The sequence below is a fragment of the Bos javanicus genome, chromosome 1 (assembly GCF_032452875.1).
Source record: "Bos javanicus breed banteng chromosome 1, ARS-OSU_banteng_1.0, whole genome shotgun sequence".
NCBI classification, from domain to species: Eukaryota; Metazoa; Chordata; class Mammalia; order Artiodactyla; family Bovidae; genus Bos; species Bos javanicus.
This window is the reverse complement of record NC_083868.1, coordinates 53990332-54278689: the sequence shown is the minus strand read 5'-3', so window position 1 is coordinate 54278689 and position 288358 is coordinate 53990332. Positions and strand designations below refer to the sequence as shown.

General features: G+C 39.3%; 3 protein-coding genes and 1 non-coding gene across 5 annotated transcripts; 2 read left to right on the top strand and 2 right to left on the bottom strand.

Annotated features, from left to right (window-relative positions):
* Positions 1-10218: 10218 nt before the first annotated feature.
* Positions 10219-10325, bottom strand: LOC133255562 (U6 spliceosomal RNA). The gene has a single exon (XR_009738977.1). It is a non-coding gene; the product is annotated as a U6 spliceosomal RNA (small nuclear RNA).
* A 34415-nt stretch (positions 10326-44740) lies between these two features.
* Positions 44741-62669, bottom strand: C1H3orf85 (chromosome 1 C3orf85 homolog). Of its 2 annotated transcripts, XM_061428674.1 has the most exons (4): positions 62485-62669; positions 62332-62384; positions 46566-46699; positions 44741-45044 (listed from the first exon to the last, which is right to left on the bottom strand). In XM_061428674.1, exons 2-4 carry the CDS (start codon positions 62378-62380, stop codon positions 44955-44957), a joined length of 273 nt encoding a protein of 90 aa, XP_061284658.1. In that variant the 5' UTR covers positions 62381-62384; positions 62485-62669; the 3' UTR covers positions 44741-44954. The 2 variants fall into 2 exon arrangements, with proteins under 2 accessions (XP_061284658.1, XP_061284650.1); XM_061428666.1 differs by lacking the exon at positions 62485-62669 and having other exon boundaries at positions 62332-62471.
* Positions 62670-81276: 18607 nt separating this feature from the next.
* On the top strand, positions 81277-240973 carry MORC1 (MORC family CW-type zinc finger 1). Its single transcript, XM_061428205.1, has 27 exons — positions 81277-81320; positions 81961-82014; positions 85587-85621; positions 92788-92856; positions 96082-96172; positions 96818-96926; positions 103351-103510; positions 105275-105380; positions 124473-124598; positions 137032-137111; positions 139712-139785; positions 141932-141996; positions 145286-145429; positions 147633-147787; positions 167844-167972; positions 171177-171282; positions 176607-176745; positions 191375-191440; positions 192652-192897; positions 193090-193138; positions 214098-214160; positions 216239-216305; positions 218605-218766; positions 226988-227075; positions 228567-228620; positions 237437-237631; positions 240255-240973. Exons 1-27 carry the CDS (start codon positions 81277-81279, stop codon positions 240411-240413), a joined length of 2835 nt encoding a protein of 944 aa, XP_061284189.1. The 3' UTR covers positions 240414-240973.
* A 6121-nt stretch (positions 240974-247094) lies between these two features.
* GUCA1C (guanylate cyclase activator 1C) lies at positions 247095-286729 on the top strand. The gene is given in 11 exon segments (XM_061427090.1): positions 247095-247198; positions 247201-247258; positions 247260-247376; positions 267731-267800; positions 272143-272256; positions 273773-273804; positions 275475-275672; positions 276908-276964; positions 276966-276990; positions 286250-286408; positions 286411-286729. Coding segments are annotated over 11 exon segments (1020 nt in total). The 5' UTR covers positions 247095-247143; the 3' UTR covers positions 286546-286729.
* Positions 286730-288358: the final 1629 nt, after the last annotated feature.

Sequence of the window (288358 nt, the reverse complement as noted above, 5' to 3'; positions counted from 1 at the left end):
TGAAGCAGATACCTGCATTCTTCCTTGGACATTGTACACTGTAAAATGTGAGGATCAGAGATATTTATTACCAGTGCCTTCCTCTCCAGGCGGCGGATCAATTTCCTGTTTTCCAGATGGCTCACTGGCCAGAAAAAGAAGGGACTGCTGGCCATCTGCTTCCTGTTGCCTTTTCAAGCTGGCTAGCCACTCAGCAAAGCTGGCAAAGCCCAAGGCACCAGCTGTCAGTCTAGGCTGCCCTGCTGGCCCTGCACCTTGCCACACTAGGCGTGATAGAGCAGGGGCCATGCTGAAATCAGTGTTTGACACTCATGAGGCGGGAAAGCTTCCTTCCAAACCCAGGCCGGCCAGCTTCCCTGATGATAAACATAACAAGATTGCCTGCCCTGGGACTTCCTCTGACAGTGGTATTCTGCTGACTTAATATGGGATAAAAAGGGATGACTGTGGGTAGAAGAAAGGCAGTGTTTATGGTCAACTCATAGGACAAAATTTAATATAATTCTGAATCCCGTATAAGTAAAATAATTCAGTCATAATTTCCAATTTATCCTTTTGTTTCTATTTTTTCTAATGTTTATTGTTTACAATGACAAAATAAACATCTGCTCATTGCAGAAAATCTGTAAAGTGCTGTTGGAGATTTAGAAAGTCACTCATAATTCTGTGAACTACAGAGATAACTAAATTTATTTTGCTGTTTAATCACTGTCTTTTTTTTTTTCCTTTTTAGTATCTTTGAAGTCACATTCTATATAGTTTTTTATGTTTTTGTTTTGTGGCTTAATGCTACATATAAACATTTTTAACAAATAAAATATTTTTGGTGACTAGTATTATAATGCATGGTAATGTTTTAATTCACTTAACTGCTCCCTAATTGCTGAACATTGTGATTTTTCCAACATTTTACTATTTTTAATAATTGTATAATAGAACATCATTGTGCCTAAAACTTATATTTGTATTTTAGATCATTTCTTGAGGATCATTTCTTGAAATAGAATGACTGTGCTAATTTTAAGGAAAATTTACTATACTGTCAAATTGCTTACATATATATATATATATACACACACACACATATATATACACACACACATTTCTTTTATATATATATATATATATATATATATAAATATATACGAAACCATGAAACCAGCCCTCTTTATATAGTTTCTTCAACAATAGGTGTTTTCTTCCTTTGTGAAATTTCAGATGATTTGGTGCTTTTTCCCACCTCAAAACCGTGTCTTAATAGGTAGGTGTGGATAGAGGCCTTAAACCTGTTACACTGCACCAGACTTTCTTTATGCCAGGTTCTATGCGACGAATATGAGACTATAACCTGAACGCTGATTCTGAAGTGGGGGTGTATTATGAATCACTGTGTTTGAAAGGGAGTCACTGTGCTCCGAGCCCCAGTGTGATGCTCCTCTTTGAATATTGCTTCCTCATTGTCTCATCTCCCTTAGCTGACTCTATGGCAGTCATCGATAGACCTGGGTCTTTAATGGCCCCTTCCCAAGGCCAGGTGGCCATACCTACAGGAAACAGCAAGAATGCTCTGCGGAGTGGTGAGGCTCTTAGCGCCAAGTTGGGCATGATGGTTGGCTTCCAGCACAGAGATTCAGCAGGAAAGTGGGAGTCCTGCTAGGAGGCCAGGCTGCTTCAAAGGCACTAGGGTGAGAGGCCAGCCTTCTCAAAGGCACCTGGCCTTCTCTGGACTTAAGTCCATGGTCTGAAGTGCCCAGTGAATGGTGATGTATAACTGTTATACCATCTGTCACAGTCCCAGTTGTTTCTTTAGCTCTATCTTTGCTAAGCCTTTTAAGTCTCTTACTAATTAGTATAACTTTTACACCACTGGTTGGGTTGAAATTTCTACCTTCTCTCTGATAAACTAAATCTTGTGTCTCTTCCCAGGGTACCAATAATTTTATCCCTCAAGCAATATATTCTACTAATTCTGGACTGCATTTATCTCTCTCTTTTCTGTATCTCCAAAGTTTTAAAAAATATTATTGGATATCAAACATTTTGATAGTTTTTAGAAGAGAGATTCAAATCTTTGTTTTATATCTCTAGTGTACACATTTCCATTGAATTCCAGACTCATATGGCAAGCTGTCTACCTGATAGCACTCCATGGACATCACACAACCTATCATACTCAAAGTTGGACTTACTCCAGTAGTCTCTAGACTGACATCTTTATTATCTCCCTACCTCTCAGTTAATCACCAAGCCAAAATTTATACAGATAGAAAATAAAATTTGTATATCTCAATTCTATCCACCACCATTGCAAATCTAGCTGATGTCCTCACATACATCTTGGAACTCATTCCATCCTTCTTCTGTGCTAAAGCCAAAGTGATCCTTGCAAAACCTAAATTTGATCAAGTCATGCCTCACACTCCTACAGTCTACTTTAAACCTGTTAATGGCTTCTCTTCATTTTTTTTGAAATATGTTAATATAGTAAAAATATACATAACATAAAATTTGCCATTTTAACCATGTTAAGTGTACAGTTATATGAAATTAAGTACATTCCTACTGTGCAGCTATCATCACTATCTGCTTCTAAAACTTCATCATCCCCAATAGAAACTCTGTAATCATTAAGCAATAACTTCTCATTTCCCCTTGTGACTCAGCTGGTAAGAAAATCTGCCTGAAATGCAGGAGACCTGGGTTCGATCCCTGACTTGGGAAGATCCCCTGGAGAAGGGAAAGGCTACCCACTCTGGTATTCTGGCCTGGAGAATTCCATGGACAGCCCATGCGGTTGCAAAGAGTTGGACATGACCGAGCAACTTTCACTTCACTTCACTTCAATTCTCATTTCCCCTCCCCACAGGGCCCAATAACATTTCATCTACCTTCTTTCTTTATGAATTTATCTACTCTAGATGTTTCATACAAATGGAATCATACAATATTTGTCCTTTTCTGGTCTGGCTTTTTTTCATATTTCCAAGGTTTATCTGTTGTTGATGTCTATATATCAGAATTTCATTTCTTTTTGTGACTGAATAATATTGCCTTGTAAGAATATGTCACATGCCCTGTGATAACCTAGAATGGTGGGATGGGGAGGGGAAAGGGGGAGGCACAAGAGGGAGGGGATATATATATACACATATAGCTGGGTCACGTCATTAGAAACTGGAAACTAACAGCATTAGAAACAGTAGAAACTAACAGCATTTAAAGCAATTATACTCCAATTTTTAAAAATATAAATAAATAAATAACATGGATGGGTGGAAAAAATAATATATCACAAATTGTTTATTCATTCGTCTCTTAAAGGACATTTGATTCATTTCCACATTCTGACTATTGTGAATAATGCTAATGTGAACATTCACATATAACTGAGTCCCTGTTTTCAAATGTTTTGCTTCCTCTTATTTAATATTGAAAAATAAATATCTTAACCAAGCCTGTAAGTCTCTGTGTGATCTTGTTCCTCTGGTCTCATCTCCAGCACCTTCTGCTCTCCTAGCTCTCTCTTTTCTTTAGAGTCCTTACACCTGTGTGGCTTCTTACTGTATCAGTTGAAGGACAACCGAGTTATTTCTGTTCTTGTCTATCATGAGTAACACTGCTGTGAACATTTATGTACAAGTTTTTGTGGGGATATGTATTGATATTTTCATTTTGTGGGGGTATATGCCTAGGAATGGAATTGCTGTTAATCAGATGTTGAACTTCTTCAGGAATCCATGTGCTTTTGGTTTTTTGTACTATACTTAATGTACAATTATTATGTAAGTTACAGGTATATAATGAACTTAGTGATTCACAATTTTTAAAAATTATACTCCATTTGTGGGGCTTCCTTGGGGGGTTCAGTGGTAAAGAATCTGTGTCTCACTGCAGGAGATGTGTGCTTGATCCTTGGGTTGGGAAGATCCCCTGGAAAAAGAAGTGGCAACCCACTCCAGTATTCTTGCCTGGGAAATCCCATGGACAGATGAGCTTGGTGGGCTACAGTCTATGGGGTCACAAAAGAGTTAGACATGACTTAGTGACCAAACAGTGATAACCAATCTAATCACATGGACCACAGTCTTGTCTAACTCAATGAAACGATGAGCCATGCCATGTAGAGCCACCCAAGACGGAGGGGTCATGGCTGAGAGTTCTGACAAAACGTGGTCCACTGGAGAAGGGAATGGCAAACTACTTCAGTATTCTTGCCTTGAGAACCCCATGAACAGTATGAAAAGGCAAAAAGATAGAACACTGAAAGATGAATTTCCCAGGTCAGTAGGTGCCCAATATACTATTGGAGATCAGTGGAGAAATAACTCCAGAAAGAATGAAGGGATGGAGCCAAAGCAAAAACAACACCCAGTTGAGGATATGACTGGTGATAGAAGCAAGGTCTGATGCTGTAAAGAGCAATATTGCATAGGAACCTGGAACGTCAGGTCCATGAATCAAGGCAAATTGGAAGTGGTCAAATAGGAGATGGTAAGAGTCACTGTCAACATTTTAGGAATCAGGTAACTAAAATGGACCAGAATGGGTGAATTTAACTCAGATGACCATTATAACTACTATTGTGGGCAAGAATCCCTTAGAAGAAATGCAGTAGCCATCATAGTCAACAAAAGAGTCCAAAATGCAGTACTTGGATACAATCTCAAAAACAACAGAATGATCTCTGTTCGTTTCCAAAGCAAACAATTCAATATCAGGGTGATCCAAGTCTATGCCCCAACCAGTAATGCTGAAGAACCTGAAGTTGAACGGTTCTATGAATACCTACAAGACCTTTTAGAAATAACACCCAAAAAAAGATGTCCTTTTCATTATAGGGGACTGAAATGCAAAAGTAGGAAGTCAAGAAATACCCAGAGTAACAGACAAATTTGGCCTCGGAGTACAGAATGAAGCAGGGCAAAGGCTAATAGAGTTTTTCCAAGAAAATGCACTGGTCACAGCAAACACCTTTTTCCACAACACAAGAAAAGACTCTACACATGGACATCACCAGATGGTCAACACTGAAATCAGATTGATTATATTCTTTGCAGCCAAAGATGGAGAGGCTCTATACAGTCAGCAAAAACAAGACCAGAAGCTGACTGTGGCTCAGATCATGAACTCCTTATTGCCAAATTCAGACTTAAATTGAAGGAAGTAGGGAAAATCACTAGACCATTCAGGTATGACCTAAATCAAATCCCTTATGATTATACAGTGGAAGTGAGAAATAGATTTAAGGGACTAGATCTGATAGAATTCCTGATGAACTATGGACGAAGGTTCATGACATTGTACAGGAGACAAGGATCAAGACTATCCCCAAGAAAAAGAAAAACAAAAAAGCAAAATGGCTGTCTGGGGAGGCCTTACAAATAGCTGTGAAAAGAAGAGAAGCGAAAAGCAAAGGAGAAAAGGAAAGATACACCCATTCGGATGCAGAGTTCCTAAGAATAGCAAGGAGAGATAAGAAAGCCTTCCTCAAGGATCAGTGCAAAGGAATAAAGGAAAACAATAGAATGGGAAAGACTAGAGATCTCTTCAGGAAAATTAGGAATACCAAGGTAACATTTCATGCAAAGATGGGCTCAATCAAGGACAGAAATGGTATGGACCTAAGAGAACCAGAAGATATTAAGAAGAGGTGGCAAGAATACACAAAAGAACTGTACAAAAAAGATCTTTATGACCCAGATAATCACAATAGTGTGATCACTCACCAGAGTCAGATATCCTGGAATGTGAAGTCAAGTGGGCCTTAGAAAGCATCACTATGAACAAAGCTGGGGAGGTGATGGAATTCCAGTTGAGCTATTTCAATTCCTGAAAGATGATGCTGTGAGAGTGCTAAACTCCATATGCCAGCAAATTTGGAAAACTCAGCAGTGGCCACAAGACTGGAAAAGGTCAGTTCATTCCAATCCCAAATAAAGGCAATGCCAAAGAATGCTCAAAATATCACACAATTGCACTCATCTCACATGCTAGTAAAGTAATGCTCAAAATTCTCCAAGCCAGGCTTCAGCAATACCTGAACCATGAGCTTCCAAATGTTCAAGCTGGTTTTAGAAAAGGCAGAGGAGCCAGAGATTCTATTGCCAACATCTTTTGGATCATTGAAAAAGCAAGAGAGTTCCAGAAAAACATCTATTTCTGCTTTATTGACTATGCCAAAGCCTTTGACTGTGTGCATCACAGTAAACTGTGGAAAATTCTGAAAGAGATGGGAATACCAGACCACCTGATCTGCCTCTTGAGAAATCTGTATGCAGGTCAGGAAGCAACAGTTAGAACTGGACATAGAACAACAGACTGGTTCCAAATAGGAAAAGGAGTATGTCAAGGCTGTATATTGTCACCCTGCTTATTTAACTTCTATGCAGAGTACATCATGAGAAACGCTGGGCTGGAGGAAGCACAAGCTGGAATCAAGATTGCCGGGAGAAATATCAATAACCTCAGATATGTAGGTGACACCACCCTTATGGCAGAAAGCCAAGAAGAACTAAAGAGCCTCTTGATGAAAGTGAAAGAGGAGAGTGAAAAAGTTGGCTTAAAGCTCAACATTCAGAAAGCTAAGATCATTGCATCCGGTCCCATCACTTCATGGGAAATAGATGGGGAAACAGTGGAAACGGTGGCTGACTTTTTTTGGGTAGGAGGCTCCAAAATTACTGCAGATGGTGATTGCAGCCATGAAATTAAAAGACGCTTATACCTTGAAAGGAAAATTATGACCAGCCTAGACAGCATATTGAAAAGCAGAGACATTACTTTGCCAACAAAGGGCCGTCTCTCAAGGCTATGATTTTTCCAGTAGTCATGTATGGATGTGAGAGTTGGACTGTGAAGAAGGCTGAGCGCCGAAGAATTGATGCTTTTGAACTGTGGTGTTGGAGAAGACTCTTGAGAGTCCCTTGGACTGGAAGGTGATCCAACCAGTCCATCCTAAAGGAGAATAGTCCTCAATATTCATTGGAAGGACTTATGTTGAAGATGAAACACCAGTACTTTGGCCACCTGATGTAAAGAGATGACTCATTTGAAAAGACCCTGATTTTGGGAAAGATTGAAGGCAGGAGAAGAAGTGGACAACAGAGGATAGATGGTTGGATGGCATCACAGCGGCTCAATGGACATTGGTTTGAGTAAACTCGGGGTGTCGGTGATGGACAGGGAGGCATGGTGTGCTCCAGTCCATGGGGTTGCAAAGAGTCGGACATGACTTAGAGACTGAACTGAACTGAACTGTGGCAATTATATTTTTAGCTTTTTGAGAAACCTCTATTTTGCTTTCAACAGTGGTTGCACCAATTTACATTTTCATCAACAGTATACAAAGGTTCCATTTCCTCCACATCTTGCCAATATATGTTGTGTTCTTTTAGATGATAGCCATTCTGACAGATGTGAGGTTATATCTTGTGTAGTTTTGATATGCATTTCTCTGATGATTAGAAATTAGCATCTTTTCATATGTCTGTTAGCCATCTGCATTTCCTCTTTGGAAAGTGTCTAGTTAGTTCTTCTGCCCATTTTTAATTGAGTTGTTTATTTTTTGATGTTTTGTATGAACTGCTTGTATATGTTGTATCAGTTCAGTTCAGTTCAGTTCAGTAGCTCAGTTGTGTCCGACTCTTTGCAACCCCATGAATCGCAGCATGCCAGGCCTCCCTGTCCATCACCAACTCCCGGAGTTCACTCAGACTCACGTCCATTGAGTCAGTGATGCCATCCAGCCATCTCATCCTCTGGCGTCCCCTTCTCCTCCTGCCCCCAATACCTCCCAGCATCAGAGTCTTTTCCAATGAGTCAACTCTTCTCATGAGGTGGCCAAAGTACTGGAGTTTCAGCTTTAGCATCATTCCTTCCAAAGAAATCCCAGGGCTGATCTCTTTCAGAATGGACTGGTTGGATCTCCTTGCAGTCCAAGGGACTCTCAAGAGTCTTCTCCAACACCACATATTAACCACTTATTGGTCTTATCATTTGAAAATATTTTCTCCAATCCAGTAAGTTGTCTTTTTGTTTTGCTGATGATTTCCTTTGCTGTGCAAAAGGCTTTAAGTTTAATTAGGTTCTATTTATTTATTTTCTACTTTAATTTCCTTTGCTTTAGGAGACAGGGCCAAAAAAATTTTTGCTTTAAATTATTTCAAAAAGTCTCTGCCTGTGTTATCCTCTAAGGGTTTTAAAGTTTCTGGTCTTATATTTAGATCTTTAATCCATTTTGAAATTATTTTTGTGTATGATGTTATGTAATGTTCTAATTTCATTGTTTTATATGTAGCTATCAAGTTTTCCCAGTGCTATTTTTTCTTTATTTCAGTTTAAAAAAGTAACTTTGTGTGGCATGTAATTATAGAAATATCAAACCATTATGTTGTATACTTGAAACTAATATATTATTTTAAGTAATCTTACTTCAATAAAAAAAAACTAAAATGAATTGTTTTAGTAATGGACTCTTATGAAACAGTTTGAATCTTCCAAGCCCCAGTGCTAATTTTTGAAGAGACTGTCTTTTCTCTGTTGTGTATTCTTGCCCCCTTTGTTATAGATTAATTTATCATAACTATGTGGGTTTATTTCTAGGATCTCTATTCTGTTCCATTGATCTGTATGTCAATATTCATTCTTCCAGTTCAAGAATATAAAATATCTTTCCATTTCTTTAAATCACCTTCAGTTTCCTTTATCAGTATTTAATAATTCTCATCATATACATTTGTCACTTCTCTGGTCAGGTTTATGCATAAGTTTTTATTTTTTGTTTGATGTGATTTTAAAAGGGATTAGTTTTTTACTTTCCCTGTCTAATATTTCATTGTTAGTATGAATAAATGCAACAAGTTTCTGTTTGTTAATCTTGTATCCTGGTACCTTGCTGAATTTATCCGTTCTAATAGTTTTATGTGGAGTCTTATTAGGGTTTTCACACACACACACACACACACACACACACACACAATGTCATGTCCTTGACGTATAATGACATTTTATCTGTTCCCTTCCAATTTGGATACCTTGTATTTCTTTTTCTTGTCTGATTTCTGTATCTAGGAGTTCCAGTGTTATGTTGAATAACAGTGGTGAGAAGGGATATTTTTGTTTCAGATTTTAGTGGGAAGGCTTTCAGCTTTTCACCATTGAGTGTTATGTTGGCTTGGGTTTGTTACAAATAGCTTCTATTATGCTGAGGTATATTCCCTCTATACTTACTTTGGTGAGAGGTTTTTTTTTTTTTAATCATGAATGGATATTGAATTGTATCAAAACCTTTTTCTGTATCTATTGAGATAGTGGCTTATATTGCCTTTATTAGTGAACTTTTTCATTTCATAATTTTCTTGTTTCTAGTTGTAGCATTTTCTTTTTTGCCTAGAAGAATGAAAATAAAGTGGGAGAAATAAGTCAGGTTTATAGGCTGATGGCAAATAACCACATGTTTTTATAGGTTGTTGTTGTTGTTGTTGTTGTTTTTCTTTCTTCCTCTTTTGGCCACACTGTGTGGCATGGAGGATCTTAATTCTCTAACCAGAGATAGAACTTGTGTCCTCTGCAGTGAAAGCATGGACTTTTAATCAGTGGAGTGCCAAGAAAGTCCCTGCAGGTTTTTTTTTTTTTTTTCTCTCTCTTTTTTCTTGAAGTTGATTTCTAGTCTCAGCATTGTGATAGGAAAAGGTGAGAGGTAATTACATGTAAGCTAATTATCAATATATATGTTCTTGTTGCCATTTTATTGTTTTGGATTTGTTTTTATAGGTCTTTTTACTCTTTTTCTTTTACTCTTCTATTGTGATCTGATGACTATCTTTAGTGTTATGTTTGGATTCCTTTTTCTTTTTTGTGTAGATGTGTTATAGATTTTTGGTTTGCAGTTTCCATGAGGTTTTAGTATATATATATATATATATATGTATATGTGTCTGTATATGTATATATATATGTATATATTAGTATATATATTATTTCAAGTTGCTGATCTCTTAATTTCAAATGCATTTCTGATACCCTGTCTTTGTATTCTCCTTCCTCATGATAACTGTTTTCTATATCATATTTTATATCTAATTATTTTGTGTACCCATTAATAGCTTATATTGACTATAAATGATTTCACTACTTTTGTTTTCTAACTTCCCTATCTTTATGTGTGGATGATTTCCTACTTTTACTGTATGTTTGCCTTTATTAGTGAATTTTTTTTTTTTTAATATGGAACGCTTCACGAATTTGCATGTCATCCTTGCTCAGGGGCCATGCTAATCTTCTCTGTATTGTTCCAATTTTAGTATATGTGCTGCCGAAGCGAGCACTATTAGTGAAATTTTTCATTTCATAATTTTCTTGTTTCTAGTTGTAGCATTTTCTTTTTTGCCTAGAAGAATGAAAATAAAGTGGGAGAAATAAGTCAGGTTTATAGGCTGATGGCAAATAACCACAGAAGGAGCAAAAATTGATAATTCAGGGAAAAGAAAAGAGAATGGTTGTAGTGATATCCTTGAATGGACATGAGGAGGATGGAGTCTAGTGACAAGTGGAGGATTATCCTTAAGTAGGAGTCCAGACAATGTATACCTTGTTTAACAGGAGGAGTGTGGATGTACAGGGCACAGGTGCAAGTAGGCTGGTAGATGTGGTTAGGAGTATGTAGTTTTCTCCTCACCAATTCTGTTGTCTTAGAGAAATAGAAACCAAGCCAGACCAAGAGTGAGGATAGAGTAGGAGCTATGTGAGGTTTGTGAAAGGGGAGAGTACTAAATGCCTCTCTAGAAGAGTGATGGAAGGAAAGGATTAGAGAAATATAGTTGACCTTGGCAAAGCCCAAGTCCCACGTGAGAGATTACTGGTTACAAAATTTAAAGTGAGATATGTCACCACAGTTCTGTGCATTTTTTTTTTTACCTACAAAATAAGAACAGGTATTGAGTAAGCAAAGTTGGATTAATCAGGTTTGGATTTGTTTTTTTTTCCTAGATGAATAGACCAGGGAAATATGTAAACAGTGATGGGTATACAAAAATGTTACAATAATGAGCCATGACCTTTAAGCCCAGTAAAGAAGGGAAGGACCTGAGCAGAAGGCACACTAACTCTGCTTCATCCCCAGACATCTGAAACCAGCAGCACAAGTGGCCTACTAAGAGCTCAAGGCTCACTGAAATATTCTTCATGTGAATTCAGGTGACGATATACAAAGTTGTGAATAAAAATCCCTTTATTCATTTTCTTAGAGGGAACAACAATTGAATGCGTATTATCATTGCACAGAGGCAAGAAAAAAGCAATAGTCTGTTCATGACTGAATGTGTTGGTGTTTAAAAATATTCCAAGAGTCAATATTTAATTAATAAATTGTTGTGCTCATTTTACAGATGGTACAATATGAGAGTATTAGTTATACAATAAAGAATTAATGAATTCCTGTCAGGTAAATATGGACGTTAAATATATATATATATATATCTCACATTATAATTAAAACCATAGAGGAAATTTAAAAGACTGAAAAGTAGTCACTGGGAATATCCTTGTGTCAGAATACCTAAAGAAGGCAGCTTACGTGGAATGCAGACTTTCCTTCTGTTGTCTAAATTGAGTACAATAAAATGGTTTCTACACAGTATGCATAAAACAAATATTTGTTAAATGTATTGACTAAATAAACAAATAACGAGGAGTCATTTCTCGAACACCACATTTGTATGTGATAAAATCTTTCCTATTTCACCAGCCCCATGTAGGTTCAGTTTCTGGTTGGTAATTAGTGATGGTAGACTGGCTCTTCAGGTTGAAGAAGCTTCTGTTTGTTTATGCACCACCATTCCCCAACCAGGTGATGCTTGTAGCTCATTACAATCTTCTATTACACCTAATGTTTTTGCAGATACGATTCTCTCAGTCTGAAAATTGCTTGTTGCCAAGCCCCTCGACCTCTGACTCACCTCTAACTTGTATACAGGAAATTCCTTCTTTCTTTCCTGCGGCAATTCAAACATCACCTACCTCCTCTCCTTTCTCAGGCTTTCTCGGGTGAGGACTGGCTGTGGCATGGCTCCATCGTACCCACCACAGTGGCACTGCAGAGACCCTGGTTCCTGAGGCTGACCCACTGTGCCCCGTTTATTTCATCTACCCCAACCACTTCAGGGCCAAATGAAACACCTTGCAGTGGGGTCTGAGTTCTGACCAGCCCTGAGGTGAGGTCATATAATCCAGAAATGCAAGGAAGGTCATTCCTTTTATAGTATGAACTTCAAACAATGAGAGACAGGCTTATTCCTGTCTCTTCCTCCCTGTGCCCTAACCCCATTCAGTTCCAAAGCACAGAGGTATCCATACAGCCTTGGAGAATTCTAGTGTGATCAAGATTTTAGCTGTTTCTTCAAACCTTTGTTTTCCTTTCTTTTCTCCTTCTTGCTCCTCAATAAAATGCTAGCTCAGGAACTTTGGCCTAGGTTCTGATGTCTATGGAAGGATCTGTCCTCCAAAATCCTGTGGCAATCTCTATCCTAACTTTAAATAAGCTGTGTCATAATTATTAGTTTACTTTTAGAGAGATTCTTAAGAGACTGTCTTTCGGCAGCTTCATTACTTAGCATCATGTTTAGAACATGGTGGGTGATTTGATAAACAATGGCTAATTATTTAATGGCTTGTGCTGTGCTAAGTTGCATCAGTCATGTCCGACTCTCTGCGACTCTATGGACTGTCACCCACCAGGCTCTTCTGTCCACGGGATTCTCCAAGCAAGAATACTGGAGTGGGTTGCCATTTCCGTCTCAAGGGCATCTTCCCAACCTAGGAATCTAAGCCACGTCTCTTGTGTCTCCTGAATTGGCAGGCAGGTTCTTTACCATTAGCGCCACCTGGGAAGCCCTTAATTAATACTAACAACTTAATATTAAGCTATTACATAACACACTGAAAACGAGAAGATTCCTTAGACATTTTTGTTTTAACCTCTTACTATATGGAGGAACAAACACAGGGCCAAGAGAAGTAAAGGGCTTTCCCCAAAGTTATGTAGCTATTGAGTAGCACGACTGGATTAGCACATTGGTTTATCGCTCACACAACACTGCTGCTGCTGCTGCTGCTGCTATGCTAAGTCGCTTCAGTCGTGTCTGACTCTGTGCGACCCCATAGACAGCAACCCACCAGGGTTTTTCCTTGCAAGTCCCTGGGATTTTCCAGGCAAGAGTACTGGAGTGGGGTGCCATTGGCTTCTCCGCACACAACACTATTCCTATTTAAAAATGACTACTTCCATTTCTGTGAGAGGAAACAATACCAGGACCATTCTGACAAACTCATGTTTCTCCAGGCCAAGTAAAATATAAAATTGGTTAACACTAACCATAGGAAAGAGTGTTTCTTTAGGTCTGACTCCACCCTCCTATAAAGTTCCTGCTGCCATTTTTCCTGGATGTTGCCAGGTGGTGTCTTGTATGTGATTGCAGACACAGTTTTGCCAGCTCCCACGTGACACCCATCTTTGCATTGCTTTCTTATTTTTAATTACTAGCATGAGATCTATAGCCAGGGCTTGCCAGGTGCATGTCTACAGGCTTGGCACACCTGCCGAGCCCCAGCCATCTCTTCCTTTCTTCTGCAGGATTCTGGTTGTCAGTCAGCTCACTGTTAAGAGTCCCTGTGTGGTGTCCATGTGTCCATATTCCCCTGAAATGGAGAGAATCTCCTGCACCTCCTCAAATTTAGCACCACGTTCTGGACCTTGGAGAGCAGGGCATCGCCTCCTAAGTCTCCAGTAAAGCAGAATTATCTGTTTAGTCCTTATCCACAGCTCAGTGTTTCAGATATGGCTCTGCGGGATTGGTGAAATGCACCTGAATGATTTGACCAGGAGTCCTAATTGTGGAAGAGGGAGGGGGTAAGGTGGAACACAGGCACACCAAATGCCCAGGCTATCACAACATGCTCCACAAGTGACCACTTTCCTAGAGCAAGGGCCAGTCCATGGCCTGTTCTTATTGGATCAGTGAGCTAAGAATGATTTCAATTCTTTTAAAAGATTGTAAACACAAAAAACCAAGCAGCATATGCTACAGACACATGTGACACAGAAAGCCTGAAATATTTACTGCCTGTCCCTTTACAGAAAAAGTTTTGTGTACTCTTGTCCTGGAGGGAAAACAAAATGTACCAATTAGAAATGGGAAATAAAGCAATATGCAGTATGAACTATGTAATTGTAAACTATAAATCAATTCCATTTGTTCTGCAACCTTATTAAAATCTTGCATTTTTCATCATGATGGGAACCAAAAGCATAGAGAAATGTGTTTCATCGGGTGGTGATTCATCACTGCCACAGCTGATGGTGGCTCTGCTTCTAGCCATTGAGACCCTGTGCTGCCTCTGGTCTTAGTGCCTGACTTGCCGTTGGAGGGAGACACCATCCTCTCACATCCTGTCCCATTATTCTTGACTCAAAAGGAAGAACTTTATATGGGCCCTTCCTTAGGATAAGAAGCCCCTTCCTCCCAGGACAGAGGTCTTCAGGCTTGTCTGTGGGGAGACTCTTGGGATTCTTGAACCACAGTCTTCAGTTCTGCCAAGAGAAGTGAATCTGAAGACAGATACAATTTAGATTCATGCTGAGGCTCCTGCTACACATGAAAATAGATTTGATTTCTGTTTAATTTTATCTCAATTTGGTTTTGAATAGACCACAAGTATAAATATTTGCTTCCTCCTTGCTGCAGATTTCCTTCAAGACCTGACCTAAGTGTAAAATTTAATAAAAACATCTTAGAAATGGCAGGATGATTATTTTTCATTTCTATTTCCTCTGCCTTTGAAATTTAAATTCCTGTGTCCTTTCTGGCTGGTTGTTTGCTACCTTGTCATTGGTTAATAAAGGCTCCATGTGCCAAGAAATATCCTAGGGTGCTCAAACATAAGAAAAATAAAAACCTTGCCATTCGCCATGTGCTACTGGTTTATTTACTCATTTTCACTTCATCACTCTATTTCTGTTTCCCAAGTGTCAATTAAAAACAGCACCAAAGTGATGTCTTTTAGTTTAGGAGAAAAAGAAGTTTCAATATTAATTCAATAAAAACTACTTAGATCAGTCATGTTAGATTAAAACAATAAGGATTATAATGCCAGTGTCACAAACATGGTTGACTTTATCCGTGTGTCTGTTTTCCTTTGCTTTTTGTTACTTGGAATGAGCAGAGGAGTTTCCACAAAAAGTGGCCCTGGGCTATTGTCAGTCAACTGCTGTCACCTTTGGGGTGGGATCTCTGAATCCATTACCTGAGCCTCAGTTTCCTCTAAAGTAAAACAGAGCATCAGTTTGTCATTTATCTATCCCTTGTGGAAGACATTGGAAGAGAGAATAAGATAATGTCCATAGAATCTTTTATATTTCTTAGAGGAGAGATTCTCTGTAGCATTTTAAGGACAAGTTTTCTGGAAGAACATCAATATTCACCTGAGATAACTGATGCTGAAGCTGAATCTCCAGTATTTTGTCATCTGAAGCAAGAAGCTGACTCATTGGAAAAAAGTCCCTGAGGCTGGGAAAGCTTGAGGGCAGAAGGAGAAGAGGGCATCAGAGGGTGAGATGGCTGGATGGCATCACTGATGCAGTAGACGTGAACTTGGGGAAACTCCAGGTGATGGTGAGGGACAAGGAGGCCTAGAGTGCTGCAGTCTCTGGGGTATTGAATTGGACATAACTGGGAACTGAACAACAACAACTGAGGTAATATTGGGACTGACACTGAGAACAGGCTGGGGAAATGAATGTGCCTGGGTGGCTGATGATCAGAAATAACCCAAAGCCTTGTATTGCTTTTCAGCTCAGACATCTCTTCGGTTGGTCTTCAACCATGCTCTCATTTTATTTATTTATTTTTTGTTTTGTTTTGGGCTGCATATATGGCATATAGGATCTTAAAGTTTCCCAACCAGGGATCAAACCTGTACCCCCTGTAATGGAACTGTGCAGAGACTTCACCAATGGACTGCCAAGGAAGTCACCCATGATCCCATTTTAAATCCTGGGTAAAAGATGAGATTTGATTTGTTGGAACTTTGATACTGCTTATTTGGAATAAATAATCTCACAACAATACCCATAGCTGCCTTTCAGCTTTTGAGACATCTGCGTTTAAGTTGTTTGCATTTTGTCCTGTTATGAAGCTACTCTTACTTAAGCACAATAGAACCTAAATAAATAAAACAATAAGGAATTAAATATATGGTGTTTTCAAAAACAAGCAGACCAACAGGACCTATAGTATTAGAAGTTTTCTTAGACCACTCTCTGTTAATGAGTGTTTATGTTCACTGTAAAATATCCCACCTGATGCCAGCAGCCTGTTGAATGAATACTCCATGTTCTCTACTATGCTGACATACAGATCCCTTCAGCTGAGTAGTATATTTATCAAGATTCTGTGTGTTTATACTCAAACTGGTTTAGGCTAGTTGTGTTCAATACTTCAATGATCTAATTTGATTACATTTTGCCAATACTTAATAAAATATGAATTTGAAAGAAAATTATTTTCTCAATAAGAACTAAGACTATTCAGGAAAGTAATTTTTAAAAGGAATCTCAAAAATAATTAGTCTTGGATTAGATGTGAGCAAGTGAGAAAATCAGATAATCTCTCACTTGAATTGTTTGAAAAATATTTTCAAGTTCTTGTTCCATTAAGAAAAAGACTAAAATTGGAAATTGTAGAGTGAAATATAGATGTTTTAAGAAATAAGAATAATATGGACTCTAATTGGTAGAACTATGATTAAAGGAATTACCAAAAAATAAATAAGAAGAGGTATAAATCATTAGATATAAACACAGTAATGGTTGGATCTTAAAAGCATTATGCAGGAAAAAAGGCAAGAAATTGAATAAGAACTATAGGACAATACCATATGTATGAGTTTAAATTCAAATCAGTTCAGTTCAGTTGCTCAGTCGTGTCCAACTCTTTGTGGCCCCATGAACTGCAGCATGCCAGGCCTCTATGTTCATCACCAACTCCTGGAGTTCACCCAAACTCATGTCCATTGAATTGGTGATGCCATCCAACCATCTCATCCTCTGTTGTACCCTTCTCCTCCTGCCCTCAATCTTTCCCAGCATCAGGGTCTTTTCAAATGAGTCAGTTCTTCACATCAGGTGGCCAAAATATTGGAGTTTCAGCTTCAACATCAGTCCTTCCAATGAACACCCAGGACTGATCTCCTTTAGGATGGACTGGTTGGATCTCCTTGCAGTCCAAGGGACTCTCAAGAGTCTTCTCCAACACCACAGTTCAGAAGCATCAATTCTTCGGAGCTCTGCTTTCTTTATAGTCCAACTCTCACAGCCATACATGACTACTGGAAAAACCATAGCCTTGACTAGACAGATCTTTGTTGGCAAAGTAACGTCTCTGCTTTTCAATATGCTGTCTAGACTCGTCATATCTTTTCTTCCAAGGAGTAAGCATCTTTTAATTTCATGACTGTAATCACCATCTGCAGTAATTTTGGAGCCCCCCAAAATAAAGTCAGCCACCATTTCCACTGTTTCCCCATCTATTTGCCATGAAGTGATGGGACCAGATGTCATGATCTTCGTTTTGTGAAAGTTAAGCTTGAAGCCAATTTATTCACCCTCCTCTTTCATCAAGAGGCTCTTTAGTTCTTCTTCACTTTCTGCCATAAGGGTGGTGTCATCTGCATATCTGAGGTTATTGATATTTCTCCCAGCAATCTTGATTCCAGCTTGTGCTTCTTCCAGCCCGGAGTTTCTCATGATGTACTCAATATTTAAGTTAAATAAGGAAGGTGACAATATACAGCCTTGATGTACTCCTTTTCCTATTTGGAACCAGTCTGTTGTTCCATGTCCAGTTCTAACTTCTGCTTCCTGACCTGCATACAGGTTTTTCAAGAGGCAGGTCAGGTGGTCTGGTATTCCCATCTCTTTCAGAATTTTCCACAGTTTATTGTGATCCACACAGTCAAAGGCTTTGGCATAGTCAATAAAGCAGAAATAGATGTTTTTCTAGAACTCTCTTGCTTTTTCAATGATTTGGCAGATGTTGTCAATTTGATCTCTGAGTTCTCTGCCTTTTCTAAAACCAGCTTGAACATCTAGAAGTTCATGTTTCATGTATTGCTGAAGCCTGGCTTGGAGAATTTTGAGCATTACTTTACTAGTGTGTGAGATGAGTGAAATTGTGCGGTAGTTTGAGCAGTCTTTGGCATTGCCTTTCTTTGGGATTGGAATGAAAACTGACCTTTTCCAGTCCTGTGGCCACTGCTGGGTTTTCCAAATTTGCTGACATATTGAGTGCAGCACTTTCACAGCATCATCTTTGAGGATTTGAAATAGCTCAACTGGAATTCCATCACCTCCACTAGCTTTGTTCATAGTGATGCTTCCTAAGGTCCACTTGACTTCACATTCCAGGATATCTGGCTCTAGGTCAGTGATCACACCATCGTGATTATCTGGGTTGTGAAGCTCTTTTTTGTACAGTTCTTCTGTGTATTCTTGCCACCTCTTAATATCTTCTGCTTCTGTTAGGTCCATACCATTTCTGTGCTTTATTGAGCCCATCTTTGCATGAAATGTTCCCTTGGTGTCTCTAATTTTCTTGAAGAGATCTCTTTCCCATTCTATTTTTTCCCTCTATTTCTTTGCATTGATTGCTAAGGAAGGCTTTCTTATCTCTCCTTACTATTCTTTGGAACTCTGCATTCAAATGCTTATATCTTTCCTTTTCTCCTTTGCTTTTCACTTCTCTTCTTTTCACAGCTATTTGTAATGCCTCCTCAGACAGCCATTTTGCTTTTTTGTATTTCTTTTTCTTGGGGATGGTCTTGATCCCTGTCTCCTGTACAATGTCACGAACCTCAGTCCATAGTTGATCACGCACTCTATCTATCAGATCTAGTCCCTTAAATCTATTTCTCACTTCCACTGTATAATCATAAGGGATTTGATTTAGGTCATACCTGAATGGTCTAGTGGTTTTCCCTACTTTCTTCAATTTAAGTCTGAATTTGGCAATAAAGAGCTCATGATCTGAGCCACAGTCATCTCCTGGTCTTAAATCCATATACATGAAACAAAAATATACATTTCTAAGAAGTCAGATAAAAACATATGCATGGGGATTCCCCTGGTGGTCCAGTGGTTAAGAATCCTCCTTCCAGTGCAGGGGGTGAGGGTTTGATCCCTGATCAGGGAACTAAGATCCCAGATGCCCCTCAAGTATAAAAAAAAAAAAAAAAAAAAAAACCAAAACATCAAACAGAAGCAATATTTTAACAAATTCAGTAAAGACTTTAAAACATATGCATTTAACCTACAAGATATGACTGCCTTTGAAGAAGGAAAGAGATGGGAGTGGGAGGATAGATGAGAATAAATATACATTTAAAAATACAGAAAGTGAAGTCACTCAGTTGTGTCTGACTCTTTGCGACCCCGTGGACTGTAGCCTACCAAGCTCCTCCATCCATGGGATTCTCCAGGCAAGAATACTGGAGTGGGTTGCCATTTCCTTCTCCAGGGGATCTTCCCGACCCAGGGATCGAACTGGGGTCTCCCCCATTGCAGAAGACCCTTGTATTGGAAAATAACGATGTGTAATGAACTGAGAAGTGTGATTAACTTTTCTTTCTTTAATAGATATTGCTCTCCCTCCTTCTCCAAAACATCATGAACCTAGAAAACAAGAGAGGTTATGACAATATTCAAGGGAGGACAAGAAAATTTTACAGCTGGGACAGTAATGTATCAATGTGTCTTAACAGATATCAGTGCTTGCAGTGGGAGGGGCTAACAAGAAGCAAGCTGATTCTTGCTACAGAGGTTCAAAAGACTTAGCAGCAGGAGATAACCAGGTATATATGGAGGTAGGGGTGCAAATGCAATCAGAAATGGGATTGATTGAAATTCTGCTCAAGGAACAGTTACTGATAATACCCTGGGTCCCTTCCTCCAATCTAAGCAGCCAGGTCACTTCCCCTCCTCACTGTCAAGGAAGCTGAGAAGTTTGCTTTCTAGAGTGGAGAATGATTGATTGATTACATGGTTGGAGTAGAAGGAAACCCATCTGAAAACTGGAGAATAAATAAAGCTAATCTATACTGAATTGTGTCTCTTCAGCTCATCTTTCGGAGAAGGCAATGGCACCCCACTCCAGCACTCTTGCCTGGAAAATCCCATGGATGGAGGAGCCTGGTGGGCTGCAGTCCATGGGGTCGCTAAGAGTCGGACAAGACTCAGCGACTTCACTGTCACTTTCCACTTTCCTGCATTGGAGAAGGCAATGGCAACCCACTCCAGTGTTCTTGCCTGGAGAATCCCAGGGACGGGGGAGCCTTGTGGGCTGCTGTCTATGGGGTCACACAGAGTCGGACACGACTGAAGCAACTTAGCAGCAGCAGCAGCTCATCTTTCCCTCTTTCACCCCAGAACCCCAGGAGCTCGGTTTATACTATGTCTACCTCTCCAGTTAGGACACTGGACAATCTGACACACCAAGAGAAAAGACTTCCTCTGTAACTGGGGATCTCTCAGTTAAATGGTGCAAATCCTTCCCTCCACCTCTAGTAAGCAAGCCAGCTTTATTGAGAAACACAGAACTTTCAGTTAACTTCTTGGCAGCTCATTTTTTTGACTGCACGGGCAGTCGAAGATAACCTGAAACCAAAAATCAGTTTTGAATAGTAATTTTGCATTATAAAATAGATTCTGAATTATTTCCTGTTTTAAATTATCCACACCCTTGTTTTTTCCCTTGATTACGGTTTTGCCTATGATCCTTAAATGAACAAGGACCTATGTAAATCTTTGCTGCATTTCCTGACCTCCTGTAATAATCTGAGGCTTCTAGTCAGACTGAAAGAGGAGAAAATTGCTTTTGGTTCAGATACATATTGACTGGGATCTAAATCAGAGTATTCTGTTATCTGCTGTTTTTTTTTTTTTTTTCTTAATTGGAGGCTAATTACTTTACAATATTGTAGTGGTTTTTCACATACATTGACATGAATCAGCCATGGGTGTACAAATGTGTTAAGTGTACATGCTTGTGTGCATGTGTATGCACGTGTGTACCTACGTTCTTTTATGCATGCACTCATTACTCAGGCTCCACTGCAAACCAGTGTTTGTCAAGCTTCCTGAGAGGAGATGCACCAGACTACTGGTACGCTTTGACTTTTCTTCTTGAGAAATCAAGAATTTAGCAAAGCAGTCAGAACCCCAGAGGAGATACCCTTCTTGCTGAACTCAGAGCCATCCATGTGACCGTTCAGCAGAAATCAACCAGTTTTGTCACCAGTGAGCGTCTTGGTTGATGAATTAAAACCTGTATACAATCTCTAGAGAGTGCCTCTAGCTTCCCTATAGGAAGTGGGCAGGGAGAGAGAGGTGGGGGGAAAGAGAGACAAATGCTTGGGGAAGGACTTTCTTATCAGCATCTTTGGCTTTCTCATTAATCTTCCTTTGTGCCCACGATGCCTTTATGCACTGTTATCTTTAAGAGTGTAAACTGAAGGTACTATTGCAGGATGATGGAATTGTTCAAATTTCCTTCTCTTAATCTCCTACGGAAAGTACAAAGACAAATGTTTCTGCTGAAGACTAAGACAAAACCACTTCTGAGTTTCTTTAATTTTCTGTATTTTGATGCTTTGACATTTGAGGTCTTGCTGATCCTTTCAGGACTAGCCAATTCTAAGACATGGTAAACAACTCACCCATTAGGATACCTTTCAAATAGAAACCAATCAATCCAGGGCTCATATTCCTGGTCACCTCCTTTATCAGGTTCTACAACTGGGGACAGCCCCTCTGCCCCAGAACCCACTGAAATTATTTAATCTAGCCAGTCCTAAACCTGCTCACTCTGTCTCTCTCATTTCTCCCCACAGAAACCAGAATACAGATTGGTGCATTTTAGCCCTGTGTCTTTTGACTGACCCTCGTGCTTTTCCCTGTAATAACCTGTGAGTAACAAACTATCATTTCAGTGTCAGTAGTCTCCTGGTCTGTTGGCCTTCCCATACATCAATAATAATAAAACAACTAAAACATGGAAAGCATGGTATACTGAGTGGCAAATCTCAAGAGGCCATCCCTGAGGTATAGTTCTTCCATGAGACTTTCCCTGACCTTACCAACTTAAAATGAACTTACTGTCCTATGAACATCCAGCATTATCACCTATGACTCTCATTAGACAGTTAAACATGTTCCTTCCTGATAGTGTATGTCTTTTAAATTTAATGTGTATATCTTGTTCTTCCAACTGAAATATAAATTTCCTCAGAGTATATATAATTCTTAGCATCTTCAACAATAACTGATGATTTAATAAATGAGTGCACAGATGTAACTTGTTAAACTTGATCCTAAACTCACAAAGATCTTACTTTTTTTTTGTCCTTTCTGAGCTTTCTTGTTGCAGGTAACTTTATATGATGAGCCCCAGTTACAAAATTGCTAAGTGTTTTCTTCTGACAAATAAATTTCTAAGCCTAATAAATACCTAACTATTTCCCTGAACTTATCATCCCATTTGATTGTCTTAAGCATCCATAACTTGCTTGTCATCTGTAGGAAGAGGAAAATGACACTGGGTGCTATTTAGGAGCTCTGTTTTGCATTCAGACAGACCTACTTTAAATACTATTTATACTACTTAAGTTAGTTGTATCTTTGGGCAAGTTCCTTGACTTTTTTGATCCTCAGTTTCTTCACCTGTAAAATAGGGAGAATAATACCTGTCTTTGAGGGATTTTATAAGGATCACATATGTAAAGTTGTTAGCATAGTACTGGCATAATGGGAGATGCCAAATAAGTAGTATGATTCTACATCTTGCTTTGCCTGGGATACTCTGCTTACTCCTATTGTTCTAACACAATTATTAACAGCACCCCCCAACTTTTACCCAGTGTTCCAAGTTTGGACAGTAAATAGTCCTATCAATGAATGTATTTTTAAACTTTTACTACTGACTACTACTACTCAATATATGTGAATGAATACATATTTATGAATGAATATACAATTATATTGGGGCTGTGCTATAATCCTTTCTAGTAAGATCCACCTCATCCCTTTGTCTTCATCGTCAAGAAGCAGAGTATGGTACAGTGGCCGAGAGCACAGCCATAGGAACCAAACAGCCTGGTCTTGAATCCCAGCTGAGCACATTCTAATGTGTAACCTTTGGCAAGCCATTTACTTAGTGTGTGTTGGCTTTCTCATCAGGAAAATGGGAACAATATAAGCAATATTTTTATCATACAGTGTCATGAGTCCAAAAGTCTACACGTATACATGAAAATGCTTACACCAGTGTCTAGTACATAGCAAGCTCCCTGTGAGCAAGTGTTATGTTGCTGCCTCTATGTCAGTGGCAACTAAGCTGAAATCAGCTGGGTTCTGTTTCCTGTGAATTGCTGCTGGAGCAGAAAGCAGTTCTGATACTGCATTCAGTTCAGCTGGCAAGTCTGGGTGAATGTCTTTGATTATAAAGTCCTTAGATGATAAAGACAGAGGAAATTTGTACAATATCATGTGTGGTTCTTCAGGATAAAAATGTGTTTTGATAATGTTATGAACTGAATTATGCACCCCACAACCACCAAATTTATATGTTGACACTCTAACCCCTGCCAATGTGACTGTAGTAGGAAATAGCACCTTTAAGGAGGTAACTAAAGTAAATGAGGTCATAAAGGTGGGATCCTAATTTGATAGAACTGATGTCCTTATGGAGAGAGACACCAGAGATGTCTATGAGCATGCACAGAGAAGAGCCCCTGAGGTCACAATGAGGACATGACTGCCTGTAAGCTGAGAAGAGGGGTCTTACCAGATACCAACCCTGACAGCACCTCATCTTGGACTTCTAGTTTTCAGAAATGTGAGAAAATAAATGTATGTTATTTAAGCCAGCCAGTCTGTAGTATTTTGTTATTGTTGCCTATGCAGACTAACACAGATGAAAGAGCATGGTCAAGAGATTAAATGCAGAAAGAAAAATTGTGTATAATTTGAGAATTGGCTCGGAGTATTGGAGGAGCCCTCTGTTTAGGGAAGAATTACCAGGTCAGAGTATGCTAAATAAAAAGTTGGTATTTTAAATGTACGAATCTGTTCAAGGATGATACAGAAAGTGAGAACTGTGGTCAAACCAGACAGTGCATGTCCTGTTTAAAGGCACTGAAATTCTAATTTTCTAAAGCCCCCATACGGGTTAAGGGATACATACAATGATAAGGCACTGGGCCTTCGGCCCTGCTCCAGTGAATGTCTTTGGAAGTACAGGTGAGTCGGATTTTCCTCTGGAGAGCCCTGAGGTGGGCTTTCGTGGGTGAATAGAATCTACGCAAGCAAATCAATGAGGAAAGATGGTTCCAGAGAGTTCCAGAGAAGAAGAGTGATACAGAACATCGTACCTACAGAACTGACTGCTAGATTTATTATGTGACACACGTAGATCAATTTTTCAGGGTACTTTTAAGATAGTCCATCTTGCTGGAGTAGAAGCACCGTATAAACTAAACTGGAAAATAAGAATGGAAAGGTCTAGATTGTGTTTGGCTACAAATTCTGGAGTAATACCTGTGGACATCAAGTGATTCATTTGAGCAAGTGAAAGCTACCACTAAAACAGTAGTTCCAAATTATAAGATAGAAAGTCCACAAATAAACTCACGAAACTATTGGTACCTCATTTTTGACAAAGGTGGCAAGAATACACAATGGAGCAAAGACAGCCTCTTCAATAAATGATGTGGGGGAAACTGGACAGCTACATGTAAAAGAATGAAGTTAGAGAACACTTCCTAACACCATACACAAAGATAAACTCAAAATGGATTAAAGACCTAAATGTAAGACCAGAAACTATAAAACTCTTAGAGGAAAACATAGGCAGAACACGTGATGACATACATCAAAGCAAGATCCTCTATGACCCACCTCCTAGACTAATGGAAATAAAAACAAAAGTAAACAAGGGGGACCTGATTAAACTTAAAAGCTTTTGAAAACTCTAGCAAGGTGAAAAGACAACCCTTAGAATGGGAGAAAATAATAGCAAATGAAACAACTGACAAAGGATTAATTTCCAAAATATACAAGCAGCTCATACAACTCCATACCAGAAAAACAAACAACCCAATCAAAATGTGGGGAAAAGACCTAAACAGACATTTCTCCAAAGAAGACGTACAGATGACAAACAAACACAAGAAAAGATGCTCAACATCTCTCATTATTAGAGAAATGCAAATCAAAACTACAATGAGATATCACCTCACACTGGTCAGAATGGCCATCATCAAAAAGTCTACAAACAATAAATGCTGGAGAGGGTGTGGAGAAGAGGGAACACTCTTGCACTGTTGGTGGGAATGTAAATTGATACAGCCACTATGGAAGATGGTATGGAGATTCTTTAAAAAACTAGGAATAAAACCACCATGGGTTTTATTGGGGACCAATAAATTTTATTTGGGACCCAGCAATCCCACTTCTAGGCATATACCCTGAGGAAACAAAAATTGGAAAAGATACGTATCCCATTATTCATTGCAGCACTATTTACAATAGCTAGAACATGGAAGCAACCTAGATGTTCATCAACAGATGAATGGATAAAGAAGCCGTGGTACATATGTGCAATGGAATATTACTCAACCATAAAAAGGAACACATTTGAGTCAGTTCTAATGAGATGGATGAACCTGGAGCCTATTATACAGAGTGAAATAAGTCAGAAAGAGAAAGATAAATATTGTATACTAATGCATATATATGAAATCTAGAACAATGGTACTAAATTTATTTGCAGGGAAGCAAAGGAGAAACAGACACAAAGAATAGACTTATGGACATGGGGAGAGGAGAGGAGAGTATGAGGTGTATGGAGACAGTAGCATGGAAACTTACATTACCATATGTAAACTAGATAGCCAATGGGAATTTTCTGTATGTCTCAGGAAACCCAAAGAGGGTCTCTGTATCAACCTAGAAGGGTCTGATGGGGAGGAAGACGGGAGGGAGTTTCAAAAGGGAGGAGATATATGTATACCTAAGGCTGATTCATGCTGAGGTTTGACAGAAAACAAAATTTTGTAAAGCAATTATCCTTTAATTGAAAATAAATTAAAAAAAAACAATAGTTCCAAATTAACCTTAAGTACTGGCTAAAATGCTTTGGAGGAAAAGAAATTGGAATGAGTTCCTGTGACTGCACACATTCAAGGAGAGGCTGATTTGCCACTTCAGAATTGGTATATTGCAGGTAAGCAAATTACCTGGGGTCTTGTTAAAATAGAGTCTGATTCAGCAGGTCTGAAATGAGATCTGAGGTTCTACATTTTGAACAAAGTGATGCTGCTGATGCTGCTGGTTCCTAACAATATTGTAAGTTGCAAGGAAATGAATGACCTCTAAATTCATTTACAACCTATAGTTCCTTGATTTTACTACCTAGCATGCTGAGAAACAGGCTGGAAATTTGCATTTGATATTAGCTTGAGTCATTCTGCTTGTCTCTCTTCATGAAATTGTGCATTCTGGAATGCCAAGTCAAACCATGCAAAAAAGGATTAAACACAGCTCCTTGCCTTCCAATTACCTCACCACACACTGTGAGTTAACAAGAGCAAGGAGAAAATAAGCACACGATTCTGAAAAGATTGGAGCTAGACTTGAGTTTAGTGATGAAAGATAGGAAAGAAAGAACTGTGGGATTTAATCCTAGATTAGTTTTGTTTTGTTTAAGAATACAGTTTAAAAAAAAAAAAAGAATATAGTTTAGCTATGTGGAATCTAAAACAAAAACCAAACATAAAAACAGAGAGCAGAAAAAATGGTTACCAGGGGCTGGAGGATGGGGAAACAGGGAAAGGGTGATAAGCAGGTACGAACTTTTATTATATAGCTATAGGATAAATAAGTTCTAAGCATCTAATGTATAAAGTGATGGCTATAGTTGGTAAAACTGTTTTGCACAATTGGTACTTGCTAAGAGGGTAGAACTTAAATGTTCACACACACAAAACCAAACTGTGTGAAGTGATGGATATGTTTATTAACTGAATGGGGGATTCTTTCACAATGTATACCTATATCAAATCACCACAATGTACACTTATTTGTTTTATTTTTATTTGGTTGTTCTGGGTCTCCGCAGTGGTGTGCGGGCTCTTGGTTGCGATGCATGAATGTTCTCAAGTTGTGGCTGGCAGGCTTCTCTTGTTGGGGAGCACGGGCTCTAGGGCATGTGCACTCAGAAGTCGTGGCATGTGGGCTCTCTGGTTGTGGCATGCATGTACACTTTAAAAATCATGCAGTTTGTATGTCAGTTATACCTCAATAAAGCTGAAATTTAAAAATGAATCATTTAGTATTACCAGTCAATATGAAAATTAATCCCACTGTTCAGTTCAGTTCAGTTCAGTCACTCAGTCACGTCCTACTCTTTGCGACCCCATGGACTGCAGCACACCAGGACTCCCTGTTCATCACCAGCTCCCGGAGTCTACTCAAACTTATGTCCACTGAGTCAGTGATGCCATCCGACCATTTCATGCTCTGCCATTCCCTTCCCCTCCCACCTTCAATCTTTCCTAGCATCAGGGTCTTTTCAAATGAGACAGTTCTTCACATCAGGTGGCTAAAGTATTAGAGTTTCTTTTTTTTTTTTATTCAATTTTAATTAAAAAAAATTATACATGTGTTCCCCATCCTGAACCCTCCTCCCTCCTCCCTCCCCATACCAAAAAAAATAAATAAATAAAGTATTAGAGTTTCAGCTTCAGCACCAGTTCTTCCAATGAATATTTAGGACTGATCTCCCTTAGGATGGACTGATTGGATCTCCTTGCAGTCCAAGGGACTCTCAAGAGTCTTCTCCAACACCACAGTTCAAAAGCATCAATTTTTCAGCACTCAGCTTTCTTTATAGTCCAACTCTCACATCCATACATGACTACTGGAAAAACCATAGCCTTGACTAGATGGACCTTTTTTGGCAAAGTAGTATCTCTGCTTTTTGATACGCTGTATAGGTTGGTCATAACTTTTCTTTCAAGGAGCAAGCATCTTTTAATTTCATGGCTGCAATCTCCATCTGCAGTGATTTTGGAGCCCAAAAATATAAAGTCAGCCACTGTTTGCACTGTTTCTCTATCTATTTGCCATGAAGTGATGGGACCAGATGCCATGATTTTAGTTTTCTGTATTTTGAGACTGCATCATCATATAATTCCCATGAAGCTACATGTGAAAAAAATATTTTCCCAAATCATTTTTTCCTAATGGTTCCTTCTAGACCTTGAGATCATATACAAAATATTTAATTTGCAGTATGTTAAAAATATTTAAGAGTCACAAACTTTTAAAAAAATAATTTTATATATTTTTGGCTGTGCTTGTTCTTCATCACTTCTTGGACTTTTCTTTAGTTGTGATGAGTGGGGACTGCTCTCCAGTTGCAATGCACTGGCTTCTCATTGCTGTGACTTCTCTTGTGGAGTTCGAGGGTATGAAGGCTTCAGCAGTTGTGACACGTGGGCTCGGTAGTTGTGGCTCCCGGGCTCTAGAGCACGACTCAATGACTCCTAGCATTGGCAGACAGATTCTTTACCACTGAGCCACCTGGGAGGCCCCATATTTATACCATGGAAATCAGCAAACACTACCCAGAAATGTTTTTCTTCCTGGTGAACCAGTGTAGCAGTGTATCTAGACAAAATATAAGTGTGTGTTCTAGTAGCTGGACTAGACAATTTATCCTAGGAAGGGGAAATTGAGAGGAGGATTGGGGGCATGGAACCCTCCATCACCCTGTTTGTTGAGAAATTTTAGAGGCATTGTTCTCCCTCTAGTTTTCACAGTATGTATTAAGTACATGCCCATGACTCCTTAATTTGTGAAACACAAAGATCCTGACCTTCATATCATTCAGTCTGGTGCCAAACATAGTATTTTGATTTTTTCAGACCTTGGCTCAATTCCAAAATGCTTCTGGTAGAATGAGAATGAGCAACCCCATTAGGAAGAGAATGAGCAAAAAAAGGAGTCTAAACACTGAAAATAATTTTGTATTACTTTAAACTTTAACATCTGCTATGCCTAAGGCAACATAAGATTTCCATTAAAAATTACTGTTATATTTACTCCAGTCATATAGAAGGCTCCCAACAAACTTCACATCATGATTTTCATCACCACCATCAACACATCAGCAGCAGCAATAGCAATCTCATTTATTGAGCAGTTACACTAATCCAGGCCCTAGTGATTTGATCATTGTTTTATTAAGTGGTTACCATGTGCCATGCTTATGCTAAATTAGTGGCTGTTGGTTTTCTTGGTCTCCCGACCCCCTCACACTCTTAGAAATTGTTTTAGGCCTCAAAGAAACTTTGGTTATGTGAGGTATAGCCATTGATATTTACTGTATTAGAAAGTTAAACTGGAATATTTAAAAATTTGTATTTATTTATTCTCTTACCAATAATAATATAAATCCATTATATATTAACATAAAACATGTTTTTATGTGAACAACTATTTTTACAAGGGAAAAAATGTTAGTGAGAAGAGTTTATTGTTTTGTAATTTTGCAAATCTCTTCAGTAAAAGGCAGCTGGATTTTCTCATATCTGCTTCTGCATTCTATCTATTACAATATCTCTCACCATGTAGATTCTGGAAAATTCAATTCTGCACTCATTTGAGAATGAGAGTTAAAAAGGCAAATAATGTCTTAGTATTTTTGTTTTCATCTAACCCTCTCTTCCCCTCTCCCCATGTCCATAAGTCTATGTCTTCGTGTTTTTAATAAAATAGTTTTGACCTCAGGACTGCCCCCTTCCCGAGTCCTTAGATCATACTTTAAAAACTTCTGGAACTGTAAGAATGGAGTCAAACCTCTCCTACCATCACAGAACTTATATTGCAAGGCTACGTCTCTTATACGCCTGTTTAAGCTCATAACAAGCTCATCCCTATGAAACGTCTGCTTTATTGCTTCCATGTTTCACCCGAGAAAACTGAGGACCAGAGAAGAGGTACTACTGGCAGGATTCCAAACGGCAGACCTCATACCCCATCTAGAGCTGATACTCGTATCTACTACACAACCTGCTTCCTAAAGCATGACACAGAGTGAAGTTCTTACCCACTTTTCAAAAGTTTCACCTAGGCAGGAAAGTTTAATCATCTTTTGAAGAGATCCTTTATGAAACAGCTTCCACTCCAGTGTATTCTATCACAACTGAAAATGATATCCCAAGGCAGGCCTTTCTTTTTTGGAAAGATAGCAAGTGCCCAAGATGGCTGATATACTCTGAGAAGAATATGGAAGTGACAGAGAAGAATCTGTCTGGAAGACCTACCAAGAAACTGCAGTCTTTGAACTGAGCCCAGATGTACTGAGAGTAAAAAAAAGAAAGGTTGGTTTGTTCTTTCCAGCCAGTCAGAAGAGTGAGCTGCCGTAATCCACAGGATTCTCTGCTTCCCCCAAAATTCATTCCTGCTGCAGACATTTGGTGGCACAGGCCCATAGCTTTTCTCTACTCAGATCAGACAGTATATCTGGGTGCAACCTAGCATTGTACTTATGAGTCATTGTCAGATACCCAGGGATAAACAGAAATAACATGTAACGTCATCATCATTTATTGAAAAAACTCCTAAAGAGTTTTATAAATGAAACTCTAAAAATCTCTACTTTATACTAGCTCAGTAGTATGCATATGAGCTTCTTAGGTATAACTACTATACTGCTAACTGCTAAGTCACTTCAGTCGTGTCCGACTCTGTGCAACCCCACAGACGGCAGCCCAATAGGCTCCCCCGTCCCTGGGATTCTCCAGGCAAGAATACTGAACACATGTATATCTGTGGCGGATTCATTTTGATATTTGGCAAAACTAATACAATCATGTAAAGTTTAAAAGTAAAATAAAATTAATTAAAAAAAATAAATACATAAGGAATTACAAGGTCTGGAAAGAAGTCCAAAGATGACCTGGCTTTTCTTCAACATTCAGATAGTGCAATAGAAAGAGTAAAATCTTTGGAGTCCTAGAGATGAAGGTTTAACTGCAGGATTTTCCAGTGACTATGTGTATGGTTAAGTAAGTGAGTTTCTAAGCTCCAATTTTTCCATCTGCAAATTGCAGAGGACAAAGTCATCCTCATAGGAACATTGTGAGTCTTGAATGAGACACTAAGGAAAAGGCATGGTCCAGTTCTTTGCATTCAAAGACAGATGTTACTTCCCTTTTTCCTAAGTACAGTGATCATGTAATTTATCATCCCAAATGAAGCACTTTTGGGAACAAAGACAGGCTCAGTTAATAATTATAACTGAATAACTGACATAAACTGGGACTATCCCAGGCAAATGAGGTGCATGATCACTCTTCCTCCAAGTAAAATCTTCTGGAAGGTAGGTGTGCTTGTTGGCACTTAAATAGTTTATAAGATGTCAGTATAGTGCTTTTTTCTTTTTCATTAATAAGCTTTATTTTAGTATAGTTTTAGATTTACAGAAAATTGAGGAGAAGTGTATAGAGTTTCCATGTACTGCACCCCTACGCATACTGGCATTAGTATGGTGCAATTGTGCAGTAGTTTGAGCATTCTTTGGCATTGCCTTTCTTTGGGATTGGAATGAAAACTGAACTTTTTCATTGATTGCACTCATCTCACACTCTAGTAAAGTAATGCTCAAAATTCTCCAAGCCAGGCTTCAGCAATATATGAACCGTGAACTTCCAGATGTTCAAGCTGGTTTTAGAAAAGGCAGAGGAACCAGAGCTCAAATTGCCAGCATCCGCTGGATCATGGAAAAAGCAAGAGAGTTCCAGAAAAACTATTTCTGCTTTATTGACTATGCCAAAGCCTTTGACTGTGTGGATCACAATAAACTGTGGAAAATTCTTCAAGAGATGGGAATACCAGACCACCTGACCTGCCTCTTGAGAACTCTGTATGCAGGTCAGGAAGCAACAGTTAGAACTGAACATGGAACAACAGACTGGTTCCAAATAGGAAAAGGAGTACATCAAGGCTGTATATTGTCACCGTGTTTATTTAACTTCTATGCAGAGTACATCATGAGAAACGCTGGACTGGAAGAAACACAAGCTGGCATCAAGATTGCTGGGAGAAATATCAACAACCTCAGATATGCAGATGACACCACCCTTATGGCAGAAAGTGAAGAGGAATTAAAAAGCCTCTTGATGAAAGTGAAAGAGGAGAGGGAAAAAGTTGGCTTAAAGCTCAACATTCAGAAAATGAAGATCATGGCATCCGGTCCCACCACTTCATGGGAAATAGATGGGGAAACAGTGGAAACAGTGTCAGACTTTATTTTTTCTGGGCTCCAAAATCACTACAGATGGTGATTGCAGCCATGAAATTAAAAGACGCTTACTCCTTGGAAGGAAAGTTATGACCAACCTAGATAGCATATTGAAAAGCAGAGACATTACTTTGCCAACAAAGGTTCGTCTAGTCAAGGCTATGGTTTTTCCTGTGGTCATGTATGGATGTGAGAGTTGGACTGTGAAGAAGGCTGAGCACAAAGAATTGATGCTTTTGAACTGTGGTGTTGGAGAAGACTCTTGAGAGTCCCTTGGACTGCAAGGAGATCCAACCAGTCCATTCTGAAGGAGATCAGCCCTGGGATTTCTTTGGAAGGAATGATACTAAAGCTGAAACTCCAGTACTTTGGCCACCTCATGCGAAGAGTTGACTCATTGGAAAAGTGTCTGATGCTGGGGAGGATTAGGGGCAGGAGGAGAAGGGGACGACAGAGGATGAGATGGCTGGATAGCATCACTGACTCAATGGACGTGAGTCTCAGTGAACTCCGAGAGTTGGTGATGGACAGGGAGGCCTGGGTTGCTGCGATTCATGGGGTCGCAAAGAATCGGACACGACTGAGCAACCGATCTGATCTGATCTGATTAATTAAAGTACATGGTTTACACTAAAGTTTAATCTATAGTGAGTATTCTGTGAGTTTTGACAGTGTCGTGAATCTACCATCACTCTCACGTACCGGATTGTTTCACCTTCTAAAAATCCCCTGTACTTTACCCATTTATCCCTCCCTGTTTATCACGCTAATCCTTTGGCAACCATCAATCTATTTATTCTCACTAGTTTTGCATTTTCTGAAAGATGGTATAGTTGAGTCATACAATATGTACTGTTTTCACACTGGCTTCTTTAACTTAGTTGTATCCCTGTAAGGTTTATCCATGTCTTTTCATGGCTAGACAGCTTACATCTTTTTATTGCTAAATAATATTGCACTGTACGGATGTACCACAGTTTATTTATTCACCTGTTGAAGGTTATCTTGGTTGCTTCCTATTTGGGGCCATTATGAATAATGATGCTATAAATGTTTATATGCAGGCTTTTGTGTGAATTTAAGTTCTCAACCTAATTGGTAAATGCCTAGGAATGTGATTACTGGATCCTATGCTAAGACTGCGTGTAAGCTTTGTAAGAAACTGTCCAACTTTCTTCAAAGTGGTTGTACCATTTTGTATTACCAGCAATGAATGACTTTCCATTGCTCTGCATTATTGCCACATTAGATATGGGCAGTTTTAAAATTCTTTTTGTTTCTCTCGACTCATCAGTAATTCATATAGGCCTCCATATATAAACAGAATTTCCTTAATTATGTAAGTTATTTTGTGCATATGTTAAAGTAATTGAATCATTTTTTCCAATTTTGGTCCCCTAAAATGCATCAAATATGATTAATCTAAAGAGACAGTCTTAACCATCAACAATAAGGAAGAAGGTCATGATTATTTTGGGTCAGATAAAGAATTTACATAAAAGCATTTTCTATTAAACTATTATTTAAAAATTTTTTTAAAGTGGAAAGTAATATAATCTATGACTATTAATATTTAAATTGCCTTGTATTCAAAAGCAATCAGTGAAGAAATGAGAGACAAAATGAGAGGTGAGGGAAGCATTTTGCAATTTAGCAAATACCATGGGTTTTTTGACTATTTACTTATTTGATGTCTGTTTTGCTTTTTTTCCAGAGTAGCACTATCTTTTTCACATAAAAATCTTAATTAAGAAATGAGTCCATAACTTCCCAAATATAACAGCTGTGTTTGTCCATAATATTAGCTGAATATAAAGGAAAATGAAATGAGGATGGACCATGAAATTAAATGTTTTTAAAATCACACATGGCATCTCCTGACCTCATGAACCTATGAGATTTTCCTCCTGTCATCAACCTTTTCTGAAGGCTTCATTACCCATGTCACCCACATTTGAAACTTGGGAGTCATCCTTGGCTCCTTCCTGTTTCTCACCACTTAGTTGTAAGCCAGCATCACTTAGCAGTGTTTTGTTTTGTCTCTACCATTGTACACTTGGAGCAAGTGAGAAAAAGACAGCTGGACTACCACACCACGTGTGACTTTACATGATGCTGATAGACTGGAACATACAAAACTGCATCTTCAAAGGTTTTTAAAAAATTATTATAGCAGTTAGCGTTTACATAACCTATCTTCTTTAAGATTTCAAGAAAATATTAAGAAGGCAGTCCAGTATGCTTTCGAAATCTTTCACAGTTGCTAAGGGAAAGAAGAAAATTATCTCCAATGGTCAATTATTATAATATGCCTTACTTGGTGGAATAAAGAGATTTCCTACTAACACTTTTGCATTCTTTCATTTATCAGATTAATCAGCTAAAACCTTGGAAGAAAGGACAAAACTCACTTCTCAGCCTCCCATTTGGCCCTCCTGCAAATAATCTCCTTTGACAATGACACCAGTGGCAGTGTCTTCCTGAATGCAGAGCTAATCAAGTTAGCCTCCATATAAAACCCTTCAATGGCTCTCATTACACGCAAGATGAAATCTGAAAAGTTTCTGGTGATTTGTTGATGACTCATTTTTTTCCAGCCTCTCTCATCCTTGGCCAGTTCTCCAAGAGCACTGTTGTCTTTCTGCAGTGACTCTGCAGTAACTCTGCTGTCTCTTGCACAGGTCAGAAAGTCCAACCCCTGATTTTCACCTCCTAATCTCCTTACAATATCTTCAAGACTTAATCTAGGAAGCATTTTTCTCTAAAACTTACCTCAATTACCAAAGCTGAATTTATTCATTTAAAAATAATTCATTCAGTGCCTCTGTTATGCTGCTTTGGGGTTGGGGTTGGTGCTGTCATCAGGTAGATCAAATTATTTTCTCAGTATTACAGAATAGTGTCAGGGAAATGGGTGGAAGGATTTTCATATGATAAAGAAACATATAAAAATGAATAAATTTAAGTAAATAAATAATTAAGAGGATTTCATATGGTGCTACAAAAAATATTTTAAAAAGGCAAGGGATTAAGAGAAAGTAAAGTGTAGTACTGTGGTAGGCAGAACTATGAGACACTAAGATGTTCCCATGGTAATCCTTGAGATCTGTGAGTATATTATCTTCCATGGCAAAAGGGATGTTGCAGGTGTGTTAAGATTAAGAACCTTGATATGGGGAGATTATACTGGCTGGCTTAAAACTCATCATTCAAAAAACTAAGATTATGGCATTTGGTCCCATCACTTCATGGCAAATAGATGGGAAAACAATGGAAACCGTGACAGACTTTATTTTCTTGGGCTCCAAAATTACTGCAGATAGTGACTGCAGCCATGAAATTAAAAGATGCTTCCTCCTTGGAAGAAAAGGTATGACCAACCTAGACAGCATATTAAAAAGCAGAAACATTACTTTGCCAACAAAGGTTCATCTAGTCAAAGCTGTGGTTTTTCCAGTGGTCATGTATGCATGTGAGATTTGGAACATAAAGAAAGCTGAATGCTGAAGAATTGATGCTTCTGAACTGTGGTGTTGGAGAAGACTCTTGAGAGTCCCTTGGACTGCAAGATCAAACCAGTCAATCCTAAAGGAAATCAGTCCTGAGTATTCATTGGAAGGACTGATGCTGAAGCTCCAATACTTTGGCCACCTGATGCAAAGAACTGACTCCTTAGAAAAGACTCTGATGCTAGGAAAGATTGAAGGCAGGAGGAGAAGGGGACGATAGGGAATGAGTTGGTTGGATGGCATCACTGACTCAATGGATTTGAGTTTGAGCAAGCTCCAGGAGATGGTGAAGGACAGGGAAGTCTGGCATGCTGCAGTCCATGGGGTCACAAAGAGTCAGACATGACTGAGTAACTGAACAGCATCAACGACAATGCTGGGTTAGTCAGGTGGGTTGAATCTAATCACAAGTCCTTACAAAAGGAGAACCTTTCCTAGCTCTGGTCAGACAGAGGGAGAGAGAAGTGATGGCGGGGGCGGGGGGGTAGGAAAGAGAGAGAAGTGATGGGGGACAGGAAGAGAGAGAGAAAGAGAAAGAGGGAAAGAGAATGAATGGTGATAGCTAAAGGGGCAAAAGATGCAACATTGCTGGTTTTGACGATGGAGGAAAGAGACTATGAACCAAAGATTTCCTGAATCTGGGAAAGACAAGGCAACAGATTCTCTGTGATTGTGAAAGAAACACAACCCGGCTGACATTTGATTCCTGTGAGATGGGTGTTGGACTTCTGACCTGCTGAGCTGTAAGGTTATACATTCATATTGTTGAATCCTCTCTGTTTATGGTAATTTGTGACAATGGCAGGAGTAAAATAATGCAGTAAGCTACTTAACACCCATTGGCCTGGGATGCTTTCACTGAGGAGGAACACTTGAACTGAGATCTAAGTGGGAAGAAGAAATCAACATTGTGAACCTCCTGGGAAGAAGAGTTCAGGTAGGGGGAAATGTAAGTCCCTGAGGATGGGGCAGACTTGGCATGTTTTAAGTCATGGTGAAAGCCAATGTGACTGGAACATGTCATGGGAGGAAGCCCAGGATGAGGTCTGAGCTAAAGGCAGGTGCAGGCCAACAGATGCCTTTTGCCGCTGTAACTTCCAATGTGGTACTTTCATTAGCATAATGGACACACAAGGAAACCCCCTCACTACACTTGAGGCCCTCAAGATCCTTTAGAGCAGGGACTGCTCCCATTCATCTTTGACCCTCAGCACAAAGTATCGTGGTGGCTCAAACATGAAGTGAAGTCGCTCAGTCATGTCCAACTCTTTGCAACCCCATGGACTGTAGCCCACCAGGCTTATCTGTCCTTGGAATTTTCCAGGCAGGAGTCCTGGAGTGGGCTCAAACATAACAAGTCACAAATTTATGACTGTGGGGTCAGTGTTTGAGATTCTTCAGAAAAACAGAGCATTAGTAAGATTCATCTCTGTTGTTTTGGAAATATCCACACTTGGGAGCTCCCTAAGTTTAATTTCTTCCTGCTAGTCATCATTTGGGTAACCATTTTATGGTACATTAAGGGAAAATGATTTGTGCTGGTATGTGAACTAAAAAGCAGAAATTCAGGTGATAAAACAAAATTGTTGACTGGGGCCCCTAGGGGACGTTTCTTCAACACTGTTATCATAATCAGGTATATTTCTATCTTAAAAAAGGTACCCTTGTGTGCTTATAAGATGAAGAATTTTCCTTATAGTTAAACCTGTTTTGGAAACCAAAGTGGAGATATGTGCATTCAAATATTGCAAGCATGTATTTGTAGAGCCTATTATGTGCCAGAAGCTTATCTCCTGCAAGCCCCACTCCACCCCACTGAAGTCCGGGCACGTATCATTGCTGTTTCACAATGGCAAACTTAGCCACAGTGGGGCCAAGTAATGCAACCAAGGAGAAAATGCTAGGAAGGGAACTACGGCCTAGGCCTCTGGCTCCAGAAACTTCAGTGTGTGTGTGTGTGTGTGTGTGTGTGTGTGTGTGTGTGTGTGTGTGTGTGTTAGTCGCTCACTTGTGTCTGACCCTTTGCAACCTCATGGACTGTAGCCCACCAGGCTCCTCTGTCCATGGAATTCTCTACGCAAGAATATTGGAGTGGGAAGTCATCCCCTTCTCCAAGGGATCTTCCCGACCCAGGGATTGAACCCAGGTCTCCTGCATTGCAGGAAGTTTCTTTACTATCTGAGCCACCAGGGAAGCCCACATTCTTCAATACCAGACTGCATCCTCCTCATCCTCCAACAAAGGGGCAGAACCGGGATTTAAACTTTAGGCCTCTCAAGAAAAATGTCAGAGAGTCTGTGTATGGTAAACTTAAAGATTTTTAAAATTTCAGTGATACCACAAGTCATTTTTTTTCTCTGTAGTTATTGCCTGGATTAAAGATCATCAAGGAATTTCTTTTAAAAATGTACTTTTGATGGAGTAAAAGAGGGTAGAGCTAAGAAGACACACCTTTCCTGAAATTGTCTGTTAAAAAAACATTATGATCAGAAGGAGAAAATGCAGCTGCTTTTGTCACTGTGATGGATGATATAAAATACTTTGAATTTATACAATTTATTTTATTTTTACATATGAACTGCCATCTAAGACAGTTCCAATTTGTGATGTAATCTCCAGACATTTATTTTTTGTCTCTAATTTGAAGGAGTCTGGCAGTATCTTTGCTTCAGATGGGTAGTGTATATGTTTAACCAGTCAATGTTAAATTACTTTAAATAAAATTCATTCAGGCTGTCTCTATCATTGAAGATAATACTGTGATATATATATTTTTTTTTTTTTTTCTGCTGGTTCTGTTGCTTAAGATGTTTTAGATCGATTTGAAGAAAATAAATGGAATAAGTAAAATCAACACATGAAAATAAATAACTTCATTTTTAATTTGTTCTATATGTACAGTACTCCCATCCATTAGTTAGTCTATTTAAATTGTAATGAATTGGCACAGGAGGATGGATGTCTTTTGAGATTGGATCTGCTGTGTAGATGAAACTAAAGGCCAGAAATGAAAAAAAAATATTATTGAGTTCTTAGTTCTTTTATTGATTCACTGGACAGCATGTGGATAAATTATACTGCATCTTATTAGTTTGTCTGACCACTGATATAAGAATGTGCCTTAATCCGTTTGTGCTGCTATAACAGAATATCATAAAGAACAGAGATTTATTTCCCGTAATTCTGGAGGCTGGGAAGTTCAAAATCAAGATGCCAGTAGCTTTGGTGTCTGGTGAGGGCCTGCCTCCTGGTTCCTAGATGTGTCCTCTAGGAATATCTTCTTGCTATGTCCTCACATGGCAGAAAGGGCAAAGGAGCTCTCTAGGGTCTTTTTTATAAAGGCACTAATCCCATTCATGAAAGTTCCACTCTCTGACCTAATCACCCCAAAGTTCCTCCTTCCAAACCCATTATACTGGAGATTAGAGTACAATATATGTATTTGGGGGGAGTTACAAACATTTTGTCTATAGTAAAGGGTAGCAGGAAAATCTTGTGTATACCACTTACCTCCTTGATAAGCATCTTCCTAGATAGTACCAATTTACTCATCAAATTCTCACTGCATGGACATCACCATCCTGGATATTGGTGGAATTACAAATATAAATCTCTTGTAAATCTTGATCTTAAAAAGCTTATACTACAATAGTGTAATAGTATAAATTTATACTATAATAGTATAAGTATACACTGTAAGTATAAAATACAGTGTCATAGAAAAGCTGTTCTTATAGAGATGGCATAAACATACTATTTTTATGCATCCTTTAAAACCTGAATCTAATGCTATCTCCTCATTGAACATTTGCTTGATTCCCCTAGGCTGAGTAAGCTCTCTGTCCTTTGTGTACATTTGGTTTTTCATTTGAGCTTACATTGAGGCTTCTGTAGGACAAGGCAATGGCACCCCACTCCAGTACTCTTGCCTGGAAAATCCCATGGACGGAGGAGCCTGGAAGGCTTCAGTCCATGGGGTCACTAAGAGTCAGACATGACTGAGTGACTTCACTTTCACTTTTCACTTTCATGCATTGGAGAAGGAAATAGCAACCCACTCCAGTGTTCTTGTCTGGAGAATCCCAGGGATGGGGAAGCCTGGTGGGCTGCCGGCTATGGGGTTGCACAGAGTCGGACACGACTGAAGTGACTTAGCCTCATGGGGCTTCTGTATGAGGCTTCCCAGGTGGCTCCGTGGTAAAGAATCTGCCTGCCAATGCAGGAGACACAGGAGACGCGGGTTTGATCTCTGGGTCAGGAAGATCCTCTAGAGGAGGAAATGGCAACCGACTCTAGTATTCTTGCCTGGAGAATTCCACGGACAGACAGCCTGGCAGACTGCAGTCCATGGGGTCGCAGAGTCAGCCATGACTGAGTGACTGAGCACAGCACAATTCATTTGAATAAATACAGTGGATATTTATCACTTTTCCTGAACGTAACGCTCTATGGAGAAGGGACTACGTCTCAGTCCTCTTTGTATTTCTGCCTTGACTAGGCCAGAGAGAGACGGTCATAGTGTTTGTTAGATAAGTAAATAAATGAATCAATAAATGATGCAAAGTAGCAAGAGTATTTCAGGAGAGTAGAAATAAATAGGAGAGAGGCCAGACAGACCATGGGGAACTTTGAGTTCTGGGCAACAGAATTCTAGAGCAAAATTGTGGTAAGTGAAAAGAGCATGAACTTTTATGTAACCTTTGGCAAGGTAAGAATAGCTCACTTTTTTTCTTAAGGGTAATAGCTAGTTTTTATTGAGTGTTTGTATACATGCCAGGCAGAGTTCTAAGAGCTTTATGCATACCATTTTAAGTATTCCTCACATTAAGTATGTTCAGTTATTCCCACATTACAGAAGAGAAAACTGAGGCCCAGAGAAGTAAGTTACTTGCACAAGATGGCATAGCTAGCAATGGTGAAGCCAGTATTTAAGTGTAGACATTCTACCATTTTAGAGCTACCTCTAAGTTAGCTGTATCAGCAGAATATATCTAAGCCTTAAATTTTTTCTTTAAGGTAAGATCTGCAGGACCTTCCTTATCAGAATGCTATCTTAATTTAATACAATAAAGTATATAAACTGTCCAGTATAGTACACAAGAAAGACTATGTCAGTAAAAAAATTATTTTCTCCCCTCTTAATCAGCCAAAAGTTTTAAAACAATGGCAGGTTTTTTTGATATATAACAATATTAGAGCCATGCTTCTTAATTGCATTGAGGAAGACTTAGAATTGTTTCCTTGGACTAGTTTAGCACTGGAACATCTAATGGGAAACCATATGAAACAGTATTTTAGGAATTCTAGAGGGCAGAGTATCCAAGAGACCACCAAAAGGATCAATCTGATTTTGAGCATATTGGTTAACTGGTTCTATTTAAAAAATGCTGAAAACCTAGCAGATAATGTTTATGTAATGAGAGTGAAGTTGGTGAGCCTCAAATTTGCACCAAACTCTCAGTGGAGTCTGAATTTAGTGGTAATATAATTACCAATCACTTCCACTTAAATACTGGCCTTTTTAATCAATTAGACAAAGAGAGTAAATCAACATGGTTCCCTTTAAGCCCTAAAATGAAAATTTTCTAGTTAGAAGAATTCAGAGTCACCACAGCATGTATGTTCTTTTTTTTTCTTTCTTTTTTTTAACTTTGTGGAACATCTTTTATTAAGGGAAGTGAGTTCTTTATGCTGCAATAGAACATGTGAACACCCCAGCCACAGAGGTCTCAGGAAGAGTGTAGAGTCTCAGGAAGTAAGGGAGCAGAAGGGTAGTCTCTGATCCTCTCTATTTTTCCTAATATTGTCCAGATTGCTTTAGGTTGTTCTGGACTCTTAAAAATGTTTATAGAATCTTCAGTCTTTAAATAGGCAGACTTTTACTTAAGGTTTATAAATTAGATACAGACTTAAAAAATATCCCCTTTCCCCCACCAAAAAAAAAAAAAAATCACTATGTCAATTCACATACCATTGGGAAAATAATCAGTTAAATGGAGTCAACCAGATAATTGGTATCTCAATATAAGCAATTTCTTTAAACACTGAATTCATAGTTGTATTCTAAGCCAATTTTGTATGTGGATGCTAAATATGTGGTATCTGGGTTTTCTTAAAACCTGTCTATACAACTGACTACTCACTTCCTGTTCAGTTATGTGGAAGTTAACCACTAGATTTCTAGATGAATAATTTTAGGTAGACCTAGGTTTTCTTTGTTGTTCATTTTCTGATATATTAATTTGCAATGATTTTCATAAAGTTATCTTTAAATAAGAAACCTTCTTTCCATGCTTGTTTGATCAGATAGCAATCTAATTGTAGAATTGTTTCTTAATGTTGCTGCTGCTGCTAAGTCGCTTCAATCGTGTCCAACTCTGTGCGACCCTAGAGACGGCAGCCCACCAGGGTCCCCCGTCCCTGGGATTCTCCAGGCAAGAACACTGGAGTGGGTTGCCATTTCCTTTTCCAATGCATGAAAGTGGAAAGTGAAAGTGAAGTCGCTCAGTCGTGTCGGACTCCTAGCGTCCCCGTGGACTGCAGCCTACCAGGCTCCTCCATCAATGGGATTCGCCAGGCAAGAGTACTGGAGTGGGTTGCCATGGCCTTATTAATGTTAACCTACTTCAAAATCAACATGGTAGCTAACTTATAACTTCCCATTATTAGTGCCTCACAATCCACCAAGATTCTTTCTGATATTATACTGAATAAAATGAATCAAAGTCTTTTTCTTTTTTCCCTACCATATATTGCTCCAGTCACAACTGAGTGTGTGTGTGTGTGTGTGTGTGTGTGTAGACAATTTAATCACTTAAAATAGGTTGTAATGGTTAATTTTATGTGTCAACTTGACTGGGTCGCTCTGCTCAGATATGTCTTCAAACTATTCTGCGTGTTTCAGTGAGGGTGCTTTTGGATGAGATTAACACTTAAATTAGCTGACTTTAACTCATCCAATCAGTTAAAGGCCTGACAACAGGCTGACCTCTCCTGAGCAAGAGGGAATTCTGCCAGCACATGGCCTTAGGACTAGGACTTTAAGATTAGCTCTTCCCTGGTTTTCTAGCCCAGTGTTCTTTAGATTTGAATTGTAACATTGATTCTTGTCTGGTCCCCAGTCTGCCAACCTATCCTGTAGTTTTAGACTCTGCAGCATTTGTAAACATGAGTGGATTCCTTAATCTCTTTCTATTTATATACACATTCTATTGATTCTGACTCAGAGGATCCCTGAGCAATACATAGACATTCCCTACTTTTTATATTAAACAATGAAAGTGTAGAACTTTGTGGTATCAAAATGTATGTTATTGTTGTCAAATTTATTTCTTAGTATAAAACTAAATGATTTCTTTTCTTTCATTTGGTTGTGCTTTGATTAAAAAATCTGTTTATCTGTATTAGAAAAGGGTAACAGTTAACATAATAAATTATGCATTAGCTTCAAATTTCTCACTGAAAATATCTGTAAGGGATGGGATAAGAAATATGGAATACTGAGTAGCCACCAGTGCCCTTTTGGAGAATAAAGTGCTGGGCAGCGTCTTTACAGTGCAGCTCTTGGCATCTGATTTTTGCTGCTGAAAAAGTGTTCAAGACTGTTTTAAGACCATTAGATCAACTATGGTCTTGCAGGGGATGCTTTTGTTTACCAAAAGAAATCCCTGCAGAGAACAATTGATGCAGGTGTACAAAGAAATGGACTTTCGAAGGCAAATCCACTTATCTGTGATTTGGGGGAGTGTCTTGATGATTGGTTATATCATCTCTCAGTACTTCTTAAACTAGACTACTGAAGTATTCCATGGATATATGGAAAACTATAGGATAAATGTAGCCCACTTTTCTGTAGAGTCAATTTTTAAGCTTTATTGGAAAGATGAATAAAAGCACATGACTGGTAAGTTTAAAATATTATTTCTTCCTTTTTTAAAAAAAATAGCTTCAGAAAATTTATTAGTGGTTATTAGGGGCTGGGGTGTGGTGGGGATGGGGAGTGACTGATAATGGATGTGAGGCTTCTTTAAAATTGTTGTTTCATATTGAAACAATCATAAATATATTATAAACCAGAATACAAAAATTGCACAAATTTTACAAAATTTCTAAGGAAAGCTTACAGATTTATGGGTTCCACTGGACTCCTAGTCATCATCTATTTCCCAAAATGAGTTAAGATTTTGTTCTCTATTGCCCACAGCAGTACAGCTGTGATTTAACAGAAGTATGGTCTTGGAATAGACTGGCTTTGTTGTTGTTCAGGAAGTGACAAATATTGAAGAAAAGAGGTGAGGACCAGCTCCACTTGAGAGATTCCATTTCCTTCCTTGAATGGAAAGTGAACTAACTCTTTCAAAGAAAAGGCAGTAGAAAGCAGGAGTTACCAACAGGAGGTTTGTTTTGTTTTGTTTCCTTTTTGGACAGTTTTTTTTTAAATTTTAATTATTTTTTAAAAATTTGGCTGCATCTAGACTTAGTTGCAGCACGCAGGATCTTTACTGTGGAATGTGGCATCTTTCATTAAGGTGCACAGGCTTTTCTCCAGTTGCAGCTCTTGGGCTCTATAGCACTCAGGCTCTGTAGTTGTGGTGCCCAGACTTCCCTGCGGCATGTGAGATATTAGTTCTCCGACCAGGGACTGACCTCTCCTCCCCTGCATTGGAAGGCAGATTCTTAACCACTGCACCACCAAGGAAGTCCCTGGACAGAGAGTTTTAATGACACTACGCTTTGCTTTATATTTTCTGTTCCCATAAAAGCTCCTTTTTGGTAAATGTTATTACTGCAGTCTTTATTTCAGTGATAACTGAAATGATAATTTTAAGAGCTACCATTTATTGAGAACTTCTAATTCGAGGTATCAGTGTGGATTTCCATATTTACTCCTTTCAATGGCTCCATGAGGCAGACATAAATAATATAGTAAGTGGTGTGGATTTGCCCTCAGGTCCCCAAAGCTGGTGGTTGGGGTACATCGCCACTTTTTGGGTCCCACTATTCTTGTTATCCTGGTTTAACCAGCAAGGTACATTTACTGGGCAGTATACGTGTCAAGGGTGAAAGTATTCAGATTCAGATAATACTGTGCTGTCGTTTTCAAAGCAGTCCATGTTTCATGAGCCTGCAACAAAATAAACTTAAGTCATGATCTCTAAGTATTTAGAACATGTCTCATCAATTATTCTGATTATCATGCAGATATTCCTGAAAGACTGAGAGAAATACTATGGAAGAGTAAGGTTTGGTATTCACACTCTCAGTGATCTGTTTACTTAAATGCTCAAATATTTTGCAGTACATATGGGGCCATAGGGTGAACCAATGCAGTAGAGTCTTGTTACATTATGGTAACTGTCAGTTCATTATAGCAATAGTCTACAATTATAGGCAAGAATGTGCTTGAAAATTTCAATATTCCATAATGAAGACCCAGTCTACCAGCTTATGTAATTATTTCATTTGCCATATAAACAAATGTCTTGTTTTAATACTTCTAAATGATGCCTGTTGGATAAAAACAGGCATAAAATGAAATGCATTATTCAAGCTGGTGTTTTTCAGGAACAAATGCTAAGCAAAAACAAGCTGATCCTAGTTGACAAGTTAAAATCCAGCCAAGCAGAGTACGGATGAGACCCAGGCCCCAGCAAAACAAGGACATTCATTTCTTTCTGACTTTATGTTATATAAATATATTATTTATATACCCTTATGACTGGTGCTAATCAGAGCCTGATACAGTGAAAAGAAAGAATAAATAATTGAAGGAATTAATTAATTAATCAATTAATTGTACATTTTTTCCTAAATTGCAAAATTATAGTGGAAAGTCATGAATAATTGAGATCCTCAAATAATCCAGCAATTTCATTTGGCCTGGAGTTTCAATGTTGTCTTCCATCAAAAAAGTAAGAATGAAATAAAACTGGGTAATGAAAATTTCTTCATTTCTCTTGGGGTAAGAATACAAATAAATAGGATAATGAACAAAAAGCAAGCAAATGAAGGAATGACAGTAAAGGCTTGGATAATTATCACAGAGAAAAACTAGCTAGTCAACTGCTAAGAGGGAACTAAAATATGACCATGATACCTCCATCCATCTGCCCAACCATATAATAATTAATTCACTGAAACTTGAGAATAATGACCTTGATGGATAAGACAAGCACCTTACATTTTTAGTCTAGGTAGGGAGATCAGGTGCATGCAACAAATAATTCCAGGGTGACATTTGAGAACTATTCACATGTGAACAGCTTGCAAAGATGAGAGAAGAAGGAAGGACAGATGCCTTCCTGTAAAGAAAGAAAAGGCTTCAGAAAGAAGGGAACATTTGATCTTAGTGTTGAAGGAGGAGGTGGATTTACTAGATGAAAGCCTCTTCATGGGGAGGAAAGAGCAGGTATAGCTCAGGACAGCTAGAGAGAGGAAAATAGGAACTGGGCTGGTGGTGTGTAATGCCGGTTGCTACCATGCTTATTTAAAAATAGAGATTGTGCATATGTATAACTGAATCAGTTTGTTGTACACCTGAAACGAACACAACATTGTTAATCAACTGTATGCCAATATAAAATAAAAATTTCATTTTTATTAAAAAGGGAGATAGTGAAGGGCCTTTTGTTTGTAATGCAAATACCTGATCAACCAGTGTGTTTCCCCACGTATTCGGGCTGTGATCTGGGTTCCAGTAATCCTGCAAATATATGTGTCTTTTGAGACGTAGGAACTGGTTTGCTGGGTCCTCCAATAAAAATGGTGCTCCCAGTACTCCTGTAATTGAGTCCAACAGCACAGCATCTTTTAAGGCAATAGTTTACATCTGAGTGTTTCCTCTTAAAGAAATTGTGTCCTCTTAAAGCAGCCATGGTGTTTGAGAGGAAGGGCACCTAAGAAGGAAACTCTGGAAAATCTATGCCCTGGGGCCAATGGCTGCTCCTCAGTCCTTTAGCATCTTTGTCCTCTCATCACCCTATGTGACCTGCGTATCACACAGCATGCAGCCAACGCTGTGTGGTGGATGGAGAAGAGTTTCAGAGTTTCTGTTCATGTATGGGAGACTGCAGACTGAAATTCAAATTTCAGCTCTATCCCTTTTTTAGGCAAGTTGCTTAGTTTCTCTGAGCTCTAGTTTTCCTGTCTGTAAAGAGATATAACAATAATAAAAACAATAATAACACAGACAATAACAGGCTTACTATAAAGATTGGATAAATTAACAGATGTAAATCACTTGGTTCAAACCTGTAAGTCTACAATCTTATTTTTGCTTTCTCAGCCTGTTAAAATAGAACATATCTTTCATTTTGAAGTAGACTGATCCCAAATCTAAAACTGTAGTTAACATTGTTAACATTGAGAGAGCCTTCTTTAAATGCAAGCAGGCTTGCATTTTCTATCTTCTTCTCACTCTAGAATTAAGAAAAAAGTAATTTAAAAAACCCATACTTCTTTAGGATCTTGAAATTTTAACAGTCTATATTATGCTTTCATTCTTGAATAAAACACCACCATGTTATAAAGGAAGAACATACTCCTGACTTATTCATGGTAACAATATAAATCTGTTCATTGCTTGTGATAAAGAAGCACTTATTATGAATCAAACTGTAAGTAATGTTACATTAGACACTTTATATCTTCATCATTAACAAGCCTTCATTGTCCAATAATCTGTATAGGTTAGGGTTATAGTGATCTATAAATATGAAACCTCCCTTCTATAGGAGAGGGGATAAAGGGTCAAGATACAAAACAAAATAAGGATACACAGGATTTGACTGTGCTAAGGGAGCTTCCCTGGTGACTCAGATGGTAAAGAATCTGCCTGTAATGCAGGAGACCCAGGTTTGATCCCTGGGTTGGGAAGATTCCCTGGGTTGGGAAGATCCCCTGGCAACCCACTCCAGTATTCTTTCCTGGAGAATCCCATGAACAGAGGAACCTGGCAGGCTATGGTCTATTAGGTTGCAAAGAGTCGGACACGACTGAGCAACTAAAACTTTCACTACTTTCACTTACTTTCAAGGTAGCTTGGGAAAGATTGGAGTATCAGAGCACAAGCAGATATTTTCATGGTCAGGGAAACTGCTTAACCTATTCTGTGAAGGGAAGATTTGTCTAGCATAAGGAAAGATTATGTCTAGCATAACGAAAGAAGGGAAAAGTCTTTTAATTTGAAACTTAAAAAGTGATGTGAACAAAGGTATGACATTAGGAAATCTACAAGACCAATGTCTGAAAACAGTGGTTAGAGGTGGCTGGATTAGAGTTTTATATAAATTTAGTTAACAATTATTGAGCATTGTGCTAAATATTATACCTGAATTACCTTATTTACTGAGCCTTTCCCTTCTCCAGCAGATCTTCCTGACCCAGGAATTGAACTGGGGTCTAAGCAGATTCTTTACCAACTGAGCTATCAGGGAATCCCTTATTTAATACTCACAACAAACCTAAGAAATGGTACTGTTAATCACTTTATTTTGTATACAAGGGAACTAAAGCACAAAAAAAGTTAAATAATAGGTCTAAGGCCACAGAGCTAGTGGGAGAGGGAAATAGAATTCTCCCTTCAGAGCCATTGCACTATATTATTACTAAGAGGGAGGGTTGCTTGGGGTCAGATTATAAAAATATTTTATGTTTATGGAAAAAAAGGAAATAACCATTATTTACATATTCCTTATGATCTCATGCTTTCCCAAGATTGGCCTTGAGTTCTAAGCAGGATTCTAGTTATCAGCTCTATTATTTCTAGTTTAGTTTGTCAATCTAGTAAGCTCTAGTTCCAAACAGATATTGAAAATGATAGTCTGTTGAATGGATAAGGAGGATGTGGTACATATACACAATAGAATACTACTCAGTCATTAAAAAGAGTGAAATAATGCCATGTGCAGCAACATGGATGGAACTAGAGATTGTCATAGGGAGTGAAGTAAGTCAAAAAGAAAGAGAAGTATCATATGATATCCCTCAAGTATCATATAATATCCCTTAAGCATTATATGATATCCCTTATGTGAGGAAACTAAAAAGAAATGATACAAATGAACTTATTTAGAAAACAAAAAGACTGAGAGACTTAGAGAACAAACTATGGTTACCAGTGGGGAAGAGTGGGAGGATGGTATAGTTAGGGAGTTTGGGATCAACATGCACACACTGCTTTGTTTGAAATGGATAACCAGCAAGGGCCTACTGTATAGCACAGGAAACTCTGCTTGATGTTATGTACAGCCTGAATGGGAGGGATGTTTAGGGGAGAATGGATACATGTATATATATGGTTGAGTCCATTTGCTGTCCACCTGAAACTATCACAACATTGCTAGTCAGCAATACTTCAATATAATAGTTTTAAAAAAAGAAAACAACAGCCTCTCTGGATATTAAACATCAGTCAAGATGCCTCTGGGTGCAAAACTCAGTACTACTAACAGAGGATCGAAAAATGACTCAGACATATTCTCTATTTATAAAAAATTAGCAGTTTTATTTATTCAATGATTTAAAAGTAAAAAGCAAATGTTGACTTCAGAAGATAATAGTTACTAACCTGCTGCTAGGTAATCTAATCAGTACAATCAAAGTAACATGTCTATGGAAGCCATCCTCTAAGATGATCCCCAAAGATTCCCTACCTGCTAGTATTCATGTGGTCCCCTCTTTCTCTTAGTAGGGCTGACCTGTGTAATCACAGACTCCTGAGGCAATGACAGTGTGTGATTCCTGTGGCTATGACATAAAAGACATTACAGGTCCTGCTGTGCCCTGCTCTCGGATGGCTTACACTAAGGCCAGTCACCTGCCGTGTTGGAAGGACACTCAAGCAGCCCTAAAGGAGAGGCCAGCACATCAAGAAACTGAAGTGTTCCACCAACAGTCATGTAAGTGAACCACCTGTGAACCTGATGCCTTTGCTCCAGTCAAACCTTAAGAGGACCACAGCTCCCATTAGTATCTTTACTGCAACCTCACGAGAGATCCTCAGTCAGAACCCGAGACACCCCCAAATTGCTGACACTTAGAAATCATGAAATAATAAGTATTTAATGTTTTAAGCTGCTAAAGTTTGGGGAAATTAGTTATGCTGTAGTAGATAACTAAAACAATGCATGATAAGCACTATTATCAATATAAACTGCTTAATACCAGAGTTGAGATTAGATGAGGCAAGTGAAGTCAGTAGGGCATAAAATATAAGAAGGAATTAACTGACATAGAAAACAAACTTACCATTACCAAAGAGGATAGTGCGAGAGTGAGGGGCAGAAAGATAAAACAAGGACCGACTGTATAGCCCAGGGAACTATATTCAATATTTTATAAAAACATATAATGGGAAAGAATCTGAAAAAATGTGTATATATATACATATGTATGTATGCTGCTGCTGCTAAGTCGCTTCCGTCGTGTCCGACTCTGTGCGACCACATAGACGGCAGTCAACCAGGCTGCTCTGTCCCAGGGATTTTCAAGGCAAGAACACTGGAGTGGGTTGCCATTTCCTTCTCCAGTGCATGAAAATGAAAGTGAAAAGTGAAAGTGAAGTCGCTCAGTCGTGTCCGACTCTTAGCGACCCCATGGACTGCAGCCTACCAGGCTCCTCCGCCCATGGGATTTTCCAGGCAAGAGTACTGGAGTGGGGTGCCATTGCCTTCTCTGATATATATGTGTAAATGAATCACTTTGTTGTATGCTTGAAACTAACACAACCTTGTAAATGAACTATATCTCAATTTAAAATATTCAAAAAAGTAAAGAATTCATTTTTTTAATTTTATTTTATTTTTAAACTTTACGTAATTGTATTACTTTTGCCAAATATCAAAATGAATCCATTTTTGTGTTATTTGATAAGTTGCAACCCAATGGATGGGAACCCACCAGGCTCCTCTGTCCATGGAATTCTCCAGGCAAGAATACTGAAGGGGGTTGCCATTCTCTTCTCCAGGGGATCTTCTAGACCCAGGGATTGGACCTGGGTCTCCCATATTGCAGGCAGATTCTTTATCATCTGAGCCACCAAGGAAGCCCCATTTGAAACTAATACAGCATTGTAAATGAACTATACCTCAATTTAAAAAGTACAAAAAAAGAAGGAATTCTCTCTTAGGGTTATACAAATTTTGTGCCATAAGACCTCTACTTGCCTCACCCTAATTCCTACTGCATAGAAGATAATCAGTAAATAAGTCTTGCCACTAGGAAACACATATTATATTCAGAATTGAAAAATAATTATAAGAAGATATATTTTGACTGGAGAAGGCAATGGCACCCCACTCTGGACTCTTGCCTGGAAAATCCCATGGACAGAGGAGCCTGGTAGGCTGCAGTCCATGGGGTCTCTAGGAGTCGGACATAACTTCACTTTCCCTTTTCACTTTCATGCATTGGAGAAGGAAATGGCAACCCACTCCAGTGTTCTTGCCTGGAGAATCCCAGGGATGGGGGAGCCTGGTGGGCTGCCGTCTCTGGGGTCACACAGAGTTGGACACGACTGAAGCGACTTAGCAGCAACAGCAGCATATTTTGACTAGATTATCTGAAGGGGCAGTGATTAATTCTCATACTGGAAGGAAGGTCTCACAGAGAAGTTGATTCTGAATTAAGCTTCAAAGGATGAGGTTTCCACAGTTAGGAGGAAGGGAGGGGAAGCAAAGAACACACATTCCAGGCTGAAGAAACTTGGAGAGCCCAGGATCAGAGGAGCAGAGTAAGGCACAGGGAACTGCTCTGCTTGATGTTATGTGACTCAGTGACCCTCACTTTGCCAACGTGATTGAAAGGTAGGGTTGTTTGTGGTATAGATGTGTCAGAGTTAATGTTGGAAAGATAAGCTGGAGCTACAATCAGGAAGATCCTACCATCATACCAAGGAATTTGGACTTTACTCTGTAAATAATTATCTTTTCTGAACAGGGAAAATGATAAGACTAGATGTACTTTTGAAATCTTTTTATTGTGATATCATTTGAATCATCTTTTATTGTATGATACAGTGGCATCAAATATATTTGCAATGTCATGCAACCACCCCATCTCCAGACTTTTTCATCATTCCCAATAGATTCTTTACTCTTTGAGCAATAACTCCCATTACCCTCTCCCCCAACCCCTGGTAACCACCATTTACCTTCTGTCTTTATGAATTTGCTTATTCTGGGTACCTTAAGAGGAGCCATGCAAAATTTGTCCTTTTGTATCTGACGGACTTCACTTAGTGTTCAGGCTTTATCCATGTTGTAGCATATGTCAGCATTTCATTCCTTTTTAAGGCTGAATAATATTGTATATGTATATGCCAACATTTTGTTTATTCACAGATTAACCTTGGAAAATTCCTTTGTCGGGGGTGTGGAGAACAGGTGGTAAAAGGAAGAGAGCAGAGTGAGAGGCACAAAGTAGACAGCTCATCAAATAGTCCAGATGAGAGATTAGTAGGACTTGATTCAGGTAAGTGACAGCAGGAATGAAAAGACAGGATTGATTTGTAGAGAACAGGACAATCAGTCATTCGGAATGATTTCTGTGGATGAACCAGCATTAAAACTTTGGTTTTAGCTGGGATGTGTTAACAAGTGACTTTTCAGATTTCTCTTCATTCTCTTTGAAAAGGTGTTAATTATAGTGTTACATGTTTAATGTAGATTTTTTCTTAAAAAAAAAAAGAGAAACAGAGGTAGTGGCTAGGCAAATAGATCTAATGACATCCATATCTAATAAATATTTTGAAATAAATTATGTTTAGAATAAAATTACAGCTACATAAGAAAGTATAGTAATTGTTTAAAATAATGTTATATGGAACATAACATCCAAAAGTAAAACCAATATTCTGTACCATAATTATCCTGGTGTATTGTACAATAAGAAAAAATGCTGTTACAAAAACCTTGGCAGAGAGGCATGCTTTAAAATATAAGCCATAACTATTTTAAGCTCTAATAATTCTGTCTTTTGTAAATCTCTATGCTTATGGAAAATGTTTCATCTCCTCTTCTTCCCACCTTCCAGAACAAAACTCCTACCTCAGTAGTATGCACCCAACAGGCACCCAATAAATATTAATTGGTGGTGATAATAACATCACCCATGAGAAAGACAGAAAGCAGTATTTATTATCCTACTTTACAAATGAGAAAATTGACATCTGGAGATGAAATGACTCACTCAAGGTCACATAGTAAGTCAGTGGCAGGGCTGGAAATAAAATGCAAGTAATGTAGAAGGGCATGCTATTATCTTCTCTGCTTGAGAAGTTTCCCCTCCCTTTTTCATTCTGTCCGATCAACCTTGAAAGTTAGTGAGAGCAAGATCAGACTTTTGTGTTTGCAAACCTATAGAATACTGCTGGGGATTGAAAACTGAACCCTGAGTTCTATTACTCTTTTGGTTTTAAAATGTGTGTGTGTGTGTGTGTGTGTGTGTGTGTTTTAATGTAGGCAGTATCAACCAGGTTGGTTTTAAACTTTATAATCATAAGCTATGAAAAAAAACTTCCTCTCTTTCTTTCCAACTCCCGACATACCCTCCTTGCTTTCATCCTGTATTATAGTCAGTTTTAATAGGACCTGTCAAGCTCAACCTATCATCTAAACATTTGTGGAATATCTTATGCAGAAAAGCCTGTATGGTAGAAATAAGGCAGACACTACAGAATGCGGAGATATTTGAGATCACAGCTTTCCCCACGCAGGCCAAGAAGGGTCAGAGACCTGGAATCTTACTCTGGCCCTGCAATAACTTAGATCGCTAAGCCACTTCTTTCTCCTGTGTCTCCATTTTCTGCTCTGCAAAACAAGCCTGAATCATATGGTCTCTAAGGTCTTTTTCAGTTCTAACATTCTGAACTGGAATACGTTCATAACAAATAGGTCATTAACTGAAAATTACTTCCTCTCTATGGTATTATATTGAAAGTGTATAGAATATACTAAGTGGGCACAGCCCCTACTATTGTCAAGGAATTTACTGAGACTTAGTTCTGTTCAAACTGAGACAGATGGAAATAAGTGAAAGGGAAATCAAAATAGACCTGGCCAGTTAAAGCAATACAAATAAAAATATATTCACATTATGCACACAACAGATGAGTGCCCATCATGGCTTGATAGGCAGTGTGGAAGTAAGGGAAAATTACCAACATCTGCTGGATCATTGAAAAAGCAAGAGAGTTCCAGAAAAACATCTATTTCTGCTTTATTGACTATGCCAAAGCCTTTGACTGTGTGGATCACAATAAACTGTGGAAAATTCTGAAAGAGATGGGAATACCAGACCACCTGACCTGCCTCTTGAGAAACCTATATGCAGGTCAGGAAGCAACAGTTACAACTGGACGTGGAACAACAGACTGGTTCCAAATAGGAAAAGGAGTACATCAAGGCTGTATATTGTCACCCTGCTAATTTATCTTCTATGCAGAATACATCATGAGAAACGCTGGGCTGGAAGAAGCACAAGCTGGAATCAAGATTGCTGGGAGAAATATCAACAACCTCAGTTATGCAGATGACACCACCCTTATGGCAGAAAGTGAAGAGGAACTAAAAAGCCTCTTGATGAAAGTGAAAGAGGAGAGTGAAAAAGTTGGCTTAAAGCTCAACATTCAGAAAACGAAGATCATGGCATCTGGTCCCATCACTTCATGTGAAATAGATGGGGAAACAGTGGAAACAGTGTCAAACGTTATTTTTTTGGGCTCCAAAATCACTGCAGATGGTGACTGCAGCCATGAAATTGAAAGACACTTATTCCTTGGAAGGACAGTTATGTCCAACCTAGATAGCATATTCGAAAGCAGAGAAATTACTTCACCAATAAAGGTCCGTCTAGTCAAGGCTATGGTTTTTCAGTAGTCTTGTATGGATGTGAGAGTTGGACTATGAAGAAAGCTGAGCGCCAAAGAATTGATGCTTTTGAACTGTGGTGTTGGAGAAGACTCTTGAGAGTCCCTTGGACTGCAAGGAGATCCAACTAGTCCATTCTAAAGCATACCAGTCCTGGGTGTTCTTTGAAAGGAATGATGCTAAAGCTGAAACTCCAGTACTTTGGCCACCTGATGCGAAGAGTTGACTCATTGGAAAAGACTCTGATGCTGGGAGGGATTGAGGGCAGGAGGAGAAGGGGATGGCAGAGGATGAGATAGCTGGATGTCATCACCAACTCGAAGGAGGTGAGTTTGAGTGAACTCCGGGAGTTGGTGATGGACAGGGAGGCCTGGCATGCTGCAATTCATGGGGTTGCAAAGAGTTGGACACAACTGAGCGATTGAACTGAACTGAACTGAACTAATATAGTACCTCCCTGGTGGTCCAGTGACTAGGATTCCCTGCTCCTAATGCTTGGGGCCCAGGTTCCATCCCTGATCAGGGAAATAGATTCTATGTACTGCAGCCAACAGTTCGCATGTCTCAACTAAAGATCCCATGAGTTGCAACTAAGATGTGGTGCATCCAAATAAATAAATAATAAATAAAATAAATATTAAACAGGGAAGCTGTATAGTCAGAAGTGGAAAGACTGCCCATATTGCCATTACCCAGGAGAGGTTGAAAAAGAGTCTTTAAATTTGATAATGGGGAAATTACTAAATAGTCTATATAATATGCTTATGATTATGAAAAATGGTACTTGTAATAAGAAGGGTTTCCTTGGTGGCTCAGATGGTAAAGAATCTGCCTGCAATGCGGGAGACCTGGGTTCAGTCTCTGGGTTGGGAAGATCTGCTGAAGGAGGGCATGGCAACCCACTCCAGTATTCTTGCCTGGAGAATCCCCATGGACAGAGGAGGCTGGCAGGCTACAGTCCATGGGGTCACAAAGAGTCGGACATGACTGAACAACTAAGCACAGCACATACACTAAAAAGATCAGAAAGCCTGATGTGAAATGTAAGATGCAGAATGGAAGGGCAGAGTCTGATGGCAGACTCCCTTTCTTTTTGTGCAGAGGGGGCTCACTGAGAGCTCCCTCTTGGTACATCCAAGAGGCATAACTTGGCATGTCCAGCTCATTCATCCTTTTTCCTCTTGAGAGTGAGCCACCCTCAGAGGGCACACTTTTTGTTCTGGTTCTACAAGCTGAAACTGTATATTAAATTTTCCAAACTCTGTGATCCAACTATATTCCATTTGCCTCATTAGCCTTTCTCAGTAATAAATGGGCTGCCTTCCATAATCAACTCTGATTTATTTCTCAACTTGATCAAAACCAGGACCAAGAAGTGGAATGCTATGTGTTAGAAGGTGTCAGAGAACCCAACAGGTGAGTTGTCTCAGAGCCTCACTAAGAAACAGGAAACAAAAAAAGGAGCACAGACAAGGGCACTCCAACCAGTGGTAGCTTATCATTCCTGATTCACTGTCTATTAAGTAAACGTGAAGGGATTCAGTGGGGACAGAAAGACTGCCAGTTTCATAGGAGAAGCCCTCAGCGAGCTATTTCCCTCAGGTGTAGGGGATACTGATGTTCATGCTGAACATGGAGATAAGCACTACAGTCCTTCCACAAGCTCAAAAATACTTAGGAACGGGATTCTGGAAGTAGAGCACTTAGAACTCAGTATGAGGAATTAAGGGTTTCCCTGGTGGCTTAGATGGTAAAGAATCTGCCTGCAGTGTGGGAGACCTAGGTTTGATCCCTGGGTTGCAAAGATTCCCTGGAAAAGGGAATGGCAACTGACCCTAGTATTAAGAATATTTATTATTTACTATTTTCTTAGACTGAGTCTCAGCTCTTGTCCTTTAAATGTTTATGTCTTCAAAAAAAAAAAAAAAAGATGAAATAGGTGCCCAGGCCATTATGTGCACTTGTAAATAAAGTACTAAAATAAAGTATAAATGATCATTAAGAATTAAGTACCAAAGAAGATGAGGAGAAAAGAATACACAGATGTCTTGGCAATATGATAAAATTTTCAAAGAGCTCTCTAACTGTAGGACAAACTTTATAATTTTGTGAGAGATTAAAATACCCAAGTTTACATTCATATTTTTGGATTTGAAAATTCTGTAAGTAAAGGATTTTCTTTACAAATAGTGAAATTGTTATTTTTTCTTTCCCACTCTAAACTTTGGTCACTAACCCAAAACTTCATGATAGAAGATTGAAGAGTTGTATTTTAGTATAACGTATTCTCTCACTTTGCTGCAGTTCACATAAAATTGAGAAAGAGAAGGGAAGGGGAAGAGAGAAAGAGATGAGAAATTTAGATTGTGAGGGGAAAATGGTGAAGGAGAGAAAAGAAGGAAGAAGGAGAAGAGAGAAATCAAGAAAGGAAATCAAAGGAAGGAGAGACAGAAGAAGGGGAGTTACAAAGGTTACAAAAGGTGAAAAGTCATGGGGCAAGGGGCAAGGCAAATAGGGGAAGTAAAGGCAGGAAAGCAAAGAGGGCCAATGGGAGTGAACTGGAGAAAAGAAAGAGGTGCTAAACTCTAGGACCAGCTTACAGGTCCTCATGATTAACCTGTCTGTTAATAAAACGCTTTCGAAACTGAACTTTTAACTCGGGAACTTTGGCTTTATTGACATTACCGTTGCTGATGTATCAAATACTTTGAAAAGCAAACAGAAACTGGTATTACTTGAGTTTAACTTCAATCTGTTTTAACCCGCTCTCAACACAGTAACATATACCCATATACATGTTCCCACGCATGACTATGTAATTTCCTGGGGAGTATTTCTGAAGCTGGCAGATCTTTTATTAGTTTTTAATCTTGTGGACAGAGACATCTGTGACTCACAAAAGGCACCTTTTTATGTGATTCAATCAGTAACGACTCCACGGTCACTGCCTACATACGTGGATGGGATTCCCAATCCTAGAGCCATAACTGATGTTGGCGTGTGGGCAGGTTAACAAATTTCTACAACACAGAGTGCTGATTGAATCTAGTCATAGGCGGTGAGTTTATTCTCACTGCTCACTTTCTTGAGAGCACCAGTCAATCTTAAGCCAAAGTGAGTAGGTAAAATTAAGAACAAAATCTTATATAATAAACTAAAACTATATCAGGGAATATAGGCTTTCCGAGGAAGTGGAGCACTTGCAGTGATGACGGAGAAGGTCCATTCCTTCTACGCCGAGAAGGCAAAGGTGAGGATTGGAGATACTGACAGGGTTAGGAGGAAGAACTGTGAGCTTAAAGGCTCCTGTCAAAACAAAAGCAAACAAAAAACCTTTCAAGACAAATTGCCCTTGGTTACTAACTCTGGATTGAAAAACAAGAGCTGGAACTATGCTAGAGAAACAGATCATAGGCCATTTATTTTTTACACTGTCTAAAACCAGAAGGCATGCTTGCACTTTATGGATAGATCTGACCATAGCCAACAATATGGGCACGAACCCCCAAATTCTTTAATGGATGGGTCGGCCCCAAGGATTGGTTTACTTAGTGAAGCACTTTCCAAATATGTGCTCTTTCCATATTTCCTCTTAATGTGAGTGGGGCTGTTTCAGTTTTTTTTTTTTTTTTCTGTTTCAGTTTTTAAAGTGCCCTGTTACAATACTGCAAAGCTATAATAATCAAAACAGCATATTATTAGCACAAAAACAGACATATGGATCAATGGAACAGAATAAAGAACCCAGAAACAAACCCACCCACTTACAGTCAATTAATCTTTGACAAAAGAGGTAAGCGCATACAGTGGGAAAACAGTACAGTCTCTTTAGCAAGTGGTGTCGGGAGAGCTGGACTGCCACGTGTAAATCGGTGAAGTGAGAACACTCCCTCACACCATATACAAAAATAAAACCCAAAATGTTTTAAAGATTTAAATATAAGACATGACACCATAAACTCCTAGAAGGGAACCTAGGCAAAACATTCTGACATAAATTGTAGCAGCGATTTCTTGGTCAGTCTCCCAAGGCAAAGGAAATAAAAGCAGAAACAAACAAAAGAGACCTAATGAAACTTGAAAACTTTTGCACAGCAAAGGAAGCCATAAACCAGAAGAAAAGTCAAGCTATGGATTGGGAGAAAAACATTTGCAAACAGTGTGACTAACAAGGGCTTAATTTCCCAAATATACAAATTCATACAACTCAATAAAAAAAAAAAAAAAACACAGTCAAAAAATGGGCAGAAGACCTACTTAGATATTTCTCTGAAGAAGATATACAGATGGCCAATAGGCAGATGGAAAGGTGCTCAGCATTGCTAATTATTAGAGAAATGCAAATCCAAATCACCTCACACCAGTTAGAAGAGCCGTGATCAGGAAGTCTACAAATAACCAACACTAGAGAAGGTGTCGGAGAAGGCAATGGCACCCCACTCCAGTACTCTTGCCTGGAAAATCCCATGGGCGGAGGAGCCTGGTAGGCTGCAGTCCATGGGGTCGCTAAGAGTCAGATACAACTGAACGACTTCACTTTCACTTTTCACTTTCATGCATTGGAGAAGGAAATGGCAACCCACTCCAGTGTTCTTGCCTGGAGAATCCCAGGGACAGGGGAGCCTTTTGGGCTGCCGTCTATGGGGTCGCACAGAGTCGGACACGACTGAAGTGACTTAGCAGCAGCAGCAGCAGCAGAGAAGGTGTGGAGAAAGGGAGCCCTCCTAGACCATTGGCAGGAGTGTAACTTGGTGTAGCCACTACGGAGAACAGTCTCTTAAAAAACAATAGAATTACCATATGATTCAGCAATTCCACTCCTGGACTTCCACAGAAAACTCTAATTCGAAAAGATACATACACCCCAGTGTTATAGCAGCACTATTTACGATAGCTGAGACATGGAAGCAGCCTGTTTCCATCAATAAACGAATGAACAAAGAAGAGGTGGTACATACATATACACGTATGCAATGGAGTATTACTCAGCCACAACAAAGAGTGAAATAATGCCATTTGGAACAACATGGTTGGACTTACAGATTATCATACTAAGTAAATAAGATAGAGAAAGATAAATATCATATGACATCACTTTCTTTGTGGAATCTTAAGAGGGAGGAATATATGTATACTTATGGCTGATTCACATTGTAGTGTGACCTGTTGAGGAGGAACATGTTGACTTTGGGATTTTTCTTTAAATCGGTACAACTAGGAACAGTTCTTAGTTGTGTCCTTGTTTGGCTCTATTTTCTCAGATAAAATCCCCCAGCTCCCTAACTTCTGACCTTTTCTTGTGGAACCAGTGGCTATGATTTTGGCTCTATCACGTTTTTGGGAGGAGTTGTGCTGTGCTGCCTATATGATGCCCCTATGAATCTGGCATTGACCATTGACTGACTGTGTATCTTGGTCATTTAACTTCTCTAAGCCTCAGTTTCCTCTTTGTACGACAAGACTCATAACATCTATTTTCAGAGTGATTATGAGAGTTGAACTAAGGTAACATATGGGGTCCCACAGAGTCCGACACAACTGAAGCGACTTAGCAGCAGCAGCAACATATGGAAAGCCCCTGACACACAATAAATATTTTAAATAGTAGTGTTAATACTTGCTGTCTTATTATAGAAGAAAGCAATTCTTGACCTAAATGCTAAAGAGACGATTTTGTTTTGTTTTTTAATGAAATTGTGACAGTTGGACTTCTAATTCTCTGACCAGGGAATCAGCCCCAAGGTGTATAAGTTACTATTTTGAGAAAATCAGTAAAACAATTTGGGGACTCTGCTCATAAATTTAATTACTTAGTAGGCTCTTCAGCATTCCCACTAGGGAAAAAGATAATGAGATCTCTTCCCTACTTACTTCAAATTAAGTTCTAGACAAAAGTAATTTATTAGACAACTAATCTGTAACAGAGAAAACTTTTTTAAATAATAAAAACAAACTTTAAAAAATCGTTGTTTTCTTACGGCAAGAAAAAGGGCTCCAGGGAAGTGCAGATAAATAGGCTATATTCTTAAATGAAAAAGGGGGCATGGGTGGGTGGGGAAAAAATAAAGAAAGTTGAATCAAGCTATTATTTCCTACTTTAGAGCTATATGATTTAAAAAATGTCAGTTGAACTAGTTTTTAGTGGAACAAATGAATCTGGTTCTAATGACTGCAGTCTCCTCCACTTGCAAGCAGTAAAGGCTTCTTTCCTGAGATCTGAAGGGTTAATCCAGCAGTGTCAGCGTCCCTTCATCCTTGGATTCTGATCCTCAATTTGTTCTTTCATGAACTTTGACTACTTAATTTTACTTATTTATCTATCAAGTATAGTTAGTCAAACCAATTGTCTTTATAGGTAAACATACTTTCTTTTCAGCTGGACTTAAAGTTAATTCCAACTTGTTTTTAAAGAAAGTCTATAAAAGTCCATTTACAGACCATTTCCCTTCTTGGCTGGTATTTTTGACCCTGCTGTGTTCACAGAGGGAATGTGGACCAATAGTAGTTCTTTCAGCCTTGCAGTCATCCACTATACCCACTCTGAAGTCAACTGTGTGCGTGAGCAGTCCAGGCAAAGCATTGTACCACTGGACTATAATCAACCTCTTAAATGGAACCAACCTCACTTTCTTCATCTGGAGGTGGGGGCTGTAACTGGGTATGGCTGTATATGCCTTGCGGACAATGGTTTAATAAGAACTTCACTAAAATTTGCTTAATCATTTGTTTAAACATGTCCTAAATGCAAAGTTCAATATAGATTATTAAAACTCTTCGTCAAAATTATTTATATACTTAGGAATAAAGGGTTAATTATGCACACATATATATGTAAACACACATATCTAGATTCATACTCTAGATATAGATATGTATCTATAACTATTCATCTCTGTGTATCTCAAGAGAAATACACATTTCTTTTGGTTAGGTCTCAAGTTTATAAACATAGAAATTCTGATTTAAACATCTTCATCAGAAGTGTTTATAAATTATAAAGATTTAAGCATGAAAATAATTTACACCTTTCTAAGTATTTGCAGTTTTGTATACGAAATGACCTCTCAGTTCAATTCAGATATAAGCCACTGAGTTACTGGGTCAATCTGGCAGCAAATCGTCTGGCCTTTGGTGCCTTCAGCACCTCTCTGAGCTACAGTTTTCCTAAAAGGTTAATGAATTCACACTCTCAAAGTACCTTGAGGTTTCCACATAACTGTATCATGTACATATTACATTTTCTAAAAGACATTTAAAATTTTTCTTTGTTCAAGGACACCAGAGCACTTCTTTAGAGGCAGCAGTTAAATAGACTGGCAATAGTAACATGTTAATACATAATTAGGAATAAAATGATCACACATCCAATTAACACTGACATGTTCAAAACCACAGCATAACACAATAGCTTAGCTTCCCTAATGCTTTAAGTCGGCCTATGAATAAAACATGCTTGTCCATTTCTTTAAAAAGTCAAAAGAGGTTATCTATCAATCTAACAGTTGTAAAAGACATGATAAAGAAAAAAAAGAAATAGGTTCTTACCTATAAGCAATGTTGAACACAGGGCAGCTTGAAGCATTTTACAGGCCATGATCCTGTTTTGGAAACAAAAGATTTATTTATTTTAATTTAGACTGAGCAGAGCTTTAGGGCATACTGGTTACTTTCCAAGAATATGAAGCATTTCCTGCATACCTGGAAGCCCTATGACCTCAGTCTGAGAGCCTGTTGCTTGATTTGAGATGACTTTTTTAATACGACTCCTGCCTTTTTACCCTTTGGACTCTTTGGACTGACTTTTTACAGGTTGTTCTTATACGGGCCATGTATTTATCTACTAATTTTACCATCCACACAGCCTAATGTAATCTAAAAACCATACCAAAACAAAACAAAGAAGGTGGAAAAACTGGATCACCCAAACTTTGCTGGGGGATATAAAATGGTACAGTCACGTTGGAAAACAGTTTGGCAGTTTCTTATAAATCTGAGTAGTATACAGTTAATTCCCATACAACCCAGCAATTGCACTACTGGACATTCATCTCAGGGAAATGAAAACTTATGTTCACACAAAAACCTGTATAAGGATGTTCCTAGCAGCTTTATTAATAATCGGCAAAAACTGGAAAACAAGTGGAAACAACCCAGATGTCTTCAACAGCTCAAAGTTAAATGCATTGAGGTACATCTACACCATGCATTTCTACTCAATAATAATTTAATAAAAATTATTGATAGACACAGCAACTTGGATGAATCTCAGAGGAGTTATGATGAGTAAAAATAGCCAATCTCAACTGGTTACTTACCTGTATGATTCCATTTATATAAGCTTCTTGAGATGACAAGATTATAGATTAAGAACATTTTATTAGTTGCTAGGGCTTAGGGAGGAGAAGGCAATGGCACCCCACTCCAGTACTCTTGCCTGGAAAATCCCATGGACAGAGGAGCCTGGTGGGCTGCAGTCCATGAGGTCGCTAAAGAGTCGGACACGACTGAGTGACTTCACTTTGGCTTTTCACTTTCATGCATTGGAGAAGGAAATGGCAACCCACTCCAGTATTCTTGCCTGGAGAATCCCAGGGACGGGGGAGTATGGTGGGCTGCCGTGTATGGGGTTGCAGAGTCGGACACGACTGAAGCGACTTAGCAGCAGCAGCAGCAGGGCTTAGGGATAGAATAGGGTAGGTGTGTGTGGTTATAAAAGGGCAATTCAAGAGACACCTGTGGTGATGGAACTACTCTGTGTCTTGGCTGTGGTGGTGGATATATGAACATAAACGTGATAAAATACCACAGAACTAAATCTCTCTCTCTCTCTTGTATACACACACACACACACACACACACACGCACATGCATATACACACAAATGAGTACATATGAGACTGGAGAAATCTGAGTAGCATTAGTAGATGTATCAGTGTCAGTATCCTGGTTGTGATATTGCACTGCATTGTAGTTTTGCAAAATGTTACCTTTGGGGAAAGATCAGTGAAGGGCACCCAGGATCTCTCTGTATTGCACTCTTACAAGTACAAATAATTCTACAGATCTAAAAGTAAAAATTTTAATTAAAGAAAAAGGAGTGTTTAACTGCATGGTAAATTTGTTTGTTTCCAACAAAGCAAACAAACTATATATCATTTAATACAATGATAAAATCCAAACACTTTTTTCATTTTTATTTTTCAAACAGTTCCCTTCTTCAGTGGTATGATTAACAGTTAAATGAATAAATTCATTATTATGCAATTTATTCTTAACAGCAAACTATGTACTTTCTTGTTTATTTAAAGTTTACAGAACCAAAGGAGAGATTCATCTTCCTCTCTTCTCCTCTTCCTTTCATCACTCAACTTCTAGGACCTAAAATGAGGAGGGTGGGAGCAGTACCTAGGTCATGCTTCCCTGTATTATGTTCTGTGTGTACATTTCAGTGTTCCAGAGTACATTACATGCTGCCTGAAGCAGCCAGTGCTGCATCTTGCTCCTATTTGTATGTCTTCAGCACCCACCAGGCACAGGACCTTTCATGCAACAGCCTCATATAATAGCCCTCAATAAACATTATTGAACTTAATTGAATCAACCAATTCAAATTAAACTTAACTGCATTAAACTGAGTCAGCATTTTCCTGCACTAGTCTATCAATATACAGACTTATCCTACTGGCAGTAAAACAAAACAAAAGCAAAAAAAAAAACACAACTAATATATAGCAGTTCTGTTTTTATGTTAAGCTTAAACAGTGTTCCCTATAACTTTTCTCTTCTTATGATCTATGAAAAAAAAGTCAGATCCATAAAAATTGGTAATTCTAATTATAAAGACATGAAACTTTCTTTGAAATGAAATATCTTTCTTTGAATATCTGTATTTGAAAAATAGAAATATCAAGTGACATGAATTAATGAAACTCATCAATGGAGTCTGTTTACAACTTTGATGCTTTATTTTTAGAAATTATTACTTTAATGCGGTCTGATAGACCTGGTAATCTCCCTTGGTCTCTTTCATATCAGTGTAATATAGATGTTAGAAGGGGAAAGTGTGAAATCAGATCTAATACTATAAAAGTATTTTTTTAATAAAAAAAAAAGAAAAGAAATAAAACTTTATTCTACCAAGGAGCAAGCTGACTTTAATTTCTGCTTGAGTCATGCTGCCAATGCAATCAGATACAACAAACTGCAAAGCTTTGGAAAACACAGTGCTCATAGGGAGGGCATAGTGCAGCCTATATGATTCAATGACATCATCAGCATCAAGAAAAGGTGGAGGGTTAGCCCACGTGTTGAAGGAGGAGAGAATACTATATTTCTTATAACCACTGTACTAAGCCTTTGGTGGCATTCAACCTATTGAAAATAAGCTGGTAATAGCATTTGGTTTTGTGAAGTTATTTGAGATTCTCAAAGAGTTACTACCTGAGAACAAAATCTTACCGTAGTAACTGGTAAAGGAGTCAGTTTTACACTGATTGGACTGCTAATGGGTTTGGTATGGCTTATATTATAAGATAGAATATATGTCATAATAATAACATGTCATTATTATCAGGTCAAACCTCTTAGAGGTACTGTTTCCCTTCTAGGACTGAGGGAATAGTCCATCACAGTTTACAGTTTTATTTTACATTTAGGCAGAGAATGGCCGAGCATCTGTATGCCAAGAATGAATGAGAGCTTCTGTAGTCTGTCCTGCAGGCATTAAGTGGTTTAGGGAGGCACAAGCCGTCAGATTCAGATTCAGTTGGTAGAATGCAGAAACCATTTTTTAATTAGTTAGGTAGAATATTGTTTTGCCTTGGAAGCTGGACCCTTTGTTTTTATTTTATTTTTCTCAGTATGTGAATAAAATGAAGCCCTATTGAAGGCAAATAAAAAGTATAGTTTTCCTTTAATCTTACCCCTTCACTTAAGTACAGCATATTCCTCTTATCATCTTAACTGTTGACTTTTCAATGCTGTTGTCAAGACATGAAGGCATACATGCCCCTCCCACCATATATTAATTGTAGGAGTTGGGTTCACTTGGAGAAATTAGCCAAAATGTTGGAGAAAAGTATTCTGTTTTTGTATTCATTTTCAATGTGACTGCTACAGATTTTAAAACTTGCTACAGCTTGAGATGCCTTAGGTTTAATGTGGTTTAGTAAAATTAAGTAGTTGCCTAATAGACTTCTCTTTTACCAAATGTGGGTGTTTCAGGGTCTTTGAAAGACTGAACTGATCCTGGTTTGGAGAGGAGGGGAGAGAGCCCCATAATCGGGGCTCACTGTCCTCTTGAGAGCTAGGCTGCCCCTATTGTGCAAGGGTTTCTTCTCCTTCTTTCCCTAAATCTGGAAACTGGCCACAGAGTGGTGTGAAGACAGTGGGGAATTTACAGATTTATCCTTCAGGTATTCCTTCACTCAGCTATTTACTGAGCCTTTCCTATGACCCAGGCACTTTTCAGAATCAGTCTGTTTTGAACACATTCCATATACATTGTTCCAAGTGCTAGAGTTACAAAGATGTATCAAACATTGTTTCTTGTGTGGGAGAAGATCATTTCAGGGAAAATTTCCCAGTGAGGCCAGTTGGATTTTTTCATGAGGACGAATCCAGATGATGGAGGAAGAAAATTCCAGGAAAGGAAAGAAAATGGGTACAGATCAAGGTGCTGGAATGGAGACAACACATTTGAGGCTATCACAAAACATTTAGGAATATTGTACTGACCTACTACAGAAATTCTCTGTTATTGATGTTCAGTAATTTCAGTGATTTCTGTCAACTGTCACTATAAACAAATACTTGGAATAATTTAAAGATGTGTCACTAATACAAATGTAGATAGTCTAGCAGTTTAAGTAAAAATGCCAATCTGTTTTATGATATGGTGTTGGAATCACACACTTTTTGATTAAGCTTTGAGGTAATGCATGCCAAGGCATCTTCCTCATTATACACTGAATAATTGATAGTTGATAATATGTGACATTTATTGAGCATCAGCAATGTGCTAGCTAGCTTACAGAGCACAAAATTATCAAGGGATCTTGGCCAGTTGGCTCACTATCAAAACACAGTCTGTCATTTGCTAAGTCTTCCATGCTCCACTAAACCGAAAGCAAAGAAAGCATTTTTCAAGAATCACTGCAGTAGTGAACCGGGCCAGATTTTTCTCTGCAGGGGGCTCTGTGGGCGTTAGTATTAGTTCCATAGGGAAGCAATCTGTTCCCGTGGTTCTGGTAATCTCAGAAGATAAACTCAATAATCTAGTGCAGATTTGACGTAAAGGCTGTTCTGTCGCTTTATGATGCTGTTTTTCTGCTGCTGCCTATAATGGAGCCCTGACCGTGTGACTTACTCAGAGTGTAAGTGCATGTGCTTCTGTTTACTGTATAAAAACAACGAGATGGATTCTTTAGGAAAGGAGTAGCTTTAAAGGATTTAACTTATTGCTTGTAATACCTTGTTCCTTGAGGAAAAGATGGGGGAGTTAAGATATTGGAGAAGGTTATGGGTGAGGGCATTTGAAAACACCATAGGTGGGGAGCATTAAACAGAGAATCTTGAGTCCTGGGCTGGAGGGACAAGAGTTTAAAAGAAGAACATTGGTTGGTGCAGTGGCTGGATAAGAGTGGCAGAAGCAGCTTCCCGTTAATTGTTGTTGGAGAAGGGAATGACAACCCACTCCAGTATTCTTGCCTGGAGAACCCCATGGATGGAGGAGCCTGGCAAGCTACAGTCCACGGAGTTGCAAAGAGTCAGACACGACTGAGCGACTAATACTTTTACTTTCCCTGGTCTCTCAACGGTAAAGAATCCGCCTGCCAACGCAAGAGATGTGGGTTCGATCCCTGGGTTGAGGAGACCCCATGGAAATGGAAACTGCAACTCACTCCAGTCTTCCTGCCTGGGAAATCCCATGGACAGAGAGGTCTGGCAGGCTGCAGTCCATAGAATTGTGAAAGAATTGGTCACAACTGAGCGACTAAACAAGAACAAGGGGGTATTAATTTGCTAGAGTTGCCATAGCAAATACCTCAGAATGGGTGGCACAAGCAATAGAAATTTATTTCTCAATGTACTGGAGGTTGTAAATCCAAGATCAAGGTGTTGACAGATTCGGTTCCTCTGAGGCCCCTCCTTTCAGCTCTTCTCCGGCCTCCCTCTTGCTGCCTCTTCACATAATTTTGCCTCTGTGCACGCACACATCCCTGGTGTCTCTGTCTTAATCTTCTCTTCTTACAAGGACACCAGTCAGATAGAATTAAGCACTCCCTGGTATTCTCATTTTAATTTAATCACCCCTTCAAAGGCCTTATTTCCAAATACAGTCACATTCTTAGGTATGTATTCTTATGAATACATATGAATGGGAGGGCGGTTTGCAGTTCACTCCATAATGTTAGCAAAGAAAAAAAACCTTCAAACTTGGGTAGTTTTGCTTCTCCCAACTCTTGCTTGTCCATAAGGAATAGGAAAGAGTATTTGGAAAGTCGACAGAAAATAGTAGATGGAAGAAGAGTCCCATAAGGCTCTATCAGCTGATGATATCCGGCATGGTGAAATTGTTTTTCACGCTTCAGTAGAAGAGAAGAGTGAAATAAAACCTCTCTCACAGGTTTCCCCCACTGTCCTACCTGACTCAGTTTCCATCCCAGGAATTTTTAAATTGTTGAGTGACTTATATCTCTGAATCAACATGTTGAGGCTATTGTGAAATTTTAGTTCCCATTCCCACAAAGGTTGACCACCAGCCAGGTTGATGGGTACATTTCTTTTCCATGGAAACAAAGTGTATCAGGTCAGGTATAAATGGGAAAGAGTTAGGGAGCTTGGGAAGAGGCCTTCACACCATGGAAGTATTGGTCTCATTTTTAGGAAGTTATGCAGATAGAATTCACAAATTTATTATAAGCACTAAAACCAGATTATTTGGTTTATTCCTGGTCATATAATAGGCATTAAGTACATTATTATACTCATTTTTTTGTTGTTGTTATTCACTGTAATATCATTCTCAAGAAATCTTGAGAATATTATCTTTTGGAACTAAAAAAATAAAATTTTACTTTAGGTTTCAAGGCTCTTGAAATTGTGATTATCCCCTTACAGAGGGTTGCTATAAGGAACAGAGGTTTAACTTTTAACAGAAGGATAATGGCTATAGAATCTCAGCCTCTTTCAATGCCCCAGCACCCTTTAGGTTAGAGAGTTGTCTTATTCTCCACTGGCATCATCAGACTCTGCTCAGGATTAATAATCCCCTGGTTACTCTAGATGAGGATTATGATGCCAGAAAGAAGAGAACTTTAAGTGAGGATAAGAACAGTGAGGTGGTTTTGCAAAGAAGGATGAGAAAAAGGGAGAAACTCCGAACCTAGAAAGAATAAGCATTAGGACTCAGACTAACATTATTACAGATATTTTATGGTCTGCCTGATACACTATAAAGACAAGACTATGACAGAGATTGGGATATGTTTGTGCTCTGGGAGAAACGGAAAGACAGAGAAGGGGTAGGTAAATGTCCAACTATATACTATTATATCACGCACCTAGCTCTTGAAGGAAATTTTGAGTCTCTAAGTTATTAAATAGAGTGAGGCAATATTTAATAAATCCAGCCAAGTTTAATGCACCCACTCCCTTGAACTCCTCAGCATTTGAAGGCATGCCTCTTTGTGGGAGAAGATCCTACCAGTAGAAAGATGATAATAATAATTACTCATCACCTCTTGTATTATGGGTATTTTTATCTATAAGAGTTAGATATAGATAGCATCACTGACTCAACGGACATGAATTTTTAGCAAACTCTGGGTGATAGTGAAGGACAGGGAAGCCTGGAGTGCTGCAGTCCAAGGGGTCACACAGAGTCAGACATTACTTAGTAACTGAACAACAGCAACAAGAAAAAAGGAAATACCACTTTTGGAGTGGTGATATCTATGCAAATATGACTTTTCATTGATGAGAGACTACCTTGTGATAGGAGTCCCTTAAAAGATGGGGTGATTAGCTTTGGCAGGAAGTGATGTTTTGAATAGAGACAACAATCCAGTTGGCCAATTTGGTGGTTAGTGATCAGAGGGTAAGGGTGCTTCTTCTGGAAATGGGGAGGAACAAGTGAGAAAATCAATAAGAAAGAGATAACCCCTAAAGAAAGAGAGACTGAGAGAAGCATGTTACAGAAACTGACACAAAGCTAGAAAGCCACTGTGAAAAGGATGCAGGCTCTGAACAAATAACTCACTTCCCACCCCCAACCTTTGTGCCACACCCAGACTGAATGATTTGGGGTGAAATTGTATGGAATTTGGAAACTTGAGAGATGTTGTCCATTCTCAATCCCCATGTGCACACTTCATATCAAAGCCTGTTGGCGTTTTTTGTTGATAGATACTTTTCCAATAGCATTATGTGTTATCAGTCACCACACCCAGGAAGGTGATCCATCATTAAACCATGTTACTGGGATGAAGAGAGCAAGTTGCCCCTTTTGGACAATGCTCCAGTCCCCATCCAAGGGAGGGGTATCTGGCGAGTACCTCTGAGCCAGAAGAGCAGGATGCCATCAGTGTTTGAACAGGGAACCCTGAGACTAGCTACTCTGTATTCAGCCCACATTCAGTAATTCCTCTCCACCACACCCTATTATTTTCCCCAGCAGTATCTGTGAAATGAAAGGTTTCACACCTTGTTGAGGAAATTTCAGGCCACAAATAACAAGATGGTGGAGTGTTAGGCTGGTGATAGAAGATCCCTGATAACACATCACAGGCTCATTTCTTTTACATGTTGGATTTTTTTTTTCATTACTTTGTTTTTGCATTTATGGTGGAACAAAGATAACTGAAGTTCAACAGTAAAAGAAATAAAACCAAAAACTATTTTAAAACTGTTGTGCAGCTTTGCTTATAGACAAATTTGTCCCTGCTCTAAAAACTTTTTTATTATTATTAGGATATTCTTTGAGCTTACCTCAAATACCAGAAGCCTGGCAGTTTGATATGGGAGAGATATAACAATAGTAAAAACAGCACATTTTACATTAGAAACAAAAGTTTAAGTACCTGAAATATGCCAGGCATTTTCTGGATGTTACTGCGGTATGATATGAGGAGAAGATGATACAATTACGGGTAAGGAAGGTCCCTAGACTGAAAATTGTCTGCCGGGAACCATAGAGGATAATTTGTTTCACTTCAAAGGTCTGCAGTTTGAGTTAGATAAGAAATTTTAAGAGTTGGTTCTTTTTTGCCACAGCAGGAAACATGTGCCTACTTCTGAATTGTCAGTGATTCATTGCACATCTGTAACTGTGGTGCACCCAAAGGTCAGGGTACAAACCTTACTTACATATGTGAAGTTTTTTCCTACCTTTGAACTTTTAAAGACTTTTATTACAGTGTCTCAAAGATCAATGTGTGTTGTTTCATCACTTTGCATTCGAACAATGCACTAAATTTGGCTATTTGCAGTGATTTTTTTTCTCTCTTTAATTTTTATTGGGGTATAGTTGATTTACAATGCTGTGTTTGTTTTGTACAGCAAAGTGAATCAGTTGTACACATACATGTATCCACTTTTTTTAGATCCTTTTTCATAGGCCATTACAGAGTATTGAGTAGAGTTCTCTGTGCTATGTAGCAGGTTCTTATTAACTATCTATTTCTTATACATTAGTGTGTATATGTCAGTCCCAGTCTGCTAATTTACCTCTCCCCCTTACTTTTCCCCTGGTAACTGTTGGTGTGTTTTCTGTATCTGTAACTTTATTTTTGTTTTGTAGCTAAAACCAGTTTTGTTGAAAGAAGGCAGAACAAGTTTGAGAGGGATCTGGATACATTATTTCCCCTTCATTTTCTATGAACAAATCCTAGGAAATAGTATTCTAGAAAACACTGTCTTGTTTTTTCAGGGTGAGGCTAGTGTGTAATTCTTGGCAACCTATTGAGTTGATACACAGTATCAATTCAGAAATTAGACATCCACGTTTAAATGGAGGTTCAATACAGAAAATTTATTTGCAGATTTTTTTGGATCAGAGTTGACACTATTAACTCACATTCAAAAAAAGTCACATTTCTCTGTACATTTCCCTAAGTGTGTTTCTTTTTTTTCTGGTGTCTTTAACCAGTTTCTTCCAGTCCCAGGAGCTCTTCGGCCTCTGACTTCAGAGGCACACAAAGCTTAATAATTTCTCTAATATCCTTCATAAAACAAAATTATATTTTATTGAAAAATGATAACCTGTTGTTAGCTAAATCCATTTAAGACAGAAAAACCACATATTTGTCTAAAATGCTCAGACAATCCTCTACTTGGATATGCTGTGTAATGCGAAATCCTAACATCACAAACATGAACTTATTCTCTTCTACCTTTCAAACGGGTAATTTTGGGTGACTTACCTAATACTGGCAGGAGCAAGACCATCTCCCCAGGTCTTCAATCTTAAAACCATGGAGTAACTTGCTCCCCCCTTTTTTTCCCCTGGTTCACTCAGACCCCTGAAGAACTAAGTTAAGCCAACCAAATTTGTATTTTCTCCCTGCATTTGCTAGTATCTCATGATCTTACTTAGAAATTCAATTTCCACATTTTCCTAATCAAGACCTTTCATATTCATCTCTTTCTCACTAGTCCTCATCTCCATGGTTTCTTCTCCACTTTATTGCAAATCTTCTAGAGATGACCTTTATAGCTATCTAAGCTACCAGGGCATCCAGTCCATTTCTTTCCCCCATAACATCAAATTCTCCCCAGCTCAACATGTTATTCCTCACTGGCTATTGCAATACTCTGCTAACTGGCCTTCCTTCTTCTAGGCTTGAACTCCTCCAACCTGGTATTCACATGCATCCAGAGTGATCCTTATGAACCACAAATTGACTCATACCACTCCATTGCTGAAGGCCTGACTCTGGTTTCCCACCCCGACAGGAGCCATTCCAAATTCTTCAGTGCAGATTCAGAGTCCACCATGATCTGACTCCCACTTCCTCCCCAGTCTTCTTACAGCTGCACCCCATACTCCAGACATGATGAGCTGTTTATTGAATGTCTGCATAGCCTCATGCTTTTCCTTTTTTCAACTGAGCACTCTACCTAGCACGGCAATCCTGATTCTGTTCATCTAGCAGATGTAAGATCATCTTTCAAAGTACTGTTCAAGTCCCATCACTTCTTTGAAATCTTTCCTAACCTACCTCCCTACCTGCAGTCCCAACTTCTATCAAAGGACCTGTAACACCTTAATGCACTAAAGGTTCATCAATGTGGTGGAAACTGTGCATTGTCTCCCCTAGTCACCATGTATCTTCTCTCTAATATCTCCAGTTAGAGAGATTAAAAAACTAGAAAATATTCTTAGGTTCTGGATGTGAAAAATATTGTTTTGTCTTGCTGCTATCCTGCAGCACATGAGATGCGAGTGCACAGAGGCAGTGGCCAGCCTTAGTGTTCCTGTATGTGGAAACCATCCTTGTGGGTAGCTGGACACACTTGTAGCAGAGGCATCAGGAGACTTCTGCCCTCCGTTCTGCTTCATGGTGTGAGGTTGCACTTGCCTATCCTGTGGTGGACCCCTAATTCGAGCCCTTCTAGCCGCTCCATAGGTTCTGTCAGTATCTATTCCCCTGTCAATATCTATATTCCTTGGTGTCTGGTATACCTGGAATGGTTTCTTTTTCCTACACTGAAATCAGATACACTCTACCTGTATTAAACTGTAACACCTCAAAGGAAGAAACAAGGTATTTTTACTTTTATATTCTTGGAGCCTACCATGGATTTGGCTCTCACCAAATAAGTGATTCATTACATGAGCCAATAGCAGCTCCAAATTATACATCACACTAAACATAAATCTCATGCTGACACTCCAACTTCTCTTTAATGCTCTCCTTACTTGTCTGGCCAACCTGTCTCTTCCTGTGATTCAATCTAACAGTTCTAGTTACAATATTCTGTATACATACCTACACACACACACACACACACACACACATATCTCCCCCCTTTCAATCTCTTTGTTCTAATGGCTCCTGCAAGTGTCTTCTCATCTCACATTTACCACTTCTGGCACCAAAAGACATAAATAACAGATCATAATAAATAATCTGCCCAATTATGGAAAGAAGTTATGCTTCTGGTGCTTCCTAGCATTAATTTTTGTCTCTCTTTCTGTTGGTTAGAAATAGTTTTGGCTACAACTAAAAGAAAATCCAATTATAATTACTTAATAAAGATTAAGTTTTATTTCATAATGAAAAAACTGGAGGTGAGTGACTTCTGGCTTTGGTTTAGTAATTCAAGAATGCTTGGGCTGCTTCATACAGTTCTGAACTTCCCCTCATGGATGCAAATGACAACACAAATTCTGGTGTTGTGCCTGTACTTAAGGCAGAAACAGGAAAGAAAAGTAGAACCAGCCCCGCCTATGCCTTTTATCTATTGGTTTTTTAGAAACCACTCAGCACATGGTCTGCTTTTATCTTATTTATGAGTACCCTTGCTACAGGGGAGTTTAGAAAAGCATACTTTCAGCTTTGAGAATAGAAAGAGGAAAATTGGGAAAATGGCTAGTGGGTTAGCCAACCCAGAGTGAATACCGTATTTTCTAACTCATTTAATACCATCATTATTCTTTGGGCACGCTTTGGGCCTCATATTTGCCACCATCTCCAGGGGTACTTATCACAGTGCTGAATATCTGGAATATAAAGGTGGTCAATTATATGGGTAACAGAATTTCTGAAATGAAAACCCCACCACTGTCTAACATGGAGTAGACAGGAAGAGATGAAAATGCACTGACTAGGTTCACCCAAAAGCAAGAAAATGAGCAAGAAGGGTGTGAATTGCTTCCAGAAACATTTCACTATTATCATTTGAGGGTCATTAACCTCTTTAAATAGTATGACCTAAATACCATTTGCTTTCCGTGTTTATCGTCATATGCTGAACTTATTTCTTATAGTTCTTTGGAGATGGCATAACAGTGTGCATGGTTGATAGGTACAAGCATTTTTTTTAATGTTTATAAACTTTGTCTTAAGTTTAAACATGTTTGTGTAATTAAATGCTGGTTCATACACAACTACTTAAGTTATAGGGAGAAAGTGGAATCTGAAAGACTTGATCCATCATTTGTGACTAGTACATGAATGTTGCCAAGTTGAAATGTTTAGTTATCCCAGATTGACTGTCCTTAACATCAGGATCAACCATAAGATGAGCAGATGATGTTCTCATTTAAGATCTTCCCTCTCTGCTGTTCCCCTGGTATTTATTTTATCATGAAATAATGTTAAAATGAACCTTGAGGCAGGGCTGAGGGACGTGACTAAGAGAGGCAATTCCAAAAGTATACCTTAAAGAGGAACAGCAATTTCCTCTATGGTAGCAGTGTGGTGAAGCGGAGTTGAAATGGGGAAAAGACTTTCGGTGGATTGTGTACAGTCAGGAAGATCTCCTGGAGGAGGAAATGGCAACCCACTCCAGTATTCTTGCCAGGACAGATGTCCAAATCTCCTTGACAGAGGAGCCTGGAGGGCTACAGTCCATGGGGTCGCAGAGAGTCAGACATGACTGAGTGACTGAGCAAGCACGTACTGTGATCTCAGGACTCTTTTAGCACCATCTAACAGATCCCCCTGTGTTCCTGTCATCCGGGCCAACCGTACTGTCCAGTGCTTTAGGACTGCCCACTCCCTGTAGGAGGGCTCTGCTCAGATTATTAGGAGTGCTTCTGTGATAATCACACCCTTCCCTGATAGAAATTAGGTATCACAGCCCTTTACTAATTACAGGCTTGTGGTTCTGGTGCCCTCCCAATAGTAAATTGCTTTGAGGTAGCAGCTGGAAATTGGGGTAGTAAAATAAACCCAGAAGAGGCTCGTCAAGCTTTTCTTACCCATAAAATGAAAATAAAATGTCATATTTCACTGAAGTTCTATGAAAGGAAAAATTGGAAAGATAGCTCACATTGCTTAGTAAAGAGAATTTTGCTATCAAAACACCATCATAGCCACTGTTAAAACAAAAATGCAATCAGGAAGATTACTTGAAATGTTTATATTTACTTCCAGTTTTCAAATTAAAGTGGAGCATCATGCGTCCTTGGGTTGCCATTCAAATTCTTTCTTCCTCTATTGAGTCTTATAAATGCAGTAACTGATAAACTTCTTTCTCTAGAAGTAGAATGAGCACCCCAAAGCTGATATTGTTTTTTTCTTTTTTGTGAGCCTCATTGCTTGTGTAATGCCTGTAAATCACCAACACTAGTACTATTGAACCGGAGAAGGCAATGGCACCCCACTCCAGTACTCTTGCCTGGAAAATCCCATGGACGGAGGAGCCTGGTAGGCTGCAGTCCATGGGGTCGCTAGGAGTCGGACACGACTGAGCAACTTCCCTTTCACTTTTCACTTTCACGCATTGGAGAAGGAAATGGCAACCCACTCCAGTGTTCTTGCCTGGAGAATCCCAGGGACGGGGAGCCTGGTGGGCTTCCGTCTATGGGGTCGCACAGAGTCCGACACGACTGAAGCGACTTAGCAGCAGCAGCAGCAGTACTATTGAACTACCTTATTTGCAAGTCATTTGCCTTAGAATAAATGAATTTGAGCAATTAGATGCCAACCAATTCTATTAATTTCTCATTGCAGCAGGACCTTTCCATAACACATCACTGAGAAATCCTGTTTCAGCTTGGGTATTGGTAACTCTGCTTTGTGTCCCCTTTTGGACAGCTGGCATACACAGCCCTTCCTTATATTTATCCCCAACCTCTCTCTTTCCACCTTCCACTTTCCCAGTTCTATCTTTTGGAGCAATACAGAATGTCTGTTCTTCAAGCCTGGCCAGCATGTCAAATAGTTGCGTTGAATGTCAGCTGACAGGTGAAAACGGTTTACTCGGGACACACGCCTCAGCATTCTGTTCCGATGGCTTTTAGTTCTTTCCATTCTCTCTCTGGCGGATCTCTTCTCTTCTTTCTTTCCTTCAAGTGAAGAAAACACAGCCTAAGTGACATAGGTTAAGTGCTGAGTGAGAACACAAGCGCCTTTACCTCTGCGGTGTGACAGCCACACAAGGAAAACGACCCTTGTTCTCACCCTGCCTTTCCTGCTCCTTTACCGACCTCGCCACACATTCTTCCCGTCCTGTGTGGGTTTGTGTGTCTCTGTGTGTGATCATTCCTGATCGAATTATAGCCCCAGCCTTGGGCTCTATTTTCCAGTTGAAGAATAACAGAGAACAAGTGTTTAGTAAGGTTACCTAAACCTCAGTTCGGGAAGAGGAGTCTAGCTCAGTCTCCTTAGCCTCACCAGGTGGATCCAAGATCGGCAACAGGCTTGGCTTATCAGATGCTGCCTAAAGTCTGGGACACACCCAGTGCAGGGTGAGCTTCGCGGTCCGGCCGCCAGGGGGAGCACGTGCTCGCAGCACAGGGAGTCCGCGCGTGGGCGTGGGCCTGGACGTGGGCGTGGAGCTGAGCGGGAACGCTGCTGGGCCCCTAGGCTTGTGCTTCGAGGGCCGCGCGGGTCGCGTTCCGGAACATGGGTGACAAGTATGCTACTCTGCTCCGGGCCCAGCTGCATCTGGATTTCATCCACGCCAACTCGTGAGTGCCCCCTTGTAGCTGGAACGGTGGGGAAGTTTTCCACACAATGGAGAAGCCCATCTCCTCGCCAAGTGCCCTTTAAAAAAAAGGAACTTGGTATCATTGATTCATGGATTTATTTATTTAAAATGTATATGCTTTTTTTTTTTTAAAAAAGGCAACGAAAAAGTGATGAAGATGTATGTTCTAAACCAGGCTGAAAGCCTCTGGTGCCCTTCAATGAATACCAAGTGGTAGGAAGGCCCACGTTAATCACTAAACAAAACTATTTAACTGTAGGTCAGCAGAAGCCTCATTCTAACTTGGCCTATCTGTAGTCATTTCTCTACCGAACATGCTGACATTTTAAAGATTAAAGTTGCCCTCCAGAGAGCAATGGCAACCCACTTAAGTATTCTTGCCTGGAGAATTCCATGGGCAGAGGAGCCTGGCGGACCACAGTCCATGGGGTCGCAAAGAGTCCCACAGGACTGAGCGACTAAAGCCAGAGAACAATTTGTGTTTATTGATTCCAGCTTCTGTTGCCTCCTGAGTCTTTGTGAAAGTGTAACCTCTTGGAGAAGGCAATGGCACCCCACTCCAGTACTCTTGCCTGGAAAATCCCATGGACGGAGGAGCCTGGAAGGCTGCAGTCCATGGGGTCGCTGAGGGTCGGACAAACTGAGTGACTTCCCTTTCACTTTTCACTTTCATGCATTGAAGAAGGAAATGGCAACCCACTCCAGTGCTCTTGCCTGGAGAATCCCAGGGACGGGGGAGCCTGGTGGGCTGCCATCTATGGGGTCACACAGAGCTGGACACAACTGATGCGACTTAGCAGCAGCAGCAGCAACCTCCTTGAAGACAGGAATCTCACATTCTAGTTCTTAGTAGGACATTTTCTTCTGTCAGGCCAGTATCCTTTTTGAATACTCTTTAGGTGTTATTTCGAATATTCACATGGCAGAGGCAAATGCCAGCGTTTTTCTCATCTGTTATTTTCAGTACTGCAAAGCCTAGCAGTGAGTGCTAGATTGATTTGGGGGAACCTTTTTAGTAATTTGGGTTTACCGAGTTCTGATTGATAGAAAGAATATGGCAAAACTGAAGCAACGGAAATGGAAGTGTGAAGCCAGGCCTTGCTGCTTGGGACAAACAGTGTCCTTCTTACAGACCACAAAAGAAAACACCCAGGCAATATTCAGCAGGTACTTAGTTCTAACTTGTTATCAGGGAGAATGGTTTAAGCTGGAAAGGATGGTATAAAATGTTAAACGTTAGCTGAGGCAGAAGACAAATGAAGAGCTAGTAATTTTGAGTAAGTGGAAGAAAAATTACGAGTGCTAGAAAGGCTGAATTTTATCTTAGGAAGTTCTTTAGCCTCATTTTTGTATAGTTTCTGTGGCTATTTTGCTCCCTAGCCTCCTCCTCCTCCCCAAACTACCTCCCTCAAACCACCCCATTATCAGTTGGTGGTCTGTTGAAGTGACAGCAGCATGAAGCCGCAGCAACAAAATCAGCCACAACTTGGCCAACTCTCAGGTCCCTGGGATGAGATTTTTTTTTACGTTTTATTTTGTATTGGGGTATAGCGGAGTAATAATGTTGTGATAGTTTCAGGTGAACAGTGAAGGGGTTTAGCTATACATATACATGTGTCTGTTCTCCGTCAAACTCCCCTCCAGTCCAGGCTGCCACATTAACACTGAGCAGAGTTCTGTGTGCTATACAGTATGTTCTTGTTGGTTATCCGTTTTAAATGTAGCAATGTGTATATGTCCATCCCAAACTCCCTAACTATCCTTTACTCCCAGGCAACCATAAGTTTGTTTTCTAAGTCTGTAAGTCTCTGTTTCTGTTTTGTAAATAAGTTCATTTGTATCGTTTCTTTTTAGATTCTACATATAAGGGTCATCATACAGTAATTCAAGTTAAGATTTTTGATTGAGACTTGCCTTTACTGAGACTTGCGTCAGTAAAACAGCAATGACTTTTTTATTCCTCCTTTATATCACCCCCGCATCCAATCCATCCTCAAGTCCTCTTCATGCTAACTCTTGTGTCTCAAATTCATCTGTTTCTCTTCATATTTAGTGCCATCTCCTTTCTGGATATCACATAGGCTCTAAACTGGATTCTTTGCTTCCTGTTCTTGCTCCCCTATGATCAGTTTTTCTGAAAGCTGCCAGAGTGAGCTTTTAAAAACCACCAGATATGTCACTTTATTAAAGCACAATGATGGTTTCCAGTTGCGTATGGACTAAGTATGAGCTCCTAACTGTGGAGAAGGAGGGACTACATGACCTGACCATCCCACTTCTCAATGTGATCGCCTAGATTTACTGCAGCGAGAGCAGACTGGCCTCCTTTGCTCTTTTCTGCTTCAAGGATTGTGCACTTCCTGTTCTTGCTAGAGGGTTTCCACTCTAGCTCTGCAAGGGACTGAATTCTCATCTTTCAGGGTTCAGTCCATGTCTTCCGTGAAGAGAGGCTCTGCCTTCCTCGGAAGGCTCTTCCGCATCACTGTTCCTCTATGGCACCGAATCACAAGCTGTGTTATCATCTTTATATGTTTTACTTGTGAATTTTTCATATCCCCCACTAGCTTGAGCCCCTAAAGTTGTAGAGACCATGTCTGCCCACATTGGTATGTGGCAGGAAGTCAGTAAAAGTCTTGAGTGAAATAGTACAGAAGCTTATATGGCTTTCTTTTTTTTTTTTTGGTCAGAATGATTGAAGTTACTTTTCTGAAGAATTGTTTAGAAAGGCATATGGTTTGAAGTACTGCTTTGTAAAGCATATCACTGGCACTTTTCTTTTGCTGTATTTTATATTTTTAAGTACTAAATTTCTTTTGATTGAAGGACACCTTTTTGCAACAATTGTATTAGTGGGTTTATTTTAATGAAAAATTTGAAAGCTGACTAGAGTCAAGAGATCCCGCTGTCATCAGCATGGGTTTATAGTTTAAAATTCCCAAAATAGATATATGTATGCATTTTTTAAAAATAAATTTTTGGCAACAGTGTTGTCCTGTGGTCTGGGGGTATTTGGAGTTGTTGAGACATTGCAAATGATCCTTTTTCCTGTACAAATGAGCAGGTTTTTTTTTTTTTTTTTTTAATTGTTGACCATCCTATGCTATTTCTTTATTGAGAAATGAAGGAAATTTCAGATGGTTAGTACTAATACTAACCATATTTTAACATATCAAAATGTTAAAATACTAACATTTTGAAAGCAAAGGTAGATATTTGTAAGTCAAACAATGAAATCAGTCAGCATGCATAACAACTCTGCAGGGAAAAAAAAAATCACGGAACACTCTATGATAGCTGTATATAAGACAGTCTATTAATTTTTGTGTCATTAAAGCAAAAATTGCAATCCATGCAGTTTGTTTTTTTAAAGCTTGTACCCAAGCTTTTCACTCTTATAAGAAGATAATATTTTCAAACTAGAGGGGGTCAACAAAGTCTTTGAATACTAGCGAATTTAAGGTTTTTTAAAGGATTAAATTAAAATAAAAATTAATTCCATTTTAAATTCCAATTTAGTTACTCAAACAAAACTGCAGAGTTTTATAAAATTGAAGCAGGAACCTGAGGATTCCTTTGTCCGTCCTCCTAACTATCCCAAATCTGGCAAATAGGGCCAGACTTAATTTCTCTCTAATAATGCAGGAGTGGCATAAAAAGGTCAGTGAGTGGCCCTTCTGAACTACTCACAGATGAGAGTAAAACAGAGAAGGAGAAGGATATAATATTAGACAAATGAGCAGATGTTTGTTGATAAGTGTGTTTCTTTTGCTTCTGCTACCTGTTTACTATATATAAAAAGAAAATTGCTGACTGACTCTTCCCTCCATAATGTTGCCGATTGAAATATCCACATCAGGAAATGGAAAGCAAAGGTAGAACCTGAAGGCGGTTTGATTCCACCCACAGAGAAACATTCAGCTTTCCAAGTAGAAACAGTGATGGCTATCTAGTGCTTTCTGTGCCCAGGACTTGTCAGGAGGGGTACAGGGGAGAGTGAATGCTGGTCATCTGTGAAATTATTTATAGGTATGGTCTTTTCCGAGGTGAAAAGATTCCACAGAAAAATGTAGGTTAGTGGTGCAGACTGGGGTAACCTGCCAATACCTGTGTCCGCAGATAAAACCTTAAGGTCTTTCAGTGAGTCTGGATTTTGGTCAAGGTTTTTCAGAAATTATTTGGCCTTAAATAATATAGTTTTAATGAAACATTCTCTGAAAAACTTAAATGCTTATAAAGCAATATTAAAATGTCAAAATTTGCTCTAAGTACAGTCAGGTCCTTGAAGTCTTTGTTTTATTAGGAGTAAATAAGATATTTTGGCGATAGGGTTCTTAGCCCTGGCTTTGTCATGGAGTACATGTACTTCAGAATCTTGACTGTGCTGAGAAATTTCTAGAATAACTTCTTAATTGATTATCTGCCTCAAACTAGAGAACATTGCATGTGTCTTGAACCTTTTACATTGATTACAGAGTTGGTTTAACTTTTATTTTCCCTCTGTTTCTTCATTAGCACCACTCACAGTTTCCTTTTTGGAGCACTAGCTGAATTGCTGGACAATGCGAGGTAAGGCTTATTGTAAACAAAGGTTATTCAAAGGAATTTTGTGACGTTAATAAAGTTAGCCATATTAGATGAAAATATGATTTCATTGTCTCCGCTTGGAATGCTTCATGAGTTAATTTTCTGTAAAATCAAGGTATGATAGGAAAAAGAACAGTTCAAGGGAGAAATTATTCATTTTTATTCAGTTTGTATTTATGATTAGACTTGAAGTGCTGGTAAATTGGACATCTGTTTTTGTGTTAATAACCATGTAATGGGGCTTCCCTGGTAGCTCAGCTGGGAATCCATCTGCAATTCAGGAGACCCTGGTTCGATTCCTGGGTCAGGAAGATCTGAAAAAGAGATAGGCTACCCACTCCAGTATTCTTGGGCTTCCCTGGTGGCTCAGACAGTAAAGAATCCTCCTGCAATGTGGGAGACCTTGGTTTGATCCCTGGATTGGGAAGATCCCTTGGAGGAGGGTAAGGCAACCCACTCCAGTATTCTTTCCTGGAGATAGAGGATATCTCTATCCTCTATCCTCTATCCACGGATAGAGGATCCTGGTGGGCTACAGTCCATGGGGTCACAAAGAGTCGCACAGTACTGAGCGATTAAGAACAGCACAGCACAGGGCTTCCCTGGTGGCTCAGTGGTAAAGAATCCACTGCCGGTGCAAGAGAGGTGGGTTTGATCCCTGGGTTAGGGAGATCCCTTGGAAGAGGAAATGGCAACCCACTCCAGTATTCTTGCCTGGAGAATCCCATGGACAGAGGAGCCTGGTGGGCTATAGCCCATGAGGTTGTAAAGAGTTGGAGATGACTTAGCAACTAAAAACAACAGCACAGAATATATTATATATTATTTATATTAATAAGTATATTCCCTGCCACTGATTGATGACTATATTTCAGTGTTTTACATTTCCCCCTCATTTTTAGCTTTAGAAGGGAGGTGACTGTGTAGCCATTTAACCAGCCATCAAGACCTCCTTCCTGTTCAGCAAAGCTCAACACTAAGTAAAAAGTCACTAGCACCTCTTTTTGTGAAACTCTGCAGAACAAATGGAATCATAGTCATCAAAAAAAGGAGGGAAAAGAAGAAAAAAATAAAGTTGGTTGGTCAGAAGAGCTGTGAACTCAACTTAGAGCTAACAGGGATCCAGCCACTGCTCATGAGTGTGTGTGGTTAGTCTCTCTACAGCAGGACAGGGTTTCTACTGTTTGCGTCTGCTCAAGCTCTGAAGCAATAGTCCTGTATCCACTAACCCTCTGTCCTGCTAAAGTTCTGTTTTCAGCAACTTGATACCTGTAACTGTGAAAGAATGTACTGGTCCATTTTGCCACTGTCTTTTCTCCTATAAAGTTGTTTCACTTATTCATTTTAACAAAGGAGGGCAAGTAATACCAGAGTATAGAAGAAATCGAACAATGGGACTAGTTTATAGAGAGTGACTGGCAAAGAAAGATTGACTGCAGACTCAGGGGAGTGGTAGAAATATGATCAATTGAGCAATTCTTTGAGCAGCGCTTGTAATCTGGCAGCACCTTGACCAAGTCTAGCTTGCCTCATGTTTGACTCATAGTGAAACTTTGTACAGTATTCGTAAAGAATAGGAGGAACGAAGTGTTTATAAAGTTTGAGAAGATGAAGTGCCATGTAAAAAAAAAAAACAAAAAACTGGATCCCGTGCTTTTTTTCCCCCCAAGATTATATGCAGCAACTTTGAGACCAGCTCAATAGGATCAGCCATGTAGCAGGCGCTCTCTTGGGACCAGCCTGTGTCTTCAGCTTTGCCATTCCCAGGGTTCTCCGTGGCCAGCCTGCACTCCTCAACTTGTCTGTCTTCAGGGGATACTGGAGTTTGTCACCACTGCTTAGATGCCAGTAATTGACAACAAATAAAGCTATTTAACAGACCTACTCAAGATACTCTGTCGCTCTTATGAAGGTCTTCTTAAAGTCCCAGTGTTACTCTGAGATGTAATTTCATACCCTTGTATTCAAGATTTTGATGGTTTCCTATACTTGTCTAAATTAGAACTGGATGGTATTAAAAGAATGTTGTGGAAAGAGTAGGAAAAACTATGATGGGACAGGAAGAAAATCCTTAGGGGACTCCTCCTAGTACAACAGGTGTTCAGAGAGAAAGGACCTGCGTTCAAGTATAAAGCTTATTATGAATGTCTTAACATGCTATAAAGGTGAATGACTTTTCTTTGTCTTACCCCATGAAATTTCTCTGTGAAGAAATTGTTTCTATGAAAATAATTTTAGTACAGTGGCATTGATTGAGCGATTATTGTATACCTGATATCTTGTATAATGCATGCTTATATAATGGAGATTATGATACCTGTGTGTCATGCATTGTGGTAAGGATTAGATGGAAAGGTTTAAGAATACCTCATTCAGAATTTGTCACATAGAAAATGCTCAAGAAATGGCCATGGTAACTCCAGAATTTCTGTGGAGGAAGCATTAGACGAAGCAGTTGGGTAGAGAAAGGAGCTAAGGGGCCAACTTTGTATAACAAGGACAGTGTACCTACCTGATTGACCTAGGCTAGTTTTGGGTTGAGACTTACAGAAATTTTGGGAGACACAGGTTTTCCCCTCTGAGTCCCACTGGTTGTTACTATTCTGAGCCTCCTTCTAGATTCCCCTCAACATCCTTACTTCCCCATCAGTTAAGACCTCATTGTCTTCCTCCTTTCTCTCACAGCTTTCATGTGGAAACCTGGATCTTCTGGCTCTTTTTCCTTGCCTTTTAAAGTTTTCACTTTAAAAGTTAATTTAAGAAAATACACAAATAGTATCTGTGAATTGCAGACAACTAAGAAAAAAACTAAGGCACTAGTGACCTCATCATGGGGGGCGGTGTACAACTTACTTCTCTGTAAAAAGCCAGGTATTAAGTATTTGCACCTTTGAAGGCCACATGTCCTCTGTTGAAGCCACTCAAATATACCATTACAGTGTGAAGGCAGACTGTAGGCAACATGGAAACAAATAAGTAAATGACAATATGTAAATAAGTGGTCATGATTGTGTTCCATTAACTTTATTCACAAAAAGTAGTTATGGTCAAGATTTAGCCCATAGACCATAGATTGTCAGCCTCTGACCTAGAGAAAACCCCTGTTAACATTTGATCTTTTTCCTTGTAGATAAACACATGTATATCATATATGTTCCTTTGAAATGTGATTATATGATACACATAAGCAATTTTTTTGTTCTAAAGTATACAAAAATCTTTATATGACTTCTGGATTATTTTCCAACCAACTTTTTTAATGTTTATATTCATTTTCTTGAGCTTCTTGTGTAACTACCACTAAATTCTATCTCTTTTAAATTTCTGAATTTTAGGCTTTGTAGCATTCTCAAATTATGAGTGATCATAAATCTTAGTCTACAAATGCAGGGAAGAATATTTTAGTAATTGTTTTTAAAGAAACTTAAGTGGGTTTCTCCATTGTTTGTTACCTGACAATAGATCATCTATTGTCACATGAGAAATTCAGATTAATGTAATTATCAAAAACACAATATCAAACTGAAGCAATAATATTTTTATATTGTTTTCAGAGATGCAGGGGCTGCGAGACTTGATGTGTTTTCAGGTGAGCACATTTGCTTTTTTATTTTTTATTCCAATGGAAAACCCTGTAGTTATTTTGATTTCCTTTTATTTCATGAAAATCAAACCACATTCTATAGATTATTAATGCAATCTAAGTGCTTCATGAGTTCAGGGACCCTGTGGGGAGCCAGGTTGAGAACAGTACACTCTGAGTGAAATTGTTCACTTGTTAGGGGACTCATTTACAAAATTAGATCTTCCAGGGTTTTGTGAAAGCAGCAGAGTGATTTGGAGCAGTTTGTCTGCCACGGAAAAACTGTTTTATTTTAAAATGAATATTAACTTGATGGGTATTCATTATTAACTGTATGTCATTCCCAACATCACAGTTTTAAAGTGCATAAGTGAATGTGCAGTGTGAATGTTGGACGGCCATAACATTCAAACCAAGCTTGTTGTCTTTATTGACTTAATTTTAGTCACCAAATATTTATTTCACTTACTGGTTTTTTTTCATTAGAACACAGAGGAAGTTAGGTTTGTGATCCAGTCCTGTAGTTAACACAACCTGGAGAAACAGCTGTTGTGTTAAAGCTGATCCCCAATCCAGATCCTGTCAGCTTTCCTGTAAATATTGGCTGGTGGTCACAGGCCAGGGGATGTGGTTCATGATGTAAATCCTTATCAGTATTTAAAAAGCGACTCAGTTCAATTCAGTTTTCTAAGTGTTTAAGATTTGTGCTAGGTGGGTGCCTCTGGCCCATGAGGAAGAGGTTTTGGTTCTGGTTCATGGACATCTTGAAAGATTTGAGGAAACAAAGTAAATATCACTCTTCTTCCCTTTCTATTCCCCGGGTTCTTAGGAGTTTGAGAAATAAAATAAGAGCATTGGTCTTCATTGCTGACAAAGTCTAGGTGGAGTGTGGAGCTCGGTGTGGGAGAGCGTCAGGCACTCGCCCTCATAGCGGCACTGTGCTCTCTGCAGGCAGCTCGCTCTCAGAGGGAACAGGAGAGATTTGAGCTGCACCTTCTCATAGGTTATTCTTCCCCAGATTACTAGTCAGATGAATGTGCTCATTGCTCCAGGAGAAGGTGATCAAGAGACAGAAAAGGGTGGGCCCCTTACCACTGCTGATTGAACTCTATTCCCCATAGGAGGAAATGTCAGCAGTGGAGAAAAAGTGACCTTCCATCCATATCCAATTATATAAGTGAAAATGGGATAAAATGTCTCTTGCCTAGGAGATGCTCAAAGCATGGTAGGAACACAAAGAAAGAAGACCTCTTATTAAAGAGCCAGGGGTTGAAATATGGATATGATTTGTGTTAAGTAGTGTAGGAAGAGAAGAATTTTCCCATCTGAGGAATAATTGTGAGAAAAAGAATGGAGGTAGACTAGTTCGGAGACTCATTCATTTATTCAATAACAACTTATTGAGTATCTATTATGAATGAGCCAAGCAGTTTTTCTGGGTGTTAGGGACAGAGCAAGGAGCACCATGTTTGATGAAGCCTGTCCACTCATGGAACATGCATCCTAATGAGGATAGCTAGGCAAATAAAGAAGTGGACAAGTAAATAATATACCAGGCCATAATAAGTGCTAAAAGGGAAAAAGAAGACAGGGCAATAAGAGAACAGAGAGTGATGGGAAAGATATTCTGTTTTTAATGGGGTGATTAGGGAAAGTTACTGTAAATAGGTAATAAGCCAGCCAAGACCTAAATGACAATGAGGGAGTGAGCCATATATATATTTGGAGAAAAAGCATCCGAGAGACAATGACTAGGCTAGGTTGACTAGAGCTAAGACTTAGAGCCAAATGGATGAGCACCTTGAATATCATACTAAGGTTATTTTCTTTCTGTAGCCAGTGAACCATTCAATACTCTAGAGCAATGTCATTTGACAAATTAGAAATGTACTCTTTTCTTTTTAAAGAAAGTTACTCCAGCAAGTGATTACAGAATGGTTTGTAGATGGTTTGCAGAAGTATGAAAGGATACCAAACAAGGGGGTCTGTGGAATGATCTACACAAGATTTCATGAGGATTCAAACAAAGGCAGTGGTCCTCACAGTGGAGAAGGGAGGAAACATTCAAGCTGAATTTCATTCAGAGCACACATATGATTGATAAGGGGTTGAAGGGTTGAGAAGAATTATCTGGAATCACAGAGTTCAACACATGTGATCAAATGATCAGAATTCACACAGTATGTTCTTTTGGGGGAGTACAGGACACCAGTGGGGCATGGCAGTATTCACTTCACCCCACTTTCTCTAGCACTTGGCATTATTACAAAAAATAAACAAGCATCTTTGTAGTTTGCATTGAAAGGGGCACTTTTTCTGTATTTAGGTTTTATGTGTTTTGTGAAAAACTGAACCTATGGTTTTTTTAATTTTAAATTACCTATTCATGTTATAAAATTTTTTATTGCTGCAAACCATAATATGGCTATCAACCCAGCAAATTGATTTTTCTTGAAAAAATGAAAAAGATAAACTAGGGCAAAGGCTTATGTACCAATAGATAGAATTGGTATCGGGGTACAAAGTTAAGCACTGGACTAGTTTTTAAATTATTTACTGAGACATGTGAGTTACTTTCCAATCTTAAGTTTCCTTTAGGGCTATAAAATCCAAAGTGAATATATTCAGACATGGCTGTTTTATCTGTCTGTGTGTACTAGTTCTAGTAAACATGGATACTCATTCCATACATTTTTTAGTGCTTGCCAAGTGGCAGGCTCTGGGCTAAGCGATGAATATACACAGTGCCTCCTTTTAAGAAATCACCATCCTAGTAAAGGATCTGTGGAAAATATAGTATGCAGTTTCACTTTTATGAGTAGAAGGCCCTTAGCTTTCATCATATCTCTGAGTTATCTGAGTTTCAAAAAGTAGAAGAACCACTTGTCTGGAAGAGAAATGGATGCATCAGCAGGTGTTTGAATATACTTTGAAAAGTAGGAAACACAAGTTACAAGGAAAACGTTCATTATGGCCACGTGATGATGTGGAAGAATTAGGAAGTCTTCCTAGGAGAAACAGTCTATGAACTAGAGACTGAAAGGAAAATAGGTCTGAGTCTGGAGAATCAAGCATGGAAAGTGGGAAGGAGCAAAATATATAGTTGCTTGAATCTGGAGAGAACATAGGACACTGATAGTGTTGAAGAATGTTTGAGATGTTTGAGATTAAGCCCAGGGTGATTATTTGTATGGAAGTGGAAGAGTGCAGGGAGAAGGCAATGGCACCCCACTCCATTACTGTTGCCCGGAAAATCCCATGGATGGAGGAGCCTGGTGGGCTGCAGTCCATGGGGTCGCTAAGAGTCAGACACGACTGAGCGACTTCACTTTCACTTTCCACTTTCATGCATTGGAGGAGGAAATGGCAACCCACTCCAGTGTTCTTGCCTGGAGAATCCCATGGACGGAGAAGCCTGGTAGGCTGCATTCCATGGGGTCGCACAGAGTCAGACACGACTGAAGTGACTTAGCAGCAGCAGCAGCAGCAGCAGAAAGAGTGCAATATGGGCAGGGGAGAGGATAGCAAGGGATGAGCATGGAGGGTGCATTAGGGTTCTTCAGAGAAACAGAACCATTGGTAGGTAGACTGAGATCTCTGCCAACCTCGTTCTCTCTCTGCCCTCTATATCTATCTATCTGTCTGTCTGTCTGTCTCAGTCTCTCTCATTCTATCTGATAGACATATAATAGACAGAGAGGAAGAGGAGGAGGGGCATTATTTTAAGGAGTTGATTGACTTAATTATGGGGGCTGGCAGCTGTGAAATTTGCAGGGCAACTGGCAGGTTGGAAATCCAGGTGAGAGTTGATGTTGTAGTCTTGAGTTATAAATCTTTAGGCAGGTCAGCAGCCTGTACGCTCAAGCAGGGTTTCTGTGCTACAGTCTTGAGGCAGAAAATTGATGCTTCTTTGGGAAACCTCAGTCTTTGCTTTTACAACCTGTAACCAATTGGATGAGGCCAACCCACATTATAGAGGGTATCTGCTTTACTTACAGTTAGCTGATTATAAATGTTAATTATATTCAGATGCTTTCATAGCAACATCTAGTTGACCAAACAACTGACACCATAGCTTAACCAGGTTGACACATAAAATTAACCATCTTAGAGAGGTAGGAGGGTCAGTTTATGAAAGACAGCTAGATTTGTTAACTGGTTTGGCTTTCATCCTGTGGGCAGTGGGAAGGTGTGCAAGGGTTATAAGCAGTTCAGTTCAGCTCAGTAGCTCAGTTGTATCTGACTCTTTGCGACCCCATGAACTGCAGCATGCCAGGCCTCCCTGTCCATAACCAACTCCCAGAATTCACCCAAACTCTTGTCCATTGAGTTGGTGATGCCATCCAACCATCTCATCCTCTGTCATCCTCTTCTCCTCCTGCCCTCAATCTTTCCCAGCATCAGGGTCTTTTCAAATGAATCAGCTCTTTGCATCAGGTGGCCAAAGTATTGGAGTTTCAGCTTCCACATTAGTCCTACCACTGAGCACCCAGGACTGGTCTCCTTTAGGATGGACTGGTTGGATCTCCTTGCAGTCCAAGGGACTTATAAGCAGGAGAGCAGTGAAACACATGATTGGCTGTAGACTGGCTGCACTCTCTCATTTGTGGGAGCAAGGAGTACAGGGGGTAGGGACTGCTGCTGGAATCCAGAAGAGAGATGGTAGTTTCCTGAACCAAGGCAGTATTGTGGGGATGGAGAAAGTGGTAAAATTTGAGAAACATGAGGAGGTGGAATTGAGAAGGCATGTTTCTACATCAGGTAAGGAAGTGGAGAACTTGATCCTGAGACTTTGACTTAGGCAGCCAAAGCCTAATGGCAGAGTGATGCCATTTATTGAGCAGGAAGCACCAGAAGGAGGAGGTAGTCTGACGAGGGAGAAGGTGCTGTGGTTTGCTTTGGACATGCATACTTATCTGATGGCTCAGATGGTGAAGAATCTGCCTGTAATGCAGGAGACCTAGGTTCAATCCCTGGGTCAGGAAGAAAATCCCCTGGAGGAGGGTATGACAACCCACTTAGAATTCTTGCCTAGGGAATCCCATGGGCAGAGGAGCCTGGCAGGCTGCAGTCCATGGGGTTGCAAAGAGTCGGACATGACTGAGTGACTAGACGTGTGCGCGTACACACACACACACACACACACACACACTTAACAAATAGAAATCAATCTGAGATCCATAGTTTTAAGGGACTGAAGTAAACAAGGCCAAGCCTCAGTACTAGGGGAGGGAATATTACACTTTGAGGTGCTGATTGTCTATAAGCCCTCATTGGAATTTATAGAACAATTAAGCATTGTATGGGCTTCCAAGGTGGCTCAGTGGTAAAGACACCACCTGCCAGAGCAGGTGATGCAGGTTGGATCCCTGGATCAGGAATATCCCCCAGAGAAGGAAATGGAAACCCACTCCAGTATTCATGCCTGGGAAATCCCATGGATAGAGAAACCTGGCAGGCTCCTCTGGGGTTGCAAAGAGTCAGAAATCACTGAGCGACTGAGCATGCATATGTAACTCTTAGGAATTTTGAGTCTTTTCTCCCATTCACCAAAAAAAAATGCCCTGCTTTCTTAGATGAGAACTATGTACCAAGAGCTGCAAAATCAGTTGTTGCAACTGCATAGCCTGAGACTTGTGTCAGGTGGTTCCAAGTTCTGATAAACCTTAGGGTAATCAGGAGGAGCTGCTATTCCTAAACTCCATCCGAGACCAGTTAAATTATCTCCCGATGATTCACATATGCAACCAAGGTTGAGAACTACTGCATTGTGCAGAGAACTCAACTGGAGTTGAGTAGAGAAGTATCAGCCTTGGTCAGGGGAGGGCTGAACCCTCGTAAAGAGGGTAGGAATATTCTGACACAGAAGTTGAGGTAAGCAGACCAGAAATCAGGTAGAGAGAAGAGCTGGAGAAATGAGATGGTTGGGGAGATCCAAAGGGTTTGTAAACAGGAAGTGAATTGGAGGAGGGGGGATTACAAGTGAACACATGACCAGAACATTATGAACACAGAAAGCTCAGGTAAGATTTTTAAGGTACTTATTTATAGATTATCTTGAACATTTAAAAATTGTGGATTAGAGGTAACCATTGAACACAGAGTTGACTTCACTGGTATGCTAGAAATGAATCTGTAAGGATGGAATTAGTAAATCGATGGCTGCCCGGTGATGGGCTGGGGGTGATAGATAGAGCATGGAAGGGTCGGAAGGGAGAGACCTCAGAGGGCAGGAGGAGGCACCTGGGATAACGGTTATGTTCACTACCTTGATGTGATGGTTCCACAGACATTTACCTGTGTCAGATTGTACATGTTAAATATGTGGAGCTTTTTTATGTGTGATCTATTTCTCAATAAAGTTGTTACCGAAAGAGAGATATATCAGAGAGATATATATTCTTAGAATTGATATATCTAAATGTTGAAATTACTTTGAGAGCCAGATTACGAACTGTGCATTGAAATTAGTCTTCATTACTTTTAGTTAAAACGTCACAATTTTTAAATAAGAGATTATATTATGTAATTGAATGATATCTCTTCATCATCAAAATTGATTCCAAATAACTTAGGTATTTTCAAAAATATTTACATTTTCAAGAGGTAAATATTTGCTGCCACTAAGCAGCAGCCACAAATGGCTCTTACGGAAATTAGCTACTTGGAAGAGAGCCTGATGAGTTTAATGAGAATGACCTGGATTGACTTTGAAATTAGTGCTTTGGTGGAAGGGTATCAGCATTGATCAATTTGATAGAGAGATCCTGGAGTCACATCTCTGGCTCCTTTTATTGCCTCCTCCAGGGAGAAAACACCTGAAGTTTAAAGGACCAGTCCGATTCCAAAACAGGGTATGTCATACGGTCAGTCCAGGTCAGTTGCACAGTTATATCCAACTGTTTGCAACCCCATGGACTGCAGCATTCATGCTGTATATGTAGTTTATTAACATGTTTTAAGTCAGTTTAAAGCCCTTTTGTTGCCTGTTTTCCCGCTGCGGTTTCTCATGAAACTATAGCCAAGATGACTTTCTGAGCTTCTTCCTTGTGCCATAATTCTGTCACTCAGTGGCTGCATTTGGGGAGGACAAATAATTATGTGAGCAGCATGCCTTTCTGATGAACAAATTAAGCCCACTATTTATTAGTAATAACTGCTTTCCCTTACAGTGGATAATGAAGAACTGCAGGGTGGATTCATGTTATGCTTCCTGGATGATGGATGTGGTATGAGCCCTGGTAAGTTAATTATTTAGATTCCTACCTGCCTGTTAGAACAAACAGTCTGAAAACCCATAAAATAAATAAGAACAAATTGAGCTATCTATATAAAATCTGGTATGGAGCTATTAGGGAAAATAACCCCCAGACTTATTGTTGAGCTTTTTAGGCTTAAGTGTTCCCTCTGACAGAGTAAATTCATTGTAACCATCTGAAGCAAGACCAAAAGTGAACATAAATCAGTGTTGCTGGAAAAATGACAGATGTAAGGTACAGATTTCTTATAAGGAAAAGCATCTGGGAATGAATGAACCAAACGGTAATTGGATGGACTCTGAGATGATCTATAGCACATCCTGCAGGTACTACTTGCAAGAGACCCGAGGCAGTTTCAAGTGGCTTTACACTGTTTAAAATTTTCTGCTTAACCTTCAGGTGTAGGGGTCACCTTTTCTTGTTTTTAGTGGTTTGTGTTTCTTCCCTGCGTATTCAAAGGTTTAGCTGCTTCAATTGAATGTTCTCATTATTGTGAAAGCATCTGCCATGCATTGCATGATTTATCTTTGTATCTTCAAGGCTAGTAAAAGGCAGTACATAGTAGGTACAGATTACTGTTTGCTGTGGAATTGAGATACTATTCCTTTAGGGAAAGGATTTTCATGAATTGAGATACCTTATCCTTGAGTTCCTCATTTTGTTTTATTTATTTTATTTTTGGCTGTGCTGGGTCTCTGTTGCTGCGTGCAGGCTTCTTCTAGTTGTGGTAAGAGGGGATTGTAGTGTGCGGGCTCACTCATTGCCGTGGTTTTCCTGCTGCAAGGCCAGGCTCTAGGGTGTGCAGGCTCAGTCGTTACGGCACCTGGGCTTAGTTGCCCCGAAGCGTGGAATCTTCCTGGGCTAGGGATTGAATCCATGTTCCCTGATTTGGCAGGAAGATTCTTAACCACTAGACCACCAGAGAAGTCCTTCTAGAATTCTTATAACAGTTGCGTATATCCCACAAGCCAGATTTAACAAACGGTGAGGGAGTTCAAATAATATGAAGTGTTCCGGTCAGTTCCACACCAGAGGAAAGAATGATCGTCAGGGCTAACTCAGAATAAAAACTAAAGCAATTATATTCAAGTCTCAGAAGACCCCCTTGGTCTAAATAGTCAAAGACTATGTGTGATATATTCTAAGGCAATTCTTTAAAAAAGAAGCAACTCTTTTACATGGGTCCAAAAACAAAATAATCAAAACACACACAAGTGACAAGTGTGAAGAAATCCACACTTCAGTTGACAGATACAGTTGTATTTTAAGAAGGGTCACTAGTGTTGAGAGCAATTCTTTATTAACATTGGAACTCAAGTGTTAACTGAAAATAAAATCTATCTATCAGTTGTCCAAGCTGAGTTGGTTCAGGCTCAACCTTTTGGAAGAGGTGATGTCCAAACTCTTTGCATTTCCAGCCTTGCCCCTTTCTAGTGCATTCCTCACACAGCAATCCTGAGTGGACTTTTTTCTTTTAATAGATCATAGTGATGCCCTTGATTAAAGCCCTTAGTCGTTTCTCATTACTTTTGAATAAAATTCATACTCCCAACACTTTCAGTTTCTTGCATTACTTGGCCTCTGTCCACCTCTTTGACCTTTTCTCGTACCTTGCACTCCCTTGCTTATAGCACCCCAGCCACACCTGGCTGGCCCTCCATCATTTGACTCTCAAGTCAGAGGACACCTTATGAAGGAGGCCTTTCCTGAGCATTCTGTCTGCAAACTACATTTTTGTTAATTCCCATAACATTCTCCTGGTTTTGTTTCCCTCACTTAATACTCTCCGAAAGGATCTTGTTTGTCTGCTTTTTTCTCATTCCATGACATAAAGTTATTGAGGACAGGGATCCTGTCTGTCTTATTCAGTGTTCTGTCCATGTGCTCAGAACACTGGCCACCGTACATGAGAGTCTGTTCAGCATGTGATAAAAACCGTAGGATTTGGTCTACAACTCTGGGTTATAGTTCTGGGGGTACCATTTATTAGTGTGACCTTGGGAAGGTTACATAAACCTCAGAAACTTAAATTTCCTCATCTGTAACATGCAGATAATATCTTCCTTGTAGGCTTGCTGTAAATATTAAATAGGTGGTGCAAATAAAGTATATGCTGTAGTCCCTGGCATATACTGAATGATCAATAAGGGGTAGCTAATACTATCATTATTGATACCCTCATCTAATCGTCAACCCTTAGTAAGAGCATGTGATAAAATGTCCAGGTAGCTTCAGACAAGTGGAGTGGCTTTACACAACCATGCCACTGCACTATAGCATGTCTGCACCCAGCCTCACACAGGGTCCTTAGGACAGATCTGGGGTGTGTATGCAGGGCATGTAGCCCAATTGGGAGACCCATTTCTGTCTTTCCTTTCCCTGGGAGCATGCCTGTTTCTTGGAGGTGTGTATGTTTTGAAGTTAAGAGGATTCTTTTCCAGAATTCCAGAATGCCTGGAGAGATCAGGAGAATAACTCTCAAAGTCAGAAATAGATAGCCCTTCTTCCCCAGTTAGCAACCTCACATGGGGCTGGATAAGGGCCAAAACCATGGAAAAATTACCAGTGGTACAAATAATTATAGCATCTTTAATTTATTAGCATTTATCAAATGGCACGTATTGTTTTCAAGGTTGATACCTCATCTCATTTATTCCTTTTATCTTTGTCAACAACTCTGTGATGCGTTCAGTTCAGTTCAGTTCAGTTCAGTCACTCAGTCGTGTCCAACTCTTTGTGACCCCATGAATTGCAGCACGCCAGGCCTCCCTGTCCATTACCAACTCCCGGAGTTCACCCAAACCCATGTCCATTGAGTTGGTGATGCCATCCAGCCATCTCATCCTCTGTCGTCCCCTTCTTCTCCTGCCCCCAATCCCTCCCAGCATCAGAGTCTTTTCCAATGAGTCAACTCTTCACATGAGGTGGCCAAAGTATTGGATGTGTTAATAGCTCCCATTTAGGGTCAAGGAAATTAAGGCTGTACTTCCCAGGGTGACACAGCTAGGTATCTCTGACCTCTTGTCAGTACATTGCTCTTAAGATCCTGGTCAGAGATTATGAAGCCTGACAAAGATCATTTTCTCTGCACTCATGCAAGAAGTATGGGTCTGCCCTAATATATGTGTGACATCCTGACAACTGGACCTCTGGCCAATGTGAAGACTCCTATGTCCTAACCACTTATATTGTCTTTGTCAATTGTAGAGGAAGCGTCAGATATCATTTACTTTGGAACATCCAAGAAACGATTATCAACCTTGAAGTTTATCGGGCAATATGGCAATGGCCTTAAAAGGTGAGGACTTCTTTCTTATAATGTAAGTATTATTGCTGTTGGTTATCAGGAATATTTGGTTAAAGAAAGTCTTACTGAGAATGATCCAAGTTTGAAAAACTTAAAAGAGAATAGAAACCCAAGAGTTCTACCTTGTTTTATAATTTCCATGCCCAAACTGACTTAAATCTTTACTTTACAAATAGAGTTTAAAATTTAATTCACAAATAGAGGATGAATCTCCTTTTCAGAGATTAGGAAGTAACACCCGTGTACCATAGAGCTTCTGTGTTTGTTTCTTAATGCATGTCTTTGCACTGGCGTTATATGTGTCCAGAGCTTATGTGATTAGTCTGCTCAATGAAAAGTGAGGACATGAGGCCACGGCTACCTGTGTGGCACCTACCAGATGATCCTTCTTTGCTGCAGCCCTAGACAGCACCTTATCTCAGCAGTCATATCTTAAGTGAGAATGTGGGGCTGGATTAGTTCAAACTCTGCTCTGTTTTGAGAAAACAAACAACAAAAAAATATTTTTACACTCCCTTGGTTAAGAGTCAGCAAAACAGTGGAGTCATTTCAGTGAAAAGAACAATATTGTGCTCCTCTGTCCCTTCTCGCTAATGTTTGAGATATAAACCATTATATTCTTGATTTTTAATATAGCGGATCCATGAGGATTGGAAAAGACTTTATTCTTTTTACAAAGAAGGAAGAAACGATGACCTGTGTGTTTTTTTCTCAGACATTCTGTGAAAGAGAAGGTCTGAGTGAGGTAAGGGTTGAGAGTTTCCTTTGGTTTCCATGGTAATAAAGTTATTTTAATTTACCATTCAGGAGGTAAAGTCTATCATGGGTGCTTTCCTATTATGATTTAGAAATTTAGGAATACATCTGGGAAATAGATAGAAGGTGGCTGGCCATTTTGGGGTCATTGGAGGCCTGTCCTATTGATCTTTTTTTGAGTATTTTTTCTAATCCTAGCCTGTTTTCAGAACATTATTTATTATCCATGTATGCATATCTTCCAGAATAAGAGGCTCCCTTTGGCACTGTGAGATTTTTGGAAGCCTGCAAAACATTTCCACCACCTATCCATAAATAGGTTATCACTTTTAAAGTAAATAGAATATTAAATTCAGAAGACTTGGAAAACAACATCTGAAGAAACTGAAAGCAAAACAGATTTAAAAATATTACTCTCTTGACCATAATTTTAGCTCCCTTTTCTGACCCAGAGACATTTTATTAATTTGCAGCATTTGAGTTTTAGTATTATGAACATCAGTTATAATTCAGGATAACAAATATATGTTGAGTAACTGCTGTCTGCGCAGTGCTGGATATACCCTGTGGAAGGTAGAAAACAAGAAGACCACCTGACCATCAGAGTGTTTTCAGTTTGGTCACAAAATAAAGCAGACATGTATGAATTGGATAAATAACAAAATGAAGGTATTTTAAAAGCATGCTGTTCCATGAGTGTGTATTCCTGGTATTAGTAAATTGTCAAAAGCAGGATATGGATGAAGAGACTAGACAGCCTTGAGTGAGAGTTTATGGGGAAGAGACCACTTGCATCTGGAAAGGCTGGAGTGGTGAGAAATGGCACGTGGCAAGTCTCAGACCTGAGATGACTGTGGGTTTGGAGGACAGTATGGAGATGTAGGATTGTCCAGCAGGAGCCCAGCATGTCTGCTGGCAGTGCTGGAGTCTGGCTAGTTAATAGGAGTAGTCTAGAAGCAGCAGAGAGTAGCTGAGTGGGATTCTGACATGAGGAAAAGCAATACTTTAAGCATTTGTGTTGTACTTTATGTGAGTAAAGGACATGGGAAATTGGGCCAAAGCTGCGATTATAGCTTTCCTAAAATGAGCCATTTCCTTTTTTCTTTTTTTAAAAAGTAAAACCAGTGACCTTCTCATTTCCACTTATATAGTGGCAATGACTTTCGACAAGGTTCGGTTAAGTTGCTCAGTCGTGTCCGACTCTTTGCCACCCCATGGACTGCAGCACGCCAGGCTTCCCTGTCCATCACCAACTCTTGGATGCTGCTCAGACTCACTTCCATAGAGTCAGTGATACCATCCAACCATCCCATCCTCTTCGTTCCCCTTCTCCTCCCACCTTCCATCTCTCCCAGCATCATGGAAAGATGCTGGGAATCTCATTTCTTTTCCAGTGAGTCAGTTATTCACATCAGGTGGTCAAAGTATTGGAGTTTCAGCTTCAGCATCAGTCCCTCCAATGAATATTCGGACTGATTTCCTTTAGGATGGACTGGTTGGATCTCCTTGCAGTCCAAGGGACTCTCAAGAGTCTTCTCCAACACCACAGTTCAAAAGCATAAATTCTTTGGTGCTCAGCTTTCTTCATAGTCCAACTCTCACATCCATACATGACCACTGGAACAACTGTAGCTTTGACTAGACAGACCTTTGTTGGCAAAGAAATGTCTCTGCTTTTTAATATGCTGTCTAGGTTGGTCATAACTTTTCTTCCAAGGAGCAAGCATCTTTTAATTCCATGGCTGCAGTCACCCTTTGCAGTGATTTTGAAAAGTCTGTCACTGTTTCCACTGTTTCCCCATCTATTTGCCATGAAGTGATGGGACAAGATGCCATGATCTTAGTTTTCTGAATGTTGAGTTTTAAGCCAACTTTTTCACTCTCCTCTTTCACTTTCATTAAGAGCCTCTTTAGTTCTTCTTAGCTTTCTTCCATAAAGGTGGTGTCATCTGCATATCTGAGGTTATTGATATTTCTCCCGGCAATCTTGATTCCAGCTTGTATTTCATCCAGCCTGGCATTTCCCTTGATGTACTGTGCATATAAGTTAGATAAACAGGGTGACAATATACAGCAGCTAACAATGTTAGCTGATTATTTTGATATTTTCCTGCAGATTTCTGTGTAACATGCTTGTATTGTTACTTCTTGATTTGATTTCGGCATTATCTGTTAAGCTCCCACTATAAAAGATGAGGATTTATCTATTACTTTCTCTTTGCTCCTATCACACATGTACGTCCTTCCAATTCTCCACCTTCAATATAACTTGATTTTAATTTTGGTTGTGTCAAATATTCAGTATTTTTATTATGAGACTATATAAGCACTATACTGTACACAATTATACCATATCATAAGCTATTTTTCCTTTTCCTGCAGAACTTTTTATTTTAATTGACAGTTAATAATTGTTTGCTTAGTGGTCTGTGTACTTGTCACTGTCACTGAATATTTGCTTGGTTTTATGTGTCTTTGTCACTGTGTTAATCCCAGTGGGCAAGCTAGTCTCCTGCCAGACAATTTCACCTGCTGTTTTGTCAGTTCCACTTTCCTGAAGGCCTCTGCTCTGCAGTCTTCTTAAATGCGGCCCCTCACACTCCTGCGATCCATGGTTGGTGTTCAGCTGCCATCCTGGGATCTGCCCCTGCCGTCATCTTGGCGGTTCTCTTCATCTCTCTAGTTTCAGATCATCTTCCCTAGCTTTCTGCCTCTTCTTGGTGTAACACATCCTCCATTAGCTTTCTCAGCAAGGGTGTATAAGAGGTAAAACATGTTGAGACTTCACATGCATGAAAATGTTTTTCTCCTACCCAAGCACTTAATGATAGTTTGTCTTGATGTTTTTTTCTTTAAATGATTTTTCTTTCATGATTTTGAAGGCATTGCTCCATTATCATATGATTTCTAGTGTTGTTCGTGAGAAGTCTGAAGCCATCTTAATTCCTCGGTCTTCTGTGTGACCCATTCTTCTCCCCTCCGCTCTGTTTTCCGAGGGTCTTTCTCCCCAGTGTTCTGAGTTCAGTGTTTTGCCTTTGGGTGGGTTTATTTATACCCATTGTGTTGGGCGTTTATTAAATGTTTCAGTCTGAAAACTCATGTCCTTTAATTCTGTGCTATTCTCCTGTAGTAGTTGATGATTTTCTTCCATCTATATTATCTTTTCTTTCATTTTACAACATTTGTTCTTAGCTTGTGGATGTCCAAAGATGGTTTTACTTTCTTATCCTTTTTCTCCTGTCTTCCATCCTTAAATTATTGTTTTGTTTTCTGTGAGATTCTCTAACATTTATCTTGCAACCCTCTTACAGACATTTTTTGTAATCGTGTTCTTTATTTCTAAAGAGTCTTTTTAGTCTCTCAATATTCCTTTTGAAAGATACATAGTTCTTATTTCATAGATACAATATTTCTGCTTAGAGCTCTGAAGATATTAACTATGATTAATTTTTTCCTCTGAAATTTTTATTTTCCTCTTATAGTTTTTGTTACCACTGAGTTGCTTTGTTTGTGCTTGTTTATTCGGTCTCTGTCTGTCACATTAGAGACTTTTCTTAGATCACTGTTATTCTTCACTACTTTAATATAGAATATAGTTCAGTTGCTCAGTCGTGTCTGACTCTTTGCGACCCCATGAACTGCAGCACACCAGGCCTCCCTGTCCATCACCAACTCCCAGAGTTTACCCAAACCCATGTCCATTCAGTCAGTGATGCCATCCAATCATCTCATCTTCTGTCATCCCCTTCTCTTCCTACCTTCAATGTTTCCCAGCATCAGGGTCTTTTCAAATGAGTCAGCTCTTCGCAGCCAAAGTATTGGAGTTTCAGCTTTAACATCAGTCCTTCCAATGAACACCCAGGACTGATCTCCTTTAGGATGGACTGGTTGGATCTCCTTGCAGTCCAAGGGACTCTCAAGAGTCTTCTCCAACACCACAGTTCAAAAGCATCAACTCTTCGGTGCTCAGCTTTCTTTATAGCCCAACTCTCACATCCATACATGACCACTGGAAAAAGCATAGCCTTGACTAGATGGACCTTTGTTGACAAAGTAATGTCTCTGCTTTTTAATATGCTGTGTAGGTTGGTCATAACTTTATTTCCAAGGAGTAAGTGTCTTTTAATTTCATGGCTGCAAGTACCATCTGCAGTGATTTTGGAGCTCAGAAAAATAAAGTCAGCCACTGTTTCCCCATCTATTTGCCATGAAGTGATGGGACCAGATGCCATGATCTTTATTTTCTGAATGTTGAGCTTTAAGCCAATTTTTTCACTCTCCTCTTTCACTTTCATCAAGAGGCTCTTTAGTTCTTCTTCACTTTCTACCATAAGGGTGGTATCATCTGCATATCTGAGGTTATTGATATTTCTCCTGGCAATCTTGATTCCAGCTTGTGCTTCCTCCAGCCCAGCATTTCTCATGACGTACTCTGCATATAAGTTAAATAAGCAGGGTGACAATATACAGTCTTGATGTATTCCTTTTCCTATTTGGAACCAGTCTGTTGTTCCACGTCCAGTTCTAACTGTTGCTTCCTGACCTGCATACAGGTTTCTCAAGAGGCAGGTCAGGTGGTCTGGTATTCCCATCTCTTTCAGAATTTCCCAGTTTATTATGATCCACATAGTCAAAGGCTTTGGAATAGTCAATAAATCAGAAATAGATGTTTTTCTGGAGCTGTCTTGCTTTTTCGATGATCCAGCAAATGTTGGCAATTTGATCTCTGGTTCCTCTGCCTTTTCTAAAACCAGCTTGAACATCTGGAAGTTCATGGTTCACATATTGCTGAAGCCTGGCTTGAAATTTTGAGCATTACTTTGCTAGCATGTGAGATGAATGCAATTGTGCGGTAGTTTTGGAGAAGGCAATGGCACCCCACTCCAGTACTCTTGCCTGGAAAATCCCATGGACGGAGGAGCCTGGTAAGCTGTAGTCCACGAAGTCGCTAAGAGTCGGACACGACTAAGAGACTTCACTTTCACTTTTCACTTTCATGCATTGGAGAAGGAAATGGCAACCCACTCCAGTTTTCTTGCCTGGAGAATCCCAGGGACGGGGGAGCCTTGTGGGAGGCCGTCTGTCGGGTCGCACAGAGTCGGACACGACTGAAGCAATTTAGCAGCAGCAGCAGCATGCGATAGTTTAAGTATTCTTTGGCATTGCCTTTCTTTGGGACTGGGATCTTTTCCAGTCCTGTGGCCACTGCTGAGTTTTCCAGATTTTAAGGTTAGTCCAATAAAATGCCAATTGAAAGCTCTGAGAGTGTGGGTGGGGCTTGGCAGCCATTCAGGTCACAATAATACATACCAGGCTGTTTTATTGAGTAATCTTTGGTGTAATTTTCTTTATGTCTTTCCCTCTGGGCTGGTCAGGTATCTTAAAGAAGACTCCTACAGTCTTCTACCTGAAGGCCTAGCTGGCAGAACCTGGGAGCCAAATGAGAGAAGAGATCTGCAGTTCTCAGCATCCAATATGTGTACTTTCATTGAATCCCTCTAATCTCAGTAAGGGTTTCCCTGGTAGCTCTGCTGGTAAAGAATCTGCCTGCAATGCCATGGAGACCCTGGCTTGATTCCTGGGAGGAGGGATAGGCTACCCACTCCAGTATTCATAGGCTTCCCTGGTGGCTCAGAAAGTAAAGAATCTGCCCACAATGCGGGAGACCTAGGTTCTATCCCTGGGTTGAGAAGATCCCCTGGAGGAGGGCCATGACAACTCACTCCAGTATTCTTGCCTGGACAATCCCCAGGCAAGGGACACAGGAGCCTGGTGGGCTACAGTCCATGGAGTCCCAAAATGTCAGACACGACAGAGTGGCTAAGCACACAGCCTCAGTAAGGTCACCTGCCAACTGTGCCTGACATATCCTCTAATCCAGACATGCTTTGTTCCACTCTTTCCACAGAGTAAACATCCATTCCCTATGGAGGAGGGGGAGGAGCTAATGCCAGATGGGGAGCTGGACTGCTTGTAGCTCTCTTTTACCCCCACCTCAAGAGCTAATTCATGCCATCAATCTCTGAGACTTTGAGGGAGCTCTGAATTGTAAATCAGTCTGGTACTTCTCATTTCTGGTATGGGCTTTGGATTGGTTACTTGGATATGCTGTCATACTTTTCAACTTCTGAAATGCTGATACTGTTGTTTCCTCTGCCATCTGACCCATAATTCTGTAGGGGGCTGAGGTAGAGTCCATCAGTCACCATGTTCTGTAGTGGAACATTTTAGAATAAAACTCTTAAGTATAAATTTTTGTTTTGTGCCTCTTCCTTATCAAACTAGAATACCTGGGGCAAGTACACTCTTAACTTAGCGTTGTATAATTTGGAGTGAATTGGGGTCAGACCAAAAAAAAATGATGGTTTTTATCTGTGTATTTCATAGTAAATTGATGTGTTTTTTTTTAATAGGTTGTGGTTCCAATACCTTCATGGTTAACAAGAACCAGAGAATCTGTCACAGATGATCCTCAAAAATTCTCAACAGAATTGTCTATAATTTATAAATATTCTCCATTTAAAACTGAAGATGAATTGATGCAGCAGTTTAATGTGATCTACGGCAAATGTGGTAAGATCATCACAACCCTGAAATTTTAATGTGGAAGTGTTTGTTTTCAGCGTCATACAAAAGACTGTAAATATGATTTCTATTTAAAACGCCATGTGGAATCTCATATGAGGCAGTTATTCATTTTATTTTTATAAATTTTGTCTTAGAGAATCCAAACAGGAATAACTCTTAAGTCACTGGCACTGGGAGAAATGTTTGTACTTGTAACAGCCTGGTGAAACCCGGTAAGGAGAGGTTGACACAGGCTATGATCATAGGGAATCACAGTCTCTGCCAGAGATAATCTCTCTCCTCATCTCTCTGTGTCAGGAGACTCTTTACTACAGCATCCAAGACTAGATGACCGCAGGGCATGTAAGAGAGTTAGCAGTTTATAAAGTAACAAGTCCAGGCTTCTGTGGCAGTCTTTCTCCAGACTTGTACCACTTTTCATATCTAGAAGCAAAAAGATTCCTGCTCTAGAGAAAGCTATTTGCATTCTGCTTTTTCTAATGTTAATGTGCAAAATTCTATTCTGTTTGTATTAAAATTCTGTTTTATGTTATGTTTATAGCAAATTTCTCCTCTAACTTGTGGTAGTTTGTTTAAAAGTAATGTTTTATGTCATCCTTTTCCCTTTCTCATAGAAGAAAAATAATGGCACTTAACTATTCATTTCATTAAGATATATGGTGTACTTTAAGGATGGTTAATGTATAATCTCTTTAGTTGCCTTATAATTGTGAAATACTGATGTATATACTACTGAAAGATATACTATTTCCTGAACACTTTTCTAAATGCCTTATAAAAATTAACTCATTTAATCCTCAAAACAACCCTTGTGTTTTAAGTGCCTCATGAGCTCTATCATCTAGATTAGGAAACTTACCTGAAGTCACTGTGATAGTAAATGGTTGGTCCAGGGTATTGACACATGTATTTAGGCTCCCAAGTCCAAGTCCAGATTCTTAGTCACTCTGCTGTTCTCCCCTCCATTTTAGTATTACCAAAAAGAAAAGTGTACTTGGTTGTTCTTCAAATTTCTCTGACAGTGCTGTTTGTCTTTATATTATAATCAACTTTATAAACAATTTGGGTTGTTTTTGTTTACTGTGCTTTAGAGCAGGGATCAGCAAGCTAGGGCCTGCAGGTCAAATTGGCCCCATGGCTGTTTTTCTTAGTTACCATTTACTGGAACGTAGCTACATCATTCATCTGTGTATTCCCTGCAGCAGCTTTCATGCTACACTGTAGAGCTGAGTTGTGAGTAGTTGTAAGAAGCCTGCAAAGTCTGAAATATTTGTTTTTTGGCCCTTTACAGAAAAAGTTTACCAACACCTCTGTTAGTGTCTACTTCATATTTATACACATTTATACAAAGCAATACTTCATATTTATACAAATGGTAAAAATTCATCTTTGTTCTTATGTGCATTGATTTCAGTTCTGACAATGAGAGTTTTACCTATAATACAAATTTGGCTCAGGCTTCTAACAGTTTTTATAATGCAAATTATGAGAAGAATCCACACTGAAAGACATAATAAGTTGAATAGTTAAAAAGAAGATGGTGCTATAGAAACTCAATGCTCTTTGGCAGAAAGTGGAATTTACTATAAGACATATATATTGAAACTTACCAAGGCATTTTATTTACTGAAGTACAAAAGAAAATTTAGTCTATAGCGGGCTTAATTCCCTAGGTGAGATAATAGCACCATGACTAATGCTTAGTGTAGTTAAATATTGACAAAAGTCAAACATCTATTTTTCCACTAGGTACTTTGCTGGTTGTTTATAACTTGAAGCTTCTGCTTAGTGGAGAACCTGAGTTGGATGTTAAAACTGACAGAGAAGATATACTGATGGCTGGAGCTCTTGGAGAGTGAGTATATGAGTGTTTGTCAGAACATGTGTCAACGATGCCAGTGAACTGGGGTTAGGAAACCTGCATCCTGGTTCCAGGTCGGAGGCCACTGGGCCTCAGCACTAGAGCCATTCATTTTACCCCAATTACAGATAAAGTATGTTAGGCTGGACCTCTGATTCCCAAATCTGGCTGAGCCTGTGAGACAGCTTCTTGAGAAGTACAAGATCCTGTCTTATCCCACATCTACTGAGTCAGAATCTCTGGATATCAAGCCTAAGAATCAATATTTTTCATATGTTTCAGAGGTGATTCAGAGGAATATCGCTGAATGACAGTTCAGAATGGTCCTATGAACTGCTTACTTGCAGTTTATAAGTAAATAAATGGATATTCATTTTTCTTGGCTATTGGGGATCCATAGGGAACAGAATGAGAAATTAGTAGGGACATGGGTGAAAAAGTGTGGAGAAATATGAAATAGTGATTAAACCTAGATTTCTCTAAAGTAACTTTGTATTTCACTCTGTATTTAAAACTTATTAGCAGACAAATTGGGAGAGTAGCATTGACATGCATATACTACCAACTGTGAAATAAGTAGCTACTGGGAAGGTACTGTGTTACACAGGGAGCTGGGGTCGGTGCTTGGTACTGAGCACCAGTCTTGGTGTGAAGACCTCGAGTGCTGGCATGGGAGGAAGGCTCAAGAGAGAGGAGATATAGGTAAACATATAACTGATGTACTTTGTTGTACAGCAGAAATAAATGTAACATGTACAGCAATTATAGTCCAATAATAAAAAACTTTTAATGAAAGAGGAAGAAGGAAAAAAAAGCTTATTAGCTTAAACCTTTATTCTGTTAGTGTCAGAATGCTACAGTTAGAAGGGATTTTAAAGGAATTTAATCTGGACTGATTCATTTAATGAACAATTGTGGTTCAGTAGAAATATAGTGAAAGCCAAAAATATGAACAATATATGTCATCTTAAATTTATGAGTAGCTGCATTAGGAGAAGTAAAAAGAAATGGTTGTTATTAATTTAACAATGTTTTTATTTCACCAAATATATATAACATAATTTCGAAATTTCAGTATGCAAAATATTAAGACATTTTCCATTCAATTTTTTCCATTCCAAATCTTTGAAATCCAGTGTGGTTTACATGTGTACCACATATCAGCTTGGACTAGTGCTCAATAGCCATGTATGGCCAGAAGCTACGGTATTGGACAGTGACGTTTTAGACGAAGATATGGACGGAGGAGCCTGGTAGGCTACAGTCCATGGGGTCGCTAAGAGTCGGACACGACTGAGCAACTTCACTTTCACTTTTCACTTTCATGCATTGGAGAAGGAAATGGCAACCCACTCCAGTGTTCTTGCCTGGAGAATCCCAGGGACAGAGGAGCCTAGTGGGCTGCCGTGTATGGGGTCGCACAGAGTTAGATATAACTGATGCAACTTAGCAGCAGCAGCGTTGAGACCCAAGTAAGCACATCAGCTTAGACAACTTTTTCTTTTCCCTTGGAAGTGAAATTTTGAAAGTTCTTTTCCCAGTTAGAGACTTTAACATATGATAACCCACTTTAAATTATCTTTTCTATATTTTTCTAATGTATATTTTTTTCTCATCTCATTCTAAAATGTGGAATTCTCATTTTACACAGAAATAAAGGTGGTTGTTTTGTTTTGTTTTAAATATCCAACCTAATTACCATTCTACAAGTGTTGGGAACCCCTCTGCCAACATTAATATGCCAATATCAGAAAGGATGCCCAGAACTGTTACTGGCACCTTCATTACTGTCTCCTCCTCTCTTGCTGGCCTTGTCCTCTACTTAAGGACTGGTTCCAAAACCAATATTTCATACTACTTAACAGCTTTGAGCTCAAATTTTCAAACAGTTATCTGTCAGAATGCCTTAGCCTTTCAACACTAGCATTAGGAAATAATATATTATTAGAGGAATACTTTGACAGCTAATTCTTTGGGGAAAATTCCTACTGTTCCCAGATTGTTTAATGAAGCTAGAAGCTTCTTAAGGCATTTGTTGTGCTGTGCTTAGTTGCTCAGTCATGTCCAACTCTTTGTGACCCCATGGACTATAGCCCCACAGGCTCCTCTCTGTGTGGGGATTCTCCAGGCAAGAATACTGGAGTGGGTTGCCATAGTGTCCTCCAGAGGGGTCTTCCCAAGACCAGGGATCGAACCCAGGTCTCCCACATCACAGGCAGATTCTTTACCATCTGAGCCACCAGGGAAGCCCTCTTAAGGCATTTAGGCAGTTAATTACAAAATAAAGAAAATGGATCAGACCTAAGAAATACACAATTTCGCTTTGGAACATTGACCACCCTGCAATTTTTTATTTGATTGATTTTTCAACAAAATGTTTCACATTTCAATCACAAGAAAATTTTTCTAAAGACAAGGATGGGATTTTATGAGGAAGGATTTATTGTAAAGAGGTGACATAATTTCTGTACCAAAGATGCAGTACATTTCATGGTTTCTTTTGTAAGTACCAGCTGGTGCCAAGTAGAGAGAGCAATACTACTTCCTGGGGAGGCAGTAATAATGCCAGTTTCTCTTCTAAAAAGTTAGTGGATTCTGACAATAACTTCTAATTCCTCTTCACTAAGGGATTAGTAAAACCATTAAATCTTGAGGCTGAAAGAATGCATCTGGTCCAAGATGGATCTTTCTTTGACTCGTCTTCCATTTATGACTTCTGATCTTTGAACTTCTAATCAAGTGCAGTTTATATATCTTGGTTTTGAGAATAAGTGGTTTGTAATAAAACAACTTTTTTACTATTTCTTTCTATTCTGGCTATTGTATCTCTTTGAAGCCACAGGGCATGATTTGACATCTGTCCAAAAACAAATTTCAAGGTTTTGAACTGTCTAATTTTCACCTTTAGTCTTAGATGATGTGGTCCTGCCAATTCTGAAAATAATTTAATTTTCTACGTAGGAATAGGAAAACCAAAGCTTACAGGCTTTGTTTGGCTTCAGAGAATTGATTTTCTGGTATAATTTATTTTCTTCCAATTTTTCTTGTTGTAAAATCAAAAGTAAAACAATATTTTAAAACTTTTTAAGGAAAAGAATTTCTATATCATAATTATTAATTTATATTTGTCCATTCTAGTGTTTTTAAGGACAATTTTTCAGTTTTCTTTTTTCATTTACGATTTGCTTCTAAACATATGTATAGTCTTAATAAGCCTCATTTCATGATTTCTTGATAAGTGGCCATTGCATTGATTCATCATAAGTTACATAACAATTCCTGCATTTCTGTATAGTAACATTAGTCTCAGTGTTTCACATTATTTGTGGGTAATGTTGAAATAAACATATTTGTAAACATGTATTTTTTTTATTTTTTGAATTATTTTCTTAAGACAGATTCCCAGGAAGGGAACCAGTGAGTCAAAGGATCTGAACTTTTATACAGTTCTTGCAAATATTTGGCATCACCAGTATTTTATTATTTTAAACTTAGTAATCAAAATCCTTCATCATTGTACCTTGGGCTGAGGCTCTAACAGTAGTTATCTGACCATTGTCAGGGCCTTGTTTCAAGATGACAATAGCCTCATGAAAATTTCATTAAGTGTGATGTTCAAGCACAGGGCGGTGGCTTGTGCTTTGGCAGTATCAGTCTAAAGATAAACTGCTTTCACTTAAGAAAAATTATGTGTAGGTATATAACAGTCATCTCACAATTTCAGCATGCAGATGAGGCATAAGTTTGCATTTAATGTGTGATATATTAAACTGGAGTTTGGATCTGTGATTGTGGTATGTGGAGAGTGCAAGAGAAGGGTGCAGAGGTTCCAGGGCAACATGCAGAAAGAGAGTTGTAGCTACAGAAAAACAATAGTTTTGAATTATATCATGTTAAGCTTAGGCAGAGTTCTCGAAAGGGAAGAAGATGGTATGAAATATAGCTTCGTAACAAATCAAAATGTGGAACAAAATGGAGGGGCCGGAGAGGGCTGAGAATACTAAATGTTAAAGAAATAAAAGTGAACTAATAACAGAAAACAAGATGTCTCTTTTGGGCCTGTTTAGACAAATTTTTAAAAATTTGTTATCTATTTTTAGCTGTGCTGAGTCTTTGCTTTGTGTGGGCTTTTCCCTAGTTGAGGTGAGAGGGGGCAATGCTCTGGTTGTGTTGTGGGGGGCTTCTCTTTGCTGTGGCTTCTCGTGTTGTAGAGCACAGGCTTTAGGACCCGTGGGCTTCAGTGGCTGTGACGTGTGGTCTCGGTAGTTGCAGTTCCCAGGCTCCAGAGCACAGGCTTAATAGATGTGGTGCATGGGCTTGGTTGCTCTGCAGCATGCGGGATCTTCCCGGATCAGGGATTTAACCCACATTTCCTGCATTGGCAGGTGAATTCTTTACCACTGAGCCACCAGGGACACCCCAATTTTTGTTTATTAATTTATATTATGGTAGTTTTTGGAACTCTGAACCAAGTCCCACACCTCAAACCTTTGTAACATTTTCTCCCACCAAACTTTTTTTTTTCCCTTGAAGTAGTCTATTTGTGCAGAATAGAATCAAGTAGAATCAAGTTAATCCATTTTTACCTTCTCACTTGTGGTTGTTAGTAACCTTCAATCACAGTCACACAGATTATTAAAATTAAAAGTCATTTTCTAAGGTTATATATTGATGGAGGGTAGTAGGACTAAGAAAGTGCAAGATGACAGACTGGTGGAAGGTTTAAAATGAGTCAGTGCCCATCATTAACCTCATATGTGGTTAGTGTAAATTGGCATATACAAAATCTACAGCGTTGTCATTCTGCTTTGACATTCCTTACTCAGAGAGTTTATGTAGATGCCAGGTGTGGAATTGCAGTTCTGTAATTTGGATGTTTTAAATTTCATTCATAAGACATACAACCTTATTATGTGGATGTGTCAGTCGTTCAGTTGTGTCTGACTCTTTGTGACCCCATGGATTGTAACCTTCCAGGCTCCTCTGTCTACGGAAATCTCCAAACAATAATACTGGAGTGCGTTGCCATCCCCTTCTCTAGGTGATTTTCCTAACCCAGGGATAGAACCCAGGTCTCCCGCATTGCAGACAGATTATTTACCATCTGAGCCACCAGGGAAGCCCATTGTGTGGATACTGGTATGAAATTATAAGTTTATAATAAAGACTTTTCCAAATTCACTGGAATATTGAGTGGTAGCCCTGTCACAGCATCATTTTCAGGATTTCAAATGGCTCAACTGGAATTCCATCAGCTCCACTAGCTTTGTTCATAGTGATGCTTTCTAAGGCCCACTTGACTTCACATTCCAGGATGTCTGGCTCTAGGTCAGTGATCACACCATTGTGATTATCTTGGTCATGAAGATCTTTTTTGTACAGTTCTTCTGTGTATTCTTGTCCCCTCTTCTTAATATCTTCTGCTTCTGTTAGGTCCATACCATTTTTGTCCTTTATCGAGCCTATCTTTGCATGAAATGTTCCCTTGTTATGTCTAATTTTCTTAAAGAGATCTCTAAGTCTTTCCCATTCTGTTGTTTTCCTCTATTTCTTTGCATTGATCGCTGAAGAAGGCTTTCTTGTCTCTCCTTGATATTCTTTGGAACTTTGCATTCAGATGCTTATATCTTTCCTTTTCTCCTTTGCTTTTCACTTCTCTTCTTTTCACAGCTATTTGTAAGGCCTCCCCAGACAGGCATTTTGCTTTTTGGCATTTCTTTTCCATGGGGATGGTCTTGATCCCTGTCTCCTGTACAATGTCATGAACCTCCATCCATAGGTCATCAGGTACTCTATCAGATCTAGTTCCTTAAATCTATTTCTCACTTCCACTGTATAATCATAAGGATTTTTTTTTTTTTTTTTGGTAATACCTGAATGGTCTAGTGCTTTTCCCTACTTTCTTCAATTTAAGTCTGAATTTGGCAATAAGGAGTTCATGCTCTGAGCCACAGTCAGCTCCCAGTCTTGTTTTTGCTGACTGTATAGAGCTTCTCCATCTTTGGCTGCAAAGAATATAATCAATCTGATTTCGGTGTTGACCATCTGGTGATGTCCATGTGTAGAGTTGTCTCTTGTGTTGTTGGAAGAGGGTGTTTGCTATGACCAGTGTGTTCTCTTGGCAAAACTCTATTTGCCTTTGCCCTGCTTCATTCCATATTCCAAGGCCAAATTTGCCTGTTACCCCAGGTGTTTCTTGACTTCCTACTTTTGCATTCCAGTTCCCTATAATGAAAAGGACATCTCTTTTGGGTGTTAGTTCTAAAAGGTCTTGTAGGTCTTCATAGAACTGTTCAGCTTTAGGTTCTTCAGCGTTACTGGTTGGGGCATAGACTTGGATTACTATGATATTGAACGGTTTGCCTTGGAAACAAACAGAGATCATTCTGTCATTTTTAAGATTGCATCCAACTACTGCATCTCGGACTCTTTTGTTGACCATGATGGCTACTCCATTTCTTCTAAGGGATTCCTGCCCACAGTAGTAGATATAATGGTCATCTGAGTTAAATTCACCCATTCCAGTCCATTTTAGTTTGCCGATTCCTAGAATGTCGACGTTCACTCTTGCCATCTCCTGTTTGAACTCAGCAGTGGCCACAGGACTGGAAAAGGTCAGTTTTCATTACAATCCCAAAGAAGGGCAATGCCAGAGAATGCTCAAACTATCGCACAATTGCACTCATCTCACACACTAGTAAAGTAATGCTCAAAATTCTCCAAGCCAGGCTTCAGCAATACGTGAATCGTGAACTTCCAGATGTTCAAGCTGGTTTTAGAAAAAGCAGAGGAACCAGAGATCAAATTGCCAACATCTGCTGGATCATGGAAAAAGCAAGAGAGTTCCAGAAAAACATCTATTTCTGCTTTATTGACTATGCCAAAGCCTTTGACTGTGTGGATCACAATAAACTGTGGAAAATTCTGAAAGAGATGGGAATACCAGACCACCTGACCTGCCTCTTGAGAAACCTGTATGCAGGTCAGGAAGCAACAGTTAGAACTGGACATGGAACAACAGACTGGTTCCAAATAGGGGAAGGAGTACGTCAAGGCTGTATATTGTCACCCTGCTTATTTAACTTCTATGCAGAGTACATCATGAGAAACACTGGGCTGGAAAAAACACAAGCTGGAATCAAGATTGCCAGGAGAAATATCAGCAACCTCAGATAAACAGATGATACCACCCTTATGGCAGAAAGTGAAGAGGAACTAAAAAACCTCTTAATGAAGGTGAAAGAGGAGAGTGAAAAAGTTGGCCTAAAGCTTAACATTCAGAAAACGAAGATCATGGCATCTGGTCCCATCACTTAATGGGAAATAGATGGGGAAACAGTGGAAACAGTGTCAGACTTTATTTTTGGGGCTCCAAAATCACTGCAGATGGTGACTGCAGCCATGAAATTAAAAGACACTTACTTCTTGGAAGGAAAGTTATGACCAACCTAGATAGCATATTCAAAAGCAGAAACATTACTGCCAACAAAGGTCCGTCTAGTCAAGGGTATGGTTTTTCCAGTAGTCATGTATAGATGTGAGAGTTGGACTGTGAAGAAAGCTGAGCACCAAAGAATTGATGCTTTTGAACTGTGGTGTTGGAGAAGACTCTTGAAAGTCCCTTGGACTGCAAGGAGATCCAACCAGTGCATTCTGAAGATCAGCCCTGGGATTTCTTTGGAAGGACTGATGCTAAAGCTGAAACTCCAATACTTTGGCCACCTTATACGAAGAGTTGACTCATTGGAAAAGACTCTGATGCTGGGAGGGATTGGGGGCAGGAGGAGAAGGGGTCGACAGAGGATGAGATTGCTGCATGGCATCACCGACTCAATGGACATGAGTTTCAGTGAACTCTGGAAGTTGGTGATGGACAGGGAGGCCTGGCATTCTGCAATTCATGGGGTCGCAAAGAGTTGGACACAACTGAGCGACTGAACTGAACAGAACTGAACTGTATAAAGACTTTGCAATTACATGTAAGATATGCCAGTGAATCCTGGATCTGTGTGTTCGTTTTCTTTACTCTTTACTACATCTCACTCTTGCTTGTTTACATGGTGGTCCATCACCTGTTCCAGGGGCATTAATCTTTGGGGAAGAGGATGGAGTGTGTATGACAGGAAGGGCTTCAAGTAGTATACATATATTAAATTATTGAAAACAAATTGAACTTCATAAACATACAAATCGGTGTAATAGTGCTTCCTCACTTTCCACCCCAGTTCCTTTTAATCTCTCTTCTTCTACAGAAATTATTCTGCACCTTGAGTTTTAAAATATACCATCTAGTTTTCTTCTTAATAATTGTCAATTTATTAGATTTAATGCAGATATTTTTTCTTCTTTACCTTTTTTTTTGAAATAATTTAAACTTTTTGAATGGGTTACAAAGATAATACCAAGAATTCCAATGTACTTCACTACGATTCCACAAATGTGGTATTTTACCACACTTGCTTTATCTTTCAACCTCTTGCTCTTTCTCTTTTTATATGTAGTTTGGATCCTTGGGTTCTTTTTCATTCTTTCTATTTTCAGGGTCATAATCTGTTACTGTCTATATAAATTATTTGGCTAGAGTTGTTCTAAATTTGGCTTTGGCTAGTGGGAGCCTGTTCAAGCTGAATCTTATGTTCTTTTCATGTCATCATCATTTTAAAACACTTTTGTACTTGCTGGAACCACAAGATGTTCTGGGCTCATATTACTTTCCTTTTTTCCCTGATATAGCACTGCAGTCATTTCTCCAAGAGACCCTGGTTCCCTTTAGAAGATAATGCTGCACTTCATTCTAAAAGATGACTTTTAAAAATGCTGTACCTTATTTTTGAAATGGCTGTATAGTGATCAGTTACTGTATATTGGTATATAACAATTTTGTATAATATTCAGTTACTATATACTATAGTATAATGTATAATGTGGTATTATATATCAATGCTCCCCTATTGATTAAACTTCATTTTTTCACTCTTTCAACAATGCTGATTGTTTTATTTTAGGGCACATGTACAAATACTTCTTTGGCATTCTTAGAAAAATTATTGCTGGATTAAGTAGTAGTAATTTTCAATTTAAATAGTGCTAAAGTGCTGTGTGAAAATACTTACATTTCTATACATCTAACCAATGGTCTGAATTTTCTCAGTGCCCTGATTCTCACCATGATTTGATGTAATCAATCTTTAAAAATGTTGCCAAGTAGCAAATTCTTAGAACCTAGGCAAAACTCATGAAACAAATTTTTCTTCACAGCTCACACAGAAAAACCAACTATGCTGACATCTTTGTCTCACAGTTCTAGTTTCTAGAACTGTGAGATAATGAATTTTTGTTACTTAAAAAAATTTAGCAGGTAGATTAAATATTTCTTTGCACTCCAGTTTCCTCCTAAATATTAAAAAAATTGAGTATATTTTCATGTTTTTGGACACTTAATTCCATAATTTGCTTGTGTGTTTTGCTTATATTTCTTTTATATAGTTTTTCTTGTTGATTTTTAGGAATATTTAGTGTAGTATAGCTATTAATGCTTTGGGTATTAAATATGAAGAAAACATTTTCCTCTAGTCTGACATTCTTCCCAGGTGGTACAGTGGTAAAGAATCTGCCTACCAGTGCAAGAGAAGCAAGAGGCACAGGTTCAATCCCTAAGTCAGGAAGATCCCCCGGAGGAGGAAATGGCAACCCACTTAAGTACTCTTGCCTGGAGAATCACATGGACAGAGAACCTGGTGGGCTACAATCCTTGAGGTTGCAAGGAGTCAGACACTACTGAGTTGACTGAACACACACAGACTGACACTTGGCCTTTTTTAAATTGAAACATTTATTGAGATAATTACAGACTCACATGCAGTAATAAGAAGCAATACAGCAAGGCTGTGTACCCTTTCCCAGTGGTGGCATTTTGCAAAACTATAGTGTAACATCATAACAGGGATATCAACATTAATATAATGAACAAACTTTGATGCAAATTCACCAGTTCATCAGCACAAGGACGCTTGCTTTTGCTTTTTATAAACACACACCTCCTTTCCTTTTTCCCCACTTGACTTTCTTTAAAAATGTATTTATTTTTTTATTTTTGACTGTGCTGGGATTTCATTGCTGCGTGCGGGCTTTCTCCAGTGTGTCGAGCAGGGGCTGCTCTCTAGTTGCAGTGCATGGTCTTCTCATGTGGTAGCTTCTCTTGTTGCAGAGCACTGCCTCCAGGTCATGGGGTCTTCAGTAGTTGCAGAACCTGGGCTCAGTAATTGTGGCTCCTAGGTTCTAAAGCATAGGCTCAGTAACTGTGGTGTGAGGGTTTAGTTGCTCCATGGCATCCTGGATCTTCCTGGACCAGGTATCGAACCTATGTCTCCTGCATTTGTAGGCAGATTCTTTACTTCTGAGCCACCAGGGAAGCTCCCCCCTTGACTTCTAACATTGTTAGTATTTTCCTTTGTCTTACAGACATTTTTTAATTTTTGAGGTCAAATCTGTTAATACTAATACTTTCTTTTCTCTGCTTCTTTTGCATTCTGAACTCAGAAAGTCCGTCCTTAGCCAAATATGTTTTCTTATCATCATTTCTTTTAATACTTGTAATTTATTTCCATATAGCCTTTTAATCCATCTGGGATTTATTTTTGAAGTTTATATGCATGGGGAAGGATAGATTAATTTCGTGCTTTCCTAAAGGATATAGAATTTAAAAAATAATCCAGCCTTTTTTACTTATTTGAAGTGTATTGTTAATATAAACTAGATTACAACCATTCATGGATTTATTTCTGGACAGTCTGTCCCTTTTCACTGATAGAATTTTTTATTCCTGCTCCATTAGAATTTCTTAATTGCTATAGCCCTTATAATGCATTTTGTTATTTGGTAAGACTACCCCTAAACTTCTAAAAAATTGCCTACACTTGTAGATGTTCTTTTTTATATGAATATTTAAAACAAGCTTTTCAAGTTTTATTACAAAAAAATTCTTGGGTTTTTTTACTGGTAGTCTATTGAATTCATGGATTAATTGGGGGAGAACTAGCATATTTATGATTTGGTCCTTATTCCCATCTACTTTTATATAGTTGAGTTTTATAACAGCACAGTATATCATACTAATTAAGAACAGAGCTTTGGTAGTTAGACTGAGTTCAATTTATAGTTCTACCTGCTGTGTTTTTATGGGGAAGGTAGTTAACCTCACAGAGCCTCAATTTAGTCATTTGTAAATGGTAATGATAGTAATGGTATTATATCACAGGGTTGTAGTGAAAATTAAATGATATATGATGTAAAAAGTGCTTAAATTCTTCTTTGGCACATTGTACATACCCAGTAATTGTTAGCTATTATTATTTCTTCACTTAGTTCTGGTATATTTCTTGTTAAGTTTATTCTTGGGCATTTTCTGACTCTTCTTAGCATTCAGATAAGACTTATTTTTTTCTTCATTGCTTTTTCAAATTATTTATTTGTTAGTTTACTGATGGCAAAGCATTGACTTTTTGCCTGTTGATTTTATATCTCACCATTTACTGAACTATTTTATTCTAATAGTTTTCAGTTAAATTTTATATGTAGTTTTTATCTTTAAACAATGATGGTTTTATGTCTTTATTTCTGTTGTTGTTCATTTGCTAAGTCGTATCTCTTTGAGACCCCATGAACTGCAGAATTCCAGGCTTCCCTGACCTTCACTATCTCCCTGAGTTTGTTCAAACTCATGTCCGTTGAGTTAGTGATGCCTTCCAACCATCTACTTATTATTTCTTTATTTCTTGTTTTAACTAATTAGCTAGTTAAATAGAAGTGGTAATAGCAGACATGCTTTTTTGTCTTGTTTTTATCTTAATAGAGTTTTTTTACATTTGACTATTAGATGTGATGATTATTCTAGTTATTATTCCTTTGAATCAATGCCTTTTCAGTTTCAGGAAGGCAATAACTGAGTTCCTTTTATTTTTTACATCAGAAAGTGGATATTAAATTTTAGTCAGTGCTTTCTGATATCTGTTGAAGTGATTTAGATTTGTTTTTCTCCTTTAATCTGTTAAAGCAATGTATTAATATATTAGAGTTTATAATGTTGAACCATCCTTGCTTTGTTCAAATAAACCCAACTAGTTTATGATGTATTATTCACTGTGTTAATTTTGCTAGTATTTTATTTAATGTTTCTTTGTCTCTATGTTTACATATGAGACTGGCTATAATTATGCTTTTATTATCCTTATCTTACTATTGGTGTATAGTCTATAGTAGAATGAGCTGGAAAGTTTTTCACCTCTTTTGTTAGTTTAAAAGAGTTTATATAAAATGAATCCGTCATTTACCTATAGGTTGGATAGAAGTTCCCTGAAAATTTTGTGGTCCTATTACTACTTTTTTTTACTTTTCAGTTGGGTTATAACTGTTAATCTATTCAAAATTTAAAATTCTTAGGGCAAATTTATCATTTATAATTTCTTATTAAAAATACTCCTTTTGTTTAGATTTTCAAATTTGTTGATATGGAGTTTTATGTAAAATATTCTTTTTTTTTTTAATTGAAATACAACTGCTTTACAGTGTTGTATTAGTTTCTGCTGTACAACAATGTGAATCAGTTATGGAATGAAAGTTGCTCAGTTGAGTCCGACTCTTTGCAACCTCAGGGACTATACCAGTCCACGGAATTCTCCAAGCCAGAATACTGAAGTGGGTAGCCTTTCTTTTCTCCAGGGGTTTTTCCCAACCCAGGGATTGAACTCAGGTCTCCTGCGTTGCAGGTGGATTCGTTACCAGCAGAGCCACAAGGGAAGCAGCTATATGTATATGTGTATCTTCTCCCTCTTGAGCCTTCCTCCCACCCCCCAACCCCCCACCAATCTCACCCCGCTAAGTCATCCCAGAGCACCAAGTTGAGCTTCCTGTGCTATACAGCAGCTTCCCACATACGGTAGTGTATATACGTCAGTGTTACTCTCTCAATTCGTCCCACCCGCTCCTTCCCGCCCTGTGTCCATAAGTCTGTCTCATCATCTGTGTCTCTATTCTTGCCTCACAAATAGGTTCACCAATACCATTTTTCTAGATTCCATATATATGCGTAATTATATGATATTTATTTTTCTCTTTCTGACTGACTTTACTCTGTATGACAGACTCTAGGTTCTGCCACCTCACTAGAACTAATTCAAATTTGTTCCTTTTCATGGCTGAGTAATATTGCATTGTACAGAAGTGTAACACATCTTCTTAATCCGTTCATTTGTTGCTGGGCATTTAGGTTGTTTCCATGTCCTGGCTATTGTAAATAGTGCTGCAGTGAACGTGGGGGTGTATGTGTCTTTGTGAATTACGTTTTCAAATTGTTCAGGCTTAATCGCTCTTGTAGCATTTTTCCCTTTTTGTAGGGGCTAGGATTGTATGACCATTTCCTCTGGTCTGTTGTGCATGTGATTTCCTTGTACCCATGTTGCTTTCAGTTACTTATCATCTTCTTAACATATTCAACCCTTATGATAAAATGGAAGAAAGCATGGACTCTTGTCACAGATTCATGATGAAAAAAGGCATGTCATGGAATTGACTGCCATCAAAAGGGCCTTTCGTACCCCTGGAATCCATCACAGTTCCAGATCTCAGGCAACTAGAGGAACCCATCTGACAAAGCAGTTCTGAAAGCAATGATATAATACAGGGTCACAGAGTTGAAATTTTGTACCAAGTAATGTTTTGAAATTAGGTGCCATATTGTCAGTGTATTTCTAAATTGACAGTCATTGGACAGCATTCTGTAATGTCTCTGGTTTATGTCTTAACTGAGCTGCCTGGGAACACATCAAAAGTTACAGCTTCAAATTGTTATAATGTGCTTCTTACTGTACTATGGTTATGGTAGAAGCACTTTCATTACTTTGCGAAGCTTATAACTTTCCTTTTAAATTACCTCTTTGAGTTGACATTTATCTTAGGTATAATCTACCTTAAGGTTAAATTTGGTTATCCCCTTTATAGTTCAGAACTTAAACTAGTTAAAAATCTTTTTGCACTTCTGTATATTCAAGATAATTTAGACTTTGTTAGTTTCAACTTCAAAAAAATCTTCATAGATTTTTTAGGGACTTTGGCAGTAAATTTAGAAAAGTGTCTTGGTTATTATAACATACAATGTTTTCATGAGTAGAAATATGGCACCTCTGAGATATTCCAGAAGGGATCTAATTTAGTCCAGTACCTGGATTTAAGAGTCATTTTCTGAACTGTGGAAGGATACCCACTCCAATATTCTTGCCTGGAGAACCCCATGGACAGTATGAAGAGGTAAAAAGATATGATGCTGAAAGATGAGCCCCCCCAGGATGGGAGGTATCCAGTATACTACTGGAGAAGAGTGGAGGGTGATTATTAATCCTCTAGTAAGAATGAAGCAGCTGGGCCAAAGCAGAAATGATGCTCAGTTGTGGACATGTCTGGTGGTGAAAGTAAAGTCCGATGCTGTAAGGAACAATATTGCATAGGAACCTGGAACGTTGGTTCCATGAATCCAGGTAAATTGGAAGTGGCCAAGCAGGAGATGGCAAGATTGAACATTGGCATATTAGGAATCAGTGAATCAAAATGGATGGGAACAGGTGAATTTAATTCAGATGACCATTATATCTATTGCTGTGGGCAAGAATCCCTTAGAAGAAATGGAGTAGCCCTCATAGTCAACAAAAGAGTCTGAAATGCAGTACTTGGGTGCAGCCTCAAAAACGATAGAATGATCTCAGTCCATTTCCAAAGCAAACCATTTAACATCGTAGTAATCCAAGTCCAGGCCCCAATCACTGATGCCTAAGAAGCTGAACGGTGCTGTGAAGACCAGAAGACCTTCTAGAACTAAGACCAGAAAATGTTGTCCTTTTCATCAAAGAGGGTTGGAATACAAAAGTTGGAGGTCAAGGGATATATGGAGTAAAAGACAAGTTTAGGCCCTGGAGTACAAAATGAAGCAAGGCAAAGGCTAACCGAGTTTTGGCAAGAGAACATGCTGGTTGTAGCAAACACCCTTTTCCAACAACCCAAAGAATTGATACTTTTGAATTGTGGTGTTGAAGACTCTGGAGAGTCTCTTGGACTGCAAGGAGATCAGGTCAAACCAGTTAATCCTAAAGGCAATCAATCCTGAATATTCACTGGAAGGACTGATGCTGAAGCTGAAGCTCCAATACTTTGGCCACCAGATGCAAAGAGCTGACTCATTGAAAAAGATCCTGATGCTGGAAAAGATTGAAGGAAAAAGGAGAAGGGGACAGCTGAGGGTGAAATGGGTAGATAACATCACCAACTCAATGGACATGAATTTGAGCAAACTCTGGGAGATAGTGGAGGACAGAGGAAACTGGTGTGCTGCAATCTGTACGACTGCAAAATGTCAGATCCAACTTAGCAACTGAAAAACAACAGAGACTCCTCTGTTGTTTATTCTAAATTAAACCAAGGAAGTCCTGAAAATTTTTCACTTATTTGGCAAATACTTATTGATGAGGATGATAGCCTCATAGAGGGTACAGCCTGATGGGGATACAGTCGGTAAATAGGCAGTGACAAGACTAAGTGTTATGCATGCACGCTCAGTAACTTCAGTCGTGTCTGACTCTTTCTGACCCTATGGACTGCAGCCCGCCAGGCTCCTCTGTCCATGGAGTTCTCCCACTCCAGTGGGTTGCCATGCCCTCCTCCCAGGGGATCTTCTCCACCCAAGGATTGGACCCAGGTCTCCTGCATTGCAGGCAGATTCTTTACTGCTGAGTCACTGGGAAGCTCAGGTGCGATGAAAAGGAGGCACAGAAAGAGGGAAGCACTGGAAGAGAGTGATTCACCCAACCTTGGGGAATGAGGGAAGGCTTTGACAGCAAATGAGATCTCCTGAAGCGTGAAGAGGAGGTAACTGAAAATGGCCAACGAATTGAATGTGCCAACGCTTGAGGATTATAAAGCTTGATCCCATATCTGGAGAAGTCGGTAGTCCTGAATGGCTAGACTGAAGCTGGCAGGAGATCAGACTGGAAAATTAAGTGGTGTCAGGGTCATGAAGGACCTTAAGAATCATATAAAAGCATTTGAAAATGACATTGATTGGCCTATTTCATATACAGATTTCCTACTTAGCCGCCTTTTTCCATCACTGAAACATCATAATAGCATAAGTATTATTGCCATTCTGTTAGTCACAAGTAAATGAGATGTTAATATTAAAAGGTTTGTTTACAAGATTGACCCTTGGCTGGCTTCTGGGAACTTAGCTGGTAAACAGCCCCCCATCACTGATACAGAACTTTCTCTTCACAGATAAAGGTGACTCACTGTGTGCAGACTGTGTAAACAACCTGATTTATGCTGAGGATCTACATTATTTCTGGGACTCCGGAATTTTAATACATGCTAGGCAGAGGGTGCTTATATGACCAGCCCCAGGGAAAAAACAAAGTCAGAAACAACAAAGACAAAAAAACCTTGAGCACTCACTCCCTTAACGGGCTTCCCTAGGCAGAAGCATCACACACATGTTGCTACATATTCATAGCTGCGGAAGAGTATTGTCTGTGTGACCCTTCATGAGGGGCACAGAACGTGAGAAAGCCAGGCAAAGATCCTTCCAGACACTGTTATCTTTTCTGTAAGAGTTCCTGTATATCCTTATACATCTCCATGATAAATCTTAGCCTTGAGTAGTTATATGCTAAGTCCCATGAGACTTTCTAGTGCATTCCCCTCCTCACAAAGGAAGGGCTTGAGGATCCCTTACACACGTGCTGTGAATGTTCATTGAATATGTATTGAATGAGTAGAAAATGACCTATTAAGAGGTAGAAGGATTTGTGTCCTTATTTTATATTTGTGTGATGTTTTCTTAATCAAAACTTGTATAACTCAGTTTGATCTCTTACCTTATTTCTCAAATTCTCAAACTTGGCTCTGAATTACTTTTGACTTTTACCTTCAAATGACAGAGAAGTGTTAGCTTTGAGGAAAGTTAAAAGAACGCTTCTAGCTGTAAGGGCAATTTCAAATTAGGAGATCCAGAAAGAATTTGAATAATGGGAGAAGTACTCAGAATTTTTATAGTGTCCTAGGGTGACTTTTTTTTTTCTTTACAGGTGAGGTCTTAACTTGCTTGTACAGCTTCTAATATACTAATAATCAACTTCATTATTGCAGTGCTATATCTTCATGCACACAGCCTTTCTTGTCACATTAAAGCTACACTCATATTTGCCATTTAAAGACCACTGCCATTAACCTTGGGTTTCCCTGGTGGTTCAGAGGGTAAAGAATCTGCCTGCAGTGCAGGAGACCCACATTCGATCCCTGGGTCAGGAAGATCCCCTGGAGAAGGAAATGGCAATCCACTCCAGTATTCTTGCCTGGAGAATACCATGGTCAGAGGAGCCTGGCGGGCTACAGTCCATGTGGTTGCAAAGAGTCAGACACAACTTAGTGACTAAACAACAGCCATACTAGATACTTTTATATAATTAATATTGGGAAATTCTACTGAAGGCTTACTTTAAAAGAATTTATTTTTAAACAATTAATGGATTTATAATGAGCTTCAGATCCCACCTGGAGGAACTTACAACCAACCAGGAAATCCTTAGACTGCAAGCCTATGGGCTTTGTCATCATTTTTATAAATTCCTTAGAGTTCTGTTCTTTCTCACTGAGTAACTGCCAACATTGTGACCCATTAAGCAGCAACACCTCCACCCAGACAGGCTTTATATTTCTTTTCCATCAGCTTGCCTCCCTCTGGACTGAGGTGGGATTGTAAAAATGATAGGTTTACTACTCCCTGCTTTCTGTTTGTGCCTTATAGCCTTCACAGCAGTCTTTTCTTGGGCCTAGTAGATGGAGAGTGCTACTTCTTCAGCATGGCTTGGCCTTTTTTGATCTTTATTTCTTGTCTATTTGGAGAGGATTTACAATTTGTAAATATACTTTAATATTGAAGGTCCCTGGAGTTGTTGGTGTTCGGCAACACAAAGACTTCTCAACACCATGAGGTTTTACAAGAGCAGTTTTCCTCGTAGGCTGTTTACTTTGTTCCGCTTCAATTTCATTGCCTTTCCATCCTTTACTTTTCTCTTTTTATTTTTCAATTCCATTGTTGGATTCCTCCCTTCAACTGGCCATTAATATTTATTTTAATCCTTATGTTAATACTTATTTCAGTTATAGAATGAAGTTTTATGTTTCTTGTTCATAATTTTCAAAGTAAATTAAACATTTTATTGTATTTCTCTCCACACAGTAACTTCATGGAAATGCATTTCATTAATGTGGACCTAGATTCTTTTTGTTATGCTTAAGCAAGGGAATTATTTTGTTTATTTGATGTGATTTTGTCCTTCTGGGCTGATAGTTTTAATGAAAAGTATCTTTCCTATTGCTGATATAAGTCTGGGGGTGTGTGTGTGTGTCAGTTGCTCAGTCGTGTCTGACTGCGACCCCATGAACTGTAGTCCACCAGGCTCCTCTGTCCAAGGAATTCTCCAGGCAGGAGAACTGGAGTAGGTTGCCATTTCCTTCTCCACTGATGTAAGTCTGCTGCTGCTGCTGAGTCGCTTCAGTTGTGTCCGAATCTGTGCGACCCCATAGACAGCAGCCCACCAGGCTCCCCCATCCCTGGGATTCTCCAGGCAAGAACACTGGAGTGGGTTGCCATTTCCTTCTCCAATGCATGAAAGTGAAAAGTGAAAGTGAAGTCGCTCAGTCGTGTCTGACTTTTGCGACCCCATGGACTTTAACCTGCTAGGCTTCTCTGTCCATGGGTATTCTCTAGGCAAGAATGCTGCAGTGGGTTGGCATGTCCTCCTCCAGGGGCTCACCCCAACCCAGGTCTCCTGCATTGTGGGAAGTTCTAATCTAAGTGTAGGTTATTCAGGTAAGCCCTTGTATTTAGGGGTCTGTGAGTGTTATAAGATTTGCTGGTATTTGTCATGTGATTAGGTTTAGGAAAAAACTTTCTGGAGTTGCTAGTAGTAATCATTATGACTTGGTAGTCTTAATTTTTTCTTCTCACATAATGTCATTATTATATTCAATTATTTTCTTTTCTAGTTTTCCAGAGAGATGGTCATTCAGAGCCTATACATCTGTTCTATATTTTGATCCTTGGATGAGAATATTTATTCAGGCCAAAAGAGTTAGAACAAAATACCTCTGCTATTGCCTCTACAGACCCAGGTAATTCACCTTCGTTCAATTGTGTTCATAGAGTTTTCATTTGTAAAATACCCCCCGACCCCAATTGTTAATTTGATTGGAAGAGTTTTACAATGGCAAATAAAATTTGAACTGCATTCTGGAAGGTTTGCTGAAGAGTAATCATATGAAACAAATATTTGGCCATAAACACAGTATGGTGTAGTGAACACTGTCACTCAGATTGTCCGCCTCAAGTAGGAATTTGTTATTTACTGCACTGAATCCTAGGTGCTTTGATTGTGATAGGTGCTATTAAAGAAAATCCAGTTCTCTTACATTTTCTTTTTATACAATGTATTTGAACTATTAAATCATATACATATATGTATATGTATATTTTATATATAGAAAGAATATATGTATAAATGTGTATCTAATTGGTTTATATTTTAGCATAAGCTTTTTAAAATATTTTTATATATATTTGCATATTGTATAACTTACCTTGTACAACTATGTGTGCGATCAAGACAGTCTTTTCTTAGTGTGTGATATGTGGGTGGTCATTCATTTCTTTACTAAACATTTATCAAAACCTTCTGTGAGTTTGAGATTGTGCTAGAAAGATAAGATTAGCTCTAGCTTTCAGTTTACTATCTACTGAGAGGAACATTTAATGCTTGTACACTGTGTGTGTGTATGTATATATATACCCTTTGATATGCATTATTTTAGTTGACTTTTGCAGTGACACTGTGGGTTATGTTTTATCATTATTTAGAAATAAATAAATGTCAGAACTGGATAAGAACTCAAATTTTCTTACTCTGAATTCTTTATCAATTCAAATTCCATGCTCCTTCCCCAACAGCACACTAATTCTATATAATAGACCCACATTTGTTATGATGTCTTATTTTCTGGAAAAGTAGTTGCTGTCCTGAGGCCTTGCAATCACTCATGTCAATACTGATATTAAAAATTGTGGATCTCTGAATTGAATGAGCTGACCACACACCAATGGATTCCTCAAAAGCTTTACTTTTGATTTCTGATTATACTGCAGGTCATATTTTGAAAAATGAAGTATACGAAGCCTGAGACTTACTCTATAAATCTATTCGTTCCCTAATTCATATCAAAGTGATACTTCTTTTCATCAGCCTCATTGTTCTGGAAAGTACCAAGAGTCTCCTGGATCAATCAATATAGTTGATCTTTTCAAATTAAATTATTTATCTCTTAGGGAGTTTGGGTACAAAATGGTTTAAGCCAATGGAAAATGTGGGTTTGTCTCTATTTTCTGGGGGAATTTTATTAAATTGAATTTTGTCTACCTAAATTACTTAAAATCAAGTGATGGCTGTTTCCCATCCTAGTGTATTTTTTAAATGAACATTTCAATGTACTATTTTTAGATATATCTTACCAGGAATAGATATAATATAAATATTTATTTTATTCCTTAAAAGATACTTAAGGAGGCTTGAACCTTTGCCATGTGTTACACAGGGCTCTGATAAACTGTTAAATCTGATATTTGGTATCTACAGTAAGGACAGATTTAATTTTCCATGGCTTTATCCCTTAGGCTTAACTTTCTCTCCATTTGCCTTATTTACTTGCATATTATTTTCCTCACAGGTTCTCTAGTGGCAAAAGTTTTATGTAAGAATATGTGAAGTTCTATCCTTGTTATCTCACCACTTGCGGGGTCACCCTTACTTTATTTCTTCCCTGAAAGGCACTCTATCTCTAATGGCCGTATCAGAACAAATTAAAAGCTGGGAATGACCCTATGTGACCAGAATAGAAATGTTTAAAATATATTGTTTAAATACTCTGTCCACTTGACCACCCAAGCTCCAGTATACTTCTAGAAATGAACACTGGATATTATTTGTAAGAATACATACCTATACATCAGTCATTTCTCTGTGCTTTTATTGCAAACACAAAAAAGAACATTGGATTTTAGCTGTGTGAATTGACTTATAATTACTGGAGCTTCTTTACCCCAATGTCTCTAACAAGTTAAAAAAGGGACTGAGGGGAATTTTTAATCCCTTAATCATATTCTGTTCAGTATGTTTATCAATAATTTAGATAAAAAGCAATTTTGAGTTTATAATTGACCCTTAACTAGGAGGAATATCTTATATCAGGCACAATATGAATTGAAGTACAAATGATAAATGTAGTATAAATACTTACAGTCCTGAATTTAGATTTTTAAAATCTATTTGTGTTAATATATTAATACTAGATTGGATACTCATTTACATGAAAAAACTAGGTATTTTCATTGACCACAAGCCTGATACAAGCTGATAGGATGATGGGGTTGCTGAAGATGTTTATGGAACTTAGTGAACAGAACAAGATGTTAATAAACTGTGTCCTGCTGACACCATGTCTGGAGGGTGATGTTCAGACAAGGATGCTTTAGAAGGGAAGGGGACTTCCTGGCTCACAGTAAGGTAACTATCCGGTGGGGGCTAACTAATGGAATTGAGCATCATGTTGTGAATGAGAGAAGAGTGAGTGAAAACTTGAAAGGCTGCCATGTGATGGTTGGAATTCTAGACGGCAGAACTTGAATGGCTGTATAGCACTAGAAGACTAGCTCAGCATGAGAGTGTTGTGCTGTTTTTTTGCAGAGACACAGAGATTACCTTTTCCCATTGATGTTTAAGATAAGGGTACTCAGAGAAGTCACAGAGCAGGGCACCATACAGCATGCTCGCTGTCACTTTTGTCTCAGTGTTTTCTCCGTGGCTGGGGTGTTCTGAGAACTGAAGCAACAGCCCAGTGTTGCTCAGGTTATACCTGAGCTCTATTGAGCTGACTTGGCCATGTATATTTAGTATTTGCTTCATGAAGGGTGGATTTTCCACCATCAAATTCAAAGCTTCCTTATTGGACAGAGTCTAGGGACAAGACAAGAGTTTGGGAAGGTTTGATCCCTCACATAGCTTCCTTTGATTGAACCAGTCCCTGGTCCAGTTAGCAGGTTTGATGTCCAGAATACTAAATCCAGTATGTCCAGGATGGGAAGTTTAGTTTCTCCAGACACATGACATAAAGTGTAATATACCAACTCAGAGTTGTGAGTGTGCCATGAAATTAATGAAGCAGTTAAAGGCACTCTCAGTCAAGATGAGGACAAATTTGTCCCTAAAAGAGCCTAGATTGTAGAAAGAATTATTGTTTAGGTAAGAGTTTCAGCTAGGTGATTTCTTTACATCTTTCAATGTAAAGATTTTAGAAGTCTTGGGATCTTAAATATTGTTTATCTATATAATACAGACAGGCTAATACATGGCTGTCTTATTTGATCTTCAGCAACAGACATTACTGATTTCCTTTGGCTTTGGATTCTTTAGGTTTAGTAGAGAAACAACTCTGATTTATGCAGGCGTTAAATCTCTGCACATTAGGACTAAGGACGGACACTTTTGAAAGCTCCTTAAGGGAGATAGAGCCAAAGTATCTGTTTGAAGATCTCCATTCCTCATTATCACTGCTTTGCTGTGGATTCATAGCACTGAAAGGAGCCCAAATGGTATAGAGTTGTAGTCCCCCATTTTCATAGGAGCAGCATGATCCTTTTAAAGATATTCAGGGACATAGAGTTTATGGTCTGCTGTTGAATATCCTGCAATGCTGTGCTTCTGGGACAGTCTTTATTTTTTAGGGATATTACCCAACTGCTCACCTCCCACCCACTGGGACAGACTAACAATGTTTTAAATGTGTCTCTTTTGTAAATTTTGCATCTTATGTATTCCTTCATGAGTTTGTATTATCTTAAATCATTTAATCTTTCAATATCTGAAAGTAGTTGAAAGCAAAATGTGGATCAGTGACACTTTGAGTTTTGATTTTGCCTTTTACTAGTTGTGGACCTTCAGCAATTGCTTAAACCTGACACTTCTCCACTGTGTATTGAAAATTCCCCTCTCCCTCAGGGTGGTTGAAAGGATTAAAATAAAAATATGTTTATTTTAAACATAATGCTCAGCATAGTTCCCACACATTTGTGAATAGACAGAGATTCATGGAATGAGGGGTTTTGGGTGACTACTTTAGACAGAAAATTAGGAAAGTTACTTTTTAAAATAAAGAGCTTTTGAGCAGACAGCTGAACAAACTGAGAAAGTGAATGTATCTAACCCTGTATAAGCAAATCACCTGCAGATTGAGTGACTTAATAATAAAGCAGCCATCTGTTATTGCTCATTGTCTGTGGGTCAGTAATTTGGCAGTGGTTTTGTAGGGTAGCTTTGTTTTGGGATCTCCCATGAAGTTGACAAGAGATTTTGGGCAGGGCTGCTTTGGAGCTTGATGGGAAGTAGAAAGCACACTTCCATCTGGCTGACTCCCACGGCCGGCTGGCACTTTGGTTCCTCTTTATCTTGACCACTACACAGGACTGCCTGAGTATTTGTACAGGGATTGGTTTTCACTGGAGTGTGCAATTCAAGAGAACAGAGTAGAAACTGCAGTCGTTTCAATGCTAGGCTCGAGAGTCATCTACCATCACTTCTCCCATATTTTGGTCACACAGATTCAATGTGGGAGGGGACTACACAAAGGCATGAACACCAGGAAGTAAGAACCATTAGAGGACATCTTGGAGGTTGGATTCCACTATGAATTGTATAAGAATTTTATGGGATGATGTTTCCAGGGAGAGAAGAACAGCTCGTAGAGGCAGCGGGGAAAGGATAGTAGAGCTAGAGCATGGTGATTGAAAAGAGGCGAGGAAGATGGTGACAGGTTCTGCAGGGCTTGACCAAAATGGTAATAAGAGGAATTTGTATTGAAAATGTAAAGTCTTTTGAGAAGAGTGACATTACTTAATTTATTATTTTACAGGATTACTGTGGCTGCTTAGTGGAAAATTGATTTTATGGGGCAAGAAGGGAGGAAGGGAAATTAGTAGAATACCATTACTGTATTCTAGGTGAGAAATTACAGTAGCTTGAGCTGAGGTGGTAATGGTAGCAGTAATGAAACATGTTTAGATTACACGTGTTTAGATTATCTTTAGATTGTAAAGATAAGAGTCCACAGACCTCCTGACAGATTGGATGTGACATGAAGACAAAGAGCCATGAAAGCCTTTTAATATATGGGAGGTGCGCGTGTGGGGGTCAAGGAGAATGGTGATGAGGTTCTTTCGACTTGTACTGGACATACTAAGTTTGAAAAGTCTATCTGACACCCAGGTCTCGCTGTCAACATCATACAAGCCAGAAAATTCTTGATCATGCCTCATTAGATGTTTTGATAAATAATGTAGGACTATAACTATTTTATAGTGTGACTAATCAGGCAAACTTGTACTTAAAAAAGAAAATAACTATGGTTGTGAGTACTATAATGTTGTGATTCATAACTGTGGGCTGATTTTTTCTGCATAATTAGAACTTTAATTTTCTTGTTGTCTGTTTTTTCAACTTAAAATTTAAAAAACACTTTGTTTTATATTAGCCAACATGTTTTGGACTAATTTTGTAAGTATGAGCATTAAAAACCAATGAAAATTTAAATTTTGCAGGTGATTCTGATTAAAACAGTCACTCAAAGTGCTGTATTATGCTACAGTCTATAGTTTTGCCACATAAAGTCTTAAAAATTACTCAATATTTTTTCATTTTTTGATTTCTCTTTAGGGGTTTATTTCTCTCTAGGGGATGTGGTTCCATTTTGCTCCTAAAATAGTAAAATTTATTAATTAAAACTCAAACAGGGGCTTCCCTGGGGTAAGAATTTGCCTGTCAATGCAGGGGATACATGTTCGATTCCTGATCAGGGGAGATCACACAGGCCGCAAGGCAACTAGGCCCATGTGTCACACTACTGAGCCCACACGCCACTTGCCGCACCTAGAGAAAGCCCGTGCATAGCAACAAAGACCCGCCACAGCAAAAAATTTAAATTAAAAAAAAAAAAAAAAACCCTCAAACAGTACAGAGTTCAATACTGGAGAAGATCAAATAACTAAAAGCTCCCTTTACCACTTGTCATTCACTCTGTGAAATCTGTAATCTGTAATCTGTAATACAATCTGTAATCTCCCCAAAGGAGAATCTCTGCCTGGAGTTTAATAAATATCCTCCCAGATCGTCTTCTGCATATATACATACACATAAACCACGCACACAATTTTTAAACATAAAATTATATGTAACTTTTTTTTTTAATTTACAAAAGTTCTCTTGGAAATCTTTCTTTGGCACTGTTAGATGCACGGTATAGTACTCTGTGGTTTAACTACTTATTGATGTGTAGTTAGGTTTTATGGTTTTCATTGTGTGTGTTTGTTAGTTGCTCAGTTGTGTCTGACTCTTTGTGACCCCATGGACTGTAGCCTGTCAGGCTCCTCTGTGTCTGGGATTCTTCAGGCAAGAATACTGGAGTGGATTGCCATTTTCTTCTCCAGGGAATCTTCCCGACCTGTGGATCAAACCTGGATCTCATGCACTGCAGGCAGGTTCTTTACCATCTAAGCCACCAGAGAGTAAAACACCATTTTCCTTGTTACAGTGCTAAACTGGATATGCTTGGGCATTATTTGAGATATGCATATTTATGCTCAAATATGATTATTTCTGTAGAATGGATTATAGAAGTAAATTATGAGTCAGAAGATAGATACACTGTTAATTTTGAGGGGCCCTGTTAATTTACCCTCCAAGAAGTAGAGACCAATTTATTTTTATACCAACAGTTGTGTAAGTGAGCTTTTGTGTGGTTCCAAATCTATATGTGTTATTAATAGTATTTTCTTATTTTATTTTTGCCATTATAAGGAACAAAACTTTTATTATTTATTTTTATTGTGTTAGCTTTCATTTTCCCTCAATACTTTTTTTTAAGATTTTTTAAAATTTTATTTTATTTAACTTTACAATATTGTATTGGTTTTGCCATATATCAAAATGAATCTGCCACAGGTATACATGTGTTCCCCATCCTGAACCCTCCTCCCTCCTCCCTCCCCATACCATCCCTCTGGGTCGTCCCAGTGCACCAGCCCCAAGCATCCAGTATCATGCATCGAACCTGGACTGGTGACTCGTTTCATATATGATATTATACATATTTCAATGCCATTCTCCCAAATCTTCCCACCCTCTCTCTCTCCCACAGAGTCCAAAAGACTGTGCTATACATCAGCGTCTCTTTTGCTGTCTCGTATACAGGGTTATTGTTACCATCTTTCTAAATTCCATATATACGTGTTAGTATACTGTATTGGTGTTTTTCTTTCTGGCTTACTTCACTCTGTATAATAGGCTCCAGTTTCATCCACCTCATTAGAACTGATTCAAATGTATTCTTTTTAATGGCTGAGTAATACTCCATTGTGTATATGTACCACAGCTTTCTTATCCATTCATCTGCTGATGGGCATCTAGGTTGCTTCCATGTCCTGGCTATTATAAACAGTGCTGCGATGAACATTGGGGTACACGTGTCTCTTTCCCTTCTGGTTTCCTCAGTGTGTATGCCCAGCAGTGGGATTGCTGGATCATAAGGCAGTTCTATTTCCAGTTTTTTAAGGAATCTCCACACTGTTCTCCATAGTGGCTGTACTAGTTTGCATTCCCACCAACAGTGTAAGAGGGTTCCCTTTTCTCCACACCCTCTCCAGCATTTATTATTTGTAGACTTTTGGATCACAGCCATTCTGACTGGTGTGAAATGGTACTTCATAGTGGTTTTGATTTGCATTTCTCTGATAATGAGTGATGTTGAGCATCTTTTCATGTGTTTGTTAGCCATCTGTATGTCTTCTTTGGATAAATGTCTATTTAGTTCTTTGGCCCATTTTTTGATTGGGTCATTTATTTTTCTGGAGTTGAGCTGTAGGAGTTGCTTGTATATTTTTGAGGTTAGTTGTTTGTCTGTTGCTTCATTTGCTATTATTTTCTCCCATTCTGAAGGCTGTCTTTTCACCTTGCTTATAGTTTCCTTTGTTGTGCAGAAGCTTTTAAGTTTAATTAGGTCCCATTTGTTTATTTTTGCTTTTATTTCCGATATTCTGGGAGGTGGGTCATAGAGGATCCTGCTGTGATGTATGTCAGAGAGTGTTTTGCCTATGTTCACTTCTAGGAGTTTTATAATTTCTGGTCTTACGTTGAGATCTTTAATCCATTTTGAGTTTATTTTTGTGTATGGTGTTAGAAAGTGCTCTAGTTTCATTCTTTTACAAGTGGTAGACCAGTTTTCCCAGCACCACTTGTTAAAGAGATTGTCTTTAATCCATTGTATATTTTTGCCTCCTTTGTCAAAGATAAGGTGTCCATATGTGCGTGGATTTATCTCTGGGCTTTCTATTTTGTTCCATTGATCTATATTTTTGTCTTTGTGCCAGTACCATACTGTCTTGATGACTGCGGCTTTGTAGTAGAGCCTAAAGTCAGGCAGGATGATTTCTCCAGTTCCATTCTTCTTTCTCAAGATAGCTTTGGCTATTTGAGGTTTTTTGTATTTCCATACAAATTGTGAAATTATTTGTTCTAGCTCTGTGAAGAATACCGTTGGTAGCTTGATAGGGATTGCATTGAATCTATAAATTGCTTTGGGTAGTATACTCATTTTCACTATATTGATTCTTCCAGTCCATGAACATGGTATATTTCTCCATCTATTAGTGTCCTCTTTGATTTCTTTCACCAGTGTTTTATAGTTTTCTATATATAGGTCTTTAGTTTCTTTAGGTAGATATATTCCTAAGTATTTTATTCTTTTCATTGCAATGGTGAATGGAATTGTTTCCTTAATTTCTCTTTCTATTTTCTCATTATTAGTGTATAGGAATGCAAGGAATTTCTGTGTGTTGATTTTATATCCTGCAACTTTACTATAATCATTGATTAGTTCTAGTAATTTTCTGGTGGAGTCTTTAGGGTTTTCTATGTAGAGGATCATGTCATCTGCAAACAGTGAGAGTTTTACTACTTCTTTTCCAATTTGGATTCCTTTTATTTCTTTTTCTTCTCTGATTGCTGTGGCCAAAACTTCCAAAACTATGTTGAATAGTAAGGGTGGAAGTGGACACCCTTGCCTTGTTCCTGACTTTAGAGGAAATGCTTTCAATTTTTAACCATTGTCCCTCAATACTTTTCATTGACCTTATGTTTTTAAGCTCTATTAGAAAGAAAATATTCAATAAATTGATTTATATAAAAAGTAGACATAAGCAAAACATTTGAATGCAATTTCGTTGATGGAAGAAAGTAAGGATGTAGAAGGTGAAATGTGTGAGGAAGAGTGGAGACCTAAAATGAGGCAGAATTAGGCAAAGAGAGAAGGCAGAAACAAAGTGAAAACAGAGACCACAACATCCAGTGTGGGCAGAGGCCAAGTATATTCAGAGTTTGGGAGATGGTGTTGAAACCAACCTAACCACTGAGGAACTAGAAGCCCAGCTCTAGAAGGGACACCATTCCCTTGCAGGGAATGTTGCAAGGCTGAGGAGTAGAACTGGATGGATTCTCTTCTTTTTCCTCCAGTATTACTCTGATTCTCAGAAGCATTTTTATCTTCAAGAGACCACAAGTAGGAAAAAATAATGTGTGAGGCTGATGGGGGCTTCTGATTATGGATGGGGATTTGAACAAAGATGCATTCTTTTATGAAAACAGGCAGATTTACTACACTAGATTTACAAAATCACATATATTTCGTAGCTTTCTTTAACTGCTGTGAGCAGTGTGTGTGTGTGTGTGTGTGTGTGTTGGTCACTCAGTCATGTCTGACTCTTTGTGACCCCATGCATTGCAGCCTACCAGGCTCCTCTGTCCATGGAATAATAAAATTCAAACCATCATCTGAGATGTACACATTATCTGAGACCAGGTTATCTCAATGACCCACTCCATGAAGAGAGAGCATTTTTTTGTTTTTGTTGTTTAAAATTAAGTACTAATGCACAGTTGGCACCTTTTATGCCACCTATGTTTTCTTGTCTGTAAACATGTAGTCTCTAAAAATGCTTAGTAGTGTAATTCACATCATCTTTGAAGGATTACCTCATTGTTCAGTTTCTCCTTAATTTCATTTTGACTTTTTAAATAAAGATTTGATTTAAGTGATTCAAATAAAAATAATTATGTGATTAATATGTGATTTTGTTTTAAAAGCAAATGATAATTCCAGTGTATAGTGGTCAATGATTTCTTACTTTAAAACTTAGGTTTTGTTGTTCCCTAAATGTAACAGAGACTGATTTGAAATATACCTTGGTTATGATTTAAATGAACCATGTTTATTGTAAAAGAAAATCAAGGGAACAAATTGAGAATTGCTTTATCTTAGATTTTTATGAGTGTTCCTTTCTTGTACTGACTGTGTAAATCTTCTTGGAAAATGAACATTGAAGTCAGAGGTAAAGATACATAGTTATTATAACTTGAATTATTCATTAAACCATTGCAGTAGATGAATTTAGGATGTCATTTAGTGAGGTTTTTTGTTTTTATTAATTTTTTTAGCATTAAGCCTTTTTGTAGGTAATTAGGCACACTTCCACAAGTTTTTCAGATTTTTAAAAGATCACTACTCATTTTATTTCATATTCCTAATGTATATTATCTCTGAGTGAAGTCGCTCAGTCGTGTCTGACTCTTTGCAACCCTGTGGACTGTAGCCCACCAGGCTCCTCCGTCCATGGGATTCTCCAGGCAAGAATACTGGAGTGGGTTGCCATTTCCTTCTCCATATTATCTCTAAAATACATACTAATATTTCCCCTATACCATATATCTAATAGACACAACTTATAAGGTATTTATTAGGTAAAACACATTCTACTAAGTCAATTTACTATGAAGCAGCATTATTCTAAGTTCTTTAGCTATGCTGATATCTTTAATTCTCTTAGCAGTCTTGTGAGACAGACATCACTGTTTTTATCTCAATTTACAGATAAGGAAATGGCATCACAGAAAATGAAGTCATTTGCCCAGTCTTTTGTAATTTGTACTCCTAGTAAGGGACAAACAAAGGCTTTTATCTGTCAAAGCCCAGATAGAAGGGGCTCCAAGTAGCCCAAATCTTGATTAATCATGATGGTGTTCTGTCCAGAGTATATTTGTACAGCTTCTGTTGAGATAATGGAAGAGTTTTAAAACAAACAGGCTCCAGCTAACAGCCATGTAAATTATGTGTGACCTGTTTGTATTGTGAAGAATTTGCACTACTGCTTACACTGTTTAAAAACCAGAGCATAGAAAAGCAATTCTAGATCAAGCTGTGATTCAAAAACCATCAATATTAGCCTAGATTCTAAGGATTGGTCAACTTTTTCTATAAAGGGCCTGAGAGTAGGTATCTGGACATATCCAGATACCTAATTTTTTCCTTTTTTTTAAGTCCTTTAAAATGGAAAAAAAAATTCTTAGATCTTAGGCTATAATAGAAACAAGCTGCTGGCTTAATTTGGCCCATAAGCAATATTTTGCCTATCCCTGGCATAGACTCATTGGGTGTATATATATTAATAAATTTAGACTCTCTCCTCTGCATGAACAAATTTCTCTTTTACATGTCTAAAATGTTTTGGCTTCAAAAGATGTTCTAGAATTCTCCATCTACCTCTCACTGCCTATCTAAAACTTGCCTTATCAGAGAATGGTAAGCTTCCAAGTCTACATGGATATGAGAGGCAAAAGTTATAGAATGAAGTATACAGAGCTTTGAGTATTCTCAGACCAAATACTGATCTGGAGTTTTTCTCTCTATGATGATTTAAACCAGCATTTAAAATCCTTATTCCAGGAATCCTCTATTATAGAAAAACATAGCTTCAACTGCTTTCAGAGAAACTCTGATTCTGCAGAGCCTTTCTCATCTCTATTTTGCTCACTTTGAGTGAGGAAAAGATTTATATACATTTCTTTCTCTGTGATTGTTCTGGAGTATCTTTGCTTTCAGTAAAACCCTGAACCTTGAAAACAGGCTTCTTGAGCAATAAATTAGAAAAATGTTTTAGTAGTTTAAAATGATACATTAATGTGTGTTTTTGAGCATTTCAGTTAGAGATAATTGTTTACAGAGAGGGAGAAACAGTTTACCCAGTATCAATGATGGTCTGGGTAAGAAGGATGGGTATATTAACCAGAAACTTTGATAATGAAGCAGTTCAATAGAAAATTTTCTTTTTAAGAAAAGTATCACATTTTACATGTTTAAGTGAATATTTGTGTGGGCAGAGATTTTCCTGTCTCTCTCCTCAAGTTTCCCTACAGAAACAAAATTGCTCAGTATTACAAAGCAAGGAATTTTTCTTAGTTATAAACTTTGCTGATTTAACAGCTGAATGTAACTTACTTGATGAATTTTTCTGAATAATAATGTATCTCTGGAGTATATAGTCTTCTTAGGGAATATTTTTGCATTGTGAACTTTAAAATGATAATCTGACTTGATTATGTTCTTTCCTATTTTGTTTCAGAAAGTATTTGTATGTCACATCTTCTTTTAAAGGAGCATTTAAATGTGAAGTTAAAAAGGCAGAAGAAGCAGTAAAGAGAGGTATGTAATTACTTGTGGCCTGTATCATTATTGTTATATGGCCTACATCATTATTGTCCGTTTAATCAGCAAACATTCATTGAGCAATTATTCTGAGACATAGGCTGTACTGTGTGGATCACAACAAACTAGAAAATTCTTAAAGAGATGGTAAAGCCAGACCACCTGACTGGCCTCCTGAGAAATCTGTATGCAGGTCAGGAAGCAACAGTTAGAACTGGACATGAAACAACAGACTGGTTCCAAATCCAGAAAGGAATATGTCAAGGCTGTATATTGTCACCCTGCTTATTTAACTTATATGCAGAGTACATCATGAGAAACGCTGGGCTGGATGAAGCACAAGCTGGAATCAAGATTGCTGGGAGAAAGATCAAAAACCTCAGATATGCAGATGATACCATCCTTATGGCAGACAGCTAAGAAGAGCTAAAGAGCCTCTTGATGAAAGTGAAAGAGGAGAGTGAAAAAGTTGGCTTAAAGCTCAACATTCAGAAAACAAAGATCATGGCATCTGGTCCCATCACTTCATGGCAAATAGATGGGGAAACAGTGGAAACAGTTCAGTTCAGTCACTCTGTCGTGTCCGACTCTTTTTGACCCCATGAACCACAGCACCCCAGGCCTCCCTGTCCATCACTAACTCCAGGAGTCCACCCAAACCCATGTCCATCAAGTCGGTGATGCCATCCAACAGTCTCCTCCTCTGTCGTCCCCTTCTCCTCCTGCCTTCAATCTTTCCCAGCATCAGGGTCTTTTCAAATGAGTCAGCTCTTGGCATCAGGTGGCCAAAGTATTGGAGTTTCAGCTTCAACATCAGTCCTTCCAATGAACACCCAGGACTGATCTCCTTTAGAATGGACTGATTGGATCTCCTTGCAGTCCAAGGGACTCTCAAGAATCTTCCCCAGCACCACAGTTCAAAAGCATCAATTCTTCGGTGCTCAGCTTTCTTTATAGTCAATCTCTCACATCCATACATGACCACTGGAAAAACAGTGGCTGACTTTATTTTGGGGGCTCCAAAATCACTGCAGGTAGTGACTGCAGCCTTGAAATTAAAAGACACTTGCTCCTTGGAAAAAAGTTATGACCAACCTAGACATCATATTAAAAAGCAGAGACTTGACTTTGCCAACAAAGGTATGTCTGGTCAAAGCTATGGTTTTTCTGGTAGTCATGTATGAATGTGAGAGTTGGACTGTAAAGAAAGCTGAGCCCTGAAAAATTGATGCTTTTGAACTGTGGTGTTGGAGAAGACTCTTGAGAGTCTACTGGACTGCAAAGAGATCTAACCAGTCCATCCTAAAGGAAATCAGTCCTGAATATTCACTGGAGGGACTGATGCTAAAGCTGAAACTCCAGTACTTTGGCCACCTGATGTGAAGAACTGATTCATTGGAAAAGACCTTGATGCTGGGAAAGATTAAAGGTGGGAGGAGAAGGGGACGACAGAGGATGAGATGATTGGATGGCATCATGGACTCAATGGAGATGAGTTTGAGTAAATTCCAGGAATTGGTGATGAACAGGGAGGCCTAGCATGCTGCAGTCCATAGGATGGCAAAGAGTCAGATACAACTGAGCAACTGAACTGAACTGAACGCTGCTCTCACCATTGCAGGAATAACCACAATTAGTCAAATGTGATTCCTCCCTCTCAGGAACTTTATAACACATTTCCCATCTTTGGTTTTGTCTAAATATGATGTTATTTATTATTACAAAAATAATTAAATTCTAAGGACACACTTGAAACTAGATTGATGTGCATCAGAAAACCCCAGGGACTTCCCTGATGGTCCAGTGGTTAAGTCTCCGTGTTGCCACTGCAGGGGACTTGGGTTCGATCCCCAGTCAGGGAACTAGATCCCACATGCCACAACTGAGTTCACATGTCGTAGCTAAAGATCCCATGTGCCACAACCACCCAGCACAGCCAAATTAAAAAAAAAAAAAAAGAAACCCCCATTGTTCCATTGCAGAGTTAGATAATTTTAGAGACTGATGTTACATCTACTTTAAGACAGAATGCTATACACTTTGTCCTCCCACAAAAGGACAAAGTCATCCTTCCCCAGTGATCCAAGAGTGAGGAGTAGCTCTGAATCCATATTTCATGGATTTTAGAGAGTTTCAGTCAACCAAACATTCAGTCATGACTTTTGAATTTGTATGTATATGTATAGGTGGCTCAGACATAGACAGCCTACCCGCAATGCAGGAGATGGTGGCAGGAGCTGTAGGTTTGATTTCTAGATCAGGAAGAGGAAATGGTAACCCACTCTAGTATTCGGGAAATCTCATGAACAGAGAGAGCCTGGTGGGCTCCAGTCCGTGGGGTTGCAAAGAGTCTGACATGGGTTGGCAACTAAATGACAACAAGTGTATGCTCTGTAAGTTGTCATGCCTTAGAGGAAACACTATATAGCTACCTAACCTTGGAATGTGTGAGAACTGTAGAAGGAATATAGAATTTTCTGAAATTAATATCTGTAAGCCATTCTTATTGGTCATGTATGTATTATGTATATGTAATATTCATTTAAAGATGTTTGAAATAATTTCATTTTATTAAATTATCTTGCTTCTGTTTCTAGCTGAACTCATCCTGAAAGAAGCACAAATCAAAGTAAACCACTCTGACAGAACTCCTCTGTCTTCCTCTGCCAAGGTATGACATATAGTCTTCTTAAAGGGCAAACAGGGCCATTTGCTTTTTCCTGTACATAGTTGTCTCTTATCACTTACTTCCTAAACCTTTAAACAAGCTGAGGAGATTAAGTTCATTTTAACACAAGGTAGACAGATGAGAGCAGAGAAAGGGGAGGAGACTCAGCAAGTTGGGGAAAGGCTGAGATTGAGAGCAAAGATGAACTAAATGTGGGGTGAATTGGAAACAGTGGGGAAGGACATCACAACTCATTTCTTTAAAATGAAGGAAAAAGTATAAAGAAAGGGAGAAAATAATGAAAAGCTAAAAGAAAAAACTAGCCTATCAAGTCTCCCTGAAAATATCTCTTCAAATTATAGCTCCCTATGGACCTAAATGAATGGGGAGAGCAAAGAGAACACTAATAAGCAATCCTTCTTTCTACTGCCAGGAGTTATATACTATAATTATGAATATTAATAACAGTGCTTCCAGCTTGCAAAACTTTTTTCTTATGAGTTATTCCACACAGTTCATAAACATTCTCTGTAATCCTTGCAATATGCCCATGAGTAAGATAGGTTGTAAAGAACTGTTATTATTAATTACAATACATAGCAACTAAGAGAAAAAGAATGTTGCTACAGGACATGTAAGTTTGCTAACTTTTACCAAAAATACGGTACCAGACTTTCTACTGTGGTGCATATTTATCATTTGGCATATTTCTTTGCTTGCATGGGGTAAGGAGGTGTTTGGAGAAAAAAATGCTTTACTTCACCCTTCCTTCTTCCTCTTCTACAGTCTCAGTGTAGGAATTCTTTCTGTAATTTGCTCTTAAACTTTCAAGGACCAAGGCTGTGTGTGAGGAAGAGCTCTCATATCTAACTGTCATGAATACGGGATGAAGTCAGAGAGTAGCACATGGTAATTCCCCAAAGTGCTCCATGGTTTTCCCAAAACTCTTTTACCTATTTCTTTTCACTTTTTTTAAGGTAAATGTAGACCTATCTTATTGTTACAGATTTTTTAAAGAAAAGTTTAAGCTTTATTTTGTCTCTTAAAAAAAAAATCAATTTCCTTAGCTTCATGTATTTGCATGACAAGAGAAACAGACGCTTTCTAATGGGTCAGGACCTCCCTTTCTTCCTGCCTGAGCCCATTACCTCTCACCACCTCTCTGCTCTGTGCTCTTAAGTCCATTGACAGAAAAGGTGGGGACGTCTTTGAGCAACTTGCTTTGTTGCTCTGATGTGCACTGACTTCTTTAACTCAGAGAAGAGAGCTAAGCAGAATGACCTCAGCTTTTGACCTCTTAAATTCCTCTAGGCAGTTGAGTGGTTGAATTTGAAGTGCAATACTTACCAAGCATTTACCATTTTCTTTTACAAGTCAGTGAAAATAGGTTCACTCCATGGTCTACCCATCAAATGAGATGCCCATCTTTCATATCAGGTGGATGGAGCATGTTAAAAGTTTGTTCTTATTTGTGAAATAGTGATGATGCATTATTTCTTTTCTGCCTGACTGGAGGGAAGATACTAGAGATAGAGTTAGGAATGAGCTGATATATCAAGTTAGAAGAAAAGAAAGACAGGCAGGCACTGGTATGGAGGCACTCTGAAAGGGAGAAAATCCAGGGATGGGATATTCTATAAGGGGAAAGTTTGGGGAGTATTAGTGAGGACTGTATGGAACTTGATAGAGAGGAGACATTTTCTTTTGGCCTTTGATAAAATTTTGTAGTCACAATTTATGTTTTTTCCTGAAAAAAGCCTTAGTGATAGATCACATGATGAAGCATTGTCCATTCTCACAGACAAAGGCCAGGTACACTGAATGACTTTCCCCAGGTTTTCACATTGTTTGTGTGAAAGCCATTGTGACTTTAAAGGGAGCAGTGGCTCTTTCCCTAAAGACAGAGAGGACATTGGAATATGCGCAAAAAGAGAACTGTGGGCTTGGATTTGGTTTGTCTTCTTAGCTGTTGGAACTTCATATCTATCAAGTATTTATTGAGTACTTACTGTGGTAGAATTGCATTAGGCAGTGTGACCTGTCACTGTTACCCTTGTGAAACCTCTGGATAATAGGATAATAAATATCAGCTCAGCTCTCATTAATTTAATGGCATTATGTTCTCTCCTAACCAAATGTACTTTTCTAGGATGTATTACAGAAAGCTCTGGAAGATGTTGAAGCAAAGCAGAAGGTTCTTCAAGAGAAGCAGAGGTAAGACAGGAGATTTTCTGTTTGTTGGAACCCCCTGAAACTCTGATTTCACTGTCGACAGATTTGGTCATTATTATGACAGTTTCTCTTCCTTAGCCTGTGACATTTTATGCTATTCATCATTTTATGATGAAGAAGTGAACTGCTCAGGGGGTCAGCTGGCAGCTTCACTTTCTCTATGTCTTCTGCTATTTGAACTCTGAATGGTTAGTCCCAGTTTCTTCCATCTTCCAGTACTGCTTTCAATTTAAGATGGATGATATTTCAGGTAAAAGTATCACTTATATACAATTAAAATAAAAATAGCAAGCCTGTATTACAAAACCATTGTTTACATTGGTAAGGTTGACTTGCTGTCCAGCTCGGGTGTCAAACAAATTAAACTGAAAATAATAGCTGTTGTCCAAGTTAAGCCAGACTTCGAAAACTGTGGTAACTTTTACAAATAAATTTTTAGGGACGTGTTACTGGTTTTCAGCATGTTTTGGTATATGTGAATTGTGATGTGCTATATGACCATGTGTGTGTGAGTCGCTCAGTCAAGTCCAACTCTTTGTAACCCCGTGGACTGTAGCCCACCAGGCTCCTCTGTCCATGGGATTCTCTAGGCAAGAACACTGGAGTGGGTTGACATTCCCTTCTCCAGGGCACCTTCCTAACCCAGGGATTGAACCTGGGTCTCCTGCATTGCAGGCAGATTCTTCATTGTCTGAGCCACCAGGGAAGCCCACTATATAACCATAACTTTCCTCACAACTTAAATTTGAACTGTTAAGTATGCATGTATCAAAATAAACAATAAATAACTGCCTTAGGATTCTTTACTGAAAAGCAAAGGCCACTTTAAAGTCTTCAGAAAGAAAGAGCTGGTTGATGACTTTTTTGTTATCACAATGATAGACATAAAAGGTGAGCAACCTATATTTTATAATAATGCTAGTTGGGGTGGACTTGTTTGTATAGCAAAATGCTTTTTTTAATATTTGAAGACAATCAGTATGCCATATCGCAGAGTGATTACATCATACCCTCTAATACTCTGTTTTGGGGTTCTTTACAAAATCAGTATTCTTTTTAGTTAAACAGCAGGGATCTAATTATAGAGTAGACATTTTTGAGAAAAAGTTTGATTCATATATATTTAACCCTACATGTTTGTGCATTTAAAAATACATAATATATTCATGTCAGTAACTCCCTCAAAAAATCTAATGTCATAATGTCTAATCTCTGTCATTACATCCACATAGAAGGACTGCTGAAGCTTTATTATTGTCCTTTAATGATAGATATATTTAATCCGTCCAGCAAGTATATTATATTACTTTTAATAGCCCATGATCATGAATTTGAAAAGAAAGAAGCTGTTTCTGTGGAATGAGGGGAGCTACAGGATGAGTGGAGGGAAAGAACTATGTTTGATACCATTCTTGGTGGAAAAGGAGAATGACATTTGCCACGCACCTAAAGTCTTCCAGATTCATGCTGAATATCATCTCTTTTAATCCTCATGGCATCCCAAGTGGCTAGACGGATACAATTCCCATTTTTCAGACGAGACAAAAAGTTGAAGTGGCTCATCCATAGTCATATGGTTATTACAAAGATGAGCTTGTACTTGAAGTCATGCCCCTCTTTCTGGTTCTTACATGCAAGTGCTTTTCAGCCTCCTGCTCCTATGATGGTTTCTTGTGTATTCTGCTGTCTCTTAATTTCTGCTTTTATACTTTTAATGCAAATGTCACATAAAACATAGTCCAGCAGATAGAGTCAGAAAAACAGAAGCTGTTGTCCTTGTAAACATGCTTCATTAACTCTGATTTACTTTGAATATGGAAAAAGAAAACTGAAGAATATCTTTTGGCACATTCCAATCTGTGTAGGTCAGGAAGCAACAGTTAGAATTGGGCATGGAACAACACACTGGTTCCAAATAGGAAAAGGAGTACATCAAGGCTGTATATTTCACTCTGCTTATTTAACTTATATGCAGAGTACATCATGAGAAATGCTGGGCTGGATGAAGCACAAGCTGGAATCAAGATTGCCAGGAGAAATATCAATAACCTCAGATATGCAGATGACACCACCCTTATGGCAGAAAGTGAAGGAGAACTAAAGAGCCTCTTGATGAGAGTGAGAGAGGAGAGTGAAAAAGTTGGCTTAAAGCTCAACATTCAGAAAACTAAGATCATGGCATGGTCCCATCACTTCATGGCAAATAGATGAGGAAACAGTGGCTGACTTTATTTCTGGGCTCCAAAATCACTGCAGATGGTGATTGCAGCCATGAAATTAAAAGATGCTTACTCCTTGGAAGGAAAATTATGACCAACCTAGACAGCATATTATAAAGCAGAGACATTACTTTGTCAACAAAGGTCCCTCTAGTCAAGGCTATAGTTTTTCCAGTAGTCATGTATGGCTGTTAGAGTTGGACTATAAAGAAAGCTGAGCGCCGAAGAATTGATGCTTTTGAACTATGGTGTTGGAAAAGACTCTTGAGAGTCCCTTGGACTGCAAGGAGATCCAACCAGTCCATCCTAAAGGAGATCAGTCCTGGGTGTTCATTGGAAGGACTGATGTTGAAGCTGAAACTCCAATACTTTGGCCACCTGATGCCAAGAGCTGACTCATTTGAAAAGACCCTGATGCTGGGAAAGATTGAAGGCAGGAGGAGAAGAGGACAACAGAGGATGAGATGGTTAAATGGCATCACCGACTCAATGGACATGGGTTTGGGTGAACTCCGGGAGTTGGTAATGGACAGGGAGACCTGGTGTGCTGTGGTTCATGGGGTCGCAAAGAGTCAGACGTGACTGAGCGACTGAACTGAATCTGTGTAGAATATTTAGAGGTTTGAGAACATGCTAAACGTTAGAAATCACATTCAGTGTTAGAAATACCTACATTTTCACATGGTCAGATGATTATTTTTCAAAAATGCTGCAATGTACATTTAGGCCAGTTAATGTTTCATGATTCTGCTGACTTTCTAGTTCTTAAATTTAAATTGGCAAACTCATTTGTGAATAAAGGAATGCTTATGTTTGACTGGTATGGTTGTTGCTGATCGTGTTTATGCAAAATGCTTGGCTATAGAGAGATACTGAATGCGCCAACTAGGTTTTGCAAAATACCTGGATATTTTATATATATATATGTGTGTGTGTGTGTGTGTGTGTATATAGTTCCTTTATGTTTACCTTCTGAGTTATTTAATTATTAGTTTGTAAAATATATATTTTTACTTAATGATTTTTTTTTAACTTTCTAAATGTAATGCTAGAGAATTAAAAAAAGCAAGGACACTCACCCTGTTCTTTGGTGTGAACATAGAAAACCGAAGCCAAGCTGGGATGTTCATTTATAGCAGTAACCGCTTGATCAAAATGCACGAGAAAGTCGGGCCACAGTTGAAACTGAAGTCCTTGTAAGTATGTTTTTGTTTTCAGAGGCACAGGCAGGATGAGGGAAGGTGTGGTAGGATCCTGTCTTTGGAGTTAGATGAGTAATTAATCATAATGGGAGCAGGTGTCGTGTCCCCCATCCACCCTTCCCATTAACGTGCAGGCATTCATCTGCCTAATTTATAATATCAGTAGGATTGCATGCCTGCTCTAAGGAAAAAGCACACTTTTGGAAATTTTACCATTTCTGTGCCATCTACTCGGGTGAAGTTGCTGATATTTCTCCAATTAAAAAATAATGCAAGCAGAGTAAAAAAATTTTAGAAAAGAAAAATCCATAGTCTTGTAACACAACCCTTTCAACATTTTGTGTAGCCCCAGCATGAATGAGTTCTTGCCAGTTACCTGCATGAGCATATATTCTTAGCACTCGCCAGCCTGCCTGGATTCCAGAGGAATACATTCTGGTGCTTTCCCAGTGGTCGGTCTGAAGCTCTCGTGAATTACGTAGAGCCCTGAAGAGAGACTGTAGAAAATTACAGAATCAGACAGGATAACCATGAGCAATAGGAGAGCTCAGGGGAACATTTCTTCATCTTGTCCCCTCACTCTCAAGGAGATCATGATTCATTCATTTGTTTATTCAGCAAGCACTGGTATTATAGTACCATGTGCCAGGCACTGTACCAAACTCTGCAGACAGAATGGTGAAGACCTACTACCTTTTGCTAAGGAACTTATAATCCAGTGAGAAGGACAAGTGTATAAATACATATTTTTTATATTGTGTGGAAACAGTGAGAATGATCTTTTAAAATATAAATTAGTTTACTGTCTTGCTTCAAATCCCAGTGCATGTAGAATAGCACTGGTTTTCATATTCTGTCAGTGATCTGGCTTCTGCCTGGCTCTGGAGCACCTGCTCCGATACCACCCTCTGACAGCATTCCCTGCACGCTGGCAGGCATCTTGTTTCTCAAACATCCTAAACTCATTTCTACCTTTGGGCCTTGACATTTGCTCTTCCCTCTGCATTGAACTTTCTGTCCTCAGATCTTCTTACTGAGGGTCCTAGCATGTCACTCAGGCATCAGCTCTGAAATCTGCTCCACAGGAAGGTCTCTTGGACTATCTAATTAAAATTAGCCTCTGACATCACTCCTTCCACCTTATCTCTCTTCACATATTATGGCACCTGCTGTGTTTTGCTTACACCGCTTATACCATCTGAAATTATCTTGTCACCCGTAATGGCTTTCAGCCTTTAAGGGAAAACTCATAAACAGGGACCTTATCTTCCTTATTCATAACATATTCCTGGTTTCTGGCATGGGACCAGGTGCTGAGCATGAATGAATTGATAAATGAACAAACAAATATCTGTTATAGGCAAGGACCAGGTGCAAAAAGAGCCTCTTAGGAGGGGCAGTAAACCAAACCTGGGAAAGTTAAGTTAGGTCTCCTGGAAGAAATGATGCCCAAATTTAGGCTTACAGAATGAAGAGTTGAAGGGAGGGCAGGGTGGAAAGGGAAAGTGATGGAAAACATGATGGAAAGCCCCAAATTGGGAAGGCATGGCTTGTGTGCCAGTCGTAGGCACAGCCCCTGGGAGCCCCTGAAAAGCCCGATTTCTGGATGCCTTTTCCCCAATCAGGTTACAGCACTAAGCAGAAGAGCCCAGCCACATACATCAAGAGCTGCTGAAATGTGAAAAAAAATCAAGTTTATCCATCAGGCTATTCCTTTCTCAGATAGTACAGTGTATATTCCCTTAATAGATTTCACTGAGCACCCGTGGACCTCTGCAATGATGAGGAGAAATCCAACCTGACAGGTGAAACAAGGATGATAAAAAGCGACTGTCTGGCCTGTATTGTTAAGACGACTGTGTCAGTTTATCTCTGCAAGGGATTGTTAGGGGTGTTTACTGCTTCAAGGCCTCATTTCACTACTCACTCTGACTCCCCATGTCAGGTTATAGGTTTAAAAAAGGAGTCATATTAATTCAGTAATGACATATTAAGAAATTTTATATTATGGGACCAAACACAACTGGAATGACCATAGACTTACATTAAAAAGTACAGTTATAACTTGTTAACTTTGACATGCTTTGGACCAAATGACTGAATTTATTTTTTTAATTGATTTTGAAAGATAAATACTAGCCTTTTCTGTTTTCTTAGCTTAATTTCACGTAATTTATATATGTATTTATTCTTCCAGACTCGGTGAAGGTGTAGTTGGAATTGTTAATATACCCTTGGAGATCATGGAACCATCCCATAATAAGCAGGAATTTCTCAATGTCCATGAGTATAATCATCTTCTAAAAGTTATGGGACAATACTTGGTCCAGTACTGTAAGGACACCGGGATCAGTGAGTATTCAGTAGCCATGATAAGAGATGCTTAATGGGGATTAAATTGATGATGTCTGCATGCTGGAATGATTGTACTGATTCAGATAGACAGTAACCAAAAAGCCTGAAAGAGAGTACCTGAATTAATAAAACAAACAAAGGGGAAATAGGAAAGAAGTTAGAATCTTCCCTAGAGTATTACATGAAAAAGAAGGCAGCAGGTTAAAAATTATAAGAGGAGGGTGATCAGAGAGCAGTATGCAATGGCAGCTGATCATGTAGGAAGGGGGCAGAAGTTTGCTGGAAATAAGCTGAGAACCACCCAAAGGACACTCTAGGACTCTACTGTATAGGAATGCAGAGTCCCACACAGACCTAAGCAGCTCCTATTGTTGTTGTTCAGTAGCTAAGTTGTGTCCAGCTCTTTGCATCTCCATGAAATACAGCACGCCAGGCTTCCCTGTCCTTCACTGTCTCCTGGAGTTTGCTCAAACTCATATCCATTGAGTCGGTAATGCCATCCAACCATCTCATCCTCCTTCTCTTCCCCTCAATCTTTCTATAGTGTAATCATTGTTGACCCTGAATAATTGTAGATATGTTAAACCCTGTTTTGTATATCTGACAAGTCTTGAATATGTTAATTACAGAAAGATTTAGAAGAAAAATCACTATATACACTTAGAAATGTAAAAAGGAGAAGTCAATAGCACCCCACTCCAGTACTCTTGCCTGGAAAATCCCATGGATGGAGGAGCCTGGTAGGCTGCAGTCCATGGGGTCGCTAAGAGTCGGACATGACTGAGCGACTTCACTTTCACTTTTCACTTTCATGCATTGGAGAAGGAAATGGCAACCCACTCCAGTATTCGTGCCTGGAGAATCCCAGGGACGGGGCATCCTGGTGGGCTGCCGTCTATGGGGTCGTACAGAGTCTGACACGACTGAAGTGACTCAGTAGCAGCAGCAGAACTTATCTAGAAAATCTGATTTATTCAGATCACCTCACTCTCCAGAGACGCCTGACAATTAAGTGGTGTGATGATGATGAGTGATTCAGTCGCTAAGTCGTGTCTGACTCTTACAAGTCCATGGATTGTAGCCTGCCAGGCTCCTCTGTCCTTGGAATTCTCCAGGCAAGAATTCTGGAGTGGGTTGCCATTTCCTTCTCCAGGGAATCTTCCTGACCCAGGAATCAAATCCAGGTGGAGACAGGTTCTTTACCGACTGAGCTATGAGGGAAGCCACATGAAGTGGTGTGCTATGCATTAATTAAGCTTCCTTTAAATTTTGCAGACATATGGCTTCATTTATGGAAATACATAGGCTACCGTGTATTTGTTCAGTGAATTGCATGAAGTATGTATAATTCATGCATATCAAAAATTACATCCTACCCTTGAGACAACTTAAACTCTTATTATTGTTTCACTTGAAGTTGTAATTTTAGAATTTTTGTGCGTGTGTTCCCACTCTGCTCAGTCCTGAAATTGTCTCATACCGGTGAAACAGGAAAGAGTGAAAGAACTCAGGGGAAACAAATATAAAGGTGGGAATGACCTTGAGGGTGTTAATTTCCTGCCAGTGCTGGATTTTCCTGTCATGGTCTAAAGCCTCCTCAGAGTGTGGTCTGTGGACTAGCAGCATCAGCATCACCTGAGGGCTTGGTGTACATGCAGAATCTGAGGCCCCACCCAAGACCTCCTGGATTAAAATCTGCATGTTAGCAAAGTCTTCAGGGGATGTGAACACACAATAAAGTTTGAGAAACACTTCTCTGAAAAGTACGTGCGTGTTACTCATGCTTAGCAAAGGCATACTTTTTCACATGTATGTTTTGTTCTCAGAGACACGTTTAAAGCTATATTGAATGTAGGAAAGACTACGTTATTTGGCAAGGTGTGCTTGAAGCTGTATAAAACATTGGAAGGTACGGAGTGAGGTTGTGTAAATCAATGATCTACTCACTGGTCTTTAAATGCTAGCATAACATGGTTCAGAAAGAAAATGTTAAGCATTTGAAAATTATGTAACTTCCTCCATCTTCATATTTTCTCCATAATCCCTTCTTTATCTTGTTTATCCTTGCTTATCTTTGTTCAATCGCTAAGTTGTGTCTGACTCTACAACCCTGTGAACTGTGGCACACCAGAGTTCCCTGTCCTTCACTAACTTCTAAGGTTTGCTCAAACACATGTCCATTAAGTCTATGATGCCATCCAGCCATCTCATCCTGTCACCCACTTCTCCTCCTGCCCTCAATCTTTGCCATCATTAGGGTCTTTTTCAGTGAGTCGGCTTTTCACATCAGTTGGCCAAAGTACTGAAGCTTCAGCTTATCCTTAGAATAAAGAACTGAGTCCTCAGAAGGAATTAGTCATTCAGTTTAAAGCTTATAGGAATGATTTCAATCCAGCCCAGATTTACTCAAGACAGTCTTACACAGTCCTGATTGTAGGGGTTGTCTCTGTAAGTTCCTTTGGAGTGTGGGTGCCCTCCCAACAATGGTACTGTCAACTCCACAGAGTGTGACTTGCCAGGTTTTTCCCCTCTGTGTAATTTCCTATCCCTATTTTATCTACCTAACTTTTTCAAAGTCTTCTCAACAGAAGATATAGTATGATTCAAAATAAGTAAGTTATCAGATCAGATCAGTCACTCAGTCGTGTCCGACTCTTTGCGACCCCATGAATCACAGCACCCCAGGCCTCCCTGTCCATCACCAACTCCCAGAGTTCACTTAGACTCACGTCCATCGAGTCAGTGATGCTATCCAGCCATCTCATCCTCTGGCGTCCCCTTCTCCTCCTGCCCCCAATCCCTCCCAGCATCAGAGTCTTTTCCAGTGAGTCAACTCTTCGCATGAGGTGGCCAAAGTACTGGAGTTTCAGCTTTAGCATCATTCCTTCCAAAGAAACCCCAGGGCTGATCTCCTTCAGAATGGACTGGTTGGATCTCCTTGCAGTCCAAGGGACTCTCAAGAGTCTTCTCCAACACCACAGTTCAAAAGCATCAATTCTTTGGTGCTCAGCCTTCTTCACAGTCCAACTCTCACATCCATACATGACCACAGGAAAAACCATAGCCTTGACTAGACGAACCTTTGTTGGTGAAGTAATTTCTCTGCTTTTGAACATGCTATCTAGGTTGGTCATAACTTTCCTTCCAAGGAGTAAGCATCTTTTAATTTCATGGCTGCAGTCACCATCTGCAGTGATTTTGGAGCCCAGAAAAATTAAGTCTGACACTGTCTCCACTGTTTCCCCATCTATTTCCCATGAAGTGGTGGGACCAGATGCCATGATCTTCGTTTTCTGAATGTTGAGCTTTAAGCCAACTTTTTCACTCTCCACTTTCACTTTCATCAAGAGGCTTTTGAGTTCCTCTTCACTTTCTGCCATAAGGGTGGTGTCATCTGCATATCTGAGGTTATTGATATTTCCCCCAGCAATCTTGATTCCAGCTTGTGTTTCTTCCAGTCCAGCGTTTCTCATGATGTACTCTGCATATAAGTTAAATAAACAGGGTGACAATATACAGCCTTGACGAACTCCTTTTCCTATTTGGAACCAGTCTACTGTTCCGTGTCCAGTTCTAACTGTTGCTTCCTGACCTGCATACAGATTTCTCAAGAGGCAGATCAGGTGTTCTGGTATTCCTATCTCTTTCAGAATTTTCCACAGTTTATTGTGATCCACACAGTCAAAGGCTTTGGCATAGTCAGTAAAGCAGAAATAGATGTTTTTCTGGAACTCTCTTGCTTTTTCTATGATCCAGCGGATGTTGGCAATTTGATCTCTGGTTCCTCTGCCTTTTCTAAAACCAGCTTGAACATCAGGAAGTTATATTTGTATGTTAATCACTAATGGTTAAAAACGTGTTGATGTCCTAGTTCCATAACTGTCCATGAATGGAGTTGGGGCTAGAGGTTGCTCTCACAAAAGATGTTCCTCTAGAAAGAAAGCAGAGAGTGGAGAAAGGAGAGTGAGCATGTGTATTTCCTCACATATCTCACAACTACTTCAGTATCAAACTGAATCAAGTAATCAAGGTCAGAATTGGTAGTCTCAGGAATTGTGTTGAGGAGATTGACCTTCAGGTCTCTGCTTATTAATTCCCACAGGAAGAAGCAAAGTTATGTAATGCTTGACTAACCCTCTGAAAGTCAATATTATAGACACACGATTTTAATGAAAAGTATTTGGGTAGATTTTTAACCTTATAAATAAAAGATGCAATTTTTGTATTTGCTGTAAATCTGATCTGTTTCTATGGAAAATTGGGCCCTTGTATTTAAAAATCCAATCAGCAGAAAAAGAAATGGCGAGGTAATGATTTTGTGTCATTTGTCAGATCTGCGTTTACTTTTGGCACAGTTGATGCTAAGAATCTCAGAAGTATTCTTGTCTCTGAGTCTGTCCTCACGTCACTGTCTGCTACTGTGTTTTCTGAAACTTTATGCATCCTTACAGTAAAATGGAAATATTAATCATCAGCTTTTTGGAATGGAGAGAGAAGGAGAAGGAAAATATAGGGAGAAATAGCAAATGAAATCTGAATTTGAACAGAAGTAATTACATAGAAATGTATTACTAAAATTTTTCAAAACAGATTATAGCTGATCAGCTAAAATGAAATTTATGATGCAATAAACAACCTTTACCAGCAGAACTCAAATTATAGGGCCTGGGTTGGCAATAAGGTTAAAAGTTGTTTAATCCAGTCACCCACCCCCACCATGCATGAATCCCCTTTACCTCACCCACCCCTGCCCCAGGCATTGTGTATATGTATCTGTTCAGTCATATCAGTCATGTCCGCCTCTTTGAAACCCCATGAACTATCTATCACCCACCAGGCTCCTCTGTCCATGGGATTTCCCAGGCAAGAATACTGAAGTGGGTTGCCATTTCCTCCTCTACGGGATCTTCCTGACCCAGGGATCAGACCCACATCCCCTGCATTGGCAGGCAGGTTCTTTACCACTGAGCCACTTGGGAAGTCCCAGGCAAGTGGAAGCCATTTTATGCCTAAACAGGGTAAAATTTTTCTCATGAAAGAAAAATTGCTACTTCTTGAGGCAGCTATGAATCTTTGCACAACTGTATTAGAAAATACATTTTTATATTAATGTCAAATCTATTTCTCATGTGTTCTTTTATTCATTCATTCATCGATGCCAGGCGCAGAATGTTACAGGACCGATAAATCAGACGAGGTCCACCCTCTCTGGGAATTTACAGTTTAGTAGGGCTAACACCATGCTTATTTAACTTATATTGTCACCCTGCTTATTTAACTTATATGCAGAGTACATCATGAGAAACGCTGGGCTGGAACAAGCACAAGCTGGAATCAAGATTGCCAGGAGAAATATCAATAACCTCAGATATGCAGATGACACCACCCTTATGGCAGAAAGTGAAGAACTAAAGAGCCTCTTGATGAAAGTGAAAGAGGAGAGTGAAAAAGTTGGCTTAAAGCTCAACATTCAGAAAACTAAGATCATGGCATCCAGTCCCATCACTTCCTGGCAAATAGATGGGGAAACAGTGGAAACAGTGGCTGACTTTATTTCTGGGGACTCTGAAATCACTGCAGATGGTGATTGCAGCCAGGAAATTAAAAGATGCTTACTCCTTGGAAGGAAAGTTATGACCAACCTGGATAGCATATTGAAAAGCAGAGACATTACTTTGCCAACAAAGATCCATCTAGTCAAGGCTATGGTTTTTCCAGTGGTCATGTATGGATGTGAGAGTTGGACTGTAAAGAAAGCTGAGCGCTGAAGAATTGGTGCTTTTGAACTGTGGTGTTGGAGAAGACTCTTGAGAGTCCCTTGGACTGCAAGGAGATCCATCCAGTCCATCCTAAAGGAGATCAGTCCTGGGTGTTCATTGGAAGGACTGATGTTAAAGCTGAAACTCCCGTACTTTGGCCACCTGATGTGAAGAGCTGACTCATTTGAAAAGACCCTGATGCTGGAAAAGACTGAGGGCAGAAGGAGAAGGGGACGACAGAGGATGAGATGGCTGGATGGCATCACCAGCTCGATGGACATGGGTTTGGGTGGATTCTGGGAGTTGGTGATGGACAGGGAGGCCTGGCGTGCTGCAGTTCATGGGGTCGCAAAGAGTGGGACACGACTGAGTGACTGAACTGAACTGATTATGAAATACATAAACCCATCATCCAACCCTAACAATTATCAACTCCTCAGCAAACTGGTTTTATCCATACTTCCACCTAGTCCCCCACAACTGGAACGTGAAGGAAATTCCAGATACTTTATATCTGCATATATTTTAACATGTATTCTTAAAGAACTCTGTTTAAAAACATGACCACAATACAAATATGACATCTAAAAATCGTCAATACTTTTTTAATAGCATAAAAATATCCTGTCTCATGTTTACATTTTGAATTTTCTGTTATATTTCATAGTCCTCTATCCTGTCCTCATATTTCTCTTTATTGTTCCCTCTCTCTCTCTCTCTCTCTTTTTTTTGGGGCAATTTATTTGTAGGCAGAATTGGTTGTCTTACCGTTTTCACAGTTTAAATTTTTCTGACTGCATTACTGTGTGTAGTTTAACAGATTCTTTCATTCTGTTTATTTTATTTCTCTGTAAATTGGTAGAATCTAGCAGCTTGACCAAATTCAGGTGTGTTCTTTTGTGGCTGTTTTATCAAGATACTTCGTAGGTTGAAGAGTGTTCTATCAGGAGCCATAAATTGTTCTCTTTTAATAATATTAACAATTAGTGATCAAAACTCATATCCCTTAAGAGTCCCAAATTCTTGCATTCTAATTAAATCAATTTTCATTGCTTATTAACTAATACTTCTATAAAGAAGAACTTCTTTTATCAACCATTTGATTACCCATGTTTGTTGGGACCTTACTATTGACAGCAGCAACAGTAGAATTCTATACCACTAAAAAAATTGTGTTGGCTAAAAGCTTTATGTGAGAGGAATTGGAGAGAAAATATCAAAAAACATTATAGACATTTTTACTTTATTTTTATTGCATAAATATATGTTTAAAATTGTTACTTTGTGCCAGTCCCCAGAAAATAGCAGGATGGTTCAGGAGTTCAAAGCATTGACTTCTGTTTTTTAAAAAATATCACAGTCTTAGATTTTATCCATTACACTGCTTTCACTTGATAATTGAAATTATCACCATTGACAGCACTTAACACTTCTTTTTCTATCTGACTGCACTTGTATTGTTATCATGATAATGATATTTTTAACATCTACAAGGAAATTTCTTGCTAAAACATCTCAGAAGATCTCACCTATATTGCAAATAAAATATGAAAAAGCCAGCCCTTCTTTTGTCTAGAATTAAATACACTTTGAGTCTTACAGTTTGATTTTTCCCTGCCATACAAGAAGCAAAGCTTCAACACTCTTCATTATTCTGCATGTGTGTGCTTTAGAAAAAAGAATAAGTTGTATCTAATGACTGAATTTAAGACAGCGAAATCAGAATTAAACAATTTAACATAAGTTGTGTTAACAACAAAGAATCTTTAGACTTTTGAGACCATTAAGTCACGGTGCTTTGTGTATGTCTAAGAAAACTAAGATTGTGGCATCCAGTCCCATCACTTCATGGCAAATAGATGGGGAAACAGTGGCTGACTTTGGTTTTTGGGCCTCCAAAACCACTGCAGATGGTGATTGCAGCCACAAAATTAAAAGGCACTTACTCCTTAGAAGGAAAGTTATGACCAACCAGGGCAGCATATTAAAAAGCAGAGACATTACTTTGTCAACAAAGGTCCATCTAGTCAAGGCTATGGTTTTTCCAGTAGTCATGTATGGATGTGAGAGTTGGACTATAAAGAAAGCTGAGTGCTGAAGAATTGATGCTTTTGAACTGTGGTGTTGGAGAAGACTCTTGAGAGTCCCTTGGACTGCAAGGAGATCCAACCAGTCCATTCTAAAGGAGATCAGTCCTGGGTGTTCATTGGAAGGACTGATGTTGAAGCTGAAACTCTAATACTTTGGCCACTTGATGTGAAGAGCTGACTCATTTGAAAAGGCTCTGATGCTGGGAAAGATTGAAGGCAGGAGGAGAAGGGGACGACAGAGGATGAGATTGTTAGATGGCATCACCAACTCAATGGAGATGAGTTTGAGTAAGCTCCGGGAGTTGGTGATGGACAGGGAGGTCTGGCGTGCTGTGGTTCATGGGGTCACAAAGAGTCGGACACAAATGAGTGACTAAACTGAACTGAAGTGAAGATAAAGAGAATCCTGGTAGAAAGAAAAATTATGCTAACCTAGGTGTTGGGGTGGTAGGCTGCAGTCCATGGGGTCGCTAAGAGTCAGACACGACTGAGCAACTTCACTTTCACTTTTCACTTTCATGCATTGGAGAAGGAAATGGAAACCCACTCCAGTGTTCTTGCCTGGAGAATCACAGGGATGGGGGAGCCTGGTGGGCTGCCGTCTGTGGGGTTCCACAGAGTCAGACATGACTGAAGTGACTTAGCAGCAGTAGCAGCAGGTATTGAGGAGACTTAGGTAGCTGACTAAGCTTTTACCCGTGATAACACAGAATGTTTTTTGAATATATTTATATTATTATGTCTAATTTTGATTTCCATTCTTTATAAACAACAGGAAAAATTAGTGCATATATAGAAAAGCTATGAATGTGACTAAATAAAAATATAACCAAAAAAATGAAAGTTAAATTGTTTCTTTATAAGGAAGAACTCAGTAGAAACGTAACTTTCCTTAAGTTTGTTTTTGAAGATGTCCTCATAAGGCTTCCCTCCATCTTCCTGCACATATGGTGTGGTTCTGAACTGGGAGGAGTCACGAAGCCTAGGGGACCTTAGAGTGTGGTTTGGAATCCTTGAATCCCTGGCTACTGATGATTGTCGAAGACGGCGTTATGTCTTGTACATATATGTGCTACATTTTTTCAAATATAGCGATGTAGTTGTGAGTAGTAAGACATAAAATCACATAAAAGTATGATTGAATTCATGATTTATTTATTTATTTTGTCATCATGTATTTTCTCAAGTCAGGATGGTGGTGGTTCTAAAATCATTTTTTTCAGCTTAAGGAGATCTTCGTGGGAAGCAGCTAATATGGAATGAAAGGAAATGATGCTCCATTGTCAGGTGAAGTCATGACGTTACTGCAAAGTTGGACCAACTCTGCAGATTCCTGGAGTTTTGCTATGGAGCCTACTGTACCATCGACTGTACTGTACTGGGAGATGGACCCAACCACCTCAACCACATCCAGGAGCCAAGAGAAAGAAGGACACTGGAAACACCTTTACCACTGCTGAAGACATCTCGCTTTATTTTCCTTCAATTCAAATCAAATCCTTTGGGAAGTGATCACATAGGGCCTCTCTCATCTCACATACACCACACACTTTCTAAGCCATCATGGCAGTTCTTCCTGATAAGTGGTAATTGGCCTCGAGATTTTATGGGCATCACTACCAGCTGATCAGAGTTGGTATGTTACTTGAAACCAGTTTCCTATCCCTAACCCAGAGATGCTATCAAGACCATAAATGATAAATGATCACACAAGGGATCAGCTTAACAAGGGTCTCATATCTGGCTTGGCTAAGAATTATAAAGATAAGGACAAACAGGACAGTATTCACCAGAGGAGAAAGTGTGATCTACAGTCCTCCAAGAATGGATGTGTAATTTCTATTTGAGATCTTTAATGTTCAGTTCAGTCGCTCAGTCGTGTCCGACTCTTGCAACCCCATGAACTGCAGTACCCCAGGCTTCCCTGTCCGTCGTGGACTCCAGGAGCTTACCCAAACTCATGTCCGTTGAGTTGGTGATGCCATCCAACCATCTCATCCTCTGTCGTCCCCTTCTCCTCCCGCCTTTAATCAGCATCAGGATCTTTTCCAGTGACTCAGTTTTTTGCATCAGGTGGCCAAAGTATTGGAGTTTCAGCTTCAGCATCACTCCCCAGGTTGGTAGGTGCCCAATATGCTACTGGAGAAGAGTGGAGAAATAACTCCAGAAAGAATGAAGAGACAGAGCCAAAGCAAAAACAACACCCAGTTGTGGATGGGACTGGTTTTGCAAGTAAAGTCTGGTGCTGTAAAGAGCAATATTTCATAGGAACCTGGAATGTTCGGTCCATGAATCAAGGCAAATTGAAAGTGGTCAAACAGGAGATGGCAAGAGTTTACCTGGAGTTTACCCAAACTCATGTCCATTGAGTCAGTGATGCCATCCAACCATTTCCTTCTCTGTCATCCCCTTCTCCTCCTGCCCTCAATCTTTCCCAGCATCAGGGCCTTTTCAAATGAGTCAGCTCTTCGCATCAGGTGGCCAAAGTATTGGAGTTTCAGCTTCAACATGAGTCCTTCCAATGAACACCCAGGACTTATCTCCTTTAGGATGGACTGGTTGGATCTCCTTGCAATCCAAGGGGCTCTCAAGAGTCTTCTCCAACACCCCAGTTCAAAAGCATCAATTCTTCGGCGCTCAGCTTTCTTTATAGTCCAACTCTCACATCCCTATATGACTACTGGAAAAACCATTGCCTTGACTAGACTGGGACCTGACTGTGCTCAGATCATGAAATCTTTAAAAGTAGAACATAAATATCTCTTTAGATGCAGAACTACCTGAAGGCAGGGACCTCGTTTAAATACCATTGCCATCTTCAGATTTTCTTGGTGCTTTATTTTCATAAACTGTTTTAGGTTTTATTATTTGATTGAAAACATCAAATGTTGCTTTGGTAGTTTATTACTGAATTTTATTACTTTTTCACTTGGTCAATTGACTCCCTGGATATCATTGTACATTCTATGAATACATATGAAACGGACCTCTAAGAGGCTATTAGATTTCTTCCCCCTTTAAGAGGCAAAATCTATGTGAACTGCTCTTTTAGTTACTGGTTTTTGACAATTTTTTAGTAAGTTATTGCAGTAGTTTCCATTATTTTTTCCTGAAAAATTAATCAGATTAATTTAAACTTCGGGAATCTTCTGAATACAATACTCCATACCTAGCTAGCAGTAAATTAGGTTTTCACAGCTTGTCTCAGATACTTATTCTAGAAATTAGTAATTTAATTCTCTATGTGCATTAAACCCTGATTATTCCATTAGTTTAACAAGCTTGTTGATTATTCAAACAAAAGTCTCAAAATATATACTCCTCTACTTCCTGTTCACAAAAGTAAAATGGATTTTAAAATCAGAATACCTTGAGGATGTTAATATAATTATGAAATTAACAATTTTGGGGTTATCTACAAAGCATTCTCCATGAGTGTTAGTCACTCAGCCCTGTTCGACTCTTTGTGACCCCATGGACTGTAGCTTGCCAGGTTCCCCTGTCCATGGGATTTTCCAGGCAGAAATGCTGGGGTGGGTTGCCATTCTCTACTCCAAGGGATCTTCCTGACCCATGGATCAAACCTAGGTCTCCTACATTGCAGGCAGATTCTTTATCGCCTGAACCACAAGGGAAATAGCATTCTCTATAGGTGGGGGGGAAATATTTGAGACACAATATTTTGTTCTTAATTGACTTCTGGATCAAAGAGAAATTTTAAAAAACTTCTTTAATACACATTAACAAAATATGGTTTATTAAAACCTTTTGAGCTTCCCTGGTGGCTCAGATGATAAAGAATCTACCTGCAATCTCAGCTTCAATCCCTGGCTTAGAAAGGCCCCCTGGAGAAGGGAATGGCAACCCACTCCAGTATTCTTGCCTGGAGAATTCCATGGACAGAGGAGTCTGGTGGGCTACAGGCTATGGGTCACAAAGAGTTGGACATGACCTAACAACTCATACTTTCACTTTCATATTTCAAGGCCTATCTAATTTAATGAATTCTATTAATCATTTTACTCTTTCTTGCCAGACTAGGATAGACAATAATTTTTTCCAGGTTTCTTGAGTATCATTGACAAAAAATTACATATGCTTAAAGTGAACAACACAGCTCTTCACTACACATATACATTGTGAAATATTTACCACAGTCAAGTTAATTAAAACATCTTATCATCTCACTCAGTTACCATGTTGCTTATGTAGGTGTGAGAATGCTTCAGATTTACTCTCTCAGCACATTCAAGTATACAATACAGTATTATTTACTATAGTCACCATGCTGTACATTAGATCCTCAGAACTTATTGAGCTTATAAATGAAAGTTTGTACCCTTTGACTGACATCTCCCCATTATCTCTGGCCCACAGTTGCCAGCAACCATGATTCTACTTTCTGTTTTTATGAATTCAACTTTATTAGTAGTATTATTGGATTCCACATGTAAATCATATTATATGTTTCTCTGTCTGGCTTATTTCACTTAGTATAATTCCCTAGAGTTTCATTCTTATAACAGGTGGAGAATTCAACTCTTTTATGGCTAAATAATATTCTACTCTATCCTCCTTCTCTCTCACATACACACACATCCAGGCATACTTTCTTCAACCTTTCATCCATCATTGGACACTTAGGTCGCTTCCATATTTCCATATCTTGCCGGTACTGACTGATGTTGCAGTGAAGATGGGAGTGCAGATATCTCTTCAACATACTGTTATCATTTTCTTCAGATATATACCCAGAAGTGGTTTTCTGGATCGTATAATAGCTACATTTTTTAATTTTTGAGGAATCTCCACACTGTTTTCCATAATGGTTGTACCAGTTTACATTCCTACCAACAGTATACAAGGATTCCTTTTTCTCCACATCCTCAAGAACACTATCACTTCTCTTTTTGACAATAGCCATCCTAATAGGTGTGAAGTCATAAGGTACTGTGATTTTGATTTGCTTTCCCTGATTATTAGTGATGTTAAGCACCTTTTCACGTACCTGTTGGCCATTTGTGTGTCTTTTTCTTGGAAAACTGTCTATTCGGGTCTTCAGACCATTTTTCAATAAGAGGGTTTTTTTTTTTTTTTTGCTATTCAATTATTTGAGTTATTTATATATTTTAGACTTTAATACCTTATCATATAAATTATTTGAATATATTTTCTCCCTTTCTGTATGTTGCTTTTTCATTTTTTTTGGAGTGTTTCCTTTGCTATACAAAAGCTTTGTAGTTTGATATACTCCCTCTTGTTTATTTTTTGTTCCACTATGCTTTTAGTGTTATATCAAAAACAACAATGACAACAAAATTCATTTCCCAGACCAATGTTAAGGAGCTTTTTGTATATTTTCTTCTAGGAACTTTATGGTTTCAGGTCTTACCTTTAAATCATCAATTCATTTTGGGTTAATGTTTATGAGTGGTGTGAAATAGGGTCCAGCTTCATTCTTTTGTCTGTACATCCAATTTTCCCACCATTTATTAAACAGACTGAATGTGTATGTGTTCGTCGCTCAGTTGTGTCTGACTCTTTGTGACCGCATGGACTGTAGCCCGCCAGGCTCCTTTGTCCATGAGATTCTCCAGGCAGGAATACTAGAGTGGGTTGCCATTCCCTTCTCTATTTATTGAGGATTTTAGCATCTATGTTCACCAGTGGTTCTAGACTGTATTTTTCTTTCCTTATAAAGCCCTTATCTGGTTTTGGAATCAGAGTAATGTGGACCTCATAAAAAGAGTTTGGAAATTTTCTTTCTTTAAAGAAGAAAAAATTTGGGGGAATATATTTTTGGAAAAGATTTATAGGCATTATTATTTTTATTATTATTATTATGTTTGGTAAAACTCACCACTGATGCCATCTGGTCCTGGGTTTTTCTTTGTTGGGAGATTTTTAATGACTGATTCAGTATCTTTACTCACTCTTGGTCTGTTCATATTTTCTATTTCCTCATGATTCAGTCTTGGTAGGTTGTATGTTTCTAGGAATTTACCCATTTCTTCTATGTTATATAATTTCTTGGAATATAATTTTTCATTGTAGTGTCTTAAGATCCTTTGTATTTCTGTGGTATCCACAGTAATGTCTCATTTTTAATTTCTGATCTTATTTATTTGAGTTTTCACTGTTATTCTTATCTAGTCTAATTAAGTGCTAATCTCTTAGTCATGTCCAACCCTTTGTGACCCCATGGGTTGTAGCCTGCCAGGCTCCCCTGTACATGTGATTGTCTAGGCAAGAATACTGGAGTGGGTTACCATTTCCTTCTCCAGGGGATCTTCCTGACCAGGAATCAAACCCAGATCTCCTGCATTGCAGGCAGATTCTTTACCATCTGAGCCACCAGGGAAATCCAAGTCTTATTAAGGGTTTTACAATTCTGTTTATCTTTTCAAAAAAGAGGCTCTTAGTTTGATTAATCTTTTCTATTGTTTTTTCTGTTCTCTATTTCATTTATTTCTTCTCTGATCTTTGCCATTTCTTTCCTTCTGCTAACTTGGGACTTAGTTCTTCTTTTTCTAGTTCATTGAGGTATTTAATATAATGTTATTTGTTATATCATTCTTGTTTATTTCTTAATGGAAGTGTTTATCACTATGTGTGGATTTATTCCTGGGCTTTCTGTCCTGTTCCATTGATCTATATTTCTGTTTGGGGGCCAGTACCATACTGTTTTGATGAATATAGCTTTGTAGTATAGCCTGAAGTCAGGGAGTCTGATTCCTCCAGTTCTGTTCTTTTTTTCCTCAAGATTCTTTCTGCTATCCAGGCTCTTTTGCATTTCCATAAATAGTTTAAAATTACTTGTTCTAGTTCTGTGAAAAATGCCATTGGTAATTTGATAGGGATTGCATTGAATCTACAAATCGCCTTGGGTAGAATGGTTATTTTAACAATGTTTATTCTTCCAGTCCAAGAACACAGTATATCTTTCCATTTGTTTGTGTCATTTTTGGTTTCTTTCATCAGTGTCTTATAGTTTCCAGGGTATAGGTCTTTTGCCTCTTTGGTAGATTTATTCCTATGTATTTCATTCTTTTTGATGCAGTAGTAAATGGGATTGTTTTGTTAATTTTACTTCAATATATTTAAAATTGCCCTTTTGATTTCTTCTCTGAGTCATTGGTTTTTCAGTAGTCTGATGTTTAATTTCCACATATTTGTGAATTTTCCAGCTTTCTTCCACTTGTTGATTTTAGTGTTATACCATTATGGTCAGAAAAGATACTTGATACAATTCAGTCCTTGTAAATTTGTTAAGACTTGTTTTGTGACCTAATATATGATCTGTCTTGGAAAATATTCCAGGTGCATTTAAGAAGAATGTGAATTTTATTGCTTTTGGATGAAATATTATATTTTCTAATTTGGGTCCATTTTATATTTAATGTATTTAATGTCCATTTTTCCTTATAATTTTCTCTCTGGATGGTCTTTCCATTGTTAAAAGAAGGGTATTGCAGTCCCCTGCTATTATTGCTTTGCTCTCTATTTCTACCTTTACGTCTGTTAATATTTGCTTAATATATTTAGGTGCTCTGACAGTGAGTGTATGTATTTACATGATGTTAATAGCCTCTTGGTGAATCAGCTTCTTTATCATTAAATAATAATCTTCTTTTCTCCTCCAACATACTTAAAGTATGTTTTGGATATAGCTACCCACTCTCTTGATTTTCATTTACATGGTATGTTTTTTTCCATCCTTTCACTTTGAACCTATGTATATCCTTAAAACTGATGTGAGTGTTTTATAGACAGCATATAGTTGGGTCTTGGTATTTATCTATTCAGTCACTTTACATCTTTTGGTTAGAGAATGTAATCCATTTATATTTAAGATAATTATTGATAAAGACTTACTATTGCCATCTTATCAGTTGTTTTCTGGCTTTTTTGTAGTTTGTTTCTTTTCGCTTGGTCTCTTCCTTTGTGATATGATAATTTCCTGTAGTGCTATGCTTTGACTCCTTTTTCTTTCTCTTTTGTACATCTGCTATAGATTTCTGCTTTGTGGTTATGAAACTATAAGTATAAAACATGTTATAGTTATAACAGTCTATTTTAAGTTTACAACAACTTAACTTCAGTCACATAGAAAAACCTTCTTACTCCCTCCCCCTACAAGCATTTTATGTTCTTTACTTTGCCAACAAAGGTCCGTCTAGTCAAAGCTATGGTTTTTCCAGTAGTCATGTATGGATGTGAGAATTGAGCTATAAAGAAAGCTGAGTGCCGAAGAATTGATGCCTTGGAACTGTGGTGTTGGAGAAGACTTTTGAGAGTCCCTTGGACTGCAAGGAAATCCAACCAGTCCATCCTAAAGGAGATCAGTCCTGGGTGTTCATTGGAAGGACTCATGTTGAAGCTGAAACTTTAATACTTTGGCCACCTGATGCGAAGAGCTGACTCATTTGAAAAGACCCTGATGCTGGGAAAGATTGAAGGCAGGAGGAGAAGGGGACGACAGAGGATGAGATGGTTGGATGGCATCACTGACTCAACAGACATGAGTTTGAGTAAGCTTTGGGAGTTGGTGATAGATAGGGAAGCCTGGCGTGCTGCAGTCCAGGGTGTCACAAGGAGTTGGACATGACTGAGTCACTGAACTGACTTACTGATTTCACAGGTTACATATTTTAATATTGTGTTCATTTATAAATTATTGTAGCTATGGTTGTTTTTTGAACTTTGTCTTTTAACCTTCATATTAATATTAGAGTTAAGTGACTTACGTACCATCATTACAGAATTAGAATATTATGAATTTGACTGTATACTTACCCTTACCAGTGAGCTTTGTATTTTCAAATTTTTAAGTTACTAGTTTCCTTTCATTTCAGCTTGAAGAATTTCCTATAGCATTTCTTGTAAGGCAGATCTAGTAATGAACCTCCTCAATTTTGTTTGTTTTGGAAATTCTTTATCTCTACCTCATTTCTGAAAGACAGCTTCAATATTGGTAATGTATTCTTGGTTGGCAGGTTATTGTTTCTCCTTCTGCTGCTTTGATTATATCATACTACTCTCTCCTCATCTATATGGTTTCTGCTTAAAATCCACTGATGGTTTATTTTTTGTATGGGAGAAAAATTTTTTCCCCTCAGGATAGTTGTATAAATCTCTGTAGACTGAGTAACACATGAAAAAAAATTTTCTTGTGTGGTATGTTTCCTCCCATGGCCATTTCTTTAGCCAACTTACCTTGCTGAAGCATCTACATAATCTTCAGGGTTCATTCAATGGAAATTTGTTTTATTGACACATTAGAAATGGTGCACATTGGCATAGCTTCTGTCTGATGGGGAAAAAAGTCAAGATTGCATTGGCCATTAGGGAAAACCATTTCTGATTCCCAGATTGAATATAGCTGGTTGTTTCTTTTGTCCTGATACTGACTTCAAATGGCATATCTTCTGTCAGTCCTGGTCATTAGATTAGGCTACTGAATGTTCTCATGCCTTTGATAGCCAGTAGTTCTTTAGAATTATTCAGTATTATAAGTAAATAAGCTTTGCGTGTCAGCTAGTGAAAACAAGATCCTAAACACATCCATTATCTTTAAGAATTTCACTTTTTAGAGGGAAAATAGGCATAAAGTGAACTGAAATATAATGTTCAGTTATATGTGTTGTATAATAATAAGCATTGTAAGAGTGATATGATCACAAAGCAGGTATCACCTACCCTCGAGAGGCATGTGCTTGTGTTTCTAACATCCTAGTAGTTTTCCAGCTCTTAAGATGTTTATATCAGGCTTAACAGTTGATACTTGTTTTATAAGTTTGCTGGGTTGGGTTAGCTGTGATTATTTAATATTTTCAGGGAAAGACATTATTTCACTTTGATTTTATCCTAAAGAACACATTAAAGAGCTATTTTGTTAGAATGGCAGCAAAACTTTTTGTGGATTTATTAGGTACAGGGTGCAGTACCTAATAAACACAGTTCCTTTTTTGAGAAGGTGAGGTGTTCTTGGGGAAGTAACATTTAAAGAAAGAACAAATATGATACAGCAGCAACATAAGTTTCTGCACAGCACTATATTTTTTAATGCACCTTAATATTTATTATTAGTGATGACCATGTAAGGCAAGTTAGAGTAGACACTCATTTTATGGATAAGAAACTTTACTAGCTTCCCACAATTACACAATAAGTGTGTGGTAGAGACAGCACTCAAAGTTAATCTATAGCTCTGTGTGCCTTAACATAGCAAAAATTGAGTAGTTCTTGTGGAAATCAGAGAACAAGATCTCACGAGTCCTGTCCAGACACCAAAGATTAAATCAGGTTCTGGTGTACAGTGAAAGGGTAAAGTCTGGGCTGGGCCAAAACCACACGCTGAGCAAAAAGCAGAAAACTGAAAGTCTGAGTTGAGAAAGGCCAAGGAAGCAGAATACAAAGGGACATTTAGACAAGAACTAGTAGAGATTTTGTGAAGAGACAAGGTAGGAGACCGGGGAATTTGCGGGGCAGTTGTCAACCCATCCAACTGCAAAGCACCTTTTCAAGACCGAGTCCCTTCCCTGCTGGTCTTAAAGGCATATAACATTCTGAACCTAAATCTTAACAGGCATAGGAAAGTGTAAAGGTATTTATTGGTTTTTGCTTGGATTACTTGGTCATATATTAAGGTTGATATAAGGCTGGCCCTATTTTATATATTTTATTTCTAAGGTATATATTTTAGAACCTTACTTTTTGAACCTTACACTTTGATGAAATGTTCTGTGTCTTCCACATTTTAAGTGCTCAGTAGGTACATGTGGCCAGTTGATTACCATATTGGACAGAATGTTAAATTTGGATTCTTATTCAAAGAAGTATTTTTAAAGTAATAAATGCACATGTAAAAATACTCAAGTGTTCAGAAAGTAAAAAATGAAAATTATTATTATTTTTTTTAATTTTAATTTAATTTTTTTTTATTTTTTTTTAATTTTTTTAATTTTTTTTTTAATTTCAGGTATACACGTGCTCCCCATAAAAAATGAAAATTAAAATTACCTTTCCCTGCCTTCCTCTCTCTCTCTATCCTTTTCCAAGTGGTATCCACTATTAAAACTTTCTTTTGTATCCTTTTAGGAAAAGAAAAGCATGGTTATCAGCATTTTATATGTATACTCTTTTTTTACATTACAAAAGTTGATTATACTAGATTTGCTGTTTTACATTCTTTTAAAAAATTATTAAAACTCTGTCTTGGAGGTGTTGACACAATAATATATTTAGCTCTAACTTTTTAATTTAAAGGTTGCCTAGTGTCCCCTTGTTTGAAAATGGGATTTATCAGTTCCCTAAGAATCCACCTGCCAATGCAGGAGCCATGAGCTCGATCCCTGGTCAAAAAGATCCGTGGAGAAGGAAATGGCAACCCACTGCAGTATTCTTGCCTGGGAAATCCCATGGACAGAGAAGCCTGGCGGGCTACATAAAAGAGTTGGGCACAACTTAGTGACTAAACAACAGTTCTAGGCTTTTACTTTGTTTCCAGGGGGTTTTTGTTTTGTTTTCCTATTCATACAGTGCTCTCATATATATGGCTATTGTGCTGTTAAGTTTTGTAGGGAAGATTCCTAACAGTTCTATTGCTGGATCAATGGATAAGAACACAGCTTCTTAAGGAGGATGCCTGAAAGACCTCCATGACAAGTGCTGTTTCTAAACAAGGAAGCAGTTTAGAATATGGGGCAAGGGTAGGGCATAAACAATAGAGCCTGAAAGAAAAGGGAGCCAGAGATAAAATAGAAACTGGCTGTGAAACAAGATGATAAATATTTGTACCACTAGTCTTAAGGGTGACTTTTTAATCAGCACAGTCCCTCCTAGGAGTATTTAAGAAAAAAGTTTTAAATGTCAATGTATTTTATTATAACAATAAAAGTATAGATATATTTTTATAACTATAATTGTGGTTTTATTATAAATACAATGCATATCTATTGTATATAGTTTGGAAAAATGCAAGAAAGTGTAAAGTAGAAAACCAATTTCATCCATACTCAAAGAAAACCAGTGTTAAACCTTAATCACTTGTTTCTATATGTTATTAGTTTTTACATATTTGAAATCACATTATATGTACATGTGTTTATATCCAAATTTCCCTTTACTTATCATCTTGATCTTATTGGTTTTACTTTCTTTCATTATTTTCTTCCTGCTTTTTTTTTTAATTTCTTTTCCTAGGTAACAGAAATCTAACATTATTTTGGAATGAATTTGGATACCCAGATAATAAGGACATGGAAAAATCTTCAGATTCTGTTCAGTATCAAAGAAGACAAGCCATGGCCATCCCATGCATGATTCAGTGTGGTGAGTGTTAAATTTCATTCAAGTTAGCAAACTTTTCAGATCAGATCAGATCAGATCAGTCGCTCAGTCGTGTCCGACTCTTTGCGACCCCATGAATTGCAGCATGCCAGGCCTCTCTGTCCATCACCAACTCCCAGAGTTCACTCAGACTCACGTCCATCGAGTCAGTAATGCCATCCAGCCATCTCATCCTCTGGCGTCCCCTTCTCCTCCTGCCCCCAATCCCTCCCAGCATCAGAGTCTTTTCCAATGAGTCAACTCTTCGCATGAGGTGGCCAAAGTACTGGAGTTTCAGCTTTAGCATCATTCCTTCCAAAGAAACCCCAGGGCTGATCTCCTTCAGAATGGACTGGTTGGATCTCCTTGCAGTCCAAGGGACTCTCAAGAGTCTTCTCCAACACCACAGTTCAAAAGCATCAATTCTTTGGTGCTCAGCCTTCTTCACAGTCCAACTCTCACATCCATACATGACCACAGGAAAAACCATAGCCTTGACTAGACGAACCTTTGTTGGCAAAGTAATATCTCTGCTTTTGAATATATGCTATCTAGGTTTTAGTAAGAGCCTAATATTGCAAGCCTAATATTATCACTGTGTTAAAAAAGAAATAAGGAAGACAAAGATGAAGTAAGACAGAGTTCTTGCTTTCTAAGAGATTAGGGTCTAGGAGAAAGGTTAAGATGAGTATGAAAGTAATTGTAATAGAGGTGAAAATAATGTAAATGATGTCAAAGAGACCCACAGTTCTTTGAGGTTTCAAAGAAGGAAGAGAGAAAATTGAAGCAAGGCTTCATGACAAGGTAGCCTTTGCCTTGGTCTTTCAAGTCAGTTTTTGAAAGCAGAGGTATAGTTGGAAATATGTGTTAATATATAGTGTGCCATTCAGCTAATATTATTGTGGTGAATAATAGGAACAGTCATTTTCCTATTTTTAATACTTAACACTGTGTTAAATTAATAGTAGATACTTAGCAGTTGACTACTAAGTGAATCAATAATGAGTAAATAATAATAGATAAAATTATTAGATTGTGTAAACATGTTCAATAGCTTTGAATGCCAGGATAAGGAGTTTTAATTTTAATAAGCAATGGAGAAGCATTGGAAGCTTTTCAAAAGGAGAGAAATATCACTGAAGCATTGAACGCTTATTATGGGTCTTCACTGTCTGTAGGGAATCTGCCATCCAGTGGGAGAAGCAGTCAAGCAAACAAAAAAAAAAATCACACTGTAGTTCCTTACACAGGGCCAAGGGAACCCCTTGGACATGAATTTGAGCAAGGTGTGGGAAATAGGGAAGGACAAGGGAGCCTGGCATGCTGCAATTCATGGGATCTCAAAGAGTCGGACATGAGTTAGTGACAGAAGAACAAGGGAACACCTCCCCAACCTTGAGCCTGGGGTGTTCCAAACAGGACCTGACTGGATAGATGTCACTTGTAGTAAGGTTGCTGTGGCAGCTCAGTGCAAGATGATTTGGAGAAGGCCTAAAGCAAAGGTTAGGGTCATACCTCTGCAGACAAGACTTCTGGTACAATCCAGGATCCAGGTGAGGAATTACACAGATCTGAATAAAGATATGGCAGTGAGATTTAAGAGGAACACACACGACAGGCACTTAGAAGGTATAATTGAGAAAATTGATGACTGTATGCAACAACCTATTGGATGATAATATCACTGGTTAAAAATGACTGTGTGTATTTGATATGTGCAACTTATTGCCAGAATCCAATTTCTAGTACCTGAAAGCTATGTGAAATTGGGCAAATTTCTTAACTTCTCTAAGCTTCGATTTTCTTTTTTATAAATTGAATTTAGTATTTGTAGTTACATTATGCAGTTTTGTGAAAATACAATTAATTAACACATGTAAATTTTATTCAGTGCTTAGGATAGTGTATTATGGTTCTCCTGAGAAAGAGAAGCAACAGGATAGATAGATTTATGGATGGATGGATAGATAGATATTAATCATAGGGAATTGGCTCAGATGTTTGAGGAGGCTGACAAGTCCCACGATCTTAGTCAGCAAGGTAAAGACCTGGGGGACCATTGGTTTAATTCCAGAGCTTTAAGGCCTGAGAACCAGGAGGCCTGATAACATAGTTCCAATCTAAATATTGACAGATTTGATACCCAAGAAGAGCTGATGCTTAGTTCTAGTTTGGAGACAGGAAAAACTGATGTCTTGGTTCAAGACAGAAAGAACTGTCTCTTATTTGCAAGAGGGTCAACTTTTTTCCCCCTATGCAGGCCTTCAACTGATTTGTTGAGGCCCATCATATTAGGAAAGATAATTTGCTTTATTCATTCTACCAACTCAAATGTTAATCTAATCCAAAGCACAGACACAGTCAGAATAATGTTTGACCAAATATCCAGGTACCCAATGGCCCTGTCAAATTGACACATAAAATTAACCATCACAAATGGCTACTAATGTTGTCTTTTTAATCATTATTATTATATCTTATAAGCCTCAAGAACCCCTTTTGGTAGGTAGTGAAATTCATATTCTTAACCACTGTGCAGACTGCCTCCATTTTAGATAAACAGAGAGAAAGAAGTATTTACCCAAGAGCTACTAACAAAGGGTGTAGAGGGGATTCAGGATTCAAGTGAGGAGTAGCCTGAAGAGAGTGGAGTGCCTGAAAACGAGGAGAGACTGAAAGGGGGAAAGAGACAAAGAAGTCAAGAACTGTAGACTGGAGAGCAGAGTAAGAGCTATAAGAAATGCAGAACAAGGAACTGTGTAAATGGTAGAATTTGATTTTCCTTCTTATCTTAGTCATGTGGTTGGAGATGGACAGTGGTATTGGCAGATAAATAGTGGGTCAGAAAAAATGGAAGAGTCAGTCTTGATGCCTTCCTGTGGTTTAAGAAAAGGTGAAGAGGGACCTATTACTTCATATTCTTTTGGCTGGAACCAGCAGAAACCAACTGGAAAAAACTTAAGCAATGATGGCAATAATAATAATAATGGCAGCAATGATAATAACTTATTGATGGTGTTCTAGGTAGCTCAGAATCCTGGACTATTTGTGCCATCAAATATAATGGTATATGGTCAAGAATTCACTTGTCTTTGGACTGAAAGATAGCTTCATACTTTCGGTATATGCAGCCTGACATCTTACTATGGTAGATTCACCTCTGATTGTGGTCTTTCTTGTATGTGGTTTTTGTTTTGATGATTTTAGATCTTTGCCTTAAGTGGAGAGTCTTGCCTCCTTCTACTAATTATCAGGAAAAAGAATTCTTTGACATCTGGATTTGTGCTAATAACCCTAATCTCTCGGAAAACAGGTAGTTTTTGATAGTTTTCTAAAATTCTTTATCCATTTTTAATTCCTATAATTTATATGTATGAAGCTGAAAAATGTCATCCCTTAGCAGCTGTCATCCCGTCTAACTCTTTCTAGCCTATTGCCATTTCTGGAAGGATATTTCATTAGTGCTCTTTTCCATCAAGTTAAAAGACACTTGGGTGTAAGTTTTTGTTAATGTTGGGTGTGCAGCTCTGCACTTCCACTGATGGAAAACCTTACCTCCGTGTTTAAGAGTTCTGCCTTCCAGTTCATTTTCACGCAATGTATAATCTTATAGTGCATGAGTCTTATCTAGATACTTAAGTGTTAGACCATGTGCTTTTTCTGTTTAAGTCATATATTGATTTCATTGCTTTGTGCTTTTGGAGGAAGAACTTCAGACTAAAACAGGAAAAAGGTCAATTAAATATTGATGGATGTCAACATTATTGCACACCCTTTTTGACTTTACTTCTTTTCCTTGGGGGCTAAAGAGTTAATATGCCCCTTTAACAGAGGCACCTTTAAGTGAAGCATCACTTTTCCATGGAGTTTATTCTAAGTTCTTTGACCTGGATGAGTGGATCGATATTGCTAATATAGACATTAGGGTAATAATTCGTGTTTATTTTTATCCAGCCCTGAAAAAAAAGAGTAACTGAAAAAAAAAATAAGAAGGAATAAAACATTTAGAAACTGCTACTAAAACCTCTTCAACCTGGAGTCTTCAAGTTAATCATATTTAGAGATTAATGAAAAATGTCATAGGTGATGGGGCTCTTAGATTTCACATGGCCCAAGGGGTTTTTCAGTCTCCCTTTCTTGGATTGCAGCAGAACCTTTTTTTTTTAATCCCCAAATAAAATTTGTCTCTGACCTCAGGTATATAAAACAGATAAAAACAGAACTGTCCTGATTGAATTGGAGGCTGAGAATCTTGGGGCCAGAGGTATCTACTTCTCATTTCTGTCTCCTGCTCTCTGTAAAAAGCCTACAGCCCCAGGGAGCATGATTATAAAACACTGATCTAGACTCACTTCTTCATTTAAGAGAAGTGAAAATTGAAGCCCAAACAGGGGTTGAAAGACTATTTATGAAGCTGCTGGCCTTGATCTTCTGACTGCCAACCTGATTCTAGTCCTAACCTGTAACTTGACTATCTCCCAAATAGGAACACAGTAGTGGCTCAGTTTCGATATTAAGAATAGTCTGATGGATAGTGTCTTAATTATTACTGTCATTATTTTCACCCATTTGTTGTTTAAAATAAGTTGTTTTTTTTGTTGTTTTTGTTTTGTTTTTTAAATTTCTCTGTGGAAAGACTTGTGCTTGGAAATATAAATAAAATTGGTGCCATCCCTCAACTGTCCAAAAAAAAAAAAAAAGGTGATAATATTGATCACTTTCTGTGAGCTCAAAACTTTCATGCAGTGTGGGATAGTGTTTAAAGTTCAGACTCTGGGGCCAGACTACCTAGGTTTGACTCATGGCTCCTTTAGCCTGTGAAGCCTTGGACAAATGATAAAACCTCTCTATAACTCATCTTCCCATCACATAGAATAGAGTGCAATAATAGTACCCTCTGCACCTTTTCTAGGTCCAGCTGAATCCCTTTTTAAGGACAGTCTTAAGTCCCTGGTCACTGGGGGGCCCTTAGTAATAAGCCATGAGGATTTAGATTCCTCTGGTAGCTCAGATGGTAAAGAATCTGCCTGCAGTGCAAGAGACCTGGGTTGGAAAGATCCCCTGGAGAAGGAAATGGCAACCCACTCCAGTATTCTTGCCTGGAGAATTCCATGGAAAGAGGAGCCTGGCAGGCTACAGTCCACAGGATCGCAAAGAGTCGGACACAACTGAGTAACTAACACTTTCACTTTTTTTCCCATTATATTTTAGCCATATATCTATGACTTCTCACTCCAGCCTTAGGCCATCTCAGATCCACAGAACTGGGGATCTGACCTCTATAGATTCCCTTTTCTCCAGCTAATCATTATCCTTGAATTGACATGCTTGTCCCTTCTCCTTGAAAAGTGGTGATGCCATCACTGAGTGTTATAAAATTAGTTTCAAAGCCATACTAATTCTGTCTCTTTTATACATCAAAACACTGCCATTTCTGATGACAGGCAAGATAAATTTGCCGTGTTCACAGAAAACGGATGGCCCTTAAAAGCCTGAAATGCAAAAAGTCCTATATTTATAATTTCTTAAGTCCTTGATTCTTTAAATATACTGACATAATTTTGACCATCTGCATTTCATTTCCACTGAAAAGATGAAGACAAAAACAATGCTTAAAGTGATAGCAAGAGATTTAGAAATGGGAGCTATGGAGAAAAACTCTTGATTATAAGGGCAGTTACTTGAAAGTTGATACTTCCTTTAAGGGAGATTATCAACAGCAATGCAGATGAAGATTCCCATGGGAAGAGAAGTTGATCTGATGACCTCATTCAGTTCTCTGATTCAGTATGTTTAAATGGACCATGCATACTTTGAGACTATGCTGTGAAATAGCAAAACTCTGATATATATGCACTGTTAGACGTGGATAAAATGTGTGTTAAAATGATGAGAAAGGAAGTATAGTTATTTATTAGGCAATACTGGATGAGTGAAAGGATAGCAATACGGGGTGAAAAGTGGCATCATATGTATTTACAGAAAATGCAGTTTATTGTCACCAGTTAATTGTCACCTGCCAATTGTCAGCAGGGTTAAAGCCAATGAACAGCATTTGAATGAACAAAGTTTGTGTAACCAGAACTGGGACAGGAAATACAATAATATCTCCCTCTTACATTGAAGTTACATGTTATGTCATTTCATTACAATAACCACGTACTGCTAAGTCGCTTCAGTCATGTCTGACTCTGTGTGACCCCATAGACGGCCAGGCTCCTCTGTCCCTGGGATTCTCCAGGCAAGAATACTGGAGTGGGTTGCCATTTCCTTCTCCAATGCATGAAAGTGAAAAGTGAAAGTGAAGTTGCTCAGTCATGTCCGACTCTTAGCGACCCCATGGACTGCAGCCCACCAGGCTCCTCCATCCATGGGATTTTCCAGGCAAGAGTACTGGAGTGGGGTGCCATCGCCTTCTCCGAATAACCACGTGAGCTTTCTCCAAATCTCAGAGGAGAAAACAGTGAAACTAAGGGGGGTTCAGTGACCTGTCCACCATTCCTCCCTAAGCCTGAAACTTGAATCCAAGCACTTTGATTCAAAACCTGTGCTCTTTCTGCCTTACTACTCTCCCCACCTGTAGGGATCTTTAGCTCAGGAAGCCAAATCCAGACAAATATTGTGTGGTGGTAAAACATACCCTTTTACAAATGATAGTGTTCTGCGTTGGTGACTCAGGCAGCTTAAAATGGAGTCATTCTTTCCCAAGACACCTTTTTGTTTTGTTTTGTTTTCCACCTTAAGCACAGAGGGAGGCTACACATTTTGGTCACAGTACCCAAGAAATAAATATCAGTGTGCTTCCATTACATTCATTCTGTGTATTTGTATATATTAGAACAGGGATCACCAGCAGAGTAAAAATGATACCTATCATTTGACTAGACCCAAAAGTGAGTTTTGGAAAGGATATTTAAAAATATTTAAAATATGGCTTATATTGCATATTAAGATTTAATTTGTTTATAAAAATCTTTGAGGACAATCAAACAGATTGCATTTTAATAAATTAATTGAGGTTTTTCTTTTCTAAATAAAAACTTAATGTTACCAGAAGTTTCCTTTCTCAAATGAAATATAAACCTGTGTGGGTACTATCCCACAGATGTCTTCAGATGAACACTGCATGTGGTTATATATATATAGGTTTTATATATATAGGTAGGTGTCCCTCTGATTTATCTACCGCTTTTCTTTGAAAATAACAATAAAAACAAATACCATATGTGTGGAATTAAGTGTTTTTCACAGCAGTACTTGAATTTGATTGTAGTCCTCACTCTTCTCTGTTGGTGGGGGCAAGAAAAATATATGGTGAACCCTGGGAAATAGAGAAATGTAGTGAGAGTGAGATGCTTAGCTTTCCCTGCACTGTTTCAGATTGAAGAAGCCCTTGTCTCTATTCTCAACCTCCTCCTCCCTTTCCGAGCTTAGCACCCATGTATTTTATGACACGCACTTCCCCCTCTTTTTGGTACCTACCAGGGGTAGAAAAACTCTTGTGTAAGGCTCTGAAAATCAACTTCAGCATTTTGTACCCCCTTCCCACATTGCATGTCCTCAGCTATGCCCTGGATTGAGGCCATGTCCAATGGGAATGGAACTTCTTGTCCCTGCCAGGCCTCCATACCAAAGTGAAATAAGATGGTATCTCAATTTTTCAGCAGTTTGGCTAGCTCAGCGCCCCAGAACATAGCCATGAAATCAGAAGTAGGGTGGAAAAAAGGCCTCAAACCTTCCCATGCATATGTCTCAAAAATCATTAGTATTCTTTTCAACCATAAAGACAGAAGCCCTCAGGCACAGCCTGTTTATTGCAATTTATAGACAATTCTGCTTGATTATGTAATGCATGTATTAACCCACTGGTGACTGGAGACAGCCCATCAGTAAGGCTAGGAAGCTGAGAGTTCTCTAGCAGCTGGTGTGCCTCCAGCAGCAGGGAGAGGAAGATGGGGTGCTGGGCTGCTCGATGGGGCTCCACCATGTGGCTCCATAACCCCTGAGGTGATCACAAGGTGCTGCCTCCCATCATAGTAGTCACTGGTCTTCACAGTGAGTCTCAATCCTCAAACAAAGGATCTATGTGCTTCCGAAGCAGAATTATTTGGTGTATTTTTACAGAGACATATTGGAGAAGGAAATGACAACCCACTCCACTATTCTTGAGAATTCCATGGACAGAGGAGCCTGGAGGGCTACAGTCTATGGGGTTGCAAAGAGTTGGACACGACTAAGTGACTAAACCACCACCACAGATTTCTATCCCAGATATTTTGGGAAAAGAATAATGCATGGTAGTAATGAATTAAGCTTCAGTTATCTAAAAAATATTTTTGCAAAAGTTCTCATTTGGTGATAACTCAGGATAAATGAAACGTTAGTAAATAATGAATATTCTCCCTTTCTTGTAAATCCATAGTACCCTCCACATTTTCCATTAAGTTCTTTTCCAAGAAAAGTGGAAACTTAATGTATTACCTAAATTCTCAATATAATGCTGTATTTGAGCAATGCTGTATTTGAGTTTTGGGTGTAAGCCAGAGACAATTCCTGTTGAAATAAATAATCTTTTGCAGACAGTAAATAGTTTTATATTTCTTCCTGATGTTCTCTCTTGTACTTGGTTGTAAAAAGTTGTCATCGGACAGAACATCTACCTTCCATACCCCTGGGCACTATGAGCACAGTATCACAGTCAAAGAATGAGAAAGACAAGCAGCTTCAAGAATCAGTCCAAAGGTACCAAAATCAGCTGGTAGAACCACGTCAACAGGTGAGCTGTTAGTAATTCTTTCCAAAAGCTACCCAGATTCTTGAGCGTGAGTACAGATTTCGTGCGTACAGACTAACTAAAGTGGTTTACCCAAATAAATGTGTAGCCTCTTTTTTTCTTCTTTTTTTGTCACCTCCTTTTCATTTTGGATCTAAGGACTGTTCTAGAGGTGATCACAGGTACTCCAGGGATCCAGAAAGGGAAAGGACTTCTTCAAATAATGCTCTATTTTTATATGTGATAATATAAGTCCATCTCCACAATAGTGTGTGAGAAATAAGGGAATATATTTCCACTCTAGGGTGTGAGTACAGCCTTGTAGAGGTCAGCCGGTATGTCAAAGGTCACACAGTCAAGTTTGGGACTCAGATGTATATGACTACAAAGATTATGCTCTTTTTATCTCATTAGGCTTCTTCCCTGAGGGTAGATGTTTTGAGGTAAAGAGTTATTCTTTTAAAAAATACTAGCCTATAAATACAGGAACTTAACGTCTTATTTAATTGTTAAGAAAATTCAATAAATAAAACAGTAGCAGTAAATATAGATAACCATGACAATTGCAAGTGAAAGAAAAAGTGGCGTGCAGAATTACTGTTTTAATCTCTTAACTAATAAAGTAATTGCATCCCTTTCTGTAGATTTAGCACCCAAGTTCAGCATTTTTTAATTGTGTTGCCTGTCAAGTTTCTCAAATAGAAATTGAGGAGGTCAGCAGCATATGTCCAAATGTGTTGACTCCTGTGTGGATGTCAGGAAATAAAATGCTCATTTGAGTAGAAAATTCCCTTCCTGAATTGGGAGTTAAGACACTCGGGCTTACTACCTGATTATTATGTGTGTTCCTGGGTTCATGGAAAATAAACCTTCTTTTCTACCCCAGCTTCATCTTCTTACCTCTCTACCTTTGCTGAGGATCTGCTGTGCAGGTCAGCCACCACCTGGGGTCATAGACAACAAACACTGACTCTCCCCTTTTAGCCTGAAGTCTCAGAGTTTCTTTGGGGAAGAGAGTGAAAGTCATTTGGAAACATATTCACCTAACCAGTCTTCAGTCCTCAAAGTTGCTCAACATTTTACATATCCTAGAGTGTCTGCTTTTGAGTTTTATAACAGGTCAGACATAAAGATATCATCACTGGTTGTTATTTTAATCAGATCAGATCAGATCAGTTGCTCAGTTGTGTCCGACTCTTTGTGACCCCATGAATCGCAGCACGCCAGGCCTCCCTATCCATCACCATCTCCCGGAGTTCACTGAGACTCACGTCCACCGAGTCAGTGATGCCATCCAGCCATCTCATCCTCTGGCGTCCCCTTCTCCTCCTGCCCCCAATCCCTCCCAGCATCAGAGTCTTTTCCAATGAGTCAACTCTTCGCATGAGGTGGCCAAAGTACTGGAGTTTCAGCTTTAGCATCATTCCCTCCAAAGAAATCCCAGGGCTGATCTCCTTCAGAATGGACTGGTTGGATCTCCTTGCAGTCCAAGGGACTCTCAAGAGTCTTCTCCAACACCACAGTTCAAAAGCATCAACTCTTCGGCGCTCAGCCTTCTGCACAGTCCAACTCTCACATCCATACATGACCACAGGAAAAACCATAGCCTTGACTAGATGAACCTTTGTTGGCAAAGTAATGTCTCTGCTCTTGAATATGCTGTCTAGGTTGGTCATAACTTTCTTTCCAAGGAGTAACTGTCTTTTAATTTCATGGCTGCAGTCACCATCTGCAGTGATTTTGGAGCCCAGAAAAATAAAGTCTGACACTGTTTCCACTGTTTCCCCATCTGTTTCCCATGAAGTGATGGGGCCAGATGCCATGATCTTCATTTTCTGAATGTTGAGCTTTAAGCCAACTTTTTCACTCTCCACTTTCACTTTCATCAAGAGGCTTTTGAGTTCCTCTTCACTTTCTGCCATAAGGGTGATGTCATCTGCATATCTGAGGTTATTGATATTTCTCCCAGCAATCTTGATTCCAGCTTGTGTTTCTTCCAGTCCAGCGTTTCTCATGATGTACTCTGCATAGAAGTTAAATAAGCAGGGTGACAGTATACAGCCTTGACGTACTCCTTTTCCTATTTGGAACCAGTCTACTGTTCCATGTCCAGTTCTAACTGTTGCTTCCTGACCTGCATACACATTTCTCAAGAGGCAGGTCAGGTGTTCTGGTATTCCCATCTCTTTCAGAATTTTCCACAGTTTATTGTGATCCACACAGTCAAAGGCTTTGGCATAGTCAGTAAAGCAGAAATAGATGTTTTTCTGGAACTCTCTTGCTTTTTCCATGATCCAGCAGATGTTGGCAATTTGATCTCTGGTTCCTCTGCCTTTTGTTTTATTTCTTACTTTCTTTAACACCCCTTTTATTTTTATGAAGGCATTCAGCACATCTTGAACTGGTTTTATCTTTATTGCAGTCTCTGGATATTTTTTTCCTATAGAGGATAGCACTGACCCTTAGATAGTGAGAGTGTATGTCATGAAGTCTTAATTACCTTTTTCTGTTTAGGATTGGATGTTTTATTCATCATCGAGGTAGAGATTTTGATGGAGGCTGATGAAATAACAGATTTGAGCCATCCATTCTACTTATTCTTTCTTTCTTGGTAGTCGGTTTTTTCATAAAAACTTGAGCCAGGTTTATAGATTCAGTCTGTTTCAGATATAAACAAAAAAGTTTAGCAGTACTTAAATAGAAACCTACTCCAAACAGTTCAAAGGATGTTAAGACTCATCATCTTCCCCTCGCCTGCTTTTGTGAAAACAATCCTCATATCTTTAACATGCTTCCAGGGTTCAGGGTCCTTAACTGACCCTGTTTTTGTGGTAATCAAGGAAAAATTTGGTTAGGGTTCACCTAACCATGGGAAACCAGTTAATTTTTTTTAATTGGAGTTAGTTGAATTACAATATTGTGTTAGTTTCTGCTGTACAGCAAAGTGAATCGATCGAATATATCCACATATCCCCTCTTTGTAAGATTCTATTTCCACATAGGACATTACAAATATTGAGTAGAGGTTCCTATGCTATTCAGTAGATTCTCATTACTGGTCTGTTTTATATATAGTAGTGTATATACGTCAATCCCAGTCATCCAATTTATCCTCCCTGCCCCTTATCCTCTCGTAACCATAAGTTTGTTTGCTATATCCATGGCTCTACTTCTGGTTTGTCAATAACATTTACACCTTTTTTTTTTTTTTTAGATTCCATTCATAAGCAAAATCATATATATTTGTCCTTTTCTGTCTGGCTTACTTCAGTCAGTATGACAATCTCTAGATCCATCCATGTTGCTGCAAATGGCATTATTTTTTTATTTTTTATGGCTGAGTAATATTCCATTGTATATATGTACCACATCTTCTTTATCCATTCCTCTGTTGTTGGCATAATTTTGAGGTGGTCATTAAACGCATACTTGCCCTTGGATCTGTCCTGTGCTTGGCATGGTGGGGAATAAGTGAAAGTGAAGTTGCTCAGTTGTGTCCAACTCTTTGCGACCCCGTGGACTGTAGCCCACCAGGCTCCTCCATCCATGGTATTCCCCAGACAAGACTACTGGAGTGGGTTGCCATTTCCTTCTCCAGGGGATCTTCCTGACCCAGGGATCAAACCCAGGTCTCCAGCATTGCAGGCAGACGCTTTAACCTCTGAGCCACCAAATAACTCTAATACCACAATGTAAGCCCCATGATTGTAAGGATAGTTTTGGTTTTGTTCACTGTCTATTACCAAAAACACTGCCTGGCATGTATTCAACAGATAGTTGTTGAATCATGAAATAAAACATGACCTTGGATAATATACAGTCCCTTTGAGGACCAAGTCTGACAGCTATTTAAAAATTAACAACCACTGTAAACCAGTGCTAGTTCAGTACTTGTCTGATCATGTGCTGTGCTTAGTCGTTCAGTTGTGTCTGACTCTTTGTGACCCAATGGACTGTAGCCCATCAGGCTCCTCTGTCCATGGGGATTCTCCAGACAAGAATACTGGAGTGGGTTGCCATGCCCTCCTCCAGGGGATCTTCCCAACCCAGGGATCGAACCCAGGTCTCCTGAATTGCAGGCAGATTCTTTACCATACTGCTGCTGCTGCTGCTGCTAAGTCACTTCAGTCATGTCCGACTCTGTGTGACCCCATAGATGGCAGCCTACGAGGCTTCCCCGTCCCTGGGATTCTCCAAGCAAGAACACTAGAGTGGGTTGCCATTTCCTTCTCCAATGCATGAAAGTGAAAAGTGAAAGTGAAGTCGCTCAGTTGTGTCCAACTCTTAGTGACCCCATGGACTGCAGCCCACCAGGCTCCTCCATCCATGGGATTTTCCAGGCAAGAGCGCTAGAGTGGGGTGCCATTGCCTTTGCCGATTCTTTACCATAGCTGAAACTAAATCAGAAGTTACAAGAAGATAGGGAGGGTGGCTTCATTCAAAAAAAGTTTCATAAAGGAAGTGACACAATTTGTATCTTAAAGTCTATTTAGGGTAAATAAAGGGAAAGAACAGGGCATTCTAGGTGAGAAGAGCATTATAAACAAAGACCTGGAGATGAGCACGGGCTTTTTCCTTCATGGAACCAGTCTTTTAAATTACATGCTAAACTTACGTATTTTAAAAAATAAACTCAGCATTTCTGTGACATGCTTGTCTTTTAAAAACTGTATAAATCATTATAAGATATGGTAATTACTGAATAGAGGACCTCTGAAAGGTGAGCTCAGTTCCCCTTTCACAAAAATTATTTATGAAAGTATTCAAAAACTAATTTGGTAATAGCTGTTTGATGCCAGAAAAAAAGACTCAAAACCATCCAATATTCAATGAGAATTTACTTTGTTCCTGACTGCTTTTTAGAAGAAGTGCTGTTAGACTATCACGTAGGAAGGGTGGCAAAGTGAGAAAAACAGGGCATTGGTGCCATTCACGTTCAGTGCACACACTATTCAGGTGTAGGATAGACATCACTGGAAAATCAAGTAATGGGTAGTGTATTACCATCATTCCACTATATCTATCAGTGGTGCCCATTCTCTCAATATCAGGAAATAATGAGTTGCATGCCATGAAATTATGGTTTGCCCACCTCCTGTTCTCTCTTCCTGCCTCTGAATACCAATGTTCACTTATTCGTTGATTAAATCTGGGGAGCAAATATAAAAATGGCCCAAATCTGCATACTTCATTTCTTACTCTTGCATTTCCGTTTTAATGGCAGAAGGCATCTTGATCTGGAAAACAAAGAGTTAACTTGGTAAATCAAAAGCCTTTCAGGATCTTCGATTCTTTGGTTGTTGGTTTTGTATCACTGACAACCAGGGAGGATGGAATAATGGTAGGAAGGGTAGTATGATGGTATTAGTATCAGAAATCAGCAGCTGCAGTGTCTTCTCCACCCTTTTTGCATACTACTGGTATGCAGAGTGACAAAGTCTAGATTCTAGGTGCCCCACTGCAGGATGCTCTACTTAGAGAAAATTCACAGTGGGTCAGAAAACTGCTGGTAGAAGAGGTACCTCAGTGATTAGATCTTGTCCTCTAGGGAAAAAATAAACATGTTGGTTCAAAGCTACTATCATTTCCACAGGTGGTATTGTATTTAATCCTCACATTACAGTTATAACAATTATAACATTAGAAAGAGAGTGAATTTCAGAGCAATTCAGTAAGTTGAATCAGTCATACATCTTTAAATGGTGAAGTTAACTTTGGTTTCCTTTTTGCCTAATTCCAACACAATCTGCTCACAATCTCATATGATAAATATAGTCAAAAAGGATATGAAAACATTCACAAAGGCCACAAGCTGATGTAATGCAAATCATATTTGTTAAGAGAAATGTATAAGTTCATAAACCTAGTAGGAGGGCTCAAATACAAGATGTAATTGATAAGTTGTGCCAGCAAGCCAAGAGCCACTTTATAAATTGTGCTTCTGAAGCAGCACATTCTGCTTCTTCTCCTCTCTGAAGAGATGAATGAGTGTTCCTCACTGTGCGTTTCCGCGCTCATTCCTCATCACCTGCTGTTTTCTATACCGAGTGACAAGTGACACCTGCTGGCCAAGTAATGAAGCATTTTCATTTTTATCATCACTCTTGATTGTTTAGCTACTAATTGGCCCATCAGCTAGATAATTGTCATTCTGTTTTTCAGTAAACCTAGACAAGAATTTTAAAACCATAAGACAGAGTAACAGAATCAAGTCCTCTGCATTTGAGGATTTGGCAGTACTCAATTTTGCCCTTTTCTTAGTTTTCAGTTCAGTTCAGTTCAGTTCATTCACTCATTCATGTCCGACTCTTTGCAACCCCATGAATCACAGCACCCCAGGCCTCCCTGTCCATCACCAACACCCGGAGTTCACTCAGACTCACGTCCATCGAGTCAGTGATGCCATCCAGCCATCTCATCCTCTGGCGTCCCCTTCTCCTCCTGCCCCCAATCCCTCCCAGCATCAGAGTCTTTTCCAGTGAGTCAACTCTTCGCATGAGGTGGCCAAAGTACTGGAGTTTCAGCTTTAGCATCATTCCCTCCAAAGAAATCCCAGGGCTGATCTCCTTCAGAATGGACTGGTTGGATCTCCTTGCAGTCCAAGGGACTCTCAAGAGTCTTCTCCAACACCAGAGTTCAAAAGCATCAATTCTTCGGCGCTCAGCCTTCTTCACAGTCCAACTCTCACATCCATACATGACCACAGGAAAAACCATAGCCTTGACTAGATGAACCTTTGTTGGCAAAGTAATGTCTCTGCTCTTGAATATGCTATCTAGGTTGGTCATAACTTTCCTTCCAAGGAGTAAGCGTCTTTTAATTTCATGGCTGCAGTCACCATCTGCAGTGATTTTGGAGCCCAAAAAAATAAAGTCTGACACTGTTTCCACTGTTTCCCCATCTATTTCCCATGAAGTGATGGGACCAGATGCCATGATCTTAGTTTTCTGAATGTTGAGCTTTCAGCCAACTTTTTCACTCTCCTCTTTCACTTTCAAGAGGCTTTTGAGTTCCTCTTCACTTTCTGCCATAAGGGTGGTGTCATCTGCGTATCTGAGGTTATTGATATTTCTCCCAGCAATCTTGATTCCAGCTTGTGTTTCTTCCAGTCCAGCGTTTCTCATGATGTACTCTGCATAGAAGTTAAATAAGCAGGGTGACAGTATACAGCCTTGACGTACTCCTTTTCTTATTTGGAACCAGTCTGCTGTTCCATGTCCAGTTCTAACTGTTGCTTCCTGACCTGCATACACATTTCTCAAGAAGCACGTCAGGTGTTCTGGTATTCCCATCTCTTTCAGAATTTTCTACAGTTTATGGTGATCCACACAGTCAAAGGCTTTGGCATAGTCAATAAGGAAGAAATAGATGTTTTTCTGGAACTCTCTTGCTTTTTCCATGATCCAGCAGATGTTGGCAATTTGATCTCTGGTTCCTCTGCCTTTTCTAAAACCAGCTTGAACATCAGCAGGTTCACGGTTCATGTATTGCTGAAGCCTGTCTTTGAGAATTTTGAGCATTACTTTACTAGCATGTGAGATAGTGCAGTTGTGCGGTACTTTGAGCATTCTTTGGCATTGCCTTTCTTTGGGATTGGAATGAAAACTGACCTTTTCCAGTCCTGTGGTCACTGCTGAATTTTCCAAATTTGCTGGCATGTTGAGTGCAGCACTTTCACAGCATCATCTTTCAGGATTTCAAATAGCTCAATTGGAATTCTATCACCTCCACTAGCTTTGTTCATGGTAATGCTCTCTAAGGCCCACTTGACTTCACATTCTAGGATGTCTGGCTCTAGATGAGTGATCACATCATCGTGATTATCTGGGTCGTGAAGATCTTTTTTGTACAGTTCTTCTGTGTATTCCTGCCACCTCTTCTTAATATCTTCTGCTTCTGTTAGGTCCATACCATTTCTGTCCTTTATCAAGCCCATCTTTGCATGAAATCTTCCCTTGGTATCTCTAATTTTCTTGAAGAGATCTCTAGTCTTTCCCATTCTGTTGTTTTCCTCTATTTCTTTACATTGATCGCTGAGGAAGGCTTTCTTATCTCTTCTTGCTATTCTTTGGAACTCTGCATTCAAATGCTTATATCTTTCCTTTTCTCCTTTGTTTTTCACTTCTCTTCTTTTCGCAGCTATTTGTAAGGCCTCCCCAGATAGCCATTTTGCTTTTTGCATTTCTTTTCCATGGGGATGGTCTTGATCCCTGTCTCCTGTACAATGTCATGAACCTCAGTCCATAGTTCATCAGGCACTGTATCTATCAGATCTAGGCCCTTAAATCTATTTCTCACTTCCACTGTATAATCATAAGGGATTTGATTTAGGTCATACCTGAATGGTCTAGTGGTTTTCCCTACTTTCTTCAATTTAAGTCTGAATTTGATAATAAGGAGTTCATGATCTGAGCCACAGTCAATTTTAACATCACAATTTACAGTCTTTTCTACTTTCTATTGTTCAACAGGACAGCTGTGTCATAATCACACATATGGAGTATTGTTTTAGGTCCATTTCATTCAGGGATTTTGGTACCACTTTAAATACACTTAATGCCTTCAGATCATTATAAGGCAAATGATAACTTGATTCCTTGATGAAGCCTACTCTGTTTACCCATTTGTACCACTGGGATGATTCCCTGGAGAAGGGATTGGCAACCCACTCCGTTGGAGAATCCATTAACAATCCACTGCCTGGAGAATTCCACGGCCAGAGGGACCTGGCAAGCACAGTCCATAGCGTCTCACATAGTCAGACATGACTGACTGACTAATACTTTCACTTTTTTCAAAGTCAGTGGGTAGTATAGTATATTTATATAATCAGTTCATTTGTGCAGACGTGCTGTGTTGCTTGTGTATTCTCTGGGTCCTCTGGGTTAACCTTCTCTGATTAATGTTAATTTCCCATCTGGAGCCACAGTCTAGGCTCTCTCTAATCTGACACTAGTCCCTTGGCGTAAGTTTCTTCTCTTCTGCAGGATTCTCTCCCTGAGCTCCCGCAGGTTCCTCTGTGTTCTCCACTTCCTTGATGCCGCATGCCTCCATTCCTGACACTTTGTCTGAGTGCCTTTGTTCCCTAGTCCTTCAGGGTCCAAAATGAATGTCATTGCTGTGTGAAGTCTTCTCCCATTTCCCTGCTTGTAGAAATATCTCCTTCTTCCACTTCCCCTTACCCTTCCTGTGTGTCTTTCTTAAGGGCATCTTTCACTTTTTAAAAAACTTTTATTTATATATTTGACTGCTGCTAAGTCGCTTCAGTCATGTCCGACTCTGTGCGACCCCAGAGACTGCAGCCGACCAGGCTCCCCCGTCCCTGTAATTCTCCAGGCAAGAACACTGGAGTGGGTTGCCATTTCCTTCTCCAATGCATGAAAGTGAAAAGGGAAAGTGAAGTCGCTCAGTCGTGTCCAATTCCTAGCGACCCCATGGACTGCAGCCTACCAGGCTCCTCCGTCTTTGGGATTTTCCAAAGGGTGGGGTGCCATTGCCTTCTCCGTATATTTGACTAGGTTGTGTCTTATTTGTGGCACGTGGGCTTCTGTCTAGTTGTGGTGCACTGGTTTAGTTGCCCCTGTCACGTGGGATCTTAGTTCCCCAACCAGGGATCAAACCCGCATCCCCTGCCTTGGAAGATGGATTCTTAACCACTGGACCACCAGGGAAGTCTCCGTGTTTCACTTTCTACCTGGTATTATCGTTAGTCATGTGTTTTATCTGTCTCCTGTGTTTGACTGTAAGATTTTTGAAATAAGGGAACATTTTTATTCATCTTTGTGTTCCCAATAACACTTAGACCTGGACCTTTTATATAATAGATGTTTGCCAAATGAGTGAAGGGTTGAAGGAACAATTTGGTTTATGCAGAATTCTTCACAATTAGATACAAAGATAAATATTTTTCATTGGATTGGTTGAAGCTATATAGGTTAGACTTAAAACTGTCTACATCTATTCTTGGACACCATAATGTTCTCACACTTGGTCAAAATGAAGTGTTGGCATTTGAGTGGGAGTATAGAGACTATATTTGGATTTCATTTGTCACATTCATAGTCTTTGCATCACATGAAGAGCCTTTGTAAAATTCCATGCCTGTTGAGAAAACTCAATAGCCTTCTGTTCTTTCATGGTGCTTGCATGGACACAAAAACTGAGGCCGTGTGGTCTGACAGTTCCCACAGTAAGTGTACAGTTTAGCAGTAAATGTAAGGCAGAGAAGGCTCGCTGAACTTTTAGCTGTGTTTTCAAAATGAAATGGCATATCTGAGCACAACTTTATACTGAAGACTGTGAACACATTTTCTCATTTAGAATATAATCTTTTTAATGTATCATTGTTGTATAGGATGCTGAGATTTCTAATCTGTATACTAAGGAGCTTGATGCCTTAGAAAATCTATTTGTTTATCAAGCTTTTCAGCCTCCTTACATAAACTTCCATAATCTAAAATTTATGACACCTAAGCTGTTATGACACTCTGTCTAACAAGAGGCTGATGATGCTCACTGTAATTGAAATGTTTTACTTTATTACTCTTGTGACAAAGATCTAATTTCTCTGTGGTGATACCTGTCATTCCAAAAGGGATAATGCATGATACGGTCACATCTGTGGGCCCTGTGTTCGCAGTATAGCAAACAAGCTACTATTGCTCATGAGGAACATGTGTGGAAATTCCTTGAGGGCAGATATCATGAGTTCACTTCCTCATGTATCTCCCATCACTACATCTGGCTCAGTATTGGGCACAGTAGATGTCCAGCAGTAGCTCTTCAACTCCTTAGCTTGATTTGCTTGTCCACATTCTTTTCTTTTCTCTTGAATTTTAATTGACATACAGTGTTATAGTAGTTTCAAGTGTATACCATAATGACTCAATATTTTCATATGTTACAAAATGATCACCACGATGTTTAGCCACCATAGAGAGTTGTTAGAATATTACTGACTGTATCTCTTGTGCTGTACATTGCATCCTCTTGACTTATTTATTTTATAATTGAAAGTTTGTATCTCCTAATCCCTTTCACCTATTTTGCCCATTTCCTCACCATTTTATCTTCTGACAGCCACTAACTTATGTCTATGAGTCTGTTTCTTAATTGCTTTGTTTGTTCTTTTTTTTTTTCCTCTTAAATTCCACATGTAAGTGAGATCATGTGATATTTGTCGTTCTGTCTGACTTATTTCACTTAGCTTTATACCCTGTAGGTCCGTCCATGTTGTCACAGATGGCAAGAGTTTGTTCTTTTTTATGGAAGAGTTGTTTATAAGCTGACCTCAGGTCTGTTTGATGTCACTAGTCCTTGATCCTAGCACACCCCTCCCCCTTCAGCCCAGTAAAAATGGGATTAAACTAGGTATTTGTGAATATCCATTTAATTTTATCTGTTTGCAATACAGGAGACCTGGGTTCGATCCCTGGGTCAGGAAGATCATCTGGAGGGAGGGCATGGCAACCCATTCCAGTATTCTTGCCTGGAGAATTCCATGGACAGAGGAACCCGGTGGGTTACAGTCCATGGGGTCGCAAAGAGTTGGACACCACTGCGCAACTGACACTTTACTTTTTACTTTCACTTTTGTCCAATTTTAGAGCCTATGAGTATTAGTTGCCCATCTTCATTTACAGGGTGTTAAGTTTGTAATGCCTGTATATATTTGTTTTACTTTGAATACAAACATGAGGTTTCTGGAGCAGAGCAGATCTATTATTTAATTATAGCAAATAATTACTCTGATTCCCTTTTGTTCTAATTTGTACCCCTGGGGCAGTGGATGAGATGAGGCAGATCATATGTTATCCTATATATACTGGAGTTTGTATCATCAGCGAGAAAGTTGGAAAAAACATTCTGGTTATTTGTATAAGAGAGGGGCAGCCTCCTCCCTAACTCCACCTTATTGCCTGTCAGACACATACTTCTTTGCTCTTTGAGAAGGATCCTGGATTCTTACTGTTACCCTATGGAATATAAGTAAATCTCTTAGGGGAAAGATAAGAGTTTAGCTATGCTTCTACGTCCTCAGATCTCATTCCTTCCTTAACATGTAAATACATACCTCTAGGGGGGTAAATCTCTTCAGATGCTCTCTCACTAATAATTAGTCATAAATTAAATTCTAAAATTTGTTCTTCTAGGCTAGGTCTAAAGTTTTGGTAAAATTTGATCAGAAAGCCTTCATAGTACAGAAACATAAAAATATTGTCTCTACAGTCCCACTAAGCATGAATCTAAAATTAAAAGGTAGAATCCTCTGTCTTCCAGGGCCGTGAGTCTATGATGATCAGGTCATTTGTGTAAGAACTTCACATGTTTGTAAAAATTCAAATTCCTGAGGTCTACAGCAGACTGACTCAACAAGAGTGTCTGAGACAGAAGCCTTGGAATCTGCTTTTCTGTCCAGCTCTCCACATGATTCTTATGCACCACAGCCTTTTTCTCCTTTATTCCTGACTTTAAGGACTCTCTGTTTTTCCTGCTGGCAGAGATACTTCATGTTCTGCAGCTTTTGCTATTGAATCTGTGATTTTCAGGACTTTCCATACATGGAAAGAAATGTAACAGTCTTGCTGGGAGAGTTTATGAGTATCATATAAAAATAAATACCAATATTAGCAAGCTTTCTAAGGTGATGATGAGCCTCTGAAATCTGAAGAGGTGATGGTGATGATAAAGATATTACCACTAGCAAACAACCATTCATTAAGTAACTGAGACAGAATTTGAAATGGATTAGCTATGTTACCTAGATTTCTGTTTTACAAAAAACGCAAAGATGTGCTGCCATCAGTGGTATTTTTCTATTCAAAATGTAGTTGAGACATTTTGGCTGTGTATTTCTATGATGTCTGAAGTTCTTTTGTAGAAACACAACTCTGAAATGAATATAAAAAGAGGAAAACGAATGGAATTAAAAATTTTTATTACAACTTCAGTGATGTGATTAGTCGTTCAGGTTAAAACTCACTGTAATAAAACTTTTTATCAAAAAGTAATTATCTTTAAGCTAGCACCAAAAATGATACAAACCCAAATGATGGTAAGTGTATCATACCTTGTTACTAGGCTACACTCAATCCATTTCTCTATATCAGGAATAAGACACTGGCATTTAATATAAAGCACCTCAAATATGTGATAACATCTGACAGGTAATGAAGAAGTAGTCACATTATGAGTGCAGAATAGAACTGTGGCGGTGTTTCAACAGAGAAAGATATGAGCAATAGTCTCTGGGAACATCTGTTTATCCTGTTAATCACCAACATTTTATTGAGTACCTATAAAGTGCTCATGGAGAAGGAAATGGCAACCCACTCCAGTACTCTTGCCTGGAGAATCCCACGGACGGAGGAGCCTGGTGGGCTGGTCTATGGGGTCACAAGGAGTTGGACACGACTGAGCGACTTCACTCACTCACTCACTCAAAGCGCTAAACACTGTGATGGGTACTACAGATAAAAAATGACTTTCAGAGAGAGGTACAAGTGTTACCATGACTATGAGACAATGTGATACATACCATGATTTCTGCTATAAATATGGCTATATAGATGTAGCATCTTCCTGTTCTTTTCCTGGGAGTCTTATAAGAGCAACAGGAAAACAGAGAACAAAAATGCAAACTCCAGTTTCAGTCGAGCTAGGAAATATATACCAGAATACCCCAGGGCTGCCCAAGGCAGTCAAGATAATGCAAGAATCCCACAGGAGGAAACGGAGAGAGATGGAAGAAAGAGCCCAGCAATAGCACTTCTAAAGAATCAACACAAATACACTTACTAAAGAAGGATTCATCTGGAGATGGAAAATCTATAGCCTTGGAACCTTACTGGACCTGCTTGGGTTCACAGAAGATGTGGAGTGTACATGAAAGTACTCAAAAAGCCATGTTTGCAGAAGATGAGAAAAAGAATTTATTGGGGAGAGATGAGAAAAGAGATTTTGCTTATGGAAACAAAAAAGAAAAACTCGCCTAGACTCTTATCCTCCACTTACCCTTCCTATAGAAAACTCTGGCAGATAGGTAGTCTGGGAAAACCAAACTCTTATAATGGTGTGTTTAAGATACTATGATAGCAGCTAAATATCTACAAAAAAAGAAAAGACTATCCCAGTAATATATGAATATAGCACCATATAAATATGGATGTCAGTTATTAGGGACACAGTTAAGGGCAGTGTATCCTCAACAGTCCCTTGAAGCTCAGATCCAGGGCTCTGACCTGTGCAGAGCTATTGCTAATGGTCAAGATTTGTTCCAGATGCTGGAAACTACACGTGGAGAAAAAAGGTCTCCAGAGAGGGGAGATGAGGGCTGTGGAGACAATTTCTGATACCATGGCACCCTTGTATTGCTCATAAGATGTTTGCTTGTAATTGCTTGTAATTTTGCTTGTATTGCTTGTAATACTTCATTACATTATCTTGTACTGTTCAGTCACTACCAATCATATACCATTACTGTTATGTCTAAACTGAAAGGGACTCCTTAAGGATTGGCAAGAGTGTGTGAGCTTGGCACTTCTTTAAAAAATGAAGATCATTGAATTATTATAATATGCCAATTAAAAGTTGTTTTTACTTACATTTGTCTAATGATTTTTTTCCATAATAGCCTCAGTTTATACCAGTGAATAGGATCACTGAGCTCACTAGCCCCTTCCAAGCTTCAACATCTAAGGTGAGTAATTTAAGTGGGATTGAGTCATTTGTGACATTTCCCATAGGAATGATAAGACTTACCAAGGGCCAAATGTCATCATGGTTTAATATGTTCAGAAAGTGAAGCACTCATAGATATTTTTTCACCATCATCATTTTTTATTATAACAATTCATGTTTATTAGGAAAAACTCAGAAAGTAAAGTATAAATAAGAAAATTTAAACCACCCATTGTCTTACTGCATGGAGTTGATGACCATTTTAGATATCTTAATGTACTTATAATTATATCTTTCCAGTATATTATTTATAATATATATGTGTTATATAAAATTATGCATATAAAATCAGAGAGAGAGTGTGTATGTGAGTCTCTAGGTATATATTTACCTAGAAATACGTTCTATATGTAATTCCTACATTGTTTCTTATGTTTGCTAAATGTCATATTACATTTTATTCCTCAAATGTCTGTTATTATCTAAAATTTAAAAATTTTTGAACCTTCAGTTATATCAGTCACACACACAAAATTATGAAAAACTCTTTACAATTTTGGTTATTCAGATTTCTTAGCAGGCAAATGGTGAGATTGTAAACCTCAACCAAATTTTAAGTTAATAAATAACTGACCTACATGCACCAGGGATCCAAAAGCAAGAAAGTCTGTGCTCAGAAGTAAGTCAGGAAGCACAGTGTATTACCAATTTGGAGTCTTTTGCATTCTTTAAGATCAGACTTCTTGACTCAGCCCAGCTCTGCTGAATCAAATTCTGAATGAGCCATTATAGCAGTATACCTTTGCCAAAGTTTATTTTCTAAGCTTCTGATTTTTAAAACTGTTGTTAGTAATGCTGCTGCTGCTGCTAAGTCGCTTCAGTCGTGTCCGACTCTGAGACCCCAGAGACGGCAGCCCACCAGGCTCCCCCGTCCCTGGGATTCTCCAGGCAAGAACACTGGAGTGGGTTGCCATTTCCTCCTCCAATGCATGAAAGTGAAAAGTGAAAGTGAAGTCACTCAGTCGTCTCCTAGCGACCCCCTGGACTGCAGCCCACCAGGCTCCTCCGTCCATGCGACCTTCCAGGCAAGAGTACTGGAGTGGGGTGCCATTGCCTTCTCCGGTTGTTAGTAATAAATATCACCTAATACTATAAGATTATAAGGGAATGGTAATTAATTATAAATAAGTCAGCTACCCCAAATTAAAAGCATGTTCTTTCTTATTTAAGGGAAATAAGAAAATTCAGAGAATCAGACCTTCCAGTGATGACTTGAAGCATGAGTCTCTTTCATCCTTTGAGCTTTTGGTCAACCACAGAGGCTGGGAAAAAAACACAGAAGGAGGGGACTCTGATGTAGAGTATATTTCAGAGACTAAAATTATGAAAAAGTCTGGGCAGAAGAAAGTGAAACCTCAACAGCAGACTTATCCAGCAGTTCCACTGGAAAATGTCAAACTAGCTAGCAGAGACCAGGTGATTTTTTTTGTTTTGTTACTTTTTCACAAAAGTGTATAGTCATTCACTTTTCCAGAAATAACATTTTTTAAAGATTTTGCTTCATTTCACATTTTTAAAGCATTCTAATTATAGCATACATATTGTAATCTGAGTTCCCTGGACAAAGTCCCAATTTCTATTTTTTCCCTACATTGTCTCTTTTGGAAGAAAAGTCAGATTGCTAATATCAGCACTGAAGGGCTCCTAAAGAACACCTGTATGGGATAAAGATTTTAATCTGTATTTAAGAGAGAAATATCCATATAGGATAAACCTGTAATCTTGAGAAATTTGCATTCAGTGCTTTATAGCAAAAATGCTTGGTCAAATTTTACATAGGTAGTTATCCCTATAGTCCAAGTTCTGGAAAAATAAAATGTGATGTTGATAATGTAACTAACTGCTGAGCTTGATTATAATGAATGTACACCCTAGGATTTCCATGTATCTAAATGAGTTTCTTTTTTAAAAAAAAAAAATTACACTTTCATTCTTACAGTGTTGATGCTTATCTAATTCCTCTTTGAGAATCTGTCCTTAGTTTCAGTGTATAATAATAACAACACTTAAAATTGAGTGGGCATTTACCCTGTGTCTGATCAGTGTTCAGTGACCACAGGTATTTTCTCACTGGCTTCCCTGGTGGCTCAGACGGTAAAGAATCTGCCTGTAATGTGGGGAACCCAGGTTCGATCCCTGGATTGGGAAGATACCCTGGGGAAGGGAATGGCTACACACTCCAGTATTACCTGGAGAATTCCATGGACAGAGAAGCCTGGCAGGCTACAATCCATGAGGTCCCAAAGGGCTACAGTCCATGGGGTCACAAAGAGTTGAACACCACTGGGCGACTAACACTTTCACTTCACTTCACCTCACTTCACTTCGTTATCTTACTACCTTTAAAAAATCTTCTATAAGCCAAAATTTATTGCTTAGTTTATCTGCCTTGTTGATAAAACTTGATTACTAATGTTTTTTTACTGTTTCTAAAAATTTACTTTACCCTGAAAGGGTGAATATGGGCCACATGGAAAATATTCCAATGAGTTGCCATCATATCGGAAAGCAGGGAACTAATTTCATTGGCAAATATCCACTGAGCTTCTGCCCTGTGTAAGATAGTGTATTAAGCATGGTGGAAGACAAGATTTCAGGCATGGTTCCTTAAAAAAGAATTATTCTGAATAATAGTTACATTACAGAAATATCTCACACATTCCTTTGTAATATCTCTGAAAAATGGTATTGGATTCTTGAAAATCTTTAGTGATATAGGCTTATTACCTCCTAAAGGCAGCCTTTTCTTACTTCATTTTTGGGTAGCTCATTCTCTTAGATTATTTGAAATACGGATCCCTATAATTTTGAAGTTTTGGCCCTAAGTCTTTTCTTGAGGCTGTAGAGGCCAAACTGAATCTTGAATCTGTCTACCTTCTTCAGAATTTTAGTTTGAATTATGCATTATATTTGAGTGTAGGAATTCATCTATTCAGCAGATACTCAACTTTTGCATGCTTATAATAGAAAAAGCAGTTGCTATCACTTTATAATTATATCTCATTTAACTCCTGATTTCATTAACTGTGGAATTTCAAGATTTGGGATTTGTAGACTAATTTTATGGGGAGGTTGCATGCTCCAAAGACAACATACAAGTGATCACAAAATTGTGTTAGAATAGCACATTTTAGAATGTAAATATGGAGATTCACATATGTATATGTGAATATATTATGTGTAAAATCATCTGTTATGTGCCATTCAGTATGTTAGCCAGCTACAGGGGATTTAGCTGTGAGCAAAACCACCTATAGTCCCAAGTCCCCGCTGAACTTATAGTCTAGTGATAGAGACAGACAATCCAATGATTATACAGATAAATGGGAACGGACACTGAGGCAGTTTTTATGACGTAGTAGTGTGAGTCCTTATAATAGGAGGTTTGACCCTGGGAGGACAGGGAAGTCTTCCTTGAAAAAGTGATGACATAACTTTTAGGTTTGAATTCCAATTAAGTGGCTAAATGGAGAGGAAGATCATTTCCAATCAGTGCAAACATTATTTGCTAATGAGAGAACATGGAATACAAAGTACCTTAAGAAGACAGCTCCCTGGAGAAGGGAATGGCAACCCACTCCAGTATTCTTACCTGGAGAATTCCATGGACAGGAGCCTGGCAGGCTACAGGCCATGGGGTTGCAAAGAGTGGGACATGACTGACTGACTGACACTTCACTGACACTAAGAAGACAGCTAAGCTGTGGTGGGGCAGTGAGGGAAAGGGGGCTGTGGTGTGAGATGGGCAGGGAGTCATCAGAACCATGCAAGCTGATACTTTGATAAGGGATTTTGTATTTATCCTGAAAGCAACAGAAAAACACTGAAGGATTTTAAACAGGGAAGTGGCATGATCAAAATTTCCTTTAGAAAAGATTGCTTTGGGTTAGTATGAAAAATGGATTCTCAGCAAACAGAATGAATGTGGGCAGAGCAGTTAAAAGGCTATTGCAGTGGCCTTGGGGGGAAATAATGGTGGTGTGGGTGAGGTGATCATGTGGAGGGGAGAGAAGTGGATGTATTTGTTCCTGTGTATTTGGCTTGAGGAGAGAACACTGACCCGTTTGCTGAGATATGGGGTGCAGATGATCGGAGAGGCTGAATTCCGTTGAAAGGTCAACTCAACCAGGCCAAAGGCCAAAAAAGTTCACTAACTTAATGACTTAGTAGTGATAGGAATAATCACAGGAGGAATTTCATTGTTATTGAATTGGAGAGAATAGAAACCAGGTTACAATGGATTGATTAGCAAGTGGAAGGGGAAGAAATGAAGACATGTTGTACGTCAACTCTTAGGAAGAATTTTTAGGTTGTTTGAGATTTTTCTTGTTTCTTGGGATAAGCTTGTATCACTATAAACTTCCCTCTTAGAACTGCATATTCTGTTTTGGAAAAATTTGGTTTTGTTTTCATTTATTTTTGGGTGTTTTTTATCTCTTCCGTGATCCACTAGTTGTTTAGTAGCGTATTGTTTAGCCTCCATGTGTTTTTTTTTTTTTTCTTTGCAGTTTTTTCCTTGTAATTGATGATAAAATAAACTCAAAAGGGATTAAAGACCTAAATGTAAGACTGGATACTATACAACTCCTAGAGGAAAACATAGGCAGAACACTCTTTGACATAAATCGCAGCAAGATTTTTTTTTGGATCTGTCCCCTAGAGTAATGGAAAACAAAAGCAAAAACAAACAAATGGAACCTAATTAAACTTAAAAGCTTTTCCATAGCAAAGGGAGCCAGAAACCAAATGAAAAGACAACTTACAGAATGGGATAAAATATTTGCAAATGATGTAACCATAAGGGATTAAGCTCCAAAATATACAAACAACTTAATACAGCTATATATATACAGCTGTGTGTGTGTGTGTGTGTATATATATATATATATATATATATATATATATATATATAAAACAACCTAGTAAAAAAATGGGCAGAAGATCTAAATATGCATTTCTCCAAAGAAGACATACAGAAGGCCAACAAGACACATGAGAGGATGCTCAACATCACTAATCATCAGGGAAACACAAATCAAAACCTTTGAGATATTACCTCATGTCTGTCAGAATGGCTGTCATTAAAAAGAACACAAATAAATGTTGGTGAGAAGAGAATCCTCATACACTATTGGTGGGAATGTAAATTGGTGCAGTCACTGTGGAAAACACTATGCAGGTTTCTCAAAAAATAGTGTTTTGATGGGATAGAGATTGATATTTGGTTTGCAAGGTTAGCACTCAAGACTATTCTAGAAGACTTGGACTTCTAGATGAAAGTCTACTTAAAAATTTAGATATGTCTAAGAAATCTTAATGATTTCAGGGTAATCAGTGAAATTTTACATCTAGCACCAAACATTGACAACTTCAGGTTAACCCTGAGAGTTATCAAACTGTGGACCAAACACATAGCATCTACTCCAATATATTAGGTTTCCTCGGTGGTGTCTCCTGGGCTATGCTCATAGCAGGAACTTGCCAGCTTTGTCCAAATGCAATAGTATCAACTTTTGTACAGAAATTTTTCTTGGTATTTTCTAAATGGTATGTGTTTAGATTATATTAAAATGAAATTGATTGTAGACACTGAAAAAACAAAAGAACTATCCCATGATCCAACAGTTCCACTCCTGGGTATATATTAAAAAAAACCCAAACTCTAGTTTAACAAGATACAAGCACCCCAGTGTTCATAGCAGTTCACAGCAGCATTATTTATGATTGCCAAGATATGGAAGCAACCTTAGTGTCCATCAACAGATGAATGGCTAAAGAAGAGGTGGCGTGTATATACAGTAGAGTATTGCTCAGCCATAAAAAGAATGAAAATGTGCCATTTGCAGCAAACACTAAATGATATCACTTATATATGGAATCAAAATATACAGCAAACTAGTGAATATAAGGATAAAGAAGCAGATATATAGATATAAAGAACAAGCTAGTCATTATCAGTGAGGAAAGGGAAGGGGGCAATGTAAGTGTAGGGAATTAAGAGACACAAGCTATTATATATAAAATAAGCTACAAGGCTATATTGTACAACATTGGGAATATAGCCAATATTTTATAAAATGTACATTGAAACTGTCAAAAAAATTTTAAATGACTGCAGACATCTCACATACTAGGCATATTCAACGTCTACTGATTAAGAATGACATAGTAAAAGAAAGCCATCATAGATATTTTTTAATGAATATATATCTTATTCCTCCCAGCAACATCCACATAAATTTTAAAAACAATGTATATATACATATATATATCCATATGAAACGTTATATATTCAGTATATAGACAGTAATTCATGCAAATTCTTTGCAAAATACTATAAGGCCTTTGATTCACTGTTGAGTGCCATAATCTACACCATTCGTCTCATACTTAACTTGCATTATGATGTTATTTTGTTGAATGCCCTCTGTTTATCCTACAGAAGCCAGCACTTAATAGAAGCTGAAGGAAGGAAAGAGTGAGAGTGGTTTAATATGTACAATTGATTGCTACTAATCCTTGTATATTTTTTGTTAATACCTTGCTATAGGCCTCTTGGGAAATGAAGAGAAAGAGGAGTCAAAACCTTGCTTCAATTGAAGTTGAAACCAGCAACAGCAATTCAGATATAATCCCGGTGAGACAAACTTTGCTGACTAAATGATACCTTGAAATGTATTCACATTTGTAAAGATTAGAGGAACCCAAGAGGTATTTCACATTAGTGCCCAAAGTAACTGAAACATTTAATTGAATAATTGCTTTTAAGTGAAGAAACAGGACTCAGAAAAGTTTGTTACTTGCCCAAAACTACACAAATTAGTGAAAACACAGCTGAGATTTATGCCTCCTGACCACTAATCTTGTAGTGTTTTTCATGTTGGTTGTCAGGGTGAGAAAGCTTTAATATTGTTGTTCAGTTGCCCAGTTGTGTCCAACTCTTTGTGAACCCATTCTATTGGGTTAATGTATATATGTGTATAACATTATATATATATATATATATAAACTGTGTGTGTGTGTATATATACATAAATTTGAAGTTCATCTCAAAACCTACCTACATGCCCAAATCCAAAGCATATGAACCTTTCTGTAATTCATAGTGTGGATTCTTACTAGAAAGTATAATTCTAAACTGACTTAAATTAGGACACTGCCAAAAACCCTTCAAAGAGAAGTCTCTTCAAGAAATCTAGACACGCTTCCCATGTGCTTCTCTATAGATTGTGTGTCCCTGATTCTAACTTGGTAGTCAATATCAAAGACCTGCATATCGTACTATTCTGCCATAGACCCTAGCAGAGGTAGTTTTCCTCTCTGAACCTAGTGTAAAAGTCCTTGGTTTGTAGGAAGAGGGCTTCCCAGATGGCTCAGTGGTAAAGAATCTGCCTGCCAGTGCAGAGAGATGCAGGTTTGATCCCTGAGTCAGGATGATCCTCTGGAGGAGGAAACGGCCACCCACTCTAGTATTCTTACTGGGATAGTCCCATGGATAGAGGAGCCTGGCAGGCTACAGTCCATGGGATCACAGAGTCCTACATGATTGAGCAACTAATCATGCATGTGTGGGAAGAATGGACTCAAGGATTATGAGAAATACTTTATCTATGAAGCCATGTTAAAGACTTTGTTATGTTATAGGGCACCCCTTGTGTTATATTAATAATAAAAAGGTTCATTTGAATATTAGAATTTAATATCATGAAAAAAATCTATTTGATACTTTCTTTTATCAGAATATGAATTTTTTTACTCATTATAGTTCTCTTTGTACCTTGATTTCCAAGAAGCTTATAACTAAACTTTAATCTGTATAAGAATAACTATTTTTGCCTAGATTATAATTTTTTGACATGATAATATAAGAGAGAGTAATTAGACAAATTCTTGCCTCATTTTTCGTGTCTTTAGGTAAGTTATCTCAAAATGCAATTTAAGATTATGGATTAAGTTTTAATTACAAATGAGTCAATGAGAAGCACAATGTCTTCTGATTTTAGCCTAATTTATGTGCCCTTCAGCAGAAAAACATTGTCACAAGGTACATGACATAACAATAATGGAGGTTTATTTTAAAAAGGTTCCAAGATGGAACATTTCAAACAGCAGAGTCAACCCCTGTGTGCCCATTTCCTAGTTCCAATAGTTATCAATTCGTGATTGATCTTGTTTCATCTGTATCCTCCCCCTCCCCAGCTTTATTCCCAAACATCATATCATTTCCTCCATAATTATAATTGTTTTAAGAAGGAATCTGAAAGGATGTTGAAAAGCTCTAGAAGTGATTTGTGAATGGGAAAGAAAAAAAAAACCCTTCACATCGAAGTAAGGAACAACTAAATATAGGATGTGGAGGAAGTGAGCACCAACATATTTTCAAAAGGAAAAGGGTCAACATTTATTCAGAGGGCAGAAAAGAAGAGAGGACTATATTACTAGTGTTGTGAATAACTCAGCCTCTCTACCTCTTGGAAGCCAAATGTGATAGAATGTACCTTTGCATATTAGTCGTCCCCACCTGCTTTGCAGAATCTTCAAAGTCTTTGTGTGTTTTTCATGTAGCCATTGCTTTGTCACTTCTCTGTCCTCTGCATGCAGCTTTTAGCAAGTGCTTTTGCACAAATTAAGTATGACATTTATGTTAAAATTGTTGTTGTCTTTTCATGTAATATTTCTCAAGTTCTTATGTTACTTGCATGAATGTGTGTGGTATGATTAATTTGTGTCCCTGTGATCCTAGCAGGAAGTCCGTTTTCAAATTCATGGTATCTAATTAATCTGGATAAACACTATACATTATCCAGAGATGCCCATTAATTTTTCTGTTTGGCTGTGGTTGCAGCAATTCAAGTAGGAAATAATTGCTTCTGCATGTTTGTCTGCCTGTACTTTCTTAAACTTGGAAATTAAAAAAAGATTGTTCTTAACCCCTGGGCTCCTCCCCAGTTATCTTCTTACTGTGGTGCTTGTGTGTGTGTGTGTGTGTGTGTGTGTGTGCGTGCATGTGCGTGTGCTTTAATTCTGACCCTGCACCTGTCAAATTTAAAGAGGGCACACAGGGTGCATTGGGCTATCACTTAAGGAAGAGTGGTTGGCTACCGACCACTTGCCACAGTTAGGTGGTTTTTATTATTTTGGGGAATTTACTGCAGCCCAGGGTCTTATTTTCAGGTGTCATGCTGTTGTTCACTCACTAAGTTGTATCCTTCTCTTTGTGATTCCATAGACTGCAGCACACCAGGCTTCCCTGTCCTCCACCATCTCCTGGACTTTGCTCAAACTCATGTCCATTGAGTCAGTAATGCCATCCACCCATCTCATCCTCTGTCATCCCTTTCTCCTTCTGTCTTCCATCTTTCCCAGCATCAGGGTCTTTTCCAGTGAGTCAGTTCTTCGAATCAAGTGGCCAGAGTATTGGAGCTTCAGCATCAGTCCTTCTAATGACCATTCAGGGTTGATTTCCTTTAGGATTAACTGTTTTGATATCCTTGCTGTCCATGGGATTCTGCAGCACCACAGTTTGAAAGCATCAGGTGTCATAGGCTCTAAAATTTGTCTTCAGCTCAGAGAAAGTCTTATCTCACAGAAATGATTTCACATTATCCAAACTCATGAGACTGTTGTACAATATCATAGCAGCTTTTGAGAGATAAACCCAGCCTCAGTCCAATTGGAAGACACATTCTGACCTTCACCATGTGTTTTCTCCCTTTATGCCAATCTGCATGGGTTGGCCAGTACAGTTTGACAGTGCTGGTGAGCTATGTGCCTGAATATTTAAAGGGTTTCCAGCTAAGACAGCCTGCTGTGTCCACTGCCCTGCACAGGATGACTGGAATGACGTTACCAGTTGTAACTGTAACACTGGAAGGGCAGTGGCCCAGAACCCTCATCCTGTGCTCTTCCAGTGTGTGTGTGTGTTTTGGTTCACATTACATGGAGAACATCTCTCTTTTTTTTTTTTTTTTCCAGTACCCAACAGTAGGCTTTACATCCACTCTTTTTTTACTATGTATTGAAATATGTATTGACTTACAACATGACGTTGGTTTGAGGTATATAACATAGCCATTCACTAGTTTCATAGATCATGTAGAGTACAAAGCTGCTATAAAACATGGAATGCGTGTCTTGTGCTATACCTTACATTTTGTAACTTATTGACTTTATAACTTGTAATTTGTATCTCTTAATCTCCTTTACCTATTTCACCACTCCTCCCACCTATTTCCCTCTGGCAATCACTGGTTTGTTCTTGTATCTGTGAATCTGTTTCTGTTTTGTTATATTTGTTCAAATGAATGACCTGCTCAAGGTTACAGCAGTTTGATCTGTTTTCCTAACTTCTTTCTCCTCCTACTCCCCTTAATCCTTGATTGAATGCTTTTAATATTTCTTTTATCCAAGGCCTATAGTCTCTGGAGGCTATTTAAAAAAATATTCTTTCTCAGTGGGATAATCCTTATTTTTGAGTCACTTTTGATGTTTGCATATCGTGTGTATCATATTTCACATGCTCCCTAAGCATGAATGCATGTATATGCTTACATATAAATGAAGGTATACAGCGTTTGTCTTTATCTGACTTACTTCACTAAGCATAATGACCTTCACGTACATCCATGTTGTCACAAATAGCAAGATTTCATTCTACCTTATGGCTGAGTAATATTCCACTGTACATATACCACATCTTCTTTATCTGTTTATCTGTCATTGGACACTTAGGTTGCTTCAGTATCAGCACATTCTTTCTTTTGTGTGTTGTTAATGTCTGTCAGTCTGCCTTTGGAAAGAATTTTTTTTTTCATATTAGGGTACTTCATTTTCTTCTCTTTCAAGTTTCAGACATATATTACTCTGGCTCTTGTACCAACAGTTGTGCAATTTCAAGTGAAATGATAAAAGCATTGATTGTTTTTCAGATTTATATTGAATCCAACCATTGCTGATTATTTCAGTTATATTGTCATAATCTCCAAAGTCACCTCATTTGCTGGGCTCAAGGTTACAGCAGTTTCATCTGTTTCCTAACTTCTTCCTCCTCCTACTCCCCTTAGTCCTTGATTGAATGCTTTTTATATTTCTTTTCTCCAAGGCCTACAGTCTCTGGAGGCTATTTTTTTTAAATACTCTTTATCAGTGGGGTAATCCTTATTTTTGAGTCACTTTTAATGTTTGCATCTCATGTGTATCACATTTCACATGCTCCCTAATCCTTCATGGGGTGTTGGACTTCATTTGCCTTATCACCAGTTCCTTCTGATCACATAGTTGGCAGGTGTCACTTCTGTGCCAGTTTCCCTTCTTTCTCTTCACTTTTTCCTTTTTGATACTAATTTATGCTTGGCCTTTCAGCCACTGTGGGCCATTCATTTTCAGAATCCATGCAGTATGAGTGTTCTTGGTAAGACCTTGCTTGCATGTCGTTTGGAGCTGTGGAAATATCCAACTGGGATTCAGTTAAAACTCCAGGCATATTTTAGAGATTAAAAACTGTCATGAAAATAATGAGGAGTTTTTTTTTTTTTTTTTTTAAGGACATCTTAACCCTCTTCAGAATGCCCTACATAGCCATTCAATTGGAACTTCAGGGATGTTAGTTGTGGGATCACCAGTCTGCGCTGCAGCAGACTTCTTTCATTATTTTGTACAATCTTGTTAGCACTGCCATGGTTCCCTCCCCCATTTCAAGGTAACTAGTGCAGTCCAGTTTTTTTTAACCTCAGCTCCTGCAAAACTGTATTTTTTTTCTGAAATTCTACTCTGTGTGTGTGTGCACTACGTGTGTTTTCGTGGAGTTAGCCTTTCCTTTTTCTGTGTGACCATGATGAAATTCAGCTACAATACTTCACATGTATCATCTCATCTAATCATTTTAATAATTGAAGGGGTATGTTCTCTTTTCATCCCCATTTTTACAGATGAGGAAAATAAACTTGTTGAGGATCATACTCTCAGGAAGTGGTCACCTTCAACCGTAGCTCCCGCTTCCTTAACCCCTCCTCATTAGGACTTCTCCCTTTGTCATTCATGTCTGTGTGCTGACTCCACATCAGTTCAGCCAGGCCATTCCACACAGATTGGTTGGAGTGCACAAATACTCCTTACTCAGGGGTCAGGATTTGAAGGCACAGATAAATACTGCATCGATTCACATTCAGCCTGTTGTGGCTTAGATAGGTTTACAAAGTTTCATTCTCCAGCCAAGAGTCTTGAATTCATTTTTTTTTTAAATCCAGCCATCATCCATTCATTGCCCAGATTAAGCTATTTTTAGCTTAACCCATTTCATTCAACCCATTAACCTTTAACCCATTTCTTACCTTATCCACCCCAAACTTGACCTTTTGTGTGCAAGATCTGACACTTTTCTTCCCAGTCAACCTACAGTCTCCATAGTAATCATCAGGATAATCGTCTCAGGATTGATTCCTAGAAAGGAGAGTTTTCTCCTCTCCTAAGACTGTAAGTCTACTAATATAGTTGTGATCATAACTGTACTGTCAACCCCTCCCATGAGCTGATGTCTCCTGACCCTTGGCCTCCAGAAAATATTATTTTCCATCTTCCATGCTCAAGACACACACCCTGCCCTCCCTTTTAATGAATACTGGCTATTCTGAACCGTTTCTGTCTCAGACATTTACACACCCAAGTGTAAAGTTCAAACATGTCCCAGTTAACTCCAGAAGGGGAGGAAGTAGAAATTCTTTTGCAGCACCTCTCGCAGATGTCTGAGGAATCCAAGTCTGAGTGAAGCTTGCTAGGCAGTTCTGCTTTACTGGAGCAATGCCCCGTGGTACTGTTGTAATTAAGGGTTTGTCTGAGTTCAATTAAAAGTTCCTTGTGCGCTGTTCTGTGATAAATTGGCAGTTCAACTTTACTCCAGGCAAAAATTTGGCATATGAGCTCCATAGGACCCCAGTGCCCCTCAAAGTGACGTGGTCTGATCAACTGTCATTCTACCATGCTTAATAGAAGCGATAAAAATAAAAAGGAAGCAGTAGGACTAGATTCTCAAGCATCTTGTCAAAGAGGTAAGCAATCTCAAGTTAAGTCACCAGTTGAGATATAAGAAGTGACTCTATGGAATAGACATTCTAGGGAAACTATTCTGAAAGGTGATGGGGAAAATTAGGTTGCCAAACCACAACAGATGGTCAGGCAAGCAAATGATCAATTAGAAGAATGCTTCACAATGCAGGAACCTGAGGGGAATAAAATTACCAATGCCAACAGTAAAAGTTCAGCAAGAATAATTTTCTGAGACTCAAGTCAGGGTGATGAAAGTACTTTTTGTTACACACATGCTCTTGTTCATCTTGGCACAACATGTACTCCAAGTTGACATTATGCAAATTTTCTGACTCTGCCATGAAACAGCATTTACTTTTCCTATACCAGTATTTGTTGCTTTTCCATATTTTATAACAATCTTTCTTTCAGTTACTGCTCTGAATATCATTTGCTAAGGTGATGAAAGAATATCTATGGTATGGTTGTTTTTAAGTCAGGTTGGACCCACCTGTTTAATAACCATGAACCATACTACTTTTTTGGCCTTAGCCCTTTTGTCCTCTGTGGTCATTTAGGTCTTTTTTGCCTTGTACCTGGCCTTAGGTTAGAACAGACTGACAGATAGATTCCTTTCATTTTTCAAAACCACAGACATTTAAAAAACTCAGTGGCCAGATCACCACTGACAGATGTATTTTAAGAATTTGGCTATGATGTCTCCAGGGTTTATTCTGAAAGATGTAACCTCCAGCGTTTAGTTCAGAGTGTGGCACTTTCTGGGGCTGAAGAAAGATTGATGAGTAAAGGAATGAGTGGGTGGAACCATCTTCCAGGCTTAGCATAAATTAAATCCTTTACCAGTTGCACCTAATTAGCTCTTTATGGCATCTTAAAAAAGACGCTGATGCCAGTCCAGGAAAGGCATCAACCAAATCTGAATCCCTGGGGTCATTGACAGGGCTTCCGTGGGGGAACACAGAAGCTGAGGAAGGTCTGGAAGAGCTGGTGAGTTCCCCATGTCTAGGTTTATGCTCTATGGTAGTACCCCCAAGAAGCAACCCAAATCCAAAAACAAACAAAAGGCCACAATAAGTTTTAGCATCAGCATTGTATGACAGTGAAAATGAAAAGATGACTCAGTAACCCAAAAAGATTTAAAAAAAGTAAACAACCTGCATAGCTAGTCCCTAAATCAGCCTCATTCACACTTCAAATATAAAAATTAAAAATATAAATTTTTCTGACTTATAACAGAAAAAAATTTAGTAGGAAACTGCATTGATATTGCCATATGATTTCAGATGACTGAAGATGTGTTACTTTAAAAGCAGGCCATTTCTTAGTCAGTTTTCCTGGTTGATGATGTTACCATTGCCTCTGTAGGAGCCTGTATTGTCCTGTGATTGTTGCTGATGGTATCAGAAATTTCAGATATAGCAGCCCCTTTATAAGATAAAAACCAGAGCTGCCCCAAGGGCTTTGGAAGAAAAATTGTCTATACTCACCCTCTGCAGCATCATTCATCAACTCACCAACAGATTGACAGACACAAAGACAATATGTGATACAGCCCTTGACCTAGAGGAAAGTCTCATGGGTGAATTATAATGAATCTAAATATTCAAATGCGAGTTTGTGAACTGTCAGCAACCATACACCAATTTAAGACACATTTATTGAATCTCCATTAGGGATTTGGAAGGACACACACACACACACAAAAACCATTATCTCTACCCTAAAGAAGCAGAAAAATTGGAAGACAATTTTACAAAACCACGAGTTAGCATTGTTTTATGGAAAAGAGACAGACTATGAATTCTGAGATTGATCCAGGTTCACATTCAGCCCTGCATGCTGCATGTCAGCTGTATCAACTCATGGTCTTCTGTTTTCTTACCTATAAAAGGGGAATAATGATATTACCTACTCTTAGGGTTATTATGAGAATTAATGGGATGATTTGTAACAGAATGAAAATAATTCTTTAGATTATGAAAAACATTTTTAAAAACCACCTTTTGTAATTCCAAAGAAGGCAGTTGCCTTCCGGGGGCCCAGGAGGTGGGAGTAAAGAATGCAAATTGAGAGAGTGACAATGCTATGTGGAAAAGAAGCCAGAGCTGGAGAGTGACTCTGTGTATGTGGGGAGCGGTGGGAGGGAGGGAAAAGGAGGCAGTCCCACAAGCAGAAAAACACTGGTGCTGTGGAACTGGAGAGTCTGGAGGAGAAGGTGTGTAGAGAGAGATGAGGCAGCTAGCAATTGAAGAAGTAAGCTAGAGTGTTTTCATGGTAATTTTAAGCTGACTTTTGCCTTGTTTAAATGTTTCCTCCTTTTCTCAACAGAATTTTCAGTAAAACCTGTATATTTATTAATGCTTTTTTTAAAATTTTATTTTATTTAACTTGACAATATTGTATTGGTTTTGCCAATATCTTAGAATCACCTTGAAAAGAGCTTTGAAAACCAGTTAAGGGTTTGTACCTGAAGGAGAAAGTAGTCAGGACCTGGAACCCAGTTTTGAGAAGGAAAGTTGAATTGTGGAGATTTTCTCTAAAGAATTAATTCTTTATGTTATGAAAATGTTGTGATAGTCAAACAGTTCTGCAAAGATGAGAAACTAAGGATGAAAAAACCAAATTGGAATCTGCTGCCTGGAGATTTTAGTACAAGAAGACAAGGGATATTAAAACATTTTGAGGGAAAAATAGCACAGCTTGGAAAGGTGTATGGTAGATTAAACCATAAAAAGTGATGACAGTTTTGAGATGGAAACCTGAAACAATGATGTCATTATAAAGAGGACTTGACCAGAGGAATCTAAGTGGGCAAGGGTGGCACTGAGGATTTGAAATTTCAGCTGGGTCAGTGTCCTTAAGTCAGTTGAAAATAACTGGGGCAAAGACGAGGTGTTAGGGTGGGTGATGCAGTGAAGCCATTGTTCGCATCAGTTCAGTCAGTTCAGTTGCTCAGTTGTGTCCAACTCCTCTTGACCCCATGGACCACAGCACACCAGGCCTCCCTATCCATCACCAACTCCCGGAGTCTACTCAAACTCTTCTCCATTGAGTCGGTGATGCCATCCAACCATTTCATCCTCTGTTGTCCCCTTCTCCTCCTGCCCTCAATCTTTCCCAGCATCAGGGTCTTTTCCAATGAGTCAGCTCTTCGCATCAGGTGTCCAAAGTATTGGAGTTTCAGCTTCAACATCAGTCCTTCCAGTGAATACTCAGGACTGATCTCCTTTAGGATGGACTGGTTGGATCTCCTTGCAGTCCAAGGGACTCTCAAGAGTCTTCCCCAACACCACAGTTCAAAAGCACCCATTCTTCAGCGCTCAGCTTTCTTTGTAGTCCAACTCTCACATCCATATATGACTACTGGAAAAACCATAGCCTTGACAAGATGGACCTTTGTTGGTAAAGTAATGTCTCTGCTTTTTAATATGCTGTCTAGGTTGGTCATAACTTTTCTTCCAAGGAGCAAGTGTCTTTTAAATTTCATAGCTGCAATCACCATCTGCAGTGATTTTGGAGCCTCCAAAAATAAAGTCAGCCACTTTTTCCAGTTTCCCCATCTATTTGCCATGAAGCAATGGGACCAGATGCCATGATCGTAGTTTTTTGAATGTTCAGCTTTAAGTCAGCTTTTTCATTCTCCTCTTTCATCTTCATCAAGAGGCTCTTTAGTTCTTCTTCACTTTCTGCCATAAGGGTGGTGCCATATGCATATCTGAGGTTATTGATATTTCTCCCAGCAATCTTGATTCCAGCTTGTGCTTCATCCAGCCCAGTGTTTCTCATGATGTACTCTGCATATAAGTTAAATAAGCAGGGTGACAAGTTAAATAAGCCTTGACGTACTCCTTTCCCAATGTGGAACCAGTCTGTTGTTCCATGTCCAGTTCTAACTGTTGCTTCCTGACCTGCATACAGATTTCTCAGGAGGCTGGTCAGGTGGTCTGGTATTCCCATCTCTTTCAGAATTTTCCACAGTTTATTATAATTTAACCCCCTGAAGTTTTATTTGAGGGATTAATTATAGACAGAAAAATAATAATTACCAGGATGAATTGGGACACAGAAGGTTATCTAAATCAAGAGGGAAAAAAATTCCAAGGGACTTCTGCATGCTTCCCCATATCAGTAAATGTCACCATCACTCGCAGCTGCTCAGGCCAAAACTTGAATTTCTCTCCATCTTTCACAGCCTGTACTCAACCCATCTACCAATCTTACTGACTCAACCTTCAAATATATACTCTGTTCTGTCACCTCCATAGCTACCCACCTGGCCAATTCACTGATGTCTCTCACCAAGACCACAATAATAGCTCTATAAATGATTCCACTGCTTATTTTTGACTCCACAGTGTGAAAATCTGAGTATCTCATCCAAACAATGTCAGATAATGCTTTTCTCCTACTTACTGATAGAACCTTCTGCTGGCTTCCTTTTTAGAAAAACTTATTGAAGTATAGTTGATTTAGAATGTGTGTTAATTTCTTCTGTACGGCAGAGTGACTCAGTTACACATACATACATACATACATTCTTTGTCATATTCTTTTCCATTGTGGTTTGTCACAGGATATTGAATGTAGTTCCCTCTGCTGTACGGTAGGACCTTGTTGTTTATCCATCCTATATATCGTAGTTTGGAGAAGGCGGTGGCACCCCACTCCAGTGCTCTTGCCTGGAAAATCCCATGGATGGAGGAGCCTGGTAGGCTACAGTCCATGGGGTCGCGAAGAGTCGGACACGACTGAGCAACTTCCCTTTCACTTTTCACTTTCATGCATTGGAGAAGGAATCGGCAACCCACTCCAGTGTTCTTGCCTGGAGAATCCCAGGGACGGGGAGCCTGGTGGGCTACCATCTCTGGGGTCGCACAGAGTCGGACACGACTGAAGCGACTTAGCAGCGTATCATAGCAGCAGCAGCATATCATAGTTTGCCTCTGCTAATTCCCAACTCTCAGTCCTTCCTGCCCCGGCTCCCCTGCCCCTTGACCCACAAGTCTGTTCTCTATGTCTGTGAGTCTGTTGTTTCATACATATGTTCATTTGTGTGGTTATTTTAGATTGCACATGGAAGTGATGTCATATGTGTACTTGCTTTCTCTTTCTAACTTACTTCACTTAGTATGATAATCTCTAGGTCCATCCACATTGCTGCAAATGGCATTATTTCACTCTTTTTTATGGATGAATACTGTTCCACCACATCTTCCTAATCCACTCATCTCTCAGTGGACATTTAGGTTGTCTCTATGTCTTGGCTACTGTGAATAGTGCTGCATGAACATAGGGGTTCATGTGTCTTTTTAAATTTGAGTTGTGTCTGGATATGTGCCCAGGAGTGGCATTGCTGGATCATATGGCAACTCTATTTTTAGTTTTTAAAGGAGCCTCCATAGTGGCTATACCGGTTTACATTCCCAGCAGCAGTGTGGGAGGTGAACCCTCTGATGGCTTCTGCTCACATTTAGAACGAAATGAAGTGCCCTCCAAGGCCCTGTGTGACCTGGCCTCACCTCCTTTCTGTCCTCACTGCCTACTACTCATTCCTTCTCTCACTTCACTCTAGGCACCCTCATCTTCCTTGGCCTCCAACTCCCTAAGTTTATTTTTCCTTCACAGCCTTTTCCCTTGTTCATAATGCCTGGACTCCACGACTCCCCACCCTCAGCGACACACATGGATTTTCTTGCCTTGCTTTTAACTCAGTTTCTTTCTATGAATATATGGAGTATCAGTTACTGACCTAGATATTGGCAATACAGCAGGTAAAAATTAGGCACCACTCCCTGTCTTCATGGCCCTTCCATTCTAGTGGGGGGATCTGACAACAGATAAGATAAATAAGTAAACTGTGTTTCATGGTGGACAGTGGTAAGTGCTAAGGTGAGAAATAGAGCAGAGGAAGGGGCAGGAAGTGTCATTGTTGGATGGTGAGAGTGAGAGCAGTTTGATATAGAGGGGGCAAGCAAGGCCAAGCTGAAGGAGGGTGTTTGAGAAGAGACTAGAAAAAAGTTGGGGGAATAAACAAATCCACAGCAAGTCCAAGACCTGGAAAAGGCGAGTGTGGAAGAGAACAGTGAGCCCAGAGAGGAGCCGTGTAACTTGATTCATTCTTCTCTTACCTGCGTTATTTTTTTCACAGAACTTGCAGAGTTATATACCTGTCATTTTACTTATTTAGTATCTCTCTGCCTCACTAGAAAATAAGCTCCATAAAGGAAGGACTTTGTTGTCTTCATTATAGCAGTGTCTGACCCATACAGGGAACTCAATTTTATTGAATACATTAATGAACCAAAGGGAAGTACCTAGAACATAGCATTAACTCTGGGAGAGTAAAAACAGGAAGGGTCTTGGAACTTGGCAGGAGGGCACAAACTAGCCTGGTAGCCTTCATGGGTCCTTGATAAAATGTTTGGGATGGGTGTGGAGGGGCAAAGAAACAGAGAAAAACCAAAGTGATAACAGTTAAGGCTTCCTTAAAGACAATTGAGTGAGAAGATTGTTACACAGTTGACTACGGTGTGTTCTTTCTCCTCTCCAACTTTTTTATGATTTATTTATCCTCTTAAATACATACTTCACAAAACTGAGCATATGGTATTATACTGATCCTTTGCATCCCTTGGAGAACTGACAAATCCCACTCTACTCATTGTTAACATAATTTTAATTAAGGTATCTAAAACCTCTCGTTAAGACTTAACTGTAATCTCATTTACTATGTGGGAAGTGTTATCTATTTCATGACTAGAGGTAAAATCTTAGGAAAGCGATATCCCCAGACTGCAGAGTATGAGACACAGTTAAGCCTAAGAGACTGGAGAATATTCCTATAATGAAATGATGTATGTGAAAGAGCTCTGCAAGTATCAGAGTATACAAATAGTGTCATTGAAAAAAAAACTACGTGTTTCCTTGTCTCGGCTTGAAAAAATCCAGACCTTCAAAACTACAAGTACATTGTAAACAAACAAAAAACAGTTTCCTCTGAACTCAGATATTTACACAGTGTCATTCAAAAAGAAATACTGTAGACTGTGAATTATTTATCCAAAATATTTTAAACATTCCTATGCCAAAGAATAAAGGAAATATAAGAAAGGAAAAGAAAAGAAGAAGTCTCTCCTGCAATAGAGATGGTAAAGCTTTGTTTAAGTAACATCTAGAGGGGTGAGTGGACATAGCTGATCTTCATGGAAACAGCCCTACACATAGCAAGCTCAAAGCAGAGAGCTAAATAATAAAATGCAAAAGTAATTTCAGGAGACTGAGTTAATAATACCACCCCCAAGAGTTCTTGCTGAGAGTCCTGCCATTTTTGTTAAGCTTGGATTCTTTTATCTTGTCTGATTTCCATCATAAGGAGAGGTTACCAAAGAAAATGAACACATCTGAGCAGGATCATCATAGATTATTATAAAGTGGTTATTGCTAAAGGCGTTAAGTAGTTCATTCCTCTCCTGAGCTTCCCTTGTGATTGCTGTTAACTGTGATGGGAAATAGTGTGTGCTAAGCTTAAGTGAGAGTGTTAGTCACTCAGTCATGTCCAACTCTTTGCAACCCCATGGACTGTAGCCTGCCAGGCTCCTCTGTCCATGGAATTCTCCAGGCAAGAATACTGGAGTGGGTACCCATGCCCTCCTCCAGGGGATCTTCCTGACTGAAGATGGAACCCAGGTCTCCCACATTGTGGGTAAATTCTTTACCATCTGAGCCACCAGGTAAGCCCATGCTGCTTATAAACTAGTCAAAAAAGATTCAATTCAAAGGAGAGACACTTAAAGTATGTAGATCTTCCTTACACGTCAACGCATCAGAAGATAACTTTAAATTTTCTGTTACATCAGAAATAAATAAGATATCCACTTTAAAGTCATTTTGCAAGATGAACTTTTGAAAGTATATGCATTTTATTTACTTCCTGGCACATGAATTTATTCACAGTGTAAGAATAAAAACATTTTGAAATAGACCAAAGTAGCTTAAAATCAGTTTTATTTATTTCCCCTACCTGCAAGGCTTGCTTTCTCTTGATTTGGGTGGAATAGAAAATGACGGTGATGGACAGCCTCACTGCTGTTTCGTTGCTAGGTTACATGTGTGCCCATTTAACCTGCTTTGACAGAGCGCTGTCTCCCGAACACCATGTAAAATACGTGCCTTTGTTTCCCGGGAGAGGAGAGAAGGAGGGTTGATAGCCTCTCTGTTCCACATTGGTTTAGCAGTTTAGAGGGGACAGGAAAGGTGAAGGATACACACACAAAGGGTGAGCTCCAGAGAACTGACAGCTCCATGCCACACACAGGTGATGTAATCAGAAGTCTCATGCATCTCAGCAAGTGTTCAGAGGTTTTCAGATCAAGGAGCAGACAGAGCTTTTGCTTTGCCCCCTGTCTTCTCCATATTCCTTTTTTACTGTCTTTGCCCCACCTTCTCACACACTTGAAAATACATGAAAGGAGCTTCTGGGTCTATTTTCCTGAGTGGTATAGATAAACTCAGGATTCCCTGGTGGCTCAGATGGTAAAGAATCTGCCTGCAATGCAGGAGACCAGGGTTCAATCCCTGGGTCAGGAAGATACCCTGGAGAAGGAAATGGCTACCCACTCCAGTGTTCTTGCCTGGAGAATTCCATGGACAGAGGAGCCTAGTAGGCTACAGTCCAGGGGGTAGCAAAGAGTTGGACACGACTGAACAACTCACACGTATAAATAAACTCTCTCTCTCTACTCCTCCCACCACCCCCCTCTGATCTAAAGAAGTGTATTCCCAAAATATAAATTTATTTTGATTGAGCCTTGAAAAATAGGCTCACAGAATTCGCAAAGTTATGGGATACCTGGCTTCTGATTGTCATATTCTACCCCCCAAATTCTCCCAACTCCACTTAGCCCCCATCCCCACCACCACACACACACACACACCCCCCTCCCCTCACTCTCAGTGCCGCCAACCCTCCTGTCTCCTGCATTCAACACATTAAGGATCTGCATCCCACTTTAAGCAGACTTCCTCTTTTGTCAGAAGACCAGGTGTCCCTTCTCTCACCTTCCCAGGTGTGCTCCCCAGTCTGGGCCGCATGTTCTTCCCCATCACACTCTTGGGCCCGAGGCCTGAGCCTCCCCAGACTTCTCATTGCACTGATGTCGAGTTCATTCTCTGGGTCTACTCTGTAGCAACTAGAACTGGGACTGCCCTTCCCAAACAACAGAGGCTCCATGGTTGCTCCTGGTGATCAAATACTTGGCCCATGTGTTACAGTCAACATGACATCCACCTAAGATTTGGATTTTAAAAAAAATCTATCGCAGTATTGGTAGGAATGTAAATATTCCTTTGAAGAAATGATAGATGTAAATATGACATTTATAATGCAACCATACTTGAGCTACGTGCCAGTATAATTTCTGACAACATGTATGTTTGTGTCCCTGCATAACATGTCTGTAAAGTATACTTTATGGTCTCTGATATGGGCATTGATGTTCAAGGTCATTTTTTCACCTTACGATATACCCTTTGTTTTGGTGCAGCTTTAAATTAAGAGCTTGTTTTTCAGATTTTAGATGAAAGTGACACTGATGTTCCATTGAAACAAGAAAAAAAGGAAGTTTCTCTTATGAAAAAAGGTAAAAAAAAGAATTCAGTTTACATATATTAGTTGTAATGTCTTGAGTTGTTTTCAGTTTGACTTATGTGACATATCTTATGGTAGCAGTTTGGATTTTGAAAAGTTAAATCTGTTGTTCCAGCAGTGGGAGGAGAGGTGATAGAGACTAAGCTGCCAGCCTCACACGTTTTGAAGGGGCACTCCCTGCCTGAAAATAATGCCTCCTGCATGACCTCACTGCCTAGAATTCCCAAGAGTGCACAGATGTCACCCTCCTCCTTGAATTTTATTTAGAAATCTGCTGAGGATTGATATCAGATCTGTCATTTTCAGAAACTATTTTTGAAAATGATGATGACCTTCCTCTGTTTTCAGTCATTTAGTTCTTTCCCTATTTTGCATGACTCCTCTGAGATCACTAAGAGTAGTTCAACAAGCACATTTATTATCCATGGGGTGTAATTTGTCTCAGATGAGAGATTTGACCTTTTTTTAAACATAAAGTTCCCATGTTATAGTTTTCAATCTAAAGACAATTTCCCAGGACAGAGAGCTGGAAACAAACTAGACTCAGAAAATTTTATTTTCTTTAGTGTTCATTCGTTATTATTACCAGAATTCATTATGTTCATATTATTATACCATTGTCTCCTTTATTGTAATATTATGCTATTGGCCTAAACAGCAGAACCACTGTTTTTTCATTGTCATCTTCTTAATCTGAAATAAGTTTTAAAGGCTTTCTTAGTCTCCTAAATAGGTCTCTGTTCATTTTGACTCAGTCACTCCCAGTCATTTTTGTATTGATCCATGCCATCATTTCGTGTTCACTCTTAGATGTAAGCACTCCTTTCCTTTATACTCTGTTGCTTAGGTAACCTAATCAGTCATTCATTCACATCTTTATATTTGAACCCATTAGTGCAGGCCATAAGAAATCACACTTTTTCTTTTTCATCATAATTGGGATAATTTGCCATTACACAATCAAGATTTCTATTGTAAGAATCTCTTAATTTTAAAGCCAGTCTTTTATAGAAGTTTCAAGCTATTAACATGCCTTCAAGTATGTGCCAGTTGGATTTCCAAATTGTAATAGAAAAATTGTTAGTACAATTTTGATCCTAAAATTAACATTTAATTTCAAATACTCATCCTGGATTTGGAAGGAACAAATTGTGAAATATTTTCAAATGACTGTAATTATGAATTAGTTGGCTATTAGGTTAAGAAATTTCACTTTGTATGCAGATCATGAGTAAAACCAACAGTGCCTGCAGTGTGCTTGGAAAACCTCTCTGTCTATTCTCTTCTATGTCTCCTTAGAGTAGTCGGGCAGGTCCTAACCATCTAAAACATTTCTTGTTGCTTTCCTGTTCCACTTGGCCTTCAATGGCCTTGGACTTTGTAGCGAGGGTTTACTTGGTGGAACAATATCACAGTTATCACAAAGGATTCTAGAGTTAGATGGAAGAAGAACACTTTGACTTATTTCTTAGACTCTCCCCAAGATCCTCTTGAAACCAGTCCAAGGGGATCAAAGCATTTCTGCTTTTCTATGGACTGTTAACAAAGCACTCACCTCTCTGAACCTCTTGATTCTGAGGTTCCCTGAGTGAGAAGACGAACTCAATGATTGTAGGTCTCTTACTGCATTAAAATCCAACTCTCTTCTAGGGGCACATTTCTGATTGGGGTCTTTCAGGATGTCTTTGAACCTGAACCCAAAGGAAGAGAGTAAGACACTAGGAAAGACAAGTCCTTGTCTGGGTGCAGAGGCTGCTGAGAGAAGGGACACTAAACAGGTCCAGTGAGTCATCCTGTGCACACCAATAACAGAAAATAAGCATCATTAGAAAGAAATTACAAAAAAACAAGCTACAGAGGCTCTCAGATTCTTGTACACTGTGTACACTTTATTAAGAGGTTATTGTAAATTGTCTTGAAAAGATATTGGTGCAGTTTTACAAGAGTGTTTGAATACAAAGCCAAATTACGTGCAAGTTGTTAATGAGCTGCTAACACTTCCTTTAGTTCACTCTTACGTGTTATTGCCAAAATGTGGTTATCTTCATTTTTGTCTATGTTCTTTAGAAGAAAAACAGGAGCTGTGCAGTGATACTCCAGAAATAAACAGAAATTCTTCATCACCTAACTGGGAAAGGTGAGTGTACTGCAATTATACAAAATTCCAAGGGAGTACAATTATACTGTTGAAAAGTAATTACCAGTGTTTAAATACAAGGAGAAAGAAAATAATAGCAACAAGCAAAGGCAATTAAAAGTGGAACAGAATTTTAAAGGAGATAGGAAAGAATAGAATACCCTAGATTTCTTACTCTTTTCCCAAACCTTTTATTTTCTTTTGTGAGGATTCAGGAATGGAATAGGCTTAACTTCCTACTCGTAGCAAGCAACTAATTCAAATTATTCTAATACAGTCAAAGAATGAAATTATGACCTAGTTTTTTTTGTATGGCTTATAATCTTATTTCCATACATATATGTAAGTGTAATAATCATTGTATGCTAGGATATTCTTGACATGAGCCTTTTGTCACATTTAAATGTAATCAGCTAAATATTTTGGCTATCCAATAGAGGGAAAAAATGTTTTCAAGGAAGCAAATTCTTACCTCACTCTGCTCCGAATGTGTCTGTATGTGTGTATGTGTATGTGTATACACATGTTGTATATGTGTGTTTGTGTATTATTTCATATATTACTTTTAGGTTTTTATGAACTTTTGATTTTCTTCAAATAATCTTTGAATCATAACTACACAGTTCATGTTAGAACTATGATCCAATTAAGAAAATCTTAATGGAAGAATCATCAAATTCATTTAGTAGTGGTAGTAATAATAAAGATGATTATAATGACAATGATAACTAGGTACCATCTACTGAGGACTTAATAACAGAGGCATAAATTCTGTGTATATCTTGTATAATCTTTGGCACAGCTCTGTGAAGTAGGCTCTGTTATTATGTGGCAGGAGAAGAAACAAAGGTTCAGGGAGGAATGTGTGTCTTCTGGTGTAGTGCATTTTACCCTCCATGCCAACAGCAGCCTGAGTTTCCAGCATCCCCAAAATGGTAAAAAAAAAAAAAATAAAAAAAAAAACTTTAAGGACTTCTCTAATAAAATTTCAGCATAAAGGAGGTTATAATTAATAAGTGCCAGACACTGTGTGAATGTTCTTTAATGGACAATTAAGCATTAGTTATAATGTTCTTAATCTTAAATAAAGTATCAGCTGAAGTTAGACAGTATAATTAATGCCAAAGAACTGTTGACAGTAGAAGCACTTTCCATTTGCTATAAGCTATTATCCAGTTTTTTTAAAAAGACCCAGATAGTGTGAATACAGGAAACTCTCCAGAGCTGTGGTCTTAATTCATGGATGTTAGCACGAAAGGATTACAAAAATCTCCTTTTCACTTGGTGGACAAGACTCTGCATCATCTGGCCCCAACCTGCCTACCCGGGTTTGCCTCCCATATTGTGTATCCCCTAGCCCTCTTAAGCATTTTTATTCTCATTAACACTGAAACCCGTAGGCCTCATTAACACACTATGTGCTACTTCATGAATCATCATTGTTAGTTAACCTCCATGCTGCAGCCAGTTATCCTTTTAAAACATGTGTCAATCAGATTACCTCCCTCCATGTAAGAAACCCTCAAGTGGGAGCACCTGCTCTGCTTAAAATAAGCCCCAGCCCCCACGCCATAGCCAGTACCTCTCGGGTCTGCTCTCTGCATCTTCCTGTGTGCCCCACCCCTGCAGCCCTGGCCTTCTCAAGTATCTCGCAAAGACCTTACTTTGTTTCTACCCTAGTATCATTACCCTTCACCTGAAACACTCTTCCTCCATCAGGTCTTGACTAAATACTTCTTTCAACTGACTTTGCCTTATTTCTGGACCTACCTTTAGTACCTACCCTCCCACAAGCTGGTGGCTCAGACTGTAAAGAATCTGCCTGCAATGCAGGAGACCCGGGTTTGATCCCTGGATCAGGAAGATCCCCTGGAGAAGGAAATGGCAACCCACTCCAGTATTCTTGCCTGGAGAATTCTATGGACAGAGGAGCCTGGCAGGCTGAAGTCCATGGGGCTGCAGAGAGTCCGACATGACTGAAGCAACTAACATTTTCACTCTCCCACAGGCTAAAGTAGAACTTGGGTTTAAAAACTTCTTTCAACAAATAAGAGGCAAGTGGTAAATGACTGCTGTTGTTAAAAATAAATTACTGCCAATTCTGTTTAATTGTGGTTGCCCAAAAACCTTGAAACAAGATTTTTTAGGAATAAACAGTATTCATATAATTGAGAATTGCTTTTATATAGCTGTGTAAATGACAGTTTTCAGCATTACATTTATGTCCATGCATTGATTTGTTGTATATTAACACCTCATTTATTGTGTATGATTTCCACTTGGAAATTCTAAACCTCAGCTTGTTTTTGCCCAGTATGCCAGTGGAAGATTTAAATCCAAGTTCTGGATATAAAGCCAGAGTTTCTGTGAGTGGTGATTGTAAAGTTGCTTCTGCACTGACAGAATCTTCTCAAAGCACGTCTGTCAAGGAAACAGTAAGAAAACTGACATCTAATTTAAGGTAAAGATATTTACCTGCTTTGTTGAATTTTCTAAGCAGTGAGAACTCCTGATTTTCTTTCTCTATTGAGTGGTAATATTATTGAGAAAATTCAATAAAATGACTTTATGACTTGTCTCCTAACTGCACTGATTTAGATATAGTGTGGGTTACATGTCTTTTGAGATCAAATTATTGTCACTAACTGTCCTATTGTTACATGGTACAGCAATATAGTGGATGTTAGTTTTCTCTCCAGTGTAATAAAAAATCAGAATTTGTAAGGATAGAAGATAGGACAGAAAGGGCTATTAAAAACAAAGGAATGAGGGACATTTATCATGAAGGGGGAAAAGAAAATTCTTACTGAATTTCTCCTTCCTTCTTCCTTCCCCTCTCTCTCCTTCCCTCTTTCTCTCCCTCCCTCCCTTGTTTCCCTTCTTCTTTTTTTTTTTATTCTGCCTCACTAAGACCCTCATGGGAAATAGATAGGGAAACAGTGGAAACAGTGTCAGACTTTATTTTGGGGGCTCCAAAATCACTGCAGATGGTTATTGCAGCCATGAAATTAAAAGACGCTTACTCCTTGGAAGGAAAGTTATGACCAACCTAGATAGCATATTCAAAAGCAGAAATATTACTTTGCCAACAAAGGTCCATCTAGTCAAGGCTATTGTTTTTCCTGTGGTCATGTATGGATGCGAGAGTTGGACTGTGAAGAAAGCTGAGCAGTGAAGAATTGATGCTTTTGAACTGTGGTGTTGGAGAAGACTCTTGAGAGTCCCTTGGACTGCAAGGAGATCCAACCAGTCCATTCTAAAGGAGATCAGCCCTGGGTGTTCTTTGGAAGGAATGATGCTAAAGCTGAAACTCCAGTACTTTGGCTACCTCATGCAAAGAGTTGACTCATTGGAAAAGACTCTGATGCTGGGAGGGATTAGGGGCAGGAGGAAAAGGGGATGACAGAGGATGAGATGGCTGGATGGCATCACTGACTCGATGGACGTGAATCTGAGTGAACTCCGGGAGATGGTGATGGACATGGAGGCCTGGTGTGCTACGATTCATGGGGTCGCAGAAAGTTGGACACGACTGAACTGAAGACCCTAATGACATTATGGCCTTCTAAGAAGTCTTTTTTGTAGCTTTAGATACTGAACTTATTGAAAGAAATTAAGTTTTACTTTTTGCTTCAGTGTAGAATCTTATTATTCGTGGGCATGGTTAATGAGGGATTTAAATGTCTGGATCTCAGTTCTCAAAGGATGGAGTTGTTGTTCAGTCGCTGTGTTGTGTCCAACTCTTTGAGACCCTATGGACTGTACCCTACCAGACTTCTCTGTCTGTGGGATTCTCCAGGCAAGAATACTGGAATGAGTTGCCATGGCCTCCTCCTGGAATTTGTTCAGATTCATGCCCATTGAGCTGGTAATGCCATCCAATCATCTCACCCTCTGTTGCCCCCTTCTCCTCCTGCCCTCAGTCTTTCTAAGCATCAGAGTCTTTTCCAGTCAGTCAGCACTTCACATCCAGTGGCCAAAAATTGGAACTTTAGCTTAAGCATCAGTCCTTCCAATGAATATTCAGGGTTGATCTCCTTTAGGATTGACTGGTTTGATCTCCATGCTATCCAAAGGACTCTCAGGAGTCGTCTCCAGCACTACAACGTGAAAGCATCAATTTTTTGATGCTCAGCCTTCTTTATGGCCCAAGTCTCACATCTGTACTACTGGCAAGGATGGAGACATGAGCATAAAGTTCAAAGTTCAGAGATTTTCCAAGTAGGGACCAAAGATAAGGGGCTTCACAATCAAGCCAAAGAAGTTACTATACAGAAGAATGCCCTCAGATAGGTGTCATATGAGAGGGTGGGGGTCAGGAGCAGAAACACCACTAAGTTAGTACAGCCAATTGGTTTGGTTGGGCTTCACAGACTGTGAGCAGCCTGGATAAGGTAAGAGATTTTTAGCAGAAGGAAACATACACTGTGCTCTAGCTGGAATAGTATTTTCCCTTAGGACACTGACTTTCTTATCAGAGACTGACACAGTCTTCCTGAAGAAGAGAGTTGCCAAAGAATGCAAACAGGTAGGAAGAGAAAGGTGAGGTAGGGCATATATATAGGGAGCCAGGGCCCCTACTCAGGCCCAGGACAGGGTCTAGGGTCCTGTGTATGAAAGTAGACTGCAAACCACTGGAAGACATGGATGCCATTCTGTAGTTGCCCTGGGCTTTAGGGAAGTCTCTGTGGCAGCATCCAGGGCCACGGGGCTATACTACATGAGCATTAAGGCCCACCTGCTCTCCTTTAGGAACATATATCTAATGCCTATCCTGCCCCAGGTGAAAGAGGGAAGCTCTTGCTATATGTAGGTGGATCCACTTTGGACTTTGTATCAGGACACATTTTCACTAATGACAGTAGGAACCCAGTGACAAGGTGTTGACCAAGGAATGAAGTCAGAGTGCTGCATCCCTGAACACTAAGTCATGACCACCAACTCTGCATGTTGCCTGGGTTGGCAAGCTTGTACTAGCATGGGAATAGAACAGAAGGAAACCACACCTCAGGACAGTACCAGTATCACCCAATGATATGGTGGATGTCAGTGTCATATTGCCATGGCCTACAGTATAGTCCCTAAAGAATGGGATTCTCCAACCATTTTCTTGCCTTCTGTCAGTACTTGATCAGAAGTTTTATTTAAGATCCTCATCTTTGATGTTGGGTAGCCATAAATTTGAATCCTGGATTCTTACTAGTTATAAGATTCAGGCATGTCAATTGGTCCCTAAGACATGGTATAGTATACAATAAATTATATATGAATATGCCTGTGTACATCTGAATAAATATGTGCATATTATTTTAAAATGTATGGACAATGTACATGACATGTCCAATGACTGGAACATTGCTTCAAGTGAACCAGGCCTTCTTGATAATAATAGCTACCATTTAAAAATCATTATTATTTTATTTTATTCATTCACTCAAGTGGTTTGTATACATTAGCTCCTTACACAAACTTACAAAGCTGATATTATTTTTAACTATTTTTTTTTTAAAGTTAAACTGAAAAAGAGAAACTAGGGAGTTCCCTAGTGGTTCAGTAGTTAAGACACAGAGCTTCCAGTACAGGGGGGCCTGGTCTCAATCCAACTAAGGCCCCACATGCTACATGGTATAGCCAAAAAAAAAAAAAAAAAAGGGAGATAGAAACTAAGTAATGCTTGAAGTCACAGATATAATTACACAGCTACCAAGGACAGGGCTGTGTTTGAGTCCAGGCTCCCTGATTTGGAATTTCATCCTCTTAATCACAGTGTATACACACACACACACACACACACACACACATATACACACACACATACATACAGATGTACAGACTTACATATATACACACACACTTTTTGTAATACATACACACATACAGATACCACACGTGCTTTGCTATCTCTACACTGTAAGCCTGGAGAGACTTCCCTGGTTGTATTGTAGTAGAGTTTGGATGTACAACTATACATTATCATTTTCTTTATTTTTTTACTTGTCTAATTTTTGTTCTGCATCTAAGTGTATCATTACTGTTCATTTTAATGAGTTACGTGTGATCAAAAAGGAGATGATCTGATTGAGAGTATTAAGAGTGTAAGGTGCATCCAGTTCTATAATTAGGCATCAGTAGAAAATTAAAATTTTCCAGAAACCATCTCCCTAATGAACATGCAGAATCTTTAGTACTTAAAATCATCATACTATTATCAACTGAATTCTCTGAAAGCCAAATGAATTAATAAATAAGCTCCTTTCTATACTGGCTTGAATTTTTTGGGGGGTGATTATTTTATAAAAATATTCACTGGGGAAAGAATTGTACACAACACAAGGTTTTAACTGGAATAAAAGGAGCTCCTCACTTACCGATTTTCTCTTTTGCCTTTAGCAAGATGTAGTGTGTTTTCTTAAATTTCACCAGTGAAGAAAAATTTCTTGTCTTCTGTGTTATGTTTCTTTTTTTCCTCCTTATACTGCACTGTTCTATTGTTTGGTCCATATGTTAGTCCTTGTGTTAACTAGACGTTAAATTCTTCCAGACATGAAGGTTTTGGTGGTCGGTCTACAGTGTGGAGGGCACCATATTCTTTATAATCATGATTGTCCACCAGACTTGTCTTGCTGGTCACAGATGAGAGAGCAGTCAGTTCCTTTGCAGGGTGTGGAGTGTTCCCTCCACTTGGGTCACTTTGAATGTGACATCTTTTTTATCCCTTTCAACACTACTAAGTGGGCCTCGTCCATTAAAAATGGTAGTTCTTATTGTCCATTTTATCACCTGATTATGCTCAGTTTAGCATTTTCCTATCTTGCATTATTTTTTGTTTTATGTGTATTAATTTGTTTAATCTGCAAATATAGTAACTCCTTTGAAAACAGATTGAGTCTTTCACATCGTGTCTAACATATATTAGTAGATTTTCAAAGAACACTTTTAATTAAATTGAAGGGGATTAATGTAAAGAGCAGTGAATAATATTTCTGGATGTTAAAGTATTTTCAAATAATGGGGTGCACCTGAGTTGTGTTAGTTAGTAAGAGGTAAATAAGGTAAACTGAGATCCAGATTGCTGAATTTTGTCAGATCCTAAATATTGTAGCAGTATCAAATCTCAGATCACTTTCAACGACAACAGTAATATTTTTTATCTACTTACTATGTGCCAGGCACTGTCCTAAGGGCTCTGCATATGTTAACTCACTTAAACTTTACAACCTCCCTATAAATAGATACTTTCATTATCCCTATTTTACAGATGAGAAGCTCTGAAGGATCTTTAGGATACTTATTTCTTGAGCTTCCAAGAAGAGAGATAATGTTATTAAAGACAAATTCCTGATTTTATTATCAAGTTTCAGGGTAGAACTATGAGTAAATGCTCCAAGGGAAGAAGGGGTATTCCTGGTGCAAAGACTCCCCAAGAATGGCAGCACTCGGTTCACGTGTGTGTGTGTTAGTCACTCAGTTGTGTCCGACTCTTTGTGACCCCATGGACTCTAGCCTGCCAGGCTCCTCTGTCCATGGAATTTCCAGGCAAGGATACTGGAGTGCCATTTCCTTCTCCAGAGGATCTTCCCGACCCAGGGATCGAACCCGAGTCTCCTGCATTGCAGGCGGATGCTTTACTGTCTGAACTACTAGGGAAGCCCACTTAGTTCATGAGCCCGCTCAAAATACACAGCATCCACCTGGATACTCCAGACACCACTTTATTCCTATTGTTTTGTGTTGAGCACCTCCTTGTGGGACCTTCTGTGGATTAGAGGATCACTATCTCTGTCTTAAAGGGAACCTAAAGTTTGAGGATGGAGAGAGGTTTGATGAAATATATCCTCAGGAACAAAAGAAGGTGTCATTGAAGATTATCGTTGAAGAAAGGGACTCAGGACAATAAATAAAGGAATTTTTAAGAGCTCTTAAGCATCTACATTCAGATCCTACATTTGTGATTGTTGGTTGCTTACCCTCTGTTCAGTAGTGTCTAACAGTTTTCCTGAATTAATTTTTTAGTAAAAGGAAAATGTGAAGGTCTGTGTGTTTGTACTTGCAAACCGCAGGAGCAGCATATTAATAATTTGTTTTCTTTGTCAGTCTCATGGGACAGAATCCCCAAGGGAAGAACTACTTAGCAGAAGCCATGCGGAGAAGAGGGTACAAAGCCAGATTCTGAGGTCCCAGAGGGAGAGGGGCAGAGAAGGAGACTGGAGGTCGGGTGGGGATTGTGCTCAGTTTCTCAGCTGTGTCTGACTCTTAGTGGTCCCATGGACTGTAGCCCACCAAGCTCCTCTGTCCGTGGGATTGTCCTGGCAAGAATACTGCAGTGGGTTTCCATTTCTGCTTCCAGGGGATCATCCTTACCTGGGGATCGAACCCATGTCACCTGCATCTCCTGTGTTGGTAGACAGATGCTTTACCACTGATCTCTCTGGGAAGTCCCAGGGTAGGGATGAGGGTCCTTAACAATTAGAGAACCAGAGAGATTGAAGTAGGAATAAATCCTCAATCAAAGAGCTTCCGTAAGTATTATATGAAGTTTTGTATATAAAGCCTATAGCAACATTAAACACATTTTTAGCACTTTAGAGAGTGGTTGAATCTGACCAGGGCTCTCAATGCCATCAAAAAATACTCAGTTCTCCAGCATTTCTTTTCCTGCAATTCTTTTTTCACAGGCTGAACCCCCTGCCCCTCCAGCTGGCTAATTCCAGCTCTTCCTTCCTTGGGGCTTCCCAAGCACAAGGTTGGGCCCCTCCTTTAGGTAACCATGAGGCTGCATTCTCATTTTAGCCTCTGTGACACTGTATTGGATAGTTTGCTTCCATAGAGAATGTCTGCATTCTCTACTAGGCTGAATTCAGTGTAATAAGATTATATTCGGTTCCTAGCATGGGGGCATGATGCCAGTCTCTGGAAAGTGCCACTAGATACAGGCTGGGTTTTAGTAGAGGTTTGGGAAATGTCTGTGGAATGAATGAGCTTGAGGATACTGAGAAAATACAACCATGACAAGAGCTATTTGTAACAAGTGATTCCATAAACCTTTATATAAAGTGTTTTACTTTAAAATAATCTTTCTGTGTGTGTGTGTGTGTCTGTCTCTTTACCTCTCTGTCTTTAGTACACATGTGTGAGACATTATTCAGACTATAATGATGTTTCATGTAAATTTTGATGCAGAGATTTTACAGATTGAGAATAATCCAGAACTGATTCAGAACTTTGTCTCTCCCCAACCTGCCCCTTTACCCTCTCCCACTACCCACCACATGCCACCACCTCCACATATTTGTTTTTCTAGAAATACTTCCTTGGAAGATTACTGATTAGCTCTAAATCTAAACCCAAAAGAATTTATACCCACCATGAAAAGGACCAGTGCATAGATGAGGTTTCAACCCTGTGTTCGTATTGGAGGGGAGGAGACTAGATTTAGGGAAGGAAAGGGGTGGTTTGTGTTTAAAAACCTTTCACCACTTCTGCTTCACCAAACCCACCATAAACTTGACCACAGGCCCCCTTTCCCAGGGAGTCTAGTTGAAGCTTTTATTTCTATGCCATCTGATTTCTGCTCAGCTCAAATACCCAGAAACTCCATTTCATCTTGCCTCCTATCCACTCAGCTTCTTACTAGCCAGGCAAATAATTCTGAGGTGTTGTATGTGTGTAAAAATCCTAAGGAGTTTTAACTTTTTAGATTAAATCTCCTTAAAATTACAAATGAATATTGCCACCAATAATATACTTAAAATACTGGGAGTGTAAATTATATAAGAGATGTTTTTCTTTGTGTGCCAAGTTATTTTATAATTGAAAAAAATTTGTAAATCCCTTGGAAGTTCTTGGAACACTTCAACATAAAACATTATTCACTTTTAAGATGTAGCTGTAAATTTCTAGATGTCCTGTTCTCCCAGGAATGAAATATGTATCATTTATGTGATTAATCCTAGAAAAGTCATAACACTAGAAGGACAGAGTGCTGCTGCTTTTTGACAAAATGAAACACCTGTCAGAACAATGACCATTGCTGTCTAGAAAAAGCTGGGTCCATGTATGAGTTCTTGAAATAGTCCTGGATTAAAAAATTACTCCAGAGAGTTAAATTCCTTGAATTTTTTAGGAAAAAATCAGTCAGCCTATTGTCAGCCTCTTTTCCTCCAGGAGATTTGCAGTGTTGCCTTGGACCTCTGCCAGGGAGAACATTCAAGTAGGTGCAAGGGTCTTCTGGACTGCTTGGTTAGGGATGGGTATTGTGAGCTCATACTTGCTTGCTTTAATCAACATCTGAAGATAAATGCAGATTCACGTGCTGTTGTAAGAAATAATACAGAGGTGTCCCCTGTACCCTTTATCTGGTTTTGTAACATCTTGCAAAGCTATAGAACAATATAACAATTAGGATATTTGGCATTGACACAGCCAAGATACACACTTCCATCCCCAAGAGGATTCTTCGTGCTGCCCTTTTACAGCACAGCCACTTCCCTGTCCCCACTACAAAAGTCAGTGCCTTTTGTAGAACACTTTGACGCCAGTGATAAAAACTATTTGCCAGTTATGAATGTTTATCTTTGCCAAGATAATTTCACAGAACCCAGGAGACAGATCTATTTTTGACAGATGAGTGCTGCGTCTCTTTTCTTGGTGTATTCCCCTCTCTACTGTGCTTACGTTCCTAGGGAGATTCTTCTGTATTTTTTTCCTGAGTATCAGCTACCATCAGAGTTTGGCCAGGCATCTCTGGAGGAACTTACAGCATGTTCTGAGGTAAGCTGGCTTTTCTTAAACTTTGAGATGACATAATACCCTGAATTGAATCTTCAGTGAAGAGGTAAAGGGTTACCTAGAATAGATTTAGTGAATTAGGAATTTTATACCAAGTGGGTGGCTGAGAATTAAAGCTGCATTGGAAACTAATGTGGCCAAAGTTTAATTAAACTCTGGGAAGATTGTACAGACTGAGAGTAGTTGGTCACTGAGATTGAAAGAGACAGGACATAGTCCTTGACTTCCTTCCCTACACCAGAAATAGTCCCTGTTCCTTAGATACTGTCCCTCAGCCACCTTTTATGAGGAGCCAAGTAGAAGATTGGGTTAGAATCAGTAAGACGTCACAGGGAAGGATGAGGAACATTGTATCCATATTTACACAGTCTCCTCTCAGTGGCAATACTATATATGATGAGAAGGAAAACTTTGACCAGCAGCTCCCTGGGGCACACAGGATGAGCATGGCACTGGCTCACAGGGGGCAGTCCCCGAGCTGCTGAGTCCCAGCAGGCTGGGCTGAAGCTGAGTGAGGGGTGCGGGCCCGAGGCCACCAGAGCTGCTCACAGGGCTGGAGGAGGCCCACTGGGTACACAGGGTTAGGGGGCTCCGTCTCCAATCTCATGCCTGGTGTTGCTTGTGGAAAAGATAGATGGACGTGAAAACGTATCAGTGAAAAGAGCACCACATGATAATCTGCAGAGGTGCCACATGCCTTCATCTGATCCTGGATGAAGTCCTGCATCATCGTTTCTGCTTCTTCACCATCTACTCTCACCTCATTCTCTCCCGTGGAGCTTGACCCCACGACTTCACTGGGACTGTCTTGTCAGGCTACCAGTGACCACTCTCCTGACCAATGCAGTAGTCACTTCTCTTACCTGACCTCTTGGAGACATCAGTGCAGTTGACCACTCTTTCTTTCTTGGAGCACTTTCTTTGTGTAACTTCCATGACAGCACAAAATTTTCATTTTCCTGCTTCCCTCCCTGCCATCCTCTGTGCTGGCAACTTCTTCTCTATTTGTTTGCTAGGCATTGGCATGTCTGAGGGCTTGTTCCTGTACCACTTTCTTCTACTAAATGTTTCTAACCTCAACTAGTCTCTAACTTTAAATACTGACCCATGTGTCAGTGTCTCTCCCCAGATTATTTCTGTTGTGTCCCCATCCATGATATCCTAACTCCAACTTCTTTATTTATTGTTAATCATTTACTTTTCCCTCTCCTTGATTTTCTTTTCACTTGCAAATTTTTTAAACCATATTATATAATGTAAGCTATCTTAATAATTTTTAGAATGAAGTGAGGTCTACTGTAGGTAATTAATTTAATTCGACTTGGACTTAAAAAACCCATAGTACCAATATTGGCAAGTTCTAGGCTTTGATGCTTTGTTTATACTACTAGATACTTACACGCTGTAACTCAGCTGTAGACAGCTCATTCTCTAAAAGTTAATATCCTGTTCTGTTATCATTTATGAAAACAGCTGGAGCAGTGCCCAGAACAGACAAACAAAAAGCTGAAAATGTGTTTCAACCAGGTAAGCTTCCTTTCAGTGTAGTCATTTATATTCTAAATGATCCTGTATTCCAAAGGAGAAATAATACACATTTCCAAATGTTACATTTGAAAGAAAATCAAATTTGCATTCATTTATCAAGACTTAGATTAATGTGTAGCATATCAGATGTCACAAAGCAACATCTTTTTGAATTTTAAAGATGTAAATGTTTCCAAACCATACCGCTTATGAAACACTTGGAATTGGACTATATTTTGAGCAGGAAATATGACATTCAGAGTCTTTAAGAAATAGAGTCATTGAATCTTTGATACACTATGTTAAATCAGAAATCATTTGTGTGTTAACGTCCTTATTTTGGACAATATGATATCTCTCTGGGTTTTTAAAATTCTATCAGGTTTTTTTGGGTTTATGATCTTTCTATTTTAAAAGTGGCTATTAGTTCATTTCAGATCAGTCACTCAGTTGTGTCTGACTCTTTGCGACCCCATGAACCACAGCAAGCCAGGCCTCCCTGTCCGTCACCAACTCCCGGAGTTTACCCAAACTCATGTCCATTGAGTCGGTGATGCCATCCAACCATCTCATCCTCTGTCATCCACTTCTCCTCCTGCCCTCAATATTTCCCAGCATCAGGGTCTTTTCAAATGAGTCAGCCCTTCTCATCAGGTGGCCAAAGTATTGGAGTTTCAGCTTCAACATCAGTCCTTCCAATGAACAACCAGGACTGATCTCCTTTAGGATGGACTGGTTGGATCTCCTTGCAGTCCAAGGGACTCTCAAGAATCTTCTCCAACACCACAGTTTAAAAGCATCAATTCTTCAGTGCTCAGCTTTTTTAATAGTCCAACTGTCACATCCATACATGACTACTGGAAAAACCATAGCCTTGACTAGACGAACCTTTGTTGACAAAGTAATATCTCTGCTTTTTAATATGCTATCTAGGTTGGTCATAACTTTCCTTCCAAGGAGTAAGCGTCTTCTAATTTCATGGCTGCAGTCACCATCTGCAGTGATTTTGGAGCCCCCAAAAATAAAGTCAGCCACTATTTCCACTGTTTCCCCATCTATTTGCCATAAAGTGATGAGACCAGATGCCATGATCTTAGTTTGCTGAATGTTGAGCTTGAAGCCAACTTTTTCACTCTTCTCTTTCACTTTCATCAAGAGGCTCTTTAGTTCCTCTTCACTTTCTGCCATAAGGATAGTGCCATCTGCATATCTGAAGTTATTGATATTTCTCCCGGCAATCTTGATTCCAGCTTGTGCTTCCTCCAGCCCAGCATTTCTCATGATGTACTCTGCATAGAAGTTAAATAAGCAGGGTGACAATATACAGCCTTGACGTACTCCTTTTCCTATTTGGAACCAGTCTGTTGTTCCATGTCCAGTTCTAACTGTTGCTTCCTGACCTGCATACAGGTTTCTCAAGAGGCAGGTCAGGTGGTTTGGTATTCCAGTCTCTTTCAGAATTTTCCACAGTTTGTGGTGATCCACACAGTCAAAGGCTTTGGCACAGTCAATAAAGAAGAAATAGATGTTTTTTCTGGAACTCTCTTGCTTTTTTGATGATCCAACAGATGTTGGCAATTTGATCTCTGGCTCCTCTGCCTCTTCTAAAATGAGCTTGAACATCTGGAAGTTCACGGTTCACGTATTGCTGAAGCCTGGCTTCGAGAATTTTGAGCATTACTTTGCCAGCATATGCTGCTGCTGCTGTTGCTGCTAAGTCGCTTCAGTCTCTGTGCGACCCCATAGACGGCAGCCCACCAGGCTCCTCCGTCCCTGGGATTCTCCAGGCAAGAACACTGGAGTAGGTTGCCATTTCCTTCTCCAGTGCATAAAAGTGAAACGTGAAAGTGAAGTCGCTCAGTCGTGTCCAACTCTTCGCAACCCCATGGACTGCAGCCCACCAGGGTCCTCTGTCCATGGGATTTTCCAAGAAAGAGTACTGGAATGGGGTGCCATTGCCTTCTCCGTCCTAGCATATGAGATGAGTGCAATTGTGCAGTAGTCTGAGCACTCTTTGGCATTGCCTTTCTTTGGGATTGGAATGAAAACTGACCTTTTCCAGTCCTGTGGCCACTGCTGAGTTTTCCAAATTTGCTGACGTATTGAGTGCAGCACTTTTACAGCATCATCTTTTAGGATTTGAAGTAGCTCAATAGTTAATGGCAATAAAAGAAATTAAAAGAAATTTTAAGAAATTCATCCTTAGTCCCAACCATTCAGAGATCACTGGTATTTTTTGGTGTATTTCATTATCATCTTTATCTCAGCAGATGCCTTTTTTTTTTTTTTTTTACAGTTTTCTTAGAATACTCTGTATCTAGTTCTTAAAGATTCCCTTGGTGGGGGAGGGGAAGAGAGTCCATAGAGTCCTTTGGCTCTACTGGAGAAATACCTCAAAATCATATGCCCTCAACTTCCTTAATTCACACTCAAGGGAACTGAGATTGCAAGGTGTGAACTTGGCCCAGCCAATACAAGGGATTAGCACTGGAGCCAGTGCCACCGTGGAAGTTCCCAGATACTTCATGGAGGCCACAACAGTCTAGAACTTTCCATGGCACCAGGATCAACGTTGAGATGTTTGGACCCCACTGACACTTCACCTGTGTTTGCTCCAACAGGTGTCCCAGCTCCATCACTAGCACACATACTAGCATCTTCTTCCAAGTGCTTATGTTTACAACCGTCTTCTGGAAAGCTGTCATAATAACATGAAAATCTATAAAGACTGGGAGGTGAAGCATGCTCCTTGAAGTTGTGTTCAGTATAACTATAAGCAGAGGCATCTCCTTACCCCTTTTGTAGGGAATGGAGTACATTTGAATATTCATGTTTTATAAATGAAATAGAATTGGGAAGTAAGTTCCCCGAAGCATGTAACTAGGCAGACGAAATGAAAATTTGAACCTAATCTAGATTTCTTCTAAAAAGGCTATGTCACAAAGTGTTTGGATTTTAGGGTGTGTCTAAACGTAATACCCCTGTTGATATATTTGCCTCTGATGTCTCTCCCTGAGCGTCTGCTGGCCTGTGATAAGCAACTGGAAATGAAGGAATATTGTAACTCTTATTTTCTCATCATTGTTCAACTGAAAAATGAATTTATTTTCTAGATAATGTTTTTTTGAGAAAGCTGCAATTGAACACTTTCAGCATGAAGACTTAGCTGTCAGCGTTTCCTAATTAGAATAAAAGACAGCCTTTTTATCCAACATATTTTTTATCTTATTCTAGCACAGTACTAATATTTTCATCAGTGAATCTAACCCTGTGATTGACTAAGAGTCACTAGTGCCAGGCACTAAACTAGGCTTTTACTTATGTTGCCTCATTTAACTCTCACAACACCTGGAAGGTAGGTGCCACTGTCTCCATGTTAGTAATAGGGAAATGGAGAATCAGAAAGATAACATTCCAATGTCATGATGCAAGTAAGTAGTAGATTCAGGGTTGGAACCCAGATTTGTCCCACTGCAGAGCTCTTTTCACGACCCCACTTTCTTCCATCTCATTCTTATCCAGACTGTAACAGTTCATCCTTAGAGAATTTTCAAGTATTACTTGTAGTAGGTATATTACAGGCTTCTCAGGTGACTCAGTGGTTAAGAACCCTCCTGCTATGTAGGAGACATGGGTTCAACCTCTAGTCTGGAAGATCCCCTGGAGAAGGCAATGGTAACCCACTCCAGTATTCTTGCCTGGGAAATCCCATGGACAGAGGAGCCTGGTGGGCTATACAGTCCATGTGGTTCCAAAGAGTTGGACATGACTTAATGACTGAACAGCAACAACAACAGGTATACTACAGCTTCTCAGCCTATTGGTATAAAAGATTCTTGTTTACTTACTAGCCACCTTGACATTACAGGACGACTATATGGGGAGATACTGACAGTAAGATACGGTGTGGGGAGGGCATGTGGTAGGCAGGTTGCTCAGTGTCCCACCAGGAATTGTCCCAAGTCTGTGGTAGCCAGCTTAACAAATTGCCAGTAAGGCTCCTGGATCTCTCAACGGATCTTTATCTGTTGGTTAGGGAACTCTGTTTTAAATATTTACACTGTAAAACTTAGAAATTTTCTATGAATTAGTTTGTCATACATCTCAGCATATCCAGGTATATACGTGTCCTTCATATCTGTTCTAAATGATATTTTTTCAGTGTCTACACTTGATAGTGGAGCCAAGTTGTTGGGTCTTGGAGGCCAGACTGAATAACTGTTTATTCAAGATATTAATAGAGGATGAATAGGCAATGGCACCCCACTCCAGTACTCTTGCCTGGAAAATCCCATGGACAGAGGAGCCTGGTGGGCTGCAGTCCATGGGGTTGCTAAGAGTCACACACGACTGAGTGACTTCACTTTCACTTTTCACTTTCATGAATTGGAGAAGGAAATGGCAACCCACTCCAGTGCTCTTGCTTGGAGAATCCCAGGGACAGGGGAGCCTGGTGGGCTGCCGTCTATGTGGTCGCACAGAGTCAGACACGACTGAAGTGAATTAGCAGCAACAGCAGCAGAATCCTCTTAATGTTCAGGGCAAGTGGGATTCAAAGAAGCAAAGCAAATAAAGGGTCAGGAGACCATGAGTTCCTTTTGAAACTGAGATCACAAGCAAAATACAGAACAATTGAAATCATGAGTTTCCTCCCATGAAACTGATCTTAGGGAATTTGTTAATGTCTGGTAGCCTTAAGTGCATGGTTATAAAAACTATTAATATTAAAATCATTTGTTGAAATCTGTTAGGGGATAACTATGCACCTTGCTCTAAGATATGTATGTTTAATGAAGAGAGGACCCCTGGTAGTTACAAACTTCTTTGGTCACCTTGCCCTGACTGCATCAGCAATTTCCGTAACTACTAGAACAGCAGCTGATTCATAACAGCATTGGTGGTCCTGCGTAACCCAACCTGAACTTCCATCTTTCATTCTTTCGTTTTGCAAGCCATCTGCTCCATCCAAAATGGAATTTCCCCAGCCTACTACACTGGGAAGCCTCTGAGCCTTTGCCCATGCTATCCCCCCCAAATAGTCTTTCCCATTTCCCCAGTCCACAGCTGTCTCTAGCGCTTAGCCAATGCTGCCTTCTATCTCAAGCCTACCTTAGTCTCTCCATATGAAACTAACTAATCTTGACTTCTGTGTTCTGAGAGAACCTTAAAACTCTATTTTAGCATTAATTAAATTTTCTGCCTTATATAACAGTAGTTTCTTGTATTTTATTTTATCCCCAATTAGATTATAGAATCCTTGAAATTAGCAATCCTCTCATATTCTAGAGGCATCAATAAGAACCTTTGATGCATCTGGACCTTACTAACATGCATTGAATCAAAGTTGATTATTTCTGCTGCAGTGTCTGCCTGCACAAACACGTGCATATTCTTATAAACAGAGGACAAAAATCTATAGATCTTGTAGGCCTGCCTTACTTTGTGCAAACTTGTTAGGATTCTGGAGCTCCAGAGCTGCCAGAGCTCTGACTTTTTAAATTCAAGGCAGAAAATTAAATCTCAGTTGAATATCCTTTCTTTCAAATCCTAATTCTATCCTGAATTAATAGGGTTTGGAAGAATTCCATTTTTGATCCACCACAAATACCTCTACAAGAGTGAGTTTAACCAGCAGAACTAAGCCTCTCATCCTGTTACAATTCTATACCCACCTTAATTAAAATGTTAAAACAGCCAGAAGTCCTTTTACATTGAGCTTTAAAAGTTGTCAAAATTGTCACCTTTTATAGAAACCTCGTGGAGATGTTAGCCTGAGAAAGAAAGAAGCATAAATCAAGAAACTGGCTAAGTTGGCCAGTAGCCTTTGAAGGAAATATAGTTCGCTGGTTACAAAATAGTGAACTTTGAGAGACTGAATATGATTTTGAATATAGTGTGCTGTATAAACATTCTTAAAGCTATACTGCATTAACAGTGCTGTCTTTTGAACTTAAAATTAATTATAGATACACAGCAAATTATAGACTGGTAGAGAGGTCCCATGTACCCTTCATCCAATTTTTCCCAATGCTTATTTTTCATAATTATATAATTATAATGCAATATCAAAACCAGGAAATTGAAATTGGTAGAATGTGTATCTCATTTTGTCATGTGTGTGGATTTGTGTAACCAGCACCACTGTAAGGATACAAACTCCCATTACCACAAAGATCTCCCTGTGTTAGCCAGCTATAGTCACATGCCACACACACAAACAGCCCTCACCCCAGGCAACCACCAAGCTGTTATCCATCTCTATAGTTTTGTCATTTGAGGAATGTTAGTGAAACGGAATCATAGAGTAGGTGTCGTTTTACAAGTGGCTTTATTCATCAATGAAATTCCCTTCAAATCCATTAAGTATAACAGTTGCGTATTTCTTTTTATTGCTGATGAGCAATACTATTATGTTTCTAAGTAATAATTGTTTTTCGTATTCTGTATTTCTTTTTAATTTTATCTATTTTAGTTTGTTTTATTATTGTTGTTGCCTTTTATAAGAAAGTGTTTCCTGGCTATTGTTCAGGATGGCAAAAGCTGTAAATTCTAAAGTTCTGAAAACTAAGAACTGTAATTGGCTGCTGACTTCTGAACTGTCTATAACTCTGCCGTCATTATTCCCACTGTGTTGAATTATTTACCCTGCTCTCCGTGGGAGATCTCACTTCCTAGATTTGACAGAAGCCTCCACCGGAAGTGCCTCTGATGCTTCCTGGAGGAGGTGGTGGTGGCCTTAGTTTTAAGCCATCAGCTTCTTGTAGGTTGAAGGAAGGATTTTCAAAAATGGCTTCCCCTCCAAGATCTCAGAACGTAGCCTGTTTTTCAAGGCAGGATTGGCCCGCATGCATGAAAACCCCTTGCTGGTGAATGCTGAACATCTGCTGTCCCAGCTCTTTACTGTTTAGTGTCCTATGGCATTGGAAATAAAGGTGCATGAAACCAGTTTTCGTTTTTTTTACACTGAGGTTACATTCCAGAGGGAAAGATAGATAATACACACTTAACTAAGACATAAATAAATATACAGTGTGATGTGCTATAAAATAATTGTGTAAGCCCAGGGGATAGACAGTCTTGGTGTGTTGGGGAAGGGGAGGCTATTTCAGATACAGAGAGCAAGGAATATCTGAGCCGTGTTTTAATACTGGTTGAGGCCAGGAAGGAGCCTTGTGTAGACCTGGAGCTGAATTTACTGAACAAAGAAAGCAGCAAGTGCAAGAGGGCCTGTGACAAGAGAGAGCTTGGTATACCTTCCTGTATACCAGGAAGATCGAGGGCTAGAATTTAGGAAGTGAGGTAAGAAGAGGGAAAGCCAGGTCAAGGATTTCAGAGTCTAATTCCTCGTGCCCTCACACAAACATCCAGGCAATGTAAGTCTCTAAAACATCTAAGGTTTCCTTACATGGCAATCTATAGATCTCACAATGAAGTCTCTCCTTTAATACCACACAGGATATATGTGAGTGTATGTATGTGTGTAAACAGGTGTATATATGGCCAATGTTTGCCACTTTGGAGTGGTATTTGGGTCCCCACTCCCAAATATTCCCTCAGTTAATAGCACATGGAAGTTTACCTTTGGGGGTAAATGACTGATGTCAACCTAACTCAAGTACCTTAAGTCAGGACTTTAATGCTCTTCAGTTTAATGGAGACTCCGCACCCTCCTCTCAACTCTAGTAATATCTGTGCCGTACTTGGGGCACAGTACATTTTCTCCTGTAAGATACAATATTCACATACTTGTATTCTCTTATTCTGTAGACTAGAAGGTTGTCGAGGGCAAAGACTGAACCTTGTATATCTCTTCATCACCTATTATAAAATTCAGTGCCTTGAATTTAGGAAGTAGTCAGTGACTATTAAACAGAATTCAGTGTGCTTAGGGATGTTTGTTTGTTTAAAGAATTTTATAGAAAAAGGAGAATTGTGTGTGAGGTCAAGGAGTACTGAAAGGAGATAACATGGACAGCGCTGGGCAAGAGCCTGCGTATGCAGTGAGTGTGGTGGAAAACAGACACGGCTACCTTACAATTTTCCTGGCAACCCAGCATGTTAGAACACAGAAACCTCCTTATTGCAGAAACATTCAAATGTTTGTCAAAACAGAATTTGCCCTATATCTCTTTTCTCAAAATACCCCCTGGCCTCCTCAAAATGTTGATATAGGCAGTTAATGTCATTTTGAAATTGAAGCGTTTGCTGCTCCATGCCTTCTCTCTGCTCTGTAAGTGCCTCAGGCATAATAAATACGAGCTCCTGGAAAATAACCAAGGCTCTTGAATCAGCAAAGGTCATACATGTTAGTAGATAACCATAGTCTTTACATCACACTAAACAACCCAAGGAGAGTGACAAACTAGGAATTCCTCTTATTGTAGCTTCTGTGTTTTTCAGATGCTACAGATTTGAGTCATAGACAATACCTAATCTGTCTAGAAACCCCAAGTTGCTGGCTTTGTGCTATGGAGAGGGGGCACAGGCGCCTGTCCCTTGGTGCCCTGAAGAATATGTAGCCCTGTTGGGAGAACAAATCCAACCATTATTCAGTTTCTTCTTCATTTCAAAGCAAGGGTTTCTGAGCCAACCCTGGTGTGCCTGCTCATACCATAGTTACTAGACTGTTGTACATTTTTCCTCCTTTCTCTTCCTCTTCCTCTTCCATCAGATTGTCAGTTCCTTAAGGGATCAGTGTATCTTAAACGTAGACTACCCAGAGTACATACATATAGGGACAGATGTGTAGAATTGTGATATGAAGGGGAAAGTAATATTTTTAAAATATGCTAAAACTGTTTTAAAAACATTCCCAGATCTGTGATGTTTACATGGTCCAATATGAAAAAAAACTAAAGAGAAGGATTCAGTCTGTTATCTGCGATGCAAACAAAAGAGCAGTGGTTAATGAAGTATCTCTGGGACAATGTGAAAAAAAGAGAAAACTTACTGAAGATAAACTGAATAAGCTTCGTGTAAAACTGGCAGTATTATTGCAGAAGCTTCAACTGGTAAGTAGTTAAGTGTTGTTTGAGTAGTAGGAACACATGCTGTGGAGAGAGCCGTGGGGTGGCTTCCTCTCCTGACATCATCGTCCACTTACTGAGTGGACAGGTCACTTAGTGTAGCCCTCACTCTCCCTAAGACCTGGAAATCACAAATAAATGAGCTTTAAAAGAATAAGTTAGAACACTGTTAAAAGGCCTATTATTTTTTCCCTTAAAAAAAATTAGAAGCTTTGGGCTGTTGATATATTTCGATTATTCTGCCTTCTCAATAGCTTATTTCTAGTAGGAATTTAAAAAAAAAAATTTTCAGACAACAAAACGTTTTAATTTTTATCCTAATATATAGGTTAAAAAACAGACTTTTCTAATCTTAGAAGCGAGGTTAGAGAAATCAGGAAATATCATGTAAGTATGAATTACTGTTCCTCTTGTTTGTTTTTTATATATTTAAATACATGAAGAATTGGGCTTCTGTGATAGATTGGGTCAGTAAGGAACAGTCTGTCTTTGATTACAGTATACAGAAATGCTGGGGAGAATATATCAAAAATTCAAATATATATAGCCAGTGTTGAAAAGGTCTCTCTGTAGATGCTAAAAAATAAATTGAGAAATCAGCAGTGAGCCCAGGAACTATGTCTGTGTTGCTCAGCTTTTCTTGGGGTGTAAACAAAGGTTGTTGAGTGGGACCCCTAGGAAAGATCCCTAAGAGGGGTTCAGAGAGCTTTGTAGAGGCCCTCAGGGCAGGTCTGTGTCTGGAGCAACTTGGCATCGTACACTCAGCACCGCACATCCCATTGCTTCCCCAGCACTATGGGTGGACACCGGCACGCTCTCGGGGCTGCTTCACAGCCAGCCTTTGGCTCAGTTCATTGTCATGGTAACCTGGAAGATCCTTAGATATCATAGAACCTGCTTTAAAAATATACGGAACAGGGCCTGAAGGGGGAGAAAATTGTCTTGGGCTGCACAGAAAATTCAGACATCGGCCCTGAGTCTGGGACAGGAGACGGGTCCTTCCTGGGCCATGCAGGGTGAGAAGGCAGGAGCTGTCTCCCACAGAGAGTTCGGCCTGGAGCACGGCCTTGCTGGTGAACTGGGTCCACACACGGTAGGGTTTCAGTGATGTCTGTTGTTTCACTAACAAGAAAAACTGTAGAGACCCAAGTTCTTCATCACAGTAATAGAATACCTCTCTCTATCAAGAAAATTCATAAAAACTATTGGGTCTCATAATAGCAAATCTGTTCAGCTAGGAAAAAATAAATGAAAGAATACTAGTTTACTCTTCTTTCTGTGTCAGACCCTGGGTTTCCTCAAAGTAACCAAAGTAATTATATCAGCACTAACTTAATTTGTTTTATTCACAAAGTTTAGTAAAGAGGTGAAGGGCTTTAGCCGCATAATGTGAAATGCTTTATCCAGTGTCATTGGAGAGGTGCTCAAAGGGCTCCTGCTTTCCCTACTTGAAATTGCCATTTTCCCTGCCTCTGCCTGAACAAGTACCATGGAATAGAGCAGAGACGAGAGGTTAAATGGACCTGGAGCAGTCTGTTGGGGCAAATCGTGAAGAAGCTGAGGACAAGAACCAACCTGGAGTCCTAGGAGGAAGTCTGGCCTGCTGGGTAGAAAGCAGGAGCCAGGGAATTAGACCAGACGGAACAGGTTGAGAGCTGTTAGTGTCAGAAAGGGTTACACAGGGCTTGCCTCAGAGTCTGTGAATATTTTGAAATCCTAGTGAATATCAGCATCATGGAAATCCATTTGCAGAAACAGGGTCCTAGTTACAAAGCTGGGATGTGGTATAGTGCAGACTTGTTAGAGGACTGAACAAATCTAGGGCAAATGGAACAAAGCAGACAACACATTTAATGGAACCAGATGAGGGATGGAGAAACTGTGGTAGTGCCAGATACTTGGAAACAGTGATAACATCGGGATTATTCCTGATAGGTCCTCGCTAAAAATTCTCCTATCCATGAGCTCAGTTGGAGAGCAAGTTGATCGGGCCAGGTCGGGCCTGGGGGACTGAGATTTAGGGAAAGAGGGAGCATTTGTCCAACTGTTTATGGATCAAGAAACTCAGGAAAGGAGAGCTTGAGATTATCCCAATAGACTACTGAGAGAAAGAGACAGAGAAAGGGAAAGGGGGACAGATCAGGGCAGCAAGCCCAAGGCTATGGGGAAAGATGCTGCAGAGAAAAAAGGAGAAACAGAGAAGTCAGAATTTGCCTACCCATCTGTTTTGCCTCTAAGGCTCAAAATTCATGAATTTTAAGATGGAAGAGAAGAACCTGTAATACACACACACAGATAAAAATGAGATGAGTGGGGGCTTTAGGAATATGACAAGTAATTAAATCAAAGGGGAAAAAAAAGACCACAGTTAAACAACCTCCACTACAGAAGAAGAGGAAAAAGAAAAAGATCCAAGGTCCTAACCACTTGTGAACATAAAATGAGATTAAATGCAAAATCATTTCAAAAGGTTAAAAGCATTATTCAGATGCAAACTGGGTTTTGTTGCTACATGATTTATGGGGAAGACTGGTCCAAGGTCACCCAGACAACCGGGCTCAACCCCGTAGCTTCTTCCCCAATTATGACTGCTGCCTCTCTTTTCCAGGGTGGTCCATCCGGAGACCTGGAGCAGATTGATGCTTACTTAGAAGCTTTGCTGAAAGAAGATAATCTTCTTTTTCAGAAGGCTTTTGTAAATAAAGTGACTACAGATACAGGGCATTGCCTCCTTTTAGAAAAAAAGGAAAGTATTTCTCAAAATTAGAAGTCAGAAAAGGCATTCCCTTTTTTAAAATGCTAATAAGAAAAAAAAGGAAGATTCTTTAAAAGAGAAATCTCTTCTGTTCTTGTTATTGTAGAGTTCATCTTGTTTAATGGTACGAAAGTTTTGTATTTTAAAAATGGAGACTGAGTTATAATTTGCATATTTCCCAGTTCTGTTCTGTAACTCTTCCTGTTCTTTCAGAAACCATTTCCAGAGTTCTCTAATTCTCATGTGAGCTACTAAGAAAGAAATGTTGCTTAGGCTTATATTTTGTTTTCACTAAAAAGATTGTAAAAATGGTTCTTAAGAGCAATACGCAAAGGACTACAGAATCACCTCCTTATGAAACTTCAGTTGAAAAAGGAAGACATTATACCCCTTCTCCACTACAGCCAGCATTCAGTAAAGCAGGTAATATACATTCCCAAAACAACTTTGAGATATATTTGATATATCTTACATATATTACATATATATTACACATAAAAGAATTGTATTGTATTACACATGTAAGAATTGTACATTTTCCTTGATAACTTTTGTTTAGAAATGTTTGCAACTTTGGATAAAAGCAATAAAACATTTAATAGTTCATGTAATTGTATAATTTTATTTTTATGTACATGTATGTAGTACAATCACTCAGTCGTGTCCGACTCTTTGTGACCTCACAGACGGTAGCCTACCAGGCTCCACCATCCATGGGATTTTCCAGGCAAGAATACTGGAGTGGGCTGCCATTTCCTTCTCCAGCAGACCTTCCCAACCCAGGGATCGAACCTGGGTCCCCTGCATTGCAGACAGACGCTTTACCATCTGAGCCACCAGGGAAGCCCATGTAGTACAAAACTGAAAACAGGTGAAATGGAATATGGTGAAAGTTTTTACCACATTCTTGTCTTTAGCTACTTAATTACTCTTCTTAAGAGGCATGCTTTTAACAGTTACTTATGAATTCATCCAAAATCAATGTATATACAACTTGATAAATTATTATATGGATATAAATACGGATGTAATGGCATCCAAAAATGCTGTTGTTTTTTTCCCACTTAATTTATCTTCAAGATCATTCCATATCAGAATCAGTACATGTAGGACTATCTCATCTTTAAACTCCTCCTTATTATTCCATTCTATTAGTTCAGTTCAGTTGAGTCGCTCAGTCATGTCCGACTTTTTGTGACCCCATGAATCGCAGCACGCCAGGCCTCCCTGTCCATCAACAACTCCCGGAGTTCACGCAAACTCACGTCCATCGAGTCAGTGATGCCAACCATCCTCTGTCATCCCCTTCTCCTCCTGCCCTCAATCCCTCCCAGCATCAGAGTCTTTTCCAATGAGTCAGCTCTTCACATCAGGTGGCCAAAGTACTGGAGTTTCAGCTTTAGCATCATTCCTTCCAAAGAAATCCCAGGGCTGATCTCCTTCAGAATGGACTGGTTGGATCTCCTTGCAGTCCAAGAGACTCTCAAGAGTCTTCTCCAACACCACAGTTCAAAAGCATCAATTCTTCGGTGCTCAGCCTTCACAGTCCAACTCTCACATCCATCCATGACTATTGGAAAAACCATGGCCTTGACTAGATGGGCCTTTTTTGGCAAAGTAGTCTCTGCTTTTGAATATGCTATCTAGGTTGGTCATAACTTTCCTTCCAAGGAGTAAGTGTCTTTTAATTTCATGGCTGCAGTCACCATCTGCAGTGATTTTTGAGCCCCAAAAAACAAAGTCTGACACTGTTTCCACTGTTCCCCCATCTATTTCGCATGAAGTGATGGGACCAGATGCCATGATCTTCGTTTTCTGAATGTTGAGCTTTAAGCCAACTTTTTCACTCTCCTCTTTCACTTTCATCAAGAGGCTTTTTAATTCCTCTTCACTTTCTGACATAAGGGTGATGTCATCTGCATATTTGAGGTTATTGATATTTCTCCCCGCAATCTTGATTCCAGCTTGTACTTCTTCCAGCCCAGCGTTTCTCATGATGTATTCTGCATAGAAGTTAAGTAAGCAGGGTGACAATATACAGCCTTGATGTACTCCTTTTCCTATTTGCAACCAGTCTGTTGTTCCATGTCCAGTTCTAACTATTGCTTCCTGACCTCCATATAGGTTTCTCAAGAGGCCGGTCAGGTGGTCTGGTATTCCCATCTCTTGAAGAATTTTCCACAGTTTATTATGATCCACACAAAGGCTTTGGCATAGTCAATAAAGCAGAAATAGATGTTTTTTCTGGAACTCTCTTGCTTTTTCACTGATCCAGCAGATGTTGGCAATTTGATCTCTGGTTCCTCTGCCTTTTCTAAAACCAACTTGAACATCTGGAAGTTCACGGTTCAGGTATTGCTGAAGCCTGGCTTGGAGAATTTTGAGCATTACTTTACTAGTCAAAGGTTAATTGACTGTAAATATTTGGGCTTATTTCTGGGCTATCTATTCTGTTCCATTAATCCATATGTCTGTTTTTGTGCCAGTCCCACACTGTTTTGATTACTGTAGCTTTGTAGTATTATCTAAATCTGTGAGGTTATGCCTCCTACTTTCTTCTTTTTCTTTAGGATTGCTTTGCCAATTCTCGGTCTTTTATAGTTCCATATAACTTTTAGGATTATTCTAGTTCTGTGAAAAATGTAATGGGTAATTTGATAGGGATTGTGTTAAATCTGTGGATTGCTTTGGGTTGCTGCTGCTAAGTCACTTCAATCATGTCCGACTCTGTGCGACCCCATAGACGGCAGCCCACCAGGCTCCCCCATCCCTGGGATTCTCCAGGCAAGAACACTGGAGTGGGTTGCCATTGCCTTCTCCAATGCATGAAAGTGAAAAGTGAAAGTGAAGTCGCTCAGTCGTGTCCGACTCTTAGCGACCCCATGGACTACAGCCCACCAGGCTCCTCTGTCCATGGGATTTTCCAGGCAAGAGTACTGGAGTGGGGTGTCATCGCCTTCTCTGATTGCTTTGGGTAGTATGGCCATTTTAACAATGTTAATTCTTCCAATCCAAGTGCATGGAATATCTTTCCATTTCTTTGAATCATCTTTAGTTTCCCTCATTAATATTTTAGAATTCTTAGCATATAAATCTTTCACCTCCTTGATCAAGTTTATTCCTAAATATTTTTGATGCAATTTTAAAAGGGATTTTTTTTATATTCCCTTTCTGATATCTCATTGTTACTATTCATTCTTTTTTCCACATTTATATTTTCTCATCCTTTTGGATTTACGTGCACACAACAGTGAACATTCTTATAAATATGTTCATTTCACATGTGTGCAATTGTAGTTGTTAAATAAAATTTCAGAAGATGAATTGTTTGGTCAGAGTGTATGTACATTTTATATATTGCCTAATAGCATTTCATAAAAATTGTATTAATAAACACCCACAACAATATATGAATGCCTATTTCCTCCCACCTTCACCAAAATCATGAATTATCAAAGTCTCTTATGTTGTTAATCAAATAGCTGAAAATGATATATACTTGTAGCTTTAATGCACATTTCTTATAAGTAAAACTGAGTGCTTTTTCATGGTTAGAATTCATTTGAATTTTAGAATTTGGCCTTTGTTCATTTTTCAACTTGGCTATATTTCCCTGCTAATTTATAGGAACTATTTTTATATTTGTATTAAATATTTTATATTTAAACATTTTATATTTCTATATCTTTTTTATATGATGTGTATCACAAATATTTTCTCACAGTTTTTCATTTTCATTTTTTATGGTGTTGTGAGTCATGTGAAATTTTGGTTTAATTTCATTTATGGCTTCTGGGTTTTTAGTCATATTTAGAGAGTACTTTTTAATGCTAAAATTATAGGAAAGTTTACCTTGCTTTCTCTAATAATTTTGATAATCATATTGCTAAATCTTTGATTAATCTAGAGTTTATTTTGATGTAAGGGGTAAGTTAGAAATCTGACTTTGTTGTGTATGTTTCAAGATAGCCATATTAATGAACCAGAATTAACAAATGAATAATCAATCCCAGTGATCTGCAATACCATATTATTGCATGTTAATTTTCTATTTGTATTTGTGCTGAGTTCTAAAAAACAAATATTTTCTATTTTCTGTATTGATCATTTCATCTTTTATTTTCTTGTTGGATCCATGTTGTTTTGCTAGGACTAGTTAATAATTTTATTTTTTGAAATATTTCTTTGTATCCTTGCATGTGCAATTCTCATTCAAACTTAGAATGAGAATTAGGTTTTCATTCACTGCTTACCCCTCAAATTTTATTGGTATTTTGTTGGGTTTGTAGTAATATTATAGGTTAATATAGGGAGAATTGCTTATATATATGTGTATGTATATATATATATTTCTACTCAAGACCAAATAGGCTTTTCTATTACATTCAAGTCTTCTTCACTAGTAACCTATATTAGAATTTTAAATTTTTCTTCAACTACATCTAGCATATTATAGTTATATTTATTGTAATTAGATTTATTATATGGCCTATTATAAATGAAATGTTTCTTCCCCTTTATCTTTTGACTGGTTAATGTTTTATATAGCAAGATTTCTGATTTTTGGATATAAATGTTATATCCAGTGTAAGAATTCTTTTTATCTCAAGTAATCATTATACAGATTTTTTTAAAGCATAATTGGTATGACTAAGTACAGTTTCTGGATCTCAGGTCCTTGCATTCTTGATCTATCCAAAGTTTTCCTTCCATAAGGGATATTCTTGGCCCCTTAAAAACTTTCATTATCTTCCTCTGCCATCATCAGTGTCCATTCTTCCTTTAATCTAAGAACTGGTGATTAACAAATGTTAATGGTGAGAAGTCAGTGCCTCTGAGCATTTTTTTGGCAGACATTTAGAAAGAGTCTGAAGTGGGACTTTCTTAGAGAATTGTTTTTGAAAATTTTAACAGAGTATTCCTCATATTTCCTAACTGAATAATCCTCAGGGCCGAGTCCTCAGTATCTCAACTTCTCTTTTTACTCAGCATAAGAAATCTCATCTACCCTAATGGTTTCAAGTAATACTTCCAAATAAATAAGTCCTAAATTTCTATGACTTTATTGAACACCTATTATCTAACTCTAATTATAAACTAGAAATTTTCTGTTGAAAGTCTACATCGATGTGTTTGAAAGAAAATTAATCATAACATCCCTCTTCCTGTCAAGGCAGTTCATTTAGGCTCCAGAGGGGTTTTATAGTGAAGAATAGGGACTAAAGCAGTGACTAGACTTATGAACTGAGTCAGCATGGGAATTGGGGAAATAAAGTGGAGTAAGTTTAGGGGAGGAGATTCATCTTGGTACCAGATGACTCTAGGAGGAAATAATGTAATTCTGTTACTCTTAAATATGGATTGTAGCAAGATGGCTTGGGGACCACAGAGACAATTCATTTCCATTATTAGACCCTGGGTACAGTTTTTAGGCCTAATGGCTCAGCTTTGAAGTCCACTGGCAATTTGGGCTTGGCTGGGACCAGATAAGCTCAGGGACCAGATAATCCCAGGGACCAGAGTGGGATAAACCTAGCAGCAGAGAGTATGGTAGATGCAGGTTTGAGAGACAAAAGAGACAAGAACAGAAAAGCGGGTAGGGGCCGTGGCAAGTACAATGCCGGAAGACACAGCTCAATACCTTCCTTTTTCTGCAGACCACACTTTACCGCTATCACATCTACAACTCTTCTTACTACTCATTATTTACTTATTTCCCTCTCCTGAACATAGAATTTCTTTCATTTTAACAATACTCAGAATGTTTCATTTTTCCATGGCTTAAAACACATTCTTCATCAAAATTTATCTTCACAATATTCAGATGTGAAAAGGAAAACGTGCTGTGTGCCAAGTCGCTCAGTTGTGTCCAACTCTTTGTCACCCCGTGAACTGTAACCCACCGGGTTCCTCTGTCCATGAGATTCTCCAGACAAGAATACTGGAGTGAGATGCTGTTTTCTCCTCCAAGGGATCTTCCGGACCCAGGGATCAAACCCAAGTTTCTTACATCTCCTGCGTGGGCAGGTGGGCTCTTTTACCACTAGTGCCACCTGAGCACGGGGAAACTGCAAGTGACTTCCCAGCCTGAGCCAGGCCTCAGCAGGCCCTCAGTAGGCTCTCTCACAGTTGAGAAGGAAAATACTCTTGATACTATTTTACTGATGAGAAACTTGAGTCTTACTGAAGTAATATTTCTATGTAGTTAATAAGTGGTGAATAAAGCCTAGAACCCACACCTCCTGATTGTAAATTCCTTCCATTAAGCCCCACTGTACTACTCAATAATGTAGGTGTGTGTGTGTGTGTACATGCTCAATCGTGTCTGACTCTTTGTGACCCCATGGACAGTGCCCTCTAGGCTCCTCTGTCCATGGAATTTTCCATGCAAGAATACTGGAGTAGGTTGCCATTTCTTTCTCCAAATATAGGTGTAATTTATGGCTAACAATATGGCAAGGATTACCCTCTAAAATATTGTCTCTGTCCTTTACAGAAAAGTATTTATCTGAATGGTAGTAAGCAACAATCCCATCAGATACTAACCGATGACCTTGGTCTTAAAATTGTACAGATGAATTAATCTCACTGGCTTTCTATTCTTATTTAGCCTATAGCTGTAAGAGGTTTAGAGGAGTTTTCTAAGAGCATATGTTAACCTCAAGTTTTAGTGAAGCGTGAGAGACTAATTCAGAAAGACCTTACATGAAAATAGAGAAAAAGCTATAGACTGTGAATCAGGATGGGGACTGACAAATCTGTAGTGGGTGGTGAGACAGCAGTTCCTGCTAATGAGACCTGTGGTACAGAAAACTTACAATGGAATACCCATCCAGTCTGCAAACACTGCCTGAGTTTGACATGCTTGGGTCTGCAAGGTCTGAATCAAAAAGTCAGTCGACATGTTGATCAAGTCTGTAATACCATGGTCGAGAACAAGGTAAGAACTTTTACTTATCATTTGGGTATGGTTCTGCATTTCCTCCTTTTTTCAATAAATAAAATAGCTTGAGGTAAATGTGTGTGTTCCACCGAATTGTGAGGTCTTCAGAGAACCCGCAGCTTGTAGGTAAGTGAGTCATTGAACACATTTAGCACTGCCGGCATGAAAATAATTGGGAACTAGCCTCTCCGCCCTTGGAAATGTTCTGCATGTAGGGAGTTATTTTAAAACCAAATTAAATCTCGGCATGGAATTCTAATGCTATCGTTTAAACAAATCTAATAAGTGCAGATTGATTTACAAAGACTGTTTTCAAAGTATTTAATGCATTGGTGACATTTTATAGAAAAGCAAATTACAGGAACCTACTTTTAAAAGTGTGATTGCATCTGGATTGGCAGATAAAATCAATACAGATTAGCCAACATGTTGTTCGTACTCAAATCAAAAGTTAGAATGCTTCATAATCCTTTCCTTTTCTTCATGTCTGACCAATTTAGTTTGGGGAAAGCCAGAAAAAAAAAAAAAGTACAGTTTTAAATTCAGATAAATGTTAGTTTCTAAAGATTGTTACTCAACTATTGTCTCAAATTTACTCATTCCTGAAGAGATACTGCAGATTTAATTATATGTCTTAAAAATAGAAAAATGAGAAAAGAAAAGCATGCTGCTAAGTCGCTTCATTCGTGTCCGACTCTGTGCGAGGCATAAGAAATCCCACCAGGCTCCCCCGTCCCTGGGATTCTCCAGGGAATAACACTGGAGTGGGTTACCATTTCCTTCTCCAATGCATGAAAGTGAAGAGTGAAAGTGAAGTTGTTCAGTCGTGTCCGACTCTGTGCAACCCCATGCACTGCCATCTACCAGGCTCCTCCGTCCATGGGATTTTCCAGGCAAGAGTACTGGAGTGGGGTGCCATCACCTTCCCCGAAAGAAAAGCATAGGATAGGAAAAATAAGATAAAAAAGTAACAATCTGAAATACTGGGCTAAATTCTTCCCATCTGCTTTTCCTTGTACATTTCAGTTGTTTTGTCTGTAGATTTGTATATTTCAAAATGTACTGATTCCATCTAGAACAAAAGGCAAGGGAAAATACTACTCATAGAAAAATAGATGACTTTAGAAGACTGTGCATGATAATAGAAGATAAAGAAGAGATAATTAACTCAGTACAGTTAAAGCTACTGTCTGTCCATTAGGATGTATGGAATCAAATACAGCTTTTAGAGCTTTTAAGCCAAAAAAAAAACACAAAAAAAACAGATCACTTAGATGTAATAGCCAGGAATTTGGGAATTTTAAACCTGAGTAAAATTAACAGATATTTTAATCCTTGTGGCAATGACAGAAACGGAGTTTTTTTTAGGACATTATTGTCCTTTGTTCTTTGTTTTCAAATATGCATTAAGGACTGCGTGCTTATCATGACAGTGTTTTCTTCCTCATTAATTTAACTTAGTGTAGATGCAAGCAAACCCAGCTCTACCCCCAAGGAGCTTACAAGTCAGTAGGAAAATGAGGCAGATTCTGCTTTTGTTCTTAACTATGAAAAAGGATTTTGATATGCTATAGACTGAATGTTTATGATCCCTTCTCAAATCCTATATTGAAACCTCAGACCCCAATATGATGGTATTTGGAGGTGAGGGATCTTGGGGGTGATTATTTCATGAGGGCCGAGCCTTCATGCGTGGGATCCCTTATATAGAGGCCCCAGAGAGCTCTCAGCCCGTTTCTCCATAGGTGGACATGGTGAGAAGACAGTTGGCTATGAATCAGGAAATGGGCCCTCACCAGACACTGTATCTGCCTGTCCCTTTGATCTTGGACTTCCCAGTCTAAGAACTGTGAGGAACACATTTTTGTTTAGACCTTTCTGTCTTTGGTATTTTTGTTGTAACAGCCTGTTGTGCTTACTGTCCTGTTGTGTGTCTTTGCCTCTGCCTGTGCTGTGCCTTTCTCTGCTTGCTTCTTCACGCGCCCACCCCCCAGCATTCTCTGTGTCTAACTCGTGTGGCTGTTGCTGACCTACTCCCTGTGCCTGCTGTGAGCTTCCCAATGGAAGTCTGCTGCTACAGACTAGCTTTTCAGACTCTGACAATGGTATTCCTGAGTGTTTAGAAAATAAGCTATCAAGTATCAAGTACTTTAGGTATTTTTCAAAGGTGTTGATGTTATGTCCCAGACGAGCAATTTTGTTGTCAGCCCTGTGTTTCTGAAAGCACTGTGGGTATCAGAGGCTTCTATGCAAGAACAGGCACATGGCGTCAAGGAAGCAGAGGCAGACAGTGGCCAGAGTGTCTGGGATGTGTGTGCCACTGGATTGAGAATCCTGTCGGTGACAGTTGTGGGACAGCCATATCAGAACTCAACTGAAATGGCTGGGAAGTTCTGCTCTTCATGATTTATTATCAGTTCAGTTCAGTTGCTCAGTCGTGTCCAGTTCTTTGTGACCCCACGGATGGCAGCATGCCAGGCTTCCCTGTCCATCACCAACTCCTAGAGCCTGCTCAAACTCATGTTTATCAAATCAGTGATGCCATCCAACCATTCCATCCTCTGTCCATCCCCTTCTCCTCCTGACTTCAGTCTTTCCAAGCATCAGGATCTCTTCCAATGAGTCAGTTATTCACATCAGGTGGCCAAAGTATTGGAGCTTCAGCTTCAGCATCAGTTCTTCCAATGAATATTCAGAACTGATTTCCTTTAGGATGGACTGGTTCAATACCCCTGCAGTCCAAGGGACTCTCAAGAGTCTTCTCCAACACCACAGTTCAAAAGCATCAACTCTTCGGTGCTCAGCTTTCTTTATAGTCCAACTCTCACATTCATACGTGACTACTGGAAAACCATAGCTTTGGCTAGACGGACCTCTGTCGACAAAGCAATGTCTCTGCTCTTCAATATGCTGTCTAGGTTGGTCATAGCTTTTCTTCCAAGGAGAAAGTGTCTTTTAATTTCGTGGCTGCCGTCACCAGCTGCAGTGATTTTGGAGCCCAAGAAAATAAAATCTGTTACTCTTTCCATTGTTTCCCCATCTATTTGCCATGAAGTGATGGGACCAGATGCCATGATCTTAGTTTGCTGAATCTTGAGTTTGAAGCCAACTTTTTCACTCTCCTCTTTCACTTTCATCAAGAGGCTCTTTAGTTCTTCTTCACTTTCTGCCATAAGGATAGTGCCATCTGCATATCTGAAGTTATTGATATTTCTCCCGGCAATCTTGATTCCAGCTTGTGCTTCATCCAGCCTGGCATTTCACATGTTGTACTTTGTGTATAAGTTAAGTAAGCAGGGTGACAAGTTAAATAAGCCTTGACGTACTCATTTCCCAATTTGGAACCATGTTGTTCCATGTCCAGTTCTAACTGTGGCTTCTTGACCTGTATACAGATTTCTCAGGAGGCAGGTCAGGTGGTCTGGTATTCCCATCTCTTGAAGAATTTCCCATAGTTTGTTTTGATCCACACAGCCAAAGGCTTTGGTGTAGTCAATAAAGCAGAAATAGATGTTATTCTGGAACTCTCTTTCTCTTTCTTTGATCCAATGGATGATGGCAATTTGATCTCTGGTTCCTCTGCCTTTTCTAAAGCCAGCTTGAACATCTAGAAGTTCACAGTTCATGTACTGCTGAAGCCTGGCTTGGAGAATATTGAGCATTACTTTACTAGCATGTGAGATGAGTGCAATTGTGAAGTAGTTTGAGCATTCTTTGGCATTGCCTTTCTTTGGGATTGGAATGAAAACTGATCTTTTCCAGTCCTATGGCCACTGCTGAGTTTTCCAAATTTGCTGGCATATTCAGTGCAGCACTTTCACAGCATCATCTTTTAGGATTTGAAATAGCTCAACTGGGATTCCATCACCTCCACTAGCTTTGTTTGTAGTGATGCTTCCTAAGGCTCACTTGACTTCACACTCCAGGATGTTTGGCTCTAGATGAGTGATCACACCATCGTGATTATCTGGGTCGTGAAGATCTTTTTTGTATAGTTCTTCTGTGTATTCTTGCCACCTCTTCTTAATATCTTCTACTTCTGTTAGATACATACCATTTCTGTCCTTTATTGATTTATCATAAAGGTATTTATGATTTCTGTCTCTTTTTATGATTTATCATAAGATACCATTTTGCTTAGGAAGCAAGTAAACCCACACAGTGATGATTAATGCCACAAAAGTTGTGGGGGATCTCAACATAAAATGAAGTCATAAAATGAGAAGAGTAAGAATTGCTCATTATCAGGTGATAGCAAGAAATGATATGCAGTTATGCATAGGAAAACAAAAAAAAAGCCATATATTTAATTAGATCAATAAAACTATCAGCTGTCCAGAAACCCAGAGGATTTACTCTTTCAATGGAGCTCCTCTGCAGTTTTACTATTCTGGATGGAAATCATTCTAGAAGACTTTCCTATTTCCTCAAAGTGCTGGTAAACATTTTCTTGATATTAGCCATTATTATGAACATTGATTGTTACACTTATGAAATACCAAGAAGTACGTATGCCTACTGAAGTTGCTGTGGCTAAGTTTCATAATGTCAGAAATCCTGAAAGTACATGCTTTTGTTGTGTTTGCTTTTCTGTCCCTTTTCCTGCTGTCAAACATACCATACCCAGCTTTCTGATTGTTACACCAAAAAGCTTCCAATCTTTTTCTCCCTTGCCATTTCTGACTGGCTTTGGCTTGTACTCAAGCCTATAAGAATAGTGCTTAGAGTAAATAGATTCCAAAATATAGAGTATCAAGTTTATTCCTTTGGCTAATCACACTCCCTTGTAGGTTGATATTTGACACTCAGTAAACATTTTGTTGTTCAGTCGCTAGGTCATGTCTGACTCTGCAGGCCCATGAACTGTAGCCCTCCAGGCTTCTCTGTCCATGGGATTTCCCAGCAAGAATACTGGAGTGGGTTGCCATTTCCTCCTCCAGGGGATTTTCCCGACCCAGGGATTGAGTTTTAGTAAACCAATGGGCTATGCAGAGAACAAAATTTACCAGAGTCACTAAAATGAAACTTCTGACTTTTATATTAATCTACAATTGTGAGAATAAGGAGGAAGACTAGCGGTATACTAGGAAATGTTAACAACTAGTGTTCTGAGGGGAAGTAGCCCTGGTAACACTTGCTGGTTTCCATAGTATAAATATGCCCACCCTGGCCAATTTCAAGCTAACAATCACTTAATACTTGGCTTGCAAATTTTCTGAAAATTTAACTGTCAGCCCTTACCAGCAGGTAGAATAAACTCCAGCACACCAATGGGATGGGAGTCATAGAGTTAAATCCTTGTCATTTGCTATAATAGGAAGTAAATAAAGTCTAAAATTGATAAATCAAGACATAAGCAGAATAAGCATCTCAATTGTAAACATGTAAATAAAAGGCTAGGAAAAAAACAAAAAGTTCAAAGTTTTAAAGCATAAGTCTTTTAATTTTAGATATGTACATGTATGATATACATGATAAAAATAAAAATGGATTTTTAAAATTTTGTAACAGAAATGGAATAAAGGTATTATTATATTAGCCAATCTTTGTAGGTGAGGTCAGTGATGGAAATTGCTCTCCTCCAAACTAAGGTCTGTTTCTGTGGAAGGCACAACATAGATGCCTTCATTTCTACCACTAGGAATTGTCCCTTCCATTATGGAAATCCTATGAATTTGAAGCTGAGGGTTGTGTTGCTCAGTTGCTAAGTCATGTCAGACTGTTTGCAACCCCATGGACTGCAGCACACCAGGCTCCTCTATCCTTCACCATCTCCTGGAGTTTGCTCAAATTGATGTCCATTGAGTCAGTGATACTATCAATCCATCTATCCTCTGCCACCCCCTTCTCCTTTCGCCTTCAATTTTCTCCAGCATCAGAGTCTTTTCCAATGAGTTGGCTCTTCTCATCAGGTGGTCAAACTACCAGAGCTTTAGCTTCAGCCTGACCCAAACTTGGTAGTGAGTAACTTCATCAAAACATGAAGTCTTCATTAAAATATACAACACAGTAACATCATGTAATAAACCCACATAGGGTGAGACAGCAGGACTTGAAGATAAGTGGACTCCAAGGACTGACCAGGGCCACCTCCTGCCCCACATGTACACCATTGATTTGCTAGGGAGAATGAGTCTTTATCTAACAACTCCCTGCCAAAGCAAAAGATGATGGAAGGATGATGAGCATTTGAACTGGGTCTGGGCCAGCACCAGTATTCCAAAAACATTATGAAAAATGTTATTGCTGGCTATCAGTTCCTAAGAGGCTGTGAAAGTGGACACGGCTGCACTGTTCTTACCTGAGTATCCACATGCTTCACCTGGAGATGAATGCAAAACACCCAGTTCCCTGGAAACTTCTTCCTAAACTAGACATGAACCTGCACCCTGGGATCTAAGCATCCAGCGTGGGTGATACTGAACTTCTTAATACTTCTGCTCTGCTGAGGTCCAGTCAGAGGCTGGCAGTGCAGGAGAGCTTGCGCTGCTATTATCCCGTACTCCTTTCATTCCAGCTGCACTGCTTTCTTCATGCTACACGCTCAGTTTGCTCTACTTCATTTCACTGTTCTCTTTTTAAATGCAAGTGATGCATGTATTCATCCTAATGAAACAGAAGTGCAGAAATATGAAGAATAAAAATGAAAAATTAATCATCCCCTTTAAGGGGATATTTCCCAAGATGAGGCACCAAGCCCAGTGGCATAAAGTGGATGTTGAACAAACATTTACTGAGTCATTGAATAAAATAACAAGGGAAGTGACAACTCTAGTAGCCTTTAATACATGGACCTCTTTCCATTCCTCTCTCTCTCCTTCACCTTCCCCTCTTTTCCCCATATTTACACCAAGGAGGGATACTGTGTCTTCCAAATTTTAAACTAGTGATCAACTGGAGTGATTATCTCAATTATCTCACAAATTTTAAATGTATTTTTTATTTGTGCAGCTGGTAAGAATTTCAGCTCACACACTCAGGCATTTAAAACATGTTGATTTAGTTTTCCATAATTAAGTTCTATTTTCAGTCCCCATTTTACCTAGATTTCTCCCTCAACTTTTCAGGGTTGCCTATGAACCCAAAGGGGTGGCTCTAAAACTCAAGGAATTAACAGAGGGCAGAGGAGCCTCTGTCCCACCCTTGTGTTTGCTGAGACAGAATCTCTCCTCATCTGCTACTTCACGTAGAAGGTCCCTGTCTCCACATGGCTAGGCCTGCTGTGTCGGATTCTCTCCCTTGGCTTGTCTCTACTCTTAGCCACAGAGGCCTGTTAGCCTGGCTCAGGATTGTCTGGCCAAACACTCCTCACAGCCTTTCCTCCCAAGCTCAATATGTTCTACCCAGTAAATCACAGGTGCTTCTGAAAGTATTAGGTAGCATTTCAGGGCTCTGAATAGCTCTGGTCATTTGTGTCTCAGCACAGAAAGAATTTAGCTGGAAGAAAAGTCACAGACAAGTGATGTATTAGAATAAAGTGAGAGGGTGCTGTCTTGAGTACTTCGTGACTTACATGTTTGTAATCAAAGAAAGTGGGGAGGGGAGAACACCTTCTTCATCATTCTTGAGTGGACATTACGCTTTCATCGTCAGCTTCTCCTCCTGAGCAGGGGAGTTTTCTTGTCCCTATATGGTCAAGCTAGGTTCACAAATTGTTTTTTATGTATGCTGAGAGTATGTCCTAATTTACTGAGCTCACTGGGCAGGATGTGGGGCTCATGCTACAATTGTTTTATTGCTTGGGGGCATGTCTCTTAGTTTGGTTACATGGTTCTGTTGCTGAGCAAGCCTGCTTGGTTTTGTGGTTAAGTGAACTTTCTTTCTTGAATGGTCATTAACTTACAGGTATTAAAAAACAGAGACATCACTTTGCCAACAAAGGTCCTTCCAGTAGTTATGGATGTGAGAGTTGGACCATACAAAAGGCTAAGCACCAAAGAATTGGTGCTTTCTAACTGTGGTGCTGGGGAAGACTCTTGAGAGTCCCTGGGATAGCAAGGAGATCAAACTAGTCAGTCCTAAAAGAAATCAACCTGAATATTGATTACTGGATATTGGAAAGACTGGGGATAGAGCTGAAACTCCAATGCTTTGGCCACCCTGATGCAAAGAGCCAACTCATTGGAAAAGACACTGATGCTAGGAATATTGAGGGCAAGAGGAGAAGGCAGTGACAGAGGATGAGATGGTTAGATGGCATCACTGACTCAATAGACATGAGTTTGAGCAAACTCAGACAGTGAACAGGGAAGCCTGGCGTGCTGCAGCCCATGGCATTGCAAAGAGTTGGATACAGCTTAGCGACCGAACAACAGCAACTCATACATTTTCTATTTACAATTCCCTAATGGGATTAACTATTTAATCACCAACATTTAATCGCCTCCTTTGTTCCTTTATTCCTATTGCTTCTACCCTTACCTCTGCCAACTGCACCTGATATGTCTCTCCTCTACCCTTCCAACTAGTTTGGACCCTCACAGAGCAGTGCCTTTCTTCCCACTGTCTTGCAACTTCTCCTTTCCTTCCCTATTTGTCACTTCCCCCGCCTATGGAATGCTTATTTAACTTGAGAGTAGCCAGGAGAAACTAGAGAAACTCACTCTAATTATGTGTTCTTCCAAATCTTTTGTTTATGGCATACATTTTATGCTTTGAATCCCAAATGGCTTAAACAGTTGAAACTCAAGAGCTAAGAATGACCTCTTGATTTCTGCTTTTCTGCTGCACTGTCTTATCTCTCAGGCAGTGAATGTCTTTACTGAACGTGGGAGGGCTGAATGATGGAAGGGATTACCCAGAGCAAAGTCACATCCTTAATACACCATATTATTAACTCACTCTATTTGCAAATATTTTATCGAGCTCCTGGGAGGCATGATGTAAGGAAGGTAGGCACAAAGATGAATGGTAATTGGTCCCTGTCCTCAAAGGCATTTACAATCTAGCCAGATGACAAATGCATCCTCATAAAAATAAAAGTGAATAAAGAATCAAAGATTGAAAGAAAAGCATAATACTTACTCTCTAGCTTCATGGTTCATGATGGGTCTTGGGACTATAGGGCTGCTTTTAAAACTTGTCCAGCCTATTCTTAGGCAACCTGACTGGGAGGGCCAGAGAGCTCTTCAATTCCATCTCAGCAGTTCAGGTAACAGGAGAAAAATCACACTCAAGTTTTGGAGGGTTGTGGAGGTGGGGGTAAGTAAGTAGGTAGAAGACATGATTTCTGTGTCCTGAAAGAGTTGATAATCTAGTGGATAAAAGTCATGTCAAAATGAAATGCCTTAAGATGAAAATAAGTCAATGTAATACAGCAAACTATAGCAGGGCTGTGCTATTCAAGGTACATTTACTGAGATCAGAAAATGCATTGAAAACCAAGTCGTACAGTTAGTTAGGAAAGATTTTGTGGAGGCATTTTGAGATCTTCAAAGAAATGAAGAGGTTGAATTATGCTAATAAAAGCTAATGCTTAATGAACATTTCCATACCAGTTACTGTCTTAAAACACTTTATTATTTTATAGAATTCTCACAACAGTAACACAAGAGTAGGTACTATTTTTATCATTTCCATTTTACAGATCAGGACCCTGAAGCACAGAGAGGCTAAGTAACTTGCCTAAAACTACATAGCAGAATTGGAACGCTGACAGTCTGACACCAAAGGTTGCACTCTAAATTACTCTGGTATTTCCCACCTTTTGCAAAATAGTTGAGTATGTCAACAAAGAAAACAGTTCAACTTAAAGTGTGGGGTAGAAGAGAGACCGGTGAATGAGGTCCTCACTAAAGTAGAAGGTTACTGCAGGAGCATGACTGGGGAGCACACCCTCCAGGCGCCTCACGTCCACCTTATGCTCCATGCAGACAGCCAGTCAATTTCTGGGACTATACTGATTCTAAAATCATGGCTGAGAAATGAGGCCCTCAAAGCACCTAAATGCCAGGAGTGATTTGCCTGGAAAATCTCAAAGCAGAAAGCCAGCCCTGAATCCCTGTGGCTCCTGGTCCACATTCTTGCTGCTGCTGTAACACTGTGAAGGGCAATGCATAGCCCTCAGGGCCACACCTAGGCATCTGGGTATGAAACCTTGGGCCAAATCCACTTCACCTGCCTTCTCTAATCAAGATCATTTTAAAACTTGCATGTTCTCCAAGGTGCATGTAGCTTCAACAATAAGATGTTTGCCTGAGTTGTTGTCCAGGTTCTTGGAGTCAGATGTGCCTGGTTCAAGCTGAGCCCATTAAGACTAGCTAGGACCACTGACCCTCCAACTAGGCATGTGTAAGTATCTGCTCAGTGACCTTTTGAAGATGTAGAGGCCCATAGCCTAATTACACCTGTGCAGAACGATGATGACACACTTTTTCCCACTCACCTGTCCCTACTTCCCCAAGCTCCTCACATCCCAGACCGATGATGTGCTTCTCTAGTCCTCATCCCATAAATACCCCCACCTCTGGCCTTCGAAAGAAAGATTTGAGCTCTGTTTTTCTGTCTCTTTGTTCTGCTCTCTTGCTGCAAATAATTCTGTTTGCCTCAAATCTAGGCATCTTGGCTTGCTGTGCTTAGGGCAAAATAAACCATAGTGGTGCCTTCCAAGCAGAGTGCCATTTTCAGCTCTCAAACTGAGTCTAAGTTTCTCTGAAAGTGATCTTTTGTCAGATACCTTCTTGAGGGCAGTGATGGAGCTGTTATCTAATAGGGTAATGGAAGTGAGCTAACAGAAGCCTGACTGCTGGAACAGAAGGAATATGGGGGAGTGGGAAATGGGCCTAAAAGACTTGTTAGAAGCTTTGTCTCCTGTAAGACCAAGGTCTTACAAGGGAGGTAGAAGAGTTTCTTTGAATTTGGAATTCAAACTGTTACCAAGTCAAAGTTCGTAGGCCTTTCCCACTGCAAGAAGTTAGGAGATAAGATGTTGAGGCAAGGAATGGTGAGTTTTCAAAAAGCCAACAGATGAAGAAAAGGGTGGGCTAATATCCTAAAGAACTATCCTAATTCAGGCTTCTCTTCTAAGGAAAAAGGGGGAGTGGGAAGGGCTTCCAGTAAAGGGAGGAAGGGGATTGCAGACCTCTTGGAGCACCACTCCCTCCTCGAAGGAAAGCATCACCTTCTTCCTCTTACTCAGAAGAGCTGGATCACAGAGCTCCAGCAAAAATTCAAGTTGTTAGCAGTTACTTTTACTTTACGTCTCATCTCTGTTTACATGAAAGCTTTCTAGGCTAGCAGTGAATCTATCTTACAAGTAAGGATCATGGGATGGGAACTTTCTTAAGGGAATTTAATGAGCTATTTGGGCATAGGAAAACATCTTTTCTCTAATGCCTAACTCCTGACATGCAGGGCTAAAGTAGTCAAATCCATAAGCTAAAGAATGAGGGAAACCATTTCAATGTAGTGTGTATTCTGTTTTGTCTCTGTTCCAAAACTATAGAGTGGTGGTTTGAGCCAGATAAACAGTCATCAGCAAAGATAGTCAGAACACTAGGATAAAACAGCCAACACAAGTTCTCAGATGATGCAACCTCAAACAGATCCTGGGACTCAAGAGTGAGGGAATAGTGAGGAATTCTGAGAAACATGGCTGATTAACCTGTCTACAGGAAGAAAACTGAGGAAAAAGGGCAAGCTGTGCACAATGTGAGAGTTTACCAATAATATGTATACAATTCAAATCTTTGCTTTAATATCAAATGTCCTGACTATTCTCAATGAGCTCTTCTGTGAATCTCTTCCATCACCAGCTGGTCACCATGGGAACAGTGGGGCCAGCACCTGGGAGGGGGTGGGATTGCCAGACTCTGACCCCACTCTGACCCTTACTGCTGTGTGAATCTTGGACTAGGCTCATGACCTGTGTTAGTATTAAATTCCCAAGCAGACAAAACCTATCCTGCCTATATTATCACTGCGCTTATGTGATAATGTGGGAGAAAACTTTGAAAAAATGTGTAATACAGCCCACAAAGGAGGGTATGCTTATCTGTAAAATGCAGGTGTGCATGCTAAGTCACTTCAGTCATGTCTTACTCTTTGCAACCCCATGGACTGTAGTCTGCCAGGCTCCTCTGTCCATGGGATTTTCCAGGCAAGAATACTGGTGTGGGTTACCATGTCCCCTTCCAGGGAATCTTCTTGACCCAGGGATCAAACCTGAGTATCCTACATCTCTTGCATTGGCAGGTGGGTTCTTTACCAGTAGCACCGCCTGGGAAGCCTATAAAATGCAGTTAACACTGACCTCAGCCTCCACAGAGATTCTCTCCTTGTTATAGAGCTCAAATTATATTTCCAAATGAGACATGTCTAGAAGTACAGTGGTTGCTTTCCTACAATTTCTTGTCTTTTTTTGATCTGAGTGCATCAGACATTCATTTGTGCTGTTTGGGGCAACACTGGCTCCATGCAATGATTGCCAGTCACAGAATGCAATTAATTACATGGGAATCATCTGAGGTTTTACTGTCTTGTCTAACCCAGGATACCTGAAAGGAAGCCCTAGCTCTACTCAAAATTCAGAAGTGACCTTTGGCTGTCTGAGTTCTTAGTCTCTCTTCATGTGAGAGCTCTTAAAAATTGCAGCAAGCAACCTGCTTTTAACTCGTGTCATAATTGCTGCTGATCATTACTCCCCTGGCTGCCCTGCAGACTATAACACTGTATCTGGTTGTCTGGCCTATAATAAGGTGACCGCAATTACTGCCACTATTCATTAGACATACTTACTTGAAACATGACCATTTATTAGATTGTAAACAATTAGGCCACAATCTCTTAAGGGTGAAAAGACCAAGGCTACTAACTTCAGAACTACAAGCACAGGTATTCTTAGGAATCATTTGCTGGAGATTAATAAAAAATCTCACTTGTTTAGCACTTCATAATTTACAAAGCATTTTCATATATACCACCAATTGTCAACATTTTGGCTGAGGCTCTCAGACTTTCACCCATTAAACTATACCTGCTAATGTAGATTTAAGCTGTTGTAACTCATATTTTAACAAAACCTGCTGGATCTCAATTCTGGCTAAATAACTAAAGTACAACTCAGTAGGACCCTATGGGGCCTTCCCAGGAAAGACCACCTCATGGCCTCTGCTTATAGAAAACTTAGCTTCTGAGGCCTTCCCCAAGTTCCCAAGAGCAAATTTAATCAGAAAAGTGAGAAAATGCAGAAACAAAGGAAAACAACCAAACAAGAGAGTAACAAGAACTTAGCCATTAAACACAATCAAGGACCTTTAGTTCTTCCTGAGTCTCCAAAACCTTGCTGCTGCTGCTGCTAAGTCGCTTCAGTCGTGTCCAACTCTGTGTGACCCCATAGACGGCAGCCCACTAGGCTCCCCTGTCCCTGGGATTCTCCAGGCAAGAATACTGGAATGGGTTGCCATTTCCTTCTCCAATGCATGAAGGTGAAAAGTGAAAGTGAAGTCGCTCAGTCCTGTCCAACTCTGAACGACCCCACGGACTGCAGCCTACCAGGCTCCTCCATCCATGGGATTTTCCAGGCAAGAGTACTGAAGTGGGGTGCCATTGCCTTATCCCCATACCCTTGAGCTGTTTGCAGATACTGAAACCCTCACCAGGTGGAAGAAGTTAAACTGCATGCTGACCACAAGCACTTAGATCCCAAATTGGTTGGAACCAGGAGGTTGATGTTAACTCCTGGCTAATTAGACTGTCCTTGAGCTGATCACTCACCCTGCAAACCTCTCGCTCACCCTGTCTTTAATAAACCTTTCCCTGAAACCACTGGGGAGTTGGGGGTCTTTTGAGCATTAGAGGCTAATACTCCCTGATCAGCCTTGCAAACAAATGCTGCACTTTCCTTCACCACAATCCGGCATCAGTAGATCAGCTCTACTGTATACAGGTGAGTAGACACAAGTTTGATTCGGAACAGAAGCACCTGGGTATATTAATACCAGGGACTGAGTCTCCACCTCAGCCCAACTAAGTCAAAATTGTTTATGCTGTCAGATGATTCAAATGTGTAGCCAGCACTGTTATACCAGAAAAACCACAAAATGACAGAAAACTGGTTTCTCGGCCAATTTCTGCCCCCAACAAAGAACTGTGTACCATGGATACATATAAAAGGGGGATTCTGGGTACCAAACTAATAATTCAGAAGCAAGTCCTCTGACCTTTTAGTTACAATTATAGTAAGAATAAAAAATGTCCAGAATATACTACATACTTTCCACCATCTAGTCTGCCATTGTCCACATCCCCTATTACCTCTCCTAGTCATTAAAGAGGAGAAGGCGATGGCACCCCACTCCAGTACTCTTGCCTGGAAAATCCCATGGGTGGAGGAGCCTGGTGGGCTGCAGTCCATGGGGTCGCTAAGAGTCAGACATGACTGGGCGACTTCACTTTCACTTTTCACTTTCATGCATTGGAGAAGGAAATGGCAACCCACTCCAGTATTCTTGTTTGGAGGATCCCAGGGACAGGGGAGCTTGGTGGGCTGCCATCTGTGGGGTTGCACAGAGTCAGACACGACTGAAGTGACTTCAGTTCAGTCGCACAGTCATGTCTGACTCTTTGTGACCCCATGAATCACAGCACGCCAGGCCTCCCTGTCCATCACCAACTCCCGGAGTTCACTCAGACTCACATCCATCGAATCAGTGATGCCATCCAGCCATCTCATCCTCTGTCATCCCCTTCTCCTCCTGCCCCCAATCCCTCCAAGCATCAGGGTCTTTTCCAATGATTCAACTCTTCAATGAGGTGGCCACAGTATTGGAATTTCAGCTTTAGCGTCAATCCTTACAATGAACACCCAGGACTGATCTCCTTTAGGATGGACTGGTTGGATCTCCTTGCAGTCCAAGGGACTCTCAAAAGTCTTCTCCAAAACAACACTTCAAAAGCATCAATTCTTTCACACTCAGCTTTCTTCACAGTCCAACTCTCACATCCATACATGACCACTGGAAAAACCATAGCCTTGACTAGACGGAACTTTGTTGGCAAAGTAATGTCTCTGCTCTTGAATATGCTATCTAGGTTGGTCATAACTTTCCTTCCAAGGAGTAAGCGTCTTTTAATTTCATGGCTGCAATCACCATCTGCAGTGATTTTGGAGCCCCCCAGAAATAAAATCAGCCACTGTTTCCACTGTTTCCCCATCTAATTCCCATGAAGTGATGGGACCGGATGCCATGATTTTACTTTTCTGAATGTTGAACTTTAAGCCAACTTTTTCACTCTCCTCTTTCACTTTCATCAAGAGGCTTTTTAATTCCTCTTCACTTTCTGCCATAAGGGTGGTGTCATCTGCATATCTGAGGTTATTGATATGTTTCCCGGCAATCTTGATTCCAGCTTAAGCTTCTTCCAGCCCAGAGTTTCTCATGATGTACCCTGCATATAAGTTAAATAGGCAGGGTGACAATACACAGCCGTGACAAACTCCTTTTCCTATTTGGAACCAGTCTGTTGTTCTATGTCCAGTTCTAACTGTTTCTTCTTGACCTGAATATAGGTTTCTCAAGAGGCAGGTCAGGTGGTCTGGTATTCCCATCTCTTTCAGAATTTCCCACAGTTTATTGTGATCCACACAGTCAAAGGCTTTAGCATAGTCAATAAAGCAGAAATAGATGTTTTTTCTGGAACTCTCTTGCTTTTTCCATGATCCAGCAAATGTTGGCAATTTTATCTCTGGTTCCTCTGCCTTTTCTAAAACCAGCTTGAGCATCTGGAAGTTCATGGTTCACATATTGTTGAAGCCTGGCTTGGAGAATTTTGAGCATTACTTTACTAGCGTGTGAGATGAGTGCAATTGTGAAGTAGTTTGAGCATTCTTTGGCATTGCCTTTCTTTGGGATTAGAATGAAAACTGATCTTTTCCAGTCCTGTGGCCACTGCTGAGTTTTCCAAATTTCCTGGCATATTGAGTGCAGCACTTTCACAGCATCATCTTTTAGGATTTAAAATAGCTCAACTGGGATTCTATCACCTCCACTAGATTTGTTCATAGTGATGTTTTCTAAGGCCCACTTGACTTCACATTCCAGGATGTCTGGCTCTAGGAGAGTGCTCACATGATCATGATTATCGGGGTCGTGAAGATCTTTTTTATACAGTTCTTCTGTGTATTCTTGCCACCTCTTCTTAATATCTTCTGTTTCTGTTAGGTCCATACCATTTCTGCCCTTTATCGAGCCCATCTTTGCATATAATGTTCCCTTGGTATCTCTAATTTTCTTAAAGAGCTCTCTGGTCTTTCCCATTCTGTTTTTTTCCTCTATTACTTTGTATTGATCACTGAGGAAGGCTTTCTTATCTCTCCTTGCTATTCTTTGGAAATCTGCATTCAGATGCTTATATCTTTCCTTTTCTCCTTTGCTTTTTTGCTTTTCTTCTTTTCACAGCTATTTGTAAGTCCTCCTCAGATAGCCATTTTGCTTTTTTGCATTTCTTTTTCTTGGGGATGGTCTTGATCCCTGTCTCCTGTACAATGTCACTTAGCAGTCATTAAAGAGCAAGCATCCAACTCTTCCAGGAGAAATAATGCAGTCTTGAGAGACAGGCTGACTAAATTAGGGTGAGCCTGCTGCTAAGTTGCTTCAGTTGTGTCCAACTCTGCAATCCCACAGACAGCAGCCCACCAGGCTCTGCCGTCCCTGGGATTCTCCAGGCAAGAACACTGGAGTGGGTTGCCATTTCCTTCTCCAATGCATGAAAGTGAAAAGTGAAAGTGAAGTCACTCAGTAAGTGTCCGACTCTTCGTGACCCCATGGACTACAGCCTACCATGCTCCTCCATCCATGGGATTTTCCAGGCAACATTACTGGACTGGGTTGCCATTGCCTTCTCCGAGGGTGAGCCTACATTTTATCTATTGTAATATTGGTTTAAGGAGACTGATGCTGATAAGAAACCCACATTAGCTACTTGAAGTTCCTTGCAAAAGGCAGCTATTATAATCTGGCATGAGTCTTCCATACTTAGCTCCAGAAGTGATCAAACCTGGACAATGGTCTTGCCTTCCGTGAAGTGCATATGAGACTGGCTTTCAAGTTATGGGGTAGGGCACGCTGAGCTGGCGGCTTTCTAGGGGCAGATGGTCAGCTCCTGGATATCCAGGAAGCCTATGAACACCAGGAGCTAGTTTGAGAAGACCTTTGTCCCAGAATCCTCAAATCTTGTACAGTGGTGACCAAGTCAAGAACAACTGAGTCTGATCTGCATAACAATCACATTATAGAATCCATTTCCCAGGCCAGCATATTTTCATTTTAGAGAAGCGAGCCTCCTCAGGATGTTCCAGCAATTCCTTGGCTGAAAGAGGTTTTGTTTGCTGTTAGAAGTCAGTAGGTGAAAATGAGCTAGGTCATAAATGCTGAACATCAAGTTTCCTTTACAGATTTAAAAAATTCACAAAAGTATTTTTTAAAGCATTCACAGGTACTTGATGTGACAGAGATAGCGCTTATTACCTACTTTCTTTTCAGTTCCTAAAATGCCAATTAAGTATCACTGGCAGTTGTTGATTCACTTTATAATGTGCTTATCACTTGCTCTCTGGGTTTCCTTCTGACCATCTGAGGAACCATTTTCAGGCAGAAATTTCAATTCATATGTTGCTACTGGCCTGCAACAGCTGGCAAAATGTCACTGAAGTGTCACACGTAAAAGAATGAAAGCATCTCACCGTCTCCAGGTTAGGGACCGTGATGATTTACGAATTTCTCAGATAGTGATTCTGTGAAAAATAATAGAAAGTCCAAGTTGTGGGAGGAAATAAGTCTTAATCTGGGCTAAAAGTTTGGATTTTTGCTGGATTTGGATTATTTTCCTGACTACGAGGGTGTGTGTGCGCATGCTGAGTTGCTTCAGTTGGGTCTGACTCTTTGCAACCCCATGGACTGGAGCCCACTAGGCTACATGGGATTCTCCAGGCAAGAATACTGGAGTGGGTTGCCATGCCCTTCTCCAGGAGAACTTCCTGACCCAGGGATTGAATCTGAATCTCTTGCATCTTGTGCTTTGGTAAACAGGTTCTTTACCACTGGTGCCACCTGGGAAGCCCACTCAGCATGAACAAATGTGGCTTTATAGATAGTTATAATAAGTCATTTCTATTTCCATGATAATGTTACTAGAACTGAGATGTTGTGCTTCTTGGTTAATACTGTTAGGGCCTTGTTAGGGTTAAATGAGCCCATACATGTAAAGCACAATCCTAGTCCTAAATGTATAACAAGGATTACATCACACCAACAACTGTCACTGCTGTCATGGTTATTATTACTAGTCCAGCTCATTTATCATCTGAAATGAAGGACTGTTTCCAGAGCTGAAATTTCATGATTTTGAATCAATGAAATGAAGCCAAATTTTTGTAATATTATCCAGCTCATAAATTCATGGTTCTGTCATTGGGACAAAACCCTGAAGAGAATGTCTCTGAAATACACTAAGATAAATTTCAATATCTGTATCTCAAGATCACTGAAGCAAAGAGAGTGACAGGACCATATTGAACCTCTCAGATGATATCGACAGTGAGATTTTACTCAAAAGCTTTAGAAGTTTCCCTGCTGGCTTACAGGGTAAAGCATCCGCCTGCAAGGCGGAAGACCTGGGTTCGATCCCTGGGTCAGGAAGACACCCTAGAGAAGGAAATGGCAATCCACTCCGGTACTCTTGCCTGGAAAACCCCATGGATGGAGAAGCCTGGTGCAGGCTACAGTCCATGGGGTCACAAACAGTCAAACACAACTGAGTGACTTCACTTTCACTTTCACTTTAGAAGGTGGGGAGAATGGAGGAGTGAGAGTTTTAATGCAGGTGGGAGGCCCCAAAGAGGGGGAAATGATGAGCCAAAGCAAGGACCAACTCCACAGTCATAAAGGAAGGCTCTAGTTTCCTAGCCAAGATCATGGGTGAGGACTAAACAGGGTCAGCTGGAAGAGAACTGGTGCATGTACTGATTCATCTCATTGGCCCTCCTGGAGGGAGAATATTCCCGGGGGAAGCCATAAGCAGTGAGAGGCTGTTGTCTATGGGGGTACATATGTGTGCGTGCTCACTCAGTCATGTGTGATTCTCTGTGACACCATAGATTGTAGTCTGCCAGGCTCTTCTGTCCATGGAATTCTCCAGGCAAGAATACTGGAGTGAGTTGCCATTTTTTTCTCCAGGGATCTTCCTGACCCAGGGATTGAACCTGTGTCTCCTGCATTGGCAGGCAGATTCTTTACACTGAGCCACCTGGGAAGGCCCTGTTATCTGTAGGGTGCTGGAGGCTAAACTGTGGGCCAGGAGGGAGGGGCCAAGAATTCCAGAATGGACAGAAGTGTTCATCAAACCTGGATGCAGGAAGGGGCTGGAGGATGAACACCTCCTGTCCTGCTTAGCCAGGTGGCTATAGTGGCAGAGTGAGGGAGAGCCAACAATAGAGGCTCAAGTCTCCCTGAGGTTAAATGGCTTAGAGGACATGGCCAGCTTTACCTTGGGCAGTACCAGGTCTGAAGGAAACACAGCATCTTCAGACACTGAGTTACCTTACCTTACACACTTGCACTACCAAGTTGTTCACACATAGAAGTCCACAACCACCCACTGCATTGAACCTGTCCCATCTATTCCAGAAAGAGAATTCAGTTTTAATAAATTGAGGGCAATATTGCATGATATGAAGGAAAGTCTTAGAGTAAGCTTGTGCTCAGTTGCTTCGGTCGTGTCTGACTCTGTGAGTCCACAGCTCTAGCCCACCAGGCTCCTCTGTCCATGGCATTCTCCAGGCAAGAATACTGGAGTGGGTTGCCATTTCCTTCTCCAGGGGATCTTCCCAGTGCAGGGATCAAACCCAGATCTCCTGCATTTCCTACATTGTGGTGGATTCTTTACCACTGAGCCACTGGGGAAACCCAAGTAAGGCTGACTAGATCTTAAATCTTGGATCCACCCACATCCCAGTTTTGCTGCTTTACATGGTTTATTTAAACTCTGAAAATCAGTTTTCTTTTCTGTAAAATAAGAATAATGCTACCTGTAAGGCTGTTGTTAGAATGAGAGAGAATGCATGGAGAGCGACCAGCACGGGGCTTGGGATGTGGGCCTCCCCCATACAGCTTCCTAAAATATACTAACGGTTGTTCTTTCACTTAATAATAAATCAGTTATTTTCATGTGCATATCAGCTTTAACTTTCTACCTTCATTTCAAATTGATCCTACTTTTAAAACAACTGATTTATGGCAGGTCGTGAATATCACCTGGAGATCATATTCCACCTGAATATTTTCTGTTGAGCAGAAGTTGTACTGCATGACTTTGTTTCCCTTGTTTTTATCATATACTTCTAGAATTTCACCTCCTGGGGGAAAATCTTTTTCTTAAACTTTCTTTGTAGATGTAAAAAGTGTGCCTTAGTTTCTGAGGCACACACATTTTACAGAGACCGTGAGAAAGCTCGTTTCCACGTATTTCTCTTCCCCTCACTTGAACACCCTCTACAAAACAACACAGTAATGGAACCAAACTCCCTTAGGAAACAGAAATTTATGCTTCCATATCTTGACCCCCATTTAACTCTTCCCTGTAATCTACTCTATCCTAAGAACATGATGTATAAATCTATAAATGTTTTGGGAGTAAAACTGTGAATAGGCTCTCAAACTCTCCTGAGGCTCACCAGATGGCTTTGTCTTCATTCAATTTCCACCCCACCCTTCAACCTCAAAAGAAGATCCTTCCCTTACCAAACCCACTTTTTAGAGTTTTGTGATTCAGAATTATGAGAAATTGGAATAAAAGAACGAAATGTTCTCATGGTAGGGCAGGCATGTGAAGGAATGGGGCAGTGGAGACTGCTGAAGATGGAGCATCAGGATTCATGTGGAGGAGCAGATGGGAGAGGGAGGGGGTGTTGTGCAGAAACCTATAAATGTCTTGCAAGTCACGTTCCAGAAACGAAAGACTTGCTGTTATTTTGAAATTAATTTTTGGCTAGACTGTACTCATGACTCATTCTGAGGCTGAACCTTGTGGGTCATAATTTTTCTAATTAGTTTGAATAAAGGTTTATAAATTCGTGTGAGAGTAAGCCACAATTACAGAGCTACTTGGAAAGTTGTTAGATGTTAACATTGTCTACAATGATAGACATGGATAAGAAAAACAGCGTAGGTCCGTGATTCCCAAATCTTAGGATATATAAGACATTACCTGAGGAACATCTTAAACTGCAGCTTCTTGGACTCCATCCCAAGTAGTTTTGATGTTCTTGTTCAGGTTTATGTCTAGGAATCTGTATTTTGATGTCCACACTTGATTCTGACATAGAATTTATGAACCCCATTCTGGCTCAAGGCCAATGTCAGACTTCTTCATACAGTTCTATGTGCCATGGGGGCTCCCATAGTTCAACCACAGAAATACAAGTTTTCCTTTTGGTTGCCCCAAAGAAAAGCTGGTTTGGACATTCCCTATTGCATGCCTCCTAGTCACATTTGGAGAAATATCTTGCCTTTTCTGTAGTTCCTTTTTCCCCTCTCACCCATCCTAAATCTATAGATCAATTCAAGACAAGATTTGTTCTTTTTTTATAGAAGAAGCATTTTACTTAACGCCCTCTCCAAGATTAACACAAACTATTAAATTACATTCACCAGAATTGTCTCACCAATGCAAATTTATACAGAATCTTAATGGGATGAAAATTGGAAAGGGATATCTGACTGCAGATTGTGAGGATTAATTTGCCAGACCACATAACAGAATGCTCCAATGAAAACAGGAAATGTTTTGCTTGCAGGAGCCTTTGAAAGAGGCCGCACTTGTTTAAGTAAAAAGGTCTCCTCACCCATAACCATCGACTTTGACTGTAGATGAGCCAAATTGCCCGTTTTAAAACCACACAATGAAAATACTTTTGCTTGTCTCCTGGTAGAGGTTGCCTAGAGCTTTAGAAGCCTGGATAAGAAAATGTGTTAGGACCACCCACCCACTGTGCCTTATCATAAAATACCAAATGTTCTAAAGACAACATTGTTCAATCTACCTTGTTGTCATCCATCATGCCCAGGTGACACTGAAAATTGTGATCACTGAAGCAAGACTCGTAAAATGAATCATCACAAAATATCATAAAATATAAAGTTTTATGGAAATACTGGAGTGTCCACCTTATAACAAACCAGCTCAGTCTTCACAGGGAAGATGCTTCTGTGACCTTTTGGTAAATATACACAATAACTACCCAGGAAATGACTGTATTGATTGGTCAACCCTGGAGACACAGGAACAAGACCCAGAAGCAGATGCACCTGTGGTTAGACACCGTATTACCCACCTTCTATTCTCCACACCTGCCAGTCCTGTTTCTGAAAAATAATGGTTGTGTCCCACCAAATCTGGAGATGATATCTTGATGTCACCTTACATTTCAACTCTCTAATAACTTCCCTTGTCCCAGCCACAGCTCTGCTAGGGATTAACAAGTGAAGTGGAAGTGAGCAGTAGGAAAAGCAGGTGGAAGAAAGGTAAAACCATGTAATGTTTTGGGCACATTTGAGCTGACTTCTTTTAGGACACTTCTGCTCTTGAGAAACCTATATGCAGGTCAGGAAGAAACAGTTAGAACTGGACATGGAACAACAGACTGGTTCCAAATAGGAAAAGGAGTACGTCAAGGCTGTATATTGTCACCCTGCCTATTTAACTTATATGCAGGGTACATCATGAGAAACACTGGGCTGGAAGAAGCTTAAGCTGGAATCAAGATTGCCAGGAGAAATATCAATAACCTCAGATATGCAGATGACACCACCCTTATGGCTGAAAGTGAAGAGGAAGTAAAAAGCCTCTTGATGAAAGTGAAAGAGGAGAGTGAAAAAGTTGGCTTAAAGCTCAACATTCAGAAAACAAAGATCATGGCATCTGGTCCCATCACTTCATGGGAAATAGATGGGGAAACAGTGGACACAGTGCCAGACTTTATTTTTCTGGGCTCCAAAATCACTGCAGATGGTGACTGCAGCCATGAAATTAAAAAACACTTACTCCTTGGAAGGAAAGTTATGACCAACCTAGATAGCATATTCAAAAGCAGAGACATTACTTTGCCAACAAAGGTTCGTCTAGACAAGGCTATGGTTTTTCCAGTAGTCATGTATGGATGTGAGAGTCAGACTGTAAAGAAAGCTGAGCACCAAAGAATTGATGCTTTTGAACTGTGGTGTTGGAGAAGACTCTTGAGAGTCCCTTGGACTGCAAGGAGATCCAACCAGTCCATTCTAAAGGAGATCAGTCCTGGGTGTTCTTTGAAAGGAATGATGCTAAAGCTGAAACTCTAGTACCTTGGCCACCTCATCGAAGAGTTGACTCATTGGAAAAGGCTCTGATGCTGGGAGGGATTGGGGGCAGGAGGAGAAGGGGACGACAGAGGATGAGATGGCTGGATGGCATCACTGACTCGATGGACCTGAGTTTGAGTGAACTCTGGGAGTTGGTGATGGACAGGGAGGCCTGGCATGCTGCAATTCATGGGGTCGCAAAGAGTCAGACACAACTGTGCGACTGAACTGAACTGATGGTTGATTCAAGTTGTTGTACAACAGAAACTAAAACAACATTGTAAAATCAATAATAAAAATGACTGAATTAACTTGAAAACATTTTAAAATGTGGGAATCTCAAAAAAGCCATTAACCAGCCAAACAGGCTTTGCTTTACATCCATAAACACTGGTGGATTCTCACTTTTCTTAGACTTGGTAGAATTAAGTCTCAAGTCTTAAAGACTTAAGCACATCACTTTATAGACCAGTGAGCCTAAAGTCCTTTATTTCCAAGGAAAAAGGATACTTTGTCACATCCTGTTTTTGTAAATATAATTTGACATCCCAAATATTCCCAAAAGAATCAGCTGATAGCATCTTTTCCTGGGCTGAAGATGCTGCCCATTAGCAGCTGAAAGCACATGGAAAAACAGAATGGCCTGACACCTCCCCTAGAGCTGGCCACCTTTCTTAAAATAGTCGAGCATTTGGCTGAGCAAGGTTTGAAGTATATGATTCTAAGAATGGCACAGGATGCTTTTCAACTGGGAATGTTTTACCAATTTAAAACAGGATGAGGGGAACTACCTAAACTTGCACCCCTTAATCTTTTCTAAGATTTAACACAACAAAATCTTTTTAAAAAATTAATTTTGATTCATACTGAAAATGATGGGATTAAAAGGAATCCTGCAGATTAGCAGCCCAAAAACTTCAACCGGTTTCTCTAAAACAGTAGGGAATTTAGCTACATACTGGATGTTTCCCTGTAATTGAAAATTGGCACCTGGTCTTCTCCCTGAGTGGAGGCAAAAACCTGAAGGTATTCAGAAGAAACCACTGTAGGGTGTTCTCTGTGAGAACTCAGCCTTCCATCATGGCATTTCAGACTCTTTTTTGTCATAGGAAGTAAACATTTTCAGAACTTTCCTGGTTTCAGGTGGTTAAGACTCCACACTTCCACTGCAGCGGGGTACAGATTCAATCTCTGGTTAGGGAACTAAGATCCCATGTGCTGCACTTGGCCAAAGAAAAGAAAAAGCGTACCTTTTCTCTGAAAATGTTCTCACTTATTTACAATTATTTGTCTCTATACACCTTACACCAGTTCTTTTTAATAAAGTTCCAGGGAATAGTTTCATGCCAAAATCTCATGAGTTGTATTATATTGTACTGAAGGTCCTGCTCATGAATGATGACTTCACAAATAAAAAATAATTGGCCTTCTTAAATATTTATTTCCCTTTCTACCTTGCTTTCCATAGGATGGATTTATTGACTTAAGAGTTTATTGCTGCTGTAAATCCCGTAGTACAAGAAAAATGAAGCAAAAATTAAAGTGGTATTTTGAGCAATATGATGTCATCGGAAATGGTTCTGTTGACTAAAGGGAACATCTTTGTGGTAAGTGAAGTAGTGAGGCATCCTTTGCAGGACATTCTATAGTTAACTCCATCTTCCTCCTGTGGAGGCAGTGACAGTTCCCTATGTGGTTGGCTATTCTTGGGACGTGTATTTGGAATGGCTGAAGCAATGTCAGTCTCTATCCTGTTGGTTACTGAATGTGCGACTGCATATCAGCATTTTCTTCTAGGTGCAGTCCACTCTGAAGTTTACACATTTAGAACGGTATTGAGAATGAAAAATAAACATAGGTTGGCCACCTGATGCAAAGGGCCAACTTGTCATTGGGAAATGACACTGGGAAAGATTGAAGGCAATAGAAGGGGGCAGCAGAGGGATAAAATGGTTAGATGGCATCACTGACTCAATGAACATGAATTTGAGCAAACTCCGGGAGATAATGAAGGACAAGGGAGCCTGGGGTGTTGCAGTACATGAGGTCACAGAGAGTCAGACACAATTTAGTGACTGAATGACAACAACTTATCTTTTTCTCTGCCTCGGTGCAGAAAGTCTCGTGGGGAGCAGCTGAAATATAAGATGGTTTATATAGCAAGAGACATGGATGAAGAATAAAGGTCCTAAGGAATGAATCTTTCTGGGAACTTGACTAAAGTGTTTTCTAACAGATTGCTCAGGGAGCTCAGATCTTTTCCATCTCTGAAATTCGAGGACTCCCTTTATAAGTCTTAACCCCCCACTCTCTGCTAATGGAGTGAGGATAGTGATTATAATGGTATGAGATGAAATGTATCCCAAGTAAAAGTGACTAAGTGGGGCACTGTGCCTGAATAAAGATATGAAGCAAAATAAACATTATGAATATTATACGCTGACTTTGTGAATGTCAGAACTAGGATCGATGTCACAGAGATGATATGGTCCAAATTCTCTCATTTATAGATGAAGCTGAGTCACATAATGTGTGGTATAAGAGAAACTTGTGAGGAAAAATCATTGGGTAGAACTATAATGACTATTTCAACAAAGCTGTTACACTATTTAGTAAATATTAACACATGGGAAGAATTCAAGAGTATGATAATACTAATATTGCTTCTACTTGAATCTCATCAAAAAGAGTACCAAGATGTTTTGTAACTGAACTTTGTAATGTTAAAATTCAGAAATTCTGCATACTTATTACATGTTGCAATACAAAACTGGGAATCTAAAATGTTCTACAGAGTGCCCAATCCAGTATAAATTTTTAAATAACATCTTAATATATACCTATTTTAAAAAACACTAAGTATATAATACGGCATACAAATACTAGGGTGCCTCAAAGCAGTGCTCCAATCATGAGGTTTGTACCCTGGGGTCTATGGATCTATTGCCTTCAGGAATCCTTGGTCCCTCTTAGAATCAAGTGCAAAGTTTTGCACATGATCCACTTTTTTTCCCAGGGGAGGTAGGGGGTCAAGTTTGCAAAAGAACTAGGAAGAGCTAAAGGATTAACTCTTTTTGTTGTTGTTCTAAATCTTACAGGAAAGTTTACATAGATTTTCATTAGTTGAAATGTATAACTTAAGTTAGTGAGCCAAGGAAAGAAAAATAGCTAATTTGAGTTTTTCCCTAAAATGTTTAGAAAGAACAAAATGAAAACAGGCAAACTGAAATAATTAGCACAGAGCAGAAATTAATAATTAGATGCTATTTGTCTCTGATTAATACAGTGTTAAAAACAGTAAGATGTAATTCTGGTAAAGGCACTGTGGAGGGACCATAAATTGATAGAACATTCCTGGAAATGTGGTCTGCATAACAGACTGAAATGTCTCTTCAGTTTTAGAGTCAGTTACTTTTTGTCAGGAAAAACAATTTTGCCAAAGATAAAAGTTCTGATTTACATCACAGAATCATTTAAAATCAGATCAGATCAGATCACATCAGTCACTCAGTCGTGTCCGACTCTTTGCGACCCCATGAATCGCAGCACGCCAGGCCTCCCTGTCCATCACAAACTCCCAGAGTTCACTCAGACTCACATCCATCGAGTCAGTGATGCCATCCAGCCATCTCATCCTCTGTCATCCCCTTCTCCTCCTGCCCTCAATCCCTCCCAGCATCAGGGTCTTTTTCAATGAGTCAACTCTTCACATGAGGTGGCCAAAGTACTGGAGTTTCAGCTTTAGCATCATTCCTTCCAAAGAAATCCCAGGGCTGATCTCCTTCAGAATGGACTGGTTGGATGTCCTTGCAGTCCAAGGGACTCTCAAGAGTCTTCTCCAACACTACAGTTCAAATACACATTAAAAAAATCTAAAGGAGGAAAACTTTTAATGCAATGAAATATATAATTATAAAAAATCAGTGGTCTATAAACAAACATTCTACATAATTACAAGTGAAGAAAAACACAAAGGTAAGGAGTAATACATACTGCGTAATTTTTGTCAATACATAGTAAGATGTTAAAATGAAATTCAGCCCAGGTATCATTAAGATTTGAAGGAAGTACTAGTATAGACAGAATTTACTAGTCGTTAAGGAAGCAGTTACAAAGGAAGTAGTTACATCTTAATCACAATTCAAGGGTATAAAATGGTCAAGATGAGGGCTTGGGAGAAGGATTACTGAAGAGGATTTCTCATGTAAGAGCCCTCATGTCAATTGCATGAGGTTCTAAGGACACCATTTAAGGTGTGGATGTGCCCTGGAGTTTAGGGAACACACTGTTCCAGTCATACCTGAGAAATCTAAAGAAGCAGACCATGGCAACAGAGTCTTGGGGTAAAGTTCAGGATATGTCTGCATTCCTGGAATCTGCTGGGACCAAAAATGCTTGAGTGTTTCCTTGGATCAGATATGGGCCACTGAGAGAGGAAGCTGGTAAAGAGCTTTCTTGGATCTTGTCCAGCTGAGTCACTTGGAGAAGTGAGGAATCCTCAGGAGAAGAGAGGTGGAGAGTGGTTCTCAGCCAGGAGCGATTTTACTCTCCTCCCTCAGGGGACAGCTGGCAAAGTCTGGAGACAATTGATTCTCAACTGGAGAATGGGGGAGGGTGTGGTGCAACTGCTGTCTATTGTTAGAGCCCAGGGATGCTGTTAGACATTCTACCACGCATAGGATGGCACAGGACAAGAAAGAATTGTCGAGTCCAAAATGTCAGTGATGCAGATGTTTAGAATTGGGTTTCTAAAGAAACAGTCTCAAAGGCTGTAATCAAAGTGCATGATTTCACATCTAGGAAGTTGCAGGAGAATCTCAGTAATGAACAGGGGGTGGGAGGCTTCAGAGAAGGAATGGGCTTTAAACGTCTGCTATCCAGAGAGCTCTGCAACCGTGATCATGATGGTATCTGCCAAATCAAGGCTCTCTTACTCTCCCTTTATCTCCTCCTCCCTCCTGCTCACACTCGGAGAGGTCAGAGAAAGGGCTTAGCAAGGTGGGGGAGAAACAGATGTACTAAAGGAGGAAGGAAAGAAAACAAACCATGCCTCTTTGCCTCCCCACCCCGCCATGCTTCTCCTCAAAGAAGAGGGAAAACACGAGGCACCCGACAACTCCCTCCAAATTATTATCCCCTTAGGCCTTAATCTTCCAGTCAATCCTTCATCCCCACTTATGTTGCCTGGAGTTGGGTGATGGACAAATTCTAAAAATCTCATCATCTCTCACTGTGACTTACACATGCAGTCGAATATCACTTCAGGATGTGGGAATACTGGATGTCTCGCCAAAGTTTTGAGGCTTCTGGGGTCTCTGTCAAGACAACTGAGAAATCCTAAACTTTCATCTAATAGGAGACTAACTACATGTATCTTAATCATTGCACTAAGTATTATTTAACTGAGATCTCGGCTTGCTAAGGCCAAGAGTGGTGCTTTGCCACCGTTAACTGTGATTATTCCTAGGATTTAAGATTAGTAATGTTTGGGAAGCAACAAGAGAGAGTCCTATGTGACAAACTGAAATGTTGCCAACAGTTTTTCTAAAGATTCTCCTGTTCAATCAAGATAGTTACGTTCGAATTCCCACATGACTGATCCATTCTCTCATTTTCTTAATTTCTACATCCAATATGGGTCATTTAATTTAGTCACTTGGGGCAAGAATGGGGGCGGGGAGAGTGGTTAAATCATCCCTCTAGGAAATCTGGAAATGTCTTTTTCCTTATGTCCCCTGACAGCTTTTATGATGAAAAGTTGCTGGCAGACTGAGAGAAATTCAGGATCCTTCCAAGGCATGCATGTCTGTCTTCCCAGTTGATAGCTCTGCAAAAGGGCACAAAAAAGCAAACACACCAGTGGCAGAAGCCAGAGAGAAAGCATTAGATGCTTATAGAACACCCTTTTATGTTCATCATAAGATCAAAGATAAGTCTAAAACTTGAGAAAACTGTCTTTTCTGGGTCCAAAACCACTGTGATATTTTCTCCAGTGGGCTGTTAGTATCTTTTGTTACTTAATATGTTGAATGGATCCCTTTGTTCTGTGTAAAATAATACCTTAGACTAAACTCAGTTCATTTAAGTTCCAAGTCTCATTACCCAGAACTGACATACAATCTTTTTATTTGTTTTTGAACTGAAAACAGGTTGGATAGCAAACCTGAAATAAACAATTCCCTCAATTCTGTCACACTGAGGTAAGAAATGTTGCAAAATGAATTTGCTTCCAGAAAAGTTGAGCTTAGATTTAGTTTGCAGAAGGTGCAAGCCTTCAACCACCAGCAAACTGAGTCCTGAAGAGTTTAACACATTGGTGTTTTGTAAGAGATGTAAACAGTGATAAAATAGCCCTTCACCTCAGGCTCACTTTCCTTATTGTGTAGGAGATAGATGATTTAGACAAAACCATGAACCTTTCAAGAAAATGTACTTGTGATATCACTTCAGTTCAGTTCAGTCACTCAGTTGTGTCCGACTCTTTGCAACCTCATGAACCACAGCACGCCAGGCCTCCCTGTCCATCACCAACTGCCAGAGTCTACTCAAACCCATGTCCATGGAGTCGGTGATGCCATCCAAACATCTCATCCTCTGTCATCCCCTTTTCCTGCCCTCAATCTTTCCCAGCATCTGGGTCTTTTCAAATGAGTCAGCTCTTCACATCAGGTGGCCAAAGTATTGGAGTTTCAGCTTCAACACTTGGGTTTCACAAATTGACCAGTGCAATGTTCTGCAGCTGATACAATTTGACTGAATATATACTGACCCCATGGACTGTAGCTCGCCAGGTTCCTCTGTCCATGGGATTCTCCAGGCAAGAATACTGGAATGAGTTGCCATGCTCCTCTCCAGGGAATCTTCCCAACCCAAGGATTGAACCTGGGTCTCCCACTTTGCAGGAAGATTCTTTACCATCTGAGCCACCAAGGAGGCCCATATTGACCATACTTATATTCAATGCACAGTGACTGACACTTTGTATATATAAAGGGTGAAGGGAAATAAAAAGGGGGAAAAGTGGGAGAGTAGGGGATGAAGGACTCTCTGCTGTTTGTTTGTGGGTATGTTTTAAGGCTGAATTTCTTTTTACTGGAAGCTTCTCATCAAATTACGAATAAACTTAAGTTTTCCCTCCTAACTTCAATTATGCCATCTTCTATCAGATTTTTCCTTCTCCTTGACGATACACTTCTGGAAAGAGTTGTCCACAGTTGCCTCCATTTCTGCTCTCTCCGTATTTCTACTGTCTGCTCACTTGTTCGTCTGTTCGTTCTGCCCTAAAACCTGGTTTCCTCTTTATCTCAGAAATGTTGCATTTCTTCAGAGGCAGGAACAAGAAGACACAACACAGACATTCCAAGAGAAGGGAGGGGGATTACACCAAATGGATTCAATCAAGGGATGATCTTGAAAAAGTAAGTTTGGAATTGTGGAAAATTAGTAAGAGATGTTAAAAGGGGATCAAGGGAGGGAACAGATATAAGGGATTGAAAACCATGTTTGGCATCATTCCACAGAATCAACCTACCCATCACGGATCACTTGTAGTGAACACTGGAGGGCAGTAGAGGCTCATGTTGAACGTAGCAGTTTGCTTAGTCAAACGTGGCTGCTTACTACTCTGCAGGACATGAGGAGGAAGCTGGGAGAGAGTTCAAATGAAAGCACCGCCATGAGCAATCCAAACATTTGGGCAAGAGTATAATTCTCAGAAAAACAACTTGAAAATATATCAAGAGCAAAGAGCTTCCTCTTAAGGACCCAGTCCCGCATCTACCTCTTAGTCTCAAGTGAGTATGCTGACTTACTGGTTTACTAAGATCAAAGCTACTTGGTGTCATCACTTTATATAAGTCTACATAGATGGAGAATAAAGTAAGTCAGTACATGTGAAAGCTGCAAGGAACAATTTCAGATTGCCCAGAGTTGCTGAGGAGGCTAAGTGAAGTTAGAAAAGAACCAGAAAAATGGAAAGCGGAGGACCTGATGAGGCCAGTGCAAAACTTGATTTGAAATATGTACCTGAAATGGTAATCATCAAGCAAGAGAAATGCTGGAGATTGTTTTTTGTTTTAGACTTTAATCCTAGAGGTGCTGCAGGGTGGCAGGGACTGGAGTAGAGAAGGATAAACCATTCAACTCAGGGTCAAAATTGTTGATCAAAGGGTGAGTGTTCTGAAAGTAGATGGACCATCATGAATACTTAAGACTTAGCATCATAAGTGAATTTCAAAAGGACAGATCAAGAACGTTTGAAAATATCCACAACTCCTGCTTGTAGTGCTGGTGAGGGGTGGAAGGGGTCTAGGAAAAAGTGACTTCCCATAGAGAAGTATGAGAGGATGGTGGTATCCTTATGAAGAGGCTCCGTTTGAAGAGACAGATAACATGTTCCAGAAAACAGAAAATTATGCAGGAGTCATTTACATTTATGTAATCTCCTAAAGAACAAAGAAACGGTAAAATGGGAAGTGTGGTTGGAAAGGGCCTAGAAATAGAGTTGAGTTGAAAAACAATGTAAATCTAGACGAGAGAAGATGTTGGGCTCAGGAATAACTGAGTTCACCTGCAATTAGGGAACTGGGATTTTTGACCTGTAGTGATAACTCAGATCACTTCATGGGAAATAGATGGGGAAACAGTGGAAACAGAGTCAGACTTTATTTTTTTGGGCTCCAATATCACTGCAGATGGTGACTGCAGCCATGAAATTAAAAGATGCTTACTCCTTGGAAGGAAAGTTATGACCAACCTAGATAGCATATTCAAAAGCAGAGACATTACTTTGCCAACAAAGGTCCATCTAGTCAAGGCTATGGTTTTTCCAGTGGTCATGTATGGATGTGAGAGTTGGACTGTGAAGAAGGCTGAGCACCGAAGAATTGATGCTTTTGAATTGCGGTGTTGGAGAAGACTCTTGAGAATCCCTTGGACTGCAAGGAGATCCAACCAGTCCATTCTAAAGGAGATCAGTCCTGGGTGTTCATTGGAAGGAATGATGCTGAAGCTGAAAATCCAATACTTTGGCCACCTGACACTAAGAGTTGACTCATTGGAAAAGACTCTGATGCTGGGAGGGATTGGGGGCAGGAGGAGAAGGGGATGACAGAGGATGAGATGGCTGGATGGCATCACTGACTCGATGGACGTGAGTCTGAGTGAACTCCGGGAGTTGGTGATGGACAGGGAGGCCTGGAGTGCTGCGATTCATGGTGTCACAAAGAGTCAGACATGACTGAGAGACTAAACTGAACTGAACTGAATAACTCAGAAAAAAGGGGATACTTTATGGTTTCTGGAACAGCTTACAGAATTAATAACATCATGTACTCTGATATAAAAACTCATATCTTAAATATCATTGGCTTTTATAAAATGAAGATACCAAACTAGTCACACTTTATAATAACAATGAACCACTCTTTCTTGGCAAATGCATATACAGAATTAAAATTGATAGAATTTGCTTTTATTTGGAAATTATTGGAGGTGGTTGTATCATCTCAAGGGAGAGCTGGGCCATTCCATGCATCAAGATAAAAGTGCTAAAATTGTTGTACAACGACAGCCCAGTGCACCAAAGGACAAGGAAGAGAAAGTAATGAAGACATATATGGTTGATATTTGTTGAAGTATAAAAGGATTTTTCCAGAATTTGACAGAGGAGGATACAGGGCTTCACTCAGACCTAAAGGGGAAATGAGTGTCACAGATGAAAATATCTATTCACATTTTTATAAGTTATATATACCTCAAATAAAACTTTTATTGTTATCATTGTTATAAAAACATTGGTGTTGGTATAAATGGAGATGTTTAAATGTAGCAGAATAGTGTTAACCATGTCCCAACATATCATTTTCTGATTTCTCAAAATAAAAAGCAACAAACACAGAATTTGTATCTGATCCAATGTATATTGAGGCCAAAGATAAGAAGACTCCAGCACACTCAGATGCAACCAAAAAAAAAGAAAAAGAAAACTTCAGGGATTTATATGAAAAATCCCAATTTGACTGAAAATTGCAAAAGGATGACCAACATCAATTCTGCTGGAACAGAAAAATGCAGAATAGATACTTTTAATTCCAGACATAATTATCATGGTAGTTAGCAAATCAAAGTTATATCAAAAGAGAGGTATAGGTTTAGTGCTAAGAAAATAAAGAAACAAAGAGCTATCAGCTCCATGAGGGCAAGAAGTATTTCTGGTTTTTTATGTACTTTGGTGTTTCTTGTGCTCTCACACTTTCTGGCACATAATAGGTTCTCCATAAATAGTTGTATAATGAGAATCTGATAAGATGTCATGGAAAACAAAGGAAGAAATAAAGAACAAGTAAGCACAGTATGCATTGCTATCTGTAGGAAGAAAGGCATCTAAGAGACTAGTTTGGAAATGAACATATATGAAAATGGGTTTGTTTAGTCACTAAGTTGTACCCAACTCTTTTGCAACCCATGAACTGTAGCCCGTCAGGCTCCTCTGTCCATGGAATTCTCTAGGCAAGAATATTGGAATGGGTTGCCATTTTCTTCTCCAGGGGATCTTCCCAACCCAGGGATTGAACCAGAGTCTCCTGCATGGCAGGCGGATTCTTTATAGTTGAGCCACCTGGGAAGCCCAAATATGCATTACAAATGTCATAAGATACAAATACAGATCTATTAGAACTTAATTGCCAATGGAAAGTATTAATAGACGTGAGGCACAGAGAGAGGTTAACGGTGGATTCTTTCTTTCATTACACTTCTCTGTAGTGCTGTTGTTGTTTTTTACCATGAGTATGTATCATTGCTATTACTCAACAAGTTAGCTTATTCTTATATTATGAACAAAAGCATCTAGGAAAGGAGATTTTGAAGAGAATCACAAAGACGGAAAATCGAAGCTCAATATTCAATATCACTGAAGAATGAAAACAGAAGGGACAGCAAGATGTCCCAGGATAAATGATCAAGCATGGAATTCTGCAGCCCTTACTTCAGGAAGAATAGCAATCGGCATGTTACCATGTGCCTCTTAGGACTCATTCTTGACATGATTTAGGAAGATTTATAGACACTTGTTCACAACCACAAGTGCAGAAACTGTCCAGACAACAAAGTACCAAATAGCCCAGGGATAAAGGAGACTTAAGTGGCTAATAATAAACTGTGAAAGTGAAAAGAAACAGAATGAAGCCAAAGAGAAAATGAGAGGGTGGTTAGTAAGGAGGTAATTTGGGGTAAACGAAAACAGGAACATGAAGACCTTTTATTGAGTGACTAACCAGAAAGACCAGTTTCTAGACTGGAACACTGGAAGCAAACTGGGAAACTGGGAACTACCAGGAAATAATAGGGAAATCAAGTTTCTTTATATGAGAGAAAAAATTGCAGCTTTTTTATAACACTCAGCTATAAAATACTACTAAACGCTTCTAGTGCCACCTTGCTAACGATTACAGAACTTGTGTCACTTTTTCTCACCTCCTGAGACTGCAGTTCCATCTTTGCTAATTTCCCAGCCCCAGCACAAAATTTCATGTTCTTATTAGAAAGAATTGAAAAGCAATTCCTTGACACTGGTTGGTTTCTTTTCTAACCAACCTGACTTCTTTAGAGGAAAAAAAAAAATGCTAATGGGGGCATACTCAGTACATTTTGATATTTTGGAAGGAAGATGCAGTTTTGGGCTTATAGACACTTAAGATATTAATGGGAAGAAAGACATGATCCAGAAATACCAGCAAAACAACGGGATTCCAGAAACAAGACTAAATATTCATGGGTCACTGTCCTATCGCCAATAAAACCACTGAACCTGGTCATGAGTGATGATGGAAAAGCACCCATAAAACTCACCTTCAGGGTCCCAAACAGCCCTATATAATGTGGCTATACATTCTGTGTATTATGTATATTTCAATATATAAAATTGTGCAATTTCTGAATTATATGCCACAAAGATTAATGTGTTTCTAAATAGAAAACAAAAAATAAAATCTCAAAGCTTTAATTTAGGTCCTGGGTCCCATGAGCTCTGGCTTGGTCATTTCTCATCAACTTAGACTCATGACTGGTTGATCTTTTGATAGGAAATTTCTGGACCTGCACAGGCAATCCTTTCCAGGGAGACACAGATCCATCTTTTTACTTTGTTTGGGCATAAATCCACAGACAAATCAAAGAGGACCAGGAAGTAATGTTTAAGAATATCAGATTAAAGGAAAGCAATTCATCAGCTGAGGTTTTGTGAGCACCTCCCATCTTTGCAGCCCTGGTTGGCCATGCTGGTGAAGCCATGCCGTGGAGGAAATGGCAACTGTAGTAAGGCTTGGTGAATGTTTGAATGCTCAGTCTTAGGAGGAAAAGAGTGAGGAAAACTTCAAAATAAGTATGTTAGAAATAGTAAATATTATTTAAGTTTCTTTTGGTAGAGGTTGGCTTAATTTGGAAGGGAGAATGTTTTTGGTAAGTGGGTTAGATAACATGAAAAAAGCAAATATGCAGAATTCATAGGTATTTTGAAAAGCATAACAGCAGTGAAAAATTCCGTCTTAAGAGTAAATCTTATAAGTTGTGACAAGAAAAATTGTAACTATGTAAGGTGATAGATATTGACTAAACTTACTTTGTTACATCAAGTTATATTGCACCCCTTAAGGTAATATGTCAGTTACATTGCAAATTTTTAAAATTCCATAAGTATTTCATCTTTTTTCTCATTTCCACAACTTGCATGGCTTTTGAACATATGTTACTATATCCTGTGTTTAGTTGCTCAGTCTTGTTCGACTTTGTGACCTCATGGCTTCTTCTATGGCCTACCATGATAATGGAGAAGTGTTGTTACAGCTGAGTGGTCAAAACAGATTTCAGCTCCCGATCTCCACTCCCACCTCTCTTGTGGTCATACTGAGCCCCTAGAAATCTGAAAAGCCTTTTGGGTTGTAAACCTAGCAGCTGTGTTTTCCCTTTGCAAAGGAGACATTCTTATTTATGGCCCCCTGCCCTACGACCACTACAGCATGTGACTTCCCCACTGCACACTTACTTCTCCTTTGGAGTTTCAGATTTCCTTCCTTTTCTTTGGTTTGTTCCACAGTTGCACTTTCCTGGGATACATAGGGAATTCTGATCCTATCTGCTGTTACTGGGATTTTGCACAGACTTCTTTGGCATAAGAAAACATAAAGGAACAAAGATTAGATTTCTCTCTTTAAAGAAATCTTATTTTGCCATGGAAACCAAAAGGAAAGGATATTATAAAAATGTGATTTATACTTGTTTGTATTTGAGCCACAATTGTGGTCATTAGATATTTGTCTTCGTCCATTAAAGGACAGGTACAGTTGGTGATGGACAGAGAGGCCTGGCATGCTGCGGTCCATGGGGTCGCACAGAGTCGGACACAACTGAGCAACTGAACTGAACAGTTAAACACATGCTTTCGATTCCTGCTGACTTTCTGCCTCAGGTGCATATTCCCTAGTAAGCTACTCAATGTAACTTCACTTGACTTTGACTGACCTCCCACCAAGACACACACTCTAAAGTACAATCTCCTTGAGATTTGAAAATTTATCTGTGCTTTTCAACCTGAACATACCCATTAGTATAATCCAAATGACTTAAGTCGACAGAGAACCCCTCCTCCGTCCCCCACAGTCCAACGTTGAAAAGTTTGTCTTGTGGGCTGAAGGTGGTGGAAAACACAGCAGCTGGTACACATGGGTATAAATCAATAGTTTTGTAGCTAACTGGAAAAGCTGGTCAGTGTAGACCTAAGGCTTAAGTCAAGGTGACACAATGAGAAATACAAAATCAGAAAAGGAGAGAACTACAAAACTGGTGAATGAATAAATGTTTACCCTTCTGTACAGCTTTGGATATCCTTGAAGTCATTTCCTCAGGGAGAAGAACGTTAAAAACAGCCTTGCGAACAGTCATTTCCTTCTGATCTTAGAAATCAGCAGTTTTCATGCCACTATGACTTGGCCATATGTTCAAGATTCAGTTCAGTTCACGTTAGTCACTCAGTCGTGTCTGACTCTTTGTGACCCCATGGACTGCAGCACGCCAGACCTGCCTGTCCATCACCAACTCCGGGAGTCCACCCAAACTCATGTCCATTGAGTCGGTGATACCATCCAACCATCTCATCTTCTGTCGTCCCCTTCTCCTCCCGCCCTCAATCTTTCCCAGCATCAGGGCCTTTTCCAATGACCCTTCACATCAGGTGGCCAGAGTATTGGAGTCTCAGCTTCAACATCAGTCCTTCCAATGAACACCCAGGACTGATCTCCTTTGGGATGGATTGATTGTATCTCCTTGCAGTCCAAGGGACTCTCAAGAGTCTTCTCCAACACCACACTTCAAAAGCATCAATTCTTTGGTGCTCAGCTTTCTTTACAGTCAAACTCTCATATCCATACATGACCACTGGAAAAACCATAGCCTTGACTAGATGGACCTTTGTTGGCCAAGTAAAGTCTCTGCTTTTTAACATGCTATCTAGGTTGGTCATAACTTTCCTTCCAAGCAGTAAGCGTTTTTTAATTTCATGGATGCAGTCACCATCTGCAGTGATTTTGGAGCCCCAAAAATAAAGTCTGGCACTGTGTCCACTGTTTCCCCATCTATTTGCCATGAAGTGATGGGACCGGATTGCCATGATCTTCGTTTTCTGAATGTTGAGCTTTCAGCCAACTTTTTCACTCTCCTCTCTCACTTTCATCAAGAGACTCTTCAGTTCTTCTTCACTGTCTACCATAAGGGTGGTGTCATCTGCATATCTGAGGTTATTGATATTTCTCCCGGCAATCTTGATTCCAGCTTGTGCTTCTTCCAGCCCAGCATTTCTCGTGATGTACTCTGCATAGAAGTTAAATAAGCAGGGTGACAATGTACAGCCTTGATGTACTCCTTTTCCTATTTGGAACCAGTCTGTTGTTCCATGTCCAGTTCTAACTGTTGCTTCCTGACCTGCATACAGATTTCTCAAGAGGCAGGTCAGATGGTCTAATATTCCCATCTCTTTCAGAATTTTCCACAGTTTATTGTGATCCACAGAATCAAAGGCTTTGGCATAGTCAATAAGGCAGAAAGAGATGTTTTTCTGGAATTCTCTTGCTTTTTTGATGATCCAGCGGATGTTGGCAATTTAATCTCTGGTTCCTCTGCCTTTTCTAAAACCAGCTTGAACATCTGGGTGTTTATGGTTCGTGTATTGCTGAAGCCTGGCTTGGAGAATTTTGAGCATTACTTTGCTAGCATGTGAGGTGAGTGCAATTGTGCGGTAGTGCAGTAGTTTGAACATTCTTTGGCATTGCCATTCTTCCGGATTGAAGGTCAAATAATCAATACTGTATAGAGATGTTAAAAATTTATGTGTGAACACAGGTATTATATACTACCTGATGTTCTCAACTTGAAAAGAGATTGTCACCTGTATTTTCACCTAACAACCCTAGCATTGAATGCTTTCTATGGAAGGGTATTCAAGGAATTAAGAGTCAGAGATGAAAGGATCTAAGAATACCAATAAAAATGCCAGTGAATATATTGTATGTTAGTGAGTGGTGTAGACAAAGCATTTTGCTAATTGTTCTTATTTTCTGAGAGAAATGACTTTGGAAGGATTTATCAATGGCATGGAAAAAGATCAGGGCCCTCTGGAAATTGTTTCCAAGAGCTTTGACTTTTCCAATGTACTGAAAGTAATCTGTGGTGGGAAATAGCCAGACACTGGAGAAAGGCTTCTTCTAAACCAATTGACAAGAATGGTGTAGGGACAGTGAAAGTTGAGAAGCTGTGGAATGGATGCAAAGCAAAGCACTCAGCTTTCGGTGGATTGAAAACTCTCAGTGGAGAAGAAATGTGATTTTCTGCATGTACCTGCTATTGATTACATGTTTTTATTATCATTGGTAACCACTTATGAATACCCCGCTTAAGTTCCACAGAGAACTCTCATAAAGATTCTAAAAAGAAGCACTGCTGCTTCTGTTTATGCATCAGTCCTCGGTCCACATGTTAGAACATGATTAAACTGAAGGATTGCCTCCATGGCTATCAGTGCAAACTGGAGCTTGCATGTATGTTTTCTTGCCCACCTAAAGTAGTCTGCATCTTATAGAACTGGATTATTATTCAGACAGTGTCTCAACAATTTAACATTCTTAGATTAAACACGCATTTGACATATGTATTTGCTGCCTCTTGGCTCTTGTTTCATCCGTATATTATAAATGACTGAGTTCTGGTCTGTTGAAAAACTTTTTTTTCTGCCCTTCTTTCTTCTTCCTTACCCTGAACACTGTCTTGAATCAGTAATAATGTTCTGCTCCAAAGGAAAAGTCTTAAACTATGTAGTGAAAGGAGAAAATTTCCAACTGGGCAATGAGAATGTTTCCATCTGATTTATTATAAATCTGGGTCCAGTTGTGCATGAAAATTTGATGCATCATCTGTAATTATTATGCCAGTTGGAGGCTTGATCAGAACAGCAGACAGCCAGGCTATGCAACAACAAGCACTTGACATTTTAAATGGTCCTGACATTATAGCTCTGACATTTCATTTTTTATATCCTTTCCCCAAAAATGAAATGATGAATGAGATTTCTTGATGGGTTAGAACTTTTAAAGTTTTGGTTCTATATCACAGGCCTATTAGTACCTCTGTCAATGCCAGGCTATGCAAACAGTGGAGGTTGAAGAGCAGATGTGAGCTGTCTTTACGTTAAAAACTTCCTAATTACTCTTTCATATTCAAATTTGGGTTAAAAACACACAAAGAGTGAACTGTCCCTGTCTCCCTGTAGTTGCAGATGTGGATCAAGTATAGAGAGGGATAGATGAGGCACACACGGCAATAGAAATGAAGTATAAATGGAGGTAGGAAGACTTAGGTAAACAAATTGATGAAGATGCAGTTGAAGGTCATATAGATGCAGGTAGAAATATTCTAAGTGAGTGATAGTTGCTCAGTTGTATCTGACTCTTTGTGACCACAGGGACTGTAGCCCATCAGGCTCCTCTGTCCATGGAATTCTCTAGGCAAGAATACTGGAGTGGGTTTTCTAGGATCTTCAAAAGAAAAAGAAAAACTGAGCTTCCTAGCAGTAGAAGTGAAAAGGAAAACATCATTTCACTCTTACCCAGCAGCAGCCCCATCCCAGCAGTGGCAGTTGATTTCATTTTTTGAACCACATTTCTCTGGGGCACCCAATGTCCTTTCCACATAAAACTGGGTCCCAGTTCCCTGCTTCCAAGCTTCTATGTTCTAATAACCTCAGTCTCTTCCTTTTATTTCCCTTGCCTAGGATGGGAGCTGCTCCTTGCCATTTCTGTGTTACTTCAGTGTCTTGCTTGACTTTTCCAGTCCTCCAATGTCCTCTTAACCAATTCTTTGTATTAAACAGGGATTTAAAATATTTTGTGTGTGTGTATGCATGCTCAGTCATATCTAACTCTTTGTGACCTCATGGACCGCAGCTTGCCAGGCTCCTCTGTCCATGGGATTTCCCAGGCAAGAATACTGGAGTGGGTTGCCATTTCCTCCTCCAGGGTATCTTCCCAACCCAGGGAATCAAACTTTCATCTCCTGCATTGCCAGGTGGATTCTTTATCACTGTGACACCTGGGAAGCCCTTTTCTCTCTATTACTAAGTCCTTACTATGGAATTGGCTGAG

Excerpts from the sequence above, each read along its gene's own strand:
- C1H3orf85 (XM_061428674.1), bottom strand. The coding sequence starts at position 62,380 with ATGGCCTGTAAAATGCTTCAAGCTGCCCTGTGTTCAACATTGCTTATA. Across the intron at positions 46,700-62,331 it reads GTGTTCAACATTGCTTATAG|GAGTACTGGGAGCACCATTT; the intron begins GTAAGAACCTAT and ends ACTCAATTACAG. Across the intron at positions 45,045-46,565 it reads GAAACACACTGGTTGATCAG|GCTCATGAAACATGGACTGC; the intron begins GTATTTGCATTA and ends ATTTTGTTGCAG.
- MORC1 (XM_061428205.1), top strand. The coding sequence starts at position 81,277 with ATGTTGCCGATTGAAATATCCACATCAGGAAATGGAAAGCAAAG. Across the intron at positions 103,511-105,274 it reads TGTGATCTACGGCAAATGTG|GTACTTTGCTGGTTGTTTAT; the intron begins GTAAGATCATCA and ends TTTTTCCACTAG. Across the intron at positions 137,112-139,711 it reads AGAAGAAGCAGTAAAGAGAG|CTGAACTCATCCTGAAAGAA; the intron begins GTATGTAATTAC and ends TTCTGTTTCTAG.